At 50.7% G+C, this 282301-nt stretch overlaps 6 protein-coding genes and 3 non-coding genes across 15 annotated transcripts; 7 read left to right on the forward strand and 2 right to left on the reverse strand.

Moving 5' to 3' along the window:
• Window positions 1-12236: 12236 nt before the first annotated feature.
• Window positions 12237-12309, reverse strand: TRNAG-UCC (transfer RNA glycine (anticodon UCC)). Its single transcript has one exon. It is a non-coding gene; the product is annotated as a tRNA-Gly (tRNA).
• A 3032-nt stretch (window positions 12310-15341) lies between these two features.
• On the forward strand, window positions 15342-81226 carry LAMC3 (laminin subunit gamma 3). The gene is made up of 28 exons (XM_020875598.2): window positions 15342-15798; window positions 31876-32180; window positions 35984-36114; window positions 39637-39803; window positions 41926-42114; window positions 42195-42312; window positions 43555-43653; window positions 46954-47090; window positions 49539-49652; window positions 50868-51060; window positions 51236-51354; window positions 53559-53777; window positions 55538-55726; window positions 59323-59568; window positions 60293-60446; window positions 61101-61243; window positions 61699-61877; window positions 63276-63417; window positions 64660-64865; window positions 65242-65318; window positions 66502-66636; window positions 68148-68295; window positions 69798-69947; window positions 72183-72285; window positions 74427-74626; window positions 75882-76028; window positions 76117-76216; window positions 79871-81226. The coding sequence occupies exons 1-28, from the start codon at window positions 15423-15425 to the stop codon at window positions 80119-80121; spliced, it is 4737 nt and encodes a 1578-aa protein (XP_020731257.2). The 5' UTR covers window positions 15342-15422; the 3' UTR covers window positions 80122-81226.
• A 3656-nt stretch (window positions 81227-84882) lies between these two features.
• On the forward strand, window positions 84883-111394 carry AIF1L (allograft inflammatory factor 1 like). Of its 2 annotated transcripts, XM_020875579.2 has the most exons (6): window positions 84910-85031; window positions 85263-85324; window positions 100054-100120; window positions 102561-102602; window positions 104422-104584; window positions 108605-111394. In XM_020875579.2, exons 1-6 carry the CDS (start codon window positions 85001-85003, stop codon window positions 108690-108692), a joined length of 453 nt encoding a protein of 150 aa, XP_020731238.1. In that variant the 5' UTR covers window positions 84910-85000; the 3' UTR covers window positions 108693-111394. The 2 variants fall into 2 exon arrangements, with proteins under 2 accessions (XP_070310855.1, XP_020731238.1); XM_070454754.1 differs by lacking the exon at window positions 85263-85324 and having other exon boundaries at window positions 84883-85031.
• Window positions 111395-113841: 2447 nt separating this feature from the next.
• Window positions 113842-199169, forward strand: NUP214 (nucleoporin 214). Of its 4 annotated transcripts, none has more exons than XM_020875551.2 (36): window positions 113842-114019; window positions 116411-116606; window positions 117236-117387; window positions 118747-118945; window positions 119835-119905; window positions 120417-120480; window positions 121136-121239; window positions 122438-122544; window positions 123157-123223; window positions 125472-125598; window positions 127523-127684; window positions 131343-131802; window positions 132725-132897; window positions 134219-134313; window positions 137365-137451; window positions 137659-137808; window positions 139481-139639; window positions 142146-142249; window positions 144222-144404; window positions 145341-145426; window positions 145524-145607; window positions 147376-147636; window positions 148381-148542; window positions 150654-150753; window positions 160420-160495; window positions 161862-161940; window positions 164792-164882; window positions 167031-167092; window positions 169827-171659; window positions 173429-173499; window positions 185967-186123; window positions 190490-190642; window positions 194524-194695; window positions 196475-196614; window positions 197463-197487; window positions 197984-199169. In XM_020875551.2, the coding sequence occupies exons 1-36, from the start codon at window positions 113975-113977 to the stop codon at window positions 198015-198017; spliced, it is 6291 nt and encodes a 2096-aa protein (XP_020731210.2). In that variant the 5' UTR covers window positions 113842-113974; the 3' UTR covers window positions 198018-199169. The 4 variants fall into 4 exon arrangements, with proteins under 4 accessions (XP_020731210.2, XP_020731211.2, XP_070310866.1 ...); XM_020875552.2 differs by having other exon boundaries at window positions 185970-186123; XM_070454765.1 differs by having other exon boundaries at window positions 169932-171659.
• LOC139031735 (small nucleolar RNA SNORA48) lies at window positions 176808-176926 on the forward strand. Its single transcript, XR_011484207.1, has one exon. It is a non-coding gene; the product is annotated as a small nucleolar RNA SNORA48 (small nucleolar RNA).
• Window positions 199170-231687: 32518 nt separating the features above from the next.
• FAM78A (family with sequence similarity 78 member A) lies at window positions 231688-247113 on the reverse strand. 2 transcript variants are annotated; one of them, XM_070454774.1, is made up of 3 exons: window positions 246524-247113; window positions 244864-245908; window positions 231688-234722 (listed from the first exon to the last, which is right to left on the reverse strand). In XM_070454774.1, exons 2-3 carry the CDS (start codon window positions 245184-245186, stop codon window positions 234194-234196), a joined length of 852 nt encoding a protein of 283 aa, XP_070310875.1. In that variant the 5' UTR covers window positions 245187-245908; window positions 246524-247113; the 3' UTR covers window positions 231688-234193. The 2 variants fall into 2 exon arrangements, with proteins under 2 accessions (XP_070310875.1, XP_070310882.1); XM_070454781.1 differs by lacking the exons at window positions 244864-245908; window positions 246524-247113 and adding an exon at window positions 239601-240418.
• On the forward strand, window positions 245194-251925 carry LOC110126105 (uncharacterized). Its single transcript, XM_070472849.1, has 8 exons — window positions 245194-245212; window positions 245597-245999; window positions 246165-246587; window positions 247632-247681; window positions 248178-248189; window positions 248326-248410; window positions 251093-251182; window positions 251695-251925. The coding sequence occupies exons 1-8, from the start codon at window positions 245194-245196 to the stop codon at window positions 251750-251752; spliced, it is 1140 nt and encodes a 379-aa protein (XP_070328950.1). The 3' UTR covers window positions 251753-251925.
• Window positions 251926-254284: 2359 nt separating this feature from the next.
• Window positions 254285-254357, forward strand: TRNAW-CCA (transfer RNA tryptophan (anticodon CCA)). The gene has a single exon. It is a non-coding gene; the product is annotated as a tRNA-Trp (tRNA).
• A 3505-nt stretch (window positions 254358-257862) lies between these two features.
• PLPP7 (phospholipid phosphatase 7 (inactive)) lies at window positions 257863-281659 on the forward strand. Of its 2 annotated transcripts, XM_020875583.2 has the most exons (3): window positions 257863-258878; window positions 271691-272051; window positions 280597-281659. In XM_020875583.2, coding segments are annotated over exons 1-3 (813 nt in total). In that variant the 5' UTR covers window positions 257863-258427; the 3' UTR covers window positions 280598-281659. The 2 variants fall into 2 exon arrangements, with proteins under 2 accessions (XP_020731242.1, XP_020731241.1); XM_020875582.2 differs by lacking the exon at window positions 280597-281659 and having other exon boundaries at window positions 271691-272989.
• Window positions 281660-282301: the final 642 nt, after the last annotated feature.

A 282301-nucleotide genomic window follows, 5' to 3' on the forward strand; every position in this document is an offset into this window, starting at 1 on the left:
TAGATGTGCTGCATTTATAAATATAGAAATAGAAATAAAATAGTCAGATGTAAACTGAACTTAAGAAAGCACAGCAATTTTGTTTTTATTTTTATTTTTTGGCCATGCCATGTGGACTGCAGGATTATAGTTTTCTGACCAGGGCTTGAACCCGGGGTCACTTACCTGGTGGTCCAGTGGCTAAGACTCACTCTCCCAATGCAGAGGGCCTGAGTTCGATCCCTGGTCTGGGAACTAGATCCCACATGTTGCAACTAACAGTTTGAGTGCCGCAACTGAAGATCCCCTGCGCCGCAAGTAAGGCCAGGTGCAGCCGAATAAATAAATACATAAATATACATATTTTAAACGACTTGAACCTGTGCCCTCAGCAGGGAAAGCTCAGAGTCCTAACCACTGGACTGCCAGGGAATTCCCAGAACAGCGTTTTCTTAATACGGGACGTGCACAAGTCGGATCTGCATGTTTAAATCAAAGCCATTGTCTGAGTCGCCTTTTCTGGGCACAAAAGCCACCCAGGGGGCAAGCCAACCCCAAGGCTACATCCGTGCCTCTGTTCTTAACTTCGCCCTCCCGTGCACCCACCCCGCCATGTCCCTTCCCAAAGGTGGGCTCTGGAGGTGACAGGCCTGCTTGTACTCGGGGGTTTACTGTTAACAGGATAACGTCTGGCTTCAGCGGGAAACACCAGGACCTTTGAACCTGGCCTTGGTCTCTAATGGTGGGGCTGCCTGAAGCCTTTAGCTGACCCTCCCCGAGGAAAGAAGCTCCAATATGAACCGGGAAGTGTTCAAGTGTTCAAGGCACCAGACGGCAAGAGCTAACACAGCTCTGGTGTTATTATTACCAGGGACAGAAGCTCATGCGACCACCATCATGATCCATTTCACAGAGGAGGAGCCTGAGACGCAAGCTGTGGGTGGCTTTTCATCAGAACTTTGCTCTTCATCAGGTTCTTCTCTGCCAGCATCTCCCCCAACCTCCCACCTCCCTGAAGCAGACATTGTGGTCCCATTGTGCAGGTCAGTCAACCGAGGCTCAGAGTCTAGAGACAGGCTCAAGGCTGCGTGGCCTGCATAGGACGGAGAATCTGCAGTTTGTGGCCCTTCCAACATCTGTGCAGCCCAAATCCAGCAGGGCAGATGGATTTCCACCCGCAGTCCCTGGATGGTTCTGATATAATTACAGTCATGGCCAATGTTTTGCAGGCAGGGCACAGGGGCTCAGAGTGCATGCAGCAGGGAGGCCGGGACTGGTCTGAGGACTGGAGTGGGTGTCGGGGAGGGAGACAGTGGGGAAGGGGCAGGCCGGTTCCAAGTGGGCAGCCCCTCGGGGCTGTTTCCTGGCTTTGGACTTATTTCTGAGACCAACTGGAGGTGACTGGGGGGTTCTGAGCACAGTTAGACTCATGTTTGAGGGCCGTCCATCAAGGGAGGGCAGCAGGACCAGCCAGGGCGACCAGAGACGGGCTGTCTTTGGTGCCCAGGTGATGGCTGGAAACTGAGCCAGCCAGGTGCGTGGAGATCGGTTGAGAAGGCAGCCTGGATGGGTTTGGCAAGGATGGGTTGGAGGAGAGACTGGACGTCAAGGAGGACCTCCAGGGCCTGACAGGACCTGAGCACCTGTGTGGACCACCCTCCTCCACATGCAGACCCTGGCCCACCGCACCAGGGCCCCAAGCCGAGGGCCTTCCGCTGGCCTGGAGGGTGACCGGCGGGACCCAGAAGCATGGCCGCAGGGCCGGCTGCAGCAAACTGGCTGGCCTGAGGTGCCCTCACGGCGACCTGAGCCGCTTAACACCCCCCAGAGGAGTCCGGGTAATTCAGTCTCTCTGTTTACTCCCACGGTGAGTGCCTCTGAATCTTTCAACTTGACTGCTGACTGTATCAAAATTCCCGTGGTAATTGGATCAGGTGCAGTATTTTCCATGAGGATATTAAATCAGGCCTTCTGCCCGCGTCCAGAGCGATCCGTTTCGGAATATAAAGACGCAGGAGATGGCATTACCCGAGGAATTTTTCCTCCTTTAAACTTTCTCCCCCACTCTTAATCATGGCAGCTCTTTATTTGTTGCCAAATAAATTGGGTCGTCCTCCCCTCTCCCAGTTATCAGCCAAAGGAAGGGAAAGACGCCTGGGGGTCGAAGAGGGAGGCTGGCAAGAGTGTGGGGTGGCAGAGCCCAGGTCTGTCCAGGACCGTCCCACCTCTAGGGGACCTGGGGGCCCAGGTGGAGTGATCAATGGTGTGTGTGTATTGCAGGGGGTAGCGGGGAGGTGTCGATAACCAAACACTTCACTGCCCCCCGTCTCAACATCAGGCCCCTGGGAGGGTCACATGGTGGGAGGGGGTGCTACACACTTGGATGGGAGTCCTTGGTCAGCCAACCTTCAACAGGGGACTTTTTTCCCCCCAATATTTATTAATCTTTATTTATTTGGCTGCATCAGGTCTTAGTTATGGCACGGGATCTTTATAGCAGCACGTAAGATCTAGTTACCTGACCGGGGATCAAACCTGGGCCCCCTGCATTGGGAGCACATAGTCCTAGCCCCTGGACCACCAGCAAAGTCCCAAGGCGGGACCTTTCGATCATCTGTAACCTCCGTGGGAGAAAGCTCCAGGTCACAGCAAAACTCAGAGCTGGGAGCTGGAAGCTCAGAGGCATTTCGTTGTTTTAGAAATAAAAAAGATGGGGGTGGGGAACTATTAAGGTCACATCAGGGGTTGAGGAGGTCACATCAAAATGTCTGTTGTTCCCTGGAGAAGGAATTGGCAACCCACTCCAGTCTTCTTGCCTGGAAAATCCCATGGACAGAGGACCCTGGCAGGCTACATACAGTCCATGGGGTCGCAAAGAGCTGGACATAACTGAGTACACATGCACAGTCAAAAATAATTTTTTTTTAAAGAATGGCTGTTGTTTGGAACAAGAGAAAGATGGTGGTCACATGACCATGTACCTGCAGTATCTGTCACCAGATCGCATGCTTTAAAAAGGTTACTTCTGGGACTTCCCTGGTGGTCCAGTGGCTAAGACTCCACTCTCCCAATGCAGGGGGCCCAGGTTCCATCCCTGGTCAGGGAACTAGATCCCACATGCTAAGAGTTCAGATGCTGCAACATTAAGATGCTGCATGCCACAACTAAGATCCAATTCAGTCAAATAATACCATTTTTTTCAACGGTTACCTTTATGTTACATGAGTTTCATGTTCATTCAAAACAGTGGCTCTACCAAATGCCGTGTTACCTGCCACTGACTCATTTCAGTTGTTCAACCAGGACTGACTGAGCCTCTGTTCTGCACCAGACACTGGCCTAGGCTCTGGGGATGTAACAAGGGAGAAACTACAGGTGCTGCCCTTGGAGAGCTGGCATCTGGTAGGGTGCAGGGGGGACAGAGGACAACAGTGGCAGAAGGCCTGGGCAGAGTGGAGCCCATCAGGACCTCAGCTTTTACTGTCAGCAAGCTGGGAGCTATGGGAGAGTTTTGAACAAAGCAGGGTCTTAACCATACAACAGGATCCTTCTGGCTGCTAAATACAGGATGGACTAGAGGGGTCAGGGACCAGCCCAGGGACCCCAGATGGGAGGCCAATGCAGTCATCTAGGTAAGAGTCAGTGGTGGAAATACAAACTAAAACCACAATGAGATCCAGTACATAGCCACCAGTATGGCTAAAATTAAAGACAGATATCACCAAGTGTTGGCACGTACCTGGAGCAACTGTAGCTCTTACATGTCACTGTGGGCATGTAAAATGTCACCGCCACTTTGAAGATGTGCTTGTTATTTTCTGGTAAAATTAAACATACCTCTACCTACCCTACAACCCAGCAACTCCACTCATAGCTACATACCCAGGAGAGATGAGGGCTTATACTCACAAAAAGACACATACAAGTAGCTTTCTTTGCAACTGCCTCAAATTAGAAATAGCTTAAATGTCCATCCACAGGAGAATGAGTGAAACAATTGTGTATCCACAACAATGAAATACTACACAGCAATGAAAAAGGAGGGGCCCCTGATACACTCAGTGACATGGATGCATCTCCTCTACATTAATGTCAAACAAATTAGAAAAGAGATGCAAAAGAGTACATATTAATATTATACAATGGCATTTTTCTGAAGATTTAGAACCTGTGAAGTGACTTATAGTGACAGAAGTGCAGCTCCCTTTGGAAAGGTGACGATGACAAGGAGGGAGCGTGAGGGAACACTCCCTAGTGATCAGGGTTCTTCGTCTTGATCCTGGTGGTGTTTTTACAGGTACAACTTGTGTGCTTAATCATTCAGTCCTATCTGACTCTTCTCAACCCTTTGAAAGGCAGCCTGCCAGGGTCCTCTGTCCATGGGATTTTTCAGGCAAGATACTGGAGTGGGTTGCCATTTCCTTCTCCAGGAGATCTTTGTGACCCAGGGATCAAACCTGAATCTCCTGTGTCTTCTGCATTGCAGGTGAATTTCTTACCCACTAAGCCATTGAGGAAACCCCTTTACAGGTGCATATCTACGGAGAAGGAAATGGCAACCCACGCCAGTCTTCTTGCCTGGAGAATCCCATGGACAGAGGAGCCTGGTGGGCTACAGTCCATGGGGTCGCAAAGAGTTGGACACGACTGAGTGACTAACACACACCCATGGAAAAATACATCAAGCTAGCGAACAGCTGACTCATTGGAAAAGTCCCTGATGCTGGGAAAGATTAAGGGCAGAAGGAGAAGAGGGCATCAGAGCATAAATGGCTGGATGGCATCACTGATGCAATGGACATGAACGTGGGCAAACCTCGGGAGATGGTAGGGGACAGGGAGGCCTGGCGTGCTGCAGTCCATGGGGTCGCAAAGTCGGACACAACTGAGAGACTGAACAACAACGTGTACTTGTTGGTACATTTCACTGAATGTGAAATATACCTTGCGGGGGGTGGGGGGCGGAAACTGTCATAGGATGAAAGAGAAAGAATCCAGGCTCCAACCAGGTATCAGGGTGATAGGTGTGCAGGCGGAGGCAAAGGACCTGTAGAAACTTACTCCCCCTGTCTGCAAGCTCACTGCATCTGGGCCTGAGCACCTCGTGATGCCAGCCGCCACCTGCCCTGTCCCATGGACCCCGCCCCTTACTCTGGGTGGAGGCACCCCAGGTGGGCAGATGCCCATCTCGATGGGGGCAGGTGGCCTGAGGAAGCGCATATTTATCTGGGGGACTCAGCCCGTTTGTCTGATGGGGGAGGGGCTGGTGGTGAGCACCGAGGGACCAGATTCCTGATTATAACTTCATCACGGGCGCTGGCTATTCGGGAGGCGCTGATATTTATGGAATAAATACGACGCGATTTATGACTGTATCTCCCTCTGATGTCCCATCTGATATGCAATTCAATTTCTTTTATTGTCTTTGGGCTCTTGCCATGGAGGAGAATGCATAAATAAATAAATATATGGGCAAATGGCAGCCGGCAGGCCGGGCCGGGGCTGCCAGCCCGCCGTCTCCAGTCCCATATTAGGCCCATCGATCACGGGTTATGAAGCCCAAGCTTGTCCCCCGGCTGGGACGGGGAGCAGACGTGCCGGTCACTCCTGGTTATTTAGGGGCCCCTGTTGGCAGGCTGCCCTGCCCACCCTCTGCCTACCACCGGGCCCAGGCAGCCCTGCTCAGGACCGAAGGCAGTGCTAGAAGCTTGCAGAGGCCACCATCCCACCCCCAGGCCCAGGTGTCCCAGCCCTGCCGTGGTGGAGAACACCCGACTGAGACTTGTGCCCCCTGCCCGCTCGCCCGTGGGGGCCCCATGCCAAGTGGCCAGGCCGCGCTTCTGCTGTGGAGTCAAACCACATCTTGAAAACCAAGCGGGGGGCAGCTCTGCCCCTTGGGGGCCGGGGTAAGTCCCCCTGCCCCATCCTCGCCTCCCCACCTGAGGAAGGGGCGGCAGCCTTCATCCCCCGGGGCAGCTTCCAAGACACGGGAAGGCCGGCACATGCTCTGCGCAGCCGGCTGGGTGTTCAACTAGGCGCTGTCCGGGTACCAGCAGCTCGAGGGGCCTCGGGAGCGGGCAGACCTCAGCCCTGCCCTCAGCCAGCCCTGCTCTGGGGCTGACAGAGGGCTCCATGGCCGGGCCCCTGCCCTTTGCTGAGGACTCAGTTTGGAGAGGCCTGGGGCGGGGCGGGCTTCAAGGCTGCACTCTGCGGCTGTCTGTGGACCCCGTCTCATGCAGACTCCCGCACCCCGCGATCTCAGGAGCCTGCAGCAAGCACCCCCTCCCTGGGGCCCTCGGGGACTGTCCTCCAGAAGCCAGAGGCTGGGTGCCCCCCCCTCTGCGTCTCCCCAGCCTGGAGCCCCGCACACCCCCCCAGCCCGGCCAGGCCACGGGGTCTCTGACCACCCCGCCCGAACCCGCAGGCTCCGGGGCCCCACCCCTCCCCCCTCCCCCCCACTCCCCATCCGTTCCAGCCTCTCTCCTTCCTCCAGCTCCCACGGGGCCTGCTGGCTGGACCTCCGTCTCACGGCTCCACAGCCTTCAGCTGGGGTGTGCTCACCCCCAGCTCAGGACCTGCCACGCAGGCACACATGCCACAGTTACACACACAGGTGCCCATAGCCCACACCCATATGCAAAACACACCCACCCACGCATGCGTGTGCACACACGCACGTACGCATGCACACACACTGCACACGCGTGCCCACACCCCATACTGATCACATGCACACACACCCCATGCACGCATGCGTGCGCACGCGCACCACACACGCACACAGCCCACGTGATCGCACGCATACGTGCCGCATGCTCACATAACACTCACAGCTCATGCACACACACACACACGTGTGCACGTGCGCTCGCGCATGCGCACGCACACACGTATCCAAATGAAAGCCTGACAGCTCCAGCACATCCCCGACACAGCAGTGTGGGAAAAGCAATTTGCAAAGAGGATCTCCACTGAAGAGAGAAGTTTCCCTGCTGGGGGTGGGACAGACAATTGACCTCAGTTGGGAAGGAAGAGGTGGGGGTGGGGAGGGTGTACCAGTGGCAAGAACGGCGTGTGTGCAAGCGTTCTGTGACCCAGGCAGAGCACCTCAGATGCCCTCGGAAGGGAGTTCTAAGCTGACATGGATGCTGCGGGCTCTCCTGTGGGTGGTTTGTCCTGGAAGTAGGGGGGCATTGGGGGAAGGGCAGGGCAGGGAGGCTGCTAGAGAGAACTGAGTTCAAACCCCACCTGACTACCACTCCCCTCCCCCAGCCAGGTAACTGGGTGAGTTACTTTGCTCCCTGAGCCTCATTCTTTCCATCTGAAATATGGGTCGATATTGCTTCCCAGTAGGATCCCGTGAGGAGGAGCCTGATGATTGATGTGATAAGGGTGAGGGTTCATCCCTCCAAGGCTGCAGCATACAGGGGCCTCTAAACCTCCAGTCCCCACCACTACCACCGCCTGTGGGACCACACTCTGCCCTCCCCCCTGTCCTCCAGGCGCCCCCCAACGGCCCACACCCTCCTGGGGGAGGCACAGACTTGGCAGCCTCACCGGTTTATTCTGGATGCTCCTACTCCCACCTTGGCCTTGGATTGGCCCCAGCAGGCGGCATAAATTTCCCGCAGCCGTGAGGAACCCCATTAAGCCAGCACCAGGAATGCTAATGGCCCCGCCTGGTCCCAGACCGAGAATCCCAGCCTCTCCCTGACATTTGTAAAGTTCACGTTTTCAAAACAGAGTCACGTGAAGGGCAAGGTGCATTTGTAGATCACGTTCCGGTCATGGGTCATAGGCTGGCAAGCTCCCTCCCTGCCCTCGGCTTTCACCCACATTAACCAGCAGCCTCGCCCCCAAACCAGAACCTGGGCCTTGCTGTCAGATTACTTTATCCCTCCCTCCTTCCCTCCCTTCCATCTGCTTCCATACACTCACTCATTCACTCCGTACTATTCATGGACCACCAAGTGGACACCTTGCCTGGGGTGCACATCAAGGACAGAGCAGGAAGCCACCAGACCCTTGTCCTCTGGGGCCGGCAGCCCAGTAGGAAAGAGGAACATGAAACGGTGATGGGTTAGAAGTTCCATGCAGTCAGGGGCAGAGCATCCTGAGAAAGTGACATCATCCTGAAGTCTGAGGCCCAGAGGGGGAGCAACAGACAGGCTGGTGAGAGGAGGCAGAGGCACCAGCAGGTGCCAAGGTCCTGGGGTTGGTAGGGACCTGGCAAGTCTGAGGGTCTGGAAGGTGCTGGCCAATGACACAGGGGTTCTGGGGCCTTAGGACCTGAGTTCTCAGAGGCCGCCTTGATCCAAAAGGAATGTGAGTTCCTGCAGAGGCATGCCGGACCTGGGGGACAGATAGGGGTCTGACTCAGGTCTGGGGGTCTTGTCCTGTTCCCAGCAGTGCTCATGGTGCTGATGAAGAGTCCCTGGGGGAGCTGGAGGCTTATCTGTGCCTTCCTCTCCCTGGCTGGGTTCTGGTGCTGACTTATAATTGCCTTTCCCTTGTCCTCAGCTGAAAGAAAATTGCAGAAACGCAATTACTATTTAAGGATAGCTGCCCTGCAGTGGGGACTGCTGGCAGGGACCGGTGTCTGCATGTAACTGGTCACCCCGCTGGGGACACCGTGCCCTCATCTGCTGCTCTGGGTCCCATGGATCCATCCCACCAGTGTGCCTGCTGGGCAGAGGAAGGGGTGGGTAGCACAGTTGCCTGCCCTCAGGAAGCTCCCAGTCTGCTGGGAGAGAAAGATCACAGACAGATAAGCAAGGACGAGTTGTATGTCAGTTGTGGTGCAGGTTACAGAGGAAAACACCGCACCATGCAGGAGGAGGAAACTCAGGGTCAAGGGAGGGTCAAGGAAGGTCTGGGTTGGCCTCTTCATACGGGGACCCTGGGGTAGGGAGGGACGCGGAGTCTGGGGGAACAGTGCTCAGGCATCAGGCATGACACATGCAGAAGCCTTGAGGCAGCAATGTGCTGTGTGTGTGGCAACGATGCCCATGTGGCTGGAGCTGAGTGGCCAAAGGGAGAGGGTGGCAGGTGCAGTGGGTGAAATGGGGAGGGGGCCACCGGACAGTGCTCCTAGTGGGAGGGTAAGGGCCCTAGGAATGGGGGCAGAGGCTATGTGAGGAGAACCTAGCGGGGAGAGGTGCTGACTTCCCATGTGCACACATTCATCTAGCACCATCATCATCTTTATTATTATCCTCTCCATCATCACCACCATCCTCAGCATCACCATCTTCACCATCGTCATCACCACCATCAGGATTGACACATCCATTCATTCATCATCCATCCATCCATTCATTCAGATGCTCTCATTCTGCACGTACTTTTCATTCACTTACCATCCCTTCATCATGCATCATCCTTCATTCATTCACTAGGTATTCTGCAAGCACCCACTTTGCTGCCTCCCCAGGGGATGAGTCACACCCCTTCTGCCTACCCTCCAGGGGCCCCTAGTCTGGCAGGGGTGGGGTGGGTAGTGCAGACAACTAAGAAAGCCCACCGAGGAGCAGCTGGGCTGTATGACCTACCCACAGGTTGCGCCCTATGCCCCAGTGTTCCAGGCTGATCTGTCCCTGGGTCACTTCAGCTGTGCGTGGGCAGTGTCTGGCACAGCAGAGATGTGACTGTGTGGGCTCAGCTATGGGGTATCCCCAGGGAATGCCAGGCCCAAGGGCTACTGCACTGGACCCTTAGTGTCCAGAAGAAGAGGGAGGGGACCTAGGAGGGGCCAGAGGCTGGGTCTATGGCTGGAGCCTCTCACTGAGGGGGGGAAGGGGAGTGACCGGCCCCTTTGGAGAAGTCAGAGAAGGGAGGCTGCTCCCTGGCAGCCCCCACATGGAGTCCAGCTCTTCAGTAGGACATGTGAGGCTGGCCCTTGCCCACCCCCAATCCGCCTCTTCCCAAAGTCCCATCTCCAGCCACTCTGGGCTCCCTTCAGTTCTTCGGTTTCGCCTGTGAGTCTTAGACCTGCTGTTTCCCTCTCTTGGAATGTTCATTCCATCCCCTCTACTGGCTATCTCCTCCTCTCTGGGTCTTAGCTGAGACCCCACCTCCTCCAGGAAGCCTTCCCTGACTTCTCCAGACCAGGGTAGGCACCTTCTCTTTATTCTCACTTCCCCAGTGCTTACTCTGATCACTCTGTGTTATCATTGCCAGTCTATTATTGGGGCCTCCCAAGTGCAGAGACAATTTCACCAATGCATCACGCGGTCCCCTGTGTCCAGCCTGGGCCCTGGCACGTGGACTCAGCAATTGTCCAGCCAGTGAATGGATGATGAGTGGACAGCCAGTTATACCTCCTTTGCAGACCAACCTCTGGTCCCTGTACCACCCAGAAGAGGGGGGCATCATTTACACATCTGGGCCCCCCAGATTTGAAGGGCTATCCAGGGTTGACTCAACCCTAGACTCATGTCCTGCTCAGGCTGGGGGCAGAGGGGGGTTGAGACAGTTGCTGTACTGAGGGGCGGCATGCCCCGAGGCCTACCATGTCCCTGGGCCTGTCTGAGCTTGTTAACTCCAGGGAGAAGATGTTCACTGAGGGTGACAGCTGAGGGGCCCCTGTCAGCTCCCATCAGCATGAGTCTTCCCTGTCCGCCCTGCCTCCCACCCCATTTTTCAGGTCTCCAGTGTGCTGTCACCTCTTCCAAGAAGCCTCCCCTGATTGCCCAAACTAAACTTACTTCCTTGTCCTGGCTCCTTATCTATTTCCTTCGTGGTTTTTACCATGATGTCACTACCTAATTTATAATTTGTTTCCCACGTCACTGTCTGTCTTCCTAATTGTCTAGGAAACCAGGTGAGATTGTGAAATACCCACTGCCTGCACCATGGCAACACCAGTGGCTGGCAAAGGTGCAGTCTAAAGGAGTGAATGAATGAATGAGATGAGAGTAAAGTGGAAAGTGAATTGGCTCTGGGACCAGGCATATAGGGCTTGAATCCAGGCTCTGGGGTGGACCAGTGGGGTAGTCTTGAGCAAGAACCGGCCTCTGGCTGAGCCTCGGCCTGCCTCCTGATCTGGACTTCCTGCGGCTGGTGCACTCAGCGCAGCTGGGCCTGGCTCCCAGAACGCCTCTGCTATGGCCAACTTGTCCTTGCTCAGAGGAGCAGGGTGGTCACTGAGAGGGGCAGAGGATGATCACAGTGTAGACAGATGGGCTTGGGCCAGGCACCAAGATCCTAGGGGGCCGGTGTAGCCCTCTAGACCCCCAGCTTTGACCTGCTTGTCTGCCTGTCTGCTGAGCCAGTGAAATCTACCCACTTGACAGAAAGGAAGACTGAGGCCCATACATGCAGATAGAGAGCACAGACTTAAGCACCTTGGAGCCAGACAGTGCATCATGAAAAATCACCTAGACCAATGCTTTTGCTGTCCCAATGGGGAAAACGAGGTGCCCCAGAGGGACAGGGCCCACTCAAGGTACCACGATGACTCTGGGCCGGCCTGGCTCCTTCTGAAGCTGGGGGCCAGGGCTGCTCCCCTCTACTAGGGCCCCCAACTCCAACGAGGCTGTGGAGCTGTCAGGCGGGATCAGCAGGGTCCTGGCTCCAGCTCCCCAGATTTAATTAACAGGCCTTTCATCTCTGTCCTGAAGGAATCTGCTCTCTTCTGTCTTCTTAATTAACATTCATTAAGCAAATCAGAACAGGGCTTTTCTCCCTCCTTTCTTTGCCTGGAAGGTTTTAACCCTTGGTAGGTGGACTGTGGGGAGGGGAGTCTGTACCTCTGCTTGCAGCTCCAAGCAGGAGGTCAGGCTTCTGCAGGGGCTCCCCAGGTCCTCAGGATAGGCAGAGTCCCCCCCACACACACACACCCCACCCTCGCCATCAGCCACACCCAGACAGCAGGGCCCCCTCCCACAACACCTCCATGCCGCCTGGATTCTTGAAGGAAACTAACATGGGTCCTAACTAACATGGGTTCTGCTGCTCAAGAGGCTTCCTGGGCTCCCTGCCATCATCCTAAGACGATGAGTTAGGACACTGGGCAGGTTGTGGGCCCTCAGAGCTCCAGGCTGCAGGAAAACTGAGGCCAAGTGCCCCCGTGGCTTCTGTGGCCCCACAGACCTGGGCTTCAAGTCATGTGTGTGCGCAGACAGGGCACAGATCCTTTTGCTGGGATCATGGCAGGTCCTGCGTGGAGCTGACCTTCAGACTCCACTCTCTCTCTCTCCTTTCACATTGGGGTTTTTTTTTTTTTTGGCCATCCTGCTCAGCTTGGGGGGTTTTAGTTCCCCAACCGGGGATCAAACCCATGCCCCCTGCAGTGGAAACACAGAGCCCTAACCACTGGGCCACCGGGGAGGTCCCACTCAGCGCCTTCACTTGATGGAGGGTTGGCAGTGTGCATCTTCGGTTGTCCTTTTGTGGTCCCTAACGGTGACTCCCACAGGTCTCCTGGCTCACTTCCTGCAGCTGCAGAAGTGTTTGCAGTCCCTTTATCATGCAGATGTGAGGAGTCATCCTGAGGTTTTGTGGGTGCACAGACACCCCATACTTGGGGGCCACGTTCCTAGATGGCTTCCTGGCATCTGGGAACCTGAGCCCCTCCGTGACTCCCATGCTGGGAAGAGTTGACCCCAGGGATGGGAAAGGCCTGGGCGAATGTCGCCAGTGAACCACGTGCCCTCTCTGGGCCTCAGTTTCCCCATGTGTGTAACCAATGCCTGTGGGGCCCAGTGACTATTCTGGTCGGTGGTCCACCTTCTGTGCGGGACAGTAGAGTTGGCCTTGGCCGCCAGGGGGCGAAAGGAGCCGGTCCTGTGATGTGGCCAATGTCGCCACCTGGTGGTGGGTTGGGGGGGGAACAGGACCAGCTGGACTGGGAGCGCTGGGAGGAGACCTCTTTCAGGCGGGACCAAGGCGGCCATCCAAGGCAGGATGGTCCCCTGGAGAGCCACTGCCAGAAGCTGGGCAAGGCCAGGGAGCACCCAGCTGGCACCTCTTAAAGAGCCATCATCTCAAATCCGGCTCCTGTAGGATAATCCTTTGCCAGCCATGTGGTTCCTGCTCAGTCCCCAAACATACTCTGAACTGTGTGTTCACACAACGGGGACACAAGGGTGAGGTACCCAAGGTCCCTGCCCCCCACGAACACACAACCCTCAGCAGGACAAAGCCCCAGTTCATCACCATGGTGCCCAGCATCCCACTTCATCTGGCCTCTGCACCCTGCTCCAGTCCTAACTCCCAGGACTAGCTCCCCATCCAGAGCTGCAAACACGCATCAGGCTTCCCTAGTCATTCAGACCTCTGACCCTGTGCCCATGCTGTGCCTGAGCCGCCCTTTCCCCGATTCATCCATTACCGTGTAGTTTGCTGATCACCTCTTCTGGGAAGCACCCCCGAGGTCCAGGCAGAGCTATTTACCCTGCCCTCCTTACATCCCAGATTCCCCATGCACGGCCTTCTGTCACAGCCTGTCAGCCTGTTCATGGACATCAGTGGCTATGGTGTCTACTTCTGCTTTATTGACTGCGCCAAAGTCTTTGACTGTGTGGATCACAATAAACTGTGGAAAATTCTTCAAAAGATGGGAACCAGACCTGCCTCCTGAGAAATCTGTATGCAGGTCAAGAAGCAACAGTTAGAGCGGGATATGGAACAACAGACTGGTTCCAAATCAGGAAAGGAGAACGTCAAGGCTGTATATTGTCATCCTGCTTATTTAACTTATATGCAGAGTACAACATGCAAAATGCTGGGCTGGATGAAGCACAAGCTGGAATCAAGACTGCTGGGAGGAATATCAATAACCTCATATATGCAGATGACACCATCCTTATGGCAGAAAGCAAAGAATTAAAAAGCCTCTTGATGAAAACAAAAGGAGAGAGTGAAAAAGTTGGCTTAAAAGTCAACATTCCGAAAACCAAGATCATGGCATCTGGTCCCATCACTTCATGGCAAATAGATGGGGAAACAATGGAAACAGTGGCTGACTTTATCTTGGGCTCCAAAACCACAGCAGGTGGTGACTGTAGCCATGAAATTAAAAGATGCTTGTTCCTTGGAAGAAAAGCTATGACCAACCTAGACAGCACATTAAAAAGCAGAGACATTAGTTTGTCAACAAAGGTCCGTCTAGTCAAAGCTATGGTTTTTCCAGTAGTCATGTATGGATGTGAGAGTTGGACTATAAAGAAATGTGAGTGCCGAAGAATTGATGCTTTTGAACTGTGGTGTTGGAGAAGACTCTTGAGAGTCCCCTGGACTGCAAGGAGATCAAACCAACCATCCTAAAGTAAATCAGTCCTGAATATTCATTGGAAGGACAGATGCTGAAGCTGAAACTCCAATACTTCAGCCACCTGATGTGAAGACCTGACTCATTAGAAAAGACCCTGATGCTGGGAAACATGGAAGGCAGGAGGAGAAGGGGACGACTGAGGATGAGATGGTTGGATGGCATCACCGACTCAATGGACATGAGTTTGAGTAAGCTCTGGGAGTTGGTGATGGACCGGCAGACCTGGCGTCATGTAGTCCATGGGGTCACAAAGAGTCAGACAAGATGGAGCAACTGAACTGAATTGAACTGAATGGATCCTCTGCCCCCTTCTACCTTCCCAGTCTCAAGCAAGAACATCTGATAGTCCTGAGCATGTTTAGAAATTTATTCCTATTTTCTTTAGAGTTTTTCTGGGAAGGGTTACTAAGTTTTATCAAGTGTTTTCTCTAGCATCTTTTTATATGAGCATATGGCTCTCTCCCTTGGTTTACTAATTTTAATGAATGGAGAATATAAGGGTGTATCTCCTGGGGGTGGGGGAAGGAAAGGCTTCTCTCTCAAGTGTTATCTGTGATGAGACCAGAGATCCTTGGTCACAAATATCAGGTTAGAATCTCTGCTTTGAGAGCAGAGAAAAACCAGCAGCAAAAGCAATTTTCAGTTAATGGAACCGTGCAAACGTAAGGAACCATTGTAGGATCCTGCCTGGGGTGACTTCATTGCTGGGAGGAAACGTGCAATGGGAAAGACCAGATTTTAAAAAACCCGCATGTCCCCTTTTATCTCAGGACTTAAAAGGCACTGGGGAGAGTTTTCCATGTCAGCAGCCATTGAAACCTCACAACCGCGGTAATGAGCCTGTATCATCACCCATCCCATTTTACAGATAAGGACACTGAGGCTCGGAGAGCCAAGGTTCCCCCGGCAGAGCCAGGGCAAGACAGCCGCGGGGGCTGAGTCCCCAGCCGGGCACTCCCGGGCGCGTCCACCAGGTGGGGGTGAGCGCCCAGAGACGGAGCGGTCGGGAGGTGCGGGTGCTGCCCGCCCCGTCCCTCCCTCCCGCCGAGGAGCCCGCCCGCCGAGGGGAGGCGCGGTCCGCGCCCAACGGAGGGGCCGGAGACCAGGCGGGCGCGCAGAGCCGGGCGCGCACGGCGGAGCGCAGGGTCGTCGGGGGTGTTCCCCGACCATGGGCACGGCGGCGGCGCTGCTGCTGAGTCTGGCGCTCCTGGCGCCGCGCGCGGCCGGCGCGGGCATGGGCGCCTGTTACGACGGCGCGGGGCACCCGCAGCGCTGCCTGCCGGTGTTCGAGAACGCGGCGTTCGGCCGGCTCGCCGAGGCCTCGCACACGTGCGGCCGCCCGCCCGAGGACTTCTGCCCGCACGTGGGCGCCCAGGGCGCGGGGGCGCCGTGCCAGCGCTGCGACGCCGCCGACCCCGCACGCCACCACAACGCCTCCTACCTCACCGACTTCCACAGCCAGGACGACAGCACCTGGTGGCAGAGCCCGTCCATGGCCTTCGGCGTGCAGTACCCCACCTCGGTCAACATCACCCTCAACCTGGGTAAGCGCGCTCCGGGCGGGGGTGGGAGCGGCACCACCGCCCCCTGGCCCCTCTCCCACCGTCACGGGTTACAGGCCCCCTGGGTTAGCTATAGGATCCAGATTTGGGGGGCGGGCGGCGTTGCTCAGGAATGGGACAGCGAGTCCTGGCCTGCTGCGGTCCATGGGGTCTGGAAGAGTCCGACGCTTCTAGCCGCCTGAACAACAACCACAGCAGGAGTGGGACCTATGTCCGCTCTTTCTCGAAGGATACGCTGATGGGTGTCCCTTGGGTCCGGGAGGGTGGGAAGCCTCCTAGGAGCCCTTTACAGAGCAGTGGATTCGGGTGCCAGAGCCGTGCCAAGATTGTCCATCCTAGACCCAGAGCTGTTCTGGGAGAGGAGGAGGGTGACCCACCTGGGATGAGCTGGTTGGATATCTGGGGCCTGGGCTCCTCATCCTGGCTTATCTGGGTGACTTCCGGGGTTCAGTGAACCCCTGAGGTTCTGTGCCATCCCTGGGGGTGTCCGCGGGGATGGAGCCAGCCTGTTCGTCACAGGGAAGGTTATCCTCAAGGCAGGAGCCAAGTTTCACCAGGCTGCCGGGTAACTGGACCGGATGGCCTGGCCTCTCTGCTGTGTCCAAGCCTCCCTCCACCCAACCCCAGGCCAGGGCGCAGGAGCCCTTGTGTGTGTTCAGTAGTGGCCAACACTGCAACCCCAGGGACTGTAGCCCGCCTCGCTCCTCTGTCCGTGGGGTTTTCCAGGCAAGAATACTGGAGTGGGGTTGCCATTTCCTACTCCAGGGCACCTTCCCGACCCAGGGGTCAAACCCATGTCTCTTGGGTCTCTTGCTTAGCAAGTGGAATCTTTACCACTACAGTGTCTGGGAAGCCCCTTAGGTCCCTGGCAGTCGGAATCCGGAGTCTGGACCCAGCCGTTCACTCCTGGCGCTGTCCCCATTGCAGGGAATGGAAATAAAACATGCCCTCCTGGCTCCCCACCCCCTCCATAGCCCTTTCAGGAAGGGAGTGTTTCAAACCGTCCTACTCCCTTATCTGTGAGTTCAAAATCTCCCAAAGCTTTGAGAACTCAGAGTATTTTTATACACTCATTTTGGCTGCTAAACCTGCCCTAAGGCTATTTATAGACCTTGTTGATCCTAGAGTGAATAGTCATACAAGTAGTCATACATTTGGTTACTGAGATGTTACTTGAATATGGCTATTGGCCCCAGACCCAGCTGGGGGTGTTAACACAGTCCTTGGTGAAAGGACTGCATCATCTCTCCAAACTCTGGAAAGTTCTGAATTCTACACTACATTCAGAGCCTGGATAAAGAATTACGGGAATGTATCCCTATATTGCAGATGAGAAAACTGAGGTTCAGAGAGGTTAAGTCTCTGGCCCAAAGACACACAGCTGCTCAATGTTACTGGCATCCGTGTACATCCAAGAGAAGAGCATGAACTCCTTGACATGAGTTCCACCCACCCGTGGAGTCTGTTCTTCCCGGCTCCGGGTGACAGTGCCTTGGGGAGGGCTGGGAGATGGGACTGCAGTGGTGGGTGGGGGAACCCTGAGCCTTCTCAGAAGAGCAGGCTGGTGCTGACTGCCACCCCAAGAAGCTCAGTTGCTCTGGGGTCTTGAGGGGCCTTGACATCTCCCATTGACCTGCCAGGCCTGCCAGGTGGGACTTGTCGATGGAATGGGACGGCTGGGATGGGGCAGGGTCTCTATCCAGGAGGGCGACAGGAAGCCGGTGCGGGGAGAGGTGCTGGGGAACTGGCTGGACTGGCCTGGCAGGACCCCAAGGCCACAGGAGAAGGAATCTGGGACTGGGTGGAGGCTGTGGCAGACACTCTGTTCCGTGACAGAGGGTGTGGGATTGGCTGATGTGTGGCTTGTGTGGGTGGAGCCCCGGGCAAGCAAGGGGCTGTGGCCAGGCACAGATGAGGCGGGAGGGGGCAGGGAGCATGGGTGAGTTTCATCTGGGGCACTTCCGGTTTATTCTCGCTGTGTGCCGGGCCCTGTGTAGGTACACACACAGACGCACGCACATAGACACGCCATACACATGCACACACACGGTCACACACACTGCACACACATGCACACACTGAGTGCACACATACCACACACACGGGCATGCACACGCACCCACATGCACACACACCCGCATATACGCACTTAGCACACATACACACATGCACACACATACACCACACGCCACGCTACCACACGTACACACACACGCACATGTACACACACAGACACACACACCATTGTTCTTCCCATTGTGTTGTGTTGTACAGCACCAGGCATGCAGGAGGGTTTGCACAGTGAATGAATGAGTGCGTGACAGCGTCACCTCCTCCGTCCTGTGCTCTGGGCCCAGCTCAGGGCTCTCTTGCTGCCTCGAGAACTCAGAGCAGGCTTTGCCCTCGGGCCCGGCACAGCCACTCGCTGGGTGAACACCACCCACTCCCCGTGCCCTGTCAAAAGGGGTGAGAGCCGCACCTCCTGGGGTGGTTGTCCCGGCCCCCTGGCTTGGGTCGGCCCAGTGCTTACAGGAGCTGGGGCTGTCCTTGTGTGTGACTGGGGGCCTCTGCTCAGAGCGGCTCAGGCTGAGGCTCCCCTTGAGGGCCGCCTCCTCTGAAGGGCTTGAGAAACATTCGCCCAGCTGGCTCCCAAAACCTGTCCCGACCCTGGGTTCTGTCTACGCAGGAAGGGTGCTGGGGACCCACAGTAGCCCCGGATGTGGCCCGTCTTTGGTTCCATTCCACTTTGGTTCCCTCTACCCTGAGGCACGGGAACGGGGAGAAAAGGTCTGGGGTCTTCAGGAGCTCCCAGTGGGGGCCCGATCTCAGAGGACGTGGTTGGGGGAGCCTCTCCCAGCCCTCGGGCCACCTCCGCCGGCCTCGCCCCCTCTCTCCTTGACCTCGTGGGTAGCAGCTCGGGGGTGGGGTGCCCGGGTCTTCTGGAGGGAGGGGGTGAAGGGCAGGGGAGGAGCAGGCGGCCGTCAGCACGGGAAGGAGGTCGCCGCTTTCCCAGCCCCCTGCGAGCTCGCAGACATCTGCTCCGAATCCCCAAGTCCAGTCGCCCAGCTGAGCCTTCCTGTCTGGGATGAAAGGCAGCGGCGGGGGCTGGCGGCTTCTTGGCCTCCACAGAGGCCCTGGGGAGTGGACAGGCTGGAGCCGGGGATGGGGAGAGGTGCGAGGGGGGAGGTGGACGTTCATCGGGGGGCCCTTCCCATGTGCTGGGAACCCCACCAAGCCAGCACCCCCATCGCAGCACCATCCGATCCTGTATAGACAGGGAAGCTGAGGCTCTGAGCGTGAAATCAGTGTCCAGGGTCCCACCAGAGACCTTGGGACCCTCCCCACCACGCTTTTGCCCTTGCAGATGATAAGCGTCCACGTTAGGCCTGGCGGAGCCTCAGCTTTTGGCTGTCGGGTCAGTGGGGTCTTCCTTCTACTTGTCCACTTTTTGAATTCCTGAGAACCTCCTGGAAGGACCCTTACGTCCCTGAGCAGGTGAGCCCTGAGCCCCCGAGTGTGGGGAAGGCTGCAGGGGTGTGGGGGATGGGCTCCCGGCTGGGGGCTGCCGCGTGTGGACCAGTTCTCTGGCATCCAGCATCTGGTCAGCGTCTGCCCTGGCATCACTGAGCTAGAAGACAAGCTAGACCGGGGAACGTTGTGGATGATTTACGCTCTGGGGACACACCCGCCCTGCAGGGGTCAGCAGACCTCGTGGAGATCTGAAAGGTGGCGGGAGCTGACCCGAGAGTGAAGGACCTTCCAGGTCAAGGGGACCCACAGGGGGGCTAGGAGGCTGCTCTGTGTGTTCTTGGACCCGGTGGTCTGGCCGGCCAGAGCGGAGGGAACGAGAGGACAGCAGGGCCTGGCCCAGTGGGAGCTGACGTCGGAGGGACCTGCTGGCCCCTGCGGAGCCCGACGCCGGCTGCGTCTCCCGAGCCCTGGCTCCACTGTGTCTTCCTGTCGAGTGGGCGGCCGTGTTTGCATTGGCTGAGGCCAGTGCTGGCGGTGGGGGGGGTGGGGACCAAGTCCTCCTTCCTTCTCCCTGGGGGCTCTGGCTGGAATGCTGGGGCCCCAGGCAGGTCAGGGGGTCAAGGCAGTGGCCCCGACTAGCTTCCACCACAGAAGCAGGCCCCCACAGTCCTGGGCCCAGCGGGCCCTGGCCACCTTCCTGGCTCTGGGCTCAGGATGGACCCAGACATTGCAGGAGCGGGAAGTCCCTAAACCCAGGAGGATGCAGGCAGCCTCCAGATCGCCCCTCTCTCCCCCACTCTGGCTGCGTCACCTTCCTGTCAGCAGGGCTGATGATGGCCAGAGACTGCGTCTCTCCTCTCAGTCTTTGCCTTTGCTGTTGCATCGGCCAGGGATAACTTCCTGTCCCCGCCTCCTCTCGGATCACTCGTATCTCATTCATAAAACAACCGGGTGCCTACCGCACGCGCTTGCCGGTCCCTGTTCCAAGCCCTGGGGATGCAGCAGTGGACAAGCTGCTCTCTCCCCTGCTAGGCTCTGAGGTCACCTCCTCTATGAAGCCTCCAGCTTCCGCGATTGGGCAGAGGGCCTGCCTCTGTGTTCTTGCAGCCCTGCCCTTCCCCTGTCACAGTCTACATCGTGAGGGTGAGCTTTTGGTTCATTCGTGTCCATCACTGGCTCCAGGCTTCGGGGACAATGCCTGTTTTCACAGCTGTTCCCCAGCACCCAGGGCAGGGTGCTGTTGGTTGGCTGGGTGAATGGAATAGCAGCGAGCATTTAGTCACGCGTGTGCCACAGACTATTCTAAGTGTTTTGTGGTCATTTATTCATCAGTCCATCTTATTGTGAGGCCCATTTTGCAAATGGGGAAACTGAGTCACTCCGTTCCAAACACATGCCCAGTTCACACAAGGGAGGTTAGGTATTTTGCCCAAGGCCACAGAGCTGGTAAGCAAGCAGCAGAGCTGGAATGTGAACCCCAGCTCATGACAGCCACACTGTGTTTCCTCCCTGGGAACAGGAATGAGCGGATGAACGTGTGAATGAGTGACCCCCCTCCCCAGTCTTCCAGATGAATCCTGACTCCTAAGCTGTGGCCCTGCCTGTCCTCCTGGCCCTGTGCCTCTCCTGCCCACCCCAGGGCTCCAGCCCCTTCACCCTCCTCCTTTCCCCTGCTCTCCCTCGTCTCCCCACCAGCCCTTCCCCCAGCTGTGCCCTCTCCCCGTCTCATGCCCCCTGGCTTTGCCTGTTGAGGTCATGGTCGACATTTGGGGCTCCACCTGGCACCTATAGCCCAGGCTCCCACCTGAGCCCTTGACCAGGTCATTCAAGCATTTGCCTGAAAGTCAGCCCTTGAATGTTGCAGAGGTGTCCAAAGATAAAGGCACCGTGTAAATCATGCCCGTGGCAGCATTATCCACAATAACTGACGTGTGGAAGTAACTCATGTGTCCACTGATGAATGAACAAGCAAAATGTGGCAATAGTCACACAAGGGGATTGTTTTCAGCCTTAAGAAGGAAGGAGATTCTGACACCTGCTGCTACATGGATGAACCTCGAAGACATTATGCGCAGTGAAATAAGCCCGACAGAGGACAGATACTCCATGATTCCACTCACACGGGTCCCTAAAGGAGTCACGTTCACAGAGGTAGGAAGTAAAGCAGTGGCTGCCAGGGGCTGGGAGAGGAAAGAAGGAGTTACTGTTTAATGGGTATGAAGTTTCAGAAGATGGAAAAGTTCAGAAGATGAAAAAGTTCTGAAGATGGAGGGTGGAAATGGTTGCACAACAATGTAAATATACTTAATACCAGTCATCCATGTGCTTAAAAATGATTGAGATGATAAATTTTATGTGTATTTAAAATTCAAAAGTAAAAACATCCTTCTTTCCCCCGGTCTCTCACCTACCAAGGCAAGGAACTCAGGAATCAAATGCAGTTTTTACCTTCTCATCCTCTGACTTCAGCATTCACCAGATCACTAGACCACTCTCTGGAAGTTTCCTTGTGTTTGCCTTCCTCCCCATCATGCCCACTCAACCCCTCATGTGTTTCCTGATTTATTGCATATTTATTATGGTCTTCAATATTCTGCCATGTCTCTTTGCAGACATGTATTGGAAGAACAACTATGACAAACCTAGACAGCATATTAAAAAGCAGAGACACCACTTTGCCAGCACAGGTTCATATAGTCAAAGCTATGGTTTTCCCAGTTGTCATGTATGGATATGAGAGTAGGACCGTAAAGAAGACTTAGTGCTGAAGAACTGATGCTTTCGAACTGTGGTGCTGGAGAAGACTCTTGTGTGTCCCTTGGACCGCAAGGAGATCAAACCATCACTCCTAAAGGAAATCAACCCTGAATATTCATTGGAAGGACTGATGCTGAAGCTCCAGTACTTTGGCCACCTGATGCAAAGAGCCGACTCATTGGAAAAGACCCTGATGCTGGGAAAGATTGAAGGTGAAAGGAGAAGGGGGTGACAGGATGAGATGATTAAATAGCATCACCAACTCAGTGGACATGAGTTTGAGCAAACTGGAGGACAGAGGAGCCTAGCATTTTGCAGTCTATATGGTCACAAAATGTTGGACGTGAATTAGCAACTGAACAACAATAATAACAACATTTCAGTCACATCTCTGTTCAGACCAGACCTCAGAATACTTCTTAACACAAAGCCATAGGCAATAATCAGACAAAACCTGTTTACTCTCTCCCCAGGTTAGACAATAAGCTTGACAATATTGATCCATATTTGGGGTTTAGACTCTTGGCCCAAAGATGAGGGAACTGTCATGGGCCCAGCCCTGATCCAGCCAGGCTCTCCTGGTGTTTGTCACTGTGCACCCAGCTCTTCATGGGGAATCATTGAGTCCCAAATTGCCAAGAGCTAGCCTGACTCATTAGAAAAGCCCCTGATGCTGGGAAAGTCGAAGGCAGGAGGAGAAGGGGACAACAGAGGACGAGATGGTTGGACAGCATCACTAACTCAATGGACGTGAGTTTGAGCAAGCTCCGGGAGATGATGAAGGACGGGCAGGCCTGGCGTGCTGCAGTCCATGGGGTCGCAAAGAGTCGGACACGACTGAGCGCCTGAACAACAAAGCCTGCTGGCTCAGACGGCAAAGAATCGCCTGCAATGCAGGAGGCCCGGGTTCGATCCCTGGGTCGGGAAGATCCCCTGGCGAAGGGAATGCAACCCACTCCAGAATTCTTGCCTGGAGAAGTCCATGGACAGACCAGCCTGGCGGGCTACAGCCGATGGGGTCACACAGAGCGGGGCTGACACGGGGTGGGAGAGGAAGAGAACGGTGGATGGCCGGGCCCGAGGAGCCCTGTTTGTGCCCCTGCAGGCTGGGAGCGGCTCTCCGCACCTGGTTCTCATGCCCTTGGTGGGCAGGGCAGCCTCACCCCCGCGTTTCCAGCTCAGCTCCCCACCCCGCCCCCCTCCAGCCCCATCCCCAGGCCACTGCTCCCCAGATGGCTCCAATTAAAGGGCTTTGTTTTGTTTCCATTTTCCCAAAATAAGCCTCTCCTTCCGAGCGCCCTGCGCTGGGTCAGTGCCGGATGTGGGCCGGCCTGCTTCCCTGACCGCCCTGGTGTCAGTCCTGTCGGGCTTTATGTCCCAGCTGGTTGGAGAGGACAGCGCCGGGTGCCTCTGGTGCTGGCTTGAGGGACCTCAGCGGTTCCCAGGGGGCACCGGTGCCCCCTTCCTGGGCAACCCCTTCTCTCTGAGCCCTGAACGGAGGGGGGTCTGGTTCGGCGGCTTTGGGGCCGACAAGCTTGCAGTCGCTTAGAGACTCAGCTGTTTCCCACGTGACCTTGGGCGAGTCCCTGTCTTCTGCCCGAGCCTCGGGTTCCTCGTTAGCGCGATGCACACAGCGATGGAAGTGTTCGGGGCTCTCTGAGATACAGTGTACGCAGTGCACTTAGCAAGGTGCCTGGCGGGACTTCCCTGGGGGTCCAGTGGTTAAGACTCCGACCTTCTGATGCAAGGGGCATGTGTTCAGTCCCTGGTTGGGGAACCAAGAGCCCACATGCCTTATAGCCAAAAATACATAAATACAAATTAAAGTCTTAAAAAATAATACAAGGTGCCTGGCACATAGTAGGTGCTCAGTAAATGCGGGCTGTTTTTAAACAGACTTATTCAGAGGTCATGAAGAGCAGAAACTCTGTGACAGCCTCAACTGTGTTGTCAGCCTTGCCTATCTCCACTTGCTTGCTGGATTATACCTTCCTAGAAGGTGTTAATAAAAATCATGCTTCATCTGGCAATCATTTAGGAGCACCTACTGTGTGCTGGGCTTCCTAGGTGGCGCTAGTGGTGAAGAATCCTGCCAGCACAAGTTTGATCCCTGGAACGGGAAGATCCCTTGGAGGAGGAATGCCTACTCACTCCAGTATTCTTGCCAGGAGAACCCCATAGACAGAGGAGCCTGGCACGGGCTATAGACCACGGGGTCACAAAGAGTCAGACACGACTGAGCATCTGAGCACATACTCTGTGCCAGGAGAAACCCCTGGAGGAGGAAATGGCAACCCAACTCCAGTATTCTTGCCTGGAAAATTACCCAGACAGAGGAGCCTGGCAGACGGCAATCCATGGGGTCACAAAGAGTAGGATACAACCGAGTGACAGCACACACACATACTGTGTGCCGGGCACCACGCTCGGCTCTGAGGATCCACTGCCTCTGTCCCCGGAGGTCACGGTCTAGTGGGAGGGACATGCAGGTCTTTACAGAACAGGGTGCGGAGACTCGGGGAAGCTGGGGAGCACTAGTGAGACACCCAAACCTACAGCTCCATGGGTGAGTAGTCATCAGGAAAGTTGGGAGAAGGCGGTTCCATGCAGGACTGAGGCTGGGGCATGTGATCAGTCTGCTAAGCCAGTGGGATGAGCAGGGATGCATGGTAGCCAGCCAGGTGAAGAGCAGAGGGAACAGAATTCTAGGCAGAGGGAACAGCATGTTGGGTGGCTGGGAGGTGGGAGCCATGTAGTCCTGAGCAGTGTCGCTCCCCAGCTAATGGTTGGGGATGACACTAGTGTGCTCCCAGCTTTCTTGACAGGAGCACACCTGTCTCAGTCACCCTGAAGCCCTGTCGGCCCCACAGCTTGCAAGGGTCTGGGTCAGAGCTGCAGTTTTCATTCTTGTCGCTGCTTAGAAGGCCTCAGTTCCTTTCCCAGCCTTTGGGCTGCCTTTGGCAGAAACCTTTTCATCACAAAGCAGGGATTACGCTGCTTTCTTCGCCCTTCTAATTAATTCTTGTAACAGAAAGTCCCTGCTGTGCCTCTGTGATGTTCCTGCATCTTCTCTCACCTCCTGGCTTGGCAGAGAAGGGGAAAAGCCGCGATGTTTCCTCGCGTGTGAAGTTCCTCGTTTGCATGAAATCTCGCTGGCTGCCTTTTTCCAATCACGCTTCTAGCTGCCAGCTACCTTTTGAGTGGCTCCAAGCTCCCCTCCTGTGAGGTGTCTGGCTGGATGTTTACAAAGGAGTCTGGGTCGGTGGACCCAGGGCAACCTCCACGAACATCCTTTCGTGAACGCACGTCTGGGTCAGGTCCCCACCTGGTTCCAAGGCCTGATGCCTGCTCAGAACAGGAGCCGCCACCCCAGACACTGGCTCTGTGTGGGACACATGCTTTCTTTTAAGGGACTCGGAGTGACAGTGCCAAGCTGTGCTGTAACTTTGAAAAACATCTTAAAACAGAACATGGCAAGGCGGTTGCTTTTTAAAATTTTTTTTAAAAAATTTGTGTTTTCTCCAGTTTTTAAATTAGAACAAGCTTCATGAGAAAAAAAAAAAAACTGGGAAAATGCAGAACAATTGAAGAGGGAAGAAGAGGCCCGAGCCCTCTGCCCTGAGGACAGTCATGCTTACGCGTTTGATGTCTTTCTTTTCTGTCTCTTCTTCGGGGATTTTTAAATATCATCTGATGATTCTGAATGTAGGATCATTTGTCTCCTTTTTTCATTCAGCATTTTGACTTTCCCACGTAATATAAACTCATTGTCAACTGTTCCGGTGGTTTCAACCAGCCTGTGAGTTTATGGCCTACAATTTATTGAACCCTGATGGTTCTAGTTTTTTCCCTGTTATAAAAGCAGATCCTTGATTAACTAACTCCTCAATTTAGGTTCAGTGCCTTGTTTGACTTCCCAGAAGTGGGATTTTCTTTTTCTTTTTTTTAACCATAGGCCGAGAACATTTTTATGGCTCTTCATCTGTGTCACCACGCTGCATTCCCGAGGGACCAATATATATTCTTTGGCCCCAATTTTTCTTTGATTGTGGTAAAATGCACATAACATAAAATTTATTATTGTAACCTTTTTAAGTGCAGAGTTCACTGGTATTAAGTACTTTCACATCGTTGTATAACCATGACCACCCTCCACCCACTGAATTTTTTCATCTTCCTAAACTGAAACTTTGGGATTGGAATGAAAACTGACCTTTTCCAGTCCTGAGTCCACTGCTGAGTTTTCCAAATTTGCTGACATACTAAGTGCAGCACTTTCACAGCATCATCTTCTAGGATTTGAAATAGCTCAACTGGAATTCCATCACTTCCACTAGCTTTGTTCGTAGCAGTCCTTGCTAAGACCTGCTTGACTTGACATTCCAGGATGTCTGGCTCTGGGTGAGCGATCACACCATCGTGATTATCTGAGTCTTGAAGATCTTTTTTGTACAGTTCTTCTGTGTATTCTTGCCACCTCTTCTTAATATCTTCTGCTTCTGTTAGGTCCATACCATTTCTGTCCTTTTTTGTGCCCATCTTTGCGTGAAATGTTCTCTTGGTGTCTCTAATTTTCTTGAAGTGATCTCTAGTCTTCCCCATTCTTGTTTTCCTCTATTTTTTTGCACTGATAGCTGAGGAAGGCTTCCTTATATCTCCTTGCTATTCTTTGGAACTCTGCATTCAAGTGGGTATATCTTTCCTTTCTTCCTTTGCTTTTCACTTCCTCTTCTTTTCACAGCTATTTGTAAGGCCACCTCAGACAACCATTTTGCTTTTTTGCATTTCTTTTTCTTCAGGATGGTCTTGATTCCTGTCTCCTGTACAATGTCATGAACCTCCATGCATAGTTCATCAGGCACTCTGTCTATCAGATCTAGTCCCTTAAATCTATTTCTCACTTACACTGTATAATCATAATGGATTTGATTTAGGTCATACCTGAATGGTCTAGTGGTTTTCCCCACTTTCTTCAATTTCAGTCTCAATTTGGCAATAAGGAGTTCGTGATCTGAGCCACAGTCAGCTCCCGGTCTTGTTTTTACTGACTGTATAGAGCTCCTCCATCTTTGGCTGCAAAGAATATAATCAATCTGATTTCAGTGTTGACCATCTGGTGATGTCCATGTGTCAAAATTCTCCAAACTAAGCTTCAGCAATATGTGAACTGTGAACTTCCAGATGTTCTAAAACGAAAAGGCAGAGGAACCAGAGATCAAATTGCCAACGTCTGCTGGATCATCAAAAAAGCAAGAGAGTTCCAGAAAAACATCTATTTCTGTTTTACTGACTATGCCAAAGCCTTTGACTGTGTGGATCACAATAAACTGTGGAAAATTCTGAAAGAAATGGGAATACCAGACCACCTGACCTGCATCTTGAGAAACCTGTATGCAGGTCAGGAAGCAATAGTTAGAACTGAACATGGAACAACAGACTGGTTCCAAATAGGGAAAGGAGTACTTCAAGGCTGTATATTGTCACCCTGCTTATTTAACTTATATGCAGAGTACATCATGAGAAATGCTGAGCTGGAGGAAGCAGAAGCTGGAATCGAGATTGCCGGGAGAAGTATCAATAACCTCAGATATGCAGATGACACCACCCTTATGACCTTATAAAAGTGAAGAAGAACTAAAGAGCCTCTTGATGAAAGTGAAAGAGGAGAGTGAAAAAGTTGGCTTAAAGCTCAACATGCAGAAAACTAGGATCATGGCATCCAGTCCCATCACTTCATGACAAATAGATGGGGAAACAGTGGAAACAGTGACTGGCTTTATTTTGGGGGGCTCCAAAATCACTGCAGATGGTGATTGCAGCCATGAAATTAAAAGACGCTTACTCCTTGGAAGGAAAGTTATGACCAACCTAGACAGCATATTAAAAAGCAGAGACCTTATTTTGTCAACAAAGATCCGTCTAGTCAAGGCTGTGGTTTTTCCAGTAGTCATGTATGGATGTGAGAGTTGGACTATAAAGGAAGCTGAGCACTGAAGAATTGATGCTTTTGAACTGTGGTGTTGAAGAAGACTCTTGAGAGTCCCTTGGAATGCAAGGAGATCAGTCCTCGGTGTTCATTGGAAGGACTGATGTTGAAACTGAAACTCCAATACTTGGGCCATCTGATGCGAAGAGCTGGCTCATTTGAAAAGACCCTGATGCTGGGAAAGATTGAGGGCAGGAGGAGAAGGGGACGATAGGAAGAGATGGTTGGATGGCATCACCGACTCAATGGACATGGGTTTGGGTAGACTCTGGGATTTGGTGATGGACAGGGAGGCGTGGCGTGCTGTGATCCATGGGGTCTCAAAGAGTCAGACACCACTGAGCAACTGAACTGAACTGAAACTGTCCCCATTAAACACTCTTGTCCCTTCTCTCACCGTTCTACTTTCTGTCTCTATAAATTCAACTATTCTAGTGCTCCCTTCAGCAGCACATATACTGAATTCAACTACTCTAGGGGCCTCATATAAGTGGAATCACCTAGTATTTGTCCTTTGATAACTGGCTTAATTTGCTTCACATAATGTTCTTGGTGCTCATCCAGGTTGTAGCATGTGTTAGAATTTCCCTGCTTTTTAAGTCTGAATAATATTTCATTGTGGGATGAACCACGTTTTGTTTCTTCATCATCCATCCATGCACACCTGTGTGGCTTCTACCTCTTGGCTGTTGTGAATAATGCTACTATGAAGATGTGTGTCCAAATATTTCCTCAAGACCCTACATGATTCTCTGGGGGTATATACTCAGTCGTGGAATTGCTGGATCATATGGTAATTTTATTTTTAATTTCTTGAGGAACCGCCAAGCTGTTTTTCATAGCAAGTGCATCATTTTACACTCCTACTAACAGTGCACAAGGCTTCCAACTTTTCCACTTCCTCGCCAACGCTTGGTATTGTTATCTGTTTAAAAAAAAAAAAAAGAAAGAATAGCCATCCTAGGCCCTTCTCTGGTTGTCCACTGATCGGGACTCCGTGGTCCCAATACAAGGGGCCAGGGTTCAATCCGCGGTCAGGGAACTATATCCCGCATGCCGCAACTAAAGATCTCAGGTACTGCAACTAAGAGCTGGGGCAACCAAATAAATTTTTAAAATAGAATAAAATAACAGCCATCCTAACAGATGTGAGGACCAATTTTTTAAAATATGTAAGACAAATTTATGGAGACATAATTTACCATACAATGCACCCAATTCAAGCATACGATTCAGTGCTTTTTAGTATTATTCATAGAGTTGTATACTCATCACCACAATCAATTTTTGAACATTGTCATCCGCTCCAAAGAAGCCTTGTACCCACTAGCAATCATCTCCCTCCAAGTATCCTCCCCACCCTCTAAACCCTGAAAACGACTAAGCGACTTTCTGTTTTTCTGACCATGCCTATTTGGGACATTTAATATAGGTGAAATCATACTTTATGTAGTCCGTGGAATTAACTTCTTTTTATTTTTTGCCTACGCCGGGTCTTTTCTGCTGCTTGGGCTTTTTGTCTCGTTGCAGAGAGGGGGCTGCTCTCTAGTTGCGGTGTTCGGGCTTCTCACTGCCGTGGCTTCTGTTCTTACAGAGCACAGGCTGCAGTGGGCTTCCAGTTGTGTACACGGGCTTCGTTGCATGTGGCATCTTCCTGGACCAGGGATCGAACCCGTGTCTTCTGCACTGGCAGGTGGATTCTTTACCACTGAGCCACCAGGGAAGCCCAACTTCTTTTATTTATCATGTTGTTTTCAAGGTTCATCTTCATTATACCTGTGTTAGTTCTTTACTCCTTTCTCTTGCCAAATAACATTCCTTTGTGTGATATACCCCATTTTGTTTATTCGGTTATCTGTCGACGAACGTCTGAGTTGTTGCCAGTCTTTGGATTTTATGAGTAATCCTGCTGTGAACATTCGTGTGCGGCTTTGTGTGAGGATGTATGTTTTCATTTTGCTTGGGCACACGCCTGGGAGTGAGATTGCTGAGCCATGTGGTAACTTTATTTTAACCTTTTAAGAAACCCCCCAGACTCTTTTCCAAAGCAACTGCACCGTTGTACACTTTTACCAGCTGTGTACGAGGCTTCCAGTTTCTCCACATCCTTGCTAACACTCCTTTTTGTCTTTTTATTATATCCATCTTAGGGGAGTGAAGTGGTATCTTGTAGTTTTGGCCTGGGTAGTCAGTTTGAACATCTTCTCCTATGCACATTGGCCATTTATATATCTTCTTTGGAGAAATGTCTGCGTAAGTGTATTTCCATTTTTCAGTTGTATCTGTCTTTTTTTTTATTTGGTGGAGCAGCATGGCTTGCAGGATCTTGGCTCCCTGACCAGGGATAGAACCTGTGCCCCCTGCAGTGAAAGCACCAAGTCCTAATCACTGGACTCCCAGGGAAGTCCCTGGTCATCTTTTTATTTTTGAGCTGTAAGAATCCGTTATACATTCTAGATAAGTCCCTTAACAGATACCTGCTTTGCACATATTTTCTCCAATTCTGTGGGTTGGCTTTCATTTTTTCAGTGATATCTAGAAGCACAGGAGTTGTTGACGAAGTTCAGTTCTTCTGTTTTTCCTTTTGTTGCTGTGTCTTTGGGTCCCGCCTAGGAAGGCTTTACCTAACCTAGGTCATGAAGATTTACTCTTTTATTTTCTTCTAAGAGTTTTATAGATTTAGCTCTCACATTGGGCCAAGATGTTTTAAACAGAAGACTGAAGTGACTTGTCCGCGGTGGGTAAGGAAGACTGTGGACAGTGATGGAGGCAGCAGGGCAGGCCTCCTGGGGTATCCGGGATTGGGCAGAAAGGCCAGCGGGAAGGAGGTGGGTGCAGGAAGGGGGCCTTGACAACTGCTCTGCTGCTCAGTCGTGTCTGACTCTGTGCGACCCTACGGACTGCAGCCCACCAGGCTCCTCTGTCCATGGGGATTCTCCAGGCAAGAATCCTGGAGTGGGTTGCCATGCCCTCCTTCAGGAGATCTTCCCAACCCAGGGATTGAATCCACGTCTCTTAAGTCTCCTGCATTGGCAGGTGGGTTCTTTACCACTAGCACCACCTGGGATGCAGGTTCAATCCCTGGGTCAGGAAGAGCCCCTGGAGAAGGGAATGACTGCACTCCAGTATTCTTGCCTCGAGAATCCCATGGACAGAGGAGCCTGGCAGGCTGCCGTCCAGAGCATCACATAGAGTCAGAGCATCACAAAGAGTCAGCCACGACTAAAGCGACTTAGCCCGCACGCACGACTCTTAAATTGGGAGATAAGGCCGTGGGTCCAAGAGATGGAGACTTCTCTCGAGAAATTTGGGTTGAAGAAAAGTTAGATGGAGGCAGGGGGAAGAGTGGGGTCCAGGAGAAATTGAATTAGGATTGGGGGGCTTGAAACAGGCATGTCTCCAGACTCCAGGGGTCTGAAATCACTGGGAAGGAAGGAGGTAAAAAGGCACAGGTGGGAGGTCTGCCTTTGTTGGGGTGTAGTAAAAGAAATAACTTTCTAATGGCAGAGCAGACTTCAGGATGTGGCAATATCCCATTGTTGGAGCTATTTGAAGCAGAAAGACATGGCTGAGTCAGGGGTGTTACACTGCCGATTTCTGTACAGGGGGGCAAATTGGCCTAATTAAGGGATGGCAAATGCCTGGGAATCATGCCAGCATTGTCCTCTCTGGTGTCCCTGACAGGCATCACTAGTTGATCACGGCATGCCCCGCACAGTGCCCCAGACAGCCTCTAACGATCCATCCAAGGTGGCTTATGCAGCCCAGCCATACTGTTCTCCCTGGACCAGGATTCTGACTCTCCCTTCCCTTCTGTAAAATGGGTCCACGTCTCCCCGCTGCAGGGAAAGCTTACGAGATCACCTACGTGCGGCTGAAGTTCCACACGAGTCGACCTGAGAGCTTTGCCATCTACAAGCGCAGCCGGGTGGGGGGCCCCTGGGAGCCCTACCAATACTATAGCGCCTCGTGCCAGAAGACCTACGGCAGGCCCGAGGGCCTGTACCTGCGGCCGGGCGAGGACGAGCGTGTGGCCTTCTGCACCTCCGAGTTCAGCGACATCTCCCCGCTGAGCGGGGGCAACGTGGCCTTCTCCACCCTGGAGGGCCGGCCCAGTGCCTACAACTTTGAGGAGAGCCCTGTGCTGCAGGTTAGAGAGGGGTGGGGTTGGGGGGTTGGGGGGGGGCTGGCCCGGACACTCAGGTCCAGGGGGCCAGGGGGAAGTCTGGAAGGGCAGGAGGACACAGGGCGGGCCCTTCGAGATCCCCTGGTTTCCAGATTCTGAACAACAGAAGCTTTTGTTGTGCCTGCATCTTTTGTGAATGGCTGATAATGAAAGAGATGGAAGAGCATGCCCTGTGACAGCCACCAACTCAGCTCACCCCTTTCCCCTGGGGAAATGGAGGCTCGGAGCGGGGAAGGGACTTCGCCGGGGCACACGCAGTGAGGTGGAAGGGCCCTGAGGGTTCTGACTCCTAGCTGGAGCCCCTGCCAGAGCTCCCGGCTCTGGGATGGATGGCCTTGCCTGCTCCATGTGTCTCCAAGGGCTGTGATGAGAACGAAAGGAAAACGTGAAAAGCACCTGAGTTTGGATTTGTGGAGTCATGGTTTCCGTGCTGTCAGACGGAGCTATCCAACAGGACTTCCTGCAGTGACAGAAGAAAAGGATCCCAAGCGGCATGGTGCAGTGGGGGTTGCCACGAACCACGTGTGTCCGTAAGAACACGTGAAACGGGACTAGCATGGCTGAGAGACTGGATTTTCGACTTTATTTTATTTTAATGGATTTTAATTACTAGCCCCATGGGGCTGGCTGCTGCCACCTTGAACAGTCAACAAGAAGGTCGCCAGCAGAGTGAGTGGCCTTTAAGAAATGCTCATTCACCCTTTGAAGATGAGATCATAGAAGCTCATTGATCTCATCTTCATGGCAGAGCGCTGTGGCCGTGGGCGTGCACCAGGTCCCCCTATCTCGCCTGTCTGAGTCCATTCAGGTTTCTGACTCCACCGGCATCAGCACCGCCGTCGGACAATCAGCCCACCTGCATCCGTGCCATCTTGGCAGCAGGGTCCCCTGTCTTGTTGCCCCATATGTCCTGGATGTTATCCCTGATGGAGAAACAGCCTTTGCAGAAATGAGCCCCTTGCAGCCCCTGAGGCAGAAGCCAAGGTCAGAGAAGGACAAAGAAAGACAAGGCCACCCTCCCCTTCTCTCCCCTCGGGGCTCCCCCAGAGTGGTGCTTCCCCTAGGACAGGGAGCATTTGGGGTGGGGGTACCCAAGGATGTAATCAATTGTGGTTGGTGTTGGAGAAGATTCTTGAAAGTCCCTTGGACTGCAAGGAGATCAAACCAGTCAATCCTAAAGGAAATCAGTCCTGAATATTCATTGGAAGGACTGATGCTGAAGCTGAAGCTCCAATACTTTGGCCACCTGATGCAAAGAACCAACTCATTGGGGAAGACCCTGATGCTGGGAAAGATTGAAGGCAAGAGAAGAGGGTGATAGAGGAGGAGATGGTTGGATGGCATCACCGACTCAATGGACATGAGTTTGGGTAGACTCCGGGAGTTGGCGATGGACAGGAAACCCTAGCGTGCTGCAGTCCAGGGGTGGCAGAGAGTCAGACCCAACTGAGCGACCGAACAACAACAACGAAGGATGTGTTCCTGTGACTGCTGCGTCTCGGATCCCTCTGTCCCCCATGGAGGGGGGCCACAGGCCTGGGGTAGAAGGCTGACCCTCTGCAGGGTGCTGCCTGGAGCCGAAGCTCCCACCTCCCGCTACTTACCGTTGCGTTCTGGCCCCCGGGTCTGTCCCAAGTCAACGCAGAGCCCGCTTGCAGTTTTAACTGGGCCATTGCAGAAGGTGCAGAAGCCCATTGCGTGTGTACACTGGCTCACCATTTTGCCCAGAAGTGACCTTCAGGGAGTGACCTGTACAGTTTGGGCCAAGGCAATGAATTCCCCTTCCCTCTGCCAGCTCCCTTCCTGTGTCTCAGGGAGAGTCTGGTGCTGTTCCCACGGCCATTGTCCTCACACACTCATGAGCAGGTCACAGGTTGCAGAGCAGATGCAGGAACCCAGAGGAGGGTCATTGCGGGCCGAGACCTTGGGCGGGTCACTGCCCTCTGGGGTCCCCGGTGTGATGAGGGCGTTGCGGTTAGATGCAGGAAGGCAGGCTACCTCGTGGCCACAGCTGGGACCCTGGGGTCAGACACGAACCCCAGCTCCTCGTGCACCAGCCCTGCAACTTGGAAGCACAGAACTTACCTTCTCTGAGCCTCAGTCTTTCGGGTCATGTTGTTCAGTCGCTAAGTCAGGTCTGACTCTGCAACCCCATGGACTGCAGCACGCCAGGCTTTCCTGTCCTTCACTATCTCACTCTCTCCCAGAGTTTGCTCAAACTCATGTCCATTGAGTCGGGGATGCCGTCCAACCATCTCATCCTCTGCCGCCCCCTCTCCTCCTGCCTCAGTCTTTCCCAGCGTGAGGGTCTTTTCCCATGAGTCAGCTCTGCATCAGGTGCTCAGTCTAGCCATCTGTAAAACGTGGCTGAGAATAAACCCTTCCCCTGGGGTTATTGTGAGGCCGTAAGTCATAACCACACAATAAGCGTCAGTTGTTGCACCTTCCAGCTTAGACAGCAGTGGTTTGAGATCTCTATGGTCACTGTTTCCAGACAAAGAAGACTTAGCGCATCAGCTGTGCTCTGCTGGGTCCCCCGGGGCCTTGTCCCTTGCTTCTCAGCTGCTTCAGGGACCGGCGAGCAGCATCAGCAACACCTGGGCACATGTGGAAATACAGAGTCTCAGGCCCCACCTCTGATCAGAAGCTGCTTTTTAACCCAGTCCCTGAATGCACACTGACATTTGGGAAGTGATTCAGAGAGTGACACCCCCGGGGGGGCTGACAAACTCCTCCGAGTGCTGAGGTCCCCTCTGAAGTTTTCTGGTGCCGGACCCCCTCCCTGGCTGAAGCATCCTCAGGCAGAGGTCCTGGGCCCCAGGTCGCGGGGTCGAGAGTTGCTGAGCCCAAGGGGGACCCAGGAGGCCTGCTGGCCTGAGTCATGCTGGGGTGAGAAGCCAGGACTCTGCCAGGAGTTCACTTCCTGTCCTGATGGGCCTGATTGCTAAACCCGGGGCTCCTGGGCTGAATTAAAAAGGTGATTAACATTCAGCTGGAGCCACCTGATTGTGACAGCAGGCCGATGAAAATGTCAGCCTTCACGTGGGGCCCCACGTCCCCTCCAGCTCTTCCAGGGGGACGCTTCTCCTCCCACCATCAGCAGGTATTTACCGCGTTGTCTGCTCCGGGCCAGGCAGAGCCCGGGGCTGGGGATGCTACGAGGACCCCGTGTCCCTGTTCTCGTGGGGCTGTGTTCTGGTGAGACACGTCACCTGGGACGAGGGCATTGTCTGTGGGAGGCTGCTCCTTAGCCCGTGAGAAGCCTGTAAACCCAGGGCCCTGGGACGCGCCCTCCCTTGGCTGACCTCTAGAGTGGCAGTGCAGTTCTACTGGCACGAGTCAGGGGACCCGCCTGGCATGGTTTTAAATGGGCTGCTCCAGCCTTTCACCCAGCACCTCGACTACGCCGCAGACTCCATGCCCCGCCGCTGACACTGGCTCTTCCTCCTCCATCACCCTCCTGGGACTGACGTTATCCCTTGCCCCACTTCACAGATGGGGAGGACGTGGAGGTTCCAAGACACTGAGCTTCTTCCCCGAAGTTGCAGTCAGGGTGGGCTGGGCACCCAGGTTGACATGACCCCAAAGCACAGGCTTCTTATTCCTGCGGTGTTCTCAGGATTTGTCTGGGCTGGGCCTGTCCCTGCGTGTCAGGAGACCCCACCACCACCGGGCTGCAGGCTGGACTTCCTGCAGAGCAGGGTGGGAGCGAGCCCTGGAAGCAAACACTGCTGATGGCGCCCCTTCCCCTCCGTCTTGTCCCCCAGGAGTGGGTCACCAGCACGGAGCTCCTCATCTCCCTGGACCGGCTCAACACGTTTGGGGATGACATCTTCAAGGACCCCAAGGTGCTCCAGTCCTACTACTATGCTGTGTCGGACTTCTCGGTGGGCGGCAGGTAGGAGGGAGGCAGGGCAGCGGTGGGGACAAGGGTGGCTACTGTGGAGGGTGAAAAAAAGTGAAAAGGGAAAGTGTGAGTTGCTCAAGTCACGTCCATCTCTTTGTGACCCCATGGACTGTAGCCCGCCAGGCTCCTCTGTCTATGGACTTCTCCAGGCAAGAATACTGGAGTGGGGAACCATTCCTTTCTCCAGGGGATCTTCCCGATCCAGGGATCCAACCTGGGTCTCCTGCATTGGCAGGCGGGTTCTTTACCATCTGAGCCACCATGGACAGTAAAGAAGCCATTTCTGGTGCTCTGAGTGATGGGGCGTTTGGGGAGAAGCCGGAGCCCGGTCCCCTGGGCCCAGCATTCGGGACCTTCACGACCTGGCTGTATCCCACCTCCCAGTGCCCGCCCCCACCCCCGCTCCGCTGCTTTTCCCACATCAGCTGTGTTTCTGCACCAGCCGTGGGACACGCCAGCCCTTTGCACCTGCAGTTCCTTCTGCCTGGCAGCCCCTCCCCCTTCCTTTCCTTTCTTTTTTTGGGCATCAGACAGGTGCGCTCATTCATTCAGGCCACAGGTGCACCCATTCATTCATGCCACATGTGCCCATGCTCCCATGTAACACACAGAGCCTGTTAAGTTTTAGCCCGCCCACGTTCCATGGGACATATGCTCCAAGTAAGGCTGGTTTACAGTGGCCTCTAGCAGGCCCGGGACCCCAAACTTTCAGCTTCACTTCTTTAAGCAGCACTCACAAGCTTATAACCAATGGAGCCGATCAACCCCATTCTTCCCCAAATCTTGTAAACTTGGGTACAGTAGGGTTTCCTGGGGACATTCACATTGTTGAAAAAGGCTTTGAGGCATCTCCGCACAGGAGGAATGATTCAGGCTGTTCCAAAGCCCCTCGGCCCGTGACCTGGAAAAGTCGCTGTGGGGGGAGCCACTGTACTTCCACCTGCTTCTCATGGGGGTCGTCAGGCCGTACTATTGGGGCGCCTGCTGCTGGCCCACATACTCCTCGGGCTTCAGTCACTGCGTGTTGTCCTTTGTCTGTTTAAGCATCTCATCTCTCCAAGAAGCAAGGGTCATCGACATCCCAGGCCTGCCTTACATGTAGGCACCCAGTACTGGGCCCTTCAGACACATGACATCTTTAATGTAAATGCTGATTGGGCTCCTTGGAATGGAGAAAAGAGACAGATGTGTTCTGGCCCCAGGAAGTCACCAGATTAGACCCCATTAGCCACGAACTGATTAGAACCCAGTAACCATAAGCTGTGGTGTTGGAGAAGACTCTTGAGAGTCCCTTGGATAGCAAGGAGATCCAACCAGTCAGTCCTAAAGGAAATCAGTCCTGAATATTCATTGGAAGGACTGATGCTGAAAATCCAATTCTCTGGCCACCTGACACGAAGAACTAACTCATTTGAAAAGATCCTGATGCTGGGAAAGATTGAAGGCGGGAGGAGAAGGGGACAACAGAGGCTGAGATGGTTGGATGGCATCATTGACTCAATGGACATGACTTTGAGTAAACTCCAGGAGTTGGTGATGGACAGGGAGGCCTAGCATGCTGCGGTCCATGGGTCGCAAAGAGTCGGACACAACTGAACTGACCTAAACCACGTCCCAGGGTAACAAGGATGGGAGACCAGGGCAAGGTGTGCCATTGGTCAAGGAGACCACCCTGCAGATGGGAACCCCGCAGGAGGTCAGGGAGACCCGATGAGGCTGGAGGGCAGACTCAGGGCATCTGCATCCCTAGAGGCAGGGGCTTGGGAATGAAGGGGAAATGGGGGAGTGTCTGTGAGGACCCCTCTGCCCCAATTCCCCCCACCCCAACTCCCACACTTGACTCAGGTCAAACTGCCCGGGGGCAGGGCCCCTCTGAGGATGGTGGATGGCGGTGAGCTGCAGCACCTGCCGTCAGGGGGCTTTGGGACAGAGAACATCTGGGTTCCAGCTGCCAGAGCCGGACCACCCTCAGGCCAGCAGCTGGCTGGGGGCAGTGGCCCGGCAGCCTGTGTCCCTCAGTGACCCACAGGAACTTCACTCCTTCCCTTGAGGTCGGAGGGCTTCATGGAGGAGGCAGTGTTTGCAGCATCCCGTCGGGGCTGAGAGCGGTCCCTTGTCCTGAGGTGGGTGACTGCTGTCTCCCAAGACTGCCTGGTGCCCACCTCACCTGCCAGAAGTGCTGGGCATTACCTGCCTACCCTGAGCTCCCAGAGAGAAGCCAATGCCCCACTGGCAGTGGTTGGAGAGTCTTGAGCACCCACTTAGGACGGAGCGTGGAACGCAGCTTACGGTGGCTGTAGAGAGTGTCCGGGAGTCTGGGGTCAGCATGGAGTAGGAGAGAACGGGGTTCAGATTCTAGCTCTGCCACAGAGCATCCGTCACGTCATGACCTGAGCCTCTGTTTCCTCTCCTGTGAAATGGGAATAGTTATAGTCCCTTCCACCGTAGTGGTGAGAGTCCAGACAGACAACGTGAGCTGATTGCTCAGTTGGGAGCCGAGACAGAGAAGGCTGGGAGCCGGGAGCCATGGCCATCGTCTGAACGGCTCAGTGTGGGCACTTGGGGTCGGGGTGAAGGTCCCACAGGGTCAGGTTCAGCGGAGCAGGCTGTGTGATCCCCCGGGCACCTTCGGGCACCTTTGTTCCGGCCTAATTCCACCTGTCTGACCCTGGGGAAATGTGGGCGGGGCAGGCCCGGGACTGCGCTTAAAGGCACAGCGTCACCGAGGCCTTGAGATGAGTTGGGGGCTGTCCTATGTGTGGGGCAGTCTCCTTCTCGTCCCTTTAGACACAAAGGAGCCGGCATGGGGTGGCCTCCCTGGCTGCACCCGCCTCCACCCACTGCCCTGAGAGCTGGCGCACCCTCTCTCTTCCCAGGAGACCGAGATGACTTCTTCCCCTGGGTGTAGCATCCTGAGTGTAGGGTCATGGTGAGCTTGTGAAGACGTGATGGGTTTATACGTGTGAGGAGCTTCAAACAGCCCGCTGCGGTCGGTTCTGTTCCTGTCGCCCTGAGTCCATAGTAGGTGTGGAAGAAAGCTCGAGTGGTAAAGAACCCACCTGCCAAAGAGACATAAGAGATGTGGGTTCGATCCCTGGATTGGGAAGATCCCCTGAATCTTTTGTTAGGCGTTCTGCCTCTCATTCTCAGAAATGTCCTGATTTGGACAAGTCCCCAGTTCCTGGGGCTTCCCTGGTGTCTCAGATGGTAAAGAATCTGCCTGCAGTGCAGGAGACCTAGGTTCGATCCCTGGGTCGGGAAGATCCCCTGGAGAAGGGAATGGCTACCCGCTCCAGTATTCTTGCCTGGAGAATCCCATGGACAGAGGAGCCTGATTACGGCCCATCAGGTCGCAAAGAGTCAGACGTGACTGAAGCGACTTAGCATGCAAGCCGCACGGCTGAGCAGTAGCGTCAGGGGCTCCCCTGCAGGCCGGGGCTCCCTGCCGACTAGCCCTTCCTCTGCTGGGGCCTCCCCCGGTTGCAGACGCCCTGCCCCGTGTTCTTTTCCCAGGTGCAAGTGCAACGGGCACGCCAGCGAGTGCGGCCCGGACGGGGAGGGCTGGCTGGCCTGCCGATGCCAGCACAACACCACGGGCACGGACTGTGAGCGCTGCCTGCCCTTCTTCCAGGACCGCCCGTGGGCCCGGGGCACGGCCGAGGCCGCCAATGAGTGTCTGCGTGAGTGTCCCGGAACTTTGGGGGCCAGAGGCCAGGGGAAACCAAGCCCCCAACCCTGCTTCTGGGTGGGCTGGCAGCAGCTTGGGGCTGTCACCCCCCACGCAGGGGCCAGGAGGAGCTGAGGGAGAGCCGGACGGGGCACTGGATCCTCAGCGCTTGCCCCCACAGACAGCCCTGAGACCCAGCCTCCCCGAGCCGAGGCGTGCGTGGCAGGAGGGCTGAAAAGGACCCCCAACTTGTCCCTTTGTCTCCATGGCTCCAACCGCAGCTGCTAATCAAAGCCAGGCCAGCCCGGGCCCCCGGGGGGTTGCTGGCCTGCCCACCCAGCCTCTCCTGCAGGCCCCCAGCAGCCCTGGGATGCCCGACCCGTGTGATGTGGCCGGGGCTGCCTAGCCTCAGAGACGCACACTGCAGAGGCTGGCGGCACTTTACCTTCCCCTGGCGGCGCTTTACCTTCCCCGCTGGGGGCTCTTCCCCGCCTGGAGGCCACCTCCAGCCTCGCTGTGTCCCCAAGCCCTGCCCTGCCTCCTCCTCCCCCGACAGTCATCTGACTTGCTCCGGGCTCCCAAGTGTACTGGCCGTCACTGGGCACCAGACCCCGCCTGGTTCCGCCACTGGCGGGAGGCACATCTTCCCACGCACGCGCTCCTGACGGCTTGGCCTCTGGACCCACTGTGCTCTTGGGCCTGGGCTGCTGGCACGGAGACCCGGGGGGAGGGAGGGGACGGTCTGTTCCATGGAACAGGATGCTGTCTGCAGGAGCTTTCCAGGGCCACTGTGGCCCTAATGAGTTCCTTCTGCCCTCGCTGGCCTGCCTCCACCAGGAAGTCCTCCTGGAGCCAAGGAAGCTGGCTGGCTCACCGTTCCCAGTCTGGGGCTGGACTCCATGGTGGGGACACCAAAGGCTGTGTCCTCACCCCTGAGGTCACATCTCTGTCCTCCCAGCCTGGAGACTGGGCTGTATACTTGACCCCTTGCACCCCCTCCCTCCAGTCCAGGCAGCCCTGAGCCCCGATTTTGATCACATTCATGCCTCTCCAACCCAGCTAACTGTGTCCTTCTGCACAGCCAACACATGGTCCAGCCAGTCACCCCTCCTCTGAGCATCTAAGACCCCACCTCCCGGCTCTCTCAGTCCCCTCGCCCCATCTCCTGCTTGCACCACTTTCAAATGCAAACGCAGTTGCAGTCACCCACATCCTTGCTCCAAGGTGAAGTCCACTGACCCTGGCTGCCCAGCCTCCCTGGATCAAGTCCTCTCCCTCCCGTCACACCGTCACACCGCGCAGTGCGCCCACCCCTGCATCGCCCATCGCATGGCACGCCACCTCCCGCCCCCGCCCTGGGCGAAGCCTGCTCCTCTGGCTGTGTCACAGAGGTCCGCTCGCCTCCCGCCTGGGACTCCCCTTCCCCTCCTCCTTCTCCTTTGCCCTCCTGCTCACCCCTCAGTGCCCCTTTGCTGTGACTTCTCCCAGGAAGGCTGGTCCCATCGGCTCAGGGCAGAGCCCATCACGGCCCCTGCCCTGCAGGATGTTCACCTGCTTGCTGCACCTGTCCTCCACCAAACAGTGGGACCGTATGTGCAGGAACTGGGTTCCTACTGTTCACGGGCTCGCCACATGCTGGACTCACCATGGCAGCCAAGACAGAGCTGATCCTTGATACATACTTTTTTTTAAAAAAAATGTATTGATGAAATGAATGAAAGGTGACTTGTATTTTTCATGCCTTTGAATGACCTCATGGGTCATTGGGGATCAGAGTCACACACCATTACGGCTTAGAGGGTCCACAGGGGGAGCCAGGCTGTTGCTTTAGAAGGTAACCAGTCTGTGATCCATGACCAGCTAACTGTATGACCTGGCTTGCCTGGGAGGGTCCTGTGTTGGGTGTATTTTATTAACAGTGCCTCTCTTCTTCTTGGAAGTTTTGGAAGATCAACCACCTGGTCTCCAGATCCTTGATCAAGCCAGGCCTGAACTCCATCCTTGACTTTCCTCCTTCATCCTTGACCTTCCTCCAGCTGGCTGCTCACTCAGCAAGGAGGCTGATCAGCACCTGCTCCCCTCCTACCACGTGCCACAGCCTTACACTCACACCCTCCCCCGCCTCCTGCCCACAGCTTGCAACTGCAGCGGCCACTCTGAGGAGTGCATCTTTGACCGGGAGCTCTTCCGCAGCTCGGGCCGTGGTGGGCGCTGCCTGCACTGCCGTGACCACACAGCTGGGCCACACTGCGAGCACTGCCAGGAGAACTTCTATCGCTGGAACCCGCGGACGCCCTGCCAGCCCTGTGACTGCCACCCAGCAGGTGAGTGAGCCGCACTACCCCGGCCCCCCAACCTTGCCCGCCGCCGCGGGCCCCTGCTGCCCTGTTCCCTTCCTCCCCAGGCTCCCTGCACCTCCAGTGCGATGACTTGGGCACCTGCATCTGCAAGCCCACGGTGACGGGCTGGAAGTGTGACCGCTGCCTGCCTGGGTTCCACTCGCTCAGCGAGGGCGGCTGCAGGTGAGGGTGGCAAGGGCTGTGGGTGGAGATGGCCCAGCAAGGGCACATGGCAGTGGACTTGGGCTGAGTGATGGGAAGTAAGTGGGGGATTCTGAGCCCCTCAGAAGGCAGAACTGGCGGGCATTTGGTAGAGGGATAGATGGTGGTTACCAGGGAGCAGAAGAGGAAGCAGGAATGAAGGCTCACCCCCAAGGTTCTGCTTTGGGCACCTTGGCAAAGGGAAGCCATTCATAGCAAGGGGAACACAGCCCAGGAAGACAGAGTCTGGAGTGCTCAGGGTAGGGAGGGGCACTGATGAGAGAGACGGGCAGGGGTCTGGACCTCAGAAGAGGGATCTAACACATCTGCTATCACCTGATTGAGAAAATACACAGTGACCAAGAAAAGGAAGCTGTTATAAATTCAGAAGCACTTTTAAATGAACTTGGCTTTGGTTAATTTCAGCAGTCTTCCTGTATATTTGAAAGGCAGTGGAAATGGCATTGGGAAGGTAGGGGAGTCTCAGATCTCTCACAGAATACCCAGTGGTTCCAGTGTAAAACTTGCCGTTGGGTGGGGACCGGGATGCTCCTCCAGGGTCTCTCTGGCCTCTGGACCTTTGCACATGCCACTCCTCCGACCCCAGGGCACTCTCCCCTCACCCAACACCCGCTGCCACCTCCCCCTGGCTTGTGTCTGAACAAAGCCCTACTCATTCTTTAGTTTCCAACCAAGGTACAATCTCCTGACTTTGTCCCCACTCCAGGCATCTCATTGGTGCTGCCATAGCCTCTTCTTTGTTCTCTCTCCTGTAGCTTGTATCAAAGTCCAGCGTCTACCTATTTGTCCATCCTCACTGGACTCTAGTCTCTGTGAGGACAGGGACCATGTCTTGTCAGATGGATGGGTAGATAGATGGGTGGGTGGATGGAAGGATGCCTGAATGGGTGACAGAACAGGTCCGTGGGTGGGTGGTGGATAGAAGGATGACTACGTGGATCAGTGGATGGAAGGATGGAGAAATGAGTGGTTGAATGAACAGATGGATGAACAGGCGGGTGGGAGGGGGCAGACAGTTAGCTATTTAGGTGAGTGAATAGGTCACTTCCTTTGCTCAGCAGAAACCAGGGGGCAGGCCCTTGGGTCAGCCTGCCTCCTGTTCTCTCGTGCATTGGGAAAGATAGATTCCTTCCAATGAGGATGGGCTATTACCACTCTGGAGCTCTTGTTGGACACCCTCATCTTGTCCTGTCTCTTTGACAGAGCCTGCACCTGCAATCCTGCGGGCAGCCTGGGCACCTGTGATCCCCACAGTGGGCGCTGCCCCTGCAAGGAGAACGTGGAAGGCAGCCTGTGTGACAGGTGGGTGAACCGATCCAATAATGAGCCTGCTGGCAGTGACCTCAGTGGTGGTGGGAGGAGGGAGGAGCACAGGGCACGGTCCTCCCAGACTTGGGCAACCTTACCACCTGGCTCTCTTCTTCGAGCACAGTGAATCTGACCACCCAGGAAGTCATCTAAAGGCTTTATGACACTGCTTATATTGTGACACACCACCACTGATAGTTCATAAGCTGTGAAAATACATCTTCTTGAAAAGAAAGAGCTAGAAAGGAAAGGACAGATCATTTAATCCAGGGATAGCAAACACATCTTATTCATACCACAATCCTCCCATCTCACACCCAGGGCAGACATCACTAATGGAGTGCCACCACAACCCTCCCATCCTACACCCAGGGCAGACATCACTAATGGAGCTCCCTCCCACACCCAGGGCAGACATCACTAATGGAGCACTACCACAACCCTCCCATCTCCCACCCAGGGCAGACATCACTAATGGAGTGCCACCACCACCCTCCCATCCACACCCATGATAGGCATCACTAATGGAGCACCACCACAACCCTCCCACACCCAGGGCAGACATCACTAGTGGACCACAGCAATCTTTACCACAAGTGCTACTGTAACCTTAGAATCCTTCTCTGTGCCCTGCTCCAAGAAGCTCCAGCCAATTGAGCTGGGACTCAAGCTTGTTTGCCATCTTTGCCATCCTGTCGTGGTCCAGATGGAGCCTCTAAAGCTCAGTGAGGCAGAAGGGCTTTTCCCTAAACTTCCTCCTTCAGGGGTTCCGGGGCCTCCTAGCCCCAGCAGTGGGCTGGCAGACAAATGTGGGTTTATGTTCTTGGGCATACTTGTCTCCTCTTCCTGGCTTCGTCTCTGACCTCTGAAGCCTTTGCAGCCAGCGTGGGGCGCGCCAGGGCCTCTTTGACCCTCTGGCCACAGACTGGGGGGAACCTGGCCCAGCAGGACATTGTGGACTCCGCTCTTGCCGGATCATGTTGGGCCTCTGCTGGGTCAGGAAGACGCCCAGCCTTGACGCTCCCCCTGGGCAGCCCCAGGCCTCTTCCTCACCGTGTCTGCATGTGGCTTATGGCTCCTAGAGTGGGCGGTGGACACCCTCCTGGGTCGCCCTCCCACACGACCTCCCAAGTTGAAGAGACAGAGCAGGGTCGGGGGCTAGATTCCACCAGCTGTATTCTACTGCCTCGTACCTTGAGGAAGTTCACCTCTGACCCTCACTTTACCCATCTGTGAAATGGGAGGACTGGCTAATAGGTGTGTTGGAGCAGCCCAGATTGAGGTAATTGGCAGATTCTCATGAATCAGATTCCTCCACCTGGGTTGGTCTGAATGGAGTTTCTGGGCACCGCCTCCCCCCCATGATGCAAACCAGGAATCTGCATTTGTAAAAGACTTCTGCAGGGCTCTTTGGGAAAATGGCTGATTCTGAGTCTGGGGTTGGGAAAATACAAGATGAGCCTGAAGCATTTTGTAAGAAGCAGAGAAGTGCTTAAAAACAAAACCAGACAAAAACAAATCCCAAAAAACCTCAAACCAGGATGGGGGCCTGTGTCAAAAGGACATGAGTGCCAACCTGAAAGAGTTCCCAAGCTGGAACAAAATAAATAATAACAATATTGGATTATAACCCAAGAATAAAATAAATATCCATGAGTCCACACTGACATAAATAGATGCATGAATAAATAAATACACAGAGACAAATCCTCCTTGCAGAAGAATTCCACAGAAGAATTAGAAATGGAGAAGGAATGAGGGGAATACAGAATCACAGTTAGAATATCAGAGTAACAGTCACTGTAGGCCGGAGCTGCTGATAAATGCTGAAATTCGTGGGCAGAACTTGAAGGAGAAACAGGATATTTGCATAATCCCTAAACATCTCCCTCAAAAAATTTACCAATGACTGGGACTTCTCTGAAGGTCCAGTGGTTAAGACTTCGAGTTTCCACTACATGGGGTGTGGGTTGGATCCCTGATTGGGGAACTAAGATCCCTCATAGCCTGTGCCCCGCCCCCAAATTTTACTACCTACTCTGGTGGTTTCACCATAGGTCCACAATCCTTTGATTACTTCCCCCTCCCAGTTCAGTTCAGTTCAGTCGCTTAGTCGTGTCCGACTCTTTGCCACCCCATGAACCACAGCACACCAGGCCTCCCTGTCCATCACCAACTCCCAAAGTCCACCCAAACCCATGTCCATCGAGTCGGTGATGCCATCCAACCATCTCATCCTCTGTCTTCCCCTTCTCCTCCTGCCTTCAATCTTTCCCAGCATCAGGGTCTTTTCAAATGAGTCAGCTCTCCTCATCAGGTGGCCAAAGTATTGGAGTTTCAGCTTCAGCATCAGTCCTTCCAATGAACACCCAGGACTGATCTCCTTTAGGATGGACTGGTTGGATCTCCTTGCAGTCCAAGGGACTCTCAAGAGTCTTCTTCAACACCATAGTTCAAAAGCATCAATTCTTCGGTGCTCAGCTTTCTTTATAGTCCAACTCTCACATCCATACATGACCACTGGAAAAACCATAGCCTTGACTAGACGGACCTTTGTTGGCAAAGTAATGTGGAGCTTAATTCCCTTCCTCTTGAGTCTGGGCTGGATTTAGTGACTTGCTTTTGACAACTAAAATATGACAGTTTTGCGGTGGAGGAACCTGGTAGCCAGTGCCTTAACCAAGTGGTGAAGGTTAACATCACCATGATGTCATACATGATTGGTGATGTCATACATGACTGGTGACATCACACGGCTATCAGTTACCCCAAAAGATGTGACAAGAAGAGCACTTCACCTCTGTTTCTTCCCCAAGCCATAGTCCCAGACTGATCATGGAAAACCTCAAATAAACCCAAATGGAGGGCATGCCACAAAGTATTTGACCAGTACTGTCAAAAATATCAAAGAAAGACCTAGGAGCTATTACAGATGAGAAATTAAGGATACAGTGAAATACAATACCATGCCCTGGATCGGATCCTGGAGCAGAAAACAGACATTCATGGGAAAAGGGGATAAATCCTAAGAATGTCTAGGATTTAGTAAATAACTTTGATTAGTGTTAAATTGTTGGTTTTGATAAGCGCACCCTGGTAAGGTCAGATGTTAGAATTAGGAAAAGCTGGGTAAAGAGGCCATAGAACGTTGTGTCTATCATCTTTGCAACCCTTCTCTAAATTTGAAATCAAAGAAAATTCCACAGTGACTCCGGGCTGCAGTTGGTCTAGCTGGGCTCCCTGAACATAGCCAGTTCATCGGCCCCCCGGGGGCGTGTCCTGCCTCCCTTGCAGATGTCGTCCAGGCACGTTTAACCTGCAGCCCCACAACCCCGCCGGCTGCAGCAGCTGTTTCTGCTACGGCCACTCCAAGGTGTGTGCGGCCGCTGCCCAGTTCCGGGAGCACCACATCCTCTCCGACTTCCGCCAGGGTAAGAAGTGCTCCCCGCAGCCGCCTCCGAGGGCTCTGCTCCCAGCCCAGGTGGGATGGGCAGTCCTGCTTTGGGGACATCCAGTGATGGGGGTGGTGGAAAGGAGGGGCAGGCCCAGGCCCCAGCCCCGGTGCCCCCCACAGGCCCGCATGGTGGCCATGTGCCTCTGTGCCCTTCTGCACCCCCAGCACCGCCCTGACCCCGCTCCCTTCCAGTCCTTGCCTGCTTCCTCAGTCTCTAGTAGGAGCAGGGGAGGGGATGGGTATCTGGCAGCCTTTGGAGTCTGAGGGGGATTTTCATTTGCTCTGTGGATCCCTTGGCGTATCCTAGTGCTGGGGGTCCAGGCTTGGTCCCCTGGCCTCCATTTATTGAGCACCTGCTGTATGCTTGACACCCTGCTGAGCTCGTTGCATGCATGGAAGCTGACGGATTCCCTGGAAGGTAGATACTTTCATTCCCATTTTAAAGATGGGGCAACCAAGACCCAGAAAAGGGAGGTGACGTAGCTTAGCTGTTGGCACCCCAGGTTCATCGGCTCCTGAGTTTTGCTCTTCATGGCTTGCACGGCCTTCTTTCTGAGTCCAGGGTCTAGGGTCCCCAATTCCAGGTGGCTCTTTGGAGCAGGAAAGCAGTGGAGCTCTGAACTCTGCCAAACATCATAGCCTGAGTGGGTCCCAGCCACGCCCCACTGAACCTCCCCCAACCCCACCTCCAGCATCTCCTCCAGGGAGATAGAGCCTCAGAGCCAGTTCTGGGGCCCCCAGATGCAGGGGACATTGCGCCCTCTGCTGGACTGTGAGGGGCTTGGAATGGGGATAGCACTGTGGTCACCTGGCCCGGAGTCAAGGATGTCAGCATCAGACAGGATTCATTTAAAAATCCTAGGAGAGCACCGTGATCTTTCTCACTTGGCCCTGGGTTTGGCGATTCAGTCTCAGCATCCCCTGTGATCTCACAAACACCCTCGGCCAGCAGTTCTCAAACTTCTGGATCTCTTGAAAATCAGAGAAAATCAGAGAAAACCTCAAAGTCCTTTTGTTTATGTGGGTTGTGTTTTCTGTATTAGACATTAGAACAGTAATTTTAAAGTATCTCTGCATCAATTCATTTACAGATGACCATAGAAAACTTATAACAAAAAATAACTTCTGCCTGTGAAAAGTAACTTTTTAAAAGACAAAAAACTTGGGGACATCCCTGGTGGTCCAGCACTTCCACTGCAGAGGCTGAAGGTGCGATTCGTGGTTGGGAAACTGAGATTCCATATGCCATCATGGTGTGGCCAATAAGTTTAAAAAAAAAAAAAGACAAAAAACTTTGAGAAGAGTAGTGCTACTCATTTTGCGTGTTTGCACATCTTTTTAAGCTCTGGCTTAATAGAAGTTAGCTGATTCTTACCATGGCTTCTGCCATGGAGCAGGAGCTTGTAGCTCCTGGAAAGTTCTCAGCGTGAGAAAGAGAGTGAAAAATGCAAATGACATTTTAATGTTACTAAAAAGATCATTTGACCTCATGGACTCCCCTGAAAGAGTCTTAGGAATCTCCCAGGGTGTTCAGACAAACTTTGAGAACTGCTGCTGGGGCCAGAAGTACTTCATTGCCCCCCTTTTGCATATGAGAACCTGGCCTCAGAGAGGTTAAGTAACTTGCCCAGGGTCACACAGCCAGCAAGGGGAAAGAACCTAGCCTAGCACTGAGGAGCCCCAGACTTGCCCTTTCTGACCTCTTTCCCTTTCTTCTTCCCTCCCTCCTCACCCCTTGGGGGCCCCATGTCTCTGCCCTATTCTCCAGCCATCTTCTGGAGAGTCTCCCTTGGAGGCCACTTGCTGTATGTCTGTCTGCTTGGTGAACTGCTGGGTCTGGGGGAGGGAAGTGGACCGAACTGGGACTGGGTTCCCACCCCCGCCTGGCCACTTCCTAGCCAGGGGACCTCCTTGGCTGCAGTGAGGTTCGTGGCACACACACTTGGAAGGATAGGGCGGTGAGGTCACAGGCAAGGAAATTCTCTGAAGACCAGAAAACCAGATCAAGCCCCGTCTCATTAAATACAGCCCACCATGGGGTTTTAGGGCCATGGCCTCGTATGTGCTCAAAGTCCGTTGATGGGGCAGGGCAGGCTCAGAGGTCAGCCATGACCTTGCCCCAACAGAGGCGAGTCCTTGAAGCTTCTAGCTTCTCCCTGGGCCCCCTCCCACCCCACAATCCCGCCCTGATCTGAGCTGGGGCTTCAAGCTGCCTAGGTCTGGGCACAGAGCGAGGTACCAGCCGGCTCCCCTCCCCACCTGACCTGTCCCTAGAACAATCTCTCCCTCTCTGGGTCCTGTTGTTTTAGGCAGCACTCAGGCCTCTGGGGGTCGTCCTTGGGACCCAGGGAAGGGTGTGAAGTGGGAGGGGGCAGAGGCCACCCTCCAGGGCCTCACGGGGGGCGTGTGTGTGTTTGCTGTCCAGGAGCTGAGGGCTGGCGGGCCGGAAGCATGGGGGACCCAGGGCATCCTGCACGATGGAGCCCCGGGGGGCTCCTCCTGGACCCAGAGGATGAGGAGGCGGAGCTCACAGCACCAGGTACCCGCCGGAGCAGGCAGGGGCGGGGCTGCCCGTGTCCCTGCCCTGTGACCGCTGTCACGGAGTGCCACCAACCCAGTGGCTAAAAATGTGTTCCCTTAGTGTTCTGGAGGTCGGAAGTCTGAAAGGAACTTGCTGGGCTGAAATCAAGGTTGTGGGCTGGCTGTGTTCCTCCTAGAGCTTCTGGGAGAGAGTCCCTTCCCTGGCCTTTTCCAGCTTCTCAAGATCGCCCACACCCCTCTGCTCATGGCCCCTTCCTCTCTGAGGGCAGAGGCCTGAAGGAAGGAATGATGGGGTGTCTACTGGTCCCCTTTCCTCCTAAGTCATGATTTTCCACTTAAGTGAAAGTGAAAGTCACTCAGTTGTGTCCAACTCTCTTCGATCCCATGGACTACATTTAAGTGCTTGACTAATACAGAGAAATGACAGAGTCAGAAGGCTAGGTGAGGGCCCCTTGGTCCTTGGTGTATCTGCCTTTTTTTGGCTAGAAGCAAGTTCTGATTCCCATGGAAAATGTGGCCTATGGGGGCCATCAGCCCCCCAGCTTAGTCACGCGTGTAGCTCTCTTACCTGGGACTTGCTTGAGCCTCACTGAACTCCCACATATGCGGGTCCCTGAGGACTCTGAGTTCACGGGGCATCTGGCATCATGAGTGCTACGTGAATGGGCAGACAGGTGCCACCAGATATACAGTATCTCCTCTGCTCCCACACGGACTCCCGTGTCCCATGGCTCGTCACTTCTAAAAGCCAAGTTTCAAGACAAAAGTCTTAAGACTGTCAAGATAGAATAACCAAGGACCTACTGTATGGCACAGGGAACTCTGCTCAATGTTATGTGGCAGCCTGGACGGGAGGGGAGTTTGGGGGAGAATGGATACATGTATGTGTATGGTTGAGTCCCTTTGCTGTCCCCGCTGAAACTATCACAACATTGTTAATCAGCTATACTCCAATATAAAATAAGTTTAACAAAAAAATGAGTGTCAAGATAGCAACAGTAGGGCATTAAACTGGGTGTGGGACCCCGGTGACTGGCAGGGGGGTCACATGCCCTCGAAGCCAGCTCTGGCTGCGGAGATATGGGCGGGCCACCCTCAGGGTCTTCTGTGCAGGGTCCCTTTGAGTTTATCTTTTGCCAGTAAATTCAATATAGACATTAAAAGTCCAGCTAATTAAGTGAAGACTAGCAAAGCCTTCGTCTCTTGCCTTCAGAGAAGTTTCTGGGAGATCAGCGATTCAGCTACGGGCAGCCCCTCACACTGACCTTCCGGGTCCCCCCCGGGGGCTCCCCACTCTCCACGCAGCTGAGGCTGGAAGGGGCGGGCCTGGCCCTGACTCTGCAGCATTTCAGCTCACCCCGCACCCTGGACTCCGGGCAGGCGGGGGAGTTACGGCTGAAGTTCCTGTAAGTGTCCTGCTGTGTCCTGAGTGATGGGGTTGGGTGGTCAGGGTGGGCCCTGAGATCCAGGCACATCCGATCCCCCGTGGTCTGGGGGCTCCTGCCAGGGAGCTCTTGGCACCACCTGCCTCCCCCACCCGACCCCCGGCCTCGGGATCTGCTTTGACCCCTCCCTGGCCAGGCTGCAGGAGACCTCCGAGGACGTGGACCCTCCGCTGCCCCCCTTCCACTTCCAGCGGGTACTCACCAACCTGACTGCTCTGCGCATCTGGACCAGCGGCCACAGCACCAGCTCTTCCGGTCAGTGATGACCAGGACACTCCCCAGCCCCCAAACCAGCGAGGCCCCTGGGGGCTCTTTCATCATAGCCTTATGGAGTCTTCACAATCAGAGATTACTGTCCCCACTTTAGCACAAAGAGGTCTGAGGCTCAGAGCGGTCAAGACACTTGCCCAAGTTCGTATAACCAGTAAGGGCAGCGTGAGTGGATGCTGAGGACAGAGGCAGGGGCTGGACAGGGTAGGAGGCTGAGGATGGACAGCTCTAAGGGACAGAAAGAAGCCAGGAACCTGACGGGGCCCCACCAGGGTGGAATCCACCACTGCCGGGAGGCTGGACCCTGGAGGGCTCTTCCATGATGCTGACCACGGTGGCCAGGCTGGGATTCCCCAAGGGGTCGACTCCCCCTGCTGGTCATTAGAGGTGTTGCACGTAGAAAAAGCCTGGTTTCCAAAACCTCTGGACCAGCCCGCTGAGTCATCGCAGCTTCAAGCCGAATTTCTCACCACCTCTCATCCTGGTCAGTGGGTGATCGCCTTCGTGGTCCTCTGACTGTCCCTGGTTCCTCCCTCTTTCCTAATGTACTTTCTCTCCTCCAGCCCCCGCCCCGTGCCTATATGTGCCTAGACCAGGCACCTCCGTATCCATTTTTAGAACAGATCTGTGGCTTAATGATAAAGGATCCGCCTGCCAATGCAGGAGATGCAGATTCAGTCCCTGGGTTGGAAGATCCCCTGGAGGAGGAAATGACGCCTACTCCAGCATTCTTGCCTGGAGAGTCCCATGGACAGAGGAGCCTGGAGGGCTACAGTCCATGGGGTCACAAAGGGTCGGACACGACCGAGAGGTCGGACACGACCAAGAGGCTGCGCACACACACAGGCACCCCTCTACTATCTGGAAATGAAATTCACAGATATCATAACCTACCTAGACACAACTTTTAAAAGCCAGTATAATATGCTCACTGTAATACACAGAATAAATAGAAAGTGAATGATATTTAAAAATAACCATATAGGGACTTCCCTAGTGGCTAAGACTCCGTATTCCCAATGCAGGGGACCCAGGTTCGATCCCTGGTCAGAGAACTAGATCCCAGACACTGCAAATAAGAGTTCACACGCCCAACTAAAAAGCCCACACACTGCAACAAAGAACTCCGTGTGTGTGTGTGTTCGTTGCTCAGTCGTGCCCAACTCTTTGCGACTCCATTGACTGTAGCCTACCAGGCTCCTCTGTCCATGGGATTTCCCAGGCAAGAATACTGGAGTGGGTTGTCGTTTCCTCCTCCAGGGGATCTTCCCGATCCAGGGATCGAACCTGGGTCTCCTGCATTGCAGGTGGATTCTTTACCATCTGAGCCACCAGGGAAGCTTCATGTAAAGGTCTTTGATCCTCATGCGAGCATGTCTTCAGGACAGATTCCTCAAAATGGAAATGTGAGGTCAAAGAGTGTACGTTTTCTGTTTTTACGCATGCTGCCAAATTTTGCTTCAGCAACGCTGTACCAATCTATATTTTGATGCCAAGTGTCCACTCTCCTCGCCTATTTGCCTGCTCTAGTTTTTCTCTAGTGTGGACAGAGAGTTTTTCTATTTTGCCCCAAGTTTCTAGTAGTTTTCTGTGGGAAAGTTGGCCTGGGAGCTACTCCTCTGTTACTAGAGGCTCCCAATTCATCTTCATACACCCCCATGCGTGAGTTCCCCAAGCCCCCATCGCCCACTGTCACTGCTCCGGAAAATGCTCACCAAGCTGAGGGTTGCGAATAATATCAGTGCTTATATGTATATATCTTATTTATTTATTTGGCTGTTTATTTATTTATTTGGGTCTTAGTTGCAGCATGTGGGAACTTTTTTTAGTTTTTGGCATGCAAACTCTTAGTTACAGCATGTGGGATCTAGGTCCCTGACTAGGGATCAAACTTGGGGCCCCTGTATTAGGAGCAGAGTCTTAGCCACTGACCCACCAGGGAAGTCCGGTAAATGTATGTATCTTTAATAACCAGTGAGAGTAAGCTTCTTCTTGTAAAATTCCCAGCCATATATATTTTCCTTCTGAAAGTTACCAATTTCTTCTTTGCCCTTTGTCCTTTTTTTTAAATTGCAGTTGACCCATGGGCTGCCTTTGTGTATGTGGGCCAGCACCCTGTTACATAGGTGAGTCGGAAGGTTTGGGGGAGAAACACGTGCATGGAGCTGTCTCCTTCTCTCTCTCTGCAGGCCCCGTGCTCCTGACTGAGGTCCGGCTCACATCTGCCCGGCGGGGGCTCTCCCCAGCGGCCTCCTGGGTGGAGACTTGTTCCTGTCCCCAGGGCTACACCGGCCAGTTCTGTGAGTCCTGCGCTGCAGGATACAGGAGGGACACGCCCCTGGGGGGTCCCTACGCCAGCTGTGTTCCCTGCACCTGTAACCAGCATGGCACCTGTGACCCCAACACAGGTAAGTCTCCCTGCACCTCCGCCACCCCCAGGCCACCTGGGCTACACCCAGAACAGCGAGAAGAGCTGACCTGAGCGGGGCCAGCTGTGTGCGTGTGAGTGATCACTGATACTCATCAGATGGTGTCCTCAAGTTCCTCCATGTGCCAGGCGCCTTTTTATAAGCTGTATCGTTGGATCCTGCAAAAAGCCCTGGAGGTGCCGGGACCCTCCGGGTGGGGGACGTAGAGGGCAGAGAGGCGGCTTGGCCAGTAGGTGGCAGAGCTGCTCCTCTCTCAGGTCACTGCCAGCGAGGGTCCCCCCAACTTGCAGCAAAGGAAACCCCAGCGGGCAGACCACGGCCCTAGGCAGGAGGTGCCGGACTGGGCCTGGACACTGGCCTCTCACACGGGAGGTGGGAGGGCCGGCGCCCTGCTGCTCTTCTACAGCTTCTAGGGCCTCTGCAAAGGGAAATGCCTTTTCCCCGCTGTCAAAGGACAGTAGCCTGGGAATCAGCAGGCCGGCCGGGGTGGGGGAGCACCCGCATCACGAGGGGCTCCTTCCCGCTTGTGCCCAGGCAGGCATCACTAATCGAGCCAGATGGAGTCTCGTGACCCTTCCGTGCGGGGCTCCGGGAGGGTCATCTCATGAGATGGGACTGGTTTGTCGTCCCTCGGAGCCCCTTGCCTTGGCACAGCTCCCAGCTCCGTTTGGGCAGGTCATCTGTGAAAGGGGTGGGGGTGGGGCGCAGGCACAACAGTCACTGCTGCCCTTCCTGGGCGGATGGAGGAGTCGTGAGTGTGTGGGTGCTGGGCAGAGACAGAGACCATGGAAAGCACCCCCTGGATGCCACTCATCTGCTTGTCCACCCTGGGTCCTCTCTCTTCCCTCCTGTTCACCGCAGTCCTTGATGAGTGCTGCTGGGGGCGCCCCTGGGAAGGGGTGGTCTTGCTTAACCCCTTCTTAGCCAGGCTCCTGCCTTAGTCCCTGGCAGTGGCTCTGAGCAGACTCTAGACGCCATGGGGCTAGAGAAGGGGGGTTGCAGTATGCCCTTCATTAGGACCAGTGGGCCGGAATTCCCTGGTGGTCTGGCGGTTAAGACTCCACGCCTCCACTGCAGGGAGCACGGGTTTAATCCTTGGTCGGGGAACTGAAAATCTGTCGTAAATAAATAAATAAAAATCAGTGGGCAGGGCGGGGAGTTCCATTCTATGAGACCAAGAAAGCCTCTGGAAACCCACAGACCCCCTAAATGGGTTTCGTCACATTAAGGCCAGAATCCTGGGTCTCTGTCACTGTCCCTGAGCTTAAGAGGGCTTGGAGGCTTCGATTTACAAAATGAAACAAAGAAGCCACTGAGGAAGGGGAAAAGGAATACTAAAAGCAAACGCTAGCGGCATCGTCAGCTGGTTCAGTTATAGGCTTCGGGTTATCAAATGATAATGATGACAGTAATTGTGTGTCAGAGACAGTGCATGGCTGCTCTGAATCGTGATGAGAACCTGTTGAGATCAGAGTCACGTGTGCCCATTTTGCAGGTGGGGAGGTTGAGGCCCAGGGTGCCCTGGTCCACATGGTCAGTAAGTGGTGAACCCAGGTGGATGCTTCACCCCTGGGCCATGCTGCCTCCACCGTGGAAGGGGTCCCACCCCAGTTCCCACCCCAGGATGTGCTCGGTGATCCCCCCCGTCAGGAGGGGGCCTGGCATAAGGAGCCTGCCTGCTGTCTTATGCAGGGTCTGGGTTCAGGTGGTGGTAACCAGGTGCTTGTCTCGCCCCTCAGGGATCTGCCTGTGTGGCCACCACACCGAGGGCCCATCCTGTGAGCGCTGCTTGCCAGGTTTCTACGGCAACCCCTTCACAGGCCAGGCCGACGACTGCCAGCCCTGTCCGTGCCCCGGACAATCGGCCTGCACAACCATCCCAGACAGCGGAGAAGTGGTGTGTACCCACTGCCCACCAAGCCAGAGAGGTGAGTGCCCGGGGACCCTGCCTCTGCCAAAGCCCCAGGAGTGGGCCTGGGTCCACAGATGAGGGAGGGCCTAGCTTAGGGGTGTCAGGCCTGACCTTTGGGAATCCTGAGTCTCATAGTCTGATAGCCAGGGCCGTGGGCTGCTGTGGGTTCCTGGCAGAACTTGGACCACCGAGCATATCCATTGGGAGTTTGGAAATCGTCATGTCCAGCCCTGCCTCAACCCTGGCTTACAGAGCCTGGCTTAGTAGCTTACGAAAGAGTTCAGGAATCTGTATTCCTGTCACGATCCTGAGGGATTCTTTTACATAGTTAGGGTGGAAAACCTCTCATTGAACTTTCAGCTTTAAAAAAATGTCGCCATGGGAATTCCCTGGTGGTCCAGTGGTTAGCACTCGGAGCTTTCAGTGCCGTGGGCCTGGGATCGATCCCTGGTCGGGGAACTAAGATCCCACAAGCTGTGCGGCGTGGCCAAAAAGCAAACACACAAATAAATAAATAATTTTAAAATGTCGCCAGGTAATGTGTGATGCAAACTACCCCCATCCCCAGTCCTCTCCCTGTTCCCCATTCCTACTCCAGGAAGCAGAGTCATCCTAGACAGCTGATCGTTTAAAAAAAAAAAACAACACAAGAGCTCTCTTGAGATATTAATAATATACTCCCGACTCGCTCATTTAAAGTGTGCAATTCAGTGGGGTTTTTTTATATTTGCCATTACTGATTTTTTTTAAATTTTAGCAAAATACACATAATGTGAAACTTGCCGTTTTGACCATTTTTAAGTGTAGAATTCAGGGGCCTTAAGTACATTCAAGATGTTGTGTGACCATTACCGCTATCCACCCGCAGAGTTTTTTATCATCCTAAACAGAAACTTCAAACCCATTAAGTGATTATCTCATAGTTCCCCCTCCCCCACCCCCTGGCACCCACCGTTCTAGTTCCCGTCTCTCTGAATGTGAATATCCCAGGTACCTCAGGTAGCTGGACTCAGACGATATTTGTCCTCTTGTGTCTGGTTTGTTTCACTTGGCGTAACGTTCCCATGATCTCAGATACCTGGTTCTACATTTGGGACCACTCTGAAAGCAGCTCCCTTGGGACTCCCCTGGTGGTCTGGTGGTTAATACTGCCTGATTCCAATGCAGGGGTCGCAGGTTCAATCCCCGGTCAAGGAGGTTCTGCATGCCATGTAGTGTGGCCAAAAAAAAAACAACTGAAAGCAGCTCCCTGATAGCTAGCAGGTTGGGGAGGTGCTCCAGAGCAGGGGTCCCCAACAACTGCGGGAGTGAGGCCCCACCTTAGGACCCTGCCCCCCACCATCACGCTGGCCCTGTGTTTCCATAACCTTCCCCACATGCCCTGGCTCCCCATCTGTGGCTTCCGTGGTCTACAACTCTGAGGGCCTCCATTCAGTGAGAGAGGGCGGACAGAGAAGTTACCCAAGGGAGGACTTCGGGGAGGAGGGCTCTGCTGTGTGCAGGAGGAGCCCTGGGAAGGATGCGAGGGTGGACGTTACAGCTTTGTGCCAGCCCACACCTTTCTCATGCCCGCACCCTTCAGGTCCCGCCAGAGCCCAGCACACGGGACCCACGCGCTCTGATCCGGGACTGACCGCGGTCAAGTCCTGATCCTTGCCTGCCTCGCTTGCCTATCACCCTGACCCCTCGCAGCTGCCTCCTGCCGGGGAACTGTCCTCAGCCAGGCCCGGGTGGACAGCAAGTTAACTGCAGGGACCACATTCTTAATCACCGGCTTCAATCTCCCCCTTGGCCATCTCACCCCATCTCTGTTTCAGAGTCTCAGAGCCAGACCCTGGCCTCTGCCTTCTGAACCCCATTCAGGTTTTCCTTTTCCCTCCTTTGCCCACTTTTGTCTTCTCCTCCTTAGTCATCCCCCTCTCCATGTTAAGGTTACCTGCCTTTCATCGCATTAACTTGATTTCCACCAGAGTGATGAACTTTGACGATGTCGGGTGCCCACAGCTATTTTTCACAATGACAATAACTACTTTTTAGATTGTAAATTAAGTAATACTCATTGTCATCAATGAGTAAATTGTTGGGAAAAGTGTAAAGGAACGTGAGTGCCTACAGGCATGAAGACCATTTAAGATGCCCGTCATCACCGCCCCAGGTCTCTCCATCATGTTTCATGCAGATATGCACAGAGAGGTAGGCATGTTTACCAAGAACAGGCTGACCCTGCATGAAGCTCATGGTACAGGGATGGTCCTTGATGCCTCATCTGTGTTCAGAATGGACTTCCCAGGCCATGACCCTCCAGAAACCTCCTCACACACTGTCTTTCCTGAGACTCACAGTAACCCTAGGGCTGGAAGATGAAGCCCCAGCGCCAGATCAAACCCAGGAGGCAGGGCAGAAGTAGGAAATAGACAGTCCAGAGAGAGTTCAGAAGCCATGAGAAACAGAAAAGGCAAAGGGGCCAGAAACCAGGAGGGAAAAAGCAACCCCGGCTGAGGGAGAGAGATGGGGGAGGGAATGGCAAAGAGGAGGGTGGCAGTGATGTTGAAGATGGAGACAGGGAAGATGACGACAAAGAGAGGAGTGAGCAAGATAAGGATGAAGATGATGAAGACCATCAAGTTGATGCTAATGATGAAGGTGGAGATGGTGATAAAGGTGACAGTGACAAAGATGCTGAGTGATGATGGAGAGTGATGCTCAAGGTCATGAGGAAGATAAGGGTCGAGATGATGACTGTAGCGATGAGAATGATGGATGAAAATGATGACAGAGGTGACATCCACAGAGCTTCCTTGGTGGCTCAATGGTAAAGAATTCACCTGCCAACGCAGGAGATGCGAGTTCACAAAGATCCCATGTGGCGTGGAGCAGCTAAGCCCGGGTGTTGAGCCCGTGTTCTAGAGCCCAAGGGCCGCACTACTGAAGCCCATGCACCTCAGAGACCTACTCTGCAGCCAGAGAAGCCACAGCCGCGAGAAGCCCTCACTCTGTGATAAGAGAGTAGGCCCCACTCTCCCGCAACTAGAGAGAGCCCACACGTAGCCACGAGGACCCAGCACGATGGTAAATGAATAATGCTAAATCAGCCACGGACGAAAAACCAACCAGACCCCGCATCATCTGGCCGCCACTCATCTCTGCAGACAAAGGTCGTGATGACGATAATGATTATATGAGGAAGAGGATGGTCAAGGCGCTGATGAAGAGAATGGTGAAAGAGGACATGATGGCCAGGGGGGTGATGATGGTGAATGGGCGATAACAGCCACTGCTGCTGATCAGGAGCCACGTGCCAGGATCTGGGCTTAGTGCTTTGCTCGCCACAGCTTCTCAAGGGTCCTTTGAGGTCGCTGCCTTTATCGTCCCCGCTCTGCAGATGTGGAGTCCAAGTTCAGCAAGGCCCAGCGGCTCACTTAAGACCACATGGCCAGCTGATGGCCCGGCTGGGCCCTGGCCGCAGGTCAGCCTGACCCTAGAGCCCATGTTCTGCTCCACCAGGAGCCTCACGGGAGCTCTCTCGGGTTCCTGCCCACCCTCACCGCTCGTGGACTCAGCAGGCCCAGCCCCTCATTCCTGCTCCTCCACACAAGCCTTCTGCTTTCCCAGGGCGGCGCTGTGAGATCTGTGACGATGGCTTTTTCGGGGACCCACTGGGGCTCTCTGGGCCCCCCCAGCCCTGCCAGCCATGTCAGTGCAGTGGAAACGTGGACCCCAACGCTGTGGGCAACTGTGACCGCCTGTCTGGTCGCTGCCTGCGATGCCTGCACAACACGACAGGTGTCCGCTGCGAGCACTGTCAGGAAGGCTTCTACGGGAGTGCCCTGGCCCCTCTGCCCGCAGACAAATGCGTGCGTGAGTACCAGCCTCCCAGGCCCACAGGGCGGGGCGGGGCGGGGCGGGCTCCTTCTCCACCAGATCCAGCCGGCTGTTCTGCAAGGCTCTTGTGCAGCCTTAGGCAGTTTACTCACCTTCTCTGTTGCCTTGTCTAGAAAGTGTAAGGGTTTGTTTTCTTCTTAGGTTCTTTCAGCTTCAGGATCTGATCAACTCTGACCCTGTGAATTTTTTGTTTGTTTTTTTCCTGCCCGGATAATTTAGCACCGATCTCATGCTCTGCCGTTGGCACCTAGGACTGTCCCAGACGGCCTGCGGCCCTCATCATGTTTGTCCCGCCCCTGGGCTTCCCAGATGCTCAGCCCTCCGGGCCGTCGAGGCGTGCGTCAGCTCATGGGAGGCTTCCAGGAGTGCCCCAGGGAGAAGCTCAGCATTTGCCCCCCTGCTCCATGCGGCCCCTGTCGGCCTCTTATTTTTAGGGGGGCCCAGGAGAGCAGAGTGAAGTGACCCAAAACAGTGGGAGCCGGGTCTGCCCCTGACCCCCCCAACCGAGTTTCTGGCCTTCTCTGCAGTCCTCTCCAAGGACACAGAAAATGGGCTGAGACTAGCGCCCAGCCCTGGAGCTGAATGGGAGTCGTCTCCCTGAGCGCCCCACCTTCTCTGCCTCTCCGGGACCCGCTCGAGGTGGAACAGATGATCTGCGGGGTTCCCTGACACCCTTTCCTTCCCCTCCCCCACCCCCCAGCCTGCAGCTGCAACCTGGAGGGCTCAGTCAGTGAGCAGAGACCCTGCGACCCAGTGAGCGGCCAGTGCGCCTGCCTGCCCCACGTGACCGGACGGGACTGCGGCCGCTGCAGCCCGGGCTTCTACGACCTCCGGCCCGAGAGGGGCTGCCGGCGGTGAGTGGGGCGCGGCTGCGAGTGCCCTTCCCCTGGGTGTCCCCCCAGGACGGAGGCCGTCACCAGGGAGCCTCCAGGCCCAGGTACACCATGCCCAGCGCTGGCGGGGCACAAGGGGACGGTCCCCTGGGGGTCAGATTCACCGCCCTGCCAACCAGGACGCAGGCCAAGAGCAGCCCTGAGGGACGTCCAGGCGGGCGGGAGCTGGTCCGGTCTCCGCGTCCCTCCTCGGTAACAAGGTCACTTGGTGACCTTTGTGGCCGCAGCAGCAGCTTAGATAGTGTCTTTAGGTGCAGCGGAGAACTCCAGGGACATGCCCCATGAAGCCAATCAGTTTCTTTCCAACCAGACTGTCTCATGCTTTCAATATGCTAATTGCCTGTGACTTTCCAACTGAAAGGTATAGTCCAAGATGTTTATATGAGTATGTCCCCATACCTTTTTCGGGAGGTGGAGGGGCAGAATTTTGTGAGATTGCGCTTCCTGGCCCACAGCTTGGAGGAGGCTGTTGGACACGTTCCCGCACAGAGATGGGACCTCGTCCGCAGAGGGCATGGTCCCGAGACCCCGCACCAGCCTGGGATGTGAGAGGCAGGGCTGGGAATGGGCCAGAGCTTGTCCCAGACCTGGGTTCTTTCCCTTCCCTTATTGTAGCTGCACGTGCCACCCATGGGGCTCCCGGGAGGACCAGTGTCACCCCAAGACCGGGCAATGCCCCTGCCATCCAGGCGTCGATGGCCAGACCTGTGACCGGTGCCAGCTGGGTTTCTTCGGCTTTTCCATCAAGGGCTGCCGCGGTAAGGAAGCCAGGTCCTTCCCGAGCTGCCAGGAGACGGAGGCTTCTAGGACAGAGGATCAGTGGGGAGGTGGCCGAGCAGCAGGAGGGAGACAGATCGAATAAGCAGCAGGTCTTCTTGGAGTAACTGTGGGAATGTAGAGTGAGTCAGCAGAGCAGAGGATGCTAGTACTGATCTCCTGAGTGCCTGGGGCCATCAGATCACCTCTCTGGGTCTCACTTATATGTGGACTGCGTGGCCGTCCTAAACCTGCCTGGTCCGCAGATCCCGGGGATGCTGAAATAACTCAGGTTCTTGGTCATCGCCTCCAACCTTCTGGATCTGTCTCCTGGGAACGACCCAGGAATGTACTTGAGCTGCCCACGGGGGTCGGGAGCATCTGGGTTGCAGGGCATCTTGGGGTTCTGGTGTGGGGTGGCCATCAGGGCACCCTGTGCCATCTGCACCCCCTCCAGACTGCAGGTGCTCCCCGCTGGGTGCCACCTCACCCCAGTGTCACGAGAACAGCACGTGTGTGTGCAGGCCTGGCTTCGTGGGCTACAAGTGTGACCGCTGCCAGGACAACTTCTTCCTCACGGCGAGCGGCACACAGTGCCAGGAGTGCCCATCCTGCTACGCCCTGGTGAAGGAGGGGGTGAGTCCTCCCCATGTGAGCCCTGCCCAGGCCGGCTGCACCTTCTGTTCATTTCACGCCCCCAGCGAGTGCCTGCTCTGTGCTGGGCGCCGGGAAGTGCCCACTTATCCTGAGCCCTTGGTCTTTCTGGGACCACCAGCCACCTCCTTCTGTGCCCACCCAGTCATCTGGCTCAGCTCTCCCCTCTGCCCCGTCTCGGCTCCTGAGTGGGCAAGAGAAAGGCCCTGACCATGTATCCTTCCCCACTACCAGCCCGAGGTCTCACACATACTCACGGTCAGTGGGGATGAGAACTCAGATGGCCCTTCGTGGGGAGGGTCAGAGGGAGGGCGATGCTCCTGCTGGGACACAAGTAGATCCTCAAGGAGGGAGGTGACATGGAGCAGGTGTCAGGAGCATGACCTCCGGACCCCAGGAGCATGACCGCCAACCCTGTTAGTTGTCTTGTGTCCAGGCAGGTGACAGCCTTGGTAGGCTTCAGTGGGTCTCTCTGACTCCAAAATGGAGATGGTTCAGACCTGCAACCCCTTTCCTGAAATCAGTGAGGCCAGCTTTTGGAATGATGGATCTGTAGAAAGATAGGATGGTGTGTGATGGATATTGGGTACCACTCCCAGCAGTGCCCGGGCCAGCTGCCCTAATCAAGCCCGTTGATACATCTGCAGGAACACAGGTGAACATTCACACCAAGAGGGTAGATAAAGATCACAGGTAGCCTTGTTCAGAATATTCACACCAAGGGGGGAAGTAAAGATCATAGGTAGCCTTGTTCTAAATGAGTTCAGGGATTTTTTTTTTTAAACCTGATTTTGCCATTCTATGTGGAATGGAAATCTTTGAGGATTTTCAGAGCATTTTGGACTTCAGAATCAAGGAGAGGGCTTGGGACCTGTATCCCCCACCCCTTAGGGTGGTTACAAGGTGAACGTGAGCTGGTGCGTGGCCGGTGGTCACTCGCACCTGGCTCCTAGCGAGCGCTCCATAAATGCATTTGTTGTTCATGTGATTGAAAGAACGGGGCTAGGAGATGGAGCAGAGCACTGTCACTCCATCTGCAAGGATTGCATGTCTGCTCTGTGGCAAGTCCTGGGAACATGGCAGGACAGACAGAAATCCTGCTGAGGCTTCCCTTCCCATCCCGCCTCAGCAGGGCAGAGGTGTGATTGACTGAATGCCAGTAGGTGCCGTGGGTGTGAGAAGGGAAGGGTCAGCTCCAAGGATGGGGGTGGGTATAGTAGGTTCTCAGAGGTCCAGTGTATCCTTAGCTTTGAGGCCTAGATTCGGATTGGAGAAGGCAACACTTGCGGGGACAGCAGGCCAGGCAGAAACCAGCAGAGGTGTCCAAGCAGGACTTCAGGCCACCAGCCTCACACCCGCTTCCCTCCCTGACCCCTCCAGGCTGCCAAGCTGAAGGCCAGGCTGACCCTAATGGAGGGATGGCTGCAAGGGTCTGACTGCGGCAGGCCCTGGGGACCGCTGGACATTCTACAGGGAGAGGCCCCACGGGGGGACGTCCACCAGGGCCCCCACCTGCTGCAAGGTACAGCGAGACAGCAGAGTGGGAGCCTGGGAGGCCAGGGGAGGGGGCTGGCTGGTCAGATGCCCACCGTGGAGCCCCTCAGTCTGGCCTCAGGATGCTTCGGGGGCTCTGGGCTCACCCCTAGGAGAACTCGCTTGCTGGGAGAGCCTGTCTGATTTCCCCAGCTGGGTGAGCCCCTCCTACCATGCAGTCCTGTCGCCTCACAGACCTCTCTTTCAGTATCCCTTGCCCTGTTGTATTTTGTAGCTTTGTTAAGATCAGTCTCTGACTACAACCTCAGTCCCCATGTCCCCTGCACCACCTAGACTGTGCCAGTAAGCTCAGGGAGGGCAGGAGTTGGGTTCATTCACTGAGTCAGTCACTCAAGGAATGACCATCCAGGCGCTGTCCCAGGTGCTGAACAGGTAAAGTTCCTGCTGTCTTAACTGTTGGCCATTTTGCTCACTGCTGTATCCCCAGCATAGAAAAGGGAAAGTGAAGTCGCTCAGTCGTGTCCAACTCTTTGTGACCCCATGGACTGCAGCCCACCAGGCTGCTCAGTCCATGGGATTTTCCAGGCAAGAGTACTGGACTGGGTTGCTATTTCCTTCTCCAGGGGATCTTCCCGACCCAGGGATTGAACCCGGGTCTCCTGCATTGTAGGCAGATGCTTTACCATCTGAGCCACCAGCATAGAAAGTCAATGGTAAATAAGAAACAAGACTGTCATTAAGTCGAGGTGAAATTTGGCCCTGGGACACTGATGGGGGCGTCAGAAGCCAATTGGCTATTTTGTCAAGATTTAAGTTCACAAGCACCTGTCCTCCCGCAGCCACCACAGGTGACCTGAGCACCAGTTTGCCAGACTCACGAAATAGGGAGGTGTCAGATGCTGTGCATTTACATGTCCACTCTGAGCCATGCTGTGAATTATAGAGCTGACTTAGTGGGGACAGTTTACTGCTCTCTTGATTCAGGAATCGCTCGCTGTGGCTCTAAAAGGCCTGGCTTCCTTCCAGTCCTTCGTCTGTGGCTCACTTCCTGCATGGGGGACCTTAGGTCATGATCTGCCATCTCTGGGCCTCAGCCTTTGCATCTGTAAAATGTGGGAGGCTCTTCCTTTGGAGCCAGTGCTCAGGCCTGGTGAGGGAGTCAAGCTGTGCCCAGGGGGAGTGGAGGCCACAGTTGGGGCACCCTGAGACTGTGGGCTTTACCTTGAAACCTCGACTGCTCTGTGACCCCTTGGCTGGGGGCTTTCTGCAGGGGCCCAGGAAGCCTTCTTGGAGCAGGTGACAGGCCTCGAGGGTGCTGTGAAGGCTGCCCGGGAGCAGCTGCAAGCGCTGGGCAGGAATGCCCGCTGTGCCCAGGCCGGAGCGGAGAAGACCTGCGTCCAGCTGGCAGATCTAGCGGCAGCACTGGAGTCCTCGGAAGAGGAGGTTCTGCATGCAGCCACCATCCTCGCAGCTCTGGTACCCTAGGGGACCCCCTCCCCGACCCCTCCCCTTGACTGAGCCTGGGGCATGTCCCCACTTTGGGAGGCTCAGTTTTCTCATCCACAGAATAGCGGGTCACACAGTGGCTCCTCTGCCCATCCGGTGAGATGATGTTTGCAAAGCACGAGGCATATTCCAAGTAGATAGTGAATGCCCAGCCAGTGGCAGGCATCGTTATTGTTGTTTCCAAGCTCTAGGGCTCCGCCCACTGGATGCTGACTTCGCAGCTGGCTCTGAGCATTTATACATTAAGTGGCATGGCCCGATTCTGCCCAATAACTGAGCCAGATACCGCCCTGAACCTTCAGGGATGGGCCATCGGCTCCCTCCGACTTCCTTCTTTCCTCTAAAGGTGATTCCTCAGGAAAGGCTCAGCCAACCCACCAGCTGGAGCCAGCTGGCCACAGAGGCGCGTGCCTTCGCCAGGAGGTGAGCCCCCAGGCCCCGGGAGCTTGGTGAGGTCCTGTCCACAGAACCATGAAGGGGCGCCAGCCCTTCCCCCGAGGGCTTCCAGGGTGGGGGCCAGCCCCATAGGCGTCCCCACCCCGAGAAGCTGGAGCCATTGAGAATAGGACTGTATGGTGGGGGAGAGCTGTGCAAGATGCCCACAGCATCTCTGAGCCCAGAGACGTGGGGGTGGGGGGCGGGTGGAGCTGCTGTATTGTGGTGTAATTCTCACACTATGCAAGTCAACCATTTAAATTGAACACTTCAATGGTGTTCAGTATATTCACAGAATCATGCTATTATACCATCCCCACAGTCAGTTTTAGAACACTTTCCTCACCGCCCCCCCCCAAAACAAGTCCCATACCCATCAGACATCACTCTCCATTCCTCCCCACCCTCCCCAGCCCCTAGTAACCACTCATCTGCTTTCTGTCTCTATAGATTTGCTAACCTGGACATTTCATATACATGGGATCATACACGTGGTCTTTTGCATCTGGCTTCTTTGACTTAGTGTAAATTTTCAAGGCTCATCATATTGTACCTGATGTCATTACTTCATTCTTTTTTTTACAACCAAATAGTATTACTCCACTGTTTGAATATGTCACATTTGGTTTATCTGGTCATCTGTTGATGGGTATTTGGATTGCTTCATCCTCTGCCTTTAAGGAGCAACTTAAGATTTTAAAGACACAAGCTCTAAAACAATGTGTCCCTTTGGCTGTACTTTGCCAACTGTAGGTCCATTTTATGGATGAGCAAAGAGACTCAGAGAAGTGAAGTGACTTGCCTAAGGACACCTGGTTATAAGTGGTAGAGCCAGATTCAAACCCACGCTATCTTGACCATTCTTTTCTATGCTGTCTTTATTAGGGTGACCATATAATCTATTGTCCAAACTGAGATTTTATGTGTGATGAAAGGCCCCATTATTCATTTTGCCAGGACAGCAGGCATAAACCCAATGTAACAGGAAGAGGGGCGTGGGTCCTCTTACCAACAAGCCTTCACTGCCTGTCAGGCACAGAGGGTAAAGGAGCCTGGCCCTGTGGCTGTACTGTGTGGGATGGTGAGAGTACCACGCAGGGGGTGTAGGTTTGCATCCAAGCCCCCTTCCGTGTGAGCTCCTGCTGATGGTCAGGCGGGTATTTTCACACAGCCACAGGGACACCGCCGCCAAGATTGAGGCCACGGCTCGGAGGGCCCTGCTCGCCTCCAACACCAGCTATGCGCTTCTCTGGAGCCTGGTGGAGGGCAGAGCGGCCCTGGAGGCCCGGCAGGAGCTGGAGGACAGGTGAGACCTCCCAGGTGTGGGGAGGAGCCTGGGTTGGCTTCCCGGGGCCCACAGGGCCTGACCAGAGGCCAGTGGTTCCAGAAACGCCTTCCTTCCCTTGAGTCCTGATGGTCCTTGGGTTGGGGTGGGATGCCCGGGGTCTGCTCGGTGGTGAGTTATAGGAACCCACTCATGCCTGGAGGAGGAAATGGCAACCCCCTCCAGTATTCTTGCCTGGGGAATCCCAGGGACAGAGGAGCCTGGCGGGCTACAGTCCCTGGGGGTGGCAAAGAGTCAGACATGACTGAGCGCACACACTGAGCCTTGGGGTGCAGCTCAGCCTCTGGAGAGAAGGGACGAGAACGTGAAAGAGGAGGGTCCAGGGCAGCACCTCCTCCCCCCACCACACCCCCACAGCTTCCCCCAACCCAGGCCCCTGGGGAGTGCCTCTCAGGCACTAGCTTTCTTCTTGGCCCCTGACTCTCTGCTGAGGAGGGGGTGGCCCTTGCCTAGCCCCCTCATTCAGAGGGCCAGAGAAGACCCACCAGCGTCTCACTGAGCCCAAGTGGACTTCCTAGATGAGAGACTCTGATTGGCCCAGCTTGAGTCAGGTGGCCTGGCCTGAACCAATCAGTTTGGCTGGGCGAATCACGTGACTCACTCCCAGAGGCAGGGGCGCTGGTTCTCTAAACAGGGACGAGGGATGGCAGTGACCCCAGGGGGTGGCTTCCCTCATAGCTCAGTCAGTAAAGAATCTGCCCGCAGTGCGGGAGACCCAGGTTCAATCCCTGGGTCAGGAAGATTCCCCGGAGAAGGAAATAGCAACCCATTCCAGTATCCTTGCCTGGAAAAAAATCTCATGGACAGAGGAGCATGGTGGGCTGCAGTCCATGGGGTTGCAAAGAGTCAGGCACGACTGAGTGTCTCACACTTTTTTTCTCAGGGAGTGGTCCACTCCAGTAGTACCCACGGTTAGGGGAGCTGGCGGCGGGTGGCGGGGAGCAAGATGTGGACAGCTGGACTGGAAAGCTATCTTAGTTGGTTGATTATAGCACTTTAGGGAAGAAGGCCCCCAGAGCCATCATGCCACCCAGGGATCTCTCTCTACCTGGAGAGCAGTGTGCCAAAGGTCACCCAAGGGCGTTAGGGCCTGGGCTGCTATCCCTCCGCCAGTGCCAGGCCTTTTCCTCTTGGAGATTCATCCAGAGAAGCCAGACATTCACAGAACGTGTGACTGTCAAGTGGAAACCAAGCGGGAGCCCCTTCAGAAAAGCGTGATTGAATTAAGTGAATGGAGGAACAAGAATACAGTGCCTCTGCGGCCTTTTCATTCATTAGAAAGCTGCCAAGTAGCAGCCAGCTTCTGAGGCCAGCTGCTGGGCGCGCACTCCACAGATGGTGGCTCTGCCCGGGCAGTCGCCAGAGCCTCTTCCATCGGGGCTCCAGTGGGGGAGGCGGGGGTGGTCGGGCCAGCGATCGGGAGGGACAGCCTGCACCCACTCGCAGGTCACCCTGCCTCTGTCTCCTCCTAGGTACCAGGAGGTACACGCGGCCCAGAAGGTGCTGGGCACGGCCGTGGCAGAGGCGCTGCCCGAAGCTGAGAGGGTGCTGAGCACCGTGCAGCAAGTCAGCGCGGACGCCGCCCTGCGCCTGGCCTCACCGGCCGCCCTGGCATCACCGGTCAGCTCGGCTATCCTTGGAGCTCTGCGTGGGGCGGGAAGAGGGGAGAACTTGGCGGCTGGGAAACCAGTGTGGCCCAGGCAGAGGCAGATGACGTGGCTTATTTTTAGCTCGATAGCAGTTGATTAAAAGATAGGGCAACCTCCATGGCCTGGCAGAGTGCCTGGCTGGCACAGAACTCAAGCCAGTCTTAGGTATCGAAAATAATATTAAGGCCGAGGTCCCTTCTCCGTCACAGTGGCATTGGCGATGACACCAGACAGACATGGAGTTACATCCCAGCCCTGCCACTCCATTTCTGTGACCTTGGCCAAGGACCTTCCCCCTCTGTGCCTCGGTTACTTTGTCGGATGGAGCTCACCCTTTACGTTATCTCTGGGCTGTATCCATCAGCGGCGGGGAGGGCGTTCATGGCTCACCTCTGGATAAATCAGCTCATCAGGACTTCTCAGTAATCCTGAAATCCCAAAACTGGGGAGCTGAACTTAAAAAAAAGACTAAACATACAGAAATGCATCTGGGACCCATTCTGTTGGGACTGATGGGCCCCAGGCTAAATGCTCAGGGCCTTTGGTTCTCCCGCTGTGTATAAAAAAGGAAAACACCAGTAGCGACATGTCTGGCCCTGAGTGCTGCCCCAGATACTACTGAAGTTGTTAGGTAAGAAGCAGTCCCCACACGACAGTCTGAATTCAGAAGTACAGGTTATTGGTCCTCTCCATTGACACGTTTCCCCTGCCCAGAGTAAAGCTAGACAAAGGGCCAGTTGGGTTGCACTAGACACTGGTTTTCAGCCCCCGTATCCTTAAAAGGAGCCCCACCTCAGACACTCAGACATTCCTAGGAATCACTCTGCTTGCCTCCAACAAACAAAACCAGGAAGTCACTGCTCAGCTAGGATTCATTTCTACCATAGAAAAAGAAAACAATCTACTGAGGATGTTTATCTGACTGGCTGTTTCCAGGTATAAGATTATGAGTAATCCTAATCTACCTACAATTGGCAGCTTCCCTTGTAGCTCAGTCAGTAAAGAATCTGCCTGCAATGCAGGAGACCCAGGTTTGATTCCTGGGTTGGAAAGATCCCCTGGAGAAGGAATTGGCAACCCATTCTAGTATTCTTACCTGGAAAATCCCATGGACAGAAGAGCCTAGCAGGCTACAGTCCATGGGGTCGCAAGAGTCGGACACAACTTAGCGACTAAACCACCATCACCACCTACAATGGACCAGCCGTGTACTTAATTCAGGCTGGAATTTAGAATCAAGTAGGAGGAAATGCAACGGGAAGATCAGCTGAGTTGCCTGAGGCCACGCTTCTAGAAATTGCTGGGACTGGAATCAGGCCTCAAGTGACAGGTTCTCCAGCCTGGCTTCTCTCACGCTGGCTCCTCTGCGTCTTGGGGGTCCATGTGCAGCCTGACCCCCGCTGTCTCTGCCACTGGGCTTCTCCCATCCTGCCCCTGGGACCTTTCTTGCCTGAGCCCTCCGTCTCCCCGCAGCCTCAGAAGTCCCAGGCCGAGGCCGTGGGCCTGAAGGTGCAGATGCTGGAGAAGACGGTCACATCGAGAGAGCGCATGGTGACCGAGGCTGCCCGGTCCCTGCAGGCCACCGCCCATGCCGTGCTGCAGGAGATGGAGCCCCTCACGCAGGTGGGCTCTCATCCTTTGAGGCAGCACCGGGAGGAGGTTGGGGCTGCCCCAGGGGTGATCTGGGGTCCGGGGTTGCAGGGGAGGGAGGGGCAAAGACCAGAGCAGTTCTTTCTGCCCCTCCAGTGCCTCCCCCACAAAACTCCAGACAGCCTCAGTCAGCATCTGCCAAGGCAGGAGGTCCTGCTGCCTGAGAAGGAGTTAAGGTGTGAGAGGAGGCAGGATGCCTAGACAGACAGAGCACCAGCAGCAGCCAGGGCGGCACCTACCACCCTACGCGGTATTCGTTACATCTGGGAGGAGTCTCATTCATTCAGTCTTGAATTTGTTCGTTCACTTGCCAGATATTTTAGCGAACACCTACATCACTCCAGCGCTCGACCCCACAGTTGCCAGCCCAGAAGCGGAGGCAGTGCTAAGTAATCAGGGAATTCAAGAATTATGGGGTAAATTTAGCCCAACCCAGTGGTTTCCAACCTATTAAAGTATAAGCACCCCTTCAAGTGTTTTTTTTTTCAACTTTTCATCTGAAAATAATTTTAGACTTAGAAAAAAGTTGTGAAGAAAGTACAAAGAATTCCCCTATACCCTTCACACAGATTCCCCTTCTGTTAACATTTTACCTAACCACCTTATAAAGATCAGAGTAAGGAAATCAACATGATAGTTACACAATGAGCCTGATCTACAGACTTTATTCAAATCCATCATCCATTTATCCCAGCAGTGGCTTATCCCACAGACATCTTTATTGTCCTTTTAAAAACAAGGCTCTGGGGGAAAAGCTTGCTGCCAGTATCGTAAGAGCTGGGCCTCGTGCCTGTCACACGCTGGGCAAGCTGTGCTGTGTTAGGGTCTCCTGGGGTGGTACTCGTTGATCTAGTCCATCCCCCTGGTCCAGGGAGCAGATGAGACCACAGCAGGGTCAGGACCAGACCCCAATGTGCAGTGACTGGCCCCAGCACAGTGCCTTCCACCTTCCTCTCCCAGGAACGCCTCTGCCAGGCGTTTGGAGTAAGACTTAAGACACGAGGGCTCCCTGGGCAGCATCTGGTAGCTCTTCAAACCCACATGATTGATTGATTGACTGAAATTCATGTAACATAAAATAACCCTGCTCCTTTTTTTTTGGCCAGGCCATGCAGCATGCAGGATCTTAGTTCCCTTACCAGGGACTGAACCTGTGGCCCCTGCGATGGAAAGGTGGAGTCCTAACAACTGAACCACCAGGAAATTCCCTAAAACCACCCATTTTAAAATGTACAACACAGTGGCATTTAGCACACTCACCAAGTTGAGCAACCATCACCTCTCAGTTCTGAAACACTCATCACCCCAGAAGGAAACCCCCAAAGGGAAAACTTATACCCATTAAGCAGTCACTCCTCAGCCCTCCCTCCCCCAGCCCCTGGCAACCACCAATCTGCTTTCTGTCTCTGTAGATTTCCCAATCTGGATGTTTCATACAAGTGGAATCATGTGATACGTGCCTCTTTGTGTCTGGCTGCTTTCACTTACCATAGTACTGTCCAGGTTCATCCACGTTATAGTATATATCAGCACTTCATTCTTTTCTACCATGTGGATATACCACATTTTATGTATCCATTCATCCATCAGATCCATTTTCTTTTGAGGATCCAGCCTTATTTAGTGGTGTGCTTCCTTGGTGATTCAGTCAATAAAGAATCCATCTGCAATGCAGGAGACCTGGGTTCGATCCCCTGGAGGAGGAAATAGCAACCGACCCCGGTATTCTTGCCCGGGAAATCCAATGAACAAAGAAGCCTGGCGGGCAAGAGTCGATGGGGTCGCAAAGAGTCGGACATGACTCTCAGCGACTAAACCACTACCATCACCTTATTTAGTGACAGTGGGGAAGAAACTAATTTCCTAGGAGTAAAAGTTGTATAAGAAACAGATTCTCCATTTCACATCCTCTTGCTGAGATACAGCAGCATTCTGAAAAGAAACTTTCAGTCATCCATCTTTCTTTTAGTTCTTAGGTTCCAGTGTTCCTCTAAGATATTGTGGGACAGATAAACTCTTGGGAGAGACAGTCAAAGTTTAATATTGGAAGAGTAAGACAAATCAGGTGGTCCTGGTAAACAGCATAATTCAGCGTCCGTTTTGGTGCCCTTTGGGGACCTTGTATATGTGGGTTTGGTGCCCACCTGACCTGGCTCTGCCCAGAACACCTCCAGCACCATCTGCTCAACCTCTCCCATCTCTCTCCAGCTGCACCAGGAAGCCAGAGCTGCCCTGACCCGAGCTTCCTCGTCCGTCCAGGCTGCCACGGTGACTGTCACGGGAGCCAGGACTCTGCTGGCTGACCTGGAAGGCATGTGTGCCCTGCTTAGCCCCAGGCTCATCAATGCACAAATGCGCATGACAGACACCAGGGATCGGGCCTCACCCTGGGCAGGCCTGGCTGCAAGGGCCAGAGGCCCAGGCATGTGAGCTTGAGCCAAAGACACCGCTCCCTCTGCCTCTCAGGACCTCCCTTTCCTGTCGTTGCCTGTCCCTCCCCATCTCACACACCACTCACACCGCTCACCCGATTCTTGCCCACATGGCCATCTGTCATCAGACCGCACGCAACCCCTCAAGAGCAGACGGGAAGAGAATCTGATGCCATCAGCTGTCCATCCCTGATCCAGGCCACTCTGGTTCAGGGTCCTGTTCCTGGTACACAAATGACTGCCCTGGTCCAACGTCCAGTGGGGCAATGGGAAGGGGTGCGGTGTTTCTCTTTAGAAGGGGACATGGGTTGATGCCAGTCCAAGTCTCTCTTGAACTTTAGGAAAATGAGGCCAAGAGCCCCCATTTTACAGATAGGTAGACCAAGAAAGGAAATTCTGCTAAATGAAATGTGGAACAGCCCTTAGCCTGTAACTGTTCTGCCAAGAGAGGGTTTGTGTTCAAATAAGTTTAAGAAATGGGACCTGCTATAGATCTCTCTGAGGCCTTGCAGTGCACACCTCAGAATACTAAAGGCTCTGAGAAATCCTGCAATAGAGAAACCAGGTTCACTTTTTTTTGGCATGCCTCCACAAGGCATGCGGGATAGTTCCCCCACCGGAGATTGAAACTGTGCCCCCTGCAGTGGAAGCACAGATTCTTAACCACCAGACCACCAGGGACGTCCCCCCCGGTTCACTTCATATAAACTTAGTTGACATTATCCCATAGCATTTATCAACACCCTGTAGAATTAGGACTCCCCAGAGTGCCCTTTAAGAAACACCAGTTTTGTGTACAAGAAGTAAAATAGATCTAACTTTCAGATTATTCTCATAGAATGATTATGTACTACTATGTCCTTGAAAATTAGAAGGTTTGATTCTTTTTAAAATTTTAATTGTCTACCATGTGGGGCAGCCCAGAATGAGATGGTTAGATGGTTAGATAGTATCACCCACTCAATGTACATGAATTTGAGTGAGCAAGCTCCAGGAGATAGTGGAGGACAAAGGAACCTGCTATAGTCCGTGGGGTTGCGAAGAGTCGGACACAACTTAGTGACTGAACAACAACTATAATCAGTACTCCTTAGGATAAATTTCCCTTAGAATTTGATCTGAAAGGAAAGGGGAAAGTCTTTCTTTCTTTATGGGGAGACACTACCTTTTATTAGATAATAAAATCCATGTGAACTGTAGAATTCCCCCTTTTGTCTTGGCTGCTAGGAGGCTAACTGGTAAATGGAGCATCTGGCCCTGCACTGTCCCGGCCCTCATTTTCTGGCCCGTCTCACTCCTCCTCACCTCCGAGTTACTTCCAGCCCTTGTTTTTTCACTTTAATGGTCCAGTTGCTCTATCATGATAAGCTATCTCAAAGCCCCAGTAGAAATGTGTGGTCCATAAAAACAAAGAACTGAATGGATCTTTCTATATACTGGGCTGTGGCTCCCATCTCCACTGGCCCAGGCATTGACGGCCATGTAATCCTGTGACTTGTAAGTGGAGTTGGCCCAAAGTCCATTCGAGTTTTTCCATAAGATGTTCCATAACCCAAACAAGAGCTTCCCAGCTGGCTCAGTGGAACAGAATCTGCCTACCAATGCAGGAGACACAAGAGACTTGGGTTTGATCCCTGGGTCGGGAAGATCCCCTGGGGGAGGAAATGGCGACCCACTCCAGTATTCTTGCCTTGGAAATTCCATGGACAGAGGAGCCTGGCGGGGTACAGTGCAGGGGGTCGCAGAGTCAGACAAGACTGAGCACGCACTCACGCAACCCAACTTTTTGGCCAATCCAATATCATACTATCACATGAATCTTTACACTCACAGAGCATATGTCTCATCTATGTTTTTCCTGGGTGATCCTGAGAAGTAGCACACACAGATATTGTGTGTCTCATTCCTCTGCTCGCATTGTCCAAAGGTCTGGGATGGTCAGCTTCTGGTGGTGACTTCTTGTTGGGCTCTCCAGGCGTGAGCCCAGCCCCCCTGACACAGCCTTTGGCTGGGTTTACAGGAATGAAGCCAAGGTTTCCTCGGCCCAAGGACCAGGCCACGCTGAGGAGGAAGGCGGCCATCGTCCAGGACAGGATCCTTGCAGACTCAAGAAAGAAGACCAAGCAGGCAGAGAGGGTGCTGGGAGATGCGGCTTCTGTCTCCTCCAGGGCCAAGAAGAAGGGCAGGGAAGCCGAGCTGCTGGCCCAGGACAGTGCCAAGGTCAGGACCAGGGACGTGACCCCTGGGGCATCCCTGTCTTCTGGGCCTGGGGGAGGACTGGCATAGAGGTGCCCTTCTGTGGGGCACCTGCCCTCACACATTTGCCACCTTCCTTGTGCAATGCTGAGTACTCTGCACTCACCAGGGGCTCACAGGCGCTGAGCTCTGGAGCTTCACACGGGTGACCCTGTAGATTTCGCATGAAATAGATGTCACTGCAGTCCCCATGGGACAGGTGGGGACCGTGGGGCCCCGCCTGGTTCAGTAGCTTCAATCACATGAGCAGGATTCACACCTCGGTCTGTTGGGCGCTACTCCCTAAACCTCTCAGCTTTTCTTGTTTAATTGGGGCCAAATCTGAATCGATGTGAGTCTCCCCAGCACCATCACTGGCTTTGTTGCTTGGCTCCCGAGTGAACTGCCTTTATTTTTTCAAGTGTATTCTTTTAAAAAGATTAATCAACCTGACTGAGTGGGGTCTCAGTTGTGACACTCGGGATCTTTCGTTGCAGTGCATAGACTGTAGTTGTGGCGCTCGGGCTTCAGTAGTCGTGATACGTGGACTTATTTGCTCCGAGGCCTATGGGATCTGTTTCCTGACCGAGGATCAAACCCATGTTCCCTGTATTGCAAGGCAGATTCTTAACCACTGGACCACCAGGGAAGTCCCCTAAACTGCCTTTACAGCTGCCTAGAGAAAGTGCTAGATTTGCAGGAGCCCCCCAGGCTTGGTTTCTGGTCCTGTCGTTTTGATATAGGCCAGCTCCTCTCCTCTGTAGCTCTGTACCCCATCTGTAAAATAGCTGGAGTTTCTCCTCAGAGGAGAGATGGGTAGGGTCCAGCGACCTGCACTGTGCCAGCATCCAGTGCATACCTGTTGGATGAAGAATGAATGAATGAACAAATAAATGATCGTGAAGTGATGAAGTGAAGTGATGACCACTTGGCATGATGACCATTAATATCCTTTACCTCTATAACGACTCTCTTGGGGACTTTCCTGGCAGTCCAGTGGTTAAGACTTCACTTTCCAATATAGAGGGTGGGAGGTTCAGTCCCTGGATGGGGTGCTAAGATCCCACTTGCCTCGCAGCCAAAATAGAAAAAAAAAAAACCACCATAAAATAGAAGCAATATTGTAGTACATTTAGTAAAGACTTCAAAAAATGATCCACATTAAAAAAAAAAAACTTAAAAAAGGAAAAGAAGGACTCCTTCCACTCACCCTCCCCTCTCTGCTGCTGCCCACCCACAGCTCGCCAAGGCCTTGCTGAGGGCAGGGAAGCAGGAACACCGCCGGGCTAGCCAGCTCTCCAGACAGACGCGGGCGACCCTCCGACTGGCCTCCCGGCAGCTGCTAACCTCAGAAGCGCACAGACAGGAGCTGGAGGCGGCTGAGCGGGTACGAGACCCCCACCCCTTTTCCTCCTGGTCCTGGGAACCAGCTGGGAGCCACTCAAGCTTTTCCTCTCCCTCTGACCCCCCAAAAGGATGGTGCTGGGCTGAGCCAAATGGAACGGCAGATCCAAGAGTCACGCACCTCCCTGGAGAAGGACATCAAAGTCTTGTCGGAGCTGCTCGCCAGGCTGGGTAAGGAGACCCCAAGGCCGGGCCCTGGTCCTCTGGGTCCCTGGCACACCTCTGGGATCCTTCTATGAGGTCCAGTCCAGGGGAAGGTCGTCTCCTTCTATCCATTGCTTCCCCAATCCTGAGCCTTGTGATCAATTGCAAGCATTTGTAACTGCTCCAGGCCCCCTCACATAAGGCAGGGCTGGGGTCTAGAAACAAGCTCACTTTGTGCCTCCAGGGGCTGCTAGTCAGGAGGAGGGAACACTCACTACCTGCACAACACCCGTAGGCACCAGGTGACTGGATCCACCCTCAGCGGTTGAGGATTTCAGAGAAGAAGAGAGAATGTCATAGGAGCAAGCGTGGCACTGGCTTGGGATCAGATAGACCAGGATTCAAGTCTGGCACTTTGCCTTCCTGGGCTGTGAGAGCTTGGGAAAATCACTCACCCTCTCTGAGCCTCAGTCACCCAATCTGTGAAATGGGGTCACAGCGGGTACTTCACAGAGTGCTTGCCACACTGTGCAGTGTGTGCCTGCCTGTGTGCTCAGTCGCTTCAGTCGTGTCCAGCTCTTTGTGACCCCGTGGACTATAGTCTGCCAGGCTCCTCTGTCCATGGGATTCTCCAGGCAAGAATACTGGATGGGTTGCCATGTCCTCCTCCAGGGGATTTTCCCAACCCAGGGATCGAACCCACATCTCCTACATCTCCTACATTGGCAGGTGGGTTCTTTACTGCTAGTGCCACCTGGGAAGTGGGATGAGTCAGTAAATCATGAAGGGGACAGCCCCCAAGACGTGGAGCCCTCAAGCAGGGGTGAGGGGCTCAACTGCCTAATAGCAGTTAGGCTGAAGTGCTAAACTTCAGTGAACTTCAGGGAAGCAGTGGCTTCGCTGGTAGCTCAGTTGGTAAAGAATTTGCCTGCAATGCAGGAGACCCTTCGCTAGTAGCTCAGTTGGTAAAGAATCTGCCTGCAATGCAGGAGACCCCAGTTCAACTCCTGGGTTGGGAAGACCCTCTGGAGGAGGGATAAGCTACCTATTCCAGTATTCTTGGGCTTCCCTTGTGACTCAGCTGGTAAAGAATCCACCTGCAATACAGGAGACCTGGGTTTGATCCCTGGGTTGGGAAGATCCCCTGGAGAAGGGAAAGGCTACCTACTCCAGTATTCTGGCCTGGAGAATTCCATGGACTACAGTCCATGCGGTCACAAAGAGTCGGACACGACTGAGCAACTTTCACTACTGAAGTGAACAGCATGCCGTTTTAAAACACACAAAACATTAAATTTGCCATTTTAACCATTTTTCAGCATACATTTCAATGGCGTTAGGTACAACATTCACCTTATCATGTGGCCCATCACCACCACCCACCTCCAGAACTTTTTCATCATCCCAAGATGAAGCCTGTCTGCATTATACACAAAGCCCACTCCCCCAGCCCCAGGCCCTGGCAACCCCTGTTCTACCGTCTGTTTCTGTGAATTTGGCGTTGTAGACACCTCACCTAAGTGGAATCAGACAGTGTGTATCCTCTTGTGACTGGTCTATTTCACTCAGTGTGACATCCTCAAGGTTTGTCCATGGGAGAGGATGCATTTCAATTCTCACTGTCAATAAGACAAGGGGAAATCAGCATGTTCTGCATTTTGCCTGGACTCCAGGCCCCCACTCAGCTATTTGCACACACAATCGGATCTCATTCCAACTCCAGCCGTGGATCCTGACGCTCTTGCTATTCTACAGATGAGGAAACCGAAGCACAGGAAATTTAAATAATGTGCCCGGGGTCCCACAGCCAGTCAGTGGGGAGGCTGTGGGTCACACTCAGGTCTGACTTGATTCAGAGTGTGTCCACTCGCAGCCACGAGTCTATACCCACAAGAACTCAGTACACTGGACGCGATCCAGCCCAGCCTGAATCAAACGCTCTTTGTGGGTAAAACCGTTCTCACCATTGTTAGCATTCACTCATTCACGCTGGCACTGGGATTGACCCTGAGGGGCAGGAGTGACCACGCACACCTAGACCCTGTCCCCACCCCAGGAGACCCAGCTGGGCAGGCAGAATGGAGGCTGTAAGCTCCTCCGAGAGAGAGGCCGTTTGGACTTTCCGGTGAACGGTGGGGCCTCTGCCGGTCTTTACTGGGAGCATCTTCCCTCTGCCTCTTCCCGCCCGGGGTCAGCTCCTGCAGCTGCCTGCCCTCCAACCCAGCCTTCATGGCCCAGGAGACTCAGGGCCCTGGGAGCCTGTGGGGTTCCTGTGGGATTCAGAGCCATTTAGGGGACTTCCCTTCTGGCGGTCCAGTGACTCAAGACTCTGCGCTCCCAATGCAGGGGGTCCGAGTCCGATCCCTGGTCAGGGGACTGGATCCCACAGGAGGCAACCGAGGGTTTGCGTGGCCTCAACTAAAGATCCTGCATGCCGAAACAAAGACTGAAAATCCCACGTGCCACAGCTAAGACCGGGCACAGCCTGATTAGTTAACTTTTAAAATGCTGTTTAGAATCTGTTTCCTTGTCCCCACCACTCTCCCGCCTGGCTCAGCTGTCTTCCCGTTGAGTGTCACCTTAATGACAAGCTGACAAAGCCCAGACCGGGGAGACAGCTGGTGGATTCCATGCCACCATCATCACCAAGTTCATAGGTGAGCACCCGGCCCCGCCCCCTCATGTCACCCTTGGAGAGGCTCCGGGGGAAGTCCTTCACCCCAAGTAGCAGAGCTAATCCAGGCCCCAGGGCCAGGACTGGACCCCCGCTGCCCGCTTCCCAGGCCTGCAGCCCTTCCTGTTGCACCTCGCCCCCCATTCTCATGCCGGAGACCTTTCTTTTCACCCAGCGTCCACGCATCCTGGGTGAGATCCATCCATAAGCGTGTGCTGTCAGCGAATCAACAGCATGTGGGAACCGGCAGACACGTGGGGACCTCTCTCTCACACATGCTGCTTTGTAGATGAGAAAACCGGGTCTCAGGACTCACCCAAGCCTTCTCTTCTTCAACAGTAATAGTAATACCAGTACCAAAGCTTAACAGCTTCCCCATGCCACCCGAGGGAAACTTCCAAAGTTGGCACATAAGCTTCAATCAGTCAGTTCAGTCGCTCAGTCATGTCCAACTCTTTGCGACCCCATGAACCGCAGCACGCCAGGCCTCCCTGTCCATCACCAACTCCCGGAGTCTACCCAAACTCATGTCCATTGAGTCAGAGATGCCATCCAACCATCTCATCCTTTGTCGCCCCCTTTTCCTCCTGCCTTCAACCTTTCCCAGCATCAGGGTCTTTTCAAATGAGTCAGCTCTTCACATCAGGTGGCCAAAGTATTGGAGTTTCAGCTTCAACATCAGTCCTTCCAGTGAATATTCAGGACTGATTTTCTTTAGGATGGACTGGTTGGATCTCCTTGCAGTCCAAGGGACTCTCAAGAGTCTTCTCCAACACCACAGTTCAAAAGCATCAATTCTTCAGCTCTCAGCTTTCTAAGCACAAAAGCTTAGTGGGGTACAAACCCAGGTCAGGCCCTCACCTACCTCACCACGCTGCCCTCTTGATCTCTTGCTTTCCTGGTAGATGGTGGGCAGTTGGGATCCTGGAAATTTGGGGTTGGGGGAGGGCCCTCCAGGGGCGGGGAGCCAGCCTCCCCCTTAGTCTTGTCTGTGCTCCTCTGTCCAGGGTCGCTAGACACCCATAGAGCCCCAGCCAGGGCCCTGAACGAGACCCAGCGGGCACTGGAGCGTCTGAGGCTGCAGCTGGGTTCCCCGGGGGCCCTGCAGGGGAAACTGAGGCTCTTGGAGCAGGAGTCCAAGCTGCAAGAGCTGCAGATCCAGAGCTTCGAGAGCGACCTCGCGGAGATCCGTGCTGACAAGCAGAATTTGGAGGCCATCCTACACAGCCTGCCTGTGAGCTGTGCCAGCTGGCAGTGAGGGCCGCCGGACCCCGAGGTGCCCCCAGATCCCGGGGTGCACCCCCACCCCGGCCCAGGGCCTGCACACCCCCACAGGTGCGCCATGCAGAGACACACCCACCAGAGCCTGCTGCCTCGCACCCTCCTGAGTCCGTGCTCACACCCCCTCCCCTCCGGCAGGAGTGAGTGTGCATTCAGAGCTCACCCAGGCAGCGACGGTGTGCACACCCCCAACAGCATGCACTCCCATGCCATACACGCATGCACGCGCGCAAGCACATGTGGGCTCCTGCGAGTGTGCGCAGTGTGCGCGTGAACTAGTCCATCCATGTGTGTTGCACCCCCGCTGGACTCTGAACACCCTGTGACACTGACAATTCTGTGCAGGGTTGGTACCCAGGAGGCTGAGTCGGGGGCCATCTGCAGAGATCCAGGGCAGGGTTAACCAGAGCCCCCAGCTCCAGACCTGCCCTCTGTCCTGCAGCACCCCCTCCCCCCAACCTGTCTGTCATCCACCACGAACACCCAGCAGCTCTGCCCAGCCAAGGGACCAAGCAGGTCAAGAGACGCAAGATGCTAAGGCTTCTAAGCAGAGGAAGCTGAGGCCCAGGGCTCCTGGGGCCCCAGGACAGCCTGCTTGCTCAGCCAGCCAGGGGATGACCCACCCCAGGAAGGGGCCTCATCATTGGCTTCAAGGAGTGCTTCCTTCTCAAGATCCTGGGACTGGGTCGCACTCACTGAAGGAACCGCCCGGCCTGGGCCCACGGCCCCTTTTAGGGTCATGACCTTTTAAAGGGTCATGGCCTGTCCAAAGAGCTGGGTCTCATGGCCTGAGAGGGCGTGGGTTTTGGAGCTCTTTGTGACCCTGCCAACCCTGGCTGGCCTTTGACCGATCGATACTTCCCAAACTGGCCCCACAGCCCTGCAGCCCCACCTGCCACAAAGCAGGCCCCGACGGGCGCTGAGCAGGGAGACCTGGCTGCCTTTCCACCCTGTCATGCTGGGGAATCCCGCACCTTCCCAATGCCCTTCCTGCCTCCCCCGCCCCTAGCAGGGGCGACAGGCTCAGACCGACTCTGTTTAACCAATCCTGTTTAACATGGCAATAAAGGACTCCTCTACTAGCTGGTGGTGTGCCTCTGGTCCAGCAGGGGCCTGGGCTGTGGGTGCCCACTCCCAGCACCCAGCGAGTGGGTGGCAGCACGTTCAGTGACGCCTCTCGGCCTACGCGAGGGGCTAGGCCGATGGCAGAGCTGAGACCACCGGCTTTGCCAGTGTCTTCCCACTGTGGGGACTCCGCAGGGGTCCTGTGACCCCAGCCATCCGTCCTTTCCTCTCTGCTCCGAGGGGCTTATTAGACAAAGTCTCAGGGCTGGGAGGGGGTTTCTCTTGGTGGCTCAGACTAAAAAAAATCTACTTGTGATGCGCAAGGCCCAGCTTCGATCCCTGGCTCAGGAAGATCCCCTGGAAAAGGGGTGGGCTATCCCCTCCAGCATTCTTGCCTGGAGAATTCCACAGTCAGGGGAGCCTGGTGGGTTAAAGTCCATGGGGTCAGACACCGCCTAACACTTTCACACTTTCACAGGGGCTGGGGGAGTGTGAGGGGTGGGGTGCAGCTGAGGGAGGGACCCCAGTGAGGAGAGGAGGGCTTCGGGCCAGGCCTCAAAGGGTGGGGAGACAGCGGGGAACATTCCAGGCAGGAGTGTGGGCAGCAGCCCAGCATTTGCAGGGTGGGGGCCTGGCCTGCACCGGTCACTCTGGGAACCCAGGTTGAGGGGGGGATTCTGGCGCATGCTCAGTCAGGGCTCTTGACCACAAGGACCACCCCCCTCCGGCTCCAGTTTAAGCAAGACAGGGGCGCTCGTGGCCAGGGGCCGGAGGCTTACCTCTCCCCTCCTTTCTATCTCTCCTTGTTCTCTGCCTCTGCTGTCTCTGCGTTTACTGGTTTTCTCTCCACAAAGCTGCTTTCTTTGCTTTTCCTGTGCTTTGATGGGAGAGAATGTTCCCACTACCCCTACCGCCTCCACCCAGACCCACTGTGGCCCCTCTGTTGACTAGTTGGCAGAGACAGGTTAGAAACTGTCCTGATTCCAGCTTTCCGCGAGAGACCACCCCGGCTCAACCAGATTCCCCTACTCCTGATCAGAATAATGAGGGTCTCTGGGCTTCCCTGGTGGCTCAGATGGTAAAGAATCTGCCTGCGACCCAGGTTCGATCCCTGGGTCAGGATGATCCCCTGGAGAAGGGAATGGCAACCCAGTCCAGTATTCTTGCCTGGAGAATCCTGGTGGGTTACAGTATCATAGGGTCACAAGAGTCAGACACAACTGAGCGACTAACACTTTCACACTTCCTTTCTTTCTGGGTCCGAGGCTGTAATGAGAACTGGGCTGTGCCTCTCCCATCTCCACCAACCTCTAGGGGACAGCATTCAGAGAAGAGGTGTGCTCCTCCATGGAGAAACCAAAAACCAAGGCCAGGGCTGGGGCGGGGGGGGTGACATGGTGCACAACAGTGACCCGAGGAGTGACCAGGTAGATCTGGGTGGGGAGGCCAAAACAGGAGAGTTTTACTCTCCTGAGAGTTTGATGATTGATGTTTGGTATAAGCGGTGCCAAGGAGATGGGGGTTCTTTGAAGAAAGCAGGGTCTGATGTCCCCCAACCGCTCTTCCTGGCTGACAGAGGCACACAGCTGCTCTGATGCCTGCTTTTGGCATTCCACTTTTATCTGCCCAAGCCATGGGGGGCACAGCAAAGCCCTGTCCCAGCATCCCCGACGGGTGGAGAACAGACTTCTCTGTTCCGTGGTGACATACCTCGGGCCTGACTTCTCATGACTCATGCAGTCCAGGCATGCTTGGTGTCGAGAGCCGTTCTCTGGCTCCAGAGGTGGGGCTGTGGCTGGGTGGAATGTGGCAGTTGCTGAACATCTGGCTAGGCATGCAGCCCAGCAGCTGAGCAGTGGAAGACAGGGCGGCCTTTACCCTGCAGAACCAACCAGCCCAACCCCCAGGGCAACCGGCTGTCTGAGCCTGGATCAGGAAGTGCATGATCAGGGCTCCATTCTAAGTTTCGGATTTGGATGTTAACGGAAAGTTTGGTGGTCTGGGCCCACCCAGGGATGGGCCTATACTTTGGGGCTTCCCTAGTGCCTCAGTGGTAAGGAATCCGCCTGCCATGCATGAGATGCGAGTTTGATCCCCGGGTAGGGAAGATGCCCTGGAGAAGTAAATGGCAACCCACTCAAGTATTCTTGCCTGGGAAATCCCATGGAAAGAGGAGCCTGGTGGGCTACAGTCCATGGCGTCGAAAAAGAGTTGGACACGACTTGGCGACTAAAACAACAAGCATTCTAAGTCCACTCTCTTCTCTGGCGTCCAGACGAATCATCTCCTTTTAACCCAGGGTTATAACTCCTACCTGCTTAAACCACCCTCATGGTAACCATTCTGCAGACCAGGAGACTGAGGCTCAGAGAGGTCAAGTACCTTGCCCAAGGTCACACAGCTGGCCTATATCCAAACCCTAAGTAGGGGTGATGGGCCTATGGAGAATAACTGGCTGTGCCCGGGAGGTGGGGCTTGCTGCCTTGGCATCAGTCTCCACCTTGGGTTGTCCCATCTCCACCAGTCTCCACCTGTGTAGCCCTCTCCTTTGGGACATCCTGGCCACTTCCCTCCCCAGAGGCAGCGACGGAATAAAGAGAAGCAGCTGGTCCCAGGACTTCAGTCCTAGCGGTGAGAATGGAGACTCTGCACCCAGTCCCAGGGACCTGCTCACTCAGTGGACGTGTGGGTGGGAAGCGGTGACCAGGCATGCTGTTTGCCGATCCTAGTCCCTGCCAGTGCCTGCGACCCATGCATAATTAATTGTTAGGAGTGCCACCGGGGCTTCCCTGGTGTCTCCACCGTGAAGAATCAGCCTGCACTTCAGGAGACTCAGGTTCAATCTCTGGGTCAGGAAGATCCCCTGGAGATGGGAATGGCTATTCATTCCAGTACTCTTGCCTGGAGAATTCCATGGACAGAGGAGCTAGGAGGGCTACTGTCCATGGGGTCACAAAGAGTTGCACACGTCTGAGAGTCTAACCACTTTTCACTTTCTTCCAGCTCTTGAGATCTGCTGTTTCAGAAATTAGAGGCTTGGTTTATCATCCTGGTGGACCTGTACTCCAGGCTCCCACTTTCTGACTTTTCTATAACGTGGAGCCGTGGGGTCCTATGTCACAAAGTTTGGGATTAAATGATGTAACACATATATCCTGGGTTGATCTGGCAAAGCGTGCCTGGTACCCAGTGAGTGATCAAGGAAAAGGTCTTATTAACAAAACACCGACTCGTTCTAATTGATTTCAAGTGTCAGTGATACCCGAGAGACACTTTGTCGTTATGCATTTTCTCAGCAAGCTACAAGCGTGTACATCTTTCAAGAGTTAAGAGGAAAGGGTGGGAACGTGGTGGGCCTGCCTTTCTGAAAGTACGTGCTGCGCAAAAAGTGAGTACTAAGGTCGTCCCGGTCTGTTTAACGGGAAACCGCGGCCCGAGCGGGAACGGACTGGAAGAGGTCCGCGGGACGAAGCGGGAGGGAGGCGCTCCCGGGCGGCCTCCGCGCGGTGCATTTTCCGCGTCCTCCAGCAGAGGGGCCGGCCGGCGGGCTCGGCGTCCCGCATAATAGGCGCTTTGATGCCGGCGGCGGGGAGCGGAGGGGAGGGGAAGCGAAGCGGGGCGGGCCGGGCGGGGAGGGAGGGGGAGGGGAGTGTCCCGCCGCCCGCGCCGTCCCTCCGCCCCTCGGTCCCGCCGCCACACGCCGCGCGATCTCGGACCAGGCGCCCGCCCCTCCTCCTCGTCCCTCGTTGGCGGCCGCGAAGCCCTAAGCCGGCGGGAGCCGTGTGCTCACCATGTCGGTCGCGCTCAGCAACAGGTTCCAAGGTAGGCATCGCGGTCCCCCCGCCGGCCCGCGCCCCTGCCCCGCCCCCTGGCCTGCCGGCCCGCGCCCCCCACCCACCTCCCCCGGCCCGCGCCCGGCGGCCCTGCCCGCCACCTGTGCGCGCGGGACGCTCGGTGGGGTCTGCGGCGCGCGGGGAGTGGGCGCGGGCCGAGGGCGCGCGGCCCGGAGAGAGACTCCCCCGGCTTCCCCGGCCGCCTCTTTGTCTCCTCCAGGAGGGAAAGCCTTCGGTTTGCTCAAAGCCCGGCAGGAGAGGAGGCTGGCCGAGATCAACCGGGTAAGCGCGCGCCGCTGCCTTGCTTTTCCAGCTCCACGCTGCCGCCCCCAAATCTCCCAGCGCCCCGTGGGGTGGGTCCCACCTCCGTCTGTGAGGCTGTGCTGCCTGCAAAATCAACCCCCACTCCCTCTCCATCTCCCGGGCTTTCCCCAGTTTCCTCCCTGCAGTCCTGTCCCCGCGCCTCCAGGTAGGTCCCCCTCCAGCCCCTCCACCTCCCTCTGGTCTCGGGTTGCAAGTTGTTCGTCTCAGACTAGGGAGGTGGGGCCCTCTCTGGAGCTCTGATGCCAGCCCGGCTCACCCGCCCCCTCTCCGCCGGAGCTGGCCTGGGATCCGCTGCAGGGACTTAGCACTGGAAGGGCCCCCGATGTCTGAGTTGTCCCCTGTTTCACAGCAACGGAGGGAAGAGAGGCTCAGAGAGGTGAGGTAGCCGCCCAAGGTGGCACAGCAAGTCTGGGTCAGGCTGCTGTTAGAACCCCGAGCTCCAGACTCACAGGCCAGTGCTCTCGCCCCCCCAGAAAATGTTGGCCTCCTGCCTGGTCCCCTCCGCTCCTACAACTCCTTCTCACTCCAGCGCATTTAGGAAAGGTTGCCTTAGAGACTTGATGCTTTTCATCCTGATCCTGGTGGATTTCTATAAAGAAATCCTTCCGGCTCTTGCCAGACACACAATGGGACGTTTTAGACCTTTGCTTAAACACTACATTTAAACTCTAGAAGAAAGGGAAAACTGTCAGGGCCTGCCTGGATTGGTCAGAACTCGAAGGCAGCACCACAAGCCCTGGGCTCAGATCTGGTCTCCATTGGGTACCAGTTCTGTGGTCCCTAGCAAGGACTTCTCACAGAGCCTGGGTCCCAGGAAGGGCTCAATAAAGGAAAGCATGTCTTGTGATTGGTCCAGCACCTGGCCCGGCAGGAGAGAAGGCCTCCACGGGTGATACTAGGATGACTTCTTCAGGAGGATGTCCCAGGTTTCTAACTGGTGGCAGTCATGCCCACTGAAACAAGGCTGGACATTACCCCTGCTGGTTCCCTTGGGCTGCTGTGCATCCAGGATCCAAGTGCGGCTCAGAGTCCCCAAGTGGAAAGCAGTGAGGGTCAGTGGGGTCCTGGGGGGAGGTCGTGTGGAGGTGGGTCCAAGGGCTGCGGCACAAATGTAGTATTAACTCTCACCCGGGGCTTGCAGTCTGATTTCCATGGACTGTCTGGAACTAGGCAGCCTCCCTGGTTTCATTCCCCCGGCTATAGGAAACCCACAGAGGGCTCTGGTGACCCCAGGGTCCCGCCAGGTTAAACTCTGGCCCCCTCATCATCATCCTGCACCTGGCCTCTTGGTGCCGTCTTGAGTGCAGCTGGATGTCCGAACCTGGACGTCTGTCTGGCTGGGACTCTCAGGGGTCCAGGCTACTGGGCTCCCTCCCAGGTCCCTCTGCAGCTGGCCCAGCCTTGGTGTTGGCTGCTTTTGCCCTCTGGACGGGAGCCTGGAACCCTGACCTCATACAGCCCCCTGGGCCACTCAGCCGGCCGGGTTCCAAGCCAGTTGAATCCACCCACAGCCAGAGGACCCCGAGCCAGGACAGCTGGAGATGGGGGAGAGGTGACTAGAGTTGGACAGCAGTGGAGCTGAGAGTGCATGGGACTTCCCATGCCAACCCTGCCCTTAGGGGATGGGGCGACTACGTGGGGTGGGGGTGAGGCAACAGGCGGTTTTGGGAGGTGTACTGACTTGGCCCAGGGGAGGGACTGTGGCTCTCAGGGGCCAGTCTGGACGGCACTGAGATTGGGGATGGTGAACAAGAGAGGGCTATGTCTAACCACCTCGGGACCCCACACCCAGAGGGGGCAAGCAGCCGGCCAAGGCCGCACAGAAGCCAGTGTCAGAACTTCAGGTCTAGTGTCCTTTCTCTGCCTGGATGCTATTCTGAGATCCACTGTGTGAGCCCAGCCTGGGCTGCTGGGATCTAGGCTCTGGGCTCCCAAGGAAGGAGGCGCCAGGATCAAACCAGAAGCTTGAGCTGTTCCCCACCACAGCAGCAAGTTTGTCCCACCATAGTTGAGAGTCATGGGTAGAGGCGGGTGTTCACTGGCTCTGTGACCTTGGGCAAGCCTCTTGAGATAATGGTAATATGTTTGTTGTGATTTTTCAGCTGAGATAATCTATGTAGAGTACACAGGAGAGCTGCCTGCTATCTTGATTGTTATCATTGGTTTGTTTGGGACTTCAAGGTGCAGGAGTGGAAACCGGGGGCAAGGTCTGAGATAGGCTGGCTGTTCAGCCTGAACCAGACCCCTTTGTCTGGCAGAATCTTATCTTCCCCTTCCTGAACTGGGAGCAGAGATACCTGCTCTGTTCCAGGTCCCTACAACGATCCTCACTAGAGAGGATTAGATTGAAGCTCCTTGCAGACTTTCGGGGAGTCACTGTGTTTGAAGGTCTGAGTCGGTTTCACACATGGCCATGGCCACGGTGGAAGTTCCCTAGGGTGGATGGATTCTTATTGTTGTTCAGTCGCTCAGTTGTGTCTGACTCTTTATGACCCCATGGACGACAGCACACCAAGCTTCCCTGTCCTTCACTGTCTCCCAGTGTTTTGCTCAAACTCATGTCCCTTGAGTCTATGATGCCATCCAGCAATCTTATCTTTTGTCACCCCCTTCACCTCCTGCCCTCGGTCTTTCCTCCCATCAGGGTCTTTTCCAATGAGTCAGGGAACCATATTGGCAGCCCAGATTGACTGCCTTTGGGGTGCAGCTTCATTGCTCCACTGAAGTGGGGTTTTGGGGGGGCTGGGCTGAGCAGCTGCCCGGTGGCCCTTTGGAAGCTGGAAGGCATGAAGGTCGGGGCTTCATGACTCACTGTACGTGTTTGGGCATTGCTGTGCCTGCTGCCTGGGGCAAAGCCCAGTCTGACGACAAGCTCTGGGGGCTTCTCTGGGCCAACAGTTTCTCTGTGGCCTTTCTCCTCCCTGGGATGGGCCAGTTTCCAGAGGGCAGCAGGGTAGCTCAGTCTTGGTTATTGTTATTATAAGGGATTCAGGAGTCACAAGAGAAGGAACCTTGGGTGGACCCAGAGGTCCTGGTGGAGCTGTATGAAAATGCACTCTTTGGGGTTTCACTCTAGTTTTTGCTGTCATTTTCTGTGCAATGGGTGTGTGCTGGGCAGTATGCCAGGCGTGCTTGGGACATTATCTCGTTGGATGCTCACTCCAACCCTGCCAGAGTCTGTTCCCATATTGCACGAGGCAAGACTCAGAGGGGCTGGATATACTACCCGGGTTTAAACAGCCACACAAGGCTTCCCAGGTGGCTCAGAGGGTAAAGAATCCACCTGGAATACAGGAGACGCGAGTTCAATCCCTGGATTGGCAAGATCCCCTGGAGGAGGGAATGGCAATCCACTCCAATATTCTTGTCTGGACAATCCCACGGACAGAGGAGCCTGGTGGGCTACAGTCCATGGGGTCGCACAGAGTCAGACAAAGCTGAAGCAACTGAACGTGCACACGCACACGGGTAGCCACACTTGACTCCAGCCTTTTCTGTCCACCTCTGAGCTTGGCTGGGGCTCCTTTGTGGGCAACCCCCCATGCTGCGTCTGGGTGTGTGTGTCTGTGTGTGTATGTGTGTATGTGTCTCTGTGTGTGTCTGTATGTGTCTGTGTGTCTGTGTGTATCTATGTGTGTGTGTGTCTGTGTGTATTGTGTCTCTGTGTGTGTATGTCTGTGTGTGTCTGTGTGTGTGTCTATGTGTGTGTCTGTGTGTGTCTGTGTGTGTCTGTGTGTGTGTATCTATGTGTGTGTGTGTCTGTGTGTGTGTATCTATGTGTGTGTGTCTGTGTGTGTGTCTCATGTGTGTGTGTCTGTGTGTGTCTCTGTGTGTGTCTGTGTGTGTCTGTGTGTGTATGTGTGTGTCTGTGTGTGTGTGTATGTGTCTGTGTGTATGTCTATGTGTGTATATGTCTGTGTGTATGTCTATGTGTGTATGTCTGTATATGTCTATGTGTGTGTCTGTATGTGTGTCTATGTGTGTGTCTATGTGTATGTCTATTTGTGTGTTTGTGTGTGTATGTCTATGTGTGTGTCTGTGTGTGTGTGTATGTATGTGTATGTCTCTGTGTGTGCGTATCTGTGTGTGTGTGTCTGTATATGTCTATTTGTGTGTGTCTGTGTGTGTGTATGTATGTGCATGTCTCTGTGTGTGTCTGTGTGTGTGTGTATGTCTGTGTATGTATGTGTGTGTGTGAGTGTCTCTGTGTGTGTGTGTATGTCTGTGTATGTCTGTGTGTGTGTATGTATGTGTATGTCTGTGTATGTCTGTGTGTGTGTGTCTGTATGTGTCTGTGTGTGTATGTCTGTGTATGTCTGTGTGTGTGTATGTATGTGTATGTCTGTGTATGTCTGTGTGTGTGTGTCTGTATGTGTCTGTGTGTGTATGTCTGTATATGTCTATTTGTGTGTGTCTCTGTGTGTATGTCTGTGTGTGTATGTATGTGTATGTCTCTGTGTGTGTCTGTGTGTGTGTGTATGTGTATGTCTGTGTTTGTATGTATGTGTATGTCTCTGTGTGTCTGTGTGTGTGTATGTCTGTGTATGTCTCTCTGTGTGTATGTGCATGTCTGTGTGTGTCTCTGTGTATGCGTATGTATGTGTATGTGTGAGTGTCTGTGTGTGCATGTATGTGTGTGTGTGTATGTCTCTCTCTGTGTGTATGTATGTGTATGTGTGTGTGTCTCTGTGTGTGTATGTATGTGTATGTCTGTGTGTGTGTGAGTGTCTCTCTCTGTGTGTGTGTGTATGTCTGTGTATGTCTCTCTGTGTGTGTATGTATGTGTATGTCTGTGTATGTCTGTGTGTGTGTGTCTGTATGTGTCTGTGTGTGTATGTCTGTATATGTCTATTTGTGTGTGTCTCTGTGTGTCTCTGTATGTATATGTGTGTGTGTCTCTGTGTGTGTGTATGTATGTATGTGTGTGAGTATGTGTGTGTGTCTGTGTATGTCTCTCTGTGTCTGTGTGTCTGTGTGTGCTTGCGCGTGCGCATTCTTGGCTCCACTGGAGCCGCAGGACCTCCTACCCCCCTACATAGCTGACATTCCCTGCGCCCTGATGGCATGGCAGGTGACCCCGGGTCAGCCAGACCTGGCCTTATATGGCAACGGGACAGATTCTTTCCAGCTTCTTGCAGGAGCCGAGGAAGCTGCGGGACTGGAGGGTGCCCCTCAGGGTGTCTGCAGCCGTGGCACACAGCAGGAGGAGCCTGGAGGGTGGTGAGAGCTGCGACTCGCACCAGCCAGAGGCCGGGGGGCTCATTCACAAAGGAGCTTGCGCTGTGCTTTTGCTCCAGGCCTGGTGCTTGGCAGTGCCTCATCTCACCGACTCCTCTCAGTGGAGCGCGGGATTAGGCGGATGCTCAGCAAGAGTCTGTAAACGTCCTCGTGAGACAAGGATTACTCGGCCACCCACTTTAGAGATGAGGAAACAGAGGCTCAGCCAGGTGAAGTCACCTGCCCAAAGTCACCCAGCCAGGAAGTGACAGAGCCGGGATTCTGCCTCCAGACACCGCCCATGGCTCGGCCTGGCCGCTGTCCACCGGGTGGCTGTGGCCTCACTATGACACAGGCCTCTCTTGCTTATGTGGATAAGGATCTCTGGCTGCCATCCCGCCCTCTCAGCCCTCCGGGGTCGAATGAAGGGCACTCGGCATTCCCTCTAGCATTTTGGTGCCTGATGGTTAGTCAGAGCCCACATGCCACTTGCGCCAGGAACTGGGCACAGCAGGCCGCCTAGCTCTGCCCAGGGGGTGCTTCTCCCTGGTCCCTCCCCCAGCAGCAGGAGACCTGACCTGGCACTTCACAGGTGTGTCTCTTGTCCTGTGGACTGGCAGTGCTACCCTGTCCCCTGCCCAGGTGAATGCCCAGCTGGCATCGCTGGGCACCCGTCTCTCTTGCTCTTCCTTAATATATTATAAGGGAGATGGTGATAAGCAGCCACATGAGTCTCTGAGGATTCAGTGTCCCTGCAGGTCCTGCCCCTCTCGACCTCAGAGTGGCCATGTCACAGGAAGCCGGAGATGGAATTTCTGCAGGGTCTGCTTCATTCGGGCGGTCAGTGGGGCCTTTTTCTCCAGCTGCCCCGTCTATTGGCGAGCACACCATGTCTGGATGAGGCCCCAGAGCCACGTGGGGAATGTGAGCCTGTTGTCCTCGCGGGTGCACATTACAGGCGCCTGTTACACACCAGGCCCCAGGCTGGGCATCCGTGACCTGGCCCTGGCCCTTTAAGAGCCTGTGGGGTGCATCAGAGGCCACAGTGCCAGGCATGGTGCCACCTGTCCTTGGAGTTTTCGCCCAGGGCTTCGGCCGCTGGCCCCTTGTATGGCCTCCAAGATGGTGATATCTGCCCGCCCTAAAATTCTGCTGCAGCTAATACATAAAGACGTGCCTGGAGGGCCGGGAGCGGGCATCCGGGAGCAAGTGCTGGAGGTACCAGCCCAGAAAGGGAGTTATGTGGGGTTGGAGGGTGGGACAGGCAGATGGCAAGGATTGGGAGGCCAGGACACAGCATCCTGGGGCTGCCAACCCCTGCTGGTTTGGAAAACAGCCCCTTCTGGGCATGAGCTCTCAGGGGGTGAGGGGAGACTAGTGTGCATTAGAGGGTATAGATAACCTAGAGAGGCAGCAGTGAGCCCATGCAGCTGTGGGCACCATCCCTGGGGTCTGAGATGGGTGAACTCTGTCCTCTGTGGATGGCCTATTACTACCAGCTCAGCCTGGTATCCAAGGACAAAGCCAAGTTTGCCCTGGAGGAGGAGAGACCAGCGGGTCAAGGCTTACCAGGGTGGCTTGATGGCACAATGCGAGAGAGAGTCGTGGGTGGGCCTCTTCTCTGCCCTTCCGCTGTGCGCAGTCGTCTCTTGGTGTGGCTTGAGTTTGGGTGATGCAAACACACAGTGATAACTGCAAACCCTTAGTAAGTATACTGGGCTTCCCTGTGGCTCAGACAGTAAAGAATCCGCCTACAATGCAGGAGACCCAGGTTCAATCCCTGGGTCGGAAAGATCCCCTGGAGAAGGAAATGGCTACCCACTCCAGTATTCTTACCTGGAGAATCCCATGGACAGAGGAGCCTGGGGGGCCACAGCCCATGGGGTTCACAAAGAACTGAACATGACTGAGTGACTAGGCACACGCACTGTAAGTATACTAGAAGTGAGGCTTTTTCTATGCAGTTCACTCCTTTAATCTTTATACCAACCCAGTGAGGAGGTTCTGTTATTATGGTTCCATTTCACAGATGAGGAACCTGAGGCCCAGAGTTGTAAAGCAAGTTGCCCTGGGCCACAGAGCTATAAATATTGGAACTGGGATTTGAGCCCAGGCAATCCAAGTCAAGCTCCCTTCCCCATCCCTCTGTTGAGCACGCCCTGCACTTGCTGGAGGAAAGATGGTTTGGTCAAGACCTTGCCCTCTGAGGCCTCAGTTTCCCCAGCTGTCGACAAAGAGGACCAGCTGGATCTCTGAGGAGTCCCTTCGGGATTCTGTGACTGGGTGGATGTCGGAGCAGCTCTGCCACGTCTGGGGGTCTGGCCCGTGGGCAGTGACCTCCTGGTTCATGGCTTCCTGTTTTCGACCCCAGGCTCTTTCCAGCTTGCATTTCCTAGTTCTTTGTTAGGAACAGACCAGGCCCCCAAGGGCTCTAGACTGGCTACTCTCAGAGCCCAGGGGGCCCCTGAACCCCTCAAACCTGGATGCTCTGACAGCAGTTTGTGCAACCTGAAAAACTGGTCTGTGGGGACAGTAGTTTGGAGTGGGAGCTGGGAATGGGACTAGAATGAAACATCTGCACACACACCCCTTCTCACCCCCTAGAGGGCTATAGAGTGGTTCCCTGGCCTCTAGAATAACATCTTTCTGTAGCTTCCCAAGAGGAAATATTGCCCAAATCCCAGTATTGACCTTCTTTGCCCGGAAACCTGTGGCCAGGCCTAGTTAGGGGCAGGGAGGGAGCTGGGATGGTGAAGGCAGATAGACCTTGAATTGTGAAAACACTGTGATCTTAAGTAAGCTGAGCAATCTCTCTGGACTTCTGTTGTCTTATCTGGGAGATGAGGACACCCGGAGAGGGGAAAAGGCAACCATACCAGCCTGAATTGGGGGAGGGGGTTTCCTTCCTAATCTGTTTAATAGTTGATGATGGTCTGGATGATGAGCTGGGGGTTATAAGTGGATCGAATGTATAGAAACATTAAATGATAATATAATAAATTGTTGTTCAGTAACTAAATCGTGCAACCCCATGAACTGCAGCATGACAGGATAATAATAAATTGCTAATTTTTTTTAACGTTTACCAAGTGCCAGGCACTGAGTTAAGCCCTTTAGGTATATTTACCTACCTACTATAATACTTAGGACAAGCCTATGAGGTAACTGTTTTTATCCTTCCCAGGTGGCACAGTGATAAAGAATTCGCCTGCCAAGCAGGGAACTTGGGTTCAATCCCTGGGTCGGTAGGATCTCCCAGAGAAGAGAATGGTACCCCACTCCAGTATTCTTGTCTGGAGGATTCCAAGGACAGAGGAGCCTGGTGGGCTGCAGTCCTTGGGGTTGCAAAGAGTTGGACACAACTAAGTGACTGAGCATGCAGAGATGAGGAAACTGAGGCCCAGACAAGTGAGGTCATTTCCCCACGGCACTCAGCGTGTTCACACCTAGGCATTCTGACTCCAGCTTGCCCTCTTGTTTTTGTTTTTGGTGGTGGTGGTTTAGTCGCTAAGTCATGTCTGACTGTTGCCACCCCATGGACTATAGCCCTCCAGGCTCCTCTGTCCATGGAGATTCTCCAGGCAAGAATACTGGAGTGGGTTGCCATTTCCTTCTCCAGTTTCTGTTTTTATTTTTCTTCAAGCACCTAAGGTGACCTTCTAGTTCCATCTCCTCCGCTTGGGGGCCCAGAGCTAGGGCAGGGGCTGCTGGGGTCTGGAGAAGGCACGCACCCAGTGGGCTGTGCCCTGAGGCTGGGCAAGGATCTGGGGGGAGGAGCCCGGAGGGAGGAAGCTGTGGGCTGTGCGTGAGCAGGGACCAGGGATCCAAAGCTCCGAGGTGGGGTGGGAGCTGGCAGCCCAGCCAACAGAGCTCCTGTTCCTGCCTCCCGCCTTTCTGCCTCCCCGCCCCCCTGCCAAAGGCATGGTCCACGCAGTTGCCCCAAGCCCAAGGTCAGCATGCGCTGCCCACTCACCCATAAACAGGTCAGCTGCTTCTCCCGCCCATAGTTGCCCTATGGCTCAAGCATTTGTCACCGCTGCCTCTGAGGGAAAATTCATTCCAATCTCAGTCCTCTCCAGCCTCTGTCATATGCATAAACATGCTTTTGCAAGAAGCATGCCTTTTCTGTTTCAGGAGGGAGGATGGAGAAAGGCTTCCTGGGCTGAATGCAGTCCTCCCTGTTCACTCAGGGTTCACATTAATCGAGCACCTACTCTATGCTGGGAATTGTTGGGTGCTAGGCTAGGTATCCGTGGGGCAGAGAGAGTAAACACGTCCTCCTAGAACCTGTTACCAAGGACCTGCCTTCTAGCATTCTTCCAATGCCCACTGCCACTTCCTTCCTTCTACACCTCACCTCTGCGCAGGGAGGGGACCTGAGCCTCTGTTGTGGAGTTTAATCCCAGCCCAGCCACTTGCTAGCTGTGCTGCCTTGATGTTCAGTCGCAAAGTCATGTCCGACTCTTTGCGACCCCACAGACTGCAGCACTCGAGGCTTCCCTGTCCTCTACCATCTCCCAGGGTTTGCTCAAACTCATGTCCATTGAGTCTATGCCATACATCCATCTCATCCTCTGTCGTCCCCTTCTTCTCCTGCCCTCAATCTTTCCCAGCATCAGGGTCTTTTCCAATGAGTTGGCTTTTCACATCAGGTGGCCAAAGTATTAGAGCTTCAGCTTCAGCATCAGTCCTTCCAGGGAATATTCAGGACTGATTTCCTTCAGGATGGACTGGTTTGATCTCCTTGCAGTCCAAGGGACTCTCAAGGGTCTTATCCAGCACAGTAACTTGAAAGTATCAATTCTTCGGTGCTCAGCCTTCTTTATGATCCAACTCTCACATCCACACATGATAACTGAAAAAACCATAGCTTTGACTAGACGGACCTTTGTCGGCAAAGTGATGGGTCTACTTTTTAATATGCTGTCTAGGTTTCTCATAGCTGGAGAAGGGAATGAAAACCACTGCAGCATTCTTGCCTTGAGAACCTCATGAACAGGATGAAAAGGTTACCTTGATGAGCAAGTTGTTTATCCTCCTTGAGTCTCAGTTCATTGACCCTTCCTGCAAATATTGGCCAAAAAGTTCGTTTAGGTTTTATTACAGGAAAACCACTTTTTGGCCAACCAAATATTGACTGAGCACCTACAGAGTAGAACCCAGCAGGGGCAGACAGATAATGGACAACACCCTTAATAAGTATTTACACTGTAAATTGTGTTAAGAGGTAACTCTTAACACAATGCAAGGTGTTATCTTAAGGTGGATTGGAGTGGGGGCGGGCTCTGCAGGAGGCTGTGTGGCATTGAGAGGGTGACAGTTGAGTAAAGACCAGAAGGAGCTGACATGTGCGCTCCAGGCAGGGGACACAGCTGCCATCCCACGGTGGGAGCAGAGCTGGCAGGGGGAAGCAGAGATAGGAGGCCAGGATAGCTGAGGCACCCACTCTGGGGGTGAGGGCTGCGGAGTATAGGGCAGAAGTGAAATAGCATGGTAGATGGTGATCAGTGCTAAGGAGGAAATTGGCTTTATCAGTGAAAAGACAATAATCTTGGACACCGAGGGCTGCCTGCTGAGAGCCAGGCCCAGGGTCAGGTCCAGGGAGGCGTGTGGCTCTTAAGCATCCCGCAGTTCAGGCTGAGCTCTTGCATTTGTGTCTGATTTGTCTCCGAGACCCAGGACAGAGTCCTACCCCTTGAGTCCCATCTGTCTGGAATCTGTAGAGCTGAAACCTTGAAACTCAGACTGGGTCTTGAACCCACAGTCTTTTAACCAAGATCACACACCTGGTCTCAGGACTTAATGAAGCTCAGGTTCTCCATGTCTCATCACAGAAAAAATTCAATGAGAGACAAAGGGATAGGTAAGAAGTGGATTTACTTAGAGAGAAACACGCTCCCAGGACAGAGTGTGGGCCATCTCAGAGGGCGAGAGCTGTGGCAGGGTACCAGCTTGTCAGTTTTTATAGAGCTGGGTAATTTCATAGGCTAATGAGTGGGAGGAGTATTTCAGCTATTTTGGGGAAGGGGTGGGGATTTCTAGGAATTGGGCCACTGCCCACTTTCTGACCTTTAAAGGTGAGGCTCAAGGTCTAGTGGAAGTCCACTCGGCCACCATCTTGGACCTATTTGGCTCTAACCAGTTATGTTGTGTCCTCAGGCTGTGTCATTCTTTTAAAGTCACCCCCTGCCCCCTTCCCTCCTTTTTCAGAGGTGGTCAACACATATTACAGACAGGCTCCAGGTTGGTGCAGGGTTTCTGGTCAGCCAGAAGGAACAGGGGAGTCCAGAGGGCCCCCAGTTCTCTCCCCAGAGGATCTCAGATGTTGGGCTTTGCCTGTGCTTTTGTGCTTCCCCAGAAAGGCTTTCTAGTTCCTAACATGATCGGGTGAAGGGAACACAGGCACCATGTGGTGAGTGGCCTAAATGGATTCCACTTAAAAGTTCAGAGATTGTGAACTTCCTACTTTTACGAAATATCCTTTTCTGAACTCATGGCAACCGTCAATGGTCATTGTTTAAAGACTCAACTTGGCAAAACAAAATCTTGGACGCCCTATATTTGCACTTCCCCCCATTTTTTTTTTTTTAATGTTTCTGCTTTACCCCAGAGGCTGGGCACCCCTGGCTGATTTCTATCTCCACCAGACAGATATGGCATCTGTGACCCCGGGAGGTGCCTGGTTGGCACAGGGTCACGGACAAGACTTAATTGTCCTGCTTTTGGTCAGAGAATGGGGGTGAGGGCAGCAGGGGAGAAGAGCTCGAGCTATGAGAGGAAGCCAAGGGGAAGGGATGGACAGACAGAGCCAGCCGACAGGAGGGCAGTCTCCCAGGCCGCAGGGGAAGGTTCCAGCTCAGCGGAGCCAAATGCAGGCAAGGCTGTGCATGTGCATGGTAATGAGGCTCCAAGTGAGGCTACGGCTGAGCCGGCTGGACCCCATGGGCCCTGGGGCTGCCCTCCACCTACTCAGCTGCTGGAGCCACGGGCCCTGGGGTCCGATAGACATGGGTTCCAAACCAACCCTGAGCTTCTGTCGTGCCTGGGGACCTTGGACGTGTAACATATGCTGACCTCCTTGGTCCTATTCTGATCTGCAAACTCAAGTAATGGTGGCTGTGAGAACTGAATGGGATCGCATAGTGCCTGCCAAAAGCAAAGGGGCAATCAGAGGCCCCCTGACCCAGGGAGAGAAGCCACATTGGCTGGGGGGTGGGGGTGCCTCCTACTCTGTCAAAGGGTTCTGAGTTAGTGGGGAGGAACTTGAACCCTCGAAGGGATCAGAGGCTGCCCCACACAGAGTTGTACCTGTTTACTGAGCAAGGACGTTTGAGCCTGGTGCTAACTGCCCACAGAGGGTTGTCTCCACTGGGGGGTAGGTGCCTGAGAAGGTAGGTACCTGTGTGCCCATTTTGCAGCTAGTAGGAGGAGGCTGAGATCCAAACCCAGAGAGCTTTATCCTAACTAAGGTGCTTGTCATTCTCCTACTCTACATTCCATTTACAAAGACTGACTGGAGAGGTAGTGAGTTCCCTGTCCTAGGAGATGTGTAAGTATAGACTTGGTCATCATCTAGTGGGAGATGATGGCAGGAATTATAAAAAACAGGTTGTGTGATTGACCCAGATAATTTTTTTTTCATTTAAAAGATCACTTATTGCACTACAAGTATATATTTATATGGGATGTTCTACAGTTTAGAATTAGAATTTTGTAAACTCCTCCAAATTAACTTGTAAGATAGTATTTTTCAATAGTAGTTGGCCTAGTCATAACAGGAAAACTGTTCAAGAGAATGATAGAAACCCAAGTTCAGTATCATGATTACCTCTGGGAAGGGAGAGAAATTGGATTAGGCAAGAGCAGAGGGGAGCTTCAAACTGTGTATTAGTTAGACCTAGATAATATTTAACATTTTACTTTATTTTAATGTTTTTGGCCACACTGCATGGCACGTGTTCAAACAGGGATGGAACCCGAGCCCTCTGCACTGGACGCGTGGAGTCTTAACCACTGGACTGCCGGGGAAGTCCTCTAACATCATGTTAAACAGGGACTTCCTGTAATTTTACGATAAGGACCTTGTCTTACCCTCCTCGGTCTCACCTGCTCCCAGGATACCTAGACCAGAGCAGTGTACACTGTGGTCCCTCAAAAACTGCTGAAATAATGAAAGGATGGAGCCACAGCCATGTCCACATGGCTCAGTGAGAAAAGCAAGGTCCAGGGAAGTAGAGGGAAAACTGCAAACTCTGGTGCTGTGATGGGAGCACACCCTCTGCTTCCTCATCTGAATGCAGGTTCTAGGGCCACTTGAAGATGAGCAACGAGGGAGGTAAGACACAAGAGACCTGAGTTCGAACCTCGGGTCAGGAAGATCCCCTGGAGAAGGCAATGGCAACCCACTCCAGTATTCTTCTCTGGAGAATCTCATGGACAGAGGAGCCTGGCAGGCTACAGTCCATGGGGCCGTGAAGAGTCGGACATGACCGGACAATTAACACTTCCAGTTTCAAGTAAGACACCTGCCACTGTGACCAGCCTAGCTGGTGCTAATTGTTAGTTTTTGTTTTAAAGTCGGATGAATACCTGCTCACTGCCCATTTTTAAGTGTTGGGGTTAAAGATGCATGCGCTAAGTCAGACGGAACTGAGCTGAAGCTCTGGTTCTGTGAGCCTCAGTTTCCACATCTGTAAAATGGGAATAGTAATTATAGCTACCTCCTGGGCCCACCAGGAGATCCAGAGTGAACGTGTGGGTAAGTGCCTCATTCTGGGACTGTTGTTTAATCCCAAACCATCTCCCCTCAATGCCATCTGGTTCTGAAAGGGCTCATTTGAGTTTCTCGAAGCATCTGAGGGGAAGGCAGACCCTGTTTTACAGATGAGGACACAGGTGAGGGTAAATGACCTCTGGAGAGAGAGTAATAATATTAATAATATAATAGCTGTTGTTTGTTGAGCTGCCAAGATTCATATATATATATATATATACTCTCCTTGGATTTGCAGACAAGAAGAAGTTAACGATAGTTATACCCATCTGGCAGATAAAGCAAGAGAGATTCAAAGAGGGGTCAGTTGGCTCAGGATCACCTACTTGAGAAGTCCTCGCTAGAACCACGTGACTCGCCTTTGCGGCTCACGGCGTTGTGGAGCTTGAAGCCGGGGTGCGCAGAGGGGAAGCCCGGGTCCCTGTACCCCGACTTCGGAGGCTGAATGAAGGTGCTCTGTCCTCCAGAGCAGAACCGCCGGGCCTCGCCCCCAGCTGCTAAACAAACTTCCCACCCACGGGCCGGACCGTGCAGGTCTGCCTCTGAGGGTTGACAGGAGGCCAGGATAAACCCCGAGGCCTCCCGCTCTGCCCGGCCAAGCCCGGCCACCTGGCGGGAGAGGCGGCACCGGGCAGGGAGCCCGTGTGCTGGTGAGCTTTGCCTGCTGACCGCCTGCTCCGCGCTGTCCTCTCCGCAGGAGTTCCTCTGCGACCAGAAGTACGGTGACGAAGAGAGCCTGCCGGAAAAGCTCGCAGCCTTTAAAGGTGAGCTGGGGCTGGCTGCCCGCCGCCCCCAGGAGAGCTGCATGGCCCCCTGCCCTCACGCATAGCGTTCCTCACCCACGGGGGCGGGCTGCACCCTAGTTTCATCCAGAACACCCCTCTTCCAGGCAGACTGTGAGACGGGGTGCCCAGCCCCGGGGACACCCCTCGCCCGCAGGCCCACCCTGGCCCTCTCTCCCCGCCGCTGCCCAGCGTGGCTCAGCTTGGCTCCTGCCTGCCTCTGCCCAGGCCCTCCCCGCTCGCTCCCGGGGCCCCAGGACACAATCGGCTCTTTGTCACCGCGCTTGCCTCCCCTCCTCCGCAGTGGAGCGTCCCGGGAGCCCCTGCGGAGAATGGACGTTTGTGTCGCCACAGTGGGGCAGGGGGCAGAGTTTCTGCCCATTGAATCCCCGGCAGCACGGGATGAAAAGAAAACAGGGCCCAGGAGCCCGCGCGGGGCGGGGGCGGCAGAAAGGTCCCTCTGTTCTGGGCCCCGGGGCTTGATTCCCAGCCAGCGACTCGAAAGGAGAGGAGCCGTGCACAGAAGGAGCCGCACAGACCCACCTTCGGTGCCCGGGAGATGCACTCTGGGTGTGGGAGCCCTGGGTGCGCTGGGGGACCACTCGAACTTGGCATTGTGGGCATCCTCGCTGCTCCAGGGCAGACAGCCGGCCAGTGCTCCTCGGACCACTTACAGCTCAGCCATCCTTAAGGCGGGACACCAACCGCTGAGCATGTGCTGAGCACTGACCTTGTGCTCAGGGTTGCAGATCTCCCTGCCTCAGCCCAATCCAAGCCGCAAGGAGATGGTGCAGATGAAGAAACTCAGGCTCAGAGAGGTGCCATCATTTGTCTGGGGTCACACAGCTCACTTCTGGCAGAGTTGGGGCTTGAAGCCGTATTGGTCTTACTCCAAAGCCTCTGCTCTTAACCATTACACAATTGGTGCTTTTTACATCATAAAGAAAGAAGAAAGGAAGGAAGGAAGAAGGAAAAGAACTAGAACACGGACACTCCCGCCCTGGCCGGGCCTTCTGCCCCTCCCCTCCTGGTGCCAACGTAGAGTGGCTGGTCTCTTTCCTTCTCCCTGAATAAAAACAGGGTCACTCTTCAGAGGTGGCTCTGCGAGGAGGGATAGAGTCCCAGGGGCTAAGGTCCATGCTCCTGGTCCTCACTGGAATGTAGGATGGGGTGCATCCTGGGACCACAGGAAGGTACCTCGGAAGTGAAGGGGATGTGGAAGTTTTGAATCACTCACTCATTTTATGAGCCCTACTAGGCACCAGGCCATTTGGGGGGGGGGGGTGCACAAGGAACTCACCGGATGGCCTCTGGCCAAAAGAGCCGCGTCCTCTGGGGGAGGGGTGGTGAAGAGAGAGCAAGGGAGTAGAGAGTGTGTCCGATGACAGTCGTGCTTTGTGGGGGTGATGGGGCCCAGTTAGAAAGGCTGGGGGCCCCTGAAAGCAAGAGGAAAGGCCCTGAGAATCCCTGGAGGGACATTCCAGGCAGAGGGGTGGCAAGGCTAGAGCAGGAGCAGGTGGGAGATAGGCCAGGCGCCGCAACAGGCTGCTGGGGGGAGCAGGGGGATGGGGGGCATCGCGGGGAGAGGCAGGCCTGGAGTCTGGAGGGCAGACACTTGTGAAGGCCATGGGGCCTTGCAGGTCCCTGGGAGGACCCTGGCTTTCTCATGCTAGCTGCTTGGTGCAGAAGAGACCCCGAAGTTTCCGCCCCCTGTGGCAGGGGCGACCTGCCCAAGGCCATGGGACTTCCCTGCGCACACTGCCTTGTCAGGAGATACCAGGCTCACTCCTCCGACCCCTTGATCCGGGAGGTTGAATTCCAAGTCTGTAGTGAGGTTTGCGGGGAGTGTCTGGGTGCCCCTGGGCACTATACATGCCACGTTGTGGTCAAGGGCAGGTCCGTGGGCATTTGTCCCAAAATAGCATCAGGTTCTCAGTGGTACCCATGAGCCCCCCACAAAAGGTCAGAACTGTGGGGACTTCTTAGCCTGGAGGTTCTCGCACCCAGCTGCCCATCTGAATCACCCGAGATGCTCTGAAAACCCACCAGTTCCTACGCCTAAGATCTGCTTCCCAAATTCTGCAGATCCGCCTCCCCGGGGCCAGGCATTTACTTCAGTGTGTTCGCAGATGGTTGGGATGCGGCCAGCCCGCACTGCTGGGGGTCTGGGGGAAAGCAGCTGTCCATCCTGGCAGAGGGTCAGAGTGGGCCCCTGGCACCTTGCTCCACCTCGCCTGCTCTCAAAGGGTGCAGCGGGGGTGAGCCCTTTCTCCAGCGACAACAGCTGAAATGACAGGACTTGCATCGAGCCCCCAACGTGGGGTGAGGGGGCTGGTGTGGGCCCCCTGAAGACCCAGCCAGTTACCCCCCAGGGAAGTCACTGGGGCCCTGCTAATGCCAGTTTTTGCTCTGTGATTTCCAGAGAAGTACATGGAGTTTGACCTGAACAATGAGGGCGAGATTGGTGAGTGAGACCCCGGGGCACTGGGCCAGGGGGAGGGGAGGCTGTTTGATGGGGCGGGGGTGGCAGGTCTGGGGGTCCCCCTGCCTCACAGTCTGTGGTTTCCCAGTGGGCCCTCCTTCCAGCTTTTCTCCCCCTCCTCTGTCTTCTCTTGTTTTTCTCCTTTTTGAATATTTTTATCCTTTTTTCTTTAAAAATGAAATGTGAAAATGTTCATCATTCAGTCATGTATGACTCTTTGCGACCCCATGGACTGTAGCCCGCCAGGCTCCTCTGTCCATGGAATTCTCCAGACAAGAATACTGGAGTGGGTTGCCATTCCCTTCTCCAGGGGAGCTTCCCTACCCAGGGATTGAACCTGGGTCTCCTGCATTGCAGGCAGACTCTTTACCGTCTGAGCCACCCAGGAAGCCTCTTTAAAAATAGGGGTTATTAAATTAATACATCATCACCATAAAATGGTTCGGAAATCACCGCAAAGCACAGGGACAAAATACATCACCACAACCCCACCTCCCATAAATAGCTTCCTCCCATTCTTTGTTCTAATAACAAGCAGTTTTATACTGCTTTAGAACCTTTTCTAAAAAAATAATATATTGTTTGTATTTTGACATATGATTCTTTTTTTGTAATATAATTAATGGCTGCGTAATATTCCATTGTGGGAACGGACTATAATTTATTCGGCCAAGGCCTTAGCATCGCCCATTCAGATGATGTCTGGTTTTAAGTCTTACTGATAATCCCATGAAGGACATCTTTGTATGTGAATCTCTGTCCACACAGTTGATTACTTCTGTAGAGTAAATCTCAGGAATTAGGCATTCTGGGTTAAAGGCTTTTGAAGCATGTAGCCAAATCGCCATCCAGAAAGGTCTTGCCAGTTTAGTTTGGCAAGCATGTGGGGAACGGTTCACTCCTTCCTGTAGAGCATTGCCCAGCTTTCATTGAAATGTCCTGGACATCCTGGCACCTCAGGGTTTGACACCAGAGGGGCCCACCCCGCCTCTCCGGGGAGCTGGTCCACCACTCCCCTGGCCCTAAAATTGGCCCCCGCCCTTCCCCTACTCCGCCGGTTGCTGACCCATTGTTCATGGAACAATCTGAAGGAAATTGCCTCAGATCTTGGGAGCCAGGAGGTCAGAGGTAGCAGCTCTTCGGGGTGCCTCCCTTGTTTTTCTTGAATTGGGTTCATTTGTTGGCTTTCTTGTTCTGTGGGCTGTTCTGGGCCCCATCTCCCTTCCAGCAAGGTGGAGCCTGGGACTGTGGGATGGGAGAGGCAGGTCGGGGAGAAGCTGGCAGCCAGCACCCGGGAAAGCAATTTCTGATGCGGGGGTCAGGCCAACTCCCTGATCCCATTTTGCTGGACTGTGATTTCCTGGGTGGCTGGAGCAGTGGGCTCACGGTCACCTGAACCTCGGGCAGCAGCAGAGAAAAAACAGGATGAAGAGAAGCTGTGTTCCAGGGGCGTCCAGTGCATCCTCACTCCACATGATCCCATCGACTATTTTATCACTGATGGCAGGAGGTTCAGAGAGATTAAGGAGTTTGCCCCACGTCCCACAGCCAAGAATAGCAGAACTGGATTCCAACCCAAGTCGGTCTGACTTTAGATGCCCACGTCCCTAACCCCTAGTTCATACTGCCTCTGAAGAGGGCAGGGAGGATGTGATGGGCTTATTCTCCCGAGAGGAGAAAAGTCATTGCCTGCAGTCTCCAGGGAGGGGCCATCCTGCCGGGCTTCTTCTCCCGGCCGGGAGCTTCCCCACTCAGCCCCGCTGCCTGTCCCCACTTAACAGATCTGCTTCTCCTCCGGCAGATCTGATGTCTTTGAAGAGGATGATGGAGAAGCTTGGGGTCCCCAAGACCCACCTGGAGATGAAGAAGATGATCTCGGAGGTGACGGGCGGCGTCAGCGACACCATCTCCTACCGAGACTTCGTGAACATGATGCTGGGGAAACGGTCGGCAGTCCTTAAGCTGTGAGTACCTCCTGCCTCTCCTGGGGTCTCTGGGGGCAGAGTCACTGTGTGTGGAGAGGTTCCTGGCTGGGGCAGCTCAGCCAGTCCCCGGCCAGGAGGTAATTCACTTCTCTGACCTACCGGGCAAGGTTCTTAACTTCGCTGAACCTGATGTCTCTCATCTATCAAATGGTCCCATTAATAAGTACCTGGCCGGCAGAGTGAGCCCATAGCAAAGCCTAGTGACATCAGTGCTCAGTAAGTGGCAAGGGGGATGGTGATGACGATGATGAGAGATGCACAGCTGAGACCTTCTCACCCTCAGCTTCCTCGTTTGTAAAATTACCCTACTACCCCACAGATTGTTGTGAGCATAATCGAGAGCCAAAAACCAGCTCAAAAGGGAGGGAGTGTTCAATCTTGATGCTATTTCTTTTTTTTCAATTCTGCTCTTTAAAAAAATTTTTTTTTGGCTACAGTGGGTCTTTGTTGCAGCACAAGAGTCCTTTGTTGCTTCTCTAGTTGTGGCATGCAGGCTTCATCGCCCCACGGCATGTGGGCTGTTAGCTCCCCAACCAGGGATTGAACCTACATCCCCTATGCTGCAAGATAGATTCTTTTTCTTTTTTTGCAAGATAGATTCTTAACCACTGGACCACCAGGGAAGTTCCTCTTGATGCTACTTCTTGCTATTGAAATGACTGGGAATATTACTTTTGGTCCCTGCGCCTTGGTTCCTTCACCTATAAGACAGAGATGATCATATGTATCTTGCATGAAGTACTGTCCTGAGGGTTAATGACATAATACATATGAGGAGTCAAGTCCAACACCTGGCTGATGGCAAGCGCCTACTGTGTGGTAACCAAAATCCCAGTTTGAACGTACTTCCCCACCAGAGAGCAGCAGAGAAATTCCTTGGAGAGTCCCAGAGTATTTGTCTGGACTGTAAAGGACACTCGCCTGGATTTTATAAGATTAATTAAAAAAAAAAAAATTGAAACATAGTTGATTTATGATATTGTGTAAGTTTCAGGTTTATAGCAAAGTGATTCAATTATACATGTGTGTGCATGCATGCTAAGTCGCTTCAGTCATGTCGCTTTGCAACCCCATGGACTGTAGCCCATCAGGCTCCTCTGTCCATGGAATTCTCCAGGCAAGAACAATGGAGTGGGTTGCTGTGCCCTCCTCCAGGGGATATTCCTGACCCAAGGATTGAACCCACATCTCTTGGGTCTCCTGCATTGGCAGGCAGGTTCTTTACCACTAATGCCATCTTGGAAGCCCAGTTATACATATGTATATGTTTTTTTCAGATTCTTTTCCATTAGGGGTTATTATGAGATAGTAAAAGATGCTTCCTCCTTGGAAGGAAAGTTATGACCAACCTAGACAGCATATTAAAAAGCAGAGACATTACTTTGTCAATAAAGGTCCGTCTAGTCAAGGCTATAGTTTTTCCAGTAGCCATGTATGGATGTGAGAGTTGGACGGTGAAGAAAGCTGAGCGCCGAAGAATTGATGCTTTTGAACTATGGTGTTGAAGACTCTTGAGAGTCCCTTGGACTGCAAGAAGATCCAGCCAGTCCATCCTAAAGGAGATCAGTCCTGGGTGTTCACTGGAAGGACTGATGTTGAAGCTGAAACTCCAATACTTTGGCCACCTCATGCAAAGTGTTGACTCATTTGAAAAGACCCTAATGCTGGGAAGGATTGGGGGCAGGAGGAGAAGGGGACAACAGAAGATGAGATGGCTGGATGGCATCATCGACTCGATGTACTCGATAGGTTTGGGTAGACTCTGGGAGTTGGTGATGGACAGGGAGGCCTGGACTGCTGCGATTCATGGGGTTGCAAAGAGTCGGACATGACTGAGCGACTGAACTAACTAACTAATGAGGCTGGTCAGAGCATTTAGTGTGGGACAGGATGATCAGGAGGTGTGGTAGGAAGACCACACAGGTAAGATCACACTGCACCTGAAAGGCTAGGTGGTAGCAATAGGAGTGTTGATGCTATTAAAATGACACCTAAGATTCAGTGGATATTTACTCTGTATTGGGCAAACATGCCCCAGTCTGCATGTTGACTCCTTAGATTTGTCATTTATGAATTCAACAAATATTTATTGAGCACCACCTCTGTGCCAGGAATTATGCTTGGTGCTGCTGGGGAGTCATGAATTGCTTACATTCTAATGAAGGAAACAGACAAAAACAAAACAAAAACCCCAAACACCAGGCTGCAATGGTGCAGCACACAGAAAAAGAAAGTGGGCAAGAGCAACAGAAAGAGGTGGGGGCAGTGGGCAGGGAGGATCTCATTGAGAAGGTGGCGTCTGACCAGAGCCCTGAGTGAGGGAGATGTGAAGAGATGAGCCACGTAAAAATCCAGAGGAAAGCATTCCAGGTGGGGGAAGCTGCCCGTGCAAAGGCCCTGTGGCAGAACCTGGTTTTATGCTCAAGGAATAGCACAGAGGCCCATGTGCCTGGAGGACACTGAGTGAAGGATGAGTCTGCAGAGGTGGGCAGGGGCCAGGTGATGTGGGCCCTTGTAGTCCATGCTTGGTTTAGCATTATTTGTTTATTTTTGGCTGTGCTGGGTCTTCATGGCTGCGCGTGGGCTTTCTCTAGCTGCAGTGAGCGGGGGCTACTCTTCGTTGCAGTGTGTGGGCTTCCCATTGCAGTGGCTTCTCTTGTTGCAGAGCACGGGCTCTAGGCACATGGGCTTTAGTAGTTGCAGCTCTTGGGCTCTAGAGCACACAGGCTTCAGTAGTTTCAGCACGCAGGCTCAGTAGTTGCAGCTCATGGGCTCTAGAGCACGGGCTCAGTAGTTGTGGAGCCCAGGCTTAGTAGTCCTGCAGCAGGTGGAATCTTCCCAGACCAGGGAATGAACTCGTGTCCCCTGCATTGGCAGGCAGATTCTCATCCACTGCACCACTAGGGAAGTCCCAAGGAGCTGACTTTTAAAAGGCCTGCCCCGACTGCGGTGGAGGAAGAGTGGCAGCAGGCAGGTCATTAGGAGGCTCAAGCACTTGTGCAAGTAAGAAATGAGGTGCTCAGCCTGGAGGGGCTGAAGTGGAGGAGGGCAGGGGCTGTTGGAGTCGGGAGTGATCTTGGAGGTAGAGCTGGCAGGGTTGCTTCCAAGTTTAAAGGAAAACAAGGAGTCTGGTGGTTGTAAGGTCTGGGTTCTGAGTTGACTCAGTGATGAGTGATGGTGCAGTTTGCTTTGAGAGAAGAGCAGGGGGCAGGAGAGAGTTGAGCTCAGTTTCGATGTATTGCATTGGAAGTACCCCTAGACACACAAGGGGAGAGGTTGAGGAGGAAGCTGACTGTGCAGGTCTGGTGCTCAGACAGAGGCCCTTTGTGGATGATCGAACTTTGGATGGGATTCAAAGCCAGGGGGCTGAAGCAACCTACCTAGGGAGGGAGTCCAGAGGGAGGAGGGCACTGTCAGTTGGAACAGCTCCAGGATGTAAGTGCATTTGGCATCATCACATTTAGTTGGAAACACTGAGCATCCGTGGGTTGAGTGTCTTGCTGGTGGCCGTGGGTTGAGTGTCTTGCTGGTGGCACCAGTTGGGAAGGAATAGGGCTGGGGTTCCCTCCTGAGGCTATACCTTGAACCCCCACCCTCCGCTCCCCAGACTTCACTGTCAGAGCAGTGGGAGGTTTTTGAAGATCTGAAGGGGTTATGAGCAGAACCACAGCACAGACTAGCCCTGCCTCCTCCAGGCAGCGTGGTCAGGGGAGGTACATGACCCAGAAGTCTGAGATCTGGAATCTCATCCTGCTTGTGTGGCTCTGAGTCACATTGCCCCTTGGCACCTCAGTATTCTCCTCTGTAAAATGGGACCATCTGCCCACAGAGGGCTTCTGGGAAAATCCCCCTGGAGAGAGGATGCAAAGTTATTCTGTGGTGGACCCTGCAGATGTGAGGGCCGGGATGATCTTTCCCTGGACGAGGAAAAGAGTCCTAATCCTGTTTTGTGTTGTTTTTCTTTTTTTTTTTTTTTTTCCTCACCACTTCCAAAACCAGAGTCATGATGTTTGAAGGAAAAGCCAACGAGGGCAGCCCCAAGCCAGTCGGGCCCCCTCCAGAGAGAGACATCGCCAGCCTGCCCTGAGGACCCCTGCCTGGACCTACCCCGCCCTCCCCACTCTCTTCCTCCCTCCTGATTTTCTCGCCCTTCGTGACTCATTGTGACCTCTTATTCGTTTTGTTTGGTCGTTGTGCGGTTGTTTTTTCATCAGCAGAATCAGTGATCTCTTTGTATAGCACAAATGATCTGCCTTAAAGGGGCCCTGGGTTGGGGAGTCCAAATCGCCTCCCTCTTTTTCCCTGCATCTTCCCTCCCTGTGCAGAAGGGCTGACATTAAACCAAAAACCAGACGGGACAGGGCCAGGCCAGGGAGACCAGAGCCTGTGATTCCCACACTTGAAACTGGCACTCTTTGTCCTTCCAGGTCTCTGAGCTAAGTCCTGACATCCTGGCCTGGCCCTGGTGAAGACCTCAGCCCACTTTCAGAAGACCCTGGAGTTGGGATAAGGCTGCAAGGCCTCGTTAGGGTTTCCTCAGACAGCTCTGTGATTCCAGGGCTCTTGGGTGTGCTAGGATGTGGCCACACAGTGTCCCTCCTCCCCGGCTGATCTCCCCCAGTCCACGCTTTGTCAGTGAGATGACAGAAGGAGACAAGGAGAGGGGCTTGGCAATGTGAGCCCTTCCAGAAGGATCCAGAGGAATCCTCTAATCTTGCCCCCTGGCCACACCTTTATAGGCAGCTCAGAAGGAGGCTGCAGCACCCCCTGACCCTTGCTGAGGCTTCAGAGGTAGAGGGGATCCTGGGGCCTTGGGGAGGGCTTCAGCACAGTCTAGGCCCACCTTTCAGGGAGGATGCTGAGGGCAATAGGGTAGGAGGGTGAGGACTTCAATGCTCATGGCAAAGAGAGGCAGCACACCACTCTTAGGCCAGGAACTGAGAAATAGGTTGCCTAATCTGCTTGAAACCTGACTCTGCTTCCCCATTTGCCTTCACACCTTCCTTACACCATTCATTCCTTCTTCATTCATTCACTCAGCCACTCAACAGATATTTATTGACAACCTGTTACAAGCTTTAAGCCCCCACCCCCACCCCACTTTCTCCTGACATGTGCTGTGCCCACTGTCTCTCTGATTCATCGCTCTGCTTCCACACCACTCAAAACCTTGAGCCTGGGAATTGGATCAGGGTCACCTGTGTTTTTTATTATGGACTAGAGTTTTAGAGCCCTGAGCCATCCTGTGGGTTAGCTGGGGCAGGCCTCTCAGTTCACAGGTGACAAAACTGTGGTGACCCACAGGGATTAAGTGCCTTGTCCAAGGTCAGGGGTTTATTTGGAGATGGGGGATCTGGACTGGGGCCTGGGCGTTCAGATACCCCCTGCCCCTGCCTTGTCTCTGCTCTGGGCTGGCCTCAGTCAGTGATGAAAACAAAGGAAGGGACAGGGAGGGACAGTCTCCTAGGCCAACCCTTGGGGACGGCCCTGGGCCAGGATTCACCCTTCCTAGTGCCTCTGAGGCAGGATCAGCAGGACCCCCAGCCTTGACCCCACCTGTATTCTGTAGTCCCTTCCCCTGCCCACTCAGGACTTAGATGCACTCATCCATTGCACGTTTATAAGCACCTGTTATGGGCCATTACTGAAAAGAACAGACTCATGGAATTTAGAGTCTAATGGGGAATTCAGACCCCCGTGATGAATGTTGGGAAAAAGGAAGCTATGAGGTGACTACACTGCAATCCTAGATGCCTAACTGGGCCCAAGACTGGGCAAGAGTCCTGCAGAAGCCTTTGAAAAACCTTAAATGGGAAGGTCTGGGGCCTGTTGGAGGCTGGAGCCAGTGTGAGCTCCCCGTGGCTCCTTTGACCCATAACCAAGGACCCAAGGAGCTGACTGGAGGCAGTTTTTGAGGAAGTGGAACGGGTAGAGGGTGGGGAAATGGCCAGGTTGGATTAATCCACTGGTCTCGACCAGTTCAGGAACAAGATTATTCGACCATGACTGGCTGATCTTCAGTCTAAGGAGGTACTTCAAATGCATATGCCTAGTTGAAGTTTAAAACCCAGCAAAACATTCCTCCCTGCAAATGTAAAATCTCACCCCCACATCTCCTCCCCTGCTCCCCCCCCCACCCCCGAGATCCTTAGCTGAGCAAGTGTCTGTCTCCACCCCTTCCCACTGCCTCTCCTTTCTGGGACAGGCTGAGACGTTTCAGCAAGGAAATGCTTTCCTTGACCATTCATCACAGTGTATCTGTACCTCACTCAGACAGAAGGGCAGAAGATCTAGGCTTATTGCAGTGGTTACACACTTTACAAGATTGCAGGAAGCCTCTTTGAAGGAGGAGAGCAAGTGGGCGTGTCCTCAGCTTTTTGAAAGGGCAGGAAAGTGTTCTCTCATTGGATGGGGAGTGTCCTGGGAAACCCCACCAGTTCCTTCATCATTTCTTGGAATTCATCTCCTGAAGGGAGAGGGTCTCAAGAGTGGTTCCGGGAAAGGGAGGTCTGCATGTATTTCAGGCTGTGGTTATTAGCTATAGGACTCTTACTTCTTTGGCTAAGGGCTCAGCTTCTTAGATGTTCAGCTGCCTTCTTTCTGAAAGACCAAATCTAACTAATGTAACCAGCAACTTGGGGACTGCCAAGTATGGCTTTGTCCCTGCCATTCAAAAGGAAGGAGTGTGTCGGGCAAGTTCAGGTGGATGCAGTACGTGTGTGTGTGCATGTGAGTGTGTATGATGCTGGATATCATCTCTACAGACTGGAAATAAAACAGACAAACTTATCAATGTCTTGACTGGTGTATTCTGGGGATGGTTTTGACACTCGGGAAATTCAGAAGAGCTAGCTCATATAGTGACAGAGTGAATGAATGTATCTGTGTACCAGGCTGTTAGACATTGAACTTCCTTTACTGCACACAGCAACCCCACAAGTAAGGTTCTACTGTATCAGCCTTGGTTGAAAAAATGAGAAGCAGGCTTGGAGGAGGTAAGCAGTTTGCTGAAAACCAAATAGTAAACGACAGAATATGCCCCCCTGGAGCTGACCCATGTGATCCAAATTAAGAATCTGTGTCCTAGAGCATCTATAATATTCCACTACAAAAATCTCTCTGCTGGACTGTGTAATAGTTGGCAATCAGCATATCCAGACATGCTGAATTCTAATCAGGCTTTCACCACTTGTTGACTGAGGGGAACCGGGGAATCTTGACTTCTCTGTGCTTCTAGTTGCCTCATCAATTAAATGGCAATGATAATCCCTAGGTGACTAGCACGTCTTAAAGATTCAATTACACATGGCTCAGCTGGTAAAGAGACCGCCCGCAATGCAGAAGACCTGGGTTCAATCCCTGCGTTGGGAAGATCCCCTGGAGAAGGGAAGGGCCACCCACTGCAGTATTCTGGCCTGGAGAATTCCATGGACCATACAGTCCATGGGTTCGCAAAGAGTCAAACACGACTGAGAGACTTTCACTTTCACTGGCTCTTGCTCCAGAAATGACTACCTTGAAAGGAGTAAACAAAGCTGATCGCTGGGGCCCTTTAATCTCCCCTTTCAGAACCGGTGCCAGGCTCGCTTCCACTGCTAGCCCCCACCCATCTCGGAGCCTCTCCTCCCCCCGCCCCTTTTCTGGCTGGCTTCACCCCGGCGCTGGCGCTGCAGCCCGGAACCTCTGGTTTTGATTGGCGGCGGTGGCCCCAGTGGATGGCCGAGGAGACAGTGATGGCTGCAGGTCGCCTGAGCGCCCACCCCGGCCACGTGCGGCTTCTGTGATGACAGGTCTGAAGGGGCGGGGCCTCAGCCCGCAGTGTGCTGGCCTGGGCTGACTGGATCCGGCCGGAGACGGGGAGCCAGAACCTAAGCCAAAGCGCTAGCTTGCAGGCGCCCGAACCTGGAAAATGGAGTACAAGAGAATGGTCATGTTCCAGGTCTTGGGCGAGTTCTTGCGATTGGCCACCAGACGGCAGCCCACCAGGCTCCCCCGTCCCTGGGATTCTCCAGGCAAGAACACTGGAGTGGTTGCCATTTCCTTCTCCAATGCATGAAAGTGAAAAGTGAAAGCGAAGTCGCTCAGTTGTGTCCAACTCTTCGAGACCCCAGGGACTGCAGCCCACCAGGCTCCTCCGTCCATGGGATTTTCCAGCTCATCAACTAGTTATGGCACATGGGCTCAGTAGTTGCAGCATGAAAGCTTCCAGAATGCGCAGGCTTCAACAGTTGTGGCACACGGGCTTAGTTGCTCTGCACCATGTGGGATCTTAGTTCCCGGACCAGAGAATGAACCCCTGTATCCCGCATTTCAAGCTGCCATTTTGGAGCGGTCCACAGGACAAGGAGCTGGGACCAGCCAGTGCCAGTAGGGAGCTGAGGCTCTCTGTTCAAGTGCCCAGGAGAAACTGAGACCTGCCAGCAATCATATGGGTGAGCTTGGAAGTGAATCCTTTTGCAGTCCAGCTGGAACTTTGCTTGCAGTCTGTAAGAAACCTTGAACCAGAGGATCTGATTAAGCCATACCCAGATTTCTGACCCACAGAAACTGTGAGATAATATCGAAATTTTTTTTAATTGATAAAGATTTTTTAAATGTTATTGTTCAGTGTTACAGAGGACATATCAGCATATCACTCCCAGTTTGCTGATGGGAAATATGCCTGTGTAGACTTTTGAAGTCAACTTGGTGTATATATTGATAGCACTAAAATATATTTTTTTTAAATAAAAAAGTTTTAATTGAAAAAAAAAAAAAAATCTCCCCTTTCAGCCTTCAGAAACACTAGGGGCGAGGCCCCGTCCCATCAACTTTCTGACCATCTTTTTCTTCCACACCCCGTCCAAGGCCTTTCTCAGGAGCTGCCCCTTGGAAATATCTGTCAGGTTCCTAACATCTTTGAAATCGGAACTATTAACAACCACCTACATCCAAAGATTACTGTGAAGCCTCAACGAAACGAGCGTGGACATCTCGCGCTTGCACTACCGACTAAAGGAAACCCACACCAGCCGAGTCCACGCCACCTGCAGACTACAGCGGCGGCACCCGGGAGCAGCCGGGCGCAGGCGCAGTGACTGCCAGGCCACGCCCCCTACTCTTCCGGCCACGCCCCCTACTCTTCCGAGCCGGCCAATGGGAGGCGGTGGTCAGGAGGCGGCCGCGCGACTTCAGAGGGTCCTCTCAGCCTTCCTCAGCCACGCCGCGGACCGAAAGGCGTGTCGTCACCAAAAGCGCGCCGGAAGTGCGAGTTGTGCAGCTCGTCGCAAGCTCTGAGGGGAGGAAGTTGGCCTCGGAAAGACCTGGGCTGTGTGGGCCAGGCCGCGGGCGGCAGCGGTGGTGGCTCCTTTCACAACTGAGGGCCGCGCGATGGGAGACGAAATGGATGCCGTGATCCCTGAGCGGGAGATGAAGGTCAGGCGTTGGCCAGGGCCTCCCACCCTTTCTTAATCCTGGTATTTCCTTGGCGCCTCCCTGACCCGGGAAGCGCCGGGTGTCCGCTACCCCGTCTCCTGAGTGAACGGTGTGTGGAGATGCAAATTCTCGTTACCGCGTCCTGGAGCGCTCTGCTGTGCAGCCGGCGTGAAAGCCCGGTGGAATGTACTTTCCGCGTTCCCTGTTGGTCTTGTGCGAGCCTCCGGAGTTATCGTAGTTGCTTTAATGTGGTCGTCGGAGTATGGGAATAACTGTTGTTTATTGAGCGTTTACTTGCATACCAGGCACTGGTAACTATCATAGCGGCCCTAGGAAGTACTTGTTAATGCAAAGGAGCAAATAGAGGCTCGGAAAGTAACTTACCCAAAGCCGCCTTTGACAGGCGGACTGAAATCTAGGTTGTTGTGAGCAGTTTTAAATATTCTCTCTCCTCTGTCGCTGAACTAGTTCAAGCCTGTAACGCAGGCTTGCCTAGCGCAGAGCAGGGATCATCCCTTATCCTACAGGAGTTTTTGTTGTGTTTTTGTTGTGTTTAGTCGTTTCCGACTCCTTGGGACCCCATGGACTGTAGCCCCCCGGGATTCCCCTGTCCATGGGATTTCTCAGCCAAGAATACTGGAGTGGGTTGCCAAGCCCTCCTCCAAGGGATCTTCCTGACTCACGAATTGAACCCATGTTTGCCACCTTGAAGGCAGATTCTTTACTGTCTGAGCTACCAGGGAAGCCCACAAGTCCTTTAATTAACTAGAACTGGAGACCGTTTTTGATACTGGAAATCCTCTTGAAGTCAGGAAACGAGAGGACGAGATGATCCAAATCTCAGCTCAGTTCAGTCACTCGAGCATGTCCAACTCTTCGACCCCATGGACTGCAGCACTGCCAGGCTTCCCTGTCCATCACCAACTCCCAGAGCTTGCTCACACTCATGTCCATAGACAGGAAATATTAATAAGTCATGGGAAGATTTTAGGCATTTGGACAACGACTCACCGAAATGCATTAGGAAGTAGTATAGTAATCCATACCGTGTTAAGAGTAGAAGTCTCTTCTTGAGAGTCTCTGCCAAGGGTGACCAACCCAATGAGAGTGTGCCCTGTTCTTCATGTAGGTTGGGGGCAGAAGGATAAAAAGGTCTTAGAACCACAGACACAGAAAATGGTGGTCTCCCATTGAGTTTCTGATTACCAACACCCAGAAGTTATCAGGATGAGAATTAACAAAAAACTGAAAACTTTATGGTGCTGGAGAAGACTCTTGAGAGTATCTTGGACAGGAAGGAGATCAAACCAGTCAATCCTAAGGGAAATCAGTCCTGAACATTTATTGGAAGAACTGACGTTGAAGCTGAAGCTCCAATACTTTGGCCACTTGATGCGACTGACTCATTGGAAAAGACCCTGATGCTGGGAAAGACTGAGGGCAGGAGGAAAAGGGGGCGACAGAGGATGAGATGGTTGGATGACATCACTGATTCAATGGACATGAGTTTGAGCAAGCTCCGGGAGTTGGTGATGGACAGGGAAGCCTGGCATGCTGTAGTCCATGAGATCACAAACAGTCAGACACGACTGAGCGACTGAACTGAGCTGAACTATGGTCTCACCTGGAAAGCCGTGTGAATTTCTGATCACCATACGCAGTTGGAATTAAGAAGATTATTTCAATTAATCTTTTACTAAATATGTTTAAACATCACATCCAAGGAAATTAGTATGTGGGGATCCTGTAGAAAACACCATGTAGTGTAGTGTAGTGAAAGGTGCTCAGTCATGTCCGACTCTTTGTGACCCTAAGGACTATATAGTCCATGGAATTCTCCAGGCCAGAATACTGGAGTGGGTAGCCTGTCCCTTCTCCAGGGGATCTTTCCAACCCGGAGATCGAACCCAGGTCTCCCATATTGCAGGCGGATTCTTTATCACCTAAGCCACAAGGGAAGCCATAGGAAACAACATAAAGGTACACAAATGAAGGCTGAGAAAGGCTGTCTTTGGTTTTTATGTCTTTTAGAGTGTAAGCAAAAGGAGATTTACATTCTTTTCACTAAAACCTTGATTTAAAGATAGGTTTAGAATTGAAGGGGAAAAAATATGTATAGTACAACTTAATGTGTGCATGCTCAGTTGCATCCAGCACTTGCAAGTCCATGGACTGTAGCCCACCAGGCTCCTCTTTCCATAGAATCTTCCTTGCAAGAATATTGGAGTGAATTGGCATTGCCTCCTCCAGGGGATCTGCCCCACCCAGGGATCAAACCCGCCACACAGTCCTTACTCTCAGGGTAATATATATTTTTCTGTACCAGAATATGACGGGTAATCTAATGTCCTGTTTTCCCTGAAATGATCTTGTTTTGACCCTGCACCATAGGATTTTCAGTTTAGAGCACTGAAGAAAGTGAGAATCTTTGATTCTCCTGAGGAGTTGCCCAAGGAACGCTCAAGTCTGCTTTCTGTGTCCAACAAATACGGCCTGGTCTTCGCTGGTGGAGCCAATGGGTTGCACGTTTTTTCTACTAAAAATCTTCTTATTCAGAATAAACCGGGAGATGATCCTAATAAGATAGGTAAGTTACTTGGTTTATGTTGCATGATAGAGAGAGGAGCACAGTGAAGTGCTAGTGTCATTTGCTTCCCAAGTTTTACATAGTAAAAGTAAAACTACTGTTAGTCCTGAGGTTGATCCCCAAGAAGAGGAAGTGCTGGATGGCAAGCCTTCCTGGGTATTCTCTCTGGTCCTTTGTATTTCTCTTCGGGTGACTTGTTCCTCTGAACCCAGAGGGAAGAACGGCTTACCATTGTTCCACACATTTTATTTTTGTTCAGTTCAACTTGGATTCTGGCTCTCTAGGAGAAGAATTTTGCTGCATGGCCTTTTAGTTGTCACAACAGCATCATCCAAACAAATGGGAATGTTTGGAGCATTGTTGCAAAAATATGGTACAGTACTATTTTCAACCAGGGCTCTAGCCACAGTTGGTTTCCCCAGGCCGTATGAGGGAGAGTCCCTACAATACTCAGTGAAGCATTAGCCATCTATAAGAAAGCTGCAGTTCTTCTGCACAACTTGGTGTCGGGGTATGTGTGTGTATGTTTATGTAGATGCAAAAATGATTTCACATAGACCTGAATAGAGAGAGTTTGTGGCTTTTGCTTCGAACATTCCATCTTCTGCTCTGTGTTTTTTTGTTTTCAGTTGATAAAGTTCAGAGCTTGCTGGTTCCTATGAAATTCCCAATACATCACCTGGCCCTGAGCTGCGATAACCTCACACTGTCCGTGTGCATGATGTCCAGTGAATATGGTTCCATTATTGCTTTTTTTGATGTTCGCACATTCTCGAATGAGGTAAGCTGCTGGCAAACTCTAGGGACCTAAGAAGAGCGCCTGGTATTGAATCATAACCCAGAAGTTCCTGGTTGACCTTTGAGTTCTTTTTCTAGATTTGAATTACGGTTTTTAAGAGGTCCTTAATTATAGAATCATTAATCAAGATCTTTGAGATAATTGGGACTTCAGGAAATTATTTTGTAACACCATCTGCCCCAGGGTGCTGCCATTTCTCATTTACACTTGAGACAGCCAGGGCCCAGGGGTCCCTAAGTGACTTGCCTGAGGCCACAGTTAGTAGACAGTGTCAGAAGTTCCTGCATGCTAGGTTTCTGGCCTCCTACTGCAGCGTTCTTCCATTCCAGGCTGCTTAGTAGTGGTAATAGGCAGTAAGATCGAGTGTTTATATTGCCTGCGTGCCAGGCCCTGGCTAGTGCTTTGCATGCCTTGTTTTCATTCATGCCTGCCCCTCTTGGCTCTATACTAGCCTTGTACACTTGGTATTATGGTCTTCATCTCAGAGATGGAGAGACAGGCCCAGAGTTCAAGTAACCATCCAAGAGTCCAACAGTACTTGGGGATTTTATTTGTTTGAGGCACTTTTTTTTTTTTAAGTAGAAAGGAATAGCTTTATTCCTTTCCTGGGGAAAGGGGGATGCAGCAGGCTCATGCCCCTGAAAAACCGTGTCTCAACCTGAGGCTTTGATGAGGAGTTTTGTAGCAATGGTTCAACGGTGGGGTTGCTGATAGAAGATTATAGTGTTAAAGGGCCTGCACATCTTTAATCTGGTCTCAGGTGATCTCTCTCTTTTTTTTAAATTTTTTAATTAAACATTTAATTTTGTTTTGGGATATAGCTGATTAGCAATGTTGTGATAGTTTCAGGTGAACAGTGAAGGGACTCAACCATACATATTGAAGCACCTTTTATATCATTAATCTTTCCTTAGCCTTCTACAACAAATCTTTCACTGAGGCTATTTTGGAATTTTGAAGGCTGCTGGGGCTTCTGCATACCAATTAAAATAAGCGCAGTATTTTAAGATGAGCACTCTCTAAAATTCAAGGGCCCAGCACTGTTAAGAAGCAGAGTCTCAGTTTTTATTTTGTATCTGCTCTTTATCGTTTTGCATTTGTGTATTCCGTGTTGAGAGTCCCTCTGAGTATGCTACAATAATTGATGGCCATTTTCAAAATTATGTTAAAATTGTCTGTAACAAATAGACTGTTGTATCGAGCTACAGTTTTTTTTTCATGGTCATGGGGAAAAGCGAACTGTAATTTGAGAAAACTTGCATATTCAGTGATTTTCTTGGACCATTGAAAGTCTCTGTATTTATCTATCTATTTTTGCCTCTGGGCATTTGTTTTAAAAAGGCTAAACAGCAGAAACGCCCATTTGCGTATCATAAGCTCTTGAAAGACGCGGGAGGCTCAGTGATCGACATGAAGTGGAACCCTGCAGTCTCCACCATGGTGGCAGTTTGTGTGGCCGATGGCAGCATTGCAGTCCTGCAGGTCACAGAGACAGTGAAAGTGTGTGCGACCCTTCCTCCCACAGTAGGAGTGACATCTGGTGAGTGCTAAAGTCTGTTACCCTGTAACATGGTAATGGTTGTCTGTTTAAAAATTAATCTCTGAGGAAAAAAGCAAATGGGGCTCTTTGTCATCCTGGTTTTTTGGTAGAAGTGGAGAGTGTGCGTTTTATTTCTGTAGTTACTGTCCTTGAATCCAAATAGCACACATGATTTACCTTCGATGTGCTTGGGTTTTCTGGAGAAATGTTTGGGTATAGAAATGTTTGGTTTAGAACTGTGTTGTTTAAATAATTATTTTGACCTAAAAGATCAGACTCTGAAACAGTCATTTGTACCTTAGGGGGAAAATATTAGAAAATATCCAATAGAAGCAAGAGAAAGATTTCTTGATATTTGAAAACCTTTTCTATCCTCCTTGATTTATCTAAAGACTGGAGTTTTCTGTACTTTACAGCTTTCTGGGCAATACTCCATTGAAAAAGCATTTTTAGCAACTGATTCAATGGCCCAGTAATAAATCACAGTTTGTGTCATCGACATGATGTTTCTTTTTTCGCTTTACCAAGTAAGGATGATCCCACAGTCTTCCATGGACTGACAGAAAGAGGAACACAAAGTGGTAATTGTTGTCATTTAGTCTCTAAGTCATGTTGGACTCTTGTGACCCCATGGATTGCAGCATGCCAGGCTCCTCTGTCCATGGGATTTCCCAGGCAAGAATACTAGAGTGGGTTGCCATTTCCCTCTCCAAGAGATCTTCCTGACCCAGGGATCAAACCTACATCTCCTGTATTGGCAGGTGGATCTTTTAGTGCTAAGCCGCCAGTGAAGCCTGAAGTGGTGATTACATGGCTGTTTTGGTACATATTTCCTGGTTTGCTCCATTTTCTTCTGTTTTTAATTGGTAGCATTCTCTTCTTTACCCAGTGTGCTGGAGCCCCAAAGGAAAGCAGCTGGCTGTGGGGAAGCAGAATGGAACTGTTGTCCAGTATCTTCCTGTAAGTCTTGCCTTGGGCTTCAGAGCATTTTTATCAAATAACTGTTCTGGGCTTGATTTGGGAGTATCTTTGCTGTTTTTTTCTATTAAAATATAATTTATGTTCATTGCAACAAATCTGTACACAAGAGAATGCAGGAAGGAGTTGTCACGTGTCCACTCTATCATCCTTTCCCTGTGGTCTTCCAGAGATAACATTCATGAATACTCTTCAGTATAAATTGGCAGAGAATCCGTGTATGTCTGATCAGACCTGAAGAGAAGGAGAGGCTCGTGGGCAGTGCCAAGGCCTGTGATGATGTGTATTCCCCCTGTTCTCTGCAGGGTACAGAGTGGTGAATGGGTGGAATAGGTTTGATGTTCTGTTTCTTCTTTATCATCACCAAAAGTCATTACATGAAATTTGGTACATGTTCTTTTAGGGCATTAGCCTGTAAAGCGATAATACAGTTGTTGGATTTGTGGTCTGGGGATTGTTTTGTTTGACACTGTTTTTTTCAAATCTCTTTCAGACTTTGCAGGAAAAAAAAGTAATTCCTTGTCCTCCATTTTATGAGGCAGATCATCCCGTCAGAGGTAACACATCTGCTTTTCTTACTAGGCTAACGTCTAATGAGGCATCGTCTGTAGTGCAGAAATGGTAGACCATGTGAGGTGCCTGCATACCGGCTCAGGAAAGTGGTGGTGCCTCCTGTGTGAAAACTGTTGTTATTTCAGTTAGCTAATTAGGTCTCAGTCCCTGGGATGGGAAGATCTCCTGGAGAAGGAAGTGGCAACCCACTCCAGCCTCCTTGCCTGGGAAATGCCATGGACAGAGGAGCCTGGTGGGTTACAGTCCGTGGGTGGCAGAGGTGAACACGACTACATGACCGAGCACAGCATACACACACAGTTAAGTCACTAGAGCAGTAATTCTCTGGTAGATACCTGTGTCACTTGGTAAATGACATTAAATGGATCCTGATATATATATATATATATATATATATATATATATATATTTTAATTAGAATTCTTGATTATTTGCCTTGATTATCATCTCCTGGGGGGAAAATACCACTCTGGAGTGAATTTGGGCTTTTTGAGTCTTCGTGAATTATATTTAGTGAAGTCTGGACCTTTTTAAAAGTTATAGTAGTTGGATATTTGTTTATCTATGAGCTGATAATTTTATAATGTACAGGGGTTATTCCAAGCACAAAGGTGGTTTATTAGGATGTGTGTCTTTCAGTTCTGGACGTTCTGTGGATCGGTACATACGAATTCACGATAGTGTATGCCGCGGCGGATGGGACCTTGGAAACAGCTCCAGATGTGGTGATGGCTCTGCTCCCGGTACGTGTGTGAAAGGGGTGTCTTGATTATTTGAGAACTGTGGAAGTCTTCTAATAAAGTTAGAGGCTCTAGGCTTCACCCTCCTTTCCTTACTGGCAGTGGTACCACTTGAGGTGTGAGATTTTAATGCTGCACTAGCGGCCTGAGGACCAGCATGGTGGTGTCCACTTAGAACACAATCTATTGTTGAGTCACATGGTGAAAAAATCCTAAAACTTTACGTTGCAAACTGTGAGTTGTGATAGGTGTTAATCTGATGAAGACATTTTAGAAAAGCAAGAAAATACCTTGATTTTCAAAATTCATTCACTTACTCAGCAACTGAACAACAAAGTGTGTCAATATGCAGTGGTACCATTTTTAATCTTTGCCAATCTGATATGAGAAAAAAGTGCCTCGTTTTTATTAACTCATTTGGGTTCCTGACAATATCAAATTTTAAAAATAAGTTTGTTAAGATGCCTTATTTCAAGATTAAGATTTTCTGTTCCCAGGGATAATATTAACACTAGCTTTGCTGAGTACCATTTATGTTCCGTGTACTAGATTAGAAACTTTCTACATATCCTTTCATATCTCACTTAAAACAGCCTTGGATGTAGATTTTTTAGGTCCATCATCTGTTGTTGCTGTTCAGTCTCTGAGTCGTCTCTGACTCTGCGACTGCTTGGACTGCAGCACGCCAGGCTTCCCTGTCCTTCACCGTCTCCTGGAGCTTGCTCAAATTCATGTCCGTTGAGTCGGTGATGCCATCCAACCATCTAACCCTCTGATGTCCCCTTCTCCTGCCTTCGATCTTTCCCACCATGAGGGTCTTTTCTAGTGAGTTGGCTCTTGGCATCAGTTGGCCAGAGTATTGGAGCTTCAACTTCAGCATCAGTCCCTCCAATGAATATTCAGGATTGATTTCCTTTAGGTGTAGGTCCATCATACATAGGAGAAAACATTATCAGAGAAGTTGAGTAATTTATCCATGCTGAAGTGACAGACAAGTTTGAATTCAGTTTGGTCAGTGTTTCCATTCTTTGTATTGCTCAGTGTTGTCTTTATGGTGTCTCTGTGTATTTTCTTTTTTTTTTTTTTTGAGTATATTTTCTCATAAAACTTAAAGGATTTTATCTTTTGAGATTCTTAACTTTGTAGAATTAAAGAAAAATCACCCATGAGATTTTTTTTTTTCTCATTATGTTCAATGTAGAAAAAAGAGGAAAAGCACCCTGAGGTGTTTGTGAACTTCATGGAGCCCTGTTACGGCAGCTGTACCGAGAGGCAGCATCATTACTACCTCAGCTACATTGAAGAGTGGTGAGCTGTGGACCAGGGAGGGCACACCTGAGTCGCTTGGTCCTGCTTGTTCTGTCTCCTCTCTGTCAGAGAGGGGAATAGAGGTTGGAGGTGCCCTAAACATATGCTCAGCTCATGTTGGATAATGCTTTTCTGACTACTACATCTGTTTCCCCAGTCTTGAATTATATAGCTCAAATACACGCTAAACTTAACCCCATTTTCTCAATAACTCCACTGATGACTTAAGAAAATACAGCTATTTAAGGAACACATTAAAAGTTGCCCTATGAGCTGAAGTGTCCCGTTGAAAGATGGATTACTTGAAACAAACCTCTTCCTTTAGTTAGGTTGTTCTCTCCACAGGGTGGTATATTTATTGGGATCTGAATTGATTCTGTAGTGTCTCTCCTTTGTGTTAAGTTAGGAGACAGTTGGCTGAGTCTCCAGGCCTCTGACCTATGGACTAAAAAGTAAAGCTTTACGTCCAAAATCTTACCTTCAACGAGGTGGAAAAGCTTGCCTTTCTCCTTGACATCTAGAGGGAAGCTTTGTAGGTGTCACCACTGACTCAAGTCAAGCTACAGCTGTTGCCATTTGAATTTAATGGCCTTCTGGTTTTATTCTTTGAAGGGATTTAGTGCTGGCAGCATCCGCAGCTTCCACAGAAGTTAGCATCCTCGCGAGACAAAGCAGCCAGGTAAACATTTCTCTTTTGTCACTTTTATGTGATGATGTTCTGAGAGAGATTTTGGAGGGGTTTAACCGTGAGGTTAAGATTTAGATGATGTCACACTCCTTTTATTGAGTTTCTGGATGAGAGCACAGCTTAAAAAAGCTGTGGACCAAATGGCTTGGATATTGTGTTGGACAAACTTGGGTGTTGAATTTAGCAGTTCCTTCAGTGTTACCTGAAGCCCTCTGTTTGTTTCCACCCTCCATGAATACATCATAACCATAGTCGTAATCAAATGTATTCCAATAGGAGTGTACCTGGGTGTGTAGGAGGCTTTTTCTGCTTTGTTCTGTTTAACTGTCTTTATTTTCCCCTTATTACTTGAATCTGCCTCTTCTATTCAGTTAACTATAACCCATTCTTGACTATGGAAGAGAGGCATGCAAGTCAAACCAAACTGTGACTCTTCAGAAATACTTTCTGTTTGGAAAACCACCAGAAAGCTGAAAGCATCTGTGTAGACAAGCCCCCATCTCCCTGCTTCTGCTCTGTGCTCCTCGCAGGCCGAAGCGGGCTGTGGTCGTCATGGTGCGCCACCTTTATTGTGCAGAGTGACTGCACAGGAGACCCAGCTCCTCAGCTGGAAACTTTCTTTTTTAAAAGTCTGCCTGGAATTTGAAAATGTTCTGTGCATCCAGTGCACAGGTACATATGCCTCTTCAACCAGTCAACATTTATCCATCCTTCTCAGAGTGGCAAGGTGGCCCACCATAAGTGCTTAGCTCTCAGAGTCCAGCACTCTTGAGTTGCTGCTCTTGGATTAACTTCAGTAACAATCTCCTGATAGCACAAGTATTTTATGTATTCACACATTAAAAAACACTTTGATTTTTACTTTTTATCAAAGTAATTTATGTTCATGGTTGAAAAGTCAAGTAGTGGAAAAGGGCTTATACGTGAAAAATCCTATTCTGTCCTGGTCTGTCCTGATCTCTAAAAGAGACCACTTTTAACTTGTGGTCTCTCTCTCTTAATGGTTACCTCCTTATCCCAAAATAATACTCTTATTGCATCACTAGTTATTGATTGTTAACTTTAAATTATTGGCCATTATGGCAAATGAAGATTTAGCTCACATGTGGCCTTCAGACTCCCCCGTCCTTCCTTTCAATATTATTAAAGCACTGTTTTAGTCTCTTCTACTTTTTATCTTTGAACTTCAAGTGATCATTTTTTACTTTCAATTCTTATGCTTTTACCATGTACCATCTCTTATGATCTACTGAGCTGTACCATCTCAGTACCCACCTTTGCCTTGAGACTCCCACCTTTAAGCTTTTGTGACCTGCGTCTCATATTCCACAAAATCAAAGCTGATATTGGTTGTATTTTGCCCTATAGTGATTAGCAAGCCTTCTTTGTTTTGTGTATTGTTGTTACATTGCCAATTGTTTTTCAAAGTTGGAACCCGTTTTGTTTACTAACGTTATTGTGAATGTGACTGTTCACTTCATGCCTAAGGCTTGGACCATGATTATGTTTTCTTTCCTGAACAGTTTTTTTGTTTTTCTGTTTCTCATTGATCATTATTCCTTCTTTGATTCATGCTGCCCAGTTTTGGTCAGCATTGAAAGTTAGACAAAATGTCCGTGATTTTTAAAAACCAGGAGTCATTTTGTTGTAGGGCATGGATCCCACTCTAGCAAACGTGAGCCAGAGGGGAGTTTGTTGGAAAGATGTGGTGGTTTCTCAAGGAATCCAGTGGCAGGAAAGTTGACCAGTGTGAGGAAGTACTCTGAGAACTAGGAAGGCAAGAGCTGAGGCCACCTTCTGTCTGTGGTCAGGTGAGCGCAGGGCGCCTGTCAGCTTCCCAGGCTGTGTGCTCACCCCCGCAGCCATTGTCGCCTGGCGCTCCTGGGCCCAACCCAGGTTCCTCAGGGAAGCTGCTGACTGACTCCACGCAGCCATTAGATGGTCCCACTGTGTTAGGAGTCCGCTTGGATGTGGTGGAAGACATGTCAGAGAACGTTCGTGACAGTGATATTTGTTCACCAGACAGGAGCTTTGTACACCAGCAACAGATAGAAAGACTTGGAAAAGGAACCCCTTGCTTCCTGGGTGGTTCATAGCTTTTAGACTATGTTTCCAGATTTTAGAGTCCCAGAGAATGCAATACTAAACCAAGTGAGTTCCCTTTTTCTCCTCTCCTATTTGAACAGTGCTGGAGAAAGCTCTAACCAACATGGTATCTTCTACTTGTTCTTTTTTCCAGAATAATTGGGAATCTTGGCTGTTGGAGGATTCTAGTCGAGCTGAACTGCCTGTGACAGACAAGAGTGATGATTCCTTGCCCATGGGAGTTGCCATAGATTACACTAACCAAGTGGAAATCACCATCAGTAAGTATAGTCTGACATAGCTAAGCTACATGCAGAAATAGTCTTCTTCCCATCATGGTTAGTATTCAAATCCAGCTCTACGTTTTCACGATAGAACTTGCTCTGCCATGCGCTTTCCGCTTGTCGTAACATGTCTCTATGTGAAGAGTGAGATGTACAGAGTGCACTGTACCACACTCATCTGATCTGAGTGGATATTCATTGACCAAGGTCACATACTCTGTGTGTCTGTGTATCAGGTGCCTGTGTCTGTAAGAATATGGCTAAAGTACAGAACACCGACTGCATCGCCTGTTTCTTTGCCCCTTCCAGTTTCCCAGGGCCTCCCTGGCAGGTGGTGTATCCCAATACTTGGTTCAGTGGCTTGGATAAGAAAATGGAGGCCTCAAGCACAGACTTCCAAATGGGGCCCGAGCATGTGCTCTGAGTCTGTCTTTTCCCCTGCTGCGTCTTGGCGGGGCTGCAGTCCCATGAAATGTGAAAGTGAGAAAAGACGTATTCTTTCTGACAAATCTAGAGAACAAGCTAGTGGGTACGAGTGGGGAGAGGCACGTGGGGAGGAGCACTGCAGGAGTGGAGGAGTAGGCGGTACAAACTGTTGGGTGTGAGGCAGACTACAGGGAGCAAGTGTACGTAGCCAGTGTCTGGTAATAACTAAATGGAGTGTAACCTTTAAAAATTGTATTAAAAATTAAGAGAATTAAACAAAAAAAAGAGCCAAGGAGACAATATAGTGAAAAGGCAGCAGGATGGAATGGAAAAAAAATTTACAAAGCATATATCTGATAAGGGGTTAATACCCAAAATATATAAGGAACCCATGCAATTCAATAGCAAAACAAAATAAATAACCTGATTAGGAAATGGGCAGAGGACCTGAATAGACATTTTTCCAAAGAAAGCATACAGATGGCCAACGTATATGAAAAGGTGCTCGACATTACTAATTACCAGCATAGGGAACTCTGCTCAATACTCTATAATGACGAAATGGGAAAACGATCTAAAAAAGTGGATGTGTGTATATGCGTGTGTGTGTGTGTGTGTGTGTGTGTGTGTGTGTGTGTGTAGTGTGTATATGACTGATTCACTTTGCCATACAGCAGAAACTAATGCAATGTTATAAATGAACTATGCTCCAATAAAAACTTTTTAAAAAGTTTTCACCACACACTCAAAATGGTAACTACATGAGCTGATCAATGTGTTTATTAGCTTGACTGTGGTAGCCATTTCACAGTATGTGTGTCCTTCAAATCATGTTATATACATCTTAAGTACATAGCAATTTTTATTTGTCAGTTTTATATGAATAAAACTGGGACTGTATATATATATATATTTTTTTTTTTTAAAAAGGCATATACTATGTGCCTCATTTTAGAGAGGTATCCGCGTCAGGCACCACTGAGTTCCTTGTCCTTTTCCTGACCAGGTTGTTTGGTCTGATTCGCTCAGTTACTTTTGATTCTCACAAAGACTTAATTGACAAAATACATGCTTATCATTCAACTGTGAAGGACTATAAAGTAATTGGACTCACTTTTCTGTGTCCTTCAGTGTGATTTCCCCAAGAGTCTCTGTCATTTTTCCTGAGACTCCTGTATTGGTTGGGAGAATGCTGCGCCTGTCTCCCTGACACTGGGACACACGTAAAAATCAGAGCTTTGGGAGAATCAGAGCCATTACGCAACTGCTGGTGTTTCTGTGTGCAGCTGGCAGTACACTGGCCGTCTGATCACAGCTCTGCTTTAAAGAGCCGGTTCATAAACGCTGTTTAGGTCCAAATCAGAGCGAACCAACTGCAGCTTGTATACAGATGAGTCCAGTGAAACCCCTTGCACTTCAGGCTGTCTTCACCTCCCGCGCCTGGGCCCTTCCATTGTCTTGGCTCTTCTATTACCTTGGTTTTCTTTTTTAACAGATGAGGAGAAGACTCTTCCACCTGCTCCAGTGCTTATGTTACTTTCAACAGATGGTGTGCTTTGTCCTTTTTACATGATCAATCAAAATCCTGGTGTAAGGTCCCTCCTCAGGACACCAGAGCGGCTCTCACTGGAAGGAGAGCGGCAACCCAAGTCATCAGGTGTGTGCCTCCACTGCCCCCCCACCCTGGTTGTGGCCGAGAGGGGGTCCTGCAGGCTCGAACAGAAGTGTCTGCTGGGACGAATGCTGTGAGGTTGCAAAGTGTTATCACTGTCAGCCAGTCTGTCTCTTCAAGGCAGGACCAGTCTTCACCTTGAACACATGCACATACTTGCTGTCTCACCCCCAAGCTTTATTCGTCAACCTTTACTTTAGAGAAAAAGGAAGCTCAACCTGATGGATCCTGTTAGGTAATTTACTGACAATACCCTGTTGTAAGACCCCATATTATATGATCTGAAACCCAACATGCTTAATGTGAGAAACTGGTTAAGTGACTGTACATCCATACAGTGAAATGCCATGTAACAGTTAAAAATGTTATATTTATTAACAGGGAAAGGGCAGAACATGCCACAAAAGAGTACTACGATCCCTTTTTTTATGAGAAAAATATATACATTAAAAAATGACTTGTAAGATACTAAAATGTAGATAGTGACCACTGCTGGGTGGTGAGAACATGGAAATTTTCTTTTATCTTTGTATTTAATTTTCTTCAGTTCCTCCCCCCGCACACGCCCCCCCCCCCCCCCCCCCAAGGTATCACTTAAGTAATACATGCTTATTGAAGGAAAATTGAAAAAGAAAAAAGCACTTTAGAGCCCATTAGTCATCAAGCAATAGCCAGTCAACATTTGGGTACATATTCTTTATGTCAATAAATGCATACATATAAATGCCAGTCTGCATTTTCAGCATTTTCTCAATGACAGTGACCTGTGAGAACAAAACAAATGTTTTTAGAAGGGCGTTGTTTCATATTTTGGAATTTCACTAGTATTTCTCTTTTTGAATTCTGTGAGTATATAACTAGTAAGCTTTTTCTCTTCTAATACAGTTTTTAAAGCTCATAGTGTAACCAGTTCTATATCTGGTAAGAAGCATGTGGACCAGTGGGTTTGGGTATGGTTGAGAACACTTAAGGGTGTCTTAGCACACTGCCTCCCAGTGCAGAGTGAATTGTACATCGTAAATAGTGCCTCTTGGATACTTGGGCTCCTGTCAGCTGTCAGTGTGACCCCAAGTAATATACTAGGTGCCTTGCATGGACTGTCAGTGCTGTTATGTTGGAAAATCTCCTCACCACAGTGTGTACTCTTGAGTGGTTTCCTTCCATTTAAGTGGTCCTGAGTCCCCTGAACTCCCTATACCCAGTTTCTGGGTCCATATATAATAAGCAGTATGCCCTGTGAAGTCAGGAGCCTGGGGAATGATGTTTGTTTCTTTTTCTTTCCTTTTTTTTTTTTTCCTTGCTTATTTGACTGCATCAGCTCTTTATTTTGGCATGTGAAATCTTCTGTTGCAGCCTACGGTCTCTCCAGTTGAGACACACAGGCTTAGTTACTCTGTAGTATATGAGATCTTAGTTCCCCAATCAGGGATTGAACCTGCACCCCTGCATTGCAAGGAGGGTTCTTTACCACTGAACCACCAGGAAAGCCCCAGGAAGTATTAATAGATGTATTTTATACTTTCAAAGAAGTGAACATTTACTTGGGGTTCTCTATTTTCAGAAAGTGGCATTTTTATGTGCTAAATCACTTCAGTCATGTCCGACTCTTTGAGACCCTATAGACTGTAGCCCACCAGGCTTCTCTGTCCTTGGGGATGCTCCAGGCAAGAATACTGGAGTGGGTTGCTCTGCCCTCCTGCAGGGGGTCTTTCCCAACCCAGGAATCAAACCCGCATCTCTTTTGTCTCCTGCATTGGCAGTGGATTCCTTACCACTAGCGCCACCTGGGAAGCTCAGCATTTTCATGGTTGTATCCTAGGTATTTCATTCTTTTAGATACAGTGAGGATAAACTATCATCTCTGACAGTTTGAAAGAATGAAGCTCTATATATGTTTTGATTGAAAAATACTGCTTTCTTAGTTATTTGGAGAATAATTTTGGAGAATTTAGAGAATTAGCTTGTTTATAGAAAGTTTGGAAAATAGAAAAAATTTTAAACTTGCCTTTTATGGTATTCTCTTCCAGTGTTTTTTCATAAACATCTTTCTTCATAGTTGTGATCATATTATATACATAGTTGATATGCAGTTCTTTTATTTAAATTTTAAGTGTTTTCCAGGTTCTTATGCAATTCTTATGATTTATTTAAGGATGTTTAATATTCTGTTGAATATATTTTACCATTGGGTTGTATTAAATATCTTTTTCATTTTTTAAGTTATTTCATAGGCATTATTCTTAGAATTGGGATTACAAGGTCCATTTTTTATGATTTTTTTGAGACTTAATACTAAAATGTTTTCTCGAAGATTGCTAAATTAGGTACCTGGTAACAAAAAGTTTCAGATTTATTTTACCCTTTCATACCCAGAGGGTTATATGTATTTATCTTTTGATAATTTAGAGAACCAAAGTATGCCTCATTTTTGTTTCTTTGACTAGAGAGAATGTATATGTTTTCTTCCTGTGAATTAGATTCCCAGAATTTATCTGTTAAAGTCTCAGGACTTCCCTGGTATTCCAATGGTTGGGACTCTGTGCTTCCAATACAGGAGGTGTGGGTTCAATCCCTGGTGAGGGAACTAAGATCTCACATGCTTCGAGGCATGGCCAAAAAATTTAAGAAATAAATAAATGAAAAATTTTAAGTCCCCCAGATTTTTGTTGTTGCTTTTCTATTTTTGTTTTTTCATAGTGATTAATTTTTGCCTGATCCAGGGCTGCATTGCTGCGTGGGGTTTTTTCCAGTTGTGGTAAGCGGGGGCTGCTCTTTAGTTACACGGTGCACAGACTTCTCATTGTGGTGACTTCTTTTGTTGTGGAGCCCAGACTGTAGGGCACCAGGGCTTCAGTAGTTGTGGTGCATGGGGTTAGTTGCCCCAAGGAGTGTGGAATCCTCCCAGACTAGGGATGGAACCCATTTGCCCAGCACTGGCAGGCAGACTTAACAACTGGACCATCAAAGAACTCCTCAAAAAGTTTTTAAAAATATCAATTTTTATTTAAAAAATAAAACATATTACTTGTCATCTGCAGATTTTTTTTTCAGTATACCTTTTGGTTGTATGCCTGTTTTTGTACTTAGTCAAATCTTTACCTTTTGTGATTTTGGGGGTCACTTTTAGGTTTATCAGGTTGTTAGGCACTTGGACTTAATTCACTTTTTGCCGCCTTTGTTTTGAGATATAGTTATATATATCCTTTTGTATATCTCAAAACAAAGGAGATATATCTTTGATTAAACTGGAGTTGTTTTAGTGACTATTAAGAGGCATAGGTCTGAGTTCAAGTTTTTTCCTGATAATAAAATATTGCTAAGTGACTTACTTTTCACTGTGACATCGAGAAGTGTGTTTTTTCTTTATTACTCAAGTCGGTGTTTATGAAGTCCTGTTAGTCTAATGTCTTTCTGTATTTTCTTTTTCCTTCAAAGTTTTAGATACCTTGCCATATGGAATGTTTGCTATGGAGAGTTCAACATCAGCTCTCAGTTCTTCTCCCCACTCCTTTTGGAATGAGGACCAATTCTCTCTGGCTTCATTCTCCCACCAGCCCTTTTCCACTTGCTTTCTGTGATGTGGACCTCCACTGTCATGGCGTTAACTTGTCTCTTCCTTTCTCCTCCCTGTGTTTCATTGCAGGAAGTATTCCTACCACCCCCACCTCCCCTCAGGCCCCGCAGAAGCTTGACGTGCCAGCCGCCGCAGCTCCTGCCTCTGTTCTGCCTTCATCACAGGCTGCCCCCGCCTCCCCCTTCTCTTTGCCTTCTGCTGTGTTCTCCTTTGGTTCTCCATCCGTGAAGTCCTCTGGTTCTGTCCCTGGGGAGGCTCCTCCGAGTCCCAGTGGCTCTGGCGGTGCCAAAGCGGCCCTGGCCTCTGGTGCATCGCCCTTCTCTTTTGCTCCTCCTCCTCAAGCCTCGCTGGCGCCCACGCCTGTGGCCTCTCCCATGGCTCCCTCAGCTGCTTCGTTCTCCTTTGGATCGTCGGGTTTTAAGCCTACCCTGGAAAGCACACCAGTGCCAAGTGTGTCAGCTCCAAACGTGGGAATGAAGCCCACCTTCCCACCATCAGCTCCCGCAGTCAAGGTCAACCTTAGCGAAAAGTAAGTAACACTTCAAGTTTGACAGGTAGAAATATCGCTGGTTTTTCACTTACATGTGGGATCCTAGTTCCCTGACCAGGGATCTAGGTTCCCCGCGTTGGAAGGCAGATTCTTAACCACTGGACCACCAGGGAAGTCCTACGTGTATCTTATTTTTTCACTTCTGTACCTGCTTGTTTTGTTCTCACCACCAGAATATAAGCCTCTTGAGAGAAGTATCCCTTATACTTTGTAACCTTTTGCATAATTGCCATTGAGTGTAAATACTACCAACTTCCCCCTCCACTCTTCTGTATTTTCCCTTGTTACTTGGGAATGTGGAGGGGATGCCAGCTGCTGTCATTGTTGATATTAAATTGTCATGCAGCTGCTTCATTCTGAAGGTTGCCTAGTATTCCATTGTGTAACACCATGATTTATTTCACTAGTATCTGATGCTGTATAGTTATATTGTTTACAGACATTTGATCTTGTAGGTGAAACTTACTTCCCCTTCCTAATAGACCGTCAGCATCCCAGAGATAGTGACCTGCTCTCATCTTCCATTCTCCTTCCCCAGAGATGATCATCCCACGAGTCCTCAGAAATTTCCTTGACAAAGGGAGGGTACTAAACTCTCCGCAGTCCAATTGAGTCCCACCTTCTTTTTTCACTCAGCCTGATAGGATAGACAGTAAATGTTTTACATCATGATAAACTTAGTTTTGTCATCATGTTAAATATGTATTTGATATTTTCATTTCAAATAAGCAGATGATTAATGTTTCCATGGAGCCTTCACCTTTTGTAAGAAATAGCTAAACATTTGCACTTCCTTAAGGCAGAAGAGTCTAGGAAGTTACCTTTTGATGATCACTCGTGACTGTTGAGAAGAGTCCCACAGCAGCAGGCTCTTCTGATCCGCTTGGGCTGCCATTTTCAGGTTCACGGCTGCAGCCGCCTCGGCTCCTGTTCACCACTCGCAGAGCACACCCGCGATGCCGCCCTTCTCCTCGGCCTCCAGGCCGGCTTCCTCTGGACCTGTCGGCCACCCCGCGCCCCTCTCGGCGTCATCCAGTTCCTTGTCATCCAAGTCAGCCACTCCGTCGGCATCGGGTATGATTTTAGGCAAACAGCTTCAAAGCTCAGTCCCAAATTCCCAGATTAGCATTTCTCTAAGTTATTTAAAAATCCTAGCCAACATAGCTGGACTGGATTCCTTTTTCTTGCTTCCTGTAACTCACACTGAAGTCCAATGGCTTTTGTACTCCGATTTGGAAAGATTCGTAATGGCTTCAGTGCTTGTCTCTGTTTTGTGGGGCATTTATCTTCACGCAGAGCTTGCCCTCCGTGGAGGTCAGTCACTAGGCAAGTCTTGAAGGCACATAGATGATAAGGAACCTGCAGTGGCTTTCTGCTTATTTCCTTTGGTGACTGTACTGGATTTTCACACTCAGCCCTACCATAAGCAGATTTTGTGATAGTGGTTATATCCAAGTTGAAGTGCGTTATACAGCTCCATGAGCAATTGTACCCAGCCTGTCTTTTTTTTCTTTCAAACCTCGGAAAGGCTGCATATTATAAACTGAATACCATTCCTTTCCCTGAAAGTCAACATGATCTACTTCCTCTATGTCTTTCTTTTTTAAATATGAATTTATAGTTTGGTGATCTTGGATTTCTTTTTCTTTTTTTAAAAGAATTAACCTGACCTAAAAATTAACAAGCCGTTCGTCTTTTCACATCTCTTTACAGTTTAGGGTAGAAGAAATGTACCACATCGCATGTACACTTTCTCCCTGTCTGCTGCTCACCACCCACATCTCCCTACCGCCATTGGCGTTATTTAATTCTTAACAGTTTGGTGGCTCCTGGATCGTTGGGTTGTACTCTCGACCCACTGGGGGAGTCCCCTCCCTCACTGCTTAATCAGGTTCTCTGGAGATGAGGCTTGGGTACAAGTTTTTGGTGTATTTGTTTTTTAAAAGCTCCTAGGTGATTCTCATGTGCAACAGACTTGTCCTAGAGGATTCTAGGAGGGTCCCGAAGGCCCTGTGAGTTCTTCCTAGGTGATGGGAATTGTTGTTCTCATGGTCTTTAAACTTTGTCCCCAATTCCCAGAGGTCATCAGGCGCCTCTTGAGGATTAGGGATGGGCTGAGTGGACAGCCTCCTGGGTCTGCAACACCAGTGCACATACCTATTATCAGAAACATTCCAGTTTTCCCTGCTTTACAAGGGAGCTTCCTGTTTTACAATGTTATATGTGTTTTTTAGGTATTTGGAAACTGTGGATATCTCTTTTGATAACCAAGATCATAAATGGGGGCCAGGGACAGTGAAAAACTTATTTTATTAGATTTAAGGAAAGGATACTCATGGTGGAAAAATAATGGGAACGAATACTGTTTATTTTGACTGACTTCTTGTTCTTACAGGGCGAGCTGCTCAGGGCAGTCCAAATCCGGTGCCCTCAATGGTCCAGAAATCACCTCGGATAACCCCTCCAGTGACTAAGTCAGGCTCTCCTCAGGTATGTTTAAACTCAGCCTGCAATACTGTGTTTATTAATTTACTGCCCCAAACATACATGTTTATAAAGGGAGTTTTTTGTGGGGTTTTAGAATTCACACCTTTGAAAAAGTATTTCGGACTATGTGATAGGAAGTACCGAAGTGAGAGCTATGAATGTTTGTAATGTTTGCTCATAAAAGCCATTTAACACAACCCTAGAATCTTAGGGTTGTTTTCTCTGCTGATTCCTGAGCTTATCCATGCTGTGTTCCATTTGTGGAATCCTATTCATGTCTGAAGACTATAGTATAGCACCTGATTTTTTTCTGTCATTCCCAAAGTAATCAAGAAATCTCCCACTGCCCTCTTTTTTTCTGCCTTTCCATTATGACTTGGTTTATTTAATTTAATTTTTTACTAACATAGAGTACACATAGGGGGAAGGAGGACACATATCCACCTGGGTGAATTGTCACCAGCTGAGTACACCTAGGTAACCAACACCCAGAACAAGAAACAGACCATACTGGGGTCCCAGAGTCCCCCTCCTGTGAGCCCTTCTAAACACTACCCCTGCCAAAGGGTTCTCACTATCATGATTTCTAATAGCATAGCTTAGTTTCGCCTGTGAGTACCTTCTGTAAAATGGAATGACACAGTGTACATTCTTGTATCTGGCTGTTTTGCTCAGTGTTATGTCTGTGAGATTTTTCCATATCATCATTGCTGTCTGGAATTCACTGGCGACTATCACTACAAGTTTCATCCCACCCTTGACGGACATTTGAGTAGTTTCCATGTTGAAGTCATTGTGAATCAGGTTGTTATGACCACTCCAGTTGACATCTTTGGGTGAATATGTGTATGCATTTCTAGGAGTGGAATTGTTAGGTCATAGAGTATGCATATATTCCTTCTTAGTACATTCCCATCAAGCATATTTGAGTTCAGCTGCACATCCTCACTAGTCTTGGTAGTTTACATTTTTATTGTTGTTGTATTTTATGGTTTTAATTAATATTTCCCTGATGACTAGTAAAATTGAATTTTTTTCATCTGACTATCTTCTTTTCTATGGTGTCTGTACAAGTCTTTTACCTATTTTTCCAATGGGTTGTTTTTCTCTTATTGACTTGTAAGTATTCATTCCTTATTGGATATGCATATACATGTGTAAACACATGCATGTAATGCAAATACTTTCTCACTCTCCGAATTGCCTTTACCTTCCCTTCAGGTGTCTTTTGATGAAAAGTTCTTAATTTTAATGTAATTTAATTATTTTTTTAAGATGAGTTCTTTTTGTGTTGTTTGAAAATAAGTTCCTGTTCCAAGGTCAAAAAGATATTTTCCTAAAAGTTTTGTTATTTTGCTTATAATATTAGATCTATAGTCTATCATCTGAGTTTATTTTTATAGTTTAAAGAAAATTTTTTTGGAGAAGGAAATGGCAACCCACTCCAGTATTCTTGCCTGGAAAAGTCCATGGACAGAGGAACCTGGCGGGCTGAAGTCCATGGGATTACATGACTGAGCATGTATGCACGAGGGTGGAGGGAGATGGGTTGGTAGCAATAAAGTGGTAGAACTAAAAAAAAAAAAAAAAGAAAGAAAATTGTTTGTCCATTTCCTGCTTGATTACTTGAGTGCCCTCAGAGCAGGAGCCGTGTCTTGTTCTTCTGTCTCTCCCAGTCTGCTGCCCTCCCTGCCCCAGCACATACCTCTACAGGCTTCACAGTAAATGCCCAGCTTACAGCCGGAGCTTTTGGCATAATACGTGACGCATGGCATTTATCAGTGCCACTGTTCTACTGAATGCTTATGCAGTCTAAAAACTCTTCTATATGTTCATTGGTGTAGGTAGCAAATCACCTGACGGTCCTCTCAAGCAGAATTCTTTTTTTCTTTTTTCCATTATTTATTTATTTGGTTGTGCTGGGTCTTAGTTGTAGCATATGAACTCTTAAGTTGGGTCTTATGGGATCTAACTCTCTGACTAGGGATCAAACCCAGGCCCCCTGCATTGGGAGCACAAAGTCTTAACCACTGGACCACCAGGGAAGTCCCAAAGCAGAATTCTTGATCTCTGTCTTCCAGGAACCTGTCCCTGTTCTGGTAGCCCCATCTCAAAAAGCAGACTAACCTGGCAGTTTGCTCCAGCCCCCGATCTGGAAGTCATCTGGATTCCTCTCTGTAATAGCTCCTGTCCAGGTCCATACTAGCAGAGGTCTTGCCAGCTTTGCTCTGTGATGTGTTATTTGTCATAAATCCACATCTCTGTCCCTGCTGATAGCGAATTTCAGGCCATTACCATCTGTACCCCCAGTAGCCTCCTGACCACTGTTTCTTCTCCTACTTGTCACTGTCTTCCATGCACTATTGAATAGCAGGAGGAATCTTCTAATATCGTAAATCAAAGAATAGTTTCAACTCTCCTAAAACTCCACTAGTAGTTTTCCATCACAATAAAATCCAGACTCCTTGGTATAGTCATACATGACCTCCCTCTGGCTGCCTCCAACTCCCTCCTTGACTTTATGTGCCCACATTCACTTTTGCCCCTAACTTGCCAAAGTCTTTTCTGCACTTGGTTTTCTCGCTACCTGGAGGTGCTTACCTAAACTTGCCGTATCTTTCTCCCTTACTTCATATCTCAGTGCAGAGACAGTGCTTAGTGAAGGCTTTTGGGCCATCTCCTCTGAAGCAGTGTTTTCACTTTCATTCTCTCTATATGTTTCTGTTCGTTTTTTTTCACATCGCTTATCACTTGCTGCAATTACTTAAGACTGGCTTACTTCTTCTTATGTCTTGTCCCAGTGGAAAGTGAGTTCCGTGAGAGTAGGGACCTTATCTGCCTTGTTTACCTCCATCTCCACTGTCTAGAAATGCCTTATACCAAGAAGGCACTCAGCAAATACGGGTTCAAAAGACTGAATGGTGGGACGGCAACAGTATTGTGAGAGTGCTACACCTATGACAGACACTGAGCCACCTACTCTAGGAAGCCATTGCTTGTAGCATCTTGCTTAGGGTATGGGATGCACTTTTAAACCTTTGCCTTTCATTTCAGCCAAAATCACTTCAGCCTCCTGTTACAGAAAAGCAGGGACATCAGTGGAAAGAGTCAGATCCTGTGATGGCCGGAATTGGGGAGGAGGTAAATTTGTTCCTGCAGATTTTTTCCAGAGATAGCTCTGATGGTGAGACTTGAATGGCTCTGGCTGCTGACTCCTATGTGACTATTTTATTCTGGCATTGAGCCTTGGTGTGTCCTGGGAGTCCATGCTATTAGTGGGCCCAGGAGCCGTGACAGGACTGCCACACCATTCAGACTGAGTCGTCTCCTCATTTGTGGCCTCGACAGATCGCTCACTTTCAGAAGGAGCTGGAAGAGTTGAAAGCCCGAACGTCCAAAGCCTGTTTCCAGGTGGGCACATCTGAGGAAATGAAGATGCTGCGAACAGAATCAGATGACCTACACGCCTTTCTCTTGGAGATTAAAGAGACCACAGAGGTTTGTTTTTGATACTCTTCCTAAGTTAAACATTGTCATCCTGATACTCCGTGGGTGTATATATTTTTTCTCTTAAAGGACCACTGGTAGTGTTTTTTATGTGGATGAGTGGTTTACCCAGGAATACCTGACTTCAAACCTTACCTTTTGTTTTAGTCACTAAGTCGTGTCCGACTCTTTGTGACCCTATGGACCATAGCCCGCCAGGCTCTTTGGTCCATGCAGTTTCCCATGGATACTGGACAATGAACTATGTGACATTGCACAAGTTATTCTAACAGCTCTATGTTTTAGTTTTTTCATGTGGAAAATGGAATAGTAAGTACTTTGTATCCCATTGACACAAGGCATTCCATTAAAGTTTATTCTAGTTGTTAGTTTAGGTGTATTTGAAAATTTACTAGCTTTTTTTCTTGGTATAAAAGCAAACTTTAATGAAGATATTGTGGGTTATTTACAGGAGAAAACTTACTGTCTTTTATAGTCAGTTGTTAGGTTATAAAGTGTTAAGTTTAAGAAAAAATCAGGATACTCAAGAGCATACGCAATATAAAAGTAACAGATGTTGGCTGTTCACTGTATTATTTACTGTGTTACTTTTTTTCTGGCTGCGTAGGGTCTTAGTTATGGCATGTGGGATCTAGTTCCCCAATCAGGGATCAAACCCAGGGCCCAGCATTAAGAGTTCTTAGCCACTAGACCACCAGGGGAGACCCCTGTGTTTCTATTATTACTCCTTACTATGTGCCAGACGTCTCAATATTATCTCAATGAATCTTCACAGCTTTTCTGTGTGGTAGGCACTGTTATTATTTCTGTTTTGCAAGAACAGGAAACCTAGGTTTAGAGAGATGAAGTGTTTTCCCAAAGTCACCCAGTTACTGAGTGATAGTGCCAGGATCCCAATTCAGATTGCCTGACTCCAGAGTTCTGGTCTTAAATATCGCACTTGGAAATAGGAAAGTTCTCAAGGGTGGGGGAGGGATAAATTGGGAATTTGGGATTAAGAGATACACACTCTCTCTATCATAGATAGACCACAAGGACCTACCATATAGCACAGGGACCTGTATTCAATATCTTGTATTAATAATAACCCATAATGGAAAAGAATCTGAAAAAGAATTATATGTGTATATGTGTATGTATGTAAAACTGAATCACTTTGCTGTACATTTGAAACATTTTAAGTCAACTATACTTTAATAAAAATTTTAAAACTTGAAAAAAAAAGAATTCTCCAAGGTTTTAGCAGTGATCATCTTTATTTACTTATTTTTTTATTCTTTATTTTTCGACTGCACCCTGCAGCATGCAGGATCTTAGTTACCTGACCAGGGATTGAACCCACACCCTTGGCAGTGAAAACACCAAGCCCTTCCTTACCACTGAACTGCCAGAGAAATCCCAGTGATCTTCTTTAGACAGAAGGATTACCAGTATTTTTATTTTTATTTCCTGAGTTTCTGATCATTAAAGTTGTATTTTTTTAATGAGAAAGGAAAAAAAAATGAATGTTAGTATCTTTCTTTCCAAGCAGTGAAATTCACTTTTGGCTCTGTTCAGATGTTCATCTTGTTAATATCTGAGAAGCACCACCTTGATCTAGCAAGAAAGGTTTATTTCTCAGAAATACCACTTTTGTATCAGCCCATCCTTGTACCTTTTCTAGTCTCTTCATGGAGATATAAGTACTCTGAAGATAACTTTACTGGAGGGCTTTGCTGGTGTCGAAGAAGCCAGAGAACAGAATGAGAGGAACCGTGACTCCGCGTATCTGCACTTGCTCTACAAGAGGCCGCTGGACCCCAGGAGTGAAGCTCAACTCCAGGTAGGAGAACCTCACCAGAGCTGCCAAAAACAGACACCTAGACGGGCACACTCCTCTGGAAGGTCCGGGTTTGCACGACTCCCTGGACAAAGTTGTTCATTTCCTCTGAGTGCTAACCCACTTCATATATACCTTCTTGACTGCAACAAAGAAAACAGCACTTTCCCCCTTGAGGTTTTTTGGATCAACAAAAAGATAATTTTTAATTAAATCTTAGGCTTGGTAGAAAGTAGCTGTTGAAAAAGATATATTTAGAAGTCAAATCAGGAATAATAATTATTACTGTAACAGCTGTTCATTGGGCGTCAGGTGCTCTGTGAGGTGTTTTTAATACAGTATTTCTGGTCTTCAGAACCTGCTGCCGTGCTTGGTGAGGTTACTGGTCCCATTGCTCACTCCACTCACGTGGAGTGCCGTGGGCCAGGGTGCTTGCCCGAGATGATGATGTTGCTGGTCAGAGTGGGATCAGAATCGAAGCTTCCACCTGCCAGACTCCTTCCTGTAACTGTTGGCAGTTACTTTTCTCATTAATTCATAACTATTCCTTTGGCTAAAAATCTGGTTTTTGTTTTCATCTTTCAGTGCAGTCAAAGTTGTTGTGTCACAGCTTTAGGTGGGGATCCTCTCCCACCACCTCGAGTTTGCCTAGAATCTGGCAGGAGCGGCTGCAGGGGCAGCAGAGCTGGTCGTCCTCCCCAGGTCATCCTCACATGAGGGTCTATGAGTGTGACGAACCCCCTCCTGCCTCACAGGCTCTCTGTTTCTGCCATTTCCATGCCACGCCTGGTAAACTTACTGACAGCAGGAAATGAAAGTGGCTCCTCCTTCCAGAAAGCTTGAAACCCCTGTTGTGTCCTTCCGCCCCTGGGGTATTTCTCAAAGTGTCCTTCTCTCAGGGATGGTAACTCTTTTAGCAAAGAATGCCAACTGCCTGCCTCCCTCTTGTCAAATCACAAATGTGTTGCATCTGATTATACTTTTTTCCCACATGCCTTTTCAGTTCTTGCTCTGTATCCAAGCTAAAAGAATACAGCTTTGGGGGAACACTTTCCCCATGCAAGGAAAATAATTTTCTTTTTTCACAGTGTGAAGTAGACAATAATAGCTAGCATCTATTGAATGCATATGATATACAAAAAAAGGATAAGGGAGATAGAGACACTGGAACTATTTAAGTCTCACCACTAGTCAGTGCTGGACCTTGGAGCCTGGGTGGTCTGTCTCAGAGCTTGTCCTCTTCAACACTTCACTGCAGCTGGAGTAGCAGCGGAAGGATGAACATGAAAATAGAATGTGGGACGGTTTGCCATGGGATTGCAAATAGGAGAAATATTTGTGCTAGGCCTTAAAAGAAAAGGGGTTGTTTTCCTGGTAAACAAAGTTGGGAGGGCATTCAGAAGAGCGAGCATGAGTTCATGCAGAGATGTGGTCACGTTTGAAGTGTCCACAGTAAAGGGCTCCCTGTAGTCCTGGAGTATTGAGTTGAAATTTGTATTTGATGCTAAGCTTACTGCTGCTTCCGAGAATCAGCCTGACCCTCTCTTAAGTGACATTGTCATCTTCAGTTAGGGCACAGAACCTTGTCCAAGAATAATTTTGAAAATACAATTAAACAGAGTACAATCTTGGTGCAGATGTAAAAGTATTTCCCCATGTATAGCACTTCATCTTCATTTGTATACACATTTAATGAAATGCATCATTTTCATTAGTGGAATGCTCTATTTTAATTTTTGAGAGTTAAGTTATGATGCTATAAAGGTTAACACTAGATCAGAATTTAAAGAAAATTATTGCAGGCCTAAAATGAATTAATAGGTAAGACTTTTAATAATGGTAAATTCCATTTCTAGTACTGATACTATTCTTTGTTTTTGAGAAATGACTTTTTACCCACTGGTGAGATGGCTTATGTGTTCTATTCTATGACTAGATGGATAGGTACAGAATTATTTTCAGTGCTGTTTTGTAGGATAATTTTGTCTGTATTACAGTTAATTTCATGGGTGGGAGAGCAAAATCTAAATGGGTGTACTATTGGAGTAGCAGAGTACAGTGGAAAATTCCTAGGCCATGTGGAGATACTTTACAAGAGCTGAAAAATGAGATCTAAGCCAGAATATTGGTTCCCTAGAGGCCCTGGGCTGACACACCCTTTCTGTTTCCCTTTTCTTAACACTATCTCTCTGTCACACGCTTTAAAAGGTTGGGTTTCTCTAACATTCTAATAATTATTTGTTGTTATTTAGTCACTAAATTGTGTCTGACTCTTTTATGACCCCGTGGACCAGACTCCTCTGTCCATGGGATTTTTCAGGCAAGAATGATGGAGTAAGTTGCCATTTCCTTCTCCATCTAATGATTATATTAAAACCTGTTATGTTTTCCTTATTCCTTGTGGTTCTCAGTGTAAAAAGACTTCAAAGTCATTTTAACTGTTTTGAGACACATTCCTGCAAACTACTAGAAAACTGAGTCATTTTGCCATTTCATTTTTTTCTTATAGGAAATTCGGCGCCTTCATCAGTATGTGAAATTTGCTGTCCAAGATGTGAATGATGTTCTAGACTTGGAGTGGGATCGGCATCTGGAACAAAAGAAAAAACAAAAGTGAGCGAGATCTCTCACCCACCATCTTGATAGTGCTGTGGCCTTTTAAAAAGATCATTTAGGAGGGTTTCTGAAAACCCTACACAAGTTCTTTCTCTTTGACACAGTTATTATACATCAAGAAATTCTATGGAATAATAACATTGTTCACAGCAATACATAACAGCATTTACAGCGCGGTTTATGAGAGTGAAAAGTTGGATTCAACCTAGTTATGCAAAAGTTAAGAGTAGCTAAATCTGACTGCATTTTTCTCTTAAACAAAATACTGTGTAACCATTGAATCTCATATTCTCAAAAAAATCATGTTAAATATTTTTTCTGTTTTACATGAAATATACAAAATATATAATTGTGTAACTAATTATTAGGTACAGCATATAAAATATGAAAAAGTTAAGACATGAAGTCATACTGGATGACCTCAGTGTAGAAGTCTAATGTAGAAAAGGCTGGTAATAAATCCATCAGAATACTCACAGCTGCAAGATGGGATTCAGAGGGGATTTTCTTTTACACTTTCCTGTATGTTCCGGATTTTCCTTTGAAGGAAACATTGCTAATTAGTTTGGATAACTAAAAGGATGAGAGGGATGATAACAGATAGAGGAAAACCTTCTGTTGTGATCTTCTGTCCATGGATATTTGGCTTGATGCCTTGTGTTTTCCAGAAGGAATAGAATGCAGTACATTGTGAAAGCAATAAGCTGATGTGAAAAACAGGTCAGCCCTCCAAATGCTAGATTTCTGAAACACCTACACTTGATCAGTGTGTTTAGCCTTGTAAGGAAATAAACCAGGAAATGATCTGTTTATTTGTTTACAAAACTGTGAGGTCACAGATTTAAGTAGGGCAGCCTGAGTGTTGTGTCAGGGGCAGGGCTAGAATGTGTTTAAAATTCAGTAAACAGAATTTAATACATGAGATTGTATAGCGTGGAGAAAGGCTTTGTGCCCAACCCGAGGAACCTCAGAGCATAGATGGGGGAAGACAGAGGTGAAAATTGATCTTCCTGATGCTGGCGGGGCAGATTCTGTGACCTGGAGCCCTTGTCCCCTGGGGCAGCTGGGCCTCTTTAGAAGAGGTTTCAGAGGGCACTCCCCTGTTGCTAAATTCATGTTCCTCCCCAAGTGAGAGAATGGCTTGACGTGACAGCATGAAGATGCTGCTCGGCTTGACAGTTGGAATACTCTTGTCTAATTAATTAATACGTTGACTTTTTAAAAAGTGCATGAGGCTAACAAGAAAAGCCAGGCTTTCTTCTCCTTTAACAACCCCATGGATTTTCTATTAATACTTAATGTGCCTTTTTAAAGTTTCCTTTCTGCAGAGTTCTGACTCTTAAATTTATAGTTTGCTGTCACGTCTGTCTTTTAGATCCTTCTCTAAATATTATCTGGAACCCCACTCAAATGCCTTTTAAAAATTTATGTTGAACTAATGACCTTGTCACCAGAAAGAAAGGGACCATTGTCCTTTTCTCCTTTTATTTCTTTTGGGTGGGGGACCCCCTGCTGCCAAGTTATGTGCTGTCCTGTTTCTTGACGGCATTCTGAAGACATGCTTTTTTTTTTAATTAATTAGTTTGTTTTTTGGCTATGCTAGGTCTTCATTGCTGCATACAAACTTTCTCTAGTTGTGGACAGTGGGAGCTGTTTTCTGATTGTGCTTGGGCTTCTCATTGAGGTGGCTCCTCTTGTTGTGGAGCACAGGTTTAGTTGCTCCATGGCATGTGGAATCTTCCTGGACCAGGGATCTAACCTGTGTCCCCTGCATTGGCAGGTGGATTCTAAACAACTAGACCACCAGAAAAGTCCTTCTTAGTAACTTCTTGATGTTTCTTTCCCACTAGTGGTTCTCCATTTTACTATTTTCACTGTTAGAGTTATAGTCCTTTTTTTTTTCTTTCCAGTGGAAATTTCCTTTATTTGAACCACTCTCATACAGTTCTTTCCTCCTTGCTCTAAACAGGCGCCTGCTTGTGCCAGAACGAGAGACACTGTTTAATACTCTTGCCAACAACCGCGAAATCATCAACCAACAAAGGAAGAGGCTGAATCACCTGGTGGATAGTCTCCAGCAGCTCCGACTTTACAACCAAAACTCCCAATGGAGCCTTCCCTTGGATGTTCCCTCCCAGAGCGCCACACACAGGTATGCAGGAGAACACGTCTGTTAGAGCCACGTGTGCTCAGTAAATGAGTTGGGATGAGCAGGTAAATACACAGAACAAGGTGGAATAGTCATAGAGTAGTTTAGATGTGGGTTTGAAAGTGACTTTGCTGTCTTCCATCTTTGTGATCCTGGTCAGATTCCTCACCCTCTCTGATCCTTTTTCCCTTTGCCAAAAAGTGGGGCTAACGATAGCCTTCCCAGTAGCTCAATGGTAAAGAATCCCCCTGCCAATGCAAGAGATGCAGGTTCGATCCCTGAGTCGGGAAGACTCCCTGGAAAGGGAAATGAGAACCCACTCCAGCATTCTTGCCTGGACAATCCTATGGGCAGAGGAGCCTGGCAGGCTACAGTCCATGGGGTCGCAAAAGAATTGGACACAACTGAGCATGCATGTACACAGGGAACTAACAATATGCACCTCATGGGATTACTGGAGGGTTTAAGTCTTTAAATTACCTAGTAGTATGCCTGATGAAACAGATCCTTGATAGATAATAGCTGGTATTGTAGTCATAGCATTATTGTTGAATCGAAAAGTAACTGTCAGGATCAACTTGTCTGGAAACTCAGATCTGTCATTTTGCAAGTGTGGAGATTTCAGACCCTGCCTTAGACAGCTTACCCCTAAAGTTATCAAAGTGGTAACTACCTTTAGTCTGAATGTATAGATTTTAATTGCCCTTCCTTCTAGAGCCCTGTTGGGCTTTTGTTTGCTCTGGGAGTGGGATGTAGCAGTGAGACTGTGATCATTTTCCCTTTGGGTTAATTCATGGTTTCGTCAGATTTTTCATTTCCTTTTCAGGATGCTCTCATCTCTTGCCTTTGTATTTAGGAGGATAATGTACCCTCACCATTACCTTGAGTCCCAATTTCACAGGTCATAGTTGGTTCATACATAACATTGCCCTCTTTCAGTTTTGACAGTGACCTCGAAAGCCTGCGCAATGCTTTGTTGAAAACAACTCTAGAGTCTCACACCAAACCGTTGCCTAAAGTACCAGGTAAATGCATTCTTCCCAGTCTTTAAACTGTTCTCTTTCATCTACTGACCTTGAAAACCAAGTTTTAAGCATTTATGGGTTCATGAATTTCTTGCAGCTAAACTGTCCCCTGTGAAACAGGCGCAACTGAGAAATTTCTTGGCCAAGAGGAAGACCCCACCAGTGAGATCCACTGCTCCAGGTAGAGCAAACCAGTCCTGAATTTTTAGGATAAACTGAGGAGTAGATTGTGTGGGAGTAGGATGGGGTTTGTATGTGTGTCTGTGTGTGTTTTCCTTTGGTTCTTAATGGGAGATAGAGGAAGTGTCTCCAGACTCTGTCATCCATCTGAATGTGGAAGTAAGAAGCAGCTTATACATAGTCAACCTCAAGGTGGTGGTTTTGGCTTTTACACAGTGTGTTCCGTAGTCCTCAGGCTCTGTGGCAGTGACTGCCAAGGATTTGGGGGGAAGCTGAACTAGTTCCAGGGGTCCTAGCCTTTGCTTTAGCTAGAAAAGCTTTATTTTTCTGATTTGTGCCGGATTTTGAGTAAGGCTGCATTTGAAAAAAGACATGCTCAGTAGGCACACGTGACTAGTGGCTACTCTGATGAGAAATGCAGCCATACAACATGCTGGTGGTGGTAGTTATGAATGGACTTGCTCTGTGACTGTGTGCTGCACATTGACGTGCCTCAGAACACTTTGGTACAGTGCTGTCCAGTAGAACTTCCTGCAGTGGTTGTGATGTCGGATCTGTACTGTCCAATACAGCAGTTAACCAGTGGCCATTGAGCACTTTAAGGGGGCTGGTACAACTTAGAGGCCAAATTTTTCATTTGTTTTTCATCTAAATAACCACACATGGCTGATGGCTGTTGCAGCCTAGCAGTAACCCTAGTACAACATTGGTTTTCTTTCTTTCTTTTTAATTAAAAAAAATTCATTTGGCTGTGGCTGCCAGGGGAGTCCCCATGCGTGGTTTTCACTTGCAGTTGTTTATATTACATTTGAAAAAAGTGAAAGCGTTAGTTGCTCAGTTGTGTTTGACTCTCTGCGCCCCCATGAACTATATAGCCGACCAGGCTCCTCTAACCATGGGATTCTCCAGGCAAGAATACTGGAGTGGGCAGTCATTTCCCTCTCCAGGGGCTCTTCCCGACGCAGGGATCGACCCTGGGTCTCCTGCGTCGCAGGCAGACTCTCTTTTCCTGTGGGAGTTACCGGGGAAGCCCATGTCACACTCACACCATGATGCGTAAAGGCTTGTGGAGTGATGCGCCCGCAGGGCAAATAAGTCAGTGAGCATTAGCGATGCTTTAAGTAACTTGAGGAGAAAGGGCTGTTTTTTGTTTGGTTTTGATGTTTCCAATACACAGACAGTAACATGACTTCTGAAATTCATGGTAGAAAGTAACACGGCATAAAGCCTTACCTTATAGTTTATGGAAGGAGGAAAACGGGGAAAGTGAGAAGCGATTTTAGTGACTTTTTTTTTTTAACTAATTGTCTCATTCAAAAGAAGCATTGCATTTACCTGGCATTGTTTGAGACCCTCAGGACTGAGGATGTGATGTCTTCTCCAGTTTCTATTAGGCCTATTCTTTGAAGTTTGTTGTTGGAAAGCAGGGACCACAATGTGACTGCCTGTTCACCCTGCTATGGGAGTTTGTTGCTTTTCTGAGATGGCGTTATTGCCCGTGAACTTCCTGCTTTCACACCAGCGTGCCTTCTGTCTCTCACCTCACTATTTTCTGCCCAACAGTCAAAATGCTCTTGTCCTATACAGCTGAGTTTTGCAAAACCCTTTTGAGCAAAGACTATCTTTGTTCACGTTCAACCGCAGCTGCTTCCACTTAAAATAAGTAATAATTAAGTCGCTTTACAAATTGGATATTTCTCTAGCGACAGTGAAAATTACATAGCTTTTGGACTCGAATTGTCTCAGTTGTCTTGTTTTGGGCTCTGTAGCCAGCCTGTCTCGGTCAGCCTTCCTGTCTCAGAGGTATTATGAAGACTTGGATGAAGCCAGCTCAACGTCATCCATTTCCCAGTCTCTGGAGAGTGAAGACACACGGACATCCTGTAAGGATGACGACGCAGTGGTCCAGGTCCCCCGGCACGCTCCCGTGGTTCGAACACCTTCCATCCAGCCCAGTCTCTTGCCCCAGGCAACTCCTTTTGCTAAATCTCATCTGATTCATGGTTCGCAGGGTGTGATGGGAACTTCAAGTAAGTAAACAGTAGGATCAGAAACAATCTTTTCCCTAAGAAGTTCCTAACTCATGAAGGAACTGTGGCTGGGTTTTGTACTAGCAGACGCAAAAGTTGTAGATTCTAGCCCACTTCTGCTAATCTTTTAGAAATTACGGACGGAGTCAAGAGATGTGTTCCCCTTGAAAGTGGTTGGTAGGACACTGAGGAAGAGGAGACGCTGCAAGGCTCATGCTGTTACCCTTTACCGTGGAGTACAGTGTGTGCCCTCCCGATCTCGGCTCATTTCAGCCACAGCCATGTCCTGGCTCAGAGCTCACCAGCCATGGTGCTCATTATCTGTGGTGGCTCGCCGACAGGACCTTTGTTGGGCTGTCAGATCTTCAGCTCAGAGTGTCAGGACTTTGTAGTGAAGTGACTCCTAAGTAGACCAACCTAGGAATGAGGTACTAGAATGGAGAGATTTGTGAGAGGAGAGCTAACCTTTTCTCTGTATGGGCATAGACGTTATATCACTCAGTGTCAGAGAAAATGATCATGTAATGTATTTTCTCCAGTAGAAGTGGGCAGACAAATAGCACACAGCATCTTTGAAAGATAAAAGTGCCAACCTGTCAGTTTGCCAGTATTTTCTGTTAATGCCTAAGGATTTTAAATCTTCCCATTTTCCCTGCAACCTAACATGGAGAATTTACCATTTTAATTTTTGTGTATTCTTCTATTCTGACCCACTCTCTCACTTAACTTTTCTTTTTCCCTCAGTGTCTACGCCTGCTAGCAAAATTATTCCCCAAGGAGCTGATAGCACCATGCTTGCAACAAAAACTGTGAAGCATGGTGCACCTGGCCCTTCCCACCCCATCTCTGCCCCCCAGGCGGCCGCCGCAGCAGCACTGAGACGGCAGATGGCCAGTCAGGCACCAGGTAAAAGCGACGGCACAGGGGCCGGGAAACGGTGGGCCTTTTGCTGCCTTTGAGAAGACAGGACTGATGTGACAGCTCTCGCCTTTGGGGGGAGAGTTCTGAGAGGGCAGAGACTCAGTTGGAAACTTGCCCTTAAAGGGCTGTATAAGATCTGCCACGTTCAGTTAAGTTCATTTGCATCATTTCATTTTAGATTGAATGTAATAAGGATTCATCCCTATTTTTTAATAATGTCTGTTTTAAGCCCCAGAATTAATCTTTGCTGTTAGATTACCTAATAACATTAGAGTTGTCTCAGTATTTTAAGAATTCGAGCCACCCTTTGCAGTGAGTGTACATGTGCCCATTTTGCTTTAGAGTAATGCTCAGTTTGGACAGGCGAAGGTCACCAACCAATATGTAACAAAGCCCAGACTCCAACCCTGTGTTGTTTATATTGAAGTACTGCTTTTCCTTAAGATTGCAGTTTTAACCTGGAAACGTAAAGCTCTAAGGAACTAATCAGCTCTTGCATTTTGTCAGTGGTTTGTGGCTCTCCATAATCTTCTACATTAAGATTTCTAAGTAATTTGCCTTGGATCTTCAGTTAATCAGTTTTTACAAACCAGTGCTTCTCAACCAGAGACTTTTTTACTCTGCCTGCTTCCCCTCCAACGGTTGGCAGTGTTGCTGCCCAGTAGTGGGTAGAGGCCAGGAATGCTACAAAGAAACTCCCAAAAGCACAAGAAAACTCTACAACAAAGGATTATCCATCCCCCGAATGTCATTAGTGCCAAGAGTGAGAAACTTGGCTATAAATCATATTTTTGTTTTAGCTGAATGAATGTTTTTAGTTTTATAACTGCTTAGAACATATACCAATTTACACTAAAATTTTAAAAGATGGAAAAGACATGGTGGTTTGATTTAGCCAAAAATAATTGCCATTAGATAATGATAGATTTCTAGGAAAAGTTCAAATATTTAAACTCTTACTAAGACATCTAAAATAGATATGAAAGAGCAAAGACAAGACAACTTTTTAAGTTACTTTTGAGCCTTCTGAAAAAATAAGAAACCCTTGATGTTTTAAATATTATTTGGACCAAGCAGAATCTTACCATTGTACTGAACAGACCCTAAATCAAGCTGATTGATTATTTATCAACTTCAAGTCTACCAGGATTTAGGTTAGTCCACTCTCAGCAGGAGGTGATGTGATCTCTATTATCATTTCAGAAGACATTATTAAAAAACAGGTTTTGAAGGTGTAGGCACCTGTGAGTGTTAAGGATGAAGTATGTGCAGTCATAGGTAGGGCGTCCCTGGTGACTCCCTAAGGAGGGGGTGAAGTAAGCTGCCATAGACTGACCATCCTACCTGGGCTACAAGTTCAACTGTGCCCCAAATATAGTTGGAGAAGATTCAAGAGCTTTGCTTAGGCCTTCTTAATAGTTAATTATAATGTCACAAAGTCCTGGGCTACAGTGTTAAATTATAAGACACATACAAAAAGGTATGAAAGCTGATAAGCCTAAGATAGATAGATAAGTAGGTATCAAATCAGTCCCTGTTGCCATTCTTTAATTCAGGCCTTCTTGGCCTCCTCCATTCTGGTTCAAGCTCCATTTTTCATATTTTATTCACTGTGTCTTTCTCACTAAAGCATGAACTTCTTTAGAGAAGAAACTATATTTTAGACATTTTTTGTATTCCCAGCACCTAACAGAGTCTAACAATAATAAGCTCATGTGAAAGAGTGGTCGAATGAATGAATGCACGGTGGAGGCAGGAATACTGGTAGTCCTCTAGCTCTTTCTGCCCTTTTCCAGGAAGAGCCAACAATATGGCAGGTACCTCAGCTCTGCTCTATAAGAAGCTGGCTGGTGAATTCCTTTTTTCTGAACTAGTACATTTGGTTAAATTGCACAAAGCTTCATTGAATATTCTTTATGAAGGGAGTAAGTAGGCCAGCTGTTCCATTGAACACAGTGCTGCAAAACTGCCTAAATTTCCTTTATATAATAAGTTTGCATTCTGCTTGAGTTTGTGTCCTAGTTATTCATTAGACCTGGCTGGAATTTTGATCCTGTATTGCAATTAACATGCCTTTCTCTTCTCTATTTAAATAGCTGTCAGTACATTGACTGAATCAACTTTGAAGAATGTCCCTCAAGTGGTAAATGTGCAGGAATTGAAGAATAATGCTACAGCCCCGTCTGCAACGGTGGGGTATGTTACTGCTTCCTTAGTGTGTCTAAGCCAATGAATTATTCTGCAGTAGCGTAGAACTGCCTGCAGGGAGCAGCAGTGCTATTGTCCCAGTGTGACTGTTTTTGGTGTAGAACTTCAGATTATAAAAGGAGCGGAATGGACAGCTAATCTCAGGCACACAATTGGGTTTTCAGGAAACTGTCCTCTCCAACTGGCAGTAACAGTTACCTCATAAACTTTCCAAGTCTTGGTGTTACATACTCAGTGTGCTGTTTGCCGAATGTAAGTCTGCATGTGGTGCACATCATTATTAAGTCAGGTAAGGTGGAGGGTTTGATTTATTTTTTCAGATACTCTTGGGGCTCCTGAGTGGACACTTGAACTCTAACACAGACTATTGATTCTAAAAACCCAATGATGGTTTCTCCTCCCTTCCTTCCCCTCTCCAGGCATTCCTGTGTTTTCAGATGTATTGTTTGTATGAAAAAGCAGTGGTTTAAAAGGCAGCAGCTCTGTTTGGAGACTTCAGTTTCTCCCCATGCCACATCTGAGAGCTGGATCATTGCTGCCAGAACTGTGTGAATCTGTGTTTAGAATTCAAGGCATTGACTCCCTCCCACTGTGGGCGGCACAGTTCATAGAACATGCCCGTGTCCTGTTACTCCAAGTCTTTTGTAGCCAGGAGCTCTGCATTGTGGCTTGGGGAAGAGTTGAGGGCTGTACCCCCAGTTTGTGAGGACCAGGGTCATTCAGGGAGTTAGTGTCTAGTGCCTGTGATTAGTCCGACTGCAAGAACAGCCACTGACTCTGTGTTTTCTCCAGTTCACATTAGCTCTCCTCCCCGACCCCAGGTCTGCTCCCTGTTCTGTTTTGGCTTTATCAAGTGGCCCTACTTCTCTAGTCCACTGGCCTTCTCTTTTTTCCACATTGGTCCATTTATCAACACTGCCAGGAATTTCTTAGTTATCTCAGGGCCGTACTAACAGCCAAAAACAAGCTTAGCTTTCCTATCATATAGTGACCTTGAAGCTTTGGTATGCTGTTTAGACCAAGATGGCATTTGTGGTTGTTGTGAACTTCTCAAGGGAAAGAACTGTGCATTAGAGTTTGGGAATTATAGCCAGATTCCTAGTGTAGGGTAGGCAAGAAAAAGCCACCACAAGGCAGAATCTTACATAAGACAGGAAAAGCCAGCTTAATGGTGAAAGAAACATGGTCTGGTATTTCTGGAATATTTTAACTGTTCTCACAATATGTGAGAAGCACCACTTGATGATTTCCTTTATCTTATCTCAGGCTGTGTTTTCTTCCAGTGATTCATCTGAGCTGATCATTGATATGAGCTTTGTTAAAGGAGCAATTCTGAGTTTGCCCTTTTTTCTGACTTAAGAAAAATAGACATAAAAGTTTAAAAAGAGACAAAGAAACTCTTCTTTTCTCCACAGAATTGGACTCTGGTTGTTATTTAACTTGTATGCCCAGCATGGCACCTGGAATGTTATTTCTTTTTAATAACTACTTGTTGAATAGGTGAATCTAAGCACAATTGGTAAGTGGAAATTGATATTTACCACCTTCCCCAATAAGAAAGCTTGAGAGGGAGTTATACTCATTATAAAATGACTTGCTTTCAGATTATGTTAAGCAGTAGCTTCCTGAGTGTTTTTTGTTTTTGTTTGTTTTGTTTTTGTTTTTGGTGGCACCTCGAGCCTTTGTGGGATCTTAATTCCCTTACCAGGGTGGGACCCATGCTTCCTTCAGTGGAAGCATAGAGAGTCTTAACCACTGGACTGCCATTGAAGTCCCTCCTAAGTGTATTTTAAGTATTTAATTTTGCATTTAACTTCTGAGTAACATCTTAAAGAGATTTACTGTAAGATGAGGTTACATGTTTCTGCCATTGGTATAGCTTATGTTCACTGGCCTCACCCACTCACCCCTCTTATTCATTGACCAGCCATCCAGTTTTCAGGAAGAGGGCTTATCTGGGGCACATTCATGCTATTTAGACTCCTCTCCAGCGCTCAGTCACTTGATTCAGCAGATTTCTAAGGGGTGTCTGCCATGAACATGATAACGCCCTGGGTATATGGGATCCAGTAGTCAGTAAGACATACCAAGTCCCCACTTTCATGACACTTTTTTTAGCAAGAAGGCAGCCACCAAGCTACCCATTACACATGAGTTAGTTAGCTCTAGTATAATGAGTTTGGTGAAGGAGAGATATAGGGTGCTAAGAAGGCTCACAGTGAGGCAGTCTGACTGAGTCCGGGGCTGACTAGGAGGGTGGGAAGAAAGATGTTTCAGCTGGAAGTTGAGCGGTGACCAGAAGTTGCCAGACAGAGTGGAAGAAGAGTGTTATAAACAGAGGGGGCAGGATCTGTGAAAGTCCAGGCATGGGAAAGGGCAGAGCAAGTTTGAGTGCAGGTGAAAGGCCAGTGTATCTGGAGATAATGGAAGGTGAAGGAAACAGGGTGGAATGAGGTGAGAAATATGGTGGAATTTTTATTGGTTTGTTGTATTCCAAAATACACCCAGATCATCATTCCTTTCAGGAATTTTGGCATTTGTTTCTTCATTCTTTCTACAAATACTTAAGTAGCATTTTGTATATGCCACACACTCTTCTAGGTGCTGAGAATAACACAGTTAACAAAACAGACGCTGCCCCCCAAAATCTCCAAACCCTACCCTAGTCACAGAGAGACAAATGACAAGTAAAATTCATCTAAATGCAGTATTTTAGAAGGGGATAGGTATGATGGAGAAAATTAAAGCACAAAAGGGGTTTAGGGACTTTTGTCCGGACATGGTTGCAGTTAAATAGAGGCAAAGAAGGTGCTTCTCTTACATAACTAACGACTAACGTGTCTCAGAAATACCAGACCATATTTTTTTCACCACAAAACTGGGGATTCTCCTGTCTTATATGTTGATAATACTCTGCCTTGCAGTGGCTTTTGACATTTTACATTTGAATAAAGACCAGAGAGCAGGCTCTTGAATATCCTAAGGAAGAAAGCCCCAAGCACCAGACCTGTAGTGAGAGCTTGTCTGGCAGGTTCAGGATGAAGCCAGGCAGCCCCTGGTGGCTGGAGGGAGAGAGGAGAGTGGGGTAGGGCCGGGGTACAAATCGAGTAACATCTGGTAAGCCTGGTTGAGGACCTGGCTCACCAGTGGATGCTGAGTAACCTGATCTAATTTATATTTGCTTTTTTAAAGAAATTTTAGTAATTTTTAAAAATACTGGGGCATAATTAACACACAGTAAAATTCACCTTTTTGTAGTCTAATATTCCACGAGCTATGATAAATGCAGATCATTTTGTTGACCTGTGGGTTTAGCAGGAAGTTTCTGGTTCTTATATTTAGAATAGATGAGAAGGGCTGGAGTGAAGAAGAGTAGAAAAAGGGAGAACAGTTAAGAAGCTTTTTCTTTTTTATTGTGGGTAAACATATGTATAACAAAATCTGTTATTTTAACCATTTTTAAGTGTACAATTCAGAAACATTAAGTATGTTTACAGTGTTATATAACTGTCACCCCATCTGTTTCTAGAACTTTTTCATTATCTCATATAGCAACTATGCCCATTAAATGGTAACTCTTTATTCCGCCTTCCTTCTAGTCCCTGGTAACCTCTAATCTACTTTCTGTCGCTAAGAATTTGCCCTATGTGTAATATTTGTCCTTTTATGTCTGGCTTATTTTACTCAAATTTTTAAGATTCATCCATATTGTGAAGTGTTAGTCGCTTAGTCATGTCTGACTCTTTGTGACCCCATGGACTGTTTGTTATCCACCAGGCTTCTCTGTCCATGGAATTCTTCAGGCAAGAATACTGGAGTGGGTAGCCATTCCCTTCTTCAGAGGATCTTCCAAACCCAGAGATAGAACCCAGGTCTCAGGCATTGGAGGCAGATTCTTTACTGTCTGAACCACCAGGAAAGCCCATGTTGTAGCATATATCCGAATTTCATTCCTTTTATGGCTGAATAACATTCCACTGTATGTATATATCCTGTTTTACTTACCCATTCATCTGAAAGTAGACACTTGGGTTGGGTGTTTCCCCCTCTTGACTATTGTGAATAATGCTGCAGTGAGCATTGTTGTACAGCCCTCTCTTTGAGTCCCTGCTTTTCAGTTATTCTGGATAATGTTTTAGGAGTAGAATTGCTAAAGCATATGGCAGTCTACTTTCTGAGCTAAATGTAACTCAAACTGTTTTCCAAAGTAGCTGTACCATTTTACATTCCCAATAGCAATGTATGAGGTTCCAGTTTCTCCACATCCTCACTAATATGTGTTATTGTCCATCTTTTTGATTATAGCTATCCTAATGGATGGACATGGTATCTCCTTGTGGTTTTGATATGTGTTTCCCTGTGACTAATGTTATTGGATGTCTGTGTGCATATTCGCCATTTGTGTCTTCTTTAGAGAAATATCTCTTTAAATCCTTTGCCTGTTTTTTAATTGGGTTCTTTATCTTAATTGTTGAAGTGTCATTTTTTTTTTTTAATATTTATTTATTTATGTGGCTGCACCAAGTGTTAGTTGAGGCACACAGGATCTTTGATCTTCGTTGAGGAAGATTTCTTTTTAGTTGCAGCATGCAAACTCTTAGTTGCAGGATATGGAATCTAGTTCTCTGACCAGGGATTGAACCTGGGACCCCTGCGTTGGGAGCAAGGAATCAGCCACTGGACCACCAGGGAAATCCCAAGGTGTCATATTATTTATGTAATCAAGATTCAAGTCTCTTATCAGATACATGATTTGCAAATATGTTCTCCCATTCTTTGTGTGGTTTTCACTTTCCTAATGGTGTCCTTTGCAACAACATTTTTAAATTTTGATAAATTTCAATTTATTTTTTTCTTTTATTGCTTGCACTGTTGGTGTCTGATATATGTTTAAGAAACCATTGCTTAATGCAGGATCATAAAGATTTACTCCTGTGTTTTCTTCTAAGTTTTATAGTTTGAACTCTTAGATTTAGGTCTTTGATCTGTTTTGAGTTAATTTTTGTAAATACTGTGATTTGTGATCCAACATCTTTCTTTTGCATGTGGATACCCAGTTGTCCCAGGGCCTGTCTGGTGGCTCAGTGGTAAAGAATCTGCCTGCCAATGCAGGAGATGCCATACAATCCCTGGGTTGAGAAGATAACCTGGAGAAGGAAATGGTAACCCTCTCCAGTATTCTTGCCTGGGAAATCCCGTGGACAGAGGAGCCTGGGGGACTGCAGTCCATGGGGCCGGGCCGCAAAGCGTCAGACACGACTCAGTGACTGAACAACCACCTCCCAGTTGTGCAGCACCGTTTTTGGAAAAAACCTTTTTCCCCTTGAATTGTCTTGGTACCCATGCCTCACTGAATGGTTTTCTAATGTTAAACCAATCGTCAGTCATAATGTCTTGAACTTTTTAATATATGGTTGGACTCAATTTGCTAAAGTTTTGTTAATAGTTTTGCGTCTGTCTTAATGAGGGATGTTGGTCTGTAGATTTTCTTTTCTTGTTATGTCTTTGTTCCATTTGAGCTTCAGAGTAATACTAGCCTTTTAGAATGAGTCAGAAAGTGTTCCTTCCTCTTCAGTTTCTTCATCCTTAAATTTTTGTAGAATTCACCAGTGAAGTTATTTTGGCTTGGAAATTTCAGTTTCTTTAGTACATATACGACTGTTCTGCTTATCTACTTCTTTCGTAGTTTGTATCTTTCAAGAAATTCATTTCACTTGAGTTGTTGAATTTATTGGTATGTCTTTCATTAATAGTCACTGATTATCATCCTTTAAATGTATATAGATTTTATTTCCCTCTTAATAGTAATTTGGATCTTTTTTTAGCCTATCAGTCTAGCCAGAGTTTCATCAATCCTACTGACCGCAGAGAGGCCAGCTTCTGGCTTCACTGACTTTTTCCCCTGCTTGATCTTGATTATTCCGTTTTCCTGCTTACTCTGGATTTTATTTACTGTTCTAGTTTCTTAAGGTGAAAGCTAAGGTCATTGATTTGATGCTCCTCTCTTCCAACGCAGGCATTTGCTGCTATAAATTTCCGTCTAAGAACTACCTTGGCTACCTCCCACAGATTTTGAATGTTATTTTTTCATTTTCATTTAGTTCAAAACATTTTAGGTTTTTTGTATACCTATGAGGTATTTAAAAGTGTGTTCGTTTCTAAATAATTGGGCATTTTCTAGATATCTTTTTGTTATTGATTTTTAATTTAATTCCATCATGGTTAGACATGTTTTGTATGACTTGAATTCTTTAGGTTTTATGGAGACTTCATCTATGACCCAGAACTGGGGTCAGCAAGGTTTTTCTTTTTTAAGGGCCATACAGTAAATAATGTAAGCTTATGGGAGATACAGTCTCTGCCTCAACTACTCAACTCTGCCATTGTAGCCTGAATGCAGCCATAAACAAAATGTAAATGAATGGACATGGCTTTGTTACAGTTCAACTTTATTTACAAAAGCAGGCAGCTGGTCTTTTGTTTCTAGTTTGCCAATCTTTGATCTGGAATGGCAATCATCTTGGTAAATGTTCTGTGCCACTGCTCTTATTGGGTGGCATGTTCTATAAATGTCAGTTAAGGTGGTTCAGTTCAGTCGCTCAGTCTTGTCCGATTCTTTGTGACCCCATGGACTACAGCATGCCAGGCCTCCCTGTTCATCACCAACTCCCGGAGTTTATCCATTGAGTCAGTGATGCCATCCAACCATCTCATCCTCTGTTGTCCCCTTCTCCTCCCACCTTCAATGTTTCCCAGCATTGCAGTCTTTTCAAATGAGTCAGCTCTTCAAATCAGGTGCCCAAAGTATTGAAGTTTCAGCTTCAACATTAGTCCTTCCTTTGAACACTCAGGACTGATCTCCTTTAGGATGGACTGATTGTATCTCCTTGCAGTTCACGGGACTCTCAAGAGTCTTCTCCACCACCATAGTTCAAAAGCATCCATTCTTCGGCTCTCAGCTTTCTTTATAGTCCAACTCTCACATCCATACATGACTACTGGAAAAACCATAGCCTTGACTAGACAGACCTTTGTTGGCAAAGTCATGTCTCTGCTTTTTAATATGCTGTCTAGGTTGGTCATAACTTTCCTTCCAAGGAGTAAGCGTCTAACTTCATGGCTGCAGTCACCATCTGCAGTGATTAAGATGGTTGATGATAATTTTCTGTCTGCTTATTCCATCAGTTAATAAGAATAGTGTTGGTATTTTCAAGTGTAGCTATGGATTTGCTTATTTTTCTTTCAGTTCTAACTTTTTTTTTTTTGCCTCATTTGTAGTTCTGTTGTCAGTTGCATAAATGTTTCGGATTGTCACATACTTTTGATGAAATGGAGGTAGATATATGTTACAGTGCCATTTTCTGCCTGTGGTCCTTTGATTTCTGTTTTCAGTCGTGGAACAGAACATTTCAGATTAATTTCTGATGATCTCTTCTCAGGTGCATACTGCCTAGTAGAATATAGTCATCCAGAATATGATAATTCCAAGTTTGGTATTTCCATCTCGTCTTGAACACTTCTAGCTGTTGATTTCCATTGTTTTGGTTCATGATCATGCACAAGTCTTTGAACACATTTGATTAGCAGTATACTGTCCTTTTCTGCTTGTTCTTTTAGATCGTGGTGGATCTGATTTAATCAGTTCATTTATTATCTGAGTGCATGAACAGCATTTATTTCTCTGCTGGGTCATCACATAGCCCAGTGTGTAAATACTGTGAATCCTAATTTTCCATGTTTGGGGATTTAGGACACCCAAGAGATTTATGGGTTTATCACAAATAAACAGAAGAATAATTACACTTCGTCTGCTTCATGTATGATTTAATTCACCATCATATCATAACTAAGTTTGAGGTATAAATGTTCTAAAGTTGCGTGAATTGCTGCTTTTATTTTTATTCGTAGTTTTTTTTTTAGGTTATCTTTGAGAAAGCATGAAAGATTTTCACTTCCCTTGTGACTCTCATGAGCTGCAACCATTTTTCCACCTAAGGCTGCTGTGTCTGCCCAGGGATTTCTCAGTCCCAGCCTCTCACTCACACATCCCTTTTCTTGTTGGAGTGTAAGCAGATGATAGGGGTGTCCCTGTGTACCTGCTTGGTTGAGTATCTCGGGGGACAGATGTGCATTTCTTCAGAGAGGTACACATTTGTAGCTGCTTCTCTCGTCAGTAGGAAAATAAAGAGGGTTTTATTGAAAATAATTGCATTTTTTTCCTTCTCTCTGAATCTAATAAAGTTTGGGAATGTTCTTGTGTTATTCCAAGAGAGTATCCTGAGGTGACTGTAAGATTATTAAGATGTTTGATAATTTTTTCCCATGAGGCATGGGTTTATTTTTGTCTTTTCTCTCGAAAGTTAGCTTTTTAATGGAAAATTGTTAATCCTCCTTAAGTGGAAGTTCTGAGAAATAAAACCAGATGCTACAGTTGTTACTGCTATACCTACTGGTCAGAGTATCTCTGGATGGAGGACAGATACATTGATGAAAAGAATTGCTCCCATGAGCCAAGAATAGAGCTTTGTGTTGAACAGGGGATTTTTTTTCCCCTCACATATTTACACTAAGTGGGCTTCCCTGATGGTTCAGTGGTAAAGAATCTGCCTGCAAATGCAGGAGATGCAGGTTCAATCCCTGGGTCTGGAAGATACACTGGAGGAGGAAATGGCAACCCACTCCAGTATTCTTGCCTGGGAAATCCCATGGACAGAGGAACCTGGCAATCCATGGGGTCGCAAAGAGTCAGACGTAATTGAGCAACTAAACAACAGCAACAGCAAAATTAACACTCAGTTCAGTTCAGTCGCTCAGTCGTGTCCGACTCTTTGCAACCCCATAAATCGCAGCACGCCAGGCCTCCCTGTCCATCACCAGCTCCCAGAGTCTACCCAAATCCATGTTCATCGAGTCAGTGATGCCATCCAGCCGTCTCATCCTCTGTTGTCCCTTTCTCCTCCTGCCCCCAATCCTTCCCAGCATCAGGGTCTTTTCCAATGAGTCAACTCTTCACATGAGAAAGTAGTTATTAAAATAATAGTTCCATGTATACTATGTTCAGGGATAACAAAAGACAGTGAGAACTCTTTCTACATAGACAGGATACACTTTTCATATTGACATTACAAATGAAAGTGCAGGTTGGGCACGGTGTTGTGGTATGTTTTAACTCTCCTGTGTGCTGACGTGGTGAGCTCTCGGGGCTGGTTGCTATGAGAAGCTGAGAGCTCTGCTTTGAGCAGATCATATACACCCCATCGATCCTGATGAACATTTTCTGAGACTCGGAAAAGAGAATCAAGAATTCCCCACATGGTCTGGAATGGTGGTGGGTGATGGGGAGGAGGTGGAGAAAGCTTTCTCTTCAAAAAAGAAAAAGATCTACTTCTGAATATCTATAACTTTTTTCCTTAAAATTTCAGGAAGAAGATACATTTTAAGGTCATTGCCTTGACTTTTATGCTAAAGACCCAAATTTCATGTGAAGAATTTATTCTTCAATCAGAAACATGTCAGATGACTTTGATTAGGGTCTGAGACATCTGTATTCTGCCCCCAAATTGGCATTATTTTCTTGTACCGAAGGCTGGCTCGGGGCTGACTGAGTTTCCCCCAGTTGTGCCTTTCTCTGAGCGTCTGCTTTGTGGTTTTCAGCTCTTCAGCACCGTACTCCACGGCCAAAGCGCCTCACCCAGTGTTGACCCCAGCGGCTGCTAACCAAGCTAAACAGGTAAATTGCTGATTTTTGCTTTGCTAATGTGACATGCAGTGACTGTCCTTGTAACTGAAGACAATATGGTACTGAGTCCCCACACTGTTTTTTTTATTTTGAAAATTTTTTCCCACGTCTTTTAAATGAACTCTGAAAAAGACCTGTGATCCTTTCCCCACAGTTTATGATGGTCTTGACCTAGTAGGTCAGTCAGGACCTGATGATGTCTTTGTCGACCATGTGATATTCTGCATCTGGTAATCTTAAGTCATAATTCTTTGTATGGAGGGTATCTGTGTGGAGTTGAAGTTTACTTTCATTTAACCTTATCTTAGTTAACCCATACCACAACCATATAGACAAGACAGATGTACAGCTACATTTCACTAATGAAGAAACCAGGGCTCAAATGACTGATGCTAGCTTCCACTGGTAGTGAATGATGGAACCAGGGCTGGAACCCATCTTCCAGCTTCTCCCTGCCCACTGCTTTGTTCATTGTACCTTTCAGTATCAGCCTCCAGGGAATAGAGTCTTTTGCTTTCTCCTATCATCCCTGTTTTTCATACTTTGCATCTTCAGTGATGTTTGTTATGTCTACTTTCAGGCTTTTGCCTGATAAACATGGTCTCTTAGAAAATAGGTTATATTGTAGACAGTTAAACAATCCAGAAGAAAATAATAGGAGATGGCGGAAAGGTAGTTATCTACCCTCTCTGAAGGGTAGCCCTCTCTGAAATTTTCCCTAAGAAAACCTGGTTTCTTTGCTATTCAGCTCTGTCTCTAGAAAGGTCATTTTAGATAGTGTTTGAGATTGACCCTCAGAACTTGCCTAATGTGAGTTCTTAGTCATGGTTGTCTCCTCTGTAATTTGTCCTGACTTAACATGGCACTTCAGCAGTTAGCATTTGGTCTTTCTTCTGGAGCTTTCCATCTTCACCTTGGAGGACATGTGGTGAGGCACAAATCATAATAAACAAGAGAAAAAGAACATTGACTGGAGCTGGATAAGTTGAACAGTTTTGCTTCTTTACCTTACTATAAGTTTTATTGAGAGCCAGGATGTATTTCATTCATTTACTTCTTCCTTCATTTGTGTTTTGAATATCCTGATGCCTTTTATGTGCTGAGCATTGCGTTAGGCTCTGAGGAAGTAACTGCAGGCTAGGCAGGCAGGACCCTGTTTTCTTGTGCTTGTGGAGTATTCCCATCTCTGAGGCGATATTACATTTAAACATATTGACCTAAGTTGAAACTGAAAAACAAAATTTAACTAAATAGAAGTGTTTGTGCTTGCTTATTTTAAATTATGTTATCATTTTACATGTTCCTTTATTCCAAAAACTGTTTTGTGGGTCACATAAATGTTTTCCTCCTATTACAGGGATCGCTGATAAATGCCCTAAAGCCATCTGGGCCCCCACCAGCATCCAGTCAATTGTCATCTGGTGATAAAGCTTCAGGTCAGTTGGCACTTTTGTTTTAGTGAAAATAAAAGGTGAAAGGTACGTTCCACAGAAGAATTTAATTGTTTTAGATCACAAAGGCAGTTGATGTGAAATCAAATAAAGACATATTTAAAAAGCCTCAGGGATATAGAGTCTCCAGGAAGTTAGTGAGCCCTTCGGCAGCTCTGTAGGCTTCTGAAATAGGAGAGTAATAGCAGAAAGCCTTCCTTTAAACGTTTTCCCCAAAAGGAACACCTGCCTTGCTGGATATCGAAGTTTAGAGAGAAGTAGATCCTACATTGAACTCTTATTTCTTCTACTAAAGGGAAAGAAAAACTCTGGGTTTTTAAGGCCAATTCAAAAGCCAGTAAAATATAGAAAGTAAAATGGATCCGTCACAGTATAAGACAAGGTGGTTAGTGGAGAGCCCCCTGGGGCTCAAACAGTAAAGAATCCACCTGTGATACGGAGATCTGGAGTCGATCCCCAGGTGGGGAAGATCCCCTGGAGGAGGGCATGGCAACCCACTCCAGTATTCTTGCCTGGAGAATCCCATAGACAGAGGAGCCTGGTGGGCTACAGTCCACGGGGTCACAAAGTCGGACAGGACTGAGTGGCTAAGCACAGCACACGATAAGCGGATAGGATCTAGTATTGAAAGACAGTAGCTTCACATGCTTCCAACACTCAGGCCTCTTAACTGAAATTAGCTTTTACAGTCACCATAAAGTGTTCCAACCAGGCATCCTTGCTGGCCCGAGCCCACTTGATGCAGAAGCGTGCTTGTGCATTCAGCCTAGTTTAATGTCGGCCCCTTCTGTTGGCTCTCTGTCAGAGCCCACTTCACTTGGCATGTGTCACTTTTTGCTGCAGGGCTCTTGTGCTGCCCACAGCTCAGCATTCTCCCTGTGCTCTGAATTCCAGCTTTTATTTTGATTCATGCTCTCAAGTGGGTCTTTAAGCTAATAAATTCTGTCAGAGATGCTGAACTTCACACATGAGTAGCCTGCCCACCACGATCTCTACACAGTCATGCTGTCATCCCAACTTCCTCTGTAGTCAGAAGCTTTCTCACTGGATATTGGGTTTATCCTCAGTAAATATTCCTTACACTCAGGAAAAAACCATTGTGTAGCCAATGCTGTATTCTAGAATTCAGACTAATGCACAGTTTTTATCATATAAGCCTTTGATGAGAAGGCAGTATGTAGCACTTCTTGACTAGAAGCTAGACCTTTAACTTAGAAGGGAAATTTTAGTGGAATTGTCAAAGACTTTTGAATCATTTAGGATTCAAATTAAGTTTGTTTCCATTTCTGGCTAATATTTTAGAGGAAAATTTGAAAGATTATATATCCTAACCTCTTTCAAGGATTTTATTGAAGAGTTTTTCGTCACTCTTGAAATTAAGAACTAAGAACATCTCAGGGGCAGTTAGCATGACTTGGAAAGAAATTTCTAAAATTCATCATCCAATGATGATTGTGAAATACTCACTCTCATTGCTAGATGTCCTTCTGTTTCTACTTGCCAGAAACAGACTTTTTTTGAGCAAGAAAATTTCCCTGAAAGACACTATTTAAGAGTTTGCAAAAACTTCTAACAACAACAAAAAGTCATCTCTGATACCTCTATAGAATAATTCCTTTACTAATTAAAAAAAAGAATAATTCCCTTACTAATTAATAATGGAAATACCTTCATTGTTTTCCTGATTTTAAAACTATTACAGGACCACGAAAGGTCTACAGTGTGGAACTATATAATGTAGAAAATGTGTAAGTTCCCTATTCCAGAGATAACAGCCCTCAAAGAATTGATGTGTATCTCTTGGGGTTTGATGTGTATCTATTGGTTTCTTTAAACAAAGATAGCCATATCCCGTATATACTAATCTGTAATCTGTCCCCTCTCCTCCCTCCCACCAGGAAAATATCATGTTCATCTTTTCAGATCTGGTACAACTCTGCCTCTCTCATTTTAATCCCTTTGCTGTACAATTGTACCCTGTTAAGTTTTTACCAATACTCTGCTGATAGTTCAGATTGTTCTTAACTTTTCAAAATTATAAGTAAGGCTACGTTAGACATTCTTGTACACATCACATTGTATTATAGTAGTGTTTTAGATAATTTTGCAAATCTTTACTCCATACTTATGTAAAAGAGAAGATGCTTTTTCTTATTGTTTGGATTGGTTTGATTTGGGCTTCTCAAATGTAATTCCCCCATCCCCCTTCTCCTTTTAAAAGGAGAGGAAAGGTAGGGGAGAGAGTGTAGGTAATAGCCCAGCCTGTTGGTAAGCAGTCACAGTATACCAGATGTGGGGAAGAGGACGGATTACACCTTAACTCTCCACACTTCTCTGTGTGACAGCAGTCATGTTACCTCTGTAATAAAAAACAAAGAAGCAGACCTATTATTAACTAATATTAACATAAGAAGTCTCTGGAAAATACAGAAATGCGGCGAGAAGCCAATAGCCATGAAGTCACTACTCAGAGATATTTAACATAACCTATTTCCCCTTGGAGTTTTTTTTCCTTTGATATATATCACATTTCATTAATTGCAAAATCTACTTTTAAAGCCTTAAATTTGAATTGCACTCAGTTACTTTGATGTCTTTCCTGGAAAGGGTAAAGTGGCATGCCTTGGTTTGAAATTAACAGTGACAGGGCCAGAGAGCCCATTCAGAGACCTTGAGCACGACTGAGTCCTCACTCTCCCCTTGACCGCTGACCTACAGGAAGCACATGACCTGGGGCCGTGCTTTGCACGGCACTACGCATTCAGAGCCGCAGAGAATTAAACTAAAGTGGTGTTTGGTTTTTTGTAATGTTCTTCTTTTTTTCCCATAATTCCAGGACCAGTGGCAACCAAGATAGAAACAGCTGTGACTTCTACCCCATCTACTGTTGGGCAGTTCAGCAAGCCTTTCTCATTTTCTTCATCAGGGTCAGTTGTGAACTTAAATTTTGTGGCAGATCACCAGCATCCTTATAGATTGCTTCCCCAAATCTTACAGTCAGTAGGTATACTTATATGAAGCCAGAGTTCTTATCTCCACAATGACACATTTAATGATAGTGGGAGTAGCTTAGTGTCCTAATGTAAATCTGTTTCCCCTTTTTTATTCAAGTTTGTATGTGTGTTCTTACTGACTTATTTGTTTTGTTGTTTAGGATAAGCCTTGTTTAGGTAGTGGGTCTGTGGTTGCTCTAGTTTATCAGACTGAGATCTTTTCGTTCTGACACCATCTGGCGGCTGTGTGAGACCTTGGATTGGCTTCGCTGCCCCAAGGGGTCATGTTATACTAGACTGCTGATCAATCAAGACAGTGGCCATTTGAGAATTTGGGTTTTATATAGATATGGGGAAGTCCATTTCTGTTCCATTTTTTTTTAAGTGATGTCTGTACTTGTCAAATTGAGTCATTTTTAAAAACAAAAGGGTCTTCTAACCCAAGGAAAGTTCTTACTGACCTCGGAGGGGGCATACCTTCTCACTATGCTGCAAACACTCATCGTGAAACCTGTGAGAGTTGGCAGAGCATCTCTCTGCCTTGGGGTGGAGTTAGTCTCTGTGTGGCTGAGATAAAAGCTCATCCAAAGATTGTTTTTACCGTGAAGGGTTGCACATTCAGTTCCGTTAGAAAAGCCTCTTAAGCTTTTCCAGGTTATGCTTTTGTAACTGGAATCACACTGACCACAGTCTCTTTTCCTTGCTGTGAGTTTGTTTCTTGAGCACCCTTCAGTCTAACACATTATGAGAAAGGAGGGTGTTAGAGTAGAATAGAATTTCAAGGGGGAAATTATATTTCCTGTAAATCATTATGTTTTCTACTCCCCAAAGGTAGTTTGGAGCACAATTTTAGAGAGTAGGTCAGTTCCAGGATCTACTGCATCTTTTAATTAATCTTTACTTCTGTGAACCTGATAGCCTTCTTCCTGTCTTTAAAATAACCTGCAGAGGTTTGGGTCATGGGTCAGTTGCTTACCTCTGTTACATCAAATTTCTTTACCAGGGTTGAGACAAAGAAAGAGATTTGTTTTCTTTTTTTAAATTTTTTTAAGGTGATAAAATATTTAACACATCTTAGGTGGTCTTGGACCATTTGATGATGCCAGTGACGAGTTAAAAAAAACCAACTAACTGTACTCTTTACTGTTACTTACTCTATTTGATATGCTTGGCCAGTTATATTTTAAAGCTTTTTATCAGGTTGACAAAAAAGTTCATTCGGGGTTTTCCATGACATCTTACAGAAACGCCCAAATGAACGTTTTGACCAATCCAGTAGTTTTAAATTTGTTATTTGAACTTTTCTCAGAGTGAGTAGTCCATTCTGGCTCAACTGGCGCTGAGTTTTCTTCTTTGGCTATAGTGTCTTCACTCACAATGTGAAGAAAATGTACAGAAGGAGAGGAGAGGATGAAAAGAGTCGGAAAAGTTTTTGAGGAACGTTTCCTGGTGGTCTAGTGGCTTGGGTGCAGCGCTTTCATTTCTGTGGGCTGGATGCAGTGCCTGGTCAGGGACGTGAGATCCCACAAGCCACTTGGTACAACTAAAATTTTTTAAAAAAAAAAAAGTTTTTGAACCAGATTTCCCAGCCGAGGACTAAGCATTTCGTCCGAACAGCAGAGACAGTGGCTTCCATTTCATGCTGTCTGTTGTCTCCCGCAGTGGCACATGCTGTCCTGACGTGCTCTCTGGCTGGCTCATAGGCTCCTCCTCACCCAGCCCATCCCATCTCCCTCACTAGGCGAGCCACCCGCTCCGGCCACCATCCCGAGGCGCAGTCCTAGTGCTCCTTCACTTGCCGTGAAATAGGTCCCCACCTCTTCTACTGTGGAAAGCCTGGCTGTTCCTCCAAGGCCTCCTTCCTTGCTGCTCCCCTCTTACCTCACAAATCTCCTCCCCCCGCTCCGAGAGCTCTGCTCTGCTGCTTCAGAGACAATGTGCTTGTACTTTGTTGATATTTATCTATAGATTGCAAGTCCCTAGAGAGTAGACTATGTAAATGAATTATAAAATGTACTATTAAAAGGGCAATGTTGTGCCTTAAGTCTGTTAATTTTTAACTTCTTTTCTTCCACCCCCTAGGACTGGCTTTAATTTTGGGATTGTCACACCAACACCGTCTTCTAACTTCACTGCCACACAAGGTACAGTCTCTGCATTGTGTTGCCTCACCTTTGTGTTTCCCTCTAAACAAGTGCAGGTTTGAGGGGGGCAGGTTGGTTGACATTTTACTTGCTGCTGCATCTTGCTTAAAGTATCTGCAGTGAACTTGGTATTGATATTATGCATTAGAAATAGGCTGGATTTAAGAAACTGTGGGGAAGGACTTCTGTCTTCATAGTTAAAAAACTCAGAAAGGATTTGCTTCTAGAAAGGCAAGGCTGTGCTTTAAATGTGAATGTTTTTCACGCAAGTTAAAATTTCTTTCTCCATCTTTGTCATATGATATTTAAAATTATATTAATTTTTAATCATCGTAATATGTAGTGAAACTATATGTAACTTTGTTCTGTATTTTCCCAGTCTCCTGTAAAGTGTTATCATGCTTTCATAATTTAAAAAAAAATTTTAAAGAAGTCAAAATTATCAATGTGTAGGTTGAGATAGGCAGTGGTAAAGAATCCACCTGCCAAGGCAGGAGACACAAGAGATGTTGGTTCGATCCTTGGGTTGGGAAGATCCCCTGGAGGAAGAAATGACAACCCACTCCAGTATTCTTGCCTGGGAAATTTCCATTGACAGAGGAGCCTGGTGGGCTACAGTCCATGGAGTCCGACAGGACTGAGTGACTGAACACACACACATAGTACTGTAGAAATGAAAGACTGAACTCATCTTTTTTTCCTTGATAACCTATCAGGAAACACACTTGTCCCATGCATGTTGTTGCAGATCTGCCAACATCTGTTGTTGTTGTTTAGTCACTGAGTCGTGTCTGACTCTTTTGCAGTCCCATGGACTGTAGCCCGCCAGACTCCTTCTGTCCATGGGATTTTCCAGGAGTTGGTTGCCATTTCCTTTTCCTGGGTATCTTCCTGACCCAGGATCGAACCTGAGTCTCTTGCATTGCAGGCAGATTCTTTACCACTGAACCAGCTGGGAAGCTCAGACCAACATCTACCAGCATGTTTTTAATGTTTAAAAGACTTTGAGGACCTATTAGAAACCAGATGTATTTTTTAAGTGCCTTCAAGTTCTCAGTTCAAAGTAATTGAGTTTACTTCTGTTTTAAAAAGAAAGCTTTTATTATAAAAGTGTTTATATTTTTTATTAAAGTAATATGTTCTAGAATCACACATTGTACCCTTAACTGTTGCAGTTCTGTTATATTTCCTTTTGGGCTTTTTGATTCTACCTTTTCATTTAGCACAATCTCTTGTGAGTTTTCCAATATTAATGAAAGTCTTGTTTAAATGTCATTTTTAGTGGCTACGTAATTTGTCTTGTGGATGTGCCGTAATTTATTTAACCATCCCCCTCTTGGACGGGTTCAAGCTTTTTCCAGGTTTTCCTATAATAAATAAGACAATGACCATCTTTCAACTCTTCCTTCAGCACATATTTTTATGAGTGCTTTTCTGTATGCCAGCCCAAGTGATGAACATGTTTTGGTAAAAAAGGGATCTCTTAAAATCTGCTAGAGGGATATTCGGGAGCTGAAAGCATACCGGACGTCCTGAACCCAGTCTCTGTGCGGCACTTAAAAGGTTGATTTCAGTCCTTTCTTTCTGTCTGAGCAGTGATTCCTAAATGGTTCTGCCCACTTAGATGTGGCAGAATCCCTTGAGGCCCACCCCTCTCCCCAGTCTCATAAAAAACAACTCAATGATATAAAAAGATTGGCAAGAACAAACTAATTGTCAGAAATCCTAAATGAAATACATTAAGAATAAAACACACCGGAAATTCCATAAACATTTTCATTAATACCATAACAGACAGCAATCTAAAATCACAAGCAGCTCAATACAATACCAGTGGTACAAAGAGGGGTTTCTGGAAGTTATCTGCAGATAGCATGGGCTTTGCCGTGTTCCCAGGCATTTGTGATAGCCAGACTTCTTAAAACCACATGGAGCTAAACACCTCAACAGGCACTTGCAACAGACCAATTTCCGTTTGTAAATATCAAATTTTAATCTTCTTTGTTGACCACTTTTTTGACCAGGCCTTGCGAGTACTTTACCTACATTTTATTTCATCTTTACAACAACTCTATGAGGTGTATGCTGTTATTATCTGTCTTCCAAATGGAGACACTGAAGCCCAGAGAAGTCAATTAACTTTTCCAGAGTGGCACAGCCAGCAAGTGGCAGAGCCCTCAGCCTCAGCCCCTCATGTCCTTGCCCAGCAGACCACACTGCCTCTGTGAGAGCATTCCGTGAGGAGAGCACTAGGAAGCAGCCCTTAACTGTAGGTGGGAAAGGTGACCTGTGGATTGACACTTTGTCCATAAGAGCAAAGGAAAGACTACCATTTGGAATCAGTTCCTTGTCTTGTCAGGAAGAGGTCCATAGGCTAGCATGTGCTAAGAATGTTATTCCTGAGACACACACACATGGGGGGAAATGTGTGTGAGGTCTTTCTGTTTTTCTTGTGGACGGCTAGGTTAAATTCATGTACTCTAGATACAGGTGTATTTGTTGTGACTTAATGGTGATAAAAAGAACATGCGTTTGTCTCACCTCAGTGAGACGACTCAGAGCGCGCGTTCCCTCGGAGAACCACACGTTCTGTCCTCCGCAAGGACAGTGCTGTCAGAACAGGCTGTCCTGATGGGGTCACGGGAGGAGAGAGGCTCTGGCTTAGAGAGGTCAGTGAGGCTGTGATGGGCCATATTTTGTGACAGCCAACCCATCTCCTAATTTCTTTTGCCAGGGTCAGCACCCCCCACCAAAGAGTCAAGCCAGCTCGATGCATTCTCCTTTGGTGGGGGAGGCAAGCCTTTCTATGAGATTGTTCCTGAAAGCTTACCTTCCTCAGGGACGATGACATCAGCTAGCACGGGAGCAGCTGGTGCTGCTCCAGGAGAGTCTGCCCCAGCCAGCAGCAGACCCGCAGCCCCTTCTGGAATCTCTCTCTCCACCCCTGCCGGCAAGCTGGAGGCGCCACCGTCCAAGCTGGGTGAACTGCTGTTCCCAAGCTCCCTGACGGGAGAGACTCTGGGAAGTTTCTCAGGACTGCGGGTTGGCCAAGCAGACGAGTCCACCAAGCCAGCCAGCAAGGCACCATCCCCAGGCGTGACCAGTGCCGGTGCGCAGCCCACCAAGACCCCCGCCGCCCCCTCCGGGTTCAGTTTTCCCAGCCCCGCGGTGCTGGGGAAGCCCGCAGAGCCCCCCGAGACCAGCTCCGCGGCCACCTCGGCAGCGGCACCAACAGCAGCAGCCAGTCCCAGCCCCGGCCCCAGCAGCTCCTCGACGGGCGCCTTTGGCAACCTGCCACTCACCAGTGCAGGCTCCTCTGGGCTGTTCAGTTTTGGGGGCCTGTTTTTCGGTAGTAGCAAGACCAGCTTTTCATTCGGAGGCCAATCGACAAGCAGCACAGCACCCTCCTCCGCCCCGCCATCCACTGCCACACCCCTGCCCACGTCACTCCCCAGCTTGTCGTTTGGCAGCCCCCTGAGCTCAGAGTCTGCCCCCACCCTGCCCACGTGCTCTGGTAAAAGCTCAGAAGCAGCTGCATCATCGGCTCTGCCCGAGAAGCCAGGCAGTAATGAGGCCTCGGCATCAACTGCCTCCCTCCTGGGGCAGCAGCCACCAACCCCGCTTCCCCAGGCTCCGCTTCAGACTCCCGACCCTGGGAAGAAGGAGCCTGCTCTTGCCCAACCCGCTGTCAGCAGCCCTGGCACTGAGGCGGCCAGTACCAGTGTCCTGGCGCCTGCAGCCGAGGCCGCTCCAACAGCCCCCGGGGTCCCAGACGTCAAGACGGAACCGCCATCCCCAGGCCCCACTGTCTCTGTGCCCGGGCCAGCCACCATCACGGCACCTGGAGCCTCGAGCACCATCCCTGTGGCCCCAGAAACATCCAGACCTCCCACCACCTCCAGTGCTGTTTCCAGTGCTGCTCCAGTCCCCGCCACGGAGACCCCAGTGTTTGGGATAGTCACTTCTGACTCCTCTGTCTTCACTCAGCCTCCTGCTGCCAGTTCAAGCTCGGCTTTCAGCCAGCTCACCAGCCATACAGCCGCCGCCCCCTCGGCGACCCCCATGTTTGGGCAGGTGGCCACCAGCACCGCCCCCAGCCTGTTTGGGCAGCAGACGGGAAGCAGCGCCAGCACAGCGGCTGCCACGCCGCAGGCCAGCAGCTCAGGGTTCGGCAGCCCTGCGTTTGGCACTTCCGCCCCAGGGGTCTTCGCACAGCCGGGCTTTGGACAGGCCCCGGCCTTCGGGCAGTCGACCAGCAGCCCCGCGAGCAGCTTTTCCTTCAGTCAGCCCGGGTTCAGCTCTGTGCCTGCTTTTGGTCAGTCCGTGTCCTCCACCCCCACGTCCACCAGCGGGAATGTCTTCGGTGCCTCTTCGAGCACCAGTAGCTCCAGCTCCTTCTCGTTTGGACAGTCGTCTACCAACAACGGAGGTGGGCTCTTTGGCCAGAACAACCCTCCTGCTTTTGGTCAGAGTCCTGGCTTTGGGCAGGGAGGCTCCGTGTTTGGTGGCACCTCGGCCGCCACCACAACAGCGTCATCCTCTGGCTTTAGCTTCTGTCAAGCTTCAGGTAAGTACTTAAGGGAGATTTTTTCCTTGGTTGTCCTCCATATTTGAAACATTTGCAACAAGTCTGCATTGCTTCAGGAGGGAAAAGGAAGGGAGGGAAAACAGAAGAGGTTCTGGAAAGTCTGTAAGAGGGCTTGGACGCTGGCGGCCCTGGGCGTTTCTTTGATCTAATCACTGTGGTTCCAGTCTTGCTTCTCAGCAAGTTCTCCACCAGAGTGCCAATTTCATGGGGGAGAAAAACAAGTTTAAAGTCATGGCAAGTAATGAATGACTCATGAGTATGAAATGTTAAATTTGGAAGGTGTTTTAGAGGTCATTATGTCCATAACTGTCAAGCCTGGAGATGACTGATCTAATGTCTTTCGGTGCCAGTGGTGGAACCAGACCTAGACTCCAGAGCTCCTCACCCTAGCCCATTGTTTCATTGTCTTCTGACACCATCTTGTATCCTAGAAGAGCAGGAAGTGACATTTGAAAAGTTGGGTTTTTTTTTTCTATTTTCAGTAAAATTTTTTAAAAATCTTTTTAAGTTTTACAGTTTTTTAAAGTAAAACATAATCCTCACTATTGCATGTCCCATCTTAGCAGCTGCTTTTACTCCAAAAACCAACAGATGGGACACTCCCAAAATCTTTTCTAATCTTCCTTTCTCCATGGTTATCTTATGAAAGGCATTTCTTTAGCAGTCAGGCTCAGTGGGTGAGGGGAATCAAAGGTCATTGATTTTTTGGTGGTCAGGGTTACAAATAACTGCTAGTTCATTCCGTTGATGATAACTTATTTGAAGCTGGCTCATAATTTATTAGGAAGTCTATTCCTTCCTGTCTTCAATAACTATTTGCTGAAGTCCCACTATGTTCCACTACAAGAATGGATGCAAGACACAGTGATGCGGGATAGTTTTGAGACCCACCTGATGCCTTGTCAGAGGCTGGTCAGCCTGTTTGAGTGATGGAAAGTGTGACAGTTGGTCTAAAGAACAGGCAGAGAGAAGGCCTTGTGGCTCTTAAAAGAGAATAGGATATTTAACCCTATCTCTAGCGCATCTTTTGTTCTGCAGTCAAAACTTGAGAATCCTTGTCTACAATCAAAACTATTTCAGTACAACCGAGAACCTCTGAAAAACTCTTCCTTCCTGTGGTAACTAGGAGGAAAGATGCCTGCACAGCCTCCTCTAGCTGTGGTTGAGGCACTGAGGCCTGCCTGAGCTCGCCTGCCTACACCGATAGCAGAAATGAAGAATGAACTCTTGCCATCTAGCTCCTTGTCTGGGGCTCTTCTGTTACAATATATAGTTCTGCCTGGCTTCCCAGGCCCCGTTCAACCCAGCACCTCAACCGTGTTTTACCACCTAGAAGGAAGATAAACAGCTGTGAAAGAATCTGGCATTTGAGATTAGAGGAAACCAGGGAGTAGTCATACTCATGATATCAAGTCAGTCATTGGAAACACTTCTTAGCATCTATGAGTCTAGAGAAAAGCTACTCAGAGTCCTCACCCCCACCCCCTGGGGTTTGGTAGAGACAAGGATTCAGTCCCTGAGGCTTTGAGACTTTTTTTTTAACTGTTATAAAATTTCAGCAGTGAAAAAAAAGGTTTTTAAAACTACTTGCCTGTAATTTTCTCCATTTCCTTGGTAGGGAAACAGATTTTACTCATGAGATGATTTATTCTGAGGTACTTTCACATACCTGAGTGGCATTTAAAAACAAAACTTTGATGTATAGAAGTTTCATTCAAATTAAACTTCTGTTTTCTTTTATTTTATAGGTTTTGGTTCTAGTAATACTGGTTCCTTGTTTGGTCAAGCAGCCAGTACCAGTGGAACAGTCTTTGGCCAGGTAATGTGGATATTTGCCTCTATTCAGGCAACACGATCAGTCCCATTTGCGTTGCTTCTGTAATGTGTTGTGTGTCCAGCAAACAACGCTGGGGTTCCCCAGCTCTGCCTTCCGTAGCTTCCTTGGGGGCACAAAAGTCTCCGCTTCTGATTTGAGAAAATCACTCCAGTGTTGATTCTTGTTTGAAAGTCCTCTTGGAAAGCACTTTAAAGCACATTGCCTGGTTTCTGTCAGTCTTCTGCCTTTGTTAGGCCAGGGATTGGCATCTATGGCCCATAAGTGAAATCTGCTCTTTGCCCTTTTTTTTTTAAGTGGTTGTTTAAACAGTAATAAGAATATGCAACAGAAATTGTATATGGCCCCTGTGCTAAGCAACATGTAGTCAAGGAGCTCCTTTTGGTGACCTGAGCTATTTCAGTTTGTCTAGCTAGTGGTTATCTGTGTGCTGGGCCTGGTTTTTAGTGATGGACACACATAGACTTAAAATCATCAGTGCTTGGATAAGGTAAGTGCTGTCATTACCCCATTTGACAGGTGAGAACACTGAGGACCCAGGGGAGTTAAATGTACTGTTACAGAAGCCAGCTGCTTTTACTTTTGTTTGTTTGTTTTTAAATATTTATGTATCTGGTTGCTTCGGATCTTAGTTGTGGCATGCAGGATCTTTAGTTGCAGCGTACAGGACCTAGTTCCCTGACCAGGGATCGAACCTGGGTTCCCTGCATTGGAAGTGCAGAGTCTTAGCTGCTGGACCGCTAAGGAAGTCCCCAATCCAACTGCTTTTATTTATTCATTTGTAATAGTTATTTTGTTTTTGGTTGCACTGGGTCTTTGTTGCTGCTCTTGGGCTGCTCTCTAGTTGCAGTATACAGGCTCCTCACTGTGATGGCTTCTCTTGTTGAGGAACACAGATTCTAGACACACAGGCTCAGTAGTTGTGGCCCATGAGCTTAGTTGCCCTCTTGGTATGTGGAATCTTCCCAGACCAGGGATCGAACCTTTGTCCCCTGCATTGGCAGGCAAATGCTGCTTTTAGATCATAGTACCTTCACGAGGAGTCCTTCCAAAGAAAGATGCTCTCACATACTGGAAATGACTGACTTTCTAAAGGTAGAATTGACATTTGTCCAGAAGCTGGAGGAAGTGGTAGCCATGTTATATGCTTCTTCCAAGTCTTCAGTAGGAGATTTTCTTTTTCACCTTTCTCCTAAGAAGATGAGCTCTTCCCTAGTCAGTGATCCTTGACAGAAAGAAACAGAACTTCTGATTTTCAAGTTCCCCAGTGAAAAGAGCTAAAAATGGCTAGATAAACCATATAAACCATAGATTCAAAAGCACTTATAAGCTAATAACAAGGTATTTTACCACGCCTTATTAGAGGGGAAGTGGGACAGTGTAGAAGTGCATGGAGCACAGAAGCCAGTTCTGCCCTGGCTTCTAGCATCGCTAGTCTGAGAGCACTCAGACTTCCTGTTAAACCCCAAAGGGCAGAGGGGCAGGCTTCACTCACCGGGCGTGCGCCAAGTGGAGGCCTGGAAGAGCCCCTCCCCACAGTCAGCTGTGACTCCACCTCTCCAGGCTCATCCTGAACATGCAGCCTGACCTGCTCCAGGGAGGGTGGTGTCTCCAAGGCATCTGGTGGGGCAGCACAGGCCACACTGAATAAGAGTAACTCTAGGCCTCCAGTAATTTTTAAGGACATTGATTCCCACACGTAAATTCATCACAGCAGGAAATAAGGAGCTATGATCAAGAGCCAGAATAAACATGAGACACACATTTGCAAAGACTCCCTAGAATATAAAACAGCTGTGTTTTACATGTTGCAAAGAAATAAAGGACAAACTTGAAAATACCAGTCAAGAATCAGAAATTACAAGAAGTGTCATAGCAGCTTTGAAAAAGAAACAAATAGAACTTCGAGAAAACTGTTACAATTAAAATTTTAACTCAGCAGATCAGACCCAGCAGAAGAGAATAGTAATATACTAGATCACCGGTCAGAGAACTTTCTCTGTGAAGGACCAGATAATAAATATTTTAGACTTTGAGAGTTACCTACTGCTTCTGTCCCAACTACTCAACTCCGCCACTGTGGCACAAAAGCAGCCAGAGGCTGCACATGAGTGAGTGAGCATGGTTATTTTCCATAAAGCTTTATTTATAAAAATAGATGGCAGGCTAGATCTGGCCCATGGGCTAGAGGTTGCTGACCCTTGAACTAGAAGGTCAGATTAAGTTATCTGGAATTCATCATGGAGAGGATAAAAGATAGAAAATACAAAAGAGAAAGCAAAAATGCTAAAAGAGAAAATCTAATGTACATTTAATCGGAAGGAGAAGAAAAATAATGTATGATATTAGAAGAGAAAAAGATAGATTTCCAAAACCAACAGCAAACAGTAACCCACAGATTCTGAAGTCCAACATATACCAAGCAGAATGTATAAAAGGAAATTGAATCTAAGACTTCCCATAGTGAAACTGTGGAACTACCGATATAAAATACTAAAAGCACTCAGAAAAAGGACAAGTTCCCTTCAAGGCAGCAATAGTTGGGACTAATGGTGGAGTTCTCGGTGGTGGCAGTGAAAGCCAGACATAGCCTATCTACCCAGAATTTTTGAACCCAGCAAAAAAACATCTGTACATAATGAAATGAAATCAAGACACTTTTCGGGCAGATCCTGAGAGGCTATATGCCTAGCAGACCTGAAGGAAATTCTAAAGGATATTCTTCAGGCAGAAGGAAAATGTGACCTCACTAAAATTACAGCTTTCTTAATTTTAGGGTAAAACAAGCCATGAAATAGGAAAATTGTAGCCTATATAACCAACAGAGTAATCATATTCAGATATAAACAATACAAGTCAAAAGGAAAAAAGACAACTGCACCCCCACCAGAATGGCTAAAATTGAAGGGCTGGCGGTCGCCCGGAGGAAGCAGAGCCGCTATAATAGAAACACTCAGAGCAGGAGCGAAGGTTCGCAGGACCACTTTGGTGTCAAAACTAGACACGCGGAACACCTGTGTATCTACTCCAGATAAGTAACCCACAAAATCAGAGTGCTGGTTAGTCTTAGGATGTAAAAAGTGAGCCACCCAAAGTACTGACAGTGTTTGATGTCTTAAATGTTGAACATCATAAACAGTTATATGCCAAAATTCATTAAGCTCGTCACACATGCGATTTGTGAACTCAATAGAAAATGGACGAGAGACCTCTTAAAAAAGGATAGTCTTGGTTACACAACTTTGTGGAATGTACTTAATGCCTGAATTATACATGTAAAACGCTTAAAATGGTGCACCCTACCTGGTTGGTGGTGCCTGTCTCATACCAGCCAGGGCCAGAGCAACTCCTTGTTTATCTGAGCTTGGCTTTTGGCTTGTGCCCACGCCTGGTGCATGCCCTGGACACACAGGGGAAGGGAAGCTTAAAATGGTAAGTTTTATATACATTTTACCACAATTTAGAAAAAGACATAAAATATTTTTTGAAAAAGGATAGCCAGAGGACCATAAGTATATTCAACTGAATTAGTAACACAAACTAAAACCTCAAAGAGATACAGTCTTCCTGGAAGGCAGCACACATTTTAAAGCCCAGCAATACTACACGCCAGCGAGCATGCAAAGCGGCAGAACTTACAGATGCTCTCAGTCGGCTGTGTGTTGGCACAGTCACCTTGGAAAATAGTCTGGCGCGATCGGGGAAAGCCCTGCAGCTCCAGTCCTGGTTGTTCTGTAGAGAAACTCATCTGTGCGCTGGGATACTAGAGACTGGAAGCAACTCAGACGGTCAGGATACACCATCGGGCGATGAACTTAGGTCACCCTGTAACAGAACGTCACTGCACTGTGAAGCACGGCTGTGAGAATGAGCACATTAGAGCCGCATGAGTGACTTTCACAGGCCTGTTTTCTCTCTCTCTCACAGGCATCATTTGAGCCAAGAGATTTAAAGCCTATACTGTGATAAACTCCATATTGGTTACCCCCCGCACCCCACCACCACTTCATGTTCTTTCACAGACATTAGGTTTGCCATTGGGAAGGCTGGAAATTCAAATCAGTTGTTTTTTTTTTTTTCTATCATGGCAGGGCCCTTATCTGTTATAGTCATTTTGCTGTATCCCCAGTGCTTCAGACTATGGCTAGCACAAGATGAGTGTTGTACAAATGAATGAATTTTCAGGTAGTAGGGGTATTCTCAGAAGAATTTAAGGATACAAGGTACATTCTGGCCAGGATATAGAATTTCATTTTCTTCATAATACCAAGAAAAATCCAGTTAGTATGACTATCACACTGGTTTTACGAGTATTAGAATTATCTAGTGCTATTTAACAAACTACCCCCAAATGTAGTAACATTCTCTGGAGGTTGGCTTGGTGGTTATTTCCCACCTTAACTGGAACTCATGGCTACAGCATCTACGTATGGCTTCTCTATGCAGCCTGGGCTTCCTTACAAAATGGTGGTTGGATTCCAAGGAAGTCTATTCCAAGAAAAAGGGAGCCATACAGAAACTATCCTCAGAAGTTGCAAGCATCATTTATACTGCATCTTCTTATTCAATGCTGTCACAGAGTCCCACCAAGCTCAAGGGGAGAGGACTAAATTTCACCTCTTGCTCTAGAAGAGCATTTAGGTCTGGAAATATTACTGTGACCATCTTTGGAAAATATAGTCTGTCACATGGGCCTGTCAAAGCATGGCAGAGAGCCTGTTGAATTGATTTCTAGAGAGGGGAGTTAGTTGTAGGTGAGCTTCATGGTACAGCTGCCTTTGGGAGTAAATGTCAGGTCTGGGTTTGGAAAAGTGGAAGAAAGACCTAGCTGAAGGAAGTATACTGGCTGGAGAAGCAGCCAGAGGAAGATCTTGGCAATAATGAGGGCAAACAAATGACCAATAAACACACAAAAAGGTAATCAATATTAGAATCATTAGGAAAATGAAAATCAAAATCATAATGAGATAGCACTCCACATCCACTAGGAAGGCTGTAATTCAAAAACAAAGAATAACATACATTGACAAAGATGTGAAGATACTGGAACCCTTATGTATTTCTGGTTGAAACAGAAAATGGTACAGCAGTTATGGAAAACAGGTTCCTCAAAAAGCTAAACATAGAACTGTCATCAGTTCAGTTCAGTCACTCAGTCATGTCCGACTCTGCGACCCCATGGACTGCAGCACGCCAGGCCTCTCCGTCCATCACCAACTCCCGGAGTTTACTCAAACTCATGTCCATTGAGTCAGTGATGCCATCCAGCCATCTCATTCTCTGTCATCCTCTTCTTCTCCCACCTTCAATCTTTCCCAACATCAGGGTCTTTTCAAATGAGTCAGCTCTTCACATCAGGTGGCCAAAGCATTAGAGTTTCAGCTTCAGCATCAATCCTCCAGTGAACACTCAGGACTGATCTCGTTGCAGTCCAAGGGACTCTCAAGAGTCTTCTCCAACAACCACAGTTCAAAAGCATTAATTCTTCGGTGCTCAGCTTTCTTTATAATCTAACTCTGTCATATGAGCCAGAAGTGGTGCTTAGACACTTGTTCCGCAGTGCTCATTGCAGCATTATTCACAATGGCCAAAAGATGGAAATAGTTCAGTGTTCATCAATAGATGATTGGATAACCAAAATATGGTATATTTATATAGTGGAATATTATTCGGTCTTCAAAATGAATGAAGTTGTTCTTCACATCACATCACAGATAGATAAATTGTGAATACATTATGTTAAGTAAAGTAAACCATAGATATAAGAACAAATATGATTCCACTTATATGAAATATTTAGGTAAATCCATAGAGCTGGAAAGTAGATCAGAATCTACCAGGGCCTGGGGAAAGGAGAGACCAGGGAGTTAGTTAATGGTTATAGAATTTCGGTTATGTGATGAAAGAATTTTGGAAATAGTATTAATTGTTGCATAACATTGTGAACATAATTAAAGCCATTCAGCTGTATACGAGAAAATTATTAAAATGGTAAGTTTTTTGTCATATACATTTTACCACAGTTTTTAAAACTTAGATGTAATATACCATAACCATTGAATTTTATACTTTAAATCAGTGAGTTGTGTGGCACGTACATTATATCCCAATAAAGTTGCTTTAAAAAAGACTGGAGTCTGAAAGGCTTGCAGGTTCGATGTAAAACTGCTCTATTCACCCCTCCCACTCTTTGCTAAGAGTCAGGAAGTAAAGCAGAAAGAACTTGCAGTCTTGCAGCCTCCTGCCCCCGGACCTGTTGAATCCAAGGATGACACTGCAACTCAGCTGCCTCCTGGATCCAGGCTCCAGCACATACACAACAAATAACCCAAATCCTAAGCAAAGACAGTGCTGGGTTTACCAGGGATGAATTCATTCTAACTCTGTGAACCATTAGCTCCTCACTTTAGGACAGAGATGAAAGAGTGATCTCTCACTCTCTGGGGAAAATATTAGCAGTCTTCAGTCACTGCAACACTGTTCTTCTATGTTAAGTCCACTGTACTTAACAAACAAACAAACTCTGTAACATATGAAGAGGTAAAACAAAAAGGGGGACCTGCAGTCATATTTTAGAAATCAGAAAAAAATAAATAAATAAATAACCTACAGATGATCCACGTATTGGAACAAGCAGGTATATTAACTATTGTACTCAGGTCTTTACAGGAAAATAAAAGAATGGTTGAATAAGGAATCTCGGCAGAGAAATGGGAATTACGAAAACAGTCAATCTGTATCTGAATTTTCAATACAGTATCCATAATAGAAAATGATTCGTTTAACAGCAGAGGGAGAACAATGAACTTGAAAACATGTCAGTAGAAATTACCTAAGATGAAGCTTAGGGAGACGGAAAAAAAAGATTGGACAGAACATTTGTCCAACCTGTGCAACAGTGTAAGGCAATTCGGCAAGATGTCATCAAGAGTCCCGGAAGGAGAGGAGCCGGAATGGGAGAGGAGAAAAATTTTTGAAGAGACAATGGCCAAGCTTTTTCTTATTTGTTGAAAAACTGGAACCCGCAAATGCAATAAATTATGTGACACTAAAACAGTAAATATCAGAAAATCACCCTTGAACACATTTAAACTTCTGAAAACCAAATACAAAAAGAAAATTTTTAAAGCAGCTAAAGAAAAAAAGACTGATGACATAAAGAGAAAGTATTGTGCAGTTAATAACAAGGTATTAAATATATGACAACCATAGCAAAAAAGCAAAAAGAGTTTGCTACCTTGGAGTAAATCAGTGCTGCTCAACTGGTATCTATTTCCACCCCCAAAGGAATTTCACAATCACAGTGTCTAGAGACTTGTTTGAGCCTCATGTGTGGGGATGCTGCTGTAGGCATCTAGCCAGGGATGCTGCTGGACATTTTGTAGCCCTCCAAAGAATTATGTGGCCAATAATGTCATTGTGAAGAAACCATTAGGAAGACAGAGATTTCTTAGAACACAAAAAGCACAAACCATAAAAGAATTGAAAAGCTTGTTGATGTTTAGTCACTAAGATGTGTCTGACTGCGACCCCATGGACTGTAGCACAGCAGGCTTCCCTGTCCTTCACTGTCTCCTGGAATTTGCTCAAGCTCATGTCCATTGAGTCAGTGATGCTCTCCAGCCTCCTCATCCTCTATGCCCCCTTTTTCTTTTTCCCTCACTGTTTTCCAGTATCAGGGTATTTTCCAGTGAATCAACTCTTAGCATCAGGTGGCCAAAGTATTGAAGCTTCAGCTTCATCATTAGTCTTTCCAGTGAGTATTCAGGGTTGAATTCCTTTGGGATTGACTGGTTTGATATCCTTGTTGTCCAAGGGACTCTCAAGAGTCTTCTCCAGCACCACAGTTCAAAAGCACCAATTCTTTGGTGCTCAGCCTTCTTTATGGTCCAATTCTCACATCCATACATGACCACTGGAAAAACCATAGCTTTGACTATATGGACCTTTGTCAGCAAGGTGATGTCTCTGCTCTTTAATATTCCCCCTAGGTTTATCATAGCTTTCCTTCCAAGGAGCAGTCTTTGAATTTCATGGCTGCAGCCTATGAAACCTGTAGAATTACTGAAACTTAAGAACCAGCCGGGAGAAATATCAATAACCTCAGATATGCAGATGACACCACCCTTAGGGCAGAAAGTGAAGAAGAACTAAAGAGCTTCTTGATGAAAGTGTAAGAGGAGAGTGAAAAAGTTGGCTTAAAACTCAACATTCAGAAAACTAAGATCTTGGCATCTGGTCCCATCACTTCATGGCAAATAGATGGGGAGACAGTGGAAACAGTGGCTGACTTTATTTTTGGGGGCTCCAAAATCACTGCAGATGGTGATTGCAGCCATGAAATTAAAAGATGCTTACTCCTTGGAAGAAGTTATGACCAACCTCGACAGATATTAAAAAGCAGAGACATTACTTTGCCAGCAAAGGTCCGTCTAGTCAAGGCTATGGTTTTTCCAGTAGTCATGTATGGATATGAGAGTTGTTCCATAAAGAAAGCTGAGCACCAAAGAATTGATGCTTTTGAACTGTGGTGTTGGAGAAGACTCTTGAGAGTCCCTTGAATTGCAAGGAGATCCAACCAGTCCATCCTAAAGGAGATCAGTCCTGGGTGTTCATTGGAAGGACTGATGTTGAAGCTGAAACTCCAATACTTTGGCCACCTGATGCGAGGAGCTGACTCATTTGAAAAGACCCTGATGCTGGGAAAGATTGAGGGCAGGAGGAGAAGGGGACAACAGGGGATGAGATGGTTGGGTGGCATCACCGACTCAATGGACATGGGTTTAGGTAGACTCCGGCAGTTGGTGATGGACAGGGAGGCCTGGTGTGCTGCGGTTCATGAGGTCGCAAAGAGTCAGACACAACTGAGCGACTGAACTGAAGAACCAGCAAGACCAAACGTGGACAAGATGTAGAGCAACTTGATCTCTTAATGCACTGCTGGTGGGAATGTAAACCATCTGGCAATTTCTCAGTAAGTTAAATATACAATAATTTTTATGGTTAGCAATTCTAGGTGTTTACCCAAAGGAAATGAAAATATATGTTCACAGGCAGACTAGTATCAGAATGTTCCTAGCAGCTTTATGATAGCCCAGATGTTCATCATTAGGGGAATAGTATCCCCTGGCATCCTCACACAATGGAATACTACTCAGCAGTAAAAAGGGAAGGACAATACCTGCAGCCACATGGATGGACGTCAGAAGCATATGTTGATTCTAGCCAGGTAAGTTAGGCAAGAAAATGAAAGGAAGGTATCCAGAGTGGAAAGGAAGAAGTAAAATTATATATGTTCAGATAATATCATATATATAGAAATCCCAAAGGAATCCACTAAAGGACTACTAGAACTAATAAATCAGTCCAGCAAGTTTGTAGGATGCAAGGTCAATGTATAAAATTTTAATTGTATTTATATACATTTGCAATACACCATCCAAAAATGAAGCTGAAATTAAGAAAACAATTCTATTTCCAGTATCATAAAAAGGAGTAAAGTACTCAGAAATAGACAGAAGCACAAAACATACTCTGAATACAAGAAAACATTGTTTCAAGAAATAAGAAATGATCAAAATAAATGGAAGGGCATGCTATATTTGTGGATTGAAAGATTTGTGTTATTAAAATGGCAATAGAGAACCAGGGCTGGGAAAATTAACATTCATGCAGGAATTCAGTAATGAGTAAGACAGACAAAAGTGGCTATGTCCATAGAGCTTACCTTTGATGGGAAGTGGGGGGATCAGTCTTTAAGACTGATAATTTTATTAATTTCAGATAATTTTAAGTACTGTGAGGAGAGGAACTTCTCTGGTAGTCCAGTGGTTAAGACTCCATGCTTCCTATGCAGAGGGTGGAGGTTCAGTCCCTGGTTGGGGAACTAAGATCCCACATGCCGTGTGGCGTGGCCAAAAAATAAAAAAACAAAGCAAAAAGAGTTACTGTGAAGAGAACAAGCAGGATGATGTGGTAGTATTCAGGGAAGCTTATTTAGGTCCGATAGTCTAGAAATGCATTTCTGAGAAAGTCTCATAAATATCTCTTTTTACATTCGTTTCTTTGATTTAGGATCAAGTCAGGTTCACTCACTGAGACTGGTTGATACGTCTCTTCAGGGTCTTTGATTGCCCTTCCATGTCTGTCCTTCTTTTCTTTTTCTTCATAATACAGCTGTTGAACACAGCAGGTTGTTGATCCTGTTAAGATCGCCACACTCCTGTTCTGATTACATCCCTGTGGTGTAGCTTCTGAGTAACTTGTTCCTCTGTCCCTTCCTGTGAAATGGTGCTTGGGTCTGGAGGCCGGATGAGATTCTCTGGGTTTTTGGCAATTTTTTAATTCTGTATCTTGAACACTGACTCCCTTTAATGATGTAAATGTACTGTTAGTCTTTTGGATGTGGTAAGTTTGTTACGGTTTCTGTTTTGGAGCTTTACACAGTGGATGAAATGATAAGATGTCTCCTTCCTGCTGATCAGGGGCAGGACATGGGGCTCTGGGTCGTGGGTGAAGCTCGGTGGTGAGTATGTGGGTTCATTCTGCCCCTCCCTGTGTACTTTTGAGATCTTCCATAATTTAAAGTTTTTAAAACTATTGTTATTTATTGTAATTAAAATGAATGGGATACTAACCCACTTCTGAGGATGTAGTTTAACCGTCAGTTCACATTCACTTCAGTGAAGTGTTACCCACTTCTACTCATTTCTACAGATATCCATTATTTTTTTAATCATATTTTTAAAAATAGATTGAACCATCTGAAGTTCCTGGGGTTTGTGGGGCTTTTTGTTTTTGTTTTTCCTGTAGGGCAAAAAAGGTCTGTCTATTGGCAGTTTTCCTGTTTCAGCTGGATCCATGGAAGTCAGCTGAGAAACCTGGTGTTTTCTATTTTCCACACACATGCATATTGGTCATGTCTTCGTTCCTTTGGAAGTCAGTTCACTAGTTATCAAAGCCTGTGCTCTTATGATTGGATTTCATTCCAAGCTTTAAAAATCAGTCATCATTAAATGGGTGTAGTAAACAGTTTCTGTTGTTTTTAAAGTTTAAAGGGGCGGGGGTGGGGTTGGTGAGGAGGGGAGAAACAAACAAATAGGTTGCCCTCAGGTAAAAATGAGCCTGTCCTCTTCAAGGCACAAAAGAAAGCGGGGGATAAGGGATGATGCTGAGATAGATGGGCAGGACCAAAGCATGTAGTTTCTTTTTGGAATTTGTAAGCAGGAGTGAAGTGATTCGACTGCTGTTTTCAAGTGTTATTCTAGCTACTGTGTGAACACGGATCACAGGGGAGCAGCACGTCAGTGAGACTGTCCTGTGGTCCAGTCTTGGTTGGGGTTCAGACCGAGGGCAGAGACTGCGTCCCCCCAGAGCAGGGGCACACTGGGAGGATGTCTCAGGGGCCGCCCGCTAGAGGTTTGACTACTTTGGGGGATTAAATACTTACTTACAAAGACCTTAGAAAAGTGCCTAGCCCAGAGAAAGTGCTCAGTTTGTTGGTTGTTGTTAAAATACCCACAACCATTTTTGAGCATGTCAGCTACATTTGAGGCACTTTTCTAAAGAGCACTGCATTTCTAGCTTACTTATTTCACTCAATGTTTGGAGGTGAATAGTTTATTTTCCCCACCTTGCAGAAGAGAGACTTCAGCACCTCTCCACCTACCCACCCCCCAAGAAGGGGGCTCCTGTTAGGTTCCTATACACAGCAACCCATCTCTAATGGCCCACTGTATTCTACATTATCAACCAGCGAGATAACATATCTAACTAATATTAATGGCCCCTCAAATCTAGCACCCGTCTTCCCTAAAGAACCAGTTCCTCAACAGAAGTACGTGTGGTACTGGATCCAGCTTTTTGTCAGCATGCGCCCAACGTTAGCAGCACCCTCAGTATGTGAGATTTGCAGACTTGGACAGAATTCAGCTGTGGTCATCATTTCAACAATGGAGCTAATTTAAGCTTATTTTTGCAGCACTGGGAAAGTCATTATGAAATAAAAGTGCGCAAATTGGGAGAAAAGAGGGTAAATCACTGATAGTCGGTTGCTGATGAGTTCAGTCAAACACAGGATGAATGAAAATAAGTGATGCCCATCATAACCTAGAAATGTGTTTAAACTTTCACATTTGGGGGAGCTCCCGAGGGTTGGGTTTCCCTGCCCCAGGAAGCAGGGCAGGTGAACTATTCGGGCTCCCACCTACTACAAATGATGTTTTCAGAGAACTGGCAACGTAGAATAACCTGAGAACATAAGATTGCAGGGAGCGTTCCCATCCAGCACTCAGCTTCCTCTCTGGTCGTTAGAACATCTGCACCAGCACTAATCAGCGTCCCCTCGCTCATTCCATCTGCACGGCTGTGAGCGCCTGCTCTCTGTGGACAGGGCCTGCCATTTTACCATGACCTCTCATCCTCCCTGGCTTCCTGTCCCTTTTGTCTTCTAGCAGTCGTCCTCTTCCAGTGGCAGCGTGTTTGGGTCTGGAAATGCTGGAAGAGGGGGAGGCTTCTTCAGTGGCCTCGGAGGAAAACCCAGCCAGGACGCAGCCAACAAAAACCCGTTCAGCTCGGCCAGCGGGGGCTTTGGGTCCACAGCTACCCCAAGTAAGTTCAGAAACTTTCCTGGTCTCTGGGTCCCCTGATGTCACTGTCATCCTCCTGGCAGTATCAGAGCTTCAGTGACAAGTGTGGCAAGGGAGGAAAGGTCTAGAAGGACCATTTAAAATCTCTCCCCCAGAGCAGTGTGGTCTGTTTTGATTTTGTTTTTTATTTTGGGGTTTTTAATGAGATGTCCTGTATAACCATGAAAAGACATCAGAGCTGCAGGGAGAGAGGATCTATGCACTGAACTACTCCCATCGTCTCTCCCAAGGCCCAAATTGCTCTGTTTCTTAGGATTGAGATGACTTGAAATGAATGCAAGCAGACAAGCATAAAAGAGAGCAGCCGAAGAGGCTGGGTGTGCTCGGAGGAGCATCTGGATTTTCATTTGTGTCGGACTTGCTTTGAATTTGCTTTAAAATGCAGCTACTGTAGAGAAATGTCACACAAAAGTTGAAGCCATCATTATTTCTCAGCTCTTACATTTTTGTCTTATTTTCAAATGAAGCTGTATCTTTGTGCTGGCACTTTCTTCTTCAGCTAATTCCTTGTTGATCTGTCTATTCGTGATTGGAAATGAAAGAAATTTGTTTAAATCTTCTAAAAAAAATTTATCATGCTGCTGACGGAGACTGAGTTGGGAAGTCAGGCACCTGTCAATCTTCATCTTAGCTTCTCTCTTTAAATATGTGCCACCAGAAGCTTCTCTCATCTGTGTGATCATTACATGATCACTACATGATCACTCATTGGAAAAGACCCTGATGCTGGGAAAGATTGAGGGCCAGAGGAGAAGGGGATGACAGAGGATGAGATGGTTAGATATCATCACTGACTGAGTGGACGTGAGGTTGAGCGAAGTCAGGGAGCTGGTGAAGGACAAGGGAGCCTGGTGTGCTGCAGTACATGGGGCTGCAAGGAGCCGGCCACGCATCAGACGTGACTGAGCAACTGAACAATAAGAGTACATCGAGCGCTGACGTTCTGCAGACAGGACTGAGGTTTCCTTGATAATCAGGCTCATGTAGTGACAAGCAAACAAAGTCTTTCCTGAGACTCATGAATTCACAGATCAGTTATTTTGATGTCACTGTTTATCTAGTCATATGTAAGGAAAGATTATAGTGAAGATACATACAACCTTTAAACTTGCAAAATTACGTAATCAGAAATTTTTGTTCTGCTAGTAGGAATTTAGAACCTAAAACAAAGGGATCTTAGAACTCGAATTTAGTAACAGTTTTTGAAAACTGTAGGGTTGATCTCCTTTAGGATTGACTGGTTTGATCTCCTTGCTGTCTAAGGAACTCTGAAGAGTCTTCTCCAGCACCACAGTTTGAAAGCATCAGTTCTTCGGCACTCAGCCTTCTTTATGGTCCAGCTCTCACATCTGTACAGGACCTACTAGAAAATCCATAGCTTTGACTATATGGATCTTTTGTCAGCAAAATGATATCTCTGCTTTTTAATATGCTATCTAGGTTTGTCATAGCTTTTCTTCCAAGGAGCAACATCTTTTATTGTTAAAGTGTCTTTAATTTCATGGCTGCAGTCACCGTCCATGGTGATTTTGGAGCCCAAGAAAATAAAGTCTGTCACTGTTTCCATTTTTTCCTCATCTCTTTGTCATGAAGTGATGGAATCAGATGCCATGATCTTACTTTTTTGAATGTTGAGTTTTAAGCCAGCTTTTTCACTCTCCTCTTTCACCTTCATCAAGAGGACTTTAGTTCCTCATCAAGCTCTTTAGTTCTTCTTTGCTTTCTGCCATTAGGATGGTGTCATCAGTTTTAGATGTGGCCGTCCCCATTTTACCAATCAAGATGTAGGTTCAGAGAGAGGGTGTGGGCTTCCAGAGGTAACAGCCATTAAGTAGTGTAAGGAGGGTTTCATCCAGGCGTGTGTGTAGAGCTCCGATCCACGGTGTTGCCTCCTGAGATCTTCCAGCCTTGCCATGGAATGGAACTTCTCCCCGTGCACCTTGTCTGGTGGCCCTCATGCTTGCTTCACATGGCGTTCATTTACCACGCTCCCCTGCAGATAGATATCAGAGCACAGATTGGGCGACTAGCAGCTCCCTTGGGGACATTTAGACCCTGGGCTGCCTAGTCCTGGAGCTGCCCTCTTTACCCCTGAAAAATAATTGGAACTATGCAGTGATCTCAAAAGACAAGCTAGGGACATGACTGGTGCTTGGTGCTGGAGCGTTCTGTATCCTGAAGCTCACACTGCAAAGGTTTCTTCTCTCTTTCTTCCCTAGAGACTCTACCAAAGATACAGGTAACCCCTGAGGCTATGTGAATTTTGTGTGAGGAACCTGTGACTCAGGAAGGCTTAGTCCTTTCCCGTCAGTTATTAGGTTTTCTAAGCCAAGGCTGACTGCACCACTCATTTATCCCACTGTAATATCTTTGAACATCCTAAAGACCAAGGAGTCTTAAAGAGATAAAGGGATAAAGAAGCCCAAAGGCTTGTAAATATTTTCTGACCTCCCCGGAATTCAGGTCTTCCAACACAGTCCCAGTAAAATCATTTCACCTCTGTATTTCTGGTTTCTCCAAGAGGCGATCTAGCCTCTAATCTTGCACTTGAATTCATTTGCTATTTGGAATTTTTGCCTTGTTAGCACTAACAAAGTCAGAAAATCGCAGCCCTCTCTTCTTGAAATGCCAAATGAAAGGGATGGCTGAGAAGCTTGGTTTTTGTTTCCAGTGTCAGGCGCACCACCATTGAAGGGATCTAATGTAATCTTCAGTCACCTTGGATCAGGAAGGGATCAGACTGCTCAAGAGGGCATTTTGCAGGCTCCACTAGGGGATATGTAGTCCCCTAGGACCATATATGATTTTGATGAAAAGGAATTTGATACCCATGCATGCTGTCAGTGCCTGACATGCTCACACCCAAGCTCTTAGATTGTCAGCAATAGTTTTACAGAGCAGGTGACCACACCATGGTCTGGGGCTCTGTGTTACTGGCGCATGGAAATTAGAGATGGTTGGTCCCTGAGATGAGGCTCTGCACTTGCTGGATTGTGGATCAAGAGCATTGAAACTGGAAGTATTAACAGAGTTGCATCTCACACTGGGGTTTGATTGGCAGCAGAGCGAGAGGAGAGGCCCTGAGCTTGACAGGTTAGTGGTGGACCCCCTCTTCAGACAGCTCGTCTTGGAGAGTTGCCCTCCACACTTCTCCCATCTGTCACCCTCACTGTGAGCACCTGTCTGGCCCATTCAGGTGTCTGTACGTCTCTCTTGGTGACATGCAGTCAGACACATGTGTGTCCATACACACCCAGAGCATGTCACTGCAGCCTCCTGTCCATGCCTGTGTCTGGGCAGTGATCCTCTTTAAAGAGAGTGGTTTGCTGCCTTACTGTGTGTGCAAACTCATTGTAATAAAACACCCATGACAACAGGATGGGGAAATGTGAGTCATCCTTCCCCACTCCTCCCAGTAAAGGGTTAAAGAAAAATTCCTGTTTGTAGCATGCTGTTTGTACTCCCCAGGAGCTTCCATATTTATGACTTCAGCGGTTTATATGTTTCCTGTCAGATTTCCATTACCTATACAAAAAACTTGACACCCATCTTGATTTTTAGGAGCTTGATTTCTTTTTTCCTTTAATTCTTGGAGCCAAGTTCAGTGTGTAGGAGTGACCCACACTCCTGAACCCACACTCCACAGTCAGTGAGGGAGTGACCCACCAGATAAGCATCTAAAAGGTCAAAGGCTTAGTCTGAACCTCTTAGAAAGAGGAAGTCAGACTGGAAGTCCTGCTGGCCTCTTATGTCCTTCAGAACATCCCGAGCGTCCATCCAATCAGAAGGAGGAGCCTGCATTCTCTGTGCAGATCCGGCAGTGGCAGGCATGTGCGAGTAGAGTTGGAAGTCAGTATGCTCAGTTTGCACGCACTCTAACTTTGTTTTCTCTAGTTTTGACAAAATTTGAAGTTGGTCTTCATGTGAGGAGACCCATGAACACCAGCCCCCTTCTTCAGAAGCTGAGTCTGTGTGGCCGCAGGACGGGCCCTCTGGTGGACACACCTGCCACCTATGGGCTCACAGGTGCTTTTCTGCAGAAGAGCCCTTCCTTGGAACCTGTTGCCTCCCTTTGTTTTGTGCCTGTAACATCATGTCAGGAAATCTTGAGCCTGGGCACTGGAATGATTACAAACTTGTCATGAAGATACACACACATCAAAGGAGGTTTCTGTTTCACTGCCACCCAGCATCCTTGGATCCTAGATTTCTTTGTCACTCCCTTCTCCCCAAACGCCTAGTGAGAGTTCTTCCTTCCCTGTTTTGAGAGTATGTAAGGACATCTTTCTCCCTCTGACTTCCCTCACGCATGTTCTTCATCTCTTCAGATACCTCTAACCTGTTCGGAAACAGTGGAGCCAAGACATTTGGCGGATTTGCCAGCTCATCCTTTGGAGACCAGAAGCCTGCTGGCACTTTCAGCTCTGGAGGAGGAAGCGTGGCCTCCCAAGGCTTTGGGTTTTCCGCTCCGAATAAAACAGGTACTGCTCTGCCTGTTTGCTATGCTTATTGTTAGACGTGTATTTAATATGTATAGACTTCTGGGAGCAGAGCTTTCCAGGGTGGTTCTGGAGGGAGGTGACTGGAGTGTGGATGAAGATACTTTTCTGCCAAATTCATTCTCTTCATTGAGCATCTACTACATTCCCGATACTGTTCTCTGTCTCCTGAGACAGAATGCATGTCATGCAGCCCTTGACAGAGTTTAGTGTCTTCATAGGGAAGAAAACATTGTAGATATTTACAGTTGCATTTAGCAGCCAAAGAAGGGGGCCTGTAAGACTGTAACGCGAAACATAAACAAGAAAGCATCCTGAGTCATATTTGTTTGGGTGCCCATTGCCTGTGATGGGCAAGACAGATGATCCATGTAATTTCTTATGTCTATATCATTTTGTCCTTCCCAAGTCACCTTTTTTTTTAAACTTTTTATCAAGTATAATCACATAACTATATCACCTCTTGTATGTGTACAGTTTTCATAGCATAATGATATAGAACAATTAATTTTCACTTTTGGAATATACCTACCTAGGAATAAAGAACATTACAGTACTACTTTTTATCCCAGCATCACTTTTAAAATGTATAGTTATAAACTGTGGCTTTTTTTATAATCATGTATCATTATACTTGCAATTAAAGATTTTAAAGAACAGTATATATTTACCTGCAAAAAAAAAATCCTTCATCTCTGTCAGCTGCCCCCTCTATCCTCTTTGTGTCTCTGAGATCTACAGAGGGGCTACATACCTGCCCTCGTTGTGTGTATAATTGTGTGAAAAGATTTTTGGGGGTAGGGAGCCTTAACCTGCTGAGAAAGCAGTTCGTTAAAGCAAATGCCCCACAGGTGAGCAGGCAGGATGCTTCCCCCGGGTTGGGGGGGTGTTGGGGACTCTGTGTGGGGATCACAGAGGAAGGACCTTCCCCAAGGCTGCCTGGATGCCTCTGACAGGGGAGTGTGGCTGCCCCGAATTAGCACCTGGAATCCCACCTTTCAGAACCGAAGTTGCGGTTTCCTAATGCACTGGCCACCTTTACGCAGACCCATGCTTAGCGTGGGCTAGTCTTTGCTAGCTTTTGATGCTTTCTCAAATCTGAAGTGGAGTAGGAATGAGCACCACAGCTGCATTTTGCTGCTTTGAGTGATTTTTTAAAACACTTCCTGCGGTGTTTTAAAAACAAAAGGGCTGCAAAGCTTTTGGTCCCAGTTAACAGGGCAAATAGTACTTGACTAAGATAGTTTAGTTTATTAATCATCAAGACCTTTTAATTTATCTTTTGAGGAACCTGATCATGTTTTCTTCAACTCTTATGTCTTCTCTGTTTTTCCTTATCCTGGGGTCACGTCTCAGTTGAGTTGAGAACTTGACCGTTTTATTTTTTCAGTCTGAGAGAAAATGCATCCACCCAGTCTTCAGACTGATTTTTCCTATTTGATGACTTGCCCCATGGAACCACCTCAATTGAGGACTCCAGGAATTTCAGATTGTGGGTTTGGGCGGGTCTCTGAAAAATTCCAGAAGCAGCCCTCCTTCCTTGAGCACAGTTGCAATAAAAAAGAACAGCACTGGAGATGACTTGAGCAGAAGACAGGAAGTGAGGCAGACCAACAGTGACCCCCTGCTGCCCCAGTCCACTGGGTCTGCCCCACTGTTCTGCCGCTAGAGCTACTGGCTGTGGTGGCAGTGGAGGGGGCAGGGTGGCACGTGGTGATGAGGTGCTGGGTGGTCTTGTGGTCACCCTGTCCTTGTTCCCATCCAAGCTCTGCCGCTCACCAGTGGCTCAGTCTGGACGTGGGGCATCTTCTCTGAGCCTCAGTGTCCTCACCTGTGAAGCCAGGGTCCCAGGTTTACAGGGAGGATTGAAACTGGTGAAGAGCAGCTGGCACATGGAAGGCCCTCAGTAAATTGGATATCTTATTGAGTACTAAACTTCTCTCTCTTTTGGAGAAGAAAATCATGAAAATATAAGCATCTAATAAAATTGGAACCCTCAGCATCAGGAGTGAGTTGTCCGTCTCCAACAGTGAAGCCTGGGTCACCATTCTCTTCTGTCATTCTAGCTGTGACGTGGATCCGTTGTTTTGGGACATTGTGTGTACATGTGTAATCTCTCTCCATCCAGTGTACTTTCTGTATCATTGTGACTTCTCATTTTTCACTCACCTTCCACCAAGAACTCTGAACAATATTGAGTACAAAGTACTAGGTGAAGGTCTGTATGTCCAGGAAGAAAGTGTAACCAGATCTGTGATCAGTCTTAAATAATTCAACTGCAAGGGTTTTTTACCACTTTTTTTTTTTCCAGTCTGTTATATTTGTAACCCAACAGTCTCCATTATCATGGCTTGGAATTTCACTCAAGGTTTTAAAATACAGACTGTAGACCCAAACGTGAGCCCGCACAGAAATCACCTTCTCAGTTGTGCTCCTGCTGTTCCTGGTGAATGAGCAAACGACTGAACCACAGAGCTGCAGCTAACTAACGCGTTCAGCTGCCAGCTTTTCATATCCAGCATTTGCTCTTGCTGATGCAGGCAGCAGAAGCTTGTGGGTGATCACACTCATAATAAGGCCTGGGTGATCCCTCTAACACCGGGATTCACTTTCCGACGGGGTGAGAATGAGGGCCCCGTCTCCCTGGTCCGGTTGCCTCCTGGCTTGGCCTGGGCCACCATTCCTCCCTTCAGCATGGAGCTCCTAGGCTGACAGTCACTGTGAGAAACATTACCCTTCAGAGCACACCTCTTGTACCGTTCTGCTGTGTCCTATTCAATAGACGCTTAGCGAGTGTCTCTGCTAACATCCTAGAATGATGTCAGCAGAGTCTTGGGGTTTGGGAATCCTCCTCAGGGGCAGTAGGAACAGTCAGGCAAGGGCCTTCTGTCTCGCCATCTAACAGGCATCTACCAGTCGGGGGAGGCGCCCCGGGCGCACCTGGCCCTTTGTGTGCGGCCACCTGCGTGGGTGCCGCCGCCACGGGCCTGTGTCCCCGTGAGCAGCAGCGCTGGGAGCCTGCCCGCGGGCTGGGAGACTCGGGGCTCGCCTCGCCTGCTGAGGGAGGGTTCTGTCTCATTCATGCAGCAGCCGTCCTCCAGACAAGAAACACAGTGTGCCTTTTTTATTGAGGAGTAGTTCCTGACTGCAGAGAGAGCTTTTTGTTAATTCTTCTGTGCAGGGAGGGAGACTCTTGAGAGAGATGGAGAGGCATCAGGCTGTAAATAAGTAACGAGCGCCTGGCCGAGCGCCAGCGCCCCGAGGCGCTGCGTCTCCTCGGAACCGGCTCGCAGGTCCTCCCTGAGAGCGGGCCTTGAGCCCCTAATTCGTGTTTCTGTGAAGCTAGAGACCTTGCCTATGTGATGATAAGTAATAAACTCTGACCACTTTGACAACTGGGTAGGGATTGACTCTCTTGAGCGTGACTTTTCAGTGAAGAGTCTCAAAACGTGGCAGGGGGGCCATGTAGGGGTCTGACGTGGCCGAGCTGGTTCTTCGTGGCAGTTGGATCTCACGAAACATGGAGCTGACAACTCCAGCTTGCCTCTGGGAAGGCCCGGGGAGCTCACAGACAAACAGGAAGTCTCTTGGGTTCTTAGAACTCCAAGGTGTGCTCCTATGTGGAGCCCAGACCCTTCTGCTGGAAATGGAGGGGTGGCGGTTTGGTTGGGTTTGGGTTTACTGTCTTGCTGATAGAAGGGGTGTTGCCCTCGGCTATGACTGTTTGAATGTGAGGTTCTAACGTGTTCTCCCCTTTCTCCTTCTCCCTCTTTTGATTTGGTCTCTCACCACTCACTGTCTTCTCTTCCTGTCTCCTCCTTTCTTTCTCCCTGTTTCTGTTTGTTTGCCTCTGTTTTGCTCAGGTGGCTTCGGTGCTGCTCCAGTGTTTGGCAGCCCTCCTACTTTTGGGGGATCCCCTGGGTTTGGAGGGGTGCCAGCATTCGGTTCAGCCCCAGCCTTTACAAGCCCTCTGGGCTCGACGGGAGGCAAAGTGTTCGGAGAGGGTACTGCTGCTGCCAGCGCGGGAGGATTCGGGTAAGCCCCCCGGGAGAGGCCAGAGGAAGCCCCCAGGTTCGGGTCAGCAGAAGCTCTGGGGCCCAGTACTCCTGGTTTGAAAAGAAAATTCTTCTGTTTCCCCTTTTCTTGACTAAGCTGAAATTCCCTCCCTCAAAACCCACAAACCAGTCACTCTAGGATTCCTGTTCTCTGCAGGGAAAGGCCAGACTCTGTCCAGTACTTGCCAGACGTGAGCCGTGTTCCTCTCCCCTGATAGGTGGCTGGCAGATCCCTGTCCTAGCAGAGCCATAGGATTGGTTAAAGGAAGAAAAACAGTCTCCCCTTGGCTGCTTTACTGCAGGATTTCCCCTCATGTGGCGACTTCTGTTAGGAAGTGCTGAATGAACAGTTTTTACCAAATTCTTTCCTCTTTCAGTTGTTGTCCCTGAGCAGACAGCTCCTTAGATTAAGTTCCCTGCTCCACTGAAGACCCCCAGCGTAGGACTTCAGTCCACAGTCCCCTGGGCCAGCTTCCGCAGGCACCATCTGGGCCCTGGACACATTGCAGAGTCTCCATGACCGCTGTGCCTTCAAGACTGCTCCTGCTGCTTGGTGTATATCCTCACTTGAAAATGTCATAGTAGAGATTTGCTTCAGAGGGCCCCAGAAATTCAGTCTGGTTACCAAAACCCCAAGGAGAAAATAGCCTTCACCACATCACAAAATCCCAGTAAAATATATGTGGTGATGACTACAAAGTGTCTCATTCGAAGGAAGTATAAATGAAGTTACTGTCTGCTGGGCCTTTCACAGCCCTCAACCCTGGCTCGGGACTCTAACAGTGCAGAGCTGGGGGGTGGGGCCGGGGGCCATTCGGGAGAACTGTCAGGGCACGTGGGATGAGTGCTGACGATGCAGGAGCATCTTTGTCATGAAAGTAAACTCAAATGGAACCCTTCCTCACATCCTCCTCACCTCTCCATGAAAGAGGCTGGTGCGGGCATGCTGGCAAGTTTCAAGGAAAGTGAGCGAGTTGATACATTGCTTGTTGGATTTCATGTAGAGACTGATGGGTCTCTTAAGTTGCTCCCAGGAAGTCAGGAAACCCTAAGTTAAGGAAAGCTTTGAAAGGAGAGTTGGGGTCAACTTAAATCAGTTCTCTGGCAGGTTCTGACAGATACTGTTTTCTGCAGTAACCGCCCAGCACATGATATTGCAAAGTTGCCGGAAGGTTTGTGGTTGACTGGGAATCTTGAGGTTTTTATTTATTTATTTGAAACAAGCTATTTTCTTTGCTAGCAAAAAAAAAAAATATGAGGTTCTGCCCTGGCCAGGGGCTCTCCCACATAAATCCTGACTGGCTGGTTAGTTCTGAGTTGTCCAGCAGAACCAAGCACCAGTTTTGGTGTGACATCTCCGAAGGAGTCCATCACCTTTCTTCAGGTCCCCGCCGTGAGTCTGTCTCTGACCCCGGCTGACACCCGAGGGCTTCCCACAGCCATGTATGAGAGGCCCAAGGCATGGGTGAGATTAGCTCAGGACCAGTGACCTGGAAGTTCCAGACAGTGGAGGAAAACCCAAACACTGGACAAGTGGGGTTTCATCCTGCAGCCCTTTATTTTTCTTCACGAAGCTGAGGCAAAGGTTTACTGAGCTCTAGCCTACTTTTTCTGAGAGGCTGCCAGTTTAAACCAAGCTCGTCAGCTCAAATCATGTATGTCACGCCTCCTGAGACCCAGGAGAGGGGCCGAGGCTGTCGGGCAGCAGAGTGACCACGTGGCCGCGCTAACCGCAGTCTCCGTTCTCACCGGGACCCAGGTTCGGGAGCAGCAGCAGCACCACGTCGTTTGGCACCCTCGCCAGTCAGAACGCGCCGACTTTCGGATCGCTGTCCCAGCAGTCTGCTGGGTTTGGGAGCCAGAGCGGGGGATTCTCTGGCTTCGGATCAGGCGGAGGAGGTGGGCAGCCCGACCACTCTCTTCACTGTGGTCTCTCCTTTCGTTCCCTCAGTAAATGTCTGACAACCCTCACCCCTACCCTGACCCTCCAAGAACGAGTGATTTTACCTGGCTATTCAGTCTGGTACTTGAAAAGTTGAAAGTACTGGAAAGACTCGGTGTTCTTTTTAGGTTTTAGTTAGACTTGTAACACTGTGCTGTTTCTCACCAAATAAAGAAATGGCTGACTTGATTTTTCTCTCAAGATTTGAGGACCCCAAAAGATAGCCATTCTAACTAGACCTTGACTTAAAAGTGTAAACCAGAAGACTCAAAAGATAAGATAGAGAAGAAAATAAAAATAAGAGGTAGAGACTTTACAAAATGTCTTTCATTTGTTTGACACCCTGCTTCTTCAGATAGTAGGTATCTTTGCAGCACACTTACAAAATGCAAAAGTTAGGTATTGTTATTATTTTACAAATGACATAGAAACCGCAAGAGGCCAGTTTGCTCAAAGGACTAGACAGTGAGCAGCAGGGCTGACCCTCACACCGAGTGTCTTGCTGCTTTGGCCTCAAGAAGAGAGAGCAAGTGGATGGAGAAAGTAGGAAAAGCGCGTTTTCTTGATGAAATGAGTTTGTGTGGCATCAGCAACAGTGAGACCCTCTGCTGGCCACAGTGGAGGTGGGACAGACCCTGAAACAGCCAGCAGGCCACGCCCCGTCCTGCCCCTGCCCCCTCCCAGGCCTGCGTCTTGCGGGAGGAGGGCTTCTGTAGAGACACAGGGCGGGGCCTAAGGCACCCTAGAGCCCACCTTTGTCTTTCAGGTGTCTGTGTTCTAACTGCACCCTTTTCCTCTTTTTCAGGATTCACCTTTGGATCTTCTAACTCGTGAGTATCCCTCTTCAGTCTTGAGTCATAAATAAGGGTGGAGGCATCTGCAGTATGTGAGAGTAGTAGTTTTGGTCTCCTTGTACAGTTTGGTGTCTACTTCTCCTGTTTAAACTCTTGTCCTGGAAACGGCATTTCAGCAGCAGGTTTTGGGGTCTGTGGACTTGCTGCTCTCAGTAGGCATGTGGCCGGAGGTTCCACGCCTGACCTTCTCCCGGGCCATGTGTGAGAGAGAGGACGGTGCCTTCTGCTGAGCAGAGCCTGGAAGGCAGAACCCAAGAGACTCTTTTCCTTATTTCCCTGTTCATTCTCAGAAGCTCCCTGGGCTCCGAGCCCATCCCCAAGTCCTGTTTTTCTGTCCTTGGGCTCTGTGTCTGTGCAGAAGTGCCTGACACTGGAAGTTCCGAGTCCTGCTCTTTGAACACAGGCAGTTACATGAGCTCCGGAGCCCTTCCTGGAGCAGGAGCTGACCTCCTCTCCCGGCACTTCCTTGCAGGTCTGTCCAGGGCTTTGGTGGCTGGAGAAGCTGAGTGGGTGTTGGCATTCCTTTGCATTCCTGCGACCCGGTGCGTTCTTGGCTCCCCTTCTCTGAGGAACCCTGCAGCAGTCCTCTGGACTGGATGTTCTCATTGAAATACACCACCCCCCCCTCCAAAAGAAACAGCAGAAACCGAACTCCAGAGATGCCTGACTGCTCGTTCTGCGCTGTGTTTTGTGTTGGTTGTCCCCCCTGCTATTAAATGTTCAGTCTGTATCCACAGAATGTGTATGGGCCTCTTCCGGTCACAGCCAGGGAGAGAGGTCCCCCATTTCTGGGCTCTGAAGAGCCTGCACCGCCTGCCGGCAGCCAGCAGCATCTCCCTGCAGAGGCAGCCTCCCAAAGGGTCTGGCGCGGGCTGGCGCTTCTCCCAGACGGCCCCCCAGACAGAAGAGGTCGCATGCCGGCCAGCACCTTTCTGAGGCCGTGACTTTCTGTCTCTTCTTCACTCCTTTCTACTGCTGGGCATCAGGCCCCTCGAGGTGCCAGCGTGGTGACTAGTTGGAGGGAAAGAAGCTCACCGACGCAGGCTTTAGCCGAGTCTCAGAAGCGGCATGAGCCCCTCGAGCGCGGGCGGCTGTGAGGAGCGTGGAGGCGGGCAGGGCCTGCGGTGGCCGCACGCTGCCCTGGGAAGCCCTCAGCTCCTCTTCCTGACTTGGCCCTGGGTGCTAAGCATCCCACAGTGATGCTCATGCTCTGGCGAGGAGCTAGGCGGTCAATGAGAAACCGCTTTCGTCTCCAGGCGCTGGTGCCATGGGTTATCACCCCGGCTCCTGTCTGTGAACCGCAGTGCTCGCAGACCTGGGTAGACCCAGGAGCTGAGACGACATCGCTGCTGCCCTCAGTCACCACACACGCATGCTAGCGTGGCCTGGAGGTTGAGTTCAGTCTCGTTGAAGCGCTTGTGAGGCAGAGTTCTTCAGATTGGGGCATATTTCGTTCTCAGGCCTGTGACACCCTAGACAGTTGCTGACAGGCAAGGACTGCCTTGCCCCACGCGCAGGCAGAGGCGCACGTTCCCTTTCAGGCTCAGAGCGTGACAGCTTGGTCATTAGTAGGGGAGGGGTGGGAAGGGACAGTTACTTAGATTTTCATATATTGAAAGTTGTATTTTGAAACATTTTAATAAAAGTTTTCCACGTGGTTTAGTGTGTCGCATTGCAGCCAGCACGGCCTCGCTGCTTCTGTGGGCTGGTGGGGAGGGTAGACCTTGGCGAGGAGCCGGGCACACAGCCTGCTGCCGGCGCCCACTCTGCCAGGGGCTCTGGGTGACGCAGACCCACAGGCCCCAGGCCAGCAGCTTCTGGTTCAGTCGGACTGAGATGGGGCCTGGACGCCGAGGGCTGAGTTCAGCGGTTCCTGCTGCTCGTCGGAAGAGGAGTCTGCTAGCGCGGCACACTGAGTTTCAGGAGCCCCAACGCAGGATTGGGTCCCTGGTGACTTCCCCTGTTTTCTGTGCAGTTTGTGAGAGAAGAGTGAGCGTCTGTTCGTCCATTGCACTAAATAGGTGTCTGCCTCCTTCAAAGAGCCTGAACTTCAGTCCTTTCGTGGGGACCCTTTCGGTCCTTGTGGAATTGAAGAGCTCATCTCCACCTGTTCTCGCGGGAGGCCCCTCAGCCTTGGAACTGGTTGCCAGACGTCCACATGGCCGGCCCAGGGTCCTTTCCTCCCACGCGTGTGCTCCTGACTTGTACATGGGGCCATCTTGAGACAAAGGACCTTTGTCACGGTGGTGGGCTGGTGGCGGGCCTGGCTTTCACGGAGCAGCATGACTGAGTGACAGGTGCTGACCTGTCCCAGAGTGTCCCGCTGCTGACCGGCACCCACACAGAGCCATCTCCCTCCCTTCTGATTCCCCCCAGAGGCGCTTTTTTATAAATAGAAGCTGGTTTGGCCTAAACCCTTGACCTGACATTCTCTGCGTAATCCCCCATCGAGGTGGCGTGTGACATCTCTCTAGAAAGCCGTATCAGCTGTGCTCAGCCAGATAAGGTCCCACACTCACCGGAGGGTGGCAGCCCTGCGGAATGCGCGGCTGGTGTGAGAGCTCCTGCGAGTTCCTTTTTTGGGGTCAATTTCGCTGGTAGGTGGCAGGGGTCATCTCAGCGCGCAGTCAACACGCATCCCCTGAAACCCAAGCTCCCAGGATGTCAGGCAGGGAGCGCAGCCTGCCCAGGGAGGAGGCGGCAGAGCTGCGCCTTTCCCAAGTAGGGGCAGACAGAGAGCAGCTGGTGGAGGGAGGGGGGTCGTGTCCCAGTGAGAAGCCCACGGCGGGATTGTCCCCACCCCTTGCAGAGCGGCCAGTGGCAGCAGGAGGTGGGCAGTCACAGCAGGCTGGCTTTGTATCTCTGCTTGTGTAACTCGGGAAAGGCAGGAAGGAAGAGGAGGATGGCAGTTAAATGAGCTAGGTTGTATTTTGCTGGACTTTTCCAGACCTCAATGTTGTTCATTCATGACTGGTGCTTCAGAAGGCAGTGCAATGATAAGAGACCAGAAATTGCGTTTCTCAGGGGCCAGATGAACCCAACTCACAAACTGGACGCGTGAACCAAGTCCCTTTGCCTGTAGCTGTGGCCATAGAACCCCCAGTACCTGAGCGGGTGACCCCTCCAATCCTATTCCCCCCCAACCCCGCCCTGTCCCCACGAGCATCCTGGTGCTGTCTTCAGCTTTACTTTCTGTCTCTGGCAACCCCCAGGGATGTTTCTGAGTCAGGTCTCTGGTGCTGTGGAGAGGGTGTGGACGTTACAGACTGACCTGACTCTCACCCTCACTGGCTCCGGGACTAGGACCAGTTTTCCCTCTTAGTCTCCCTCGGCAGTGAGATCCCAACCTTGGGGGCCCTTGTGAGGGTGAAAGGAGGGCCCACCCCTGGAGCACCCAGCACAGGGTAGGTTCTCATTAAACAGTGGCTCTTCTCAGCCTACAGACCTCACCCTACGTCCCAGGTAAACAATTTTAGATAGATCCCCATGTCAGCCTCATCTGGTTTGTGATGGGGGGCATCTTCCACCTGGCTGTCCAGCCCTAGGCTTAGCAGATAGGGGACCACTCTGGGTGAGGGGTCATCCCTGTTTAACGAAGCTCTAACACAGGTGGGTCTATTTCCACCTGAGGTGCTGGCCCAGCAGAGCTGAGTTGGTCCCTTGAACCTCTGTTTCCAACAAGCTTCACAGGTGATTCCCACAAAGACGGTCCGTGCTCCACGTTTAGAGACAGTAAATACTTTCTCCCTAGGGAACATTCAAAAGAAACTCTCATTCTCATGGCCGTGTTTATTTTGTCATGAGTCCAGGGTGAGAAATCGAGTACCACGGAATGACAAGGAATAACAATAGCGTTGACAGATCTCAAATCAGGTGCAAATCTCCAACCTTTGCCGTTACGTTTTCTCACTGGCAGAATGGGAGTGTTATAAGGGCTAGCCGTGCAAGGCACGATGAGCTCTTTCTTAATGTAAGCTGATATCAAGAGGTTTTTAGAAGGTTTGGATGAGAAATTGGCTGCTCTACTTAAAGGACATGATTTAGGTTGGTCTGTATTACATACAAATGCCTTTGTCATGCTGGCAGACCAACTTTTCAAAACCATTAAAAAGAAAGAAAAGGACACCTCTATAAAAATTATGAACCTTCACTTGTGCCAATTAAGTAATCAAGGTCTGTCAGTGGTTAACAACTCTTGGTCCGATTCATAACTCATAAAGAAATCTAGTGTTTGCTTTTACCGTTATCAACTTGGTCACCTAAAAAGGGACTGCAATTCAATGTATGACAAAAACTACTGTAATGATGTAAAGTAATTAGCCTCCAACTAATAAAAATAAATGGAAAAAAAAAAAACTAAAAAAAAAAGGACTGCAGAAAATTTTTTAAAATCGAGGACAGACTAAATTTCAGACCAGAATTTCAAGTTAAACAAGAATTAGGGAAAAAAAAGAATTAGGGCTGCTCTGAAGAAACCTGGAGAGTCTTCCCCCTCGTCCTCTCTAACAGCCTTGGGGAAGTAGAAATAAATATACAAGGAGAAATGGTTAAAACCTTAGTAGATACAGACACCACCTTCTCAGTTTTAAACCCTACCGAAATCAAAGGCTCCCTCCCTCGGAATAATACCTCAGTGCAAATAGTGGGAATTTCCAGTGCACCCATTAAGGCTTTTAAATCATTACCTTTAGAGTTTTACTTAGCAGAACTTCAAAAACATTCCTTTTTCCTAGTAGAAAGTACCCCTAGTCACCTGATAGGTAGAGATTCGTTAGAAATATATGGCGCCCAGATTTCTTTTACTCCTAAGGGAGAAATGTTTTGAGGTGTAAAAGATCAATCAGATTTCTCTCTTCGTAAAATGTTTACAGCCCGTGATAAAGGTGATGCAGAGCAAGGAAAACTGCTAGGCCTAGTGCCTAAAGAATTACAGGCATGTGATCCTGCTGACACAGGGAGAATACATTCCACATTGCCATTAACGTTAACCATAGACCAAAACAACCGCTGCCCGTTAGTCATCAATACCCACCGAAGCAGGAAGCTATAGAGGGAACTCTAGTGGGGGTGGTGTAGTCACCAAGTCGTGTCCAACTCTTTTGCCAGTTCTCAGACTGTAGCCCACCAGGCTCCTCTGTCGGTGAGATTTCCCAGGCAAGAATATGGAATGGATGCCATTTCCTTCTCCAGGGGATCTTCCCAATCCAGGGATCGAACCCACATCTGCATTGCCAGGTGGGTTCTTTACTGCTGAGCCACTGGAGAAGCCCATAGAGGGAGTAAAACCCTTGATCATCAGCTTCCATTAAGACCCTTGCACTGGCCCTTGCAACACTCCCATCCTGCCCGTTAGGAAACCTAAGGCAAAGGTTGGAGACTGACATGGGATTTGAGATCTGTCAACGCTATCTTTATTCCTTGTCACGCTGCGGTACCTAACCCCCATACCTTAGTCCTATCTCCCTAAAAACAGTGACTTCTTTTCTGTGATAGGTCTCTACATACTGAAGTACATTCTTCAGTATCCCTGCTCATCCTGATGATCAGTATCTTTTTTGCCTTCACTTGGAATGAATGGCATTAAACGTGGACTGTGATGCCAGTGGGCTCCACTGAAAGCCCCACTTGCTTTTGTCAGGTATTAAAAGCAGATTTAGATGACCTCGTTTTTCTGCATATATCAGTCTTGATACAATATGTAGATGACTCGCTATTGTGTTCAGATTCCTTAGTAGAGAGTCAGCAAGACGCCCTGTACTTACTCCAGAAGTTAGCTTCAAAAGGAAAAAGAGGGGTCCAAAGAGAAATTTCAGTTGGGCTTCCTTGGTGGCTCAGAAACTAAAAGGTCCATCTGCAATGCAGGAGACCCAGTTTGATCCCTGGGTCAGGACGATCTCCTGGAGAAGGGAATGGCTACCCACTCCAGTATTCTTGCCTGGAGAATTCCATGGACAGAGGAGTCTAGCGGGATACAGTCCATGGGGTCTCAAAGAGTCAGACACAACTGAGTGACTAACACTTCCACAAGGCTAATATAAAGAATTCAGGACATGTGATATCTAAGGGTGGCTTTTAATTGATCTAGACAGAGTAAAGGACTTATCGGCCTTCCCTGCCCCAATAACAGAAAGACAACTGAGAGGCTTTCTAGACCTTGCAAGCTACTACAGGAATTGGATTCCAAATTTTTCCCTAGTAGCTCAACCATTATATGATTTAGCTGAACAAGAGCAAACTGAACCTCTTTGCTGGGAAACAGAACATTCTAAAGCTACAGAGACCCTTAAGGCCCTCCTGGTAAAGGCCCCAGCCTTAGGACATCCGAATTAGGATTTACCTTTTCTCCTTTGCCCATGGAGACAAGAGTGCTGCGTTAGGGTATTATCCCTACGGCATGGAGGCTACTTCCAACCAGTAGATATTACAGCCCGCAGTAGATGTGGTGGCCAGTGGCCGCGTCTCCAAGCTGTCTGCAACAGCTATGATGTGTGGAACCGCAGGGGAGATAGTTCTGAGTCACCCTGTCACTGTCTTTGTTCCACGCTTTGTGGAAGCCTTACTAAACTCTCCTCACGCACAGCATTATTCAGCAAGTCGATTAACTTCTCATAAGACTGTCCTGCTCTCACCAAACATAACTCTCCACAGGTGTAACACGCTTAATCCAGCCGCCTTGCTCCCAGCAAAATTGGATGAGGAAAAGCACTATTGTATTGTTGCAACTAACAGTCTTTTATTTCCTAGGATTGACCTTGGAGAGTCCGATGAATAATCCTAATCTTATTTTGTTCACTGACGGTTCATATTTACGAGGACCTCATGGAGAATACCAGGCTGGCTATGCCGTTGTTTCTCCAGTGTCCATCCTCTGGTCCTTTACCTAATATCTCTTCCACCCAACAGGCTGTTAATAGCACTGACCAGGGTGTGTCCGTTGGCAAGAGGAAAATCTGCCAGTATCTACACAGACAGCCGCTGTGGTTTGGGAGCGGCACATGATTTTGCTATGCTTTGGAAACACAGAGGATTTCTGACATCCTCAGGACGGCCTATCAAAAACGGGAAGCAGGTAGCAGAGTTGTGAGAGGCCGTTCTGCCTCCATGTGCACTTGCTCTTGTTAAGATATCGGGTCGTTGAAAGGCTGACACTACAGAGGCCAAAGGAAACCCTTTAGCTGATGGCGCCACCAAGATAGCAGCCTCTCTCATCATCAACAGCCAACTAACTGCTGCCTTTTCCCTTTCGGTCTCCAGCATCCCCACTAACACGTTGTTAAAGTTTCAGAGAGCAGTAGCAGGCCAAGGAAAAGACACCTGTATACAGAAGGAAGGGAGGTTTCAACTGCAGCAGAGAGTAGGCCCAAATGGGAAACCTGTCCTTCTCTTTCCAGCCCAGTATCCTGTTTTTCAATACATTCATGAGTAAACTCCTTGGAACCCAGATAAGATGGTGTTGTGGGGTAAACAATGTTTTTGGACGCCTTTCTTTACCATAGCTCGGAAGGTCTATTCAGGATGTGTTTCGTTTCCAAAATATAACCCAGGAAAGGCACTGCATAGTTCTCAGGGAAGTTTTCCATGACCTGCAAGTCCTTCTGAAGTATGGCAGATTGATTTTATAGCAGAAGCCTCCCTTGCAGGGTTATCAGTATGTTCTTGTTATGATCTGTATGTTCTTGTCAAGATCTGTGTGTTTTCACACTGGGTTGAGGCATTCCCCTGCAGAAGGGCCACGGCACAATCAGTCAGGAAGCTGCTTTTAGAAAGAGTGATTCCCATCTGGGGAATCCCCCCAGAACTACACAGCAACAAAGGAACTCATTTTACTGGACAAATTGTTAAAGAAATTTGTAAAATTTGACCTATGCAACATACCCACTGTGCCTATCACCCCCAGTCTTCTGGGTTAGTAGAAAGGGCAAATCGAACAAATGAAAACTCAGTTGGCTAAAATAATGGTTGCTTATTCCCTTCCCTATCCTGCGACCCTTCCATTGGTTCTCCCCAACCTCAGATCCACTGCTTTTGGCTAACATCATTTATCTCCCTTCAAGATTATCACAGGGAGACCAGTGAGAATGGATGAAAGGTTATATGATCCTGTATTACTAAAGGGAGATATATTATATACTTGCAAAGTTTTAATCAAATTATTAGCAGGACATCCTAAGCTTGTTTCTGAAGCTTATCCCAGTAATCTGTCCTCATATGAAGATCAGATGTCCCATGACTTACAACCAGAAGATTATGCATACTGGAAAAGACAAATCTAAAGGACTCCCTCCAACCTATATGGAAGGGCCCTTGTCAGGGTCTTTTAACTAGCTCATGTGCAGCGAAACTGAAGGGTACTGATTCTTGAATTCCTGTTTCCCACCTAAAAAGGGCTCCTGAGCCAGAATGGTATGTAGGGAGAACTGCTGACCTCAAACTCACTTTAAGGCGTCGCCCTAATGTAGAAATACCAACACCAGGACCCAACAAAAAGAGACTGCTACCCCAAGATGCTGGACCTGACCTGTATGATTATTCGTAACATTTTCTTCTCGGTTTCTTAGACTCTTACAGATGAATCAAATATTTTTCCATCATGGACATGATCTTATGCAGATTGTAAATCAAATTGTTGGGTTTCTGGTCAATTACCTGCATCCCGTACTTCTGGTTTACCATGGTGGGTTTCTCCCCTCCAAGGCTCTGATTGGATGGCTCTTAGAAAGTTTATTTTAGAAGAAAGGAATTATAGTTCTGTCTGGGCCACCATTGATAACACTAGATGGGACCCATTCATTCGACCAATCAAACATACCTATTCTGACCCTGGCCATAAATATGAAATTTCCCTTTAGGTTACTCAAGCTCAATCAGAACAACAAGCTAAATTTCAGTCAAAACAATGTAAATTCTGTGCTTTCAGGAGGGACCGTTCCCCAGTTGTGTGATGGATATGTATAGCTAAAGCACCAGGCTATTGTTGTCTAAGTACTCTAAAGGCCTCCCTATGCTGGGAACAACCAAATCATACTAATTAGCCTAATAACACTAGAAAATTAGACTGGGTGCCTTATGAAAAATGCCAGTATATCATTTCCCTTAAAGATAGTGATTGGTATGGAACAGATTGGATCAGACAACCGGAAATACACTGGGTGGCACCTAACAGGACTGAATGGCTCTGTGGGTCCAATCTGTGGCCCTGGGTGGCTAGGAAGGTGTACTTTAGGATTCCCTTGGGCTCAGGGCCACTTATGTACAAATTTAGATGTAACTCCAGCAAATTTACCATCCATCCGAGCCTGACAAACTGACAGATCTGTGTTCCACTGGTGTGATCATTTGGCAGCTATTTTTGTGCCTTACATAGGATTGGAAGATGTAATTTCCCATGTTGAAACCTTAACAAAATTCACTCAGAAGCCTTTAAATGATAGCAACCAGGCTATTAGCCTGCTAAATTCTGAGGTCTCTGTGATGAGGAAAGCTGTCTTACAAAATCGAATGGCCCTTGATATCTTCACAGCATCTCCAGGGGGCACCGATGCCATAATTCAAGCTGAATGTTGTGTTTACACACCAGACAAATCCTCTAATGTAACACATTTAATGACTCATCTGAAAAATCAGATGGCTGCCTGAGATGATCCATTTTCTAACCTTGGTGATCTTTTGGGAAGATGGTTTGGCTCTGGAAACCCATGGCTTAAATCCCTGCTTGTAACTTTAATCACATTACTAGCTGTATTACTCACAATTTTGTTGCAGCAAAAATAGAAGTGGAATTTTTCCTGAGAACAAGGAAAGTAAAGAGAACTGTGAACAGACTAGAGAAGAAACAAATGGGCCTGAAAGAGCTAATCACTCCTAGCTTTACTTTAACTGTTACTAATCTGTGGTCTGTATCTCTCAACACTAACCTAACGCTCTGTAAACGACGCCCTGCACCCACTGCCCCTAACTCTGCATGACTTACCCCCTGCACTGACCTCCCCTAACTCTAGGCAAATTACATCCTAGGTGCTTACCTTCCCCACGCTTCTTTGCAGATCACCCCTGTAGCTTTTTGCATTTTAGAAAGAAGGATGCAATACCATAAACCAGAAACAGACCCACGTACCGGCCTACCTGATGCCAGCTCTGACCGTTTTGAAACAATGCAAGAAGAATGAAGACTCACTGCTTTGCGCTTATCACTCACCCCAGACCGCGAGCCCCATCTGTGTGATCCCCTCAGATTCCCCGTGGTAGGGGCACAGTTCTTGAGGCGCTAGCCTGCTGTGTTCTCCCTTCAGCCAGCTGAGAGCCAAAGCCATCTTTCTATTTCCTCCAGACCCTGTCTCCATAATTTTTTATTTGGTGGGCAGAGGAAGCCAAGATTTTGGTGGGAGCTATTTTATAAGATTGTTGTTGGGCTTCCCTGGTAGCTCAGTGGTAAAGAATCTGCCTGCTGATGCTGGGAGACACAGGTTTGATCCCTAGTCCAGGAAGATCCCACGTGCCCCAGAGCAGCTGAGCCCGTGGACCACAACTATTGAGCCTGCGCTCTAGAGCCCAGGGATCACAACTACTGAAGCCCACACACCATAGATCCTGCGCTCTGCAACAAGAGAAGGCACTGCAGTGGAAAGCTCATGCACCACAACTAGCAAGCAGCCCCCACTCCACAAGTAGAGAAAAGCCCACACAGCGATGAAGATCCAGCATGCCAAAATAAAATTATTTTAAAAAAACAAAAGATTGTTGTCTCCTGCATTACACGATGTGTAACCAGGCCTCTGGCCAAATTAATAATGGGGCCAAATTAATGATGGCTAAACATCTTGAAGAAATAGATCACGTGTATAACATAGAATAATTGTAATAGTGTGATTCTAGATATGGGAAGAAGCAACAAGGGAAATATCTCCTGGACCATAATAGGTTAGTAAATAGAGGATCCAGAAAAGCTTTAATATCAGAAAGTGAAAGAGTTAGTCACTCAGTCATGTCTGACTCTGTGACCTCGTGGACTGTACCCCGCCAGGCTCCTCTGTCCACGGGATTCTCCAGGCAAGAGTACTGGAGTGGGTTGCCATTCCCTTCTCCAGGGGATCTTCCCGACCCAGGGATCAAACCCAGGTTTCTTGCATTGCAGGCGGATTCTTTACTATCTGAGCCGCCAGGGAAGCCCTTTGATTATCTCCCAATGAGCCTAATCCAAAAATTAACACCTGGAGTTACTACATCAGTGAGAACTTTTGCCTGATCTAGGATGAGCCTCCCGGCACCGTGGGAGACAAAAATTGGTCATGAGATGTCTCCCGAACATGATGGAATTCTGGACAAAGAGGAGGAACTGAGAGGTGGAGTATTTCCTGCCATGTCAGTTAACAGCGAATATTGCAGCCACCGGGGGAGGTGAGCTGCTGGGCTCCGAGGGGACGCAGGGAGGGAAGAACACCTGCCATCCATCTGCCAGCTGTCAGACCGCAGCCACTCCCTACCGTGAGCCCCGAGGAAGCTCAGAATGAGGAAAACACAGGAAGCGGCCCCAGATGGCTGAGGTGCGTGTGAGAGGGATGACTTCAGTGAGCCCAGACGCTTGCCTCCTCCCATACATAGAAAAGCACCAGCTTCCTTAACTTAGGATATCTGGTTTTCTTTCATTCACAAAAATTTGCTTGACATTCAGACTCCCTCCCGGCCTTAAGTCCTAAAAATTTCCACCAAATAAAACAGAACCCTCAACTTTTAGGTTGCATGTTATTTTTTGAGTCAGCAGGGCTGAAGGATCTTTCTGAAATCATTGATGAGAAGCACCGAGTTTTAAGTCTCAGCAGCGTTTCGGGGCACCTGCTCAGAAGAGAAGGCACAGGTGGGCCGTCGCCTCCTTCGCCTGGAGGCAGCGTCCGAAGGCAGGGGAAGCAGCCTGCCCTGAAGGCACCTCACCTTCAGGGAGGTGTCCCTGGCTGACGGGTGGAAGGAGGTCCCCTCCCCGACCATCCTGTCTCCCACGCTGCTCACTCCCGCTGTCTTGCCTCCACGCATCCTTTTAGACAAAGTACTGGAGGAGGAGGAGAGGCAGCTCTGTCATGCTTTCCTCTCCAGTCCCATCAGCCCCGGGTTCCCACTCTGTCTCCGGAAGCGCCTGTCCAGCGCCCCCAGGCACCTGCCGGCTCTCCCCCTCCTGCTCCTGTTAGGAGGTGTCGCCTGCTGAGAGGAGAGCGGGGCGGGTGTCCCTCCTGCCCCCCGGCTTCTACCATCAGTCCCTTCCTCCTCCTACCCTGGTTCGCTCTGAATTGTCTGTTCCTCACTCACGTGAGGAGGGAAAAAGCAATCAGACTGAGATGGTTTTAGCCCCAAACCTCCGCTGTCTTCAGAATGTTTCCTCTGGGAGGATTGTGCGTGCGTGCGAAGTCGCTTCAGTCGTGTCCAACTCTTTGTGACCCCACAGGCTGTAGCACTCCAGGCTCCTCTGTCCAGGAGATTCTCTAGGCATGAATACTGGAGTGGGTTGCCATGCCCTGGATCTTCCTGACCCGGGGATTGAACCTGCATCTCTTATGTCTCCTGCATTAGGCAGGCAGGTTCTTTAACACTAGCGCTACCCAGAAAGCCCAGAAAGTTTGTATATTCAACCAAAGCATAAAGGGTTCCATGGGTCAGATAAGTTGGGGAAAAGAGTGAACAGAGCGAAATCTTTATATTGAAGGACTCTTTGTGTATCTTTAATATGCAAATTTGCTTTGTAAATGAATAAGATGAAATAGTCTGCTGTTTCCCAAATATTGTGACCATGGAACCTTTCTTCTGGAGCCAGCTTCCTTGGAACTCATCTTTGCTTCATCGTGGATGTCTCTAGACAAAAGCAGAGCTTATTTATTTCCCGGGGGTTGTGTTTCCAAGACGTTCCTCTCTCGTGTTTGGTGATAACAGGAGTGAGAACTCATTCAGTGATTACGAGCTGCCAGGCACTGCCTGTCCTGAGTGCTTCACGGACATTTTCAGGTGTAACTTACGTCTTTCAGATGAGAATGAGGCCACGTGAGGAAGCAGTTTGCTGAGTCCTAAGCACGGGTAGCGGTGGAGCCAGAAAGGAACCCCAGGTGATGCTTCCTGCCTGCCCCACCCCGCAGCCCCCTCCCCTCAGCTAGGCCAAGCCATCATCACTGGCTCTCACAATCGTTCTCCCTCAAGCTGGTCACTCCTTTTAGAAGAAACACCTGCCCGACTGTGCCAAGGACTCTGCCACGCCCCTCACACGCCTGTCGCGTCCACCCCACAGAACGACATTGGATGTGGGCCCCGGTAAACGCTCTGCCTGTCGTGTAGTCACTGGCTCCAACCCTGTAGGTGATCGTCTGTCTAAGCCGCAGCCCCCGGGGAGGCGGGGTGGGGGCAGGGGCCGAGTCCGTTGAGCCCGTGTTGGCACACGCCGTCCGCAGATGGGGACTTGCCAGCCGCTTTCGGAGGAAGGTGATCAGACCCTGGAGGAAGCAGCTGGCCCCACGCCCTCTGACTGGCCAACCTCCTCCTTCCTGCGCCGTCTCTTCCGGGGGGGCCTGGCTTTGAGGCTTTCCAGAATCCCATAGGAGGCCGGCCGCAGACCCACAGAGGCTGCAGTGGCTCCATTGTTCAGCCCCTCCCTCTGTGCTTATAAATAGAATCCCATCCATCCCACATCCCCGGCCGGAGATTCTCCACATTGTTTGTGGCCCTGGATCGCCAGCTGCAGAGAGGGAGTCTGTGCAGGCGGGGCGGGGTGGGGTGGGGGGCAGGCCGGAGCCTCGGGCCCCGCGTCGCAGCAGGCCGAGCTCATCCTCCTTTGGGTGGTTTTCACAGCCATCACGCCTGCCGTCGAGAAGGTCAGAGAAGGGAATCCTTACCGTGGCCTGCGGGTCATACATCCGGGCCTGCCCACCCCGGCCGCCCCCTCTTGCTTCACCACCTTCCTCTGCAGGCCCTCCTGCACTTTCTCTTCCTCATACGGCGGTGGGCCTCCCTCCCTGCTCGGGGCTCTTCCACGCTCTTTTCTGCTGCAGGGCCCTCCACTCACCCTGCAGGTCTCAGCTTGAATCCTTCTGCTCCCCTGCCAGCGCCCCCCACGCCACCCCGGGCTGCCTGCCCTGTTCGGACTCAACTATGTCCCGCCCTGCTGCCATTTCGAGGCCCACATCGCAGTTACAAGTATTCGTCAGTCGAACGGGTGGATTGTTGGTTTGTCTGATCTGTTCCATGACTTCTCCCCCCCGCACCCCCTATTTTCAGCTCAGTGCGGGCAGAGGTCGTGTCAACCTTGTCTGTCCACAGCCCCCGACCATGCCAGGGTGGCAGAGTCAGGAACCGTAGGCAGAAGCCACCCAGGATGACTTTCCAGAAACAAACCGGGGTTCCCCCCGAAGCCAGACCCCAGCAGGGGAGGACACGGGGGTGGGGGCAGGGCTGCTGATCAGGAGTGTGGAGCCAGCTGATCACACCCAGGCCACACAGCGTCCCCCAGCCCAGGGCCTGGCTCTTGGCTCTCTGCGCAAGCCGGCTGGAGCCCCCCACAGGCGTCACTGCAGTCGCTGGCCCGGCAGTCCCCACCTGCCCAGTGGCCTTTGGGTTCTCAGCATCCCTGGACAGTGCTCGCTTGGGGCTGGACTCACTGTCTGTGGCCCCCGGCAGGTGATGTGGGGCACAGGCCGGACGCAGAGAGGCCTGGGTACAAAGCTGTCCTCTTGAGACTTTCCAGCTGGAACTAGTCCTGTCCTCCGGCCAAGTTAGAAGCAGGCAGAGACCACACGCCTCACGGAGCAGGTGTGCACTAGGCCATGCCCGCACGCCACCAGGAGTCTCACCCGTGGCTTCCCGGGGAGAGACGAGAGACCCACGAGCTGTGGCAGCCTGGGTCAAGCAGGTGAGCCCCTGCGCCCGCCCCCCACGCCCCCTACCTGGGCACAGACCTGCCCTGCTTTCATCTACTCAGCCCCTAAGGAGGGACAGGCCTCAGGCTGGAAGATACTTGGCCCCTGCTTCTGCCTGACTCATCCTGGCGCAGGAAGGTGCAAGCCTCACACACACACACACACATGCATGCATGCACACACACCTGTCCAGGCTACACACACACACACACACACACCCATCTAGGCTGCAGGTCCCCTGCAAGTAAGAGCCGCCAGATCCACGACTCACACCGCCATGCTCCTCTCCAGCCCCACCCCTTGCTAATCTGCCATCCCAGAGCCCTCCAGCTGGCCCAGGGGGTGCTGGAGGAGCAGGAAGGGCAGCGGTGCCAAATTTTGAATCACTGGCTGCAGCTGACAGAAGGAGCCGTGTGAGCCGACGGAACAGCGTGGCTGTCACCAGTCGGCATTTTCAGAAGCACTTAGAATTCTCAAATCCTGGGCTGTTTTGCTTTCAAATCACTTTCATGCTCTGTGTTTTAGGGAACAAAGACATGCCCCAGCATAGGGAAATGAAACTGCTATAATTGCAAGTTTCTACCCACAGCGCAGCCCAGACCTCTGCCACCAGCCCTCCTGCCCGGGGCCCACGAGAGCCACGCTTCTGTCTTTGATCAAGTAGCAGCAGTTGCTCCGAGCTGCACTCAGGCTGGTTCCGCATCTCCCCTTGGGGCTTCTGGCAGCTGACCCGCCCCCTGACCCCTGACTCTTATCTACAGCTGCGGCTTTCTTCATCTTGAGTCATTCTGGAAACAGGAATAAACATCATCTCCGAGACATTCAAGCCAAGTGGTCGGTGTCGCCGATGCTGGCAGTGGTGGTCACCGTCACGAGCATGTAGTCTCGTCTCCTGCTTCCTGTGTGCGTCTGCACAGCTGACCCCTTGTTAGCACGGCACACCCGTCACACTTCCCCCTGATGGGTAGTGGGTCCGACCGTCCCAGCCACAGGCCCTCTTCTCACCAAGTGTGTTGCTGGCTGTGGGATGTGTGTTCTGGGTGGAGACGGGCCCTCCTGTGGCCTTGGCACACAGCAAAGCCAGCCCCAGTGGGATTCAAAGAAGCGCAGCGTTTGGGGGCTGAAAACTGTCCTGTTCAATTCCATCCTCAATACAGAAGGGAATTCAGACCTAAAAATGGGAAGAAAGTGACTCAATCCAGCAAGTAGAGTTTATTGGTTAAGATCATGTGGACACAAGGAATTCTGGGCTAGAATTCCATCCTAGCTGTGTGACTTCAGGCAAATCACTTAACCTCTCTGAGCCCCAGTTGTTTCATATATATAAAAAGGGGAAATGGTTTTTAAAAAGAGGAGGAATGATAATATATTCGTCCAGATTTGTTGAGGATTAAATGAGACGTTATGTATAAAGCTGGTTATTATTATCCTCACTTATTAGACTGAACACAGCAGCCTGAGTTCCCCATATCTGACCTACTTCTCATTTATTGCACATAAGGAGCCTTGCACTCAGTATATAGCAATAATTGAAGAGCTAAAGTGAGTCTGTCGCAAGCTCTGAGGCTGTTCTCTGTTAGCTGTTTATACTCCAAAACAAATGAGCTTGACTGCCCAGAGCTAAATCTTTCTTAGAGCATTACAGCTCAAAAAGATATGCGAGATAGGTCAGCTTGTGCAATAGATGTTCACTGGATAAGAAAAATAACCACAGTCAAACTGTGGTAAATGTTTTATCTTCACATTTTCAGCCACAGGCCCTGAGAATCAGTTATTCAAAGTTGCATCCTGGGACTCTACCTGTAAGCTGGGTCCCTGTAGTCCTGGAAGGTCTTAGGGGGCAGCAGGAACATTGGGTGCATTTGCAACTCTGGCTCCACAGGTGCCTGTCACTCAAATGTGCAAACCATGGGTCGTGGGTCTTCACCCACACGAGTCCCTAAGTGCCTCTGCGTGCCCCTAATACCCTCTCTGCACAGGTTTTCCCAGTGGAATGGCACCCACGAAGGTGAGGTTTCACTCTTCATTCACCCATGTTAAAGCCAGCTCTCTCAAAGTGCACTGGGCCTGAAATTGGAAACTGCAAATACACAGAAATTAAAATTCTGCCCCGAAGAAGCTTCTAGTCTGACTTGTGTTGTAGAAATCAGCCTTTTCATGAAGGTGTTCATCCACTCTCTCTTGGATGTAAAATCGGAATGTACCTCGGGCTTCTCTCCAACTCACTTCTCTTTGCAGTGTCTCTTCTCGCCTATAAAGGAGTTGTTTAGTTGCTCAGTTGTGTCCGACTATCTTGCAGCCCCATGGACTATAGCCCACCAGCCTCCTCTGTCCATGGGATTTCCCAGGCAAGAATACTGGAGTAGATTGCCATTTTCTTGTCCAGGGGATCTTCCCGACCCAGGGATCAAACCTACGTCTCCTGTATTGGCAGGCGGATTCTTTCCCACTGAGCCGCCAGGGAAGCTCTCTCTAAAGGACTATTTTGTGCCAAAGTTATTGGGTTAAGGAATTTGGAATGAGAGAGGACCTCAGCTCTACATCATTTAATGTCGATCAGGGCACAAGAACAACTTGCCTGAGCAGATAGAGCTAATCTATCCAAGTAAATTGAATTTCCAATTGGATTCTTAATCAAAGATGTTTATTTCGTCTTACCCAATAAACTTCTGTCAAGAACAAATAGAACAGTCAGAGTACACCCAGCTTAGCTACCTGGTAATGGGAAACAGGACCACGGGGGCCTATGTTATGATCCGTTGCCACTTATAAGTTTATTAGTGCTATCTGATAGTGACTCCTGTATATTTCCTGGCACTACCACCAGATTGGATGGGTAGCAGAGGGCAGAGGGCTAGAGGGGAAGACAAAACCACTCATCTTTAAAGTAAAATTCTTTCAACCTGTATCTTGGTCACCAACACCAGAGCTATGAACCAAGTTCCCAAACCTCTGGGCAACATCCTCTAGAAGGGTCTGTGGATCTAGAAATGGAAGTTTTTCTTCCACACAGAATTCCTTAGATTTCCTTCACATGCAAGGAAAATGACTTAGAGAAAGTTATCCATATGAGGCATTCCCAGCTGAAACCATGGGGAAAATCTACAGAGAACCCGAGGTCCCTGTTGAGATGTGTAGTTATCATGTGACTTTCCACTGCATCAAAGCCTGTCCAGAGAGTGGGGATTCTTGAAGTTTGGGGGAGGGCCAGGTTTTCTTCAGTGAGCGTCAGCATTGCCTTGAATTGGTCATGGTTTTCAGCTGTTACTTACGAATGAATTCATAAATTTGAGGATCACTGTTGTCCTTTTGGATGGGTCATTGTATTCCTGTGAAATTGCTGCCATGATGCCTTTTTCAAAAAAATTAGTCAATCCCTCTAATTCTTGGTTATTTCAGAGTTCTTTTCGTCCAGAAATTGTAGAAATGCATGACACTGGCCCACGGATTCTTTTTTATTTCCAAGGAAGCTGACTTTGTCTGTTTCCAGGAAGATGAATTGGTAGATACCAGATGTACCTTCTTTCTGAAACAACTAAAAATCCAGTCAGTTTCCAAGACAGTTGACAGCAAACAGCAAGCGACAGTGACCCCTGAGATTCAAGGAACAAATGAGGTAAATCCTACAACCGCCCCAGTGTCCTGCCCAGGGAACATTAACCGGTCTCAGCACCAGAAAGGAGCATCCAGGTGGGGCCCAGTAGTCTTTCTGCGTTCATAAGGCAGAGCAGCAGAGAGGGCGGAGGGACACAGGGCGGACTCTGGGCTCTGCCGAGGGTCGGTCTCTGGAGCTGAGGCTTACCAGCACACACGTGTGAGGGAACCCCATGTCTGGGGAGAAAGCAACATGAAGGGTAGAGGCAAGGTCCTAAGGACTCCAGGCCATCAGCTAGTGCTCCTGTCAACCGAAGTGGAAAACCCCATTATTCACTTAGCATTAGACAATATACTCAGAAGGGTCTTTCCTCAGTAGGAGGGGGAAATTAATCCCAACAAAATGCCGCTCTCATCTAACAAAGCTTAGAAGCAAGGCCCAGACAAATAAGATCGCTTCCAGATCCCAGAACTAAGCCCAGGAAACTCACAGGAATACAAAATACCCAGCACGCAATGAAATAAAGTTCACAATGTCCAGCATCCAATCAAAAATTACCAAGTATGCCAAAAGAGAAATGTGAGCTATTGTGAGGTGAAAAATCAATTGAAACTAATCCAGAAGTGACCCAGGTGATATAATTAGTGGTCAAGAATTTTTCAATCATTATTAAAACTGTATATATTTAAGAAGCTTTAAAAAAAAAAAAAAAGATTGAACATGTTAAATAGGGACATGGAAAAGACCCAGATCAAAGTAGAGATGAGAATTATAATGTCTGAAATGAGAATATCCTGGATGGGATTAATACCTTAGTAAAGATGAATACTTTGGAGGAAGATTAGTGAACTTGAAGACACAGCAATAGGAGCAGCCAAAATGAACCGCACAAAGGATCCTGAGAAAAAATTGAAATTGAGCACCAGTAAACTGAAGAATAATCTCAGGCAGCTTAACGTATGTGTTGTGAAACTCCCTGAAAAGAGAGGAGAGATGGGGGAAATACAAAAGACATCAGAAATGTTAACGATACCAGTAAATATAAAAATTGGGGGGCGGTATTTTTCAAGTCTCTTATACTATTGTAGGGTTCATCAACTACACTTGAAACAGTGTATCAATCGAAGACAGATTATGGTAGGTTAAATAGTAAACATCACAGGACTGGGGGAAACAGAGACTTCCGGGGGCACAAATAAAATGGCACAACAAAGAGTTAGAGCTCATAAACCAACAAAGGGGATAAAGTGTAAACATTAAACCAATCTGAAAACAAGCAGAGAAAGAGGGCGGAAAGCAACAACAACAACGAAAACCCGTGTGGATCTGGAGTTTCCTTTATGGGAAAGTTATGGATGCTTATGTCATTTTCCCATAAAGAAAAATTCGGGTCCAAATGAATCGAACCAAGGTTTCCTGCACTGCAGGTGGATTCTTTACCAACTGAGCTATCAGGGAAGCCCATAGTCAAAACAACATTCAAAAAGAAAAAGAGAAGTTAAGCTATTTGACTTCAAAACTTATTGTAAAGCTATGATATTTAAAACCGTTCAATGCCAGTGTCAAGATAAGCAAATAGATCAATTATACAGAATAGAGAGCTCAAATATAGATGCATACATATACATTCAATTTATTTTTGACGAAGGTGAAGAGGCAATTCAGTGGAGAAAGAATAATCTTCAGCAAATGATGCTGAACAATTGATAGTATATAGAAAGATAATTGATTTCTATTAATCATGTGCTAAATTTGCTTATTAATTCTATTATTGTGGTTGTCTCTCTCTGTGTGTGTAGATTTCTTTGCATTTTCTGCACACACAAGCATTTTTCATTTCACAGCAAATAGTTTTCTTTTTCCTTAACAACTCTTTGCACATTATATTTTTCTTTCTTTTTTTGCTCTGTGCACAAGGTTGAATAGAGGTGGTAAACGTGGACATCTTTGTCTTGTTTCTTCTGCCCTCGAAGCAGCCGCAGTGATGTGTCACATGGCTGAGCCTTGGCAGTGGAGAGTTGGGGTGAGGTGGGTGGAACTAGCACCAAAGGGGCTTTCTGTAGCACCCAGTTTTCTGGATTCTCAGGCTGAATTTTCAGGACCCCTGTCCAGCTAACAGGGAAGCAGTGCTTCTTCCTCGGGTGTCCGCCTCCCTTAGAGCCCCCCGGAGAAGTAGATAAGTTGTGAGCAGGATTCAGACCTTTTTGGGTTCCCTGACCATCAAACCTATCGATTCCGCCATTCTTTACATCTGTCCTTCCTTTAGAATTATTAGCGTCACTTTGTGAAGTAGGGGTGGGGGCTTGGATTCTCCTCCTCCACCACCATCAGAGACTGGAGGAATGTGTCCAGGCGGCAGAATTCCCGTGATGTAATTCTGTGTCGTGTGTGTCAGAGCCGTGTGTCAAGAGGACAGCTGCAGAATGTGGATGGCCCTAGAGACTGTCACACTGAGTGAAGTGAGCAGAGAGGAGAAATACTGTACGCTATCCCTAGCGTGGGATCTAAAAAGAAATGATACAAATGAACTTATTTACAGAACAGAGAGAGACTCACAGTCTTAGTGAATTTAGAACTTAAGGTTACCAGGGGTGGGGAGTGGGGGAGAAGGATGGGGGAAGGGATAGTTAGGGAGTTTGGGATGGACATGTACCCAAGCTGTATTTAAAATAGATAACCAGCAAGGACCTACTGCAGAGAACAGGGAACTCTGCTCAATGTTATGTGGTAGTCTGGATGGGAGGGGAGTTTGGTGGAGAATGGATACGTGTGTATGTATGGCTGAGGCCCTTCGCTCTTCACCTGAAGCTACGCCAACATTGTCAATTGGTTATACCCCAATACAAAATAAAAAATAAATAAAATAAATATATAAATAAATAAAACATATTTATTTTTTTTAAAAAATAAATAAATAAAACATATATGAAATAAAAATGAAAAAATAAAATGGATAACCAACAAGGACCTACTGTATACACAGGGAACTCTGCTCACTGTTATGTGGCAGCCTGGACCGGAGGAGATTTCGGGGGAGAATGGAGACGTGCATGTATGGCTGAGTCCCTTTGTTCTCCACCTGCAACTATCGAAACTTGCCGATTAACAGCCTTTTTAAATTTGTTAATAAGTACAAGAAAGAGGAGCCTGGCAGACTACAGTCCACGGGGTCCCGGAATCAGACACAACCTAGTGATTAAACCACCACCACAGCCTTGTTAAATCAACTGTACCTTGATACAAAATTAAAAGTTTAAGAAAAAAAAAAGAGGACAGCTTCAGAAGCCTGGTCAGCCTCCCCTCACGCACCTGTGCTGGAAATGTCAGGCTGTTTACAGGGAAATCCCTTGGCCTTGCAGGTAACAACTTCCTAAGGGCTGCTTTAGTCCCTCAACCCACCTCGCCGGCTACCAGGCTTAATCTCTGAGGCCCCGCCGTGCAGAGCTCCTCACTGATCAGAGACACCATAAGTCCCAAAGGGAACTCATTTTCCACTGCTGACAGCCAGATCTGCAGCCAAAACCAAGCGATGGCTGAAAATCAGAAATCAGGGCAGATGCCCCAGCCACTGACCCACGACGAGGCCATCAGGTGACCAAGTGGGAACCCCCAGGCCACAGCCTCTGGGTCTGCTCCTGTCCCTGCCACCTCTTATGATGGCCCGTGTCCAGATTAAAAGAACCGGGGCCGCCCAAGGTCCACCTGTGAACACCCGCCCCCGAGGATGTAATCAAAGTGAAAGTGAATGTCACTCAGTCCTGTCTGACCCTTTGCGACCCCAGGGACTATATAGTCCATGGAATTCTCCAGGCCAGAATACTGGAGTGGGTAGCCTTTCCCTTCTCCAGGGGATCTTCCCAACCTGGGGATCGAACCCAGGTCTTCTTCATTGCAGGTGGATTCTTTACCAGCTGAGCCACGAGGGGAGCCCTAGAATACTGGAGTGGGTAGCCTAGCCCTTCTTCAGCGGATCTTCCCGACCCAGGAATGAGAACCAGGGTCTCCTGCATTGCAGGTGGATTCTTTACCAACTGAGCTATTTGGGAAACCCTGGATGTAATAAAGGACTGTCTCAAAGGTCACTCTGAAGTCCAGGTTCACTATGGCACTTTGGAAAGTGCTTGCTCATACTCTTGCCTTCTACATGCATCAAAATAACTTCATTTCATGGAGAAGAGCCTTTTATAGGTAAATGAGTTTTTCAGGTGAAAAACATTTCTCTCTTTAAGCCCTTGGATCTTTTTACTTTAACCAGTTGGAGGGAACTCTTTCAAAGTGGACCACACGGGACTTCCCTGCATAGCTCTAGATCTGCCTGCGTGTTGATGACTCACCGCGGGCAGCAGGGACTGGGGCTGTAACCTTGGGACACGTCTGCCTAGTCAGGACCCAACGAAGAATGGGTCAGACAAAACTGCTTTAAAAAGGAAGGAAATGCAGACACCCGCTCCAGTGTGGACGAACCTTGAAGACAGGATGCTACGTGTGATAAACAGACATGAAAAGGCAAATAATGTGTGATTCCACTCGTCTGGGGTCCCTAGACGAGTCAGATGCATAGAGACAGAAAGAAGGGTGGTTTCCAGGGGTGCTGGGGAGAGGAGACTGGGGAGCTGTGAGTGAGTGAGTACAGTTTCTGTTGTGTAAGACGGAGTTCTGGAGACAGCCGGCAGTGAGGGTTATGCACCACTGCAGGTGATGTGCGATGTGAATGGCACAGAACTGGATGCCTGAAAAATGGGTAAGGTGGTGCACCGTACATGTGCGTGTTCAGACCCTTCATCCGTGTCCGACTCTTTGGGACCCCAAGGACTGCAGCCCGCCGGGCTCCTCTGTCCATGGGATGATCTCATCAAGAACACAGGAGTGGCTTGCCACTTCCTCCTCCAGGTCGATCTTCCTGACCCAAAGAGCGAATCCATGTTTTCTGCGTCTCCTCTGGCAGGCCGAAAGACTCAGGTTGTACATGTATGTTATCGAATTAATAATAGCAATCAATAACATACCATTGGCCTTCTCAGCTAAGGATGCTGACAATGCTCAGGGAGGATACCCATAAGCCAAGGTGAGGGCAGTGTTCTCCTCCAGGACCACATGCGTCTGAGCTCAGGACCGTGGTGAACGTTCGCTGAGCCTTCAGTGTCCGGGAAGCACAGGGTAAATAAAGCCGCAGAGTCGGGCGGGCACAGTCTGGCCACCTGCCCATTCCAGGGAGGCTGCCCAAGGAGGGGTGCTAGACATTGTGGAGAGTTTTTTTTATTATTATTGCTGGTTTAATTTCATTACTGCTAATTGGTCATGGTTGCCTCTTATGATCCTTTGTATTCCTGGGCTGTCAGTGGTAACTTCTCTTTTTCTCATTCTGATTTTATTGATTTGGGCCTCTCTTATTCTTGATGAGTCTGGCTAAAGATCTATCAGTTCTGTTTAGCTTTACAAAGAACCAGCTCTTTTAAGTTTTCTTGATTTTTGTAATTTTTTGGTCTTTATGTCTGCTCCAGTCCTTATGATTTCTTTCCTTCTCACGTTGAGCTTCGTTTGTTTTCTAGTTCCTTTGGTTGTAAAGTTTGGTTGTTTCTTTGAGATTTTTCTTGTTTCCTGGGGTATGGCAATAAACTTCCCTCTTCCCTCTAGAACTGCTTTTGCTGCGTCCCATAAATTTTGAATGATTGCACTTTCATTTGTCTCCAGGTACTTTTTGTTTCTTCTTTGATTTCTTCAGTGATCCATTGGTTGTTTAATAGTACATTATTTAGACAGCACATGTTTTTGTTTTGTTTGCAATTTATTTCTTAGAGTTGATTTCTAGTCTCCTAGCATTATGGTTGAAAAAGATACTTAATATGGTTTTTTGTGTATCTATTATAGATTTCGGCTTTGTAGTTACCATGAGAAGGGTGTGTGTGTGTATGTATGTGTAGATATATATGATCTATTTATATTAATAATCACACATAGAATTATTTTAACTTCTGATCTCTTAATTGCAAACCCATTTTAACTCTGCATTTTAGTCTTCTCCCCCCATGATTACCGTTTTTGATATCATATTTTGTAACTCTCTGTTTTGTGTATCCCTTAACTGCTTATTTGCAATTGATATACAAGATTTTATTACTTTTGTCTTTTAACCTTCCTAGTAGCTTTATCCGTGGTTGGTTTGCTACCTTTACTATTGTTTGCCTTTACCAAGAACTTTTCCCTCCATAATTTTCAGGAAATGTTTCTAGCTGTGTCCTTTTCTTTTTCATTTCTTGGAATGAAAAAGAAGTCCCTTTAACATTTTTTGTAAAGTTGCTTTGGTGATGCTGACTCTTTTGGCTTTTGTTGTTATTTAGTCTCTAGGTCGTGTCTGACTCTTCTGCGACCCCTGGACTGTAGCCCACCAGGCTTCTCTGTCCATGGCGTTTACCAGGCAAGAATACTGGAGAGGATCGCCATTTCCTTCTCCAGGGAGTCTTCCTGACCCAGGGGTCACACCCAAGTCTCCTGCATTGACAGGTGGTTTTTTTACCACTGAGCCACCAGGGAAACCGCTTTGAGCTTTTGCGTATCTGTAAAGCTTTTTACTGCTCCATGAAATCTAAATGCAAACCTTACCAGCTAGCGTATTACTGGTCGTAAGTATTTCCCTTTCATCACTTGAACTGTATCGTGACACTCCCTTCTGGCCTGCAGAGTTTCTGCTGAAAAGTCAGCTGTTAGCTCATGGGAATTGCTTTGTACATAACTGTTGCTCTTCCCTTGCTGCTTTTAATACTCTATCTTTTTTTAAATCATTTTTTAATACAGTGTATGTCGCTGAGGCCCTCTTTTGGTTGATCCCTTTGGGAACTTCTCTGTGCTTCCTGGACCTCCTTGTCTGTTTTCTTTCCCAGGTTAGGGAAGTTTTCAGCCATTGTGTCTTCAAACATGTTCTTTCCTCTTTCAGGGACTCCCATAAGGTGACTGTTGGTATGCATGATGTTGTCCCAGAGGTATCTTAAACCGACCTCATTTCTTTTCATTCTTTATACTTTGTTGTTGTCGTTCAGATATTTAGTACTCTGCCTTCCAGCTCACTGATCCCTTCTTCTGTATCTTCTAATCTACTGTCGATTCTGTATTCTAGTGTATTTTCTATTTCAGTTATTGTATTCTTCAGCTCTCCTTGGTTCTTTTTTATATCTCCTAACTCTTTGTTAAACGTCTCACTGTGTTCATCCATTTTTCTCCCGAGTTCTTTGATCATCTTTTTGCTTCATTACCTTGAACTCTCTGTGGGGTAGACTGCCTATCTCCACTTCACTTGGCTTTTCCTCTGGGGTTTCATCTTGTTCCTTTGTTTGCAACATGTTCCTCTGTTGCCTTATTTTTCCTAATTTGCTGTTTTTATTGTGCAGTATCTGGTAGTTTGGTTACGTTTCCCGACCTTGGAGAAATAGCCGTTCACAGGAGGCATCCTACGCGTCCCCCGCGTGCCTTGCCCTCTGGTCACCTGAGCTGTATGTTTCTAGGGGCGCCCCCTCTGTGGGCGGCGTGAGTCCTGCTGTTGTGGGGGGCTGGCTGGCCCCCAATCTGCATGGTCGCCAGGCCCTGCCTGTGCAGAGGCTGCCAGCGCCCGTTGCCAAGTCCGGGTCACGGGCTGAGGCGTCCTGGCAGGCGGGGGTCCTGGCGTTGGTGCTGGCTCACTAGCGGGCAGAACCAGGCTCTGAGCTGGGTGGTCCTGGGGCCGGGTTCCCGGAGGTACTGTCACCCTTGCCGGTGTGTGGGGCTGGGTCTCTCGGTGACTTGCTGAGGGGTCCGAGGGGTCTCAGAGGTGGTGTGGGCCTGCTGGTGGGCGGGGCCCAGGCCTGGAGGGGCCGGGACTGGAGCCAGCCTGCCGCCATGTGGGCTGGGTCCTGACAGGCGGGCTGCAGGCTGCAGTGGTCTTGGGACTGGTGGAAACTGATCGTGGGTGCGATCAGGGGCCAGGGCTGCAGGGCCCAGGGGTCCCAGAGCTTGTATCAGCCCACTGCTGAGTGGGGCCCAATTCCAGGGCAGCTGACTGAGGCGCCCAAGGTGTCTCGGCACTGGTGGTGGCCTGCTGGTGGGGATGGCTGAGGCCTGACTCCTTTCAAATGACTACCTTTACCCTGGGTCTCTGCGTATGGGAATCCTGTGTGCACCCTTTAGGAGCAGAGTCTCTATTTCCCAGAGTCCTCTGGGCCTCCTGAATGCACAACGCCGTGCTGGCCTTCGAGGACAGAGGTTCTGGGGGCTCCTCTTCCCACGGCAGACCCCAGGGCTGTGGAGCCTGCTGTGGAACCCAGGCCCACTGACTCCTCAGGGGAATTCCTGCAGCTGCAATTATTTTCTCATTTGCGGGTCACCCACCCAGGGATATGTGTCTTTCCTGCACCCCAACTCTGTCTCCCCTTCCCGCTACGTCCCAGGGCTGGTGCGAGGCTGCCAGTAGGTAGACTGGGTCCTGCTGTGGCAAGTTGCAGGACTGTAGGAGTCTTGGGATTGGGGTCAGGCATCCCACTGGTGGGCAGGCCAGGGCCCAGGGTTTCCTGAGTCTAGCACTTGCCCACTCGTCTGTGAGGCTGGTCCCCAGGTTAGATCTGGCTGGCTTATGGGCAGAGCCAGGGCCTCAGGGACTCTGACTGGTTCCTGCCCACTGCTGGGTGGAGCCTGGTCTTGGAATCCCTGGCTTCCAGGGCCCTATGAGTCCTGAGTCCAGTGTCTGTCCCTTGAGCCTGTCCCTTGAGCCTGCTGGTGGACAGGGCCTTGTCCAGGCACACTGTAGGCTTGGGGGATCTTTTTTCTTACTATATTTATCTGGCTGCACCAGGTCTTAGTTGCAGCATGCAAGATATCTTTGGTTGCAGCAGGTGGGATCTGGTGTCCCCGACCCGGGATCAAACCCAGGCCCCCTGCATGGGGAGCACGGGGTCTAAGCTACTGGACCACCAGGGAGGGCCTGACTCAGGAGATCTTAAGGCAGCCTGCCCGCTGGTGGGCAGGGCTTTGTCCCCACGCAGCTCACAGCTTGGCCTGAGATGTCCTGGGCCTGGGGCCGACAGGCTGGCGGGCAGGGGCAGGTCTGGGCGCTAATGACCTCGGGGAGGGTTCCAAAATGGCACTCGCCAGCGCCAGTGTCCACGCGGTAGAAGCAGCCCCGGGATCTGCGTCCAGCACCTGTGTCCCCAGGGTGTGCTCCGGTCGCCTCCTGCCTCTCTGGGAGGCTCTCCAAGGTCAGCAGGTGGTCTGATCAGGACTCATTTCAAGTGACTGCCTCCTCCCTGGGTTTCCGTGTGTGTGAATCCTGTGTGTGCCCTTTAGGAGCAGAATCTCTATTTCTGGAGGTTCTGGGGGCTCCTTTTCCCATTGCAGACCCCAGGACTGTGGAGTGTGCTGTGGAACCCAGGCCCCCTCACTGCTCGGGGGAACCTGTGCCGTTGCAATTATTTTCTCATTTGCAGGTCACCCCCCCAGGGGTACGTGTCTTTCCTACTACACCCCAACTCTGTCTCTCCTTCCCACCTCGTCGTGATTTTTTTCCTTGTGTCTTCAGCTGGAGATCCTTTCTGCTAGATTCTGGTCCCTCTGCTGGATGGTTGTTCTGGAATTTTCAGTGTTTCCCTTGTAGGAGGGCCTTCCCTGATGGCTCAGTCAGTAAGGAAGCTGCCTGCAATGCAGGAGACCCAGGCTCGATCCCTGGGTCAGGAAGATTCCCCTGGAGAAGGAAATGGCAGGCCACTCCAGGATTCTTCATGCCTGGAGAATTCCATGGACAGAGGAGTCTGGGGGGCTATAATCCATGGGGCCACAGAGAGTCAGACATGACCTGGCAACTAAACCACCACCACCTAGTAGGAGATGAGCTCAGGGTCTCCCTACTCGGCCATCTTGGACCAGAATTTTGTTAAGCAACCATGTTTATCCCCATGTTTACCCACGCCCATATATCCTGCTCAAGGTCATGTGGCCCCACTGAGCTCACCGTGACCCTCTCTGCCTCAGTAGCCAGGATGGAACAGGAACTGCTGCCGTCTGCAGAGACCCGAGAGCTCCTCCCGACACGCAGGGGATCCGGCACGAAGCCTCTACCACTGTCCTTCCCGGAATCATCTCATTCCCAAGTGAAGGCACCTTCTGGAGAGCTGCTGCCGCCGCTGCACAAGCAACCCCAGGCATAGCTGAGCAAAGCCTTGTCCTTGATGCTCCTAAAATAACGAGCGCTCCTTCCCCAGGCTTGGCCCCGGCCACTGTCTCTCCAAAGAGCTCCCACCACCTAGCCCAGGGGGCTCTCCCAGCTCAGACTCTCCAGGCAGTGCTGCTTCCCCGCCTCACTCTCACGAGTCTGACTCCTCGGTTCATCCTCCAAGTCCCCCCGACAAAGCCTGCTCCTCTGGGAAGACTTGGCCACCCCCTGCTAATCCTCTGAAGCCTTTTACTTGTCTTCTCCTCGGGACTGTGGGCTCAGGGCTGCTGCCTCTCTGGCACCGAACAAACGACCTCGTACACGGGAGATGACCAAAAGTGCATTTATCGGGACAGCCCTGGGCCTCCAGTGGCTAAGACTCTGTGTTCCCAATGTAGGGGTCCCAGGTTTGATTCCTGGTCTAGGAACTAGATCTCACAGGCCTTAACTAAGAGCTCAAATGCTGCAACTAAATAAGATTTTGCAGGCTGCAATGAAGATCAAAGATCCCGCATGCTGCCATTAAGACCTAGAATAGCCAAATAAGTGGGCTTCCCTGGAGGCTCAGTGGTAAAGAATCTGCCTGCCAATGCAGGAGACACAGGAGACATGGTTTGGTCCCTGGGTTGGAAAGATCCCCTGGAGGAGGAAATGGCAACCCACTCCAGTGTTCTTAACTGGGAAATCCCATGGACAAAGGAGCCTGGTGGGCTACAGCCCAGGGAGTCGCAAAGAGTCAGACGTGACTAAGCGACTGAGCACACACACAGCCAGTTCAGTTCAGTTCAGCCGCTCGGTCGTGTCCGGCTCTGCGACCCCATGAGTCGCAGCACGCCAGGCCTCCCTGTCCATCACCAACTCCCGGATTTCAGTATCCGATCATTTTGCTTTTTCATACTGCTCGTGGAGTAGATAAGTAAACAAATGTTTTCTAAATGTGTTTCTCAAAAAGGGAGTGCTGGTGTGTGCTATAGCACAGGGAACCTGAAAACAGGTTCTATGAGGAAGCTAGGCAGAAAAGACCACCTTTCATATGATTCCATCCACACAAAATGTCCAGAATAGGGGTATCTATAGAGACAGAAAACAGATTAGTGGTTGCTAGGGCTGGGTTGTTGGGGAGGGGGTGGGCAGCCGATAGTTAACGGGTGCAGGGTTTCCTTTTGAGATGAAAATATCCCCGAATTCACTGGTGATGGGTTCACAACTCTGTAAAGATACCAAAACCCATAGAATTGGACACTTTAAATGGGTGAGTCATAGTATGTGAACTATATCTCAATAAAGCTATGGGGAAAAAAGTTTAAGACACCCTTCTGGAAGAGCAGCTAGTCCTCAGTGTATATTTGTTGAGGACGTGTGCGTGCTGAGGCACTCAGTCGTGTCCAACTCTTTCGTGACCCCATGGAATGTAGACCGCCAGGCGCCTCTGTCCATGGGATTTCCCAGGCAAGAATACTGGAGTGGGTTGCCAATCCCTCCTCCAGGGGACCTTCCCTATCCAGGGATCAAGCCCGCATCTCCTGCATCTCCTGCGTTGCAGGTGGGTTTTTTTTAACCACTCAGTCATCAGGAAAGCCTCTATTTGTTGAGGGTGCCGAGTCCTAAATAACCAAGTCCGGTTGTCTGGATGTTGTCAAGACTTTTAGCCACATTGAAAGAGAGGACTCTCTGGCCTCTCATGTAAACAGGGGTTCAGGGTGATCCTTCTCAGGCAGCCCCCTCTGCACATTTAACATTGAGCACCACCCCTGCCCTTGGCCTGGTCCCACAGGGGAGGGCGGGAGGGCAGGGGTGCATGTCCCAGCTTGCAGATTAGGAGACGGGCATGGGCAACCAGCCCAACCTCTCTCAGTGAGACAAGTGGCAGCCAGGAATAGCGCAGGGTGTCTAACTGCATCCCGCCTGCTGTAAACAGCCAGCCACGCCACCCTTCATCTGTCTGATTTTAAAAAGGACCATAAAATATGCACCAGGGCAGCGGCCCTGAAACCTGAGCTGGGCTCAAGCCGATGGAGAATTTCGCGTTTCCCAGTCTGCAGGGACACATGGGGAAGGCCCGGTGGCTCGGAGCTGGGCCGGCTTCTGCCAGGATGGGTGTCAACTGTGTGGCTCTGCCTCTCTGGTCACAGGCACAGAGGCTGAGCTCATCGCGAAGATGTACTTTTTTTTTTTTTTTTTGCATTGGATAATTTCTGTCTTCCAGTGCCAGAGGGGCTGCTGATGAATGCATATTAAGCCTCATACTTGGGGACCTTGTGTGCCAGTTAATGAAGGAACGGTAAAGGGCAGTGCGGTAGAATTGGGGTGTGGTGGAAAACAGGGGGGCAGGGGGGTAGCCAAAAAAGCCACGTCAAAAGACTGCTGTTTGAATGCAGCAGCTGAGCCCCTGTGCTGAACTAGGGAAGCGCGCGCCCCTAGAGCCTGTGCTTTGCAACCGGGGAGGCCGCCGCTGGGAGAAGCTCACGCACCGCAACGAGAAAGCGGCCCCCACCCTCTGCAGCTAGAGAGGGCCTGTGCACAGCAACGAAGACCCAGTGAAACCAAAAATAAATACGTAAATAAATAAATTATTTTAAAAATGAAATTAAGACAGCTGTTTGAAAGCAGCCTAGCTCCGCGCCTTCCCAGCTGAGGGACCTTCAGCAAGGCCCTCAGCCCTTTTGGAGGGTCAGTTTCCTCGTCTATAGAAGATGAAGAACACCATGATGAATAGGGACAGGAAGGGGCTTCCCAGGTCGTTCAGCAGTAGAGAATCTGCCTGCCAATTCAGGAGACACGGATTCCACCCCTGGGTGGGGAAGGCCCCCTGGAGAAGGCATGGCAAGCCACTGAAGTACTCTTGCCTGGAGAATCCCGTGGACAGCGGAGACTGGCGGTCTCACAGAGTCGAACATGACTTACCGACCGAACGACGACAGGGATGGGAAGGGGCGGTAGACCAAGCGTCCGCTCTTCAGAGGCCCGTCTTGGCGGGATTTCGGTCTGTCGATGATTCAGATGGTCCTCGGTGGACAGTGTGTGCTCACTGTGGCCCATACCTACGACGTTTGCCTTAACTGAGGGCCCAGATCCCAGCCAGGAGAGAAACAAGTCTCCTTGGGGCCATTCAGGCAGGATAGATAAGGACCAAGAGACCACTCAAGCCTGAGGGGAGAGCGAGTGCATGGGCCATTAGAAATGTCCAGGGGCTTCAGAGTTATCACCAGTCTCTGGCTTTCTGTAGTTGGCAAAAAGCTGTCTCCCTCTTGCACCCAAATGGGGTTTCCAGACTCTAGGCCTCAGCTGAGCCACAAGGGAAACTGGTGGCTCAGATGGTAAAGCATCTGCCTGCAATACGGGAGACCCAGGTTCGATCCCTGGGTCTGGAAGATGCCCTGGAGAAGGAAATGGCAACCCACTCCAGTACTCTTGCCTGGAAAATCCCATGGATAGAGGAGCCTGATAGGCTCCAGTCCATGGGGTCACAAAGAGTCAGGCACAACCAAGCGACTTCTCTTTCTTTCTTTTTTCTAGGCCTCAGGGCCCAAACTAGAGGGACTCTGTCCAGAGCAGAGGCTGGGCTATACCCAGAAGTGACTTTAGAGGTGGAAGGCAGGCTGGGTGTGGGGGCTGGGTGCACCTGTTCCTCCTTGGTATCTTGGGGCAGGTGGGCCTGGCCCGGTCCAGACAGCAGACTCCCCACTCCTTGGCTCCTGAGGGATGGGACGCTGCAACAGCCGGCGGGAGCCTGCTGTCTGTGTCCACCCCAGTCTGGGGCTTCTAAATTTAACCTGCTATCAGCCTGAGAGGCCGGAGGCTTCCACCGAGTGACAAAATGCCACTTGGAATCCAGTATGCTCATAAGCGCTCCCCCTGCACAATCCCCTCCCGAATGTCACCCCCAAACGCAGGCAGCCATCTGGGCATCCTCCCATGTCAGCGTGAAGATGCGAATGTCCGAGCAGCTGCAGACCCTGATGGGGTCCAGCCCGGCTTCCTCCTGCTGTGAGCCAGGGCCGCACCCCATTGTCTGTTCACACGCGTGCACACATACACTCACACGCGTGCAAGCACACACACACCCACACGCACGTCGCGGTCTCATGGGCAGAGCGCAGCAGCTGACTCTAAGGTCGAAAGCCAAACCACGACAGCGAACTGCGCCACCCATAAGCCACCTGGGTGGAGGGTGGCCAGGCCCATTATGCAATTTCCTGCTCTGGTGTTTCAGGCCCCGGAGACAGGATGCAGAGTGCCGTTGGGATGCTGCAATGTGGGAAGCCCAGGAAGGCATCAAACCAATGAGCGCCGACGTGAATGGGGCCCCGGGACCTCTGCGGCCCACTGAGCGGGCGGCCCCTCCCAGGCAGGGACCCAGCGGGCTCACATGGGCCCGAGAATGACTTCCTGTTGGGGGAGGAAGGCATTTCCTGCCTGGGGAACCCAGGATGACTGAGCCACAAACAGGGGGGCCTTCTTATTGTTTTCTCTGTTTCTGTTTTGCTTTTAAATTTGGCCACCCAGCGTGGCCAGCCAGACCTTAGTTCCCTGACCAGAGATCGAACCCGTGGCCCCTACTGTGGAGGGGCGGAGTCCCAAGCACTGGACCGCCAGGGAAGTCTCTTGGCGGGGCCTTGTTATTAATAGGCACCATTATTGGGCACCAAATGTGTGCCCCATAGTGACACTGAGGTTGAGAGCACACAGCGGAAGGTTTGGGGTGGGGTTCTGCTTCTTCCCAGATGCATGGTCTTGGGCAGCTTATCCACTTGCATTCTCCCTCAGTTTCCCCATCTGTGAAATGGGGACCAAGATAACACCTGGCATGGAGAGAGGGTTCAGTAACACCCAGAACCCAAGTGGAATGGGGTGTTCTCACCACGTCAGCCAGGGGGTGGCTATTCAGAGCACCCCATCTTCCATGCACGGTAAGTGGGGTCAGAGGGGCTCGATATTCTTGTTGTGAGTCTTGCCCATGGACCTTGAGTCCATGGCCCACCTGTAGAGCCCACACCCACTCCAGGACCTCTGGGCTGTCCCAGCTCCCATCTTTCCATAAGAAATTTCCGATAGAAGACAGTATTTAGGATCAGGGTTCTGGCCCCACACAGCCCCTTTCAGCAGCTGCAAGTGTGGGCAGGGCGCAGGGCCCTGTCCTTGGTTGACCTTGACTTAGCAGCTGTGTCTCCACGTGAAGAAGGGTTTGCAAATCTGTGGGTAAGGACCCAGTCCACACACTAACCCTCCTGTCACAGTTTCTCCTGTTCGCCAGAAAACCAAGCTGTCCCCGAGTCCTAGCTGCATATCCAGCCTCCTGCCCCAAACCAGGGGGTGGGGAACCAAGGTCCCCGGGCTGTGGACGGCAAAGTGACCCGCCTCCTCCTAGGTTCTCGTTCCAGGCCCTTAGCACCAGAACCCCCAGACTCCAGCCATATACCCACCCCCAAATACATTCACCCCCTAGGTTAGAAATACAAAGCCATCACCACCACCCTGCCCCCTTGCCAATGAAGCCACCACTTCAGAAACATCCAGATCCTAGCCAGGCCTACTTTAAAATTGCATTTTATTTCTCTTTGTATTTGTTGCTGTTGTTTTAAAAAGGTTCACGGTACATTTTTTTTTTTCAAGAGTCTTGTGCCTCCTGGTAAGTGCACTGGTTTGCTTTCACAGTACTCTCCACGACTGCGGACGGTCCTTATTGCTGAAGGAGTGTGTCCACGCCGGGGAGTGGGGACACTGGAGGGATGGGGGGAGCCCAGGTGAGAAGCCTGGGTCTGTGTTCCTGACCCGAGAGGCTGAGGGACCAGACCCAGGCTAAGTCGAGCATCCTTAGCCGCACCTCCGGCCTCCCCGGGGTCATCCCAGCCCTGTCTTTAGAAAGGCCGGGAGGGGTAGAGAGAAAGGGGAGAGGGGTAGAGGATGGGAGGATAAGCCAGGCAGCAAGCTGACTGGGGGCCCAGGCATGCGGTAGGCATGGAGGTAGGGTGGAGGCAGCTGGAGCAGCGATGGCCTCCAAGAGGGCCCTCCTCCCTCTCTGGGGGAGTGGGCTTGGGAGACGCTGCCCCCGAACAGCTCAGGACCACCCCTCCCCCCGTCAGAACACCCCAGCGATGGCCCAGCCCAGAAGCAGCAGTCTGGTTCCTGACCCCTCGCCCAGAGCCCTCTCTCCTTTTAGTGCAAGAAAGACCTGAGTGCAGAGAAGGGCCTCGCCGCCTAGAGGCCAGGTCCCGTCCATGGAAGCTGGACTTCGCCACCCCAGCCCCTCCACAGCTTGTCCCCAGAGCAGGGGACCTGGGACCCCATCCCCCTCGCCGGAGGCTGTGGCCTCTCTGGGTGGCAGACATCCCTCCAAACACACCCCAGGGAAGCTGGCCATTTCCCCCCAATCCCCCCCAACCCCGGGGCCTGACAGGGGTCCCCGAGCACCAGGTGGGCCGCCGGCCACGCCAAGTTCTCCCCCATCCAGTGGTTCCAGGAGAGCTGCCCGCCTCCCATCAGGAGCGGGCTCGGGAGATGGCTGGACAGTAAAGCACCCCTTGAATAAATGCAGTATCCCACGGATAAAGGAGCAGAATGAGGACTCAGTGACCCACGCCCTCCCACAGTCACTGGGGCTCCTCCAAGTGGCTCATCTGTAGCAGAAATGCCTGATTTCCCTCATCTGACAGTTTTCTGTGCTTGACTATGATTGGTTAGAATGAGGGACCCAGGTGATGTCGCTGTGAGTCTAGCAAGCTTGGAGGAAGGGGGCTTCAGCTGGGTGTCCCCTCAGCTCCTGCAAGCAGCAGAAGTTGCTGGAAAAAAAAAAAAAGCTTGGCGTCGCTCAGGACCAAGTCCTGGGGCTCCAGAGGGCCCAGGCCCACTACTATCCCCCAGCGAGGGGGGCCCTCGTTCCCTTCTGTGAGGACAGGCAGCGTGGGTCTGCCTTCTGGAGCCTGTCTGCAGCATCCCCCCACCCAGAGTATCTGGGAGGGGCGTCCCCTGAGAAGATGCTGCAAGGAGGTGCAGGCCCTCTTACCTCTGAACTACAGCTGGGGAGGGTGGCTGGCCCCCTCCAGGTGTCGGGGACCAGTGTGGATGGAAAGAGAAAAGCTGAGATGTGCCAACGGACCCATCCAAGGACCAAGATGCTGGAAATTCCTCGGGTTCTAACCTGCAACTCACAGGACCCACGCTCTCTCCTCCCAGACCCACCCAAGGCAAGTTCTGGCTGCAGTGGAGAGAGGTGGGACGCGGGACCGTGGGCCCGAGCTCAGAGCCCCTCTGCAGGCAGGGTGTCGGGGATGGGGTTCTACCTGGGGCAGAGAGAAGGGACTTCGGGGGCAGAATCTGTCTGTGGTTTCAGCTCAGCTAAAACGAAAGAATGAGCAGCTGGTTTTAGATCTACCTTGGTACCCCCGACCACCTGGGCAATACCCAGGAGGAGGGGCTTTGGGGCATCTCTCTCTTTCCCCATCCCCTCCTCCCTTGCCTCTGGCAGAAGATACAAAGTCCAATAGAAAAGAGATCCTGCTTTCTTTGTTCCGGGGTTTTTTTTTTTTTTCCTTTAAAATCAGCTTAAGGCAAAAGTTTGGCAAAGCAAGTCTACATAAGGCCGCAAGACGGAGGACAGGGGGGGGGGGGTGTCTTTCCCCTGGAGGGGCCCGCTGCACCCACCAGGTTCATCACCAGCTCCTCCTCAGACCCTGAACCTCGTGAAGAGGCGTTTTTTAAAAAAAAAAGAAAAAAAAAGGAACAGAAAAAGCAGTTGTTTCAGGGCGTCTGTTGCAAACAAATGATCTTGCGAGGAGAGGAAAGGAGACCCAGGGTGACACTGAGGGTGCACGTAGGGGGTCGGTCCCGCCTGGGTCTCCCCCCTCCCCGAGGAAAGCAGGTTCCAGAAGGGCGGGGCGGGGCGGGGTGGGGCCATCCCAGGGGCGTTCGCACAGTGAGATCCACCCCGCCTGAGAAGGTAGAAAGGTTGTATTTCGCTGAATGACCGCAGAGTCCGTGTGGGGGGTCGCTTGAGCGGTGTCCTCATCCAGGTGTCGCCCCCCAGCCGCCCCCCGGCCACTACCGGTGCTTGGGCGGGATCACCACCAGCGGCTGCCCGAACTTGGGCCGCCACATGAGGACCTGAGCATCGTTGGCATTGGGCTTGATCAGGGCGCTGGGTGGGATGGGCTCGTTCTTGCTCAGGATTTTGGGCTGGTCCTGGGCGATGGGCTCCCGGAGCCGGGCGCGCTGGCCCAGGGGCCGGGTGGGGTTCACCTCGATGCTCAGCTGCATGCGCCAGTGCAGGGTCTGCAGGATGATCATGTCGTTGGTCGAGGTGTTGGTGGCTACCAGCCACGTGATGAAGCTCTGGTCCCGGTAGATGTTGGTCAGTTTGGCCACGTTGTTCTCGCTGATGGGCACGGCCCACGTGACGCTGGGGTAGAAGTTATCGTTCATGCTGATGATGAACTTGGAGTTTCTCTTGGTGGGGCCCACGATGGTGCAGGTCTCTGTCGTGTTACCATACCACGGGTAGTTCACCCCATCCGAGTCGCTGATGGCCTCGATCTTGCCTTCCTGGAGGTCCGGGAGCTCCCAGCTGGACCTGAGGATGGGAAGGCAGTTTACATCACCAGCCAGCCAGTCAGCCAGCAGGCTGGTCTGCATCCCTTTGTCCTGGGGGCTCACCTCTGGGGCAGGGGGGAGGGCCGATAGGAAACAGACAACCCAGCATCAGGTCAGGGAATCGGGGCTCCCCTAGACCTGGCACCCCACCACCCCTCAAAAGCCACATCCTGTTCTCTTGCATCATCTCAGATTGGTCTTCCCTTGGAAACCACTCTAGATGGGGCTGGACTTTGGGAAGCCCTGGCTGCCCCTGGCTGCCCCTGGCAGGGGCATGTGTCCCAGGGAGGGCCTGGGGGCAGCGCACAGTAATGGGGAGCCCTGATGTGTGCTGTGCCCCCCACCCCGGGTCCCGGTGGCTGGTGGAACAGCCACCTGCAGCCCTGGGATTTCTGTGAGGGCAGAGGCTGCTGACCACGAGAGGCTGGGGGTCGAGGGACTCTCCTGGACACACAGCACATCAGGGCACACTGCATGGCAGCGCAGGGGGCAGAGAGTTTCTTTCTCTTGCGTTACGGGCTGACAGGAAGCTTCAGGGCCCAGTGGCCATGAGGTCAACACATCTAAGAGTGATTCCAGTCCCTCCATTGACCAGCACCTGACCTAGGTCAAATGCCTGCGCTGTCTGAGCTTCGGCGTTAGCACCCGGGCCAGAGGCACAGGAACCAGTGCCCGGAGCCCTTGCTCAGACTGTCCCCTCCCCTCCACATCTCCTCCACCCGTGTGGGTCTGGGCTCCCTGGCCCGCCGCCCAGCACGGCCAGCATCATGGGTAGTACCCCTTTCTTTCTGCTCACGCCCGCCTAGAAGAGGAAGCACAGTACAGCCTGAGTTGCTCCCGCCCAGTCGGCACCAGAACCAAGAAAACCTAACCAGCCCATCTCAAAACACCATACTCAGTCCCTGGCTCCAGGCCAGCTATACAATCAATGCCTCCTGGCCTTGCTGCAGCTGCCAGGGAACCTGCACTTGCAGCTTTAGGCCCAGCTGAGTACCAGCAGCACTTGGTCAGCCCGTCTTGCTTTCAGGGGCTCAGTCTTCCTGGGGTGGAAGAAGGCAGCTAGGCTGTCTGTGGAGTTTGGACTCAGGAAACCTAACAGCCTTGCTCAAAGTCTCAGCCACCCTCTCACTGGTGTGACACCCTGAGCAAAGTCCCTGCACCCCCTGGGCCCCAGACTCATCACCTTGTCCCACCTGGGCTCATGGAAGGATTCAGGCAGGAACATGCCAGCCCAGGGCAGGGCACAGGACAAAGGCCAGTGGCTGGTGTCTGCTAGGTCTGCTGTCACCATGGCTATTGCTATAATAATGGCTCTCAGACAGAAGAGGACACTGGCCTGTCCCAAGTCACTCTGAGGACATGTGGGGTTGGACAGCAGCACCCGGGGAACCCGCCCCTTAGAGACTCATCAACAGTCACCTCCACCCCACTAGGCAGATAAAGGAAGGGAAGCTGAGGGTAGGGGTCTTTTTCCCCAGGTGATTCAGCTGAGCAGAGAGACCTGGGCACCTGCCACACCAAAACTCAGGACGCTTTGCCCCCAGAATTCTGCACACCTGTGTACACCAGCAGTTCTCTCCAGAATATATATTACAAAATGCATTTTTATTCATGGCAGCACTGTTCACAATAGCCAAAGTGTGAAAACAAACCCAAGTGTCCATCACTGGAGAATGGATAAAGTGGTCAGTCCATTACAATGGAATATTATTCACCCTTAAAAAGGAAATTCCGACATGTGCTACAACATGGAGGAACCCTGAAGATATTATGCAAAGTGAAATAAGTCAGACACAAAAGGACAAACACTGTATGAATCCATATATGTGAGGTCCCTCGAGGACTCAAATGCAGAGACAGAAAGCAGGATGTGGTTGCCGAGGGCTGGGGGAAGGGCATGGGCAGCCAGGGTCCCATGGGTGCAATCTCAGTTGGGGAAGATAAAAACTTTCTGGAAATAGATGCACAACAGTGTGGATGTTTTTAACAGCACTGAACTTAAAAACAGTTAAGATGATAAATTTTACGTATATCTTTCTTGTTGTTGTTTAGTCATTCAGTCATGTCTGATTCTTTGTGACCCCAAGGACTGCAGCCCGCCAGGCTCCTCCGTCCATGGGAATTTCCAGGCAAGAGGACTGGAGTGGGTTCTCATTTCCTCTTCCAGGGGATCTTCCCACAGGGATCAAAGCTGCGTCTCCTGCTTTGGCGGGCAGATTCTTTACCACTGACCCACCAGGGAAGCCCATGTATAACTTAATCATAATTAAAAATGCATTCCTGAGATGCATCATTTAATGTTAGCAGTTAGTAAATGTGGTCACTACTAGAGGGTAATTAGGAATGTGATTTTTCTAATTTTTCTGTTTATATCATTAAAAAGGTCACAAATTAGCGTAACACCTGTCTCGTAGGCTGTTTCCAGCCTGGGGCCCTGAGCTCATCAGACTCCAAGCGAAGAGGTCACAGTTGTGAACTGGGAGATTCAGCTGTCCCAAGGGGATGGCCATCATGGACCAGAGAAGGGGGTCAGGGTCCTGTCCTGAATTTACCAGAAGCCCGTGTCCCACCTGTATCCAGCCTCCTGGAAGGTACCCACTCTACCTTCTCACGGTGTTTCACTCTTAAAAATTGCTTTTTTTTTTTTAAAGGCAGAAAGCCATCTCGCCAAAGGCCCCGTTTCACTTCTAAGAGCTGGCTTGTTTGGAGGAGTGAGGCTTGGTACCCACATAGCCCCCCTCTCTCTGTCTCAGCCTCTGACCCCAAAGCTTCAGGTTCCCTTTCCCCTACCAGCCCCCCCAAATGCCTAGGCGCTGGCTCAGTCACAGACGGGTGACGGTCCCCGTGAGCAAGCAGACAGCCGTGTCTCACGTGGCGCATTACTCAGAACCAGGGCCAAGGGCGTCTGTTTTCACATCATCGCAGGCCAGCAGAGCTAGCTCTGGTCCCCTCGGTCCAGTCTCCGAGTCGAGGTGGTACGAGAGGGCGTGGATAAGGGCACAGCAGCTGAGGGATGTGGGCCAGCCTGGAGCCAGTATCTCCCTGGCTACCAGCTTTGGTCAAGTCACAGATGTCAGCTCCAAGCCGGTCCACTGTGGTAATCACACCCACCTTCTTCAAGGTTTCTGTGATGATTAAGCCTGTCGACACATACCACCTGGTATGCGATAAACAGCAAAACATGCAGACTCCCGGAGAACATCTGAGGGAGGCGTGCCTCTCACACTAATGGATTTGCCAGCCCTGATGTGACCTGAGGCCTCCTGACCTCATTTATGTTTCCAGATTATCTGGGCTCTGAAAGGAATAATTTCATACAGTTCCTGCCTCGAAGGCTTCCTGTTTGTTCTGCAGGGACCTCGGGCTTCAAGGCAGACACTCAGTTTTCTGCTCCCTGCACACCCTGAGCCTTCTGGTTTGCAAGGTGAGGACAGTACAGCTACAGATGTCACAGAAAGGTCTGGGCAAGGCTCTCAGGTCCACACAGATGCCCAGCCACCACCAGATCTAGGTGGAGGAGGGGGATTTGTGAACACGAGCAACCGCCCATCTCTGCCCCAACGCCTCCTGTCCAGACCCCAGGGCAGGTCCTATCAGGCCTCCCTCAGGGGAGTAGGGGACATGGTCTCCCCCGTTTCCTCCCCCCTTTGCTCACCAGCCTACACTGGTCTTCAGGGTGACAGTGGCCACAGGAAGTGTGGGACCAGTGCGAAGTGAAAAAGTTGTTCAAAAGTTAAGAACTGCCATGTGGTGACAGTGGCCTGGCACCAGGCCGGGGGCCCTTCAGGGCACAGGACCTCGCTATGGCCACGCCCAGGAAACTGGCCCGCTTCCCGTCTCTCTCCCACCCTCATCCTGGAGGTGTGGGAAAGCAGAGGACAGCAGGCAAGTCCAGGCTTCAAGCTGGACCGCAGATGCTTTCTGCGGCCCGCTGGCAGCACATCTGAGCCAGACTCCCGAGTTCCCCTCAACCCCTGTTCCTTCTGCAGTGCCATCCAAAAGCCACTTAACACGTCTGCAGGGACCTGCCATGGGTGCTAGCCATGCCACCGTGGGGACCCAGTCATCAGCAATGTCAGGGGCCCTGCACCCTCTGGACGCTCGAATCCATCCCTGACTCCCCATTCTCACCTCCAGACTGCCCCCCGCACCCCCTCCCTGGCCACGACCCTTCACCTCTCCCAGGTCTCCTCCTGCCATCTGCCAAGCTCTCCTCCCTGAAGCACAAGCGATCTTTAAAAACACAAATCGGATGGCACGCTTCCTTCCTCCAACCCCGTTAAATCTGCCGTGATCCCCCTCCCCACAGCCCTGAAAGTCAGATGCAGGCTAAGTTGAGGGCCCCCAGGTGCGTGCCTGCACACACACACACACACACACACACACACACACACACACACAAACGCTCTGAGCAGTATGACGGATGGGGAGTGAGTCTGAAGGGGTTACAAAAGGCCTTCCCTGCAGGCCAGAGAAGGGGTTGAGGCTGTGCCAAAGGGTGCTCACAGAGGCTGGGGAGGGTCACCCTATGGCCCCAGGCCCCGCCACCAGCCCGAAGCTGGCTCTGCTCAAAGGCCTGTGGGTAGAGAGGGAAGGAAACCAGAGGTGCCCAGAGGCCAGAGGTGTGACGCCCCTGTGACCGCTGTTTCCTCCCACCTCACCCCTCCCTGTTTGCCCAGGCCACAGTCCCCGGGCCTGCCACGTGGCGGAAAGGGCCCAACAGCACCTGTTTTAGCTTTCAGTTATAAAAGCTGTGTTTTTGTTTTGCTTTAAAAAAGCAAGCCATAGAGAAGTACCTAAAGTGAGAAACGAGAGTCCTGCCTTCCGGGCCGCCCCCTCCCTCGCCAAGGGTACTCACCACATCCCACTCTGGTAAACATCCTTCTGAAGCTTTCTCCCAGCACACACCCAGTATACAGTGGAGTTTTTAGTGATGCTCGCATGACACAGAATCTTGATTCGAGCCCCTCCTCATCCTATGTAGCAGCCTCGCCATCCTCTGCCCTGGAGACAGGACACTGGGGGCGTTTGTGGCTCTTTGCCACGATGGCTGGGGCCGGAGTTTCTGCCCCCACACATGTTCTTTCTGCCCCGCTCCTTCCATTCATGTATTCATTGATTCATCTGTTCAGTAGACTTTTTTATGCGCTTACTACCCGCCAGGCACCAGGCCAGGGCTCAGTTTCTGTTAAGACAGACGCCAGAACTACTGGGTTAGCCAAAAAGTTCGTTCAGGCCTTTCCGCAACACAAAAAACCCAAATGAACTTTTTGGCCAACCCAACACAGTGCCAGAGTTGAAGGTCCCATGTACTTGGAATTCTGAAAGCTCATCTTCCAGAAGCTGCCCACATTGTACCCCTCACACCAGGCATTACTGACCCTTTCCATTTTTAACCCAGATCCTATCAGCGGGGGGAAAAAAAGCATCTCCCCGTTTCATTTGCAACTCCCCGATCATGGCGGCAGCTGGTGCCTTCCTGCACGGCCCGGGAGACGCCAGCTTCTGTTTTCCGCCCTCAGAAGGTGAGGGTGGGCATGATCGCCAGGCGGGGGTAGGTCCAGGGGCAGTACTTTCGGGGCGGGCAGTACTCCCGCCCCCAACTTCCTCCCACCCCAAAGCCTGGAAACAAGGACTTCACTCTCCGGCCTCCACCACGGCCCGCAGACGGGGGGAGGCCGCCTTCCGGGCACAGAGAGGAAGTACCGGCCCCCGGGGCAGGCCTGGGCTGCAAGAAGAGGCCACGTGGTCACCAGGCCGTGCCTCCTGACCCCACCCCAGACCCGCTGAAGCAGAGCAAGCCTCCTCGGTCAAGTGGCCTCGGGTCTCAGCAGCCCCGGCCTCAGCGTCAGTGAGGACCTCTTGGAGTCCTTGGGAGACCAGAGAGAGACCGGGGAGCCGGGCAGAGGCCCCTCCGCCCCAGCCCAGCCTCTCCCGCTGGCCTCATCATCCTGTGACAGCTCATGTCATCCCAGGTCCGACTGCAAAATCCCTGAGAGGTCTCTTGCCAGAGATTCCCATGCTCTAGGCGGGTATGAAAGAAGAGCACCGCAATTTGTACTGATTCCTTGCCGGGCACTGTGTAATTGATGATGAATGATTGCTAGTTATGGTAGGGAGAGCAACTATGCAACCAGCGTTTTGTATACGCAGGCACTGTGCCGAGTCCTCGTCAGGTACCAGCTCATTTAGTCCCTCAACAACCCCATTTCACAGATGGGAACAGTGAGGCTCATAAAGGTTGGGAACCTGGCCCAAGCTTGCCACACCTGTGGGTGGTGGAGCTGGGGAGGCCACGCCCTGCTGGACAAGGGCATGGGCAGGTGGCACTGTCAATCCAGAGAGACCGCCTTCTCTTGAGCTGTTCTCCTCCCCTCACCCCAAGCCTGCCCTTTGGCAAAACCTGGAGCCAGAGCCAGCCTCGACTTTGACTTTGGCCATGGGCCAGATTCCCTGGGGGCTCCAGCAGGAGGGCAAATTAGGGACAACGTGAGGCGTCCCACACACAGGGGAGAAATTGGGACTTGTCACTTGGAAGATTGTGCCAGCTGACAGGTGGCAGCTGAGGATTGCGGAGGACGGGGCTGTGGAGGCAGGCGTCTCCAACAGTTTTTTTTTTGGGGGGGGGGTAGCTTTTAAAGCAATGTGGGCTGAACCCCGAATGATATAGAATCCTCTCAAGCTGGCACAAGAAACTCACCATTTTCTAGCTCTCATCTTTAAGCCAGGGCATTACTGGGGTTTGGTGTGTGGCATTGTTCCACTGCAAATATTTCCAACCCACAATGTCATTCAAAAGGGTTCTCCTCCTGGATTAGAGATTAATTTCAAGCAGGGATAATGTTTAGGGGTATTACGGGTTTTGGTTAAGTATTTGGAATTAATATTTTTAATACAAGAACAGAAACCCTAACCTAACCTTTGCCACCTGGCCGGCCCCTCCCCAAGGCCTTTAAAGCCCAAGGGGGCTTCATTTTAAGGCTTCAAATTGCCTGGGTCTAGCCCAGCAGTTCTCAATCGGGGTGACTTTTCACCTCTCCTGGGGACATTGGGAAGTGTCTGGGGACATTTTTGGCTGTTAGGACGGGGGGAGGGTGGCATTGAGTGAAGAGACTAGGGACGCTGCTCAATATCCTGCAAAGCACAGCACAGCCCCCAACCCAGCAAAGTTAAGGGGCAGCTCCAGGCAGCCTGAGGCCACTGGTCACCCCACCTCTCACCACCCCTGATTTTCCTTCCCATCACGGGGCTTAGAAAAGTGAAGAAGCCTCATTATCACAGGAGGTTTGGGGATAGGGAAGATGGGAAGAGTCTTTCCATCCCGTCAAAATGCTCCCATCTGGGACCTCCCTGGCAGTCCAGTGGTTAAGACTCTGAGCTTCCAATACAAGGGACGTGGGTTCAATCCCTGGTTGGGGAACGAAGATCCCACATGCTGCATAGCAAAAAAAAAAAAGAAAGAAAAAAAATGCTTCCATTGGCACTCAAGCAGGCACAGCTGTCCAGGCTTTTTCTGGAGACCAGAGCCTCCCCACTGGCCAGAGGAACCATGCTACTTGGTAATTCGGTTCCTTAATACAGTTTTGTTGATTAATAATCAAGCAGTTTCCAACTGTGCATTTCAGCCACAGGGCAGTCACCTACAGCTGTCCTCTCCTCGAATCCTCCCAGCAACCCACGGGCACTCTAACTCCCCATCCACAGATGGCAAAACCTAACCTCCAAGAGGCAACTTGCCGAGGCCCCAGAGCCAGCACTGGGGTCATCCTGACCCCAGAGACTGAACTCATTAATGGCCAGTCCCTCCTGCCCCTCCAGGAAGCCTCCAACTCTGCTCTTTCTCTGGGGCTGGTCCCATCTCCACCGGGACCTCAGTGGACCCTGGAGAAGGAGGTCCGTGGGACACAGGGGTCCCTACGTTGAGGCATGTTCCAAGAAGGGGAGAGAACAAAAGGAAACACATACAGAACAAAGAAAACAGCCTTCAACCACTTGAAAACTCAAATCATGCGTGACTTATAGTGTTAACTGTTAAATTCTTAAGTCAGGGAATGCGCTCTGTGTGAAAGAGGAAGACCTGGGCCAGGGAGAAAATTCAGCACGAGGAGTAATTTACATCTGTCTGAATTCAGCCACGATTCTTTTTACAGGTCCCATCACCCACTCCCCATCTGACAAAAGGATCATCACAGTAACAACAGCGTTAAAGACAAGTCACCTGCAGTATTTACTGTGGGCTTGGCGCAGGGCCAACAGCTTGACCAATGTCATGTCCCGTAATTCAATAAGCCCACACTGCAAGGCCTATGAGTGGCCCCGATCTGCAGACGAAGAAACCGAGGGTCAGGGTGGCTAAGGTCACACCCTGGAAAGGGACAGAGCCTGGACTGGTGCCCAGTCCGCTTGACTGCAGTCTAGGTGTGCACTCGGTTCCTCTAACCAGGAACCAAGGACTGGCACAGACAAAGGTCAGCTCGGGTCTCCCGATGCAGGCCTGCCTCCGGCCGCAGTGTCCAAACGGACCTGGAGCCACCGCAGGTAGCCCAAGGCCTTGAAGACTCACGGGTGGGGAAACCGAGGCTCTGGGCCAGGTCTGCCCCCCCCCCCCCAACACAGCACGTCCATCTCTGCAAAACTCAGTCCCTTCAACTCTCCCCAACTTTCCTCTTCCTGGCGCTCACAGGAGGACGGAACTTTCCAAGTTCAGAAGGACCCTCTGACTTCCCTATTCTTTCTCGGGAAGAAAACAAGCTTAGCCTAAAAGCCTAGAAAAACCTTTGTGTCTTGCCATTTGTCCTAAATGCCTTGCAAAGCCTGAGAATACTTTGGGCTTAAGGCTTCTAAGGGAAGGTCCACACCAAGTAACTAAGAAGCATGTTTCCCTTCTTGGGATGGAAAGCCAGCTCCCACCCCCACAACCCCTCCTGGTTTAATAACCACTTGGAGAGTCAGGCCTGCAGCATAGATGTCAGGCAGACAGCGGGGAGCAGACGAGTGTCCAGATATGGCCCACGTGCCTCTCGGGGTGGCCATGGTCACACCTAGTTTTCAGTTTTTCCATGATTCTCCTGTTGCCCTTGTAACATCAGAGTCACAGCTGGAGAAGCCACAAGATTTGGTGTCCCCTCCCCATCCATGGGGGGTTCTTAAATCAGTTTCAAATCAGAGGGCAAGTCTGCTACAGGACGGGGGAGGTGTGTTGCAGGGGTGGATCTCAAGAGGCTGTGGGTGAGCATCCATGGCCACTCCCAGGGGTCTAGCTGGGGGGCGGTCTGGTGCCCTCAGAAGCCTCCTCGTGCTCAGAAACGGCTCTGTCCTCACCCTGTCTTAGGCAGCCCTTCAGGTTAAGCCACTTCCCTCTCTGTCTACCGCTGCTCTTTGCACACTCAGGGTGACCATCTCCAAGATCAGGGCACCTGCCAGGATCCCAGGGGGCCACACTGAGCGCTACATTATCCTGGGGACATTCTACAGAACGGGCTGGAGAGAAGAGGCCCGTGGGCTCCTCTCAGCTCTTAGGGGCCACCTGGAGCCTTCTGTACACTGACGATGGAGGTTCACAGAAAGTGGCCTTCTGCCCCGGAGAGAAACACTGCACTGCAATGCAAACCGCGTTTCTAAAACCCTCTGCAACAAAACTCCGTCCTGAACAGAGAAAGCACGCCCCCCCCCCCCCAAGGTCTTGATGTGCCTCCGAAAATGCTGGGGGACAAGATCAGGCCCAACACAGAGCCCTGCACCTTAAGGCTGGAGGCTGTGGAGGCTCGTCTCTCCTTCCCTGAGTGCCCACCATGACCACGTGGGCTGGCGGAGGCCTGAGCCGGGCCAAGCCCCAGCCCCTCCAGTGACCCGGGACAGCACGCCTGCTTTGCCAAAGAGGCTCCCAGTGGAGTGTCCCTCTGCTTCCTGGGCATCTTGTGGGGAGGGAGATGGGAACCCTAGGGGAAGAGGCCAGGGACAGCGGAAGGGAAGGTCCTAGAGCCATGACCCCGACTGAGAGCACTTCCACGTCTGCCTCATGCTTCCCTCTGGCCCTGGAGAGACCCCTCTCTAGCCCCCCACCTCTCCCTTCCCCCCCCAAGCGGCCCCCTCCCCGAAGCTTGCTCTTAAGCAGTACTCACATGCCCTGCTCCCCATACTGGTTGTAGAACTCCATGTGGCTGCATGCCTGAATCCAGCCGACTATCCAGGTCTCCTTCTTGGGGATGGGCGGCATGACCACCTGGGCAGAGGCACGGAAGTGGGGTGTCCGGTAGCGGAGCACCACGCTGGAGGACTCATCGATGCTGGTGGGGACGGGGTCAATAGAGGCCTTCACATCGATCACCGTGATGCCTTCCCGGAAGACTCTGGCTTTGCCTCCGATGCTCTGAATGCAGCCCATGGCACACAGGACCGCTCTGATCTCCAGGGAAGACCAGCAGTCCCAGGGGAAGCTGGGCATTGACAGGATGGAGGCCGCGGGACCCAGTGCAGACACTACAGCTCTTCAATCTCAAATCCCAAGACCGATATCCATAGGATAGAAGATTCACTGAGTCCGGGGGGTTCGCGTATCACTACCGCGGGGCCACTTTATAAATAAGGATTTTGCTGCATTTCAAGGGCCCCGGGTTTTCTCTTCTGCGAGCAGTGAACAAAAATCACCGATATTCTTTGGGTTAAAAAAAGGAAAGTTTGGAGGTTAATGGATAAGCATGTTGTTCAGACATCCAGCCCTTCCTGTGCCTCACACGCGGGGAACGCAACTCCGAGACGCTCCCTGAAGTCTTCGGGCGAAGAAGGCAAATGCCGGCAGACACATAAATAAGGAAGGCTGCGTCCCCTGCGCGGTGTCGCCACCCTGGCTACCAGAGACCGACTTCCTGCCCTTCTGCCTTCCGCACGCGCTCGGGCACACGCACCCGGCCGCTCGCCCGGTCGGGTCGAATCAATGGGAGAGGAGTTTCTGTTCAGTCGGCCGAGGTCCGGGGGCCCTCTGGAGCTTCCAGGAGGGCGAGCGCCCGTGGCGGGCCGCCCGCGGGGTCCCTGTCGGCGCCCACTCGCGGGCGCGCCGCGTCCCCTCGCCGCTGTCGCTGTCGCCGCCCGCCGCCGCCGCCGTCGCCGTGCGGGGGCCCCCGGGGCTGCGCTCGGGCCGCCGCCTGGTTCGCCGCGGCCGCCGAGGACCTGGGGGGGAGGAGTGGAAGGGACAGGGCGTCAAGGCCCGCCTCAAAGTTGAGCCGAACTTTGCTGCGGGGGACGCGCGGGGCGGCGACGCGTGAGTGCGGGCTGCGGAGCTGACCGCGCACCTCTGGGCGGTCTCCCCGGAGGCCGTGGCCACCCCCCAACACCCGCCCGCCCCGTCAGTGGCGGCCGCAAGACCGCGCGCACCAGCGAATAATCGCCGCCCGTGACATCTCCGCTGACACCTCGCGGCCCGGAGGCGGGGTCGGGGAGGGGGAGGCCACCACCTGGCACTGCAGTGGGCCTCGTGGACTTTTGGATCCTGGCACTGCCCCCACCTCCTCGCCGCCGGCGCCCCTTCCCGGTCAGACTCCCTCCGGGCCCTCCCCCCCCACGAGGGGCGCAGGGCCACCCTGCAGGCTGGGCAGGTCGGACGCACGCCCCTTCCCGAGCCAGGGTTTCCCGGGCTCCCGAAGGGCGCAGTGTCCCTGCCCCGCCGCTTTTATGCCCCTCTAGCCAGCCCCGAGTGGCCCCCCGATCCCCGCGCGTCCGGCGCGCTCGCCGCCGCCGGGGAACTTTGGCGCGCACGCCCCCACCCGGGCGGCGCCGCAGACTCACCTGCCCCTCGGGCCGCTCCGCGTGCCCGGGCTGCCGCCCTCCGGAAGCCCCGACCCCACCAAGGGTACGTCCTAGGGGCGCCCCCACCCCCTTTCTCGGGGAAGTGTCCTTTAGCTCTGCAGGGGTTTGGGGGCCGGCGTGGACGCCCCCCCGGCCCCCAAGTCCTCCTAGCTCGGGGCTGCCCGGCGGGTGGGGGTCGGGGGTCGGGGGTCGGGGGTGGCCGGGGGCGGAGGGGTGAGGCTCGGAGCTCTCTCGCCCCCACCCCGCTCGCCGGCTTTATTTTATGATCATCGTGAGCGTGCTGCCGCCGCTCAGCCCCGCCGCCGCGCCGCAGCCGCCTGGCGCGCCCCGCGCTGCCTCGCTCTGCTGCAGCATCGGAAAGGCAACCAGGTCAAACTTTGCAGAAACTCAGCCCCTGCGCCGGCCTGGCCCCGCGTCCGCCCGCAGCCGCCGGCCGGGAGCGCAGCGCACGCAGGGACCGCCGCCCGCTCGCTGGCCCCGCAGGGGGTGCAGGTCCTCAGGCGGCGGCGGCGGTGGCGGGCGGGCGAGCGGGCGCCGCCTCCTCCTCGCCGCCCGCCCCGCTCTCCACCCTCGCTCCCCGCACACAGCCCGCCTCCCCCCTGGTGATCCTCTCCCCCCCCACCCCTCGCCCCCCTCTCGCTCCCTCGCTGTCTCTGCAGCTGCTGGGGGAGCCGAGCCTCTCCTTGCAGAAACGACATTTCCTTTTTGGCTAGCTCCGGGAATTCTGGGTAGTGTAGTCCGACTTCTGTCTCCGGTCCAGGTGGGCTGCTCCTCTTGCCCTTTGAACTCGGCGGGCTTTCCCCCGATCAGGGCAGGCGGAGGGGTGGGAGGTGGACGTCGCCCTGGCCTGGCTGGTTAGAGACAGTGCAGGACTCTGGGGGAGGGCTCCAGGGCTGGGAGGTTGGGGGTGGGGGGAGAAGGGGTAAAGCTCTCTGTGCTGCTTGCTCTCTGTGCCGGGCTTCTAGGCACCCCGACAGGTGGTCAGGGCCTGTTGGGCACCGACTGTGATCAACACTGGACAAGCCTAGTCATTTCATTTACCATCAGCCAGAGCCGCCATGAGAAGCTTATCGTGTGTATTTCACAGGGAATCCAAAGCTGGGAGATTTCCAAGACCTGCCCGCCAGTCCCACCCAGGTGGGTGTCCCGGCTGAGACCAGGAGGTCTACGTGCAGAAGAGGTCCTAGAGGGGTTTGACCCTCGACAGGGGGGATCGCTGTTAACCTCTCTAAACATCTCAAACCAGGACCCACCCCCACTAACCCCCACCTTGGAAACGCCACCAGGGAAAGGGGGAAAGGCCAGGCTGTTTGTGACATCAGAAAACCTGGTAGCCTCACTAGAGCCATGCCCTTCTCCCATGACTCTGCCCACCACCAGGCGCAGGGCAGAGCATCCTGACGGCCAGTGAGGGCAGGATTTGGAGGAGCGGAGGGTTCCCAGCACTCTGAGGTCTCCTCTTTGAGGGGTGATCAGCCAGCCAAATGATCCATCTCATACCAGCAACCAGCTCGGGCCACAGGCAGGAAGTGTCCAGTCGAGGTGGCCACTGCATCGTGCCCAGCTGCACCCCTGCCCTTGCCCTGATGACTGCCACGGGCCCTGAGCCTAATGAGGAGTCATCCCTTTCCAGGCAGGTCAGCTAGTAAGTGGTTTATTCCTGGTCCTGCTGACTGAGACCAAGGTGTGGTGGCCTTCGGGATCTGCCTACTGCCAGGAGGGAGGAACCCCGTGTAAATTTCCACTTCCGGGAAGAAGCTTTTCCTGGCCTCAACCCACAGCGTCTTCTCCCTGCCATGAACCCGTGGCCTCCACCAAACATCCTGCCCTTCTTGGATGCATCTCAGCCTTCACCCACTTCAGCTGGTGGGTGAATTATTACTCTGTTCACTTTATATATAGATAAGACATTAACTTTGGGGGTGTCCATCTCATCTGCCCACAACATCAGCTCCAGTGCCTAGAATACTGGAGTGGATAGCCAGTCCCTTTATCCAGGGGATCTTCCCAACCCAGGGAAAGAACCTGGGTCTCCTGCTTTGCAGGCGGATTCTTTACCACTGAGCCACAGGGGAAGCCTGCACTTCTTGCTCATCCGACGTGAAAGAACAGAAGTCAGAACCCTAAAGTGCCTCCTAAGCAGCCACGCCCCCGGAGATGATTTCCAAGAGTCGAGTGTCCTTGATGCCTCTTAGAAGTGACATTACACCCTGCAGTTCTGGGCTTGGTTGGCCTGGGTTCATGATGATGATGATGATGATGATAAGGTGTGCACCACGTGTCCATATGCGTGCGTGCTAAGTCACTTCAGTCGTGTCCAACTCTTTGCGACCCTCTAGACTGTAGCCTGCCAGGCTCCTCTGTCCATGGAATTCTTCTGGCAAGAATACTGGAGTGGGTTGCCGTTTGCTTCTCCAGGGGCTTGTCCCAATCCAGGGATTGAACCCACATCTCTTATGTCTCCTGCATTGGCAGGTGGGTTCTTTACCACTAGCGTCACCTGGGAAGCCCACCACACCACTGAGCAGATATTGTCTCTTCTGACCTCCTCAGCCCCAGGAGGTGGGCTGGACAGAGAGACCCATAGGTCAGGTTTTCCAGAATCTGCATGCCCACCTAGATCTGGCCAAGTTCAAAGCCCACTTATCTCCGCCTCTAGGCATGCCCCCCTTGCCTGGGGGCCAGCCCCCTCTGAGCCCGGGTGGAAGTGACACTAGAAAACCCTGTGTCTGGTAAGTCCCACCAGAAGAGTACTCGGGTGCCCGAGGGGTGAGCGAAAAATAGAAAACACCTGACCCTCAGCCCCAAAGATGCCTCCTCTGCCATGCCACCTCCTAGGCAGTATTTTGTCTCGGGCTAGTTCAAGGGCCAGTTCTGCAGAGGAGGAGTGCAGGCAGTGTCTGGGGGCCTTCTCCCCAGGCTCTGAGCTAAGGACGGGCACCCCCGGGGCCCACCTTGAGCGATGGAGGGTCTGAAAGGGCCAGCCCACACCTGCCTCCCCTGCCCCGGCTCCCCACGGGCCCTCTGAGGCCTGGCGGCTTCCCTAGCTCTCGCGCCCTCCAGCGCTCCTGCCTCTCTGCGCAGCCCTGCTTCCTGCTCAGCGTTTTCTGGAGTCTGTGGGTGTTGTGCACAGACCCACGGCTGTCTCAGCATATGTGAGGGCCCATGAGGCCTCCACACGAGACTGAAAAGCTGGCGTCTGCAGAAAAGAGGAAGGGGTCATCTGCTTGTGATGTGCCTAGCACCACGGGGATGCTCACATGCCCCCCTCAGACCTCAGTCTCCCAGACTCTGCTGCGTTGATGTCACCAGTGAAGGGGAAAGAGCAGAGGTCAGGAGGCACAACCCCATCCCCCTCTCGGGGGTGGTGAACTCCCCAAGGTGGCAACTTGGGAGCTCCAAGTGCCGATGGTGAGAGGGCAAGGTTCCTCAGTTCGCAGCACGTTGGCCCAGAGAGGTCGTGAAAACCCCAAATCACACAGCAAACCAGAGGGAGAAACAACCTGACCGCACCCAGCTGGGTTTATATATATAAATACACACACACACACACACACACACACACATTCATTGACGGTGCCAGGTCACAGTTGCGGCTCTCAGGATCCTCAGTTGCGGCATGTGGGATCCAGTTCCCTGACCAGGGATCAAACCTGGGCTCTGGGGACCTCGGAGTCCTAGCCTCTGAACCACCAGGGAACTCCCTGAGCTGGGTTTTAACACACAGCACCAATGAGTCCAGAGCCCTCCCAGGTCCGCAGAAAGAACTGGATGCAGGATCTCCTCACTGAACATCACTGTAGCCAGGGTCTCTGCATGCATCAGCTTCATGGCTCTCCATGACAACCCCGCCAGCCGGTCCCATCACCAGCCCGTTCCACATATGAGGATACTGAGGCCTGATGAAGGAGGAGGAGGGGATGGAACCTGCCCACCCAGCTCTGAGACCTGGAGGCTGGTGGATTCGATGTAGCAGGCATTCTCACCAGCATTCCCTGCAGTTGTCCAGCTGCTAAGTCATCAGACTCTTTGTGACCCCATGGACTGCAGCACACCAGCCTCCCCTGTCCTCCACTATCTCCCAGAGTTTGCTCAAACTCACGTCCATTGAGTCAGTGATGCCATCCAACCTTCTCATCCTCTGTTGTCCCCTTCTCCTCCTGCCTTCAATCTTTCCCAGCATCAGGGTCTTTTCCAATGAGTCGGCTCTTCACATCAGGTAGCCAAAGTATTGGAGCTTCAGCTTTAGCATCAATCTTTCCAATGAATATTCAGGGTTGACTTCCTTTAGGATTGACTGGTTGGATCTCCTTGCAGTCCAAGGGACTCTCAAGAGTCTTCTACACACCACAGTTTGAAAGCATCAGTTCTTCAGCACTCAGCCTTCTTGATGGTCCAACTCTCACACCCATACATGGCTACTGGAAAAACCATAGCTTTGACTATACAGACTTGGTTGGCAAAGTGATGTCTCTACTTTTGAATACGCTGTCTAGGTTTGTCATAGATTTCCTTCCAAGGAGCAAGTGTCTTTTAATTTCATGGCAGCAGTCACCATCTGCACGGCCACAGCTGGTCCTCCAAGAGCTCTCAGTCTCAAGAGTGCAGTCATCATGAGACCAGAAAGGCATTTCACAGGTGGGAAAGCCCTTGTTCTACAGATGAAAATGTTAAGTGCTGGAATTCTGTTGCCCTGGGAGACAGGGTTCTATCCTTAACTGTTCAGGACCAGACAGGAAGCCAATGACGAGACTTGAAACGTCCATCTGGGAGACGGGCAGGCAGGGTTGGTGGGCCGGGCAGGTGGCTGGAGGGGGACATGTCAAGAGGTGAGGAGGCTACAGGGCCCACCTGGCGTGACTGAGACATCTTACCTCTGCAGGGAGTGGGCTGGGACTGGCCAAGCCGGCACAGCCAGGGTCTCAGAGCAGGCTCTGAGCTCGCCTCCCCTACAGAGGGAGACACAGGCCCCACAAGGTCACGCAGGGAGGGCTCTGGGACTAGAAGCCGGGCCTCCTGGCCCCCAGGTTTGTGATAACCTCACTCTCTCTGCAGGGGCAAAGGCGTGTCATGGGGTCCTGCATAAAATCAGGTGCCTGGGGTGTCTGCAAATCTTTCCAGCCAAAGGCTCAGGCACACATTTCTTCTAGGTCTGATCAGCTGGCCTCCCCACCATCTCAGGCCCCTGCATTCCCTCCCCCATATTGACCAGACACCTGCGCTGGGGGCTCAGAAGACACTGGGGAACACAGGCAGGCCCTAGACAGACAACAGACCTGCTCCCCTCAGCACTCACATCCCCGTGGGTCCCAGAGATGCCAAGAATGATGAATAGAGGTATTAACATGAATAATAAATGGTACAAATTCATACTCGAAAGAGTCATGAGTAAGTATTGACTGCTATAAATTAAGATGTGTATGAGTAATTTGCTTTGATGTGTGTGTCCAGTAGTGAGCTTGGGGAGGGGAGGGTGAAGGATGCATGTTCCATCCTTGTATGAGGCAGTTAGAGTGTGTGGGTGACTGTGTGTGTAAATGAGTGTGACAGTGTGAGTTTGTATGTGTGAGGGTATATGTGACAGTTGTGTACACGTTGTGTGTCCAAGTGGGTGCATGTATGAGGTGTGTAGTCGTGTGAGTGACCACAAGTGGTGTGGGTGTAGATGAGATTGTGTGTATATTGTGTATGGAGGTGTGTGCCTTGTATGACAATATATGTGAGAGTGTTTGTGAGTGCAGAGGGCAGTTTGCTGGTTGTGCCAGTGTATGTCTGTGTGAGTGTGCCTGATGGTGTGCGTTCATGCGTGTCTGTGGGGATGGATGTGAGCCCGTGTGTCTGTGGGTGAGAGTTTGTGTGCAGATGTGTGGATGTGTGTGTGACAGTGTAGGGGGGGAGAACATTTGGGTATGAGTGGGTGGGCCGTAGGGGCGTGTGTGAGTGTGCATGTCTGTGCATGTGTGCGTGCTGGATGTTATTTGGGGCTGGAGAGGATCGTTAATGAGCCAGTGGGATGGACAGCAGAAAGGGTCGGGGAGGGCTTGCTTCTCCCAGCCTGGCGCGCAAGGGCCAGTCTGCATCCCCGGCTTCGCCATCGGAGCCGCAGTTCGGAGCAACAAACGCCTTCGCAGGTGTCTCTAACGCACCCCGTCCCCGCAGGAGGGAGCAGCGGCGCCCGGGTCAAGCACAGGCACCCCGCCTCCACCCGGTCACCTGGCACCGCCCCCCGGCGCCCCCGCCCCGCCCGGGCATCCTCGCGGCGGCGGGGGTGGGCATCACCGTCCCGCGTGCCGCAGGTGCGGGAGGACGCGGGCGCCGCGCGTCGGAGGCTCGTTCGGCCCGGCCCCCCGCGCGCGCCCCGCCGCCGAGAGCCACGGGGACGGAGGCGTGGTCAGCAGGCTGGGTGCGGCCTCGGATCGGGTGCGGCACTGGGAGTTCTCCAAGGTGCTAAAATAAACCCAGCGAAGGATCAGGTTTCCCGACCGAAATAGCCCAGGAGCGGCCTTGGAAATGCGAACTGAGAAAGCGATCCGGGGCGGGAGCTGGCCGGGTCGGGGGAGGCGGTAACGAAAGATGCTTTTCGCAAGGCTGCCCCTCCCTACTCTCCCCTCCAGCTCTGCCTCTTCCTAGAGTGGAGCTTCTCACCCCTCCCCTCCTCTTTTTGGGGTCATCACCCCCAAATAACCCGCCTCCTCTTGGCCATCCGTCTCTGGGGGCAAGATCTGTAGATCAGAGCCCGGCCAGCCAGTCATTCCATATCCGTTTACTGAGCTCCTACTAGGTGCCAGGTGGGCTTCCCAAGTGGCTCAGTGGTAAAGAATCCGCCTGCCAATTCAGGAGACGTGGGTTCGATCCCTGGGTCCGGAAGATTGTTGGAGAGGGAAACGGCAACCCACTCCAGTACTCTTGCCTGGAGAATCCCAGGCTAGAGGAGCCTGGTGGGCTACAGTCCACGGGGTTGTAAAGAGTCAGCACCAGCCAGATTCCAGGCTCCCTGGACAACCTATGCCCCCAAAGGAGCAAACACAACAGGCCCTGCCGCATGAGCTCACACGCGGCTAGGAGGACACAGGTGCTAAGCCCCTGCAGAGTAAGTGTATGATGTGTTAGAAAGGAAACTGACCAAGGGGAAGATAAAAGGGCAGGAGAGGGTACGGGGTATCAGGGTGACCTTTGAACCCCGAGGTATCCCGCTGGCTCACTCCATGATTCAGAGAGAATCCCTTCACCTCTGAGCTCTGGTGTTGTCATTTGTGCCTTGGGACTAAAATCCTGTCTATGAAATTTCGGTAATAGTTGAGACAAACATTTAGTTCTGAGTCTGCCAAGGAGCAATGTTAAGTACAAGTTAATGATAAATACGCTCACTAGTAGTAGTGGATCTATCTTAAACATTTAAAGACAATGAATAGCAAGTGTCTATGATGTAAAAAAAGCTCTAGACCCCAGGATGTTGCCAGAAAACCTCTCCTGCCTTCAAGTGACAGGCTGTGTAGTCAAGTGGTTGGGGCAAGGACTTTAGGCTGAGTCCTGAGTCACTTGATTGCACACCACAGACTCCCCTCTCAGTAAGGGACAGTGCCAGAAGGAAGAAGTCACATGGACCACGGGCCAGGTGAGGCAATGGTTTGGAGAGGCCAGGTGGTCTGCAGGCATGTGGCCATCTTTGTACTTCCCACTGGTCTTGCGTGGGGAGGGGGGTCTGACACATGGCAGACCCCAAAAGGTGTTCCAGGGGCTTCCTTGGTGGTCCAGTGGTTAAGACACCATGCTTCCAGTGCAGGGGGCACAGGTTCAATCCCTGGTCAGGGAACTAAGATCCCTCCTGCCACAAAATCAGAAAAAAAAAAAAAAATCAAGTGTTCCAAGAGTGAGAGAGTGAATGAGTGAGTGACAGATGAGACCAAGTAGGTAGGGAACAGAAAAACTGCGGGAAACAAAAAAACTCATGGCTGGGAAGACAGCCTTCTGGCTCAGAGTTATAGGGATCATCCAGCCCACATCTAAACTCTGGTCTTGCTTGATCAGCTCTGTGGCCTCATAGCTGATGTCACCACTCTAGCCTTTTCTTCCTCGGCTCTAACACAAGAGTGTGGTCAGACTTGCCATGTTGGCTAGAAGTGTCTCTGACCTTGTCCTGGTTTTCTGGGTCTGGGCACTGCAGTAGGTGGCTTAGGTTGACCCATCAGATCTCATGGGGTTGCATCCAAGCATGCCATTTTATCTGGTACTCGCTGCTGTAGCCACTTATTTATATTCTGCCTAGGTGCACAGGGGTGTATGTGTGAGGGTGGCTATGCCACCTAGTACTTAATAGTTTTGAATAGTCACAAAATAGAAGCAATCTACATGTCTAAAAACAAAGAATTGCTTCTAAAAAGTTTGGCCCATCCACATGACAAAATATCAAGCAGTCGTTGAAAACTGATGGGTTATCACGGAGACATTGCCAGGTCTGCATTGTTACATGAAAAGGGAGGGGTTAAAAAAAAAAGAAAAGGGAGGGGTTAAAGGGGTATATAAATACAGTCATATTTTAAATGCATATTTGTTTATCTCTGCATTTGCTATACATAGATACAAGTTAATAGATATCCTTTCTGATTGTTAAAGTAATATGTGGTTGTCATAAAACATTTCAATAATTAGAAATGAGAAGTGTGGATTCCTGTGTAACCTGACCATTCTCATGTTAACAGTCATGGCACCCAGGCAATAGAATTATATATATATATATATATGTATATATATATATATATTTTTTTTTTTTTCTTTTTTGCAGCACCATGCAGCATGTAGGATCATAGTTCCCTGACCAGGGATGGAATCTGTACCCCCTGCAGTGGAACCACAGAATCTAAACCACAGGAACACCAAGGAAGTCCAGGGTTACACCTGTATTATATCATCTGTATTCATTGAATTTATTGCTGTAAGACTGTAACATTTGACAATAAGAAAAAATAAGGCTATTGGTAAAAATACATTGTTTTGGAATCTGGCTAGTTATTTAACAGGTGTATATACTATCTCCCCAACTATACAAAAACTATAAGCAGGAAGAGATCAATGAAAGCATCAATTCAATGGATGGATGAATTCTAAGACGCTTGAGAAGTGGGACAGTGTAGCCTGTGGTAGATGCTCATAAAGGGATGGCGCCTGCTTCTCAGTTGCCTGAGACAGTGAACAGGGTCACCCCAACTTACAGATGGAGGGGCAGGTCTCAGTCTGAGTGAGCCCCCTGGGGGAGAAAGAGAGGCCAGGAGTACTGGCAGGACGTGCCTGTGGTTGGTAAAGTAGAGGAAGCTGAGCTGGGGTTTGAACCCAGGGTTGACCCAATCCAAAGCCCACTTTTCACCACTCCTGGGCCGAAGTCCAGTCAGACTCCATGGCACTCCCCGGCATGGAGCCCATCGTAGCCCTGGGAACCTGCCGGCAGCTCTTGCCAGGCCAAGATGCTGACACAGGCCTCTGGATATTAATAGCCCATCTCTGGGCTAGGCTCCTCCTCGCCTCCTGAGGTCAGCCTGGATCATGGGCCCCACCCGGGAAGAGTGGGGTGAATGCCCTAGTGGAAAGCTGAGTGGGCACATCCCAGTCCTTGTGGTCTGCAGCATCTGAGTCTGGAGGCCCCAGGGACTTCTTGGGAGTTGGGCCTCACCTCTTCTGGGCTTCATCCCTCTGAGCCTCAGCTGCCTCATCTGTAAAGTGGGCATGATATCATGACTTCGCAGGAAGGTTGGTTACATGGTGTCAATAAGCTAGAACACAGAGAGACCACAGTGCACTGCCGGCTCTCCACGCGCTCTGCACCTGCATCTGTCCAGGCTCAGGGCGGGGCCGCACAGGTCAGCAGGGCCATGCCCAAGAAGGTGGGATGTGACACAGTCTGGGACATCCTCCTCTGTGGCTGCATGGTCTGAGTGGAACATTCTGGAAGAGAAGTGCCAGGGAATCCACAAGGAACCTCAGACTAAGGATTCCCGGTGTCTGGCTTCTCACCAGCCAGGTATGGAGGTGGGGCCAGACCTTGGGGCGCGGGCGGGTGCTTCTGAAAGGGTCACTCAGAGGAGAGGTCTTTGCCTCATTTGTTAAACAGACCAGTTCCTAACCCGCAGGCTTGAAGGCTCACTACGTGGCAGCACAGCTGCCCTGCTCAGCACTTTACATCAGTGACACATCAACTCGCTGACTTCACAATAGCCCTTGGAAGGTGGACACTAGTATTCCTGTGTTACGAGAGGAAAAAAAAAAGACTAGGCCCAGAGAGGCCAAGTGACTTGCTAGAGGTCCTGCGGCTAGCTGGTGGCAGAGCCCCAGGTCATCCCCCATCTGTCTGACTCTGGAGCCCCCAGACTGGTCCCACGTGACCAGAGAGCACGCACCCCACCCAGACGGCTTCCGGTCCTTGGGAGTCTGTGGACCTGCTCCCTGGGAGGCTGCAGGGTGGGCCTGGGGCTTCCCGGGGGCTCCATGCTCGGAAGGAATCCCGTCTTCATCCCAGGCCTTGGCTGCTATAATACATCATGACACCAGGGCATTCACTTCAAACTCTGCTGGTTGCCCTAAACCAGCGGCTTCCATTTGAGCCCAGGCCGGGTCAGCCCTTAAAGGGCTGTCAGATTGGTTTCCTCAGCCAGGGAGCCCCAACTCAAACCCCGAATCCTCCAACTCAAATCCCTCTTGGCCTGCTTCTCTCTGGGTTGGCAGCCTCTCTTGCCCTCTTGGTCCATGTACCACCACAGGGGCTCCCAGACCTCACAGCCGGCAAGAGGAAGGCTCTCCCCTACCCGGAAGCTCTCACCTGCTCTTCCTTCCAGGGAAATGCCCCCCAGGAACCCTAGGCCAGGCCTGGAGCCCTGTTCTATGATCCTGAAACACATCCGCATGATGCTTGCAGTCATTCACACATGTCATTCATTTAATCCCTGCTGAACTATGACTTTTTCCGGGGGACAGGGACGCACGTGATGTGTTCCCTTCACTACAGCTCCAGGCACCTCATGCGGCAGGAGGAGCTCAGGAACTATTTACAGGTTGCCCGAAGCTGCTACGGTGATCCCATCCTCCACAAAGCTCCAGGCAGCGGAGGCCACCTCCAAGGGGCAGATCCATTACCAACCAATTCATTACCCCTCTTTCCAATGGAAATCAAGTCTTACAGATTGAACAGTCCTGCGCTGAAGCCAAATTCAAGACTAATTGAAAAATGTCAAAACCCAGCCTACCAGTTTAACGAAATGCTAGCACGGAGGGGAGGGGCTGGGCTCAGCCCCGCCCCCAGTGGACCCAGAATGACGCTGTCAGTGACGTCATCCACCCCATCAGGTGCCCGAAGAAGCCTCTGGTCTGAGCTCCGCTGTCTGGTCTATGGGACCAGATCCAAGCCGTCCAGGCCAGTGGGGCAGGTGGGCCTGGCTCCCCGGGCTCTGGGCTGCTCAGAGGGAAGCTGGTCAAAGCAGGGGTGAGTCAGGGGCCCACCTCTGGGCCTCTGGCTCGGGGCACAGCCGAGGCCAGACCTGTAGGAGGACTACATTTCCCAGAGTCCCCCAGGTCCCCCCCAGAGCGAGCCATTGGGAGATTTAAATAGCCCAGGCCCAAGGCATCCAGGCCCCAGCTGTGGACGCCTCCCCGTGGCTCCATTGGCGCTGGCCGGCACTGGGGGGCTCGATTGGCTGCCCGGCTGGCACTGACATTCCCCAGGAGCCCGGTGGCAGCCGGAGGTAAACAGCCATGTGCAGGCCTGCTCTCTATATTTAACAGCTGCCGAGGAGCGGGCAGGGAGGCAGAGAGCAGGGGCGGTTCCGGGCGCTCCCGTTATCGGGGGAGAAGGGCCTCGCAGCCAGGCTGGTAGCGGCCCTCGCCGGGCGATCGTCAACCATGCCTGCCTCCCAGAGCCGGGCCCGGGCCCGGGACCGCAGCAACGTCCTCAACCGGGCTGAGTTCCTGTCCCTGAATCAGCCCCCCAAGGGGGCCCCGGAGCCCCGCAGCTCGGGCAGGAAGGCCTCGGGCCCCTCGCCCCAGCCCCCAGCCCCTGGGGACGGGGCCCGCGAGCGGCGCCAGTCCCAGCAGCTGCCGGAGGAGGACTGCATGCAGCTGAACCCCTCCTTCAAGGGCATCGCCTTCAACTCCCTGCTGGCCATTGACATCTGCATGTCCAAGCGCCTGGGGGTATGCGCCGGCCGGGCCGCATCCTGGGCCAGCGCCCGCTCCATGGTCAAGCTCATTGGCATCACGGGCCACGGCGTCCCCTGGATCGGGGGCACCATCCTCTGCCTGGTGAAGAGCAGCACGCTGGCCGGCCAGGAGGTGCTCATGAACCTGCTTCTGGGTGAGTGCGCCCACCCATCGTCCACCACCCACCCTGCCAGGCCTCGGGGAGGGAGCCGAACCCACCCCACCCATGCCCAGGCCAGCGGGGCCCCTCAGAAACCGACAAGAACAATCTAATGAGGTTAGCAGGAAGGGTGCCCCAGAAACAGGCAAGCCTCCGGCTCGGGGAAAGAGGGAGCTGAGGATGTCCAGACTGCAAGGTGGGGGCCTTGAGAATGCAGAGCCCCAGCAGGAACTTCTGAGGAAGAGCCCTGCCCTGGGCAAAGCACATTGCTGCCCCAGAAGCAACTTGGAAGGGGTGCTGGAGGCCTTGAGGGATGTGTCCGGGGGTCTGGCGGGTGCCCTGGAGTGGGGTGTCTAACCCTGTCACTCCCATCCCTTGGACTGGTCCTTGAGTTCCTAGGCTGCTTGCAGGCAGCAGTTGGGAGCTGCCCACCCTCCCCCGTCACCCTGCTTGGCTCAGGGAACCTGAAAGCCCCCCGGGATCCAGTCTGGGGTTCCCACCCGCTCAGGACCTCCTGGAGTGCTTACCTGCCCCTTCCCTCGGGGAGTCGCTGGACGAGAGGACCTGGGGAGCTCTGGTTTGTTTGCAAAGTCTTTGCCACCAGCGTCTTTCGGTCGAGCACTGGCCCGTGCCAGGTGCCACGTGGGCCCGTGTGGAAGGCAGGCCCTCCCCTCTACCCAGGAGGAGATGCCCAGCCCCCGTCTGGCCCACCCTCCAGGCACCTCCAGATCCCCCAGGTACTCGGGCCCCTCTGCCGCCACCCTCCAAGCTGGGCCGTGTTGACCTCCAGGCCCTTCTCAGCACAGCCACCATTTGGGACACAAGTCGGGGGGCGGGGGGGCATGGCTCAGGCCAAGCCAACACTGACAAGGGGTCCTGGTACTGAAGCGGTGTGGGTTGGACCCCTGAGAACTGCCATCCAGGAGAAGTTACAGTAACTGTGAGTCTTCCCGCTCGGGTCTCAGAGCATCTGGGGTGTGCTGCTGGTGGAATGTGGGGAGGGTGAAGTAGCAGATGTTCGTGCAGGAGATGCTGAGTCTGGCACATCAGTGTTTTCTTGTTCTTGTTCCTAAATGATCCATGTTACTTGCTGTTATTCCCAAATAAACAGTCACAACGTGGCTGCTGCCCTTACCGTTCCCACTTCACAGATGAGGAAACTGAAGCTCCTGTAAATAAAGCAACCTGGCCAAGACTTCAGAACTTGAGATTTGCACCAAGCCCTGCCTGACATCCAGGCCTGTGCTCTTTCCAGGCACCCAGAAAGCCCTGGGGATGGAGAGACAGAGCACCGTGCCCAGGTGCCAGGCCAGGGGGCTTTGGGGGGCAGTGCAGAACCGTGGTCTCGTCATCTAGTGCCCGTTGAAGACTCAGGCAGAGCAGTGACTCAAGAAAACTGGGAAGGAGGGGTGCAGTCAGGTTGCCTGGTGTCCAAGGACGGGTGTGGGAAACCGTCCTTGAGCCTTTCTCTCAACCCCGCTCCCTAGACCTATCGGCACGGTCCGTCCATGTGTGATATTGGAAGTGGTGAGCTGTGTTGGTGATTTATTCAACACTTACTATGTGCCCGGTTTTTCATAAACCACATCATCACATGTCATCCTCACCACAACCCCCAGGGAGAAGCTGCTATGCTCCCCATTTAAAGAGGGGAAACTGAGGCACACAGAGACGCTTTGCCCTCAACCATGCAGCTAGTTAGTGATGGAGCCAGGACTGGAACTGATACAACTCTGGCTGGTCAGGACAAGGCTTCTGGCTTTTACCAGCAACCAGATTCTGTGGACACAAAGTTGTTTGTTCCATAGGATGGAGAGCAGGATTCAATAAATCTCCCTTCTTGAACAAGAAGGACAGTTGTTTCTCAATTTTTAAAAACATCATTTAGTGAGCTTCACTTAGGTACCAAGTACTATGCCATGAATGTCTTGTATGTCATGATGTTAAAATCTTTTTAATGATCGTATAATGTAAATTTCAATATACCCACTACACAGATAAGTTAACTGAGGCTCAGAGGAGTCAAGGGGTTTGTCCAACCCCACTTATCTGTAAGTGGTAGACCCAGGAACCAAGACAAGTCCTCTAGGAGGCAAACCCCTCGCCTTCCTGCTCACTTTTGGTCTGCAAGTCGAGCAGACCAGTCCACATTGAGGAGATACCTGCAGAGGGGTCTCCCTTTTACCAGCACCTTTGCTGGTGTATCCAGGTACCAAGACCACGGAGGAAGAAAGAGCCTGGCCCAGAGAAACTGCTCAGAGCAGGCGGCGTGGTCTGTGGGCCTGCATTCTTGGTGGGAATGTGGGCCCAGGAAAGCAGCAAATAACCAAGGTGGGTTGATCCCACAGCTCTGACCTGACCCACCAAAAGGGGCTGCCCACACTGCCTTCCGCCTAGGGATGACAGACCATCCTTGGGGCACAAACTGCACAGATCGGTCTATTCTTTAATCTTTGGGGCCCTGGGCATGGGGGCAGGGGCTTTCAACCCTAGAGCTCTGAGGTTGGAATGGACTTGTCCTGGTCCTCACTCTGACCCTTACTCACTGTGGTCAAGTCAGTTCCCATCGCTGAGCCTCAGTTTCTTCATCTGTACATGGGGCATCAGGGCTGTGGTGGGGATTCAAGAGGAGCAGGCACAGTGGGTGGCAGGTGGACGTGGACACTGCAGGGCCCAGAGGGATGAGGAGCCCAGCCCGGTCCTGCCTGCCTACTCTGAGCACCAGGCATCCAGCAGAATCCTGAGGGCAGAGCCTCCATTGTACTGTTGGGACCTGGGCTCTCCTTAGCCCCAAAGGGGAAAGCTCAGGAGCCTTGGGAAATGGAGCTCCAGTCATTGGACCCAGAAGAGTCCCAGCTGGGCTGGGAGGAAGTCCTCCTTTCTGCTCCCTGAAATCTGCCTCCCTTGTGGGGGGCTGTGATGTGTTGCACAGACTCTGGAAGCCTCAAAGCCAGAAGGGGGTCTCAGCAGCTGGCACAGGCTTGGCTCCAGAGTTGGCCAGACCTGGGTGGGAACATCCCGGCCATGCTGTGGGGACTGGGGCAAGTGAGTTGGCCTCTCTGAGCCTCATTTTCCTCATCTGTCTAATGGGTTGCTGGGATACTTCCCTGAAGAATTACACATGGCACATACCCACACCAGTTAATGCTTGTGGACAGCAGTGAGCATTAGCACCCTCATCACCACTGCCATCTTCAAAAGAAGTCCCAGGTCCAGGGCCGATCCAGGTCCCCTCCAAGCTCTAGGCCCCTGTGACGTGACCTGATTCCCCGCTTTGTCCTCTCTCTGCAACTCCTGGCTTGATGATCCCAAAGCGGGCAGGTGATAGGGGACCAGAGCCACTCCCGTTCACCAGACCCATCCTGGTTTCCCCCTGGGCCCATCCTCAGTAAGAACTGGTTTCCATGTCTTATTTTCATGATCTATAAAATAATCCTTATTGAAATGTCCCTAATTATGAAAACAATGTATTCCTTTTTTTCTATGTCATTTTTTATTGTGGTAAAATAGACATAACCTAGAACTTTCCATTCCAGCCATTCTTTAAGTGAACACTAGTGTGCAGCACAGGCTTCCCAGGCGGCTCAGCAGTGAAAGAATCCCCCTGACAATGCAGAGGACGTGGGTTCCATCCCTGGGCTGGGAAGATCCCTGGCAGAAGGAGATGGCAACCCACTCCAGTATTCTTGCCTGGGAAATCCCATGGACAGAGGAGCCCAGCGGCGCTACAGTCCACAGAGTCACGAAGGAGTCAGACACGACTTAGCGACTAAACAACATTCAGTACTTTCACATTGTTGAGCAACCACCACTGTCATCTCCAGAACTTGACAATCTTCCCAGACTGAACCTCTATGTCCATGAAACACTAACTCCCCACTGCCCCTGCCCACAGCACCCAGCATCCACACTTTCTGTTTCTATGAATCTACTTCATCTAGGGACCTCGTGTCGGTGGCACCGTACAGCATCTGTCTTTTGTGTCTGACTTATTTCCCTTAATATCCTGTCCTCAGGGTGCATCCATACTGTAGTAGGTGTCAGCATCTCCTTTTTTAAGGCTGAGTGATACTCCATGGTGTGGATGGACCACGTGTTGTTTATCCAACATCTGTTAGTGGACCCTTGGATTGCTTCTAGCTTCTGGCTACTATGAATAATGCTGCTCTGAACACGAGGGTACAAATATCTGTGCAAGTCCATGCTTTCACTTCTTTTGGGTGTACACCCAGGATGGAATTGCTGGAACAAATGGTAACACTAGGTTTAATTTTTGAGGAACCCCCAGGCTGTTTTCCACAGCAGAAATACCATTTTACATTCCTGCCACCTGTGCACAAAAGCTCCAATTTCTCCACAAGTGTTCTTGGCCAACATTTTTTTTTTTTAATAATAGCCATTTTAATGGGTGTGAAAAGTGGTGTCTCATGGTGGTTTTGATTTGTGCTTCCTTAGTGATAAGTGGCGTTGAGCAGCTTTTCATTATATATCCTTACGATAAGGAGAATTCAAACCAGGACAGATGACAAAGCAAGGGAAGAATTCCTTGCTGGTCCAGTGGTTAAACCTCCAAGCTTCCAGTGCAGGGGGTGAAGGTTCAATCCCTGGTCATGGAACCAAGATCCTGCATGCCTTGAGGCCAAAAATAATTTTAATTAAAAAAAAATGAGTGTTTCCCTTAAGCCCCTTCCCCAGGAATAACCGTTGCTACGGTTTAGGTCATAGGCCTCTGGATGTCTCTCTTTGCTTCTAAAATGACCTCCTGCAGTGTTTCCCCAGCTTGGCCTCATTCTCACGGCCCTCTCAGGCCTGCTGGGCCACATACCTCCCATCTGGGCCCCCCCTGAATCCCTTCACATCAAGCAGGAGAGGTTCAGAAACCAGAACCAACTCCCTCAGCCTAGCATCACTCCCCGGCCAACTCCCCACAAGCATCTCACAGCATCCCTTCCCCCCACGCAGTCCCTGCTCACCCATCCCCCAAATAATCTGTTCTGTCAGCTCCCCAACCCCCGGCCCCCAGCCCCTGCTCTGGGGGACAGCTTAGGTGACAAGCCCTCCACGAGGCTTGCATAGCCGGTCCCTAGTTGATGGATATTTAGACTGATCCCAAACCCTCACTGTCGGGAGCACTCCGTCTAGAGACGCCAGCTCAGTTCCGCAGAGAGAGAAAATTCTCCACCCTTCCTGCAGCTTCACATCTCATCATCTCAGCGCGGCTCTGTGAAAAGGTCCCTCCAGTTGGCCTCTGGCCACCTCCAGACAGGGTCAGGGGCCCCTTGTAGGGAGGGGAGCCACTGGGGGGGTCCTCTTCTATGTTATCCCACCGCTCCAGCCAAGCCTGGTGCCTTTAGACTTCTATCTATACCATAATTTTGCTTTCCTTGCACCCAGACAGTCTTCTGAGATGAATCAAGCCGCTTTAATATCTGGGTTCTTCAGGTGAGAATTATGGAAACCTGCAAAGTTTTAGAACTCGCTTAGAGTCATGCCGGCCAGGGGGATTTAGGGACAGACCGGGACACTCATGTCAGCCCCCCAACCCTAGGCACCGAGGGCTGGGGCAGGGTGTCTGGCTGAAGGCAGGGCCGCCGTGGTCAGGAGAGATGCCATGTGTACACACGCACACACACACACATACCGCTCACACTAACGGAGCAGAGGTCCCAGTGCCAAATGCCTGGAGTGTTTCTGCCTCCTCTCAGGGTTTCCCTTCCATCAACCTCTCTGCTCACTGCCCACCTCCTCAGAGCTGTGTTCTTCTAGAACAGTGCACTGGGTTTTAAAATAACTAAAATACACATGACATAAAATTTGCCTTATTAACCATTTTAAGTGTCCAGTTCAATGGCATTAAGTTTACAATCATGCCCACCACCTATCTCCTAATGCAGCTGAAACGCTGCACCCATTAAGCACTAACTCCCCAGCCCCCTAGCACCCTCTGATCTACCTTCTCTATGAATCTGCCCATCCTAAGGACCCCATGAAAATGGAATCATGCAGTATTTGTCCTTTTGTAAAAATAACTTTTTTAAAACGTGCACAAGTCACGCCCCTTCATGATCAGAAAAAAAAAAATGTTAATGCAGAATTACAGAGAGACAACAAAAATGAGCCTCATCCTTCCACCCACTGAAAAGCACAGTTAACATTTAGTGTGGTGCCTTCTAGACTTTTTTCACCGTGTATAGACACATTTACATCTTAATTTTACAAAAACAGCATTATCCTACTGTAAATCCGGTGTGGTCATTGGCCTTTTCCACTTAAACCCCAGAGCTGTCCATCCGTGGCTATAAATACACATCTGCTTTATCATTCGCAGTGGCCCCAGAGCGCTCTGTCGTCTAGACTTGGCCGCAGTCTGGCCCATCTGTCTCCGACTCAAGGGCATCGGGTTGGTGCGGGGTTTTCAGCATCATGAAGGATGCTGCAGTGGACATCCTTGACTGTGAATCGTGGGGCACACCCCTAACTATTTCCCAGGGAGACAGTCCTACCCATGGAAGGGCTGAGTCAAGGGAGTTCTGCCATAGGGACTTCTGAGTCTGAATCCAAAGCCCTTCAGAAAGTTTAGACTGATTTACACCACCCCAGAGCCCTAACTGGGCTGTTTCCCTGGTTCCTAGAGGGAATGGAATGGGGGATCAGAGGCCAGAAGAGTGGGTACCCCTCCTCCCAGCCCCAGGCAGTAAGACATGTCAGCACTGTCTTTTGCTCCTTGTGGGGGTCCACAGCTGCCCCTTCCCCACCCCTGCCTGCCCTGCCCTGCTGCTGAACTGGTCCCATGGTGGGCATCTCAGTGGGAGCAGCCATGCTCGAGGGGCCAGGAGGGACCACCCCAGTAGCCCCCACCCCCACCAGAGTGGGAGAGAAAGTGGGAGCCAAGGCAGGTTCTTGTCACCTCTGAGGCACCCGCATAGCAGGTAATAGTTGTGCTTCCTGCGAGGTCATTTAGGGCATCTGAGCCACCTGCCTGGTGAGAGGGGCAGGCCGTGCAGATTGTTGGTGGGGCCCAGCCCTCCCTGCAGACCAGGCAACCCTCAGAGTAGCTTCTGGAATGACCCCCTGTTCTATCAACGAAGGGAGGAAGCTCAGAGGGATGGCTGTGCCAAGGTCATGAAATTCACAAGCAGCCGACCTTGAGGCCCGCCTCTGATCCTGAAGCCCAGGGGCCCAGCCTCTGCCCTACTCGATGGCGGTGAGCGGAGGCCCAGGGAGGTTAGGCCACCAGCCCGGGTCACACAGCGCTGTGGTTCTGGCCCCTGAACTTGCTGCCAAGTGGACCTGTCCCCACGGGGCGGGGAGCCCTGCCTCCCTCTCGGTCCAGAAAGAAATATAGGTCAGGGACCTCAACCAGCCGTGTGAGCGGAATTCACGGAGCCTTGAGTGACGGAGCCATTTGCTTCTATTTCTGGGCGCCAGGGTATGTGCTGACATGTTAGAATCACAGCCACAAGCGGGCTGGCCATGGTGCTGGGGGAGGGGCAAGCAGCCTGGGGGGGCAGTGGGAGGAGTTGCGGGGAGGCCCCAGGGCCATCGGCTCTGCCGGGGAGCCGTCCCCCACAGCCTCCCCACACCCAACCCTCAAAGCGCGGCAGCAGCAATAGTAAGGGGAGAGACCTCAGGCTCACCACACCTGTAAAGAGGCCCCCTGTCTAACTTACTGCCCCCGCCCCGTCATCTGGCACCCTGCCAGCCTGCTTCACCAGCCCCAGGCCTGGCCCTTGCCTCACATACTCAGGAAGCAGTGGGACCCAAGACCTGCAGGTCAAGAGAATGAATGAAGGACCCCGAAGGCCCAGGGCGGAGGGGCAGTTTTCACTTCATTGTGGCCTCAAGGGACAGAGGCAGCCGAAAATAGCAGATTTCCAAAGGCCCAGATGTGGGGTTTTCAAATCATGGCACACAGCCAGCCTCAGAAGCCTCTCGGGGGCCAGGGGAGGGTCCCCCATTTCCAGTAGCCCCAGTGACAGCCATGGGGCTACTTCTCTCATCCCTTCATATCCTGAGTCTCTGTGGATACATATTGTCCAGTCACTCAGGCATGTCAGACTCTTTGCGACCCTGGACTGCAGCACGCCAGGCTTCCCTGTCCCGCACCATCTCCCAGAGTTTGCTCAAACTCACGTCCATTGAGTTGGTGATGCCATCTAAACCCTCTCATCCTCTGTCGTCCCCTTCTCCTCCTGCCCTCAATCTTTCCCAGCATCAGAGTCTTTTCCAATGAGTTGGCTCTTCGCCTCAGGTGGCCAAAGTATTGGAGCTTCAGCTTCAGCATCAGTCCTCCCAGTGAATATCCAGGGTTGACTTCCTTTGGGTTGACTGGTTTGATCTTGCAGTCCAAGGGACTCTTCAGAGTCCCTCAACACCACAGTTCTAAAACATCCATTTTTTGGTGCTCAGCCTTCTTTATGGTTCAGCTCTCACATCCCACTGATAGATGCCTACTGGAAAAATCATAGCTTTGTCTTACATTGGGAAAAAATGTTTTGCTGCTAAAAAAAAAGTTTGAAAGGTGTGGGTCTAGCTCAATTCCTGGCCCATCAGTCTCGACAGTCCTCGAGGAGAGCTGGGACACCTGGCCTGGGGGCAGCAGGCGGCGAGGCAGAAGCCCACCCGGCCTCCAGCCTCCACATCAGACTGAAACCCTGTGCCCAGCTCCCCGGTCGCAGGCAGCCCGGGGAGGAGCAGATGCTGCACCCTGCCCCTCCTCCTGGAACCCAGAGGCTTCCTCTGGGCACCTCTGCTGAAGTTCACAGTCATCTGGGGAAGCAGATATATGCCAGCGAGAATTTGCCAACTTGCTGAGCCCTGGTTTTCAGCTGAGAAACTTGGTCACTAATTAGACAGCCCACATGGCTCAGACTATAAAGAATCTGCCTGCTATGTGGGAGACCTGGGTTCAGTCTTTGGGTTGGGAAGATCCCCTGGAGAAGGGAATGGCAGACCACTCCAGTATTCTTGCCTGGAGAATTCCATGGACAGAAGAGCCTGGCAGACTACAGTCCATGGGCTCACAAAGAGTCGGACACGACTGAGCGACTAACACACGCCCTCACACCCCCCACGTCTTCCTAGTGGCCAGTGTCTGGTTCTGTCTAGGGGCCCCATCCTGGTCCACATCAGTCCCACCCCCAAGCCACCAGCCCAGGGTGCTATGACCTTCCTTCAGGTGCTGAGGGTCTCGGAACCTGGGCCAGATCATTTTGACGCTGATGGGACCTCAGAGGAGGAAGCCCTTTTGCTGGTGCACCTGCTCAATACCGCCCAGCCTCCAGGGTCTGAAAGGCTGGCTCAGGCCAGGCTGGAGCTTTGGAGTAGCAAGAGCAGCCGTGCCCTAGACCAGCATATACCATGCTGTTTTTAAGTACTTCGCAGGCACTAGGAGCTCATCTCATCCTGCGAGAACCCTTGTTACAGGTGGGCAGACTGAGGCTCCAACAGGTGAAGGCACTTGATGAGCCGAGGAGCTGGGACTGGAACCCCACCTGTGATTCTGAAACCTGCAAGTTTAACCCCTTTCCTGTGAACTGCCTCCTCCGCAGGTGGAGACAGCCTGCCATGAGGTAGGGGAGCGGCCTTTGGGCTGGAGAGGACTGGCTGCCTCCTCTCAGCCTGGCCCCCTCCCTCCGCTGCTCCATTGGGCTCAGGGTCCCCAGGGGTCAGATGCCACCACCTTCCTCCAACTTCCACCTGCTCTTTTGGTCCCCTATGTCCTCCTGGGACTGTGGCCCCCATATCCCGTGGACTCCAGGTGCTGCCAGCCTCGACCTGGGTTAGCAGCCTGCATGCTGGAAGGTCTGAGCGCCTGGGAACAAGTTGCCATGGGAACACGGTGTGGAGGGGGCGGGGCATGCAACAAGGTGGGCTCCCTCCATCAGGCTCCTCCCCCCACCATGGACCGGCAGCCTCTGCATCCACCACTTCATGCTTCTGCCCCCTCCCTGGGTGGTCCAGGATGGGCAGACATCAGCTGGCCCTGTGGCTAAGGATAGGGGCAGACCCCGGGGAGGCCAGGGCTCAAATCCCCAACCAAGAGCCCAGACTGCAAGCAGCAACCCTACAGAGTGCAGGAAAAAAGGAGTCCTGCTCTGCCCAGGGAACACAATGTTAGTCCAGCCCAGGGACTGCCAGATAAACACCCCGGGGCACCCCAGACGCTGCAGCTGGGCCAGTTTCAAAAGCAGGCTACAGAACTGTATGTGTGGAGCACGTTACAGCTTTCATTAAATCAATGCTCTGTAGGTGGAGAGAAGGTTCCGGGACGGTGGCTACCTCTGGGTGGCAGAATCACAGGCGATTTAAAATTTATTTTCTCTCCTATTTTGTAAGTTTTATGCAGTGAACATCAACTGTGTCATTTTTTTCCCAAATATTTTTTTTTCCCGTTTCTGAACAAGAACAATTGCAGGGCAACACTTTCAGTATCTCCTGTAAATTTTCCAGGAAAGCCGCCAGTGCCAGGCTGCCCTGATCTGTCATTTGATACTAATCTTCCACCCTTCTCTGGCCCTCCCTGTGTTCCAGACACTGGCGGGGACCACCTTGTCTGGTCCGGTGGGACATCCCTGTTTGAGCCCTGAACCTCTTATGTCCCCCAAACCCTTCTGTCCCAAGCACACCCAGGACAGTCAGTCACCCTGCAGGCACCGCGCCACACCTCCTCTGGAGGCCAGGTAGTTGTGATCTTGTCTTAGAGGTGAGAGAAGTTAAGTGACTTGCCCAAGGTCACAGCAGGCTTCAAGGTTGGAACTCAAACCCGGGTCTCTGGGACACTTGTGAGCCCCCACCTTGGCTGCCTGGGTGAAACCAGGGCCTTAGCTTGGGGCCTTCGGCTAAGGGCCCAGAGAAGCAGAGCACCCTCTCCAAAGCCACACAGCGGGGTGCTGGTGGGGGCCGAATGGACAGATTCATGTCTCCCCCAAGGCTCCCCAAATGGAGAGCCCACCCCTCTGCCCCAGGCCAGGACTCAGCTAACATGTGGAGACCTGCCCTTCTGTGTCTGATGCTGGGCAGAAGCCAGTGAACAAAACAGACACGCCTCGGCCCCGCCTTCAAGAAGGGATGATACGAGGGAGGGAATGAGAGCTCGTGCGGAGCTGTTTACCCAGCGCAGTGAGGCCTGAGGATGATGGAGAGGAAGTCAGCGGGAGGGGAAAGGGGACATCCAGACCGAAAGCGGAGCAGAGTAGGGCTCCGTCTTGTCCCTGTAACGTGGGGGCAACAGGGCTCCGCTGCCGTGGCAAACAGTTTGGTGGCTTCTTGGAAAGTTACACATCGTTCCTGCATGATTGGCCGGCTTCCCTGATGGCTCAGCTGGTAAAGAATCCCCCTGCAGTGCGGGAGACCTGGGTTCGATCCCCGGGTTGGGAAGATCCCCTGGGGAAGGGAAAGGCTACCCACTCCAGTATTCTGGCCTGGAGAATTCCAAGGACTGTATAGTCCATGGGATCGTAAAGAGTCAGACACGACGGAGCAACTTTCATTTCACTGCATGATGGAGCAATTCCACCCATAGGAATGTGCCCCCAAAGAACTGCAAACAGGTTCTCAACCAATCCTCGTCCACGAATGTTCATAGCCACATTACTCACCACAGCCAAAAGGGGCAGACCACCCAGTTGCCACCAACAGATGAATAGATTAAAAAAATTATGGCGGGTCCAGAGAATGGACTAATAGGCAGTCATAAAAAAGGAGTAGAAGTTCTGATGCCTGCTGCAACATGGATGGGCCTCAAAAACATTACGGTACGAGAAAGAAGCCAGACCCAAAATGTCGCACATGTACAATTCCATTTGTATGAAATGTAGGGAACAGGTGAATCCACAGAGCAGAAGGCAAATCAGGGGTTGCCAGAGGCTGGGGGAGGGAGCATGGGGACCGATGGCTCAATGGGGACTGGGTTTCCTTTTGGGTGATGAAAACGTTTTGGAACTCCATAGAGGTGGTGTTTGCCCAACATTGTGAACCCACTACACGCTGCTGAACTGTACCCTTAAAAATGGTTAGTTGTATTAATAGTTAGTGTTAGTTGCTCAGTTGTGTCCAGCTCTTTGCCATAGCCTACCAGGCTCTTCTGTCTGTGGGATTCTCCAGGCAAGAATACTGGAGTGGGTTGTCATTTCCTCCTCCAGGGGATCTTCCCAACCCAGGAATTGAACCCAGGTCTCCTGCAATGTAAGGGGATTCTTTAAAGTCCAAGCCACCAGGGAAGCAATTGTACACATGAATCTCACTTCGACTTAGAAAAGATGGGTATGGTGACACCCTGCTCTTGGGACTGGAGGGGACGTCAGTGAAGTTCTTTGGGAAAAACCGGCAGCCCAGGGCCCCTTTGGTCAGGATGAGATTCCCCAAGGTGCCCACAGTGGCCCACGAGACCCCTGCTCACCACTCTCTCATTCAGCACCTTTACCTGTCCGAACATCCCAGGGAGGGCTTCGCTAGTGGCTCAGTGGGAAAGAGCCCACCTGCCAATGCAGGAGACGCGGGTTTGATCCTTGGGTCGGGAAGATCCCCTGGAGGAGGGCATGGCACCCACCCCGGTATGCTTGCCTGGAGAATCTGGTGGACAGAGGAGCCTGGCAGACTACAGCCCATGGGGTGGCTCGTGTCAGACATGACTTAGGGACGAAACCACCACCGCCACATCCCAGGGAAGTGTTTCAGGGAGAGGGAACAGCCACAGGCGAAGGCCCCGAGGCGGGAACCTTGCTGGGAGGTCTGAGTGGCCCCAGTGAGGAGGGAGGGAAAGTGTGGTGCTGACAACCTGGGGGCCCCCTCTCTCCCGCCCGCAGCCCTTCTCCTGGACATCATGACGGTGGCCGGCGTGCAGAAGCTCATCAAGCGGCGTGGCCCGTTCGAGTCAAGCCCCAGCCTCCTGGACTACCTCACCATGGACGTGTACGCCTTCCCCGCCGGGCACGCCAGCCGCGCGGCCATGGTGTCCAAGTTCTTCCTGAGCCACCTGGTGCTGGCGGTGCCGCTGCGCGTCCTGCTGGTGCTCTGGGCCCTGTGCGTGGGGCTGTCGCGGGTCATGATCGGCCGCCACCACATCACCGACGTCCTCTCCGGCTTCGCCATCGGCTACTTCCAGTTTCGCCTGGTCGAGCTGGTGTGGATGTCCTCCAACACCTGCCAGATGCTCATCTCTGCCTGGTGAGCTGCCCGTCTGCGGGGTGGCCCGTCGGAGGACACGTGGCTGGCAGGGGAGGGGGGAACCGGGCTGCCCCAGCTCATCCCCTCACCCCCATCTTGGTTGGAGGCTGGTGATGTCCAGTGGGCCTGCCAGTGATCGTCCCATCCCTCCCACCGTGCGGGGCGCCCCCTGCCACCTTAATGAGACTCTGAGTCCCTCTGTAGATGGGCTGGGGCCCAGCCTTGGGGACAGCCCTGCTGGGCTTCTGCTCTGGAGGGTACCAGGCCAGAACCACGAGGGGGGCCAAGTCTCGTCTTGTCCTTTCATCACCACGACTGTTGAGTTCCTGGCTGTGCCCACCTCACCACAGCACGACGCCCAATGAAATACCCACAGTCACCGCCCAACACAGGTGACATTGCCATTAACGGTCACCAACAGCTTACTTAGGGCAGCGCTTTCTGAAGGGTGCCCCACTGGACACCAGCCTGCAAGACGCCTTGGGAAGAAAAACGGTCTTGTGGTCAAACAAATTTGGGAAATGCTGCATACACACTGGATGTCCACGGGGGCCGGGACTGTCATAAAGGCTCTGACAAGTCCTGCAGAAAAGCTTCTTGTCAAACCTTGTTTGATCCATGTTTCCTAAACTTATTTGACCACAGAACCCTTTTTTCATGGAACAGCTAGGAACCCTCCAAGGAACTCTGTTGCTCCAGGGGCGTCTGGGGAGATGCTGCCCAGGAGCAGAAGGGCCCGAGGCGTGAGCTGGCTTCTCCCAGTGCCAGGCCCCAGAGCCCGAGGAGACCAGGGGTCTGGGCCTCTGCCCGTGGAAGGCCTTGGGCGGTGGTGCTGCTTTGGCCCCCAGGGGCCGGACTCTGTGTGACCTAATAGGTCATGTCCAGGCCAGCCGTGCCGGATGTGCAATTCACGTGACAATACAGATGACATGCAGACATCTCGCCTGTGTGGGTGTTTTTCCTTCTCTGATGCAAGTTTCCAGGTGGGAGAGTCCCTGTTAACTTGGGGGTAGGAGCCGATTCCTTTACCCCCAGTCAGGCCACAGGGTCAGGTGGGCAGGGAGCAGTGGACTCCTAGGGCCGGGTTGCCCTTCTCCCTGAGGTCTCTGCTAGGGCTCCCTCCATCCCCAGGCCCTGCACTGGCCACTCTGCCCCGGGGTCTGGTTCTGATCAGTTTGGGAAGCCCCCACCATGGTGCCAATGGAGATCTCCCCTGGGGACCAAGACTCCCTCACCCACCTCTGGCCAGGGCCCTGCCCCCAAGGACGTGGTCGGTACCAGGACAGGGGAGGCAGGAGGAGGTAGACATCAGTGCCGATGACCCTGGGTTCCTGTCCTGGCTGCTGGTGAGGAGGAGCCACGGGCGGGCGGCTGAAAACCGCCGTAGCATGCTGTCTCTCAGTTCCGAAGGCGAGGAGTCCGGACTCAAGGCGTCGAGGGCCACGCTGCCTCTGACTCCGGGCAGAATCCTTGCCCGCCTCTTCCCTGGTGGTTCAGATTGTAAAGAATCTGCCTGCGATGCAAGAGACCGGGGTTCAATCCCTGGCCGGGGAAGATCCCCTGGAGAAAGGAATGGCCACCCACTCCAGTATTCCTGCCTGGAAAAGTCCATGGATGGAGAAGCCTGGCGGGCTACAGTCCGTGGGGTGGCAAAGAGTCAGACACGACTGACCCACTGACCCTTCACTTTCACCTCTTCTGGTTTCTGGTGGTGGCTACATCACTCCATCCTGTGCCTGTCATTTCGGGGCGTTCTGCCCTCATCTGTTGTCCGTCTTCTCTTTCTATTGGACTAGGGCCCGCCCCACTCAGAATGGCCTCGTCCTAACTTACATCTTAATCACGTCTGCGAAGACGTGGTCACGTCCAGACATAGTCACGTCCATAGGTGCTGGGAGTCAGAATTGCACTATCTCAGGGAGACACGATTGAACCATGAGAGGCAGGATCCTCTGGGGGAGAGACAACCTCTCCCCGCCACCCCGCTGGGAGAGGACAGAGATGTGGCCCAAGCCAGTCTAAGGGACCAGCTGCTGCTGCTGAAGGGCCCAGAGCAGCACCCCCTCTGCCAGGCCCAGCCCTCCGGCCTGAATACCTTCTTCTCCAGCGGCAGATCCCACACCCTCAGGGGTCTCGGTCCCCCAGGGCCAGTCCCCTGCAGGCAGGCCCCAAGCTGCCCCTGCTCACCCTCCCAAGGCTTCTCTCTGGAGCCTTCTTTTCATCCAGACCTGCTGGGGCTGCAGGAGTTCTGCACCTAGTCTTCGCCCTAGAGGAGCTCAGGGAGGCCAGACTCAGCCGGCCACCATGATGTCGCTGTTGCTGTTCAGTAAGTAGCTCAGTGGCGTCCGGCCCTCCGTGATCCCATGGACTGCAGCATACTAGCCTCCCCTATCCTTCACTATCTCCCAGAATTTGCTCAAACTCATGTTCCCTGAGTCAGGGATGCTATCCAACTATCTCATTCTGTGATGTCCCCTTCTCCTCCTGCCTTCAATCTTTTCCAGCATCAGGGTCTTTTCCAATGAGTCGACTCTTCATATCAGGTGGCCAAGTATTGGAGCTTCAGCTTCAGCATCAGTCCTTCCAGTGAATATTCAGGGTTGATTTCCTTTAAGATTGCCTGGTGTGACTCTCAAGAGTCTTCTCTAACACTGCAGTTCAAAAGCATCATTCTTCAGAGCTCAGCCTTCTTTATGGTCCAACTCTCACATCCATACATGACTACTATGATGAAGACCCTCAACTTCCAATCTTGAATGCTGGCTGATCCGGGGTCTTCAAAATACATTCTGCCTGCTTCCACAGTCGCTCCTGGGTGGCGCGTCCATGCGATGCTGAGCAGAAGGAGTGAGGGTGGCTTCCTTTGCCCCTTGCCCCCACCCTCAGGAACCTGGGAGCCTGTCATTGGGGCGAATCTGGCTTCAGCTTTGAATAGGGGACACACTCCAGCCGTGCAAGGCCCACGCCTCCAATGGGCCCCAAGGCCTCTGCCTCTGCAGGGGTGCACGGCGGCCTTTAGAGTCTTTAGGATGAGGAGGGGTTTTCTGAAGAATGGAGGGCTCTCAGAAGACCCCCTAAGCTCAGGGTGGGTATTAGAATCCAAATGCCTAACAGACAGTTAGGAGGACAATCTCCCTGGAGAGGCAGTGGGCAGCTTGCCCGGGAGAAACATCCTGTCCTGAGAAGTGTTAGCAGCGCTGGGGCTCGGGCCAGGGCCAGCGCTGACACAACGGTCACCTCTCTGAGCCTGGTGTCCTGAGCTACCACACGGGGCTGACGGGGGCCCCTGTGGGGTCGTGTGTGACTCAGGGGTGCTCCCCACGAGGGGGTGCCTGGTGCAGGGTCCACCCTGCCATCCCGGAAGGATCCCGCCGGCCTGGGGGAGCCCGCAGGCGCAGAGCCAGGGATGGGGGCAGGGAGGGGCCTGTGACTCCTTCAGGGACACCCCGTTCCTGGAGAGACGCAGAGCGCGTGTGCCGCTCACCTGTGGTTAACGCACTTCAGTGATCGAAACCAACAGCCGCTCTCACTTTCTTCTGGTGAATTATAATATTTGATTCTTAATGGTAAGCCCATTCTGCATACCTGGGATAAACCCTACGTGGCGTTACCCTAGCCCTTTCTAAATATCACCACGTTGGGACTTCCCTGGTGATCCAGGGCTTAAGACTTCACCTTCCAATCCAGGGGCTGCCGTTTTGATCCTTGGTGGAGGAGCTAAGATGCCACATACCTTGGGGCTAAAGAAACCAAAACATAAAGCAGAAACAGTGTTGTAGCAAATTCAGTAAAGACTCTTAAAATGGTCCACATCAAAAAACATCTTAAAAAAATAAATATCACCACATGGGGTTAGACAAAGATTCTGTTGGGACGTCCCTGGTGGTTCAGTGGTTAAGGCTCCATACTCCCAGTGTAGGGTTCACAGGTTCAATTTCTCGTGGGGGGAGGGAGAGAGCTAAGATCCCACGTGGCTTAAAAAAAAAAAAAAGAATTTGTTGAGAATCTCTATCCACAGGGGATGTTCATGTTGTTTCCTTGATTTGTTTGTGTCCACTTCGGTTAACAGGGTGAAGTCTGTATAGAGCCGGTATTATCTCTTTTTTCACTCCTCCGCCTCTGTCCCTCATTCCTAAGCTCTCAGAGATCAGCCTGTCCGTGGAACTGCTATTCGAGCTCATGACTTGGGGTGAGGCGAGGAGGGGGTTTATGGCTTCCTAAGTCCTTCACCTGCCTCATCGCGCTGATTCCTCGTCATGACCTTGTCCCTACTTCACAAGTGAGGAGACTGAGGCTCAGAGAGGGAAAGTCATTTTTCCAAGATCACTCAGCTAGGATTTGGCAGTCAGGATCAGAACCCCAGTTGCCCCAGTGGCCTTGGAACAGAGAACCCTCAGGAAAACCGAAACCCAGAGCACCCCACCAACCTTGGAGTGAGGCTGGACTGGTGAAGTGTCAGGCACAGGGGTGGGATGGCTTTTATCGTTCTTTTTTAAAAAATATATTTATTTTTATTTATTTGGCTGCACCAGGTCTCAGCTGCAGCACGCAGGATCTAGTTCCCTGACCGGGGATTGAACCTGGGCCCCCTGCATGGGGAACTCAGAGCCTCAGCCACTAGACCACTAGGGAAGTCCCCTGCTTTTTCCTTTTTGTAACAGAGAATCCAGTCCCACTGTGCCAGACGGCCTCCTGTATTGTCTTGGCTCACCCTTGGCCAGATTCTGTGGGTCCCGTCTAGACCGGATGTTGGATAAGACGGGAGCACAGTCCACTGGGCCCTGTGTGGCCGCAAAGCTCAGCCTCAGTGTGGTGTGTCCTCCCTGCTTCCCCACTCCCACCCACGCCCACCCCCAGGCCTGCGGGCCCCCACCTGCCCCTCCCGGAGCCTGGAGTTGGTCCTGAACTTGCCCGATGCCCTCCTGCCTCCCGGCATCACCCCAGCTGTCATGGACAATGTGATCACTTCCCAGAACACAGAAGTTCACCCGAGTTTTTTCGTCAAGGTCACTGGGATGGTGAGCCAAGCGGGGCTTGGGGACAGGCTGGGGGTGGTCTGGGCAGGGTGATCTTGAGGAAGGAGTGCACGCCTGGGAGTCAGACCTAAGGGCCCTAAGTCACTGAGCCCTTCTGAGCCTCAGCTTCCCCCTCTCTAAAATGGGGATAATGCTGGAGCATCCAGAGCTCTGTGGTCCAGGCTGGCACACGGAAGGGTTGAGAAAGGAAGACACGCCCCTCAAGAACCATGGGTCCCTGCTGGGCACTCAGGCACAGGGCTACCTCTGGGGATCGGATGGACTGGAGCCGACAGATGGGCACCTACCCATGTCCCGGCAGGCCCAGTGGCTTCTCTTCACAGATGGGGGCGCTGAGGCCCAAGAGGAGTGTCCAGCCCACGCCAAGTATGCAGGCACTATGCAGCCTGCCCTGAACCCCACCACCCACCCCACGTTCCCCGGCTTCAGGCTGTGGGTGGGCGAAGGGTGTGTGAACTGACCCCTCCCACCCCGAGCCTGTCTCGTTTCTCCTCCAGGCTGCCCAAACCCTCCTTTCAACAGAGCTGGGATTTAGGGCCTAGGAGGTCACCCCTGACCTGACTCTGCATCTTTGTGGAGTCTCTACTGGATTCCTAGTTGTCAAAATAAAGAACAGTAAGTTGGGGTTCTGAAGACCCCTGGCAGCTATGGCCTGGCGATGGCGGGCCTGGCCTGGGAAAAACCCACTGCCAAGAACATGTTATCGTGGGTGTTAACAGGCTGAACTGTGCCCCCTCCCTGCAATTCATACATCGAAAGCTTAACTCCCAGGACCTCAGAATGTGATTCTATTTGAAGACAGGACCTTTAAAGGAGAAATTAAGTTAAAATGAGGTCATTAGGATGGGCCCTCGTCCAATAGCACAGGTGTCCTCATAAGAAGGACAGTTGGACACAGACACGCAGAAGGACAACATGTGAAGACACAGGCAGAGGACAGCCCTCCACGAGCCAAGGAGAAATCAAGACTGTCAGTCGCTCAGTCGTGTCCGACTCTTTGCGACCTGTGGACTGTAGCCCACCAGGCTCCTCTGTCCGTGGGATTTCTCAGGCCAGAATATTGGAGTGGGTTGCCATTTCCTTACTCCAGGGGATCTTCCTGACCCAGGGATCGAACCCTGGTCTCCTGCATTGCAAGCGGACCCTTTATCATCTGAGCCACTTGGGAGAGGCCTCCATCACGGACTTCCAGCCCCCAGGAAACTGAGGGAGAGCATTTCTGTTGTTACAGCCACCCGGTCTGCGGTCCCTTATGGTGGCAGCCCTGGTTTATCAGGTCAGCTGGCCATCACCTGTCACCACAGGAAGAGCGAGGGTGGGACACAGGCCAGGAGAGGTGGGGACAGGCTGTGACCGGCCGCTTCTGGGCGGCGTGGGGAGACCACTGAACTAGGAGCTGCCCCGGGGGCACTGGCATCTCCCACTGTCACCGTGTCCTGAGCCCTTGCCCGGGGGAGGCTACTTCCCGGCCGAGGCAACTGGTCCAGTTCAAAGTCCCCGGGTCCCAGCCCCTGCCCTGCCTGGGGAAAGCTCCAGAAGGGGCAGGAGAAGAGGACGACAGGAGCTCAAAAAGCGTACGAACTCCGGGATCAGCCACCATCTGGCTCCAGGAAGAGACAGAACATCTGGCCACAGCTCTGGGCCCGGCATTTACGTAACCCGCGTGCAGACACACGTGGCCCGCCAGGCAGGCGGGCGAGGCTGGGCCCTGGCCCCACTCCATCTGACCTTCCCTTCGGGAAATGGGCCTTGTAGGGAGAGAGGGCTGTCGTGAGACTGCCACGACACCAGGCTGGCACGGGCTGACAGCCAGAGAGCCCTCCCCACGCATCCCAGCCCCAGCTCAGACACACACGCATGTGTGCACACACATGCAGGCTGGCCTCCACGTTCTCACATGTACAATTACATGCGGGAGATCTCCAAGCCTCCTTTCAGTTCTAATGTTCTGTAACGTGCACGTCCGTGGACACTCCAACATCGGACACTTCATGTGCTTGGGTATCACACACGTGCATGCAAAACAGGAAAACACACGCATGATCATCTTTGCACACAGATACATTTATACATTCACTTCCATATCCCAAACGTTTCATAGCCATGTACCAGCTCAAACACACGGTGGAATCTCTCTACACCTGCCTTCTGGTGTGCACGCACCTTGGTGACGATGTACACACCTGGCCTTGCATATGTTTATACACACACGTGTGTGCTCTGGCAGGAAGTGTACACACTTAATTTAACCACATGCAATTTCTCTGCATGCCCATTGCTGACAGGTATCAGGCTCACCAGATTAAGCAAATAAAAATAAAGGATCAGGGACCTCCCCAGTGGTCCAGCGGTTAAGAATCTGCCATCCAATGCAGGGGACACAGCTTCCATCTCTGGTTGAGGAACTAAGATCCATAATGCCGCGGGGCAACTAAGCCCACACACCACAATAAAGGATCCTGTATGTGCCGACAAAGATTGCCATGTGCCGCAACTAGGACCCAATGCAGTCAAACACATTAAACATTTGAATAAATTCTATTAAATCTTAAAAAAATGTTTTTTTAAATAGAGGATTCAATCTTTGGGATATAGTGATACTCAAAAACTGTGCATTTACCTGACATATCTAACCAAGGTGTCTATTTTATCTGGCAACCCAACCCTAATATGTAATATACATTCTCACACACACACACACATACACACGAATTCATGAGGTCGTCATGAGGCCCAGCCCAGGACATGCTGTTTCCCTGGGAGACCTTCTATAGACCTTCTCTGAATCTGGTCATTAGAGCCCAGCTCTGGCCTCAGCAGAGCTCCAGGCCCCCAGTTACGGCTTTCAACAACCTAGCCCAGGACCCGGCTTGCTAGTGGGAAGAGGCAGGGCTTCCAGCAGGAGCAGGGGCGGCTTGCTAGGACCCTGGGAAAGCTCCTCTCACCAACAGCCCAGCTGTAAGATCTGGCAGCAGCGGCCAAGCCCTGGGAACCCCACCCGAGCAGGGTTATCGTGGGGCCGGGCCTCGAGGAGGGATGTCCAGCCAGGGTCAGAGATGCAACGTGAGGCCCTGAGGCTGGCTTGGCCACAACTCCATTCCGGGGCTGCTTCTGCTGCTGGGAAATGAGACAGGGCAAGGGGGTCTTGAAATCCTGTTTCCTCCACTTAAGTCCCTCAGCCAGAAAGGTCTGCAGAGGGACAGGGTCGGGCAAGGTCCTAAGACGGGCTTAGCTCCGGGAGAGGGGGTCCCAGGGGGAAGACCCAGACCTGCCCCTCCCCGCGTGACCTGGCTGGCCTCCCCGCCCCCTCCCAGACAAGAGAGGAATTCTAGTCCTGAGCCCAGGGCCAGCAGATGTGTGATGAGTCTCCTGAGAGCCTCACAAAGAACAGGATGAATTTTTCTAAGGAAGTATCTGGTTATCTTGTTTTTTTGGTTACATAAGAAGCCATTTTCATTATTTCATGGAAAACCAAAAGTAAAAATTTTTTTTTTGCTTTTTCTTTGCAGACATTGTTCTCCACCTTCCTAAAAACAGAGACGTTATTTTGACCCAAACGTCGTTACACACCATAGCTTTGTGACCTGCTTTTATCCTGTATAACTTATTGTGAACCACCTTTCTGCATCAATAATTCAACATCTCCATCTTGACTGAGAGCAGCCTCCAGTGATTCCTTGTATGGAAGAGACTGTCTCTCTCTTTTTTTTTTCTTTGATATTTAGATGGCTACCAGTTTGTTTGTTTTTAATTGCAGTGAAATTCATATAATATAAGATTACCCAGTTTAAAGGGTACAATTTGGTGGCGTTTAGCACATTCATCCGGTTGTGCAACCACCACCTAGTTCCAAAATATTTTCATCACCCGAAAGGAAAGCCAGGAGGGCCGTTCGTCCTTGCCCTCCCTCCCCCCAGCCCCTGGAAGACACAGTCTGTTCTCTGTCTCTATGGATTTGCCTGTTCTGGACATTTCACATGAATGGAACCACAGACTATGCAACTTCTCGTGTCTGGCTTCTTTCAGTTAGCATAATGTCTTCAAGGTTCACTCACGCTGTGGCAGATATCAGTACTTCATTACTTTTTACGACCGAATAATATTCTAATGAGGCTTCCCTGGTGGCTCCGTGCAATACAGGAGACTCGGGTTCCATCCCTGGGTGGAGGAGGTTCCCTGGAGGAGGAAACGGCAACCCATTCCAATATTCTTGTCTGGAAACACTCATGGACGAAGGAGCCTGGCAGGCTACAGTCCATGGGGTCACAGAAGAGTCAAACATGACTGAGCGACTAAACAACATTACTCCATCGTGTGGATGGACCACAGTTCGGCTGTCCACTCCTCCCTTGATGGACATCTGTGTTGTTTGCATCGTTTGGCTGTTGACTATGTTATTTATTGCTGCCCAAGTGTCATAGCTTTATAAGTCCTGATATCAGATGGGATACATTCCTGTCTGTATTCCTCCTCTCCTGGGGTAGCACAATCCTTTGCTCACTCATATTAAACTTTAGAATCACTGGTCAAAAAAAAAAAATCACTGGTCAAAAAAAAAAAAAGAATCACTGGTCAGATTGAACCTGGGTCTCCCACATTGCAAGCCAACTCTTTACCGACTGAGCCGCCAGGGAAGACTCAAATTCTACACAAGCCCCCATTAAGACTTTAACTGGAATTGCATTGAGTCCACAGATCAATCTGTGGAGAACTGTCATTTTTATGCTAACTGGCCCTCCTGTCCTTAAGCATGAGTTATTTGTCCTTTTAAGCCTTAACTTGTTTTCATGGACTAGTATAATTTTCTGCCTAATGCTTACCTTTATTTCATTAGACGTATTCTTGTGTCTGAGTGCTCAATCGGTCAGTTGTGTCCAACTCTGTGATCACAGGGACTAAACCCCACCAGGCTCCTCTGTCCATGGATTTTTCAGGCAAGAATTCTGGAGACAGCTGCCATTTCTTCCTCCGGGGGATCTTCCCGACCCAGGGATTGAACTTTCGTCTCCTGCATTGGCAGGTGGGCTCTACCACTGAGGCATCTGGGAAGCCCATAGACTTATTCTTAGGTACTTAAAATTTTTGCACTCTTGGGACTGGCCCCACCCCCTTTTTTAAAGTACATTTTTCAGAGTCTTAGTGTCTAGAAATGCAGTTATATTTTGTGTGCTATTCTTGTATCTAGGTGTCTTGCTAAACTCTTCTTTTTGGTTT

Source organism: Odocoileus virginianus, chromosome 2, assembly GCF_023699985.2.
Source record: "Odocoileus virginianus isolate 20LAN1187 ecotype Illinois chromosome 2, Ovbor_1.2, whole genome shotgun sequence".
NCBI classification, from domain to species: domain Eukaryota; kingdom Metazoa; phylum Chordata; class Mammalia; order Artiodactyla; family Cervidae; genus Odocoileus; species Odocoileus virginianus.

What these genes read in the sequence shown, in the direction of transcription:
- LAMC3 (XM_020875598.2), top strand. Translation starts at nt 15,423, where the DNA reads ATGGGCACGGCGGCGGCGCTGCTGCTGAGTCTGGCGCTCCTGGCGCCG. An exon ending in CTGTGACTGCCACCCAGCAG is followed by an intron (nt 42,115 to 42,194) that starts GTGAGTGAGCCG and finishes CTTCCTCCCCAG; the next exon opens with GCTCCCTGCACCTCCAGTGC. An exon ending in ACGCCCTGGTGAAGGAGGGG is followed by an intron (nt 61,878 to 63,275) that starts GTGAGTCCTCCC and finishes TGACCCCTCCAG; the next exon opens with GCTGCCAAGCTGAAGGCCAG.
- AIF1L (XM_020875579.2), top strand. Translation starts at nt 85,001, where the DNA reads ATGTCGGTCGCGCTCAGCAACAGGTTCCAAG. An exon ending in GCTCAGCAACAGGTTCCAAG is followed by an intron (nt 85,032 to 85,262) that starts GTAGGCATCGCG and finishes TGTCTCCTCCAG; the next exon opens with GAGGGAAAGCCTTCGGTTTG. An exon ending in GGCTGGCCGAGATCAACCGG is followed by an intron (nt 85,325 to 100,053) that starts GTAAGCGCGCGC and finishes TCCTCTCCGCAG; the next exon opens with GAGTTCCTCTGCGACCAGAA.
- NUP214 (XM_020875551.2), top strand. Translation starts at nt 113,975, where the DNA reads ATGGGAGACGAAATGGATGCCGTGATCCCTGAGCGGGAGATGAAG. An exon ending in CTAAGTCAGGCTCTCCTCAG is followed by an intron (nt 134,314 to 137,364) that starts GTATGTTTAAAC and finishes CTTTCATTTCAG; the next exon opens with CCAAAATCACTTCAGCCTCC. An exon ending in TTCCGCTCCGAATAAAACAG is followed by an intron (nt 190,643 to 194,523) that starts GTACTGCTCTGC and finishes TGTTTTGCTCAG; the next exon opens with GTGGCTTCGGTGCTGCTCCA.
- FAM78A (XM_070454774.1), bottom strand. Translation starts at nt 245,186, where the DNA reads ATGCCCAGCTTCCCCTGGGACTGCTGGTCTTCCCTGGAGATCAGAGCG. An exon ending in CAGTATGGGGAGCAGGGCAT is followed by an intron (nt 234,723 to 244,863) that starts GTGAGTACTGCT and finishes TCCCATCCTCAG; the next exon opens with GTCCAGCTGGGAGCTCCCGG.
- LOC110126105 (XM_070472849.1), top strand. An exon ending in GACGCGCGGGGCGGCGACGC is followed by an intron (nt 246,000 to 246,164) that starts GTGAGTGCGGGC and finishes CGCGGCCCGGAG; the next exon opens with GCGGGGTCGGGGAGGGGGAG. An exon ending in AAGCCCCGACCCCACCAAGG is followed by an intron (nt 246,588 to 247,631) that starts GTACGTCCTAGG and finishes TGTATTTCACAG; the next exon opens with GGAATCCAAAGCTGGGAGAT.
- PLPP7 (XM_020875582.2), top strand. Translation starts at nt 258,428, where the DNA reads ATGCCTGCCTCCCAGAGCCGGGCCCGGGCCCGGGACCGCAGCAACGTC. An exon ending in GCTCATGAACCTGCTTCTGG is followed by an intron (nt 258,879 to 271,690) that starts GTGAGTGCGCCC and finishes TCCCGCCCGCAG; the next exon opens with CCCTTCTCCTGGACATCATG.